This window comes from Natrix helvetica, assembly GCF_964273705.1.
Source record: "Natrix helvetica genome assembly, chromosome: 1".
In the NCBI taxonomy this organism is placed as follows: Eukaryota; Metazoa; Chordata; class Lepidosauria; order Squamata; family Natricidae; genus Natrix; species Natrix helvetica.
The window spans coordinates 304,289,728-304,578,085 of NC_138548.1; the positions used below are offsets into that span (position 1 = coordinate 304,289,728).

Consider the following 288,358-nt stretch of genomic DNA (forward strand, 5'->3'; position numbering starts at 1 on the left):
ATAAGAGGGAAGGAGGAGAAGACACAGGTAATGTAGGATTCTGTTAATGTAGCCTATTTAAATAAAGTACAGCTCTAGTCTTCTTGCAGAATCTGTTTCTTGAGTCAGTTATCATGAAGTTGAGTTGATAGAAACAGACTGGCTCTGCTTTGACAAAGTAGTGAAAGAAGGCTGCATGTTCTACCATTATTTATTCAAATTATATGCAGAATGTACATCGAAGGAAGATAGGCTGGAGTTAATGAAAATGGTATTCATATACAGGTAGTCTTCATCTTACAAGAGTTCATTTAGTGACAATTCAAAGTTACAACAGTAACTTGACCATTGTAGCATCCCAATGGTCACGTGATTTACATTTGGATGTTTTACAACTGACTCATATTTCTGACAGTTTCAGTGTCCTGGGGTCATGGGACCATCTTTTGCGACCTTTTGACAAGCCAAGTCAATGGGAAAGCCAGATTCACTTAACAAATGTGTGACTAATTTAACAACTGCAGTGATTCACTTAACAAATGTGGCAAGAAATGTTGCAAAATGGGTCCAAACTCACTTAACAAATTTCTCACTTAGCAATATAAATTCTGGGCTCAATTGCGGTTGTAAGTGGATGATTACTTGTACTATATATTATAGTAGCATATAATTAAAAAATTACAAAATATATCAAATATTTTACAGTACGTTTGTTGTGTCTCTGGAGTAGAAATGTTGCTATCTTCTTTCAGTCTGAAGGGGTTTTGATGATAATTTAATGGTTTAAGTACAACATAATTAGCAAGACTGTTGCTCTTTTATTAAAATCTGTCTATTGCATACTTTATTTTAAAACTCAAATTAAAAGTTAATTAAGTCAAGTAACTGTTCAAGAGTGATTAAAGAGTTAATGTTGCTTTGGATATGTGAACATTTTGCAGCATTACTGAATATTACTTTTATTAAAATAGATATATGTAAACAAAATAGCATAGATATGTAATATCAGTGCTGTAACAGAATAACTTTACAGTACTACTATACTGTACACAGAGGTAGTATTCAGCCAGTTCTTTCCGGTTCAGGTATCAATGGCTGCGGGAGGCTCCACCCCACCCCAACATAATGTGTGACCGTCTGTGTGCGTGCCCCTTTTGTGAACCGGTAGGAAGGTAAGTGAATCCCACTGCTGATTGTACAGGTGACTTATAAGTTATCTCCATCAAATTCAAAGCAATATATTCCTCAGTAAAAGTCCTTTGGATTTCAGCCAATAGTGGGAGTCTATATATATCTTAGTCAAAAATATGGACCACTGACTTGAATGGGACTTATATCTGTAAAAAAAAATTTAGGATTTCATCCTAGAAGTAAAAGTTTTGATCTAAAAAGTCACTGATTAATGCACCGATCAATCTTTTGTTTTGTTTTGCTTTTTTGCAAAATAATTCTCTTTGGAAGCACAACAATTTTTTTAAAAATGATGTATCACTCTGGTAGCTATAATAGTTGGGAAGTAAAGTATATGTGACATATAATATGTTGACACTTCTGTCAAGATACAAGCACATAGATCAATTATATTTGTTACACATGTCTTCCCTTGTCTCATCATATGGCTGCACCCCAAATTTTGCCAATAATACATCCAGAATGTTGCTTGGCTCCTTGTCTTAGCCAAACTGCTTTGGTTTTAGCAATGAACTTCTCTTGAAAGAAGAAAATATAAATCTGAATCTGCTGCCAAACTGTCGTTGATTACCAAAGCAAGTAATTACACAAAAGTTTATCAGTTGTATCTAAATAACCAAAAAAGAATTGCACATGATTACATTGTAGGAGGTTTAGTCATGACAAGTAAGCAGAAGAAAAAAGAAAAGAAAAGAAACCAATGAAATAAAAAATAATATGTAAAAGGCCTCATGACAAGCTCATTAACAGATGGCTAAGAATAAAAATACAATTTTTTATTTAGGGTACAGTTGCGTCAATGATTACTGTAAGTGCAGCTATTAACTCTTGACGTTTACATTACCATACTTAGAAAAAGCAAGCGGTTTTAAAAAGAAATATTATAAATTCATTCTTTTCCATATGTGTGTTGGTGTGTGTTTACTGTGTGCACACACACACACAGGGCAAAAACAAAATTTAAAAACTGATCTTTGATTCCATTTGTATTGGAAATATTATCGTGTGTTAAGAAGAAACTTTTCTGAACATTGTCTGGCAATGGAGAGAAATATATTTTGGAGCTGAAGATGGATGGAAACCTTGATTTAATCCACTGAAATAATTCTTACTTCTTCCAGGAAGGGCTGGAGAATAATACTATGCACATCAATAACAGGAGATTGGATTATTATTTCAAGTGCAGCCATACAGATATGCAAGCATTTTGCATTTGAGATCTCTGCCCTATTGTTATAAATACAGTGCCTGAGAAAGAATTTGCCCAGATATGATTCACACTCTTAAATTGTGCACATTTTATTTTGTTAGTCTGGACAGCTGAAAAATAATATGTTTTTTCAGAAACAATAATGTTTTATTTAATATTTAGATAGTGCTCATATATATTTTTCAATAATTCTCACAGTATTCTAAAGCTTTTTAGAATTATTATCTCTTTAGAGACAGAATATTGTATTAAAGCTTCAGCCATTGTGCTCATAAACAATTATTTCACCATTTGCTCCCAGAAATTGTTCCTGATCTCTCTTTCAACTACTGGATACCTCAATACTAGGCTTTAACAGAATCAGTAGCTCAGTTTTCTTTTTAAGAGGCTTCAGAAAAAGCCTCCAGTGATGTTATACCTTGGGTTGTAAATGGACTGGCATCCGACACTGCCTCAAGGTAGCTCTCTTTTTAAGTGACATCAGCCAAAGGCTGTTAAGAAGTGATATGACTCTGGCAGACAGGCTCTTTCAGGAAAGCAATGTTTAAAAAATCCAGACCAAATGAAGAAGATATAATTTTTTTCAGATCAAACAGATCTTCTCCTCATAAGCTACAAGTAAACTGGCAGGCAGGCAGCAAAGTGATGACGTGTGTCATATGTACTCGATCAAGATAGTTTTCTCTGCCTCAGACTAAGGAGGGCTATAATGATGGTTCAAGGACTAAGTCAAGGAATGGATTCATCTGCTGGTCAAGCATTATGATAGTAACATGGAATATGAAATACTAATGACAAATAATCACCATCAAACCAACTTTGTTTCAAAGAATATATTTTTAAAAGGCGTTTTATACACACATACACAAATAGTGTAACTCCAAAAATCATCTCATAAATCACTAAGTTAACTACATTTAAAGAAAATAAAGATTTCTATTACAATGGTCAAGAACCTAGATTCATGGGTGGCCAAACTTGAATAGAACTTCTTACTTAGCTCTCCCCTGTCCAAGTCCAAAACATTAGATTACAGTGGTTTTTTTTAAAACAGCAAGATCAGAAGGATAGGCAGCCTGGTTTTTCATGTAGTGCAGCTTTGTATGTTACAGATTTTATCCTCTTTTCTTATTTAAATATATTGGAAAATATAAATTAAATGAATAGCCATAATCAAGTGTTATGCTTCATCTACTACTGTCTTCTCAAATTCCTTGTTTACTTGCATCCACATGTGGCATAACATTTTATAGTACATGACATCCATCATTACTTTGTACAAATTAGTGTAACAATTTAATTAATTGGATTGGTCTTGTTTGGTTGTCAAGTGGTTACTATGAATCCTTTATTTCAACAAAACCCTAAAATCATTTCACAGAAAAACTAGAATAAATTTCATCCATGATTACTTCATATTTGGTACATTTGTGTTATGAAAGATTTGATCAGCATTAAATAACTGTTTATAGTTTATAGAGAAGTGCAGACTTCTTTTAAGGAAGTTTTCTGTTTTATTTGGGAAAACATTGATAAGGGAGCCAAAATAAAATAATTGATGATAGTATGAATGCAAAAAGGCTATGAGAACCTAAAACACAAAATGTAGTTTTATATTTAAAAACATTAAGGACAGATATTGTTTCTCTAAAGAATTAGACTCATTTAAAGGAACAGGATACATCTCTATTAATGAAGGAATGGGTGAGAGAGATTTACCTCAGAGACATTTTATAACTGAGGATGTGGCTATTTTGGTTTCAAAAGGGGTTCTGAATTGATGTGTAATACATTATTACTGATGTAAATAGGCATTATTTAATTCTACGTACATTGACATTCTTTACATTTGTTAAGAAATCAGGATCTGATGATCCCCAATAGTGATTAGGGATACCTCAATTTCATGATTTGTTCCAATTTCTCTCTGCAAGTTTCCACAGCAATATTTAACAATATCAAAATGGTAGGTGCAATCAAGTAATTGAATGCCCATCCCTTTTTACTAGGCATAGCAGGCATCATATGCAAAAAGGATTTGTCCCACCATTTTATATTATTGACCTTTGTTGTATTGGTGCCAGCATTGGCTTAGGTAGTTGTTGAATCCTTAATAGAAAAGAACAATGGAAAAAATCCAGTTATTTTGCACTTTCCATATCATCTTTGAACATCCCTTTCATTTGTTTGTTGTCTTACTGCTCATCTACTTTCCTAACTGGTTTTCTGCTTTGAATATAGGTTAGGTTGTTCCCTTTCATGTTTTAGTTATCAGAATCTTTTGAACTGGATGCAAATCTTCTGAGCACTTAACTTGATTAGTTCTGTCAGAAGTCTCACAGACTGGCTCAATGAGAGAATATTTATTTCACACAAGAATAAAGCTAAACATAGTAGTTAATTCCCCATTGTCCATGAAAGTGTCAATGACTTCTATACCCATTGCTTGATGTTTTCTCTAGACCTTCCCATTAATGCCTGGATTCTTGTTATGGAGCTTGATGGCCTTGAAAATGAGCAGCTGTTGTATGTTTCATCACTGCCAACTCTGAGAAACTCCAGCTGCTACCTCAGTTCTCACATTTTCCATTTGCACTACAGAGTCTTCTGTGTTCCTTACGTTCCTTACAGCTTGCACTTTTTATCTTGCTCATTAGGAGAAGCATTCCATTTCCTTCTTAAACCATTAACCACAGACATACTATTTCGGGTACTCAAGAACAGACATGAGCTCATAATGACCTCAGTAGCAAAAAGACATTCAATGTTTTTGTGGTTGGATCTAAATATTGATGTATAGAGCAGTAAACCAAAAAATATCAATTCCACATCATGCAGGTCACTTTTTGTTTCTTCATCCTTGAACTGCAATCTTTCTTCTCTAATTTTTACATTGGTCCACTGAATGATGGCACCAATAATTTCTTTAGAAAATAATAATTTCCAAATCTCTCAGGGAGTAGGTGAATTTCTGAGATTTCTAGCTGCTGGCCATAGTCCAGGTAATTGCACAACAATATTGTGACTACTGGTTCTGGATCTTTTTCTTCCAAAAGGTGCAGAGACCATTTGAATTTGTTCTTGCCATATAAATTATTGCACAATGTAGATCTTACTTGGTCATCAATTTCATTGGGAGCTTCATCATTGCTGATGTAAGAATCAGCAGCAGATTCCTCATCATCCATTATTATTTTTTTGTCACAATCTGATTCCACTTCACTCAAACCACTCTCTGCTCCTCCACACCATTTTGCAACAATTTATTCGAAGTTTGGCTCATCAAATTGCACTCATTTTGATGGAAAACCTGGCCCTGACATTATAAAAAATATATTAATAAAAATCTAAGGTCAAAATCACTGAAACTCAAATTTAAATGCTGCTACAGAAAACATCAAATAACTGATGCAAGTGTGATGCTGCATACAATCATATTGGTGGGAAAACAAAAGCTATTCGCAACCGGATTGGTCCATTTCTAAAAATAGGGGTGTTCCAAATATTTTGGAAAACTGTTGCAGTCACTATGACCTCAAGTCTGTGGTTATGGGTTAACTTTTATGGCTTTCTAGACACTGCTTGAAAACCATGCTCAACTATTTCTGAATTTGTTTGACCTTTTCTCACATTGTGGAATATGTTTTAGATAAACCTCAATTATTGTTTTCAGTAACCCCCAGGCACTACAAAAGTAGCTTTCTTGAATTTCTTTTAAATCTCTTTTCATAGTCTCAACTTTTATAGGTTTCCCATTTTTGTAGTAAATAGCAAGAATTGTCCCTCCAATGCACCCTCCAATCCCCTTCCTATAATATTCAAGAATGGCTTATAAGAATTATCTTATAATAACTATTTTTTTCCTTTTTCTAGATTTCTGTCCTTTACAGGAATACTATTTTACTGTTTTAGGGCATAATAACAGAATCTTAAAAGTCTGCCAGAATTTCCTTCTTCCCTTTTTTATACCAAACAGACTCGATTCAGGGTAATTTTGAGTTTCTTTCTCAAACTTATTTTGTAGGATAGAGGTATCTCTTATTTTGCCTAAACTGTTCCTATATTCTTTCTACAAGGTTATGTATGCATTTATCTACACACAAAGAGATCCAAGGTCAATCTTCACCTTTGGAACTAAATGGAATTGTTTTCATGAACAAAAATTAGGATATGTTCTGTATATTGTACATTTTCCATAGAACTTTGGTCTGTGGATATGTTATGTTATTCTCCCATTAGCAAAATGTTAATTTCCAAACTGAAACTGACAATGCAAATTGTTTTAGTAAGTATAAAAATATATTCATTGAGATAAGTACTATATATTAAGTTTTCAAAAATTATCAAATGTGTTTAAAATTATCTGTGTTTAAAATCTCCCCTCCCCCCATTCTTTTGGGGAGACACAGATATATGGACAACCAATTCTATTCCAGTCTTCTCATTATATGGATAATATTGTGCCACAATAGATTTATCAAGTTTCACAGTGCAGCACCATGGACAGCATACTGTTATAATAAAGTATGAATTTGTTTAGCCATCCAGGAAATGATTATGATGTTGACTCTATTAAAACAGAATGAATAGGAAAGAAAATACTATTGTAAATACTGTGCAGAAAAACTAGTGCAAAATTTATTAGAAAACACATTCTTAATTATAGTAGTGTTTTTCTGTTTGTAAATCGTTATGATCCAGTGAAGCATTTAATCCTTACTTTTTGAAAGAGGTGGTTTCAAAGCAAATATTTCAGGATGGGATGGCAGTAATAATAATCCAAACTGAAAATACCTTCCAAAGATAAAAATAATAATTTAATAGGAGAGTTTTTGTTTTTAGTTACAATGTGGAATAAGAAAGAAAGTTCTAAATACTGTCAGAACCAAGTATCAGTATCTAATGAATACTGGCAGCTGTTGTAGCCTAGTAATTAAACTATAATGTTACAATTAAGTAATCATTCAACTATGTAGCTTACTTGAGCCTATCATTATTTTCCATTTTCTCCTACCTCACATCACAATTGATAAAATAAAATATCTATTTCTGTTTTTCCTTTAATTAGAAAAGTGAACTAAAACTAGTAGCAACTGTAGCAATAGTGGTAGAAGGGTAGAGGGGAGAGACGAGCTATATTTCTGATTGAAAATATTTTGTTGCATTCAGTATATACACAAAGGTCCCATTGCAAGTCTTCTTTGTGTAAATAGACTGTCAGACCCGAGGAAATGAATTTCCTTAATCATCTTCAGTCTTTGATTCCACTCCGTTTTTCTCCTCGGAACTGTTCTATTGAAGAAAACAGGAGATTGCTGCAGAAGAACTGATGCACCAAGATTTATTTAAAGAATCAAACATGAGACTACGGACAACTTTTTTACATCATGCTTTGAGCTGTACAATATTAATGACTGTGATGCATAGTAAAACTCTCCATTTTACTTGGCTGCATGATTCAGTTAATCAAATTATTTTAGGGTGATAGCATTCAGCTCAGGATAGTTTAGTCTTGGGGATGTTTAAAGAAGGCTTGCACTGTAAAAGGCTGCAGGCAATTAAGCCTGCTTGGAATACTTCATCCACAGATTCAGATTTATTCATTGGATCTGGTGTTAGTAAGTTACCAACTTGGGTTAAATTGCAGCAAATATAGATCCTCATACAAAACCTGAGATTGCTTGATCCCAACCAGCTGTCTGGATGGATTTACAAACATATTTAGCATATGGTGCCTACTTAAAAATTCCTCCTTAGCTGTTTTAATCACACGGAGAGCTAAATGTTTATAGAGTTGGCAGCTACTGCATCATGACCAAGATCACCTGATTTTGATGACTAACATACCTTTCTAGGAGAAGCATGTTAACAGTATTTAGCATCCATAGCAAAAGGCCAGTAAACTGCATGGGGCTTATGAAGAATGTTTAAGCTATGAACATTATATAATGGTATTTAAAATAGCACTGCTGTTTATATTTATCTTAATTAATAGTATTTATAAACTTCACTTTATGGCTATGAAGATGATTTACAAAAGTATGGTTATAGATAAGCTTATAACCATGCCATACAAAAATTAATATAAGCGTATAATAATCACAGGTGCAGTAATAAGCAAAATAAACTATGGTAATATTTGGTAATGCTGTAGATCTCAAAGAAATTCCAGATAGAAATCAGTTTTCCTGTAGCTGTCCTCTTCACAGAAGGTGGAACAAGGTAATAAGGACAAGAACATTTCAAAACACTGTATTGTATAAAACAGTGCTTAAAAACTCAGCGTCCTTTTTTAAACAGATTTGTTTATCATCATCATATTATTGTAGCAGCAAAATGCTTGGTTATCTTGACTAGCTGGGTCAAAGTGACAGGTAAATTTGCCATACATAAATATTCTGTACCCCTCCCGCGTGCCCCCACCTCCCATTGATGCTTGGTTGCAAATTATATATTCCAACTTTAGTCTTGACCCATGGAGTTCTTCTTTTGCCAAGTTCAATTTCAACCAGAAATGTATTCAGGTGATAATGGAATTCTGGAAGTCTAAGCCAAGAAGGTAATAACAGGTAATAGAAAAATACCCAAAAGAAGCACAGTGCATTGAACTGTCCTTTATACTCTTTTCTAACAGGAGATGTTCTAAAAGCTCTTGGCATTTCATTTTTAAGAGATAAGTGAATCTGAATCTTGCAGAGCTAACTTTCTTATTCAAAAGGCTGATACTTTTGCCCTCCCCAAATTAAACATAAATATATTGCAAAATGTAATATATTGTGTTGGTCCTAGACAATATCTTATAGTGAACAGGACGTTTATGTTGTATTTAAGGAAAGTCAATTATTCGTATGATGTTTTCTTCACATTTACAATGCAGACTTTTAGCAAGTAAAGGTTTGTTCAAATATGTGATTGTTTTTGTGTAATCACCATTTGGCTCATCTACACAAGTGGAACTGGAGGTTGTCACGGCTCTTTACCTAAGGATAAATTTCTTTTAACTGTGCTTAGCATATCCCCCATATTCTGCTCTCATTTGTGCCTACCTTAAGAATACATATATCATGTCAAAATGACATGATAATAATAATAATAATAATAATTTTATTTGATTAGCCGCAACCCTCTCCCGAAGGACTCGGGGCGGCGTACAATCAAACAGATAAAAAATACACATAAGACAAACATATATACAAAAGAACAGAGACATATACATATGTGCATGGAGGAGGATGGACTTAAGTGAAAGACAGTTAAAAATACAATTTAAAATCCCCTAATAAAATTACCAAATTAAAAAACCCATCAGGAGCGTTACTAAGTTATGGTCGAGCCAGGCCAGCTATTTGGAAAAGGTGGGTCTTGAGCTTGACACGGAAGGAGCGGAGGTCAGTAGTAGTCCTAATATCCGGGGGGAGGTCATTCCACAGGGCTGGGCCCGCCACAGAGAAGGCTCTGCTCCTAGGCGCCGCCCCATGGCACTGTCTGGTAGACGGCACCTGGAGAAGTCCCTCTCTGTGCGAGCGGATGGGTCGTAGGGATGTATGATAAAGTCTGGCTATTTTATCTACCAACCCAGAAAAGGTGTTTTTGTTGTGGTGGCTTTTATTGATAGTCTTCAGCCGCTCAAGATGAAGGTTTATTATTTCCAACACCTTCAATGACCTTTTACTGGTAATTGTGGGTGCTGGAAATAAGCAATAGACAAGGATTAATGTCAGAGATACTGGTGCAGGTGTAGAAGAGAGATTCAGTGAATAAGCACTCTTCACTTTTATTTGCAGTCTCTTGAATATATCTGCTAGAAGCTGTAAAGCGCCAAATGAAGTGAGAACGTTCCCTCATACCTGAATTTAAGATTTTCCTTCTTGTTATTCAGAAATGTTTTTGATCTCCATACCAAATGTTCTGTTTGAAGCTTTAGGGTACAGTCGAGAAATTATGTCAAATTAAAATTAAAATTTGAAAATTCCTCAGGGTGGCCAAGATACAGCTGGTAGGGACTGCTAGTAGTTAATTAATTCCTAATGTGATTTTGCCCTTTAAAGGCATATGGTGGTACCTACAGTGTAAATGTTTTGTCTTCTGTTAAAATATCTTTCATGCTGAGATTCCCAGACACTGATTTGGCTATTAAACATTTTGGGGCTGTTGTTTTTATAGTGTGCAGGCCACTTCCAGATGATAGGCTTAAAACAAGTTCAGGGTAATCCATCGTGTAGATCCTGCCCTTCACATCTGAAAGAAAAACTTGGATCTCTGAGGACTTGTGTGAAGCTGCCTTTTTGTGTGATCCTGCCGGGACCACAGGTGCCATGACGACCTCGCGTTCCCCTGACAGCTACCCTCTTTTTGCACGGGTGAAGCGGAGCCTCGCCTTTCAAAATGGTCGGAGCCAGAAGTTTTCCGCGGCACGGTTGACCCTGGCCCGGGGACACCTCGACGCCCGCGGCATCTTCAAACTAAACGCTCAGGGTGGAAAAACAGGAGCAAGGCTGAGGGGTTTTTTACGAGGAGTTTTGCGCGCGGGGAGGATGCCGGAAGCGCGGGAGCTTTCCCGGCGAGAAATGAGAGTCGGCGGCTGAACGCGGGCTTCTCAAGATGACCCCCGTTGATTTCGGGGCTGGCGATAAGGGCGCGGTTTGGCGCCGCTTCCCTCCACCCGCCTTCAGAGCACAGCAAGGAAGGCAAGGCAAGGCGGCGTCGGCTTGGGCGGCTGCCACCTAGAGACGGGAGGGCGGGACAAACTGGGAAGCGGCGGCATTAGCAGCAGCCGCGGCGGCTCCCGCACGTAGCAGCGGCAGCGCTCCTGCTCCCTCCTTCTCCGGCACCCAGCGAGGCGGCGGGCAAAGCGGAAAAACCGCCAGCTAGCCTTCCTTTTCGCTCCTTTCACCTCTCGTCTGCGGCCACTTCTCCCTCGGCTCGGCGGCCAAATGATGAACTTTCTGCGGCGCAGGCTCTCGGACAGCAGCTTCATCGCCAACCTTCCCAATGGGTACATGACCGACCTGCAGCGGCCGGAGCCCCAACAACCTCCACCTCCGGCGGTTCCGCCTGCCTCTTCGGCGGCTCCTTCGTCCTCTTCCCCGGCCTCGGAGCGCAAGCAGCCGCAGCCGGCGGCGCCTCAGCCGTCTCAGTCGCCGCTGCCACAGCAGCAGCCGCAGCAGCAACAGTCGGTGGGCAGCAGCTTCTTCAGCTCCCTTTCCAACGCCGTGAAGCAGACGGCAGCATCGGCCGGCTTGGTGGATGCCTCCTCGTCTTCCTCAGCGGCAGCCAAAAAGTTCAAGGTGCTCCTGGTCATCGACGAGCCTCAGACGGACTGGTAAGGCGCCCCCCCCCCCCCAGTCCCTCTTTCTGCTGGGAGCGATACAGAGGTGGGGAACCTCTGTCCTGACCGTCCAGGGGGGACCTAGCCATGGCAGTTGGAAGAAAACCGGGAGTCAGTGTGTCCATCTAGGGGCTGGAAAGGACCCCTACCTGTGACATTACCCTCACTGGGCTGCAGGGAGGCCAAAGGGCATGGCCACCTGAGGCTGGCTTGCCAAGGTGGAAGGGCAGCAGTAATGTAGGGTAAGGGCGGAGTCTGCTTGTGGCCTGCTGGAGCTTGGGGTCACTTGCAACTCATCTCCTTCCTGCAAAGGACTGCCACCGGAGGGAGGCAGAAAGAGGAGTCGAACCTGCCTCAAGACAGTCACATGTTCATTGTTGCACATGTGCATGTTTGTGCCAAGCAGTATGTGCACTAGGAAGTTGTTGTTTCCAGGTTTGGTACACTTGAGGAATGTTTCATGGCATCCAAGACCTTGTGTTGCTGATGTCACACTTTTCTTAAGCAGGGAGAGGAACATTTAGTAAATGCTGGAATTTGGCAATAATTTTGATGCCATCAAAGATGTGACAAAGCATGTGAAGTCACATTTTAGGTATGCATGTGTTCTCACATGCAAGTAAAAACTATCTTCTTTATAGTGTGAACTTTGCCTGCATATCTTGAATATTTAACATATTTATTTTTACTTGATTAGCAGAAAGCTATTTAATTTGGGGGGGGGGCTTATCTGTCATATTAAGAACCAGACAATTTTACATATTTGGTCTAGGAAGTCCAAATTATGAATTAGCTTGTAATTATTTTAAGAATACATTCAATATATACAAAAATAAAATTTGTAAAACAAATACATACCCATCAAATAAGCACCAAATGTGAAAACCGTGTCCTCTTGGGTCAGATTGTGTTTGTCTGGAAGATAAACAGCTTAAGTTCCTCTATGCAAGTCAAAATATATTTGCGTATATTTTAAGAAGATGCTATACTGTACAGAATTATTTATGAATTATTTTTGAAGGGGCATATTTTGCATAACACTTTTAATATCATGTTTTTACAGTTTATCAGTCATGTTTATCCTTTTACGGTGAATAGTACCATTTTTTACAAAGGTTTTGTTGATGTTAAAGGTGTCACAATAGGATTCTAACAATGCAGCCTTGTACATGATTCTCGGACATAAAGCCTGCTGTGTTTGGTATATGCTTGCATGGAAGTATTTGTTGGGAGTAAATACATTCAATCTCATGCAGTAGCAGTATGGCATTAGACAAGAACAAAATGGCCATATTGTGTTTGCTGCAACAAGTTATCGGAGCTGTCCATCAAGATGTTTTTGTGTTAGAGCATAAAAATTAATTAGGTTTTAACAGATGTGATACTAGTGTTACATATTATCATTTTCTATTTTTAGTAATCTTTTAAAACAAACATACATACATGTATGTGTATTGAATTTTAATGAAAAATTCTTAATAATTTACTGTCATTTGATTATTCTGGTGTTTTTTCCCCCGTAGTATTAGGTGGTAAGGACAGCAAACAAATAAAGTAGTACAGAGAGGTATTTTAACTATATAATATCTAACTCAAAACAGCAATAAAAAGAACAAGAACTGTAAGTTGCAATATTTGATAACTTATGATATATTCAAGCATAGATTGCTTTATGATAGTTTTTCAAACCTAGAGTCTTTCAGATGTAATGGTACCTCATAGCAGGGAATTTGCATGTTGTAGTCATAACATATGTACACTGTAGTTTATGATAATTAGTTATGAGTACCTCCATGTTCAAAGGATTTGAATGTTGGTTATCATATTACAGGGACAAATAATTTGAGACGATAAGTTTCCAAAAGATGACCTAATTAATTTATGAGCTTCGAGACAAAGTTCAAAAGAAACCCAGTCATTTATTAGGATCAACATTTTGGCATCTTCTTCTGTGTAGCCGAAACTGATTCCCGGTTAATGGTCTTGGCACTTTACCTTTAACTCTCCCCTCCCTCAGTCTGTGTCATAAATCATATCCACCAATGAGGTTGTAGAAATATGAGATCCGACTCTGTCCGTAGGTATGCATAGAATCCTCCCTCCAATGTCAACTTGATAATAGTCATGGTAGCGCTTTACAAGTTGACACATATTCACCATTTGCTTAAGAATTTTCAAAGATATTTGGTACCTGATGTGAAAACAAAATAACTTAGAAGAGCTTGATACAATAACATGTACTACAGTCTAAACCACAATGGCAACTGCCAAATATTTCCTCAGATTCCATATTTATTTGGCTTCTTGGAGCTGCATACATAATATAAACGTTTTTCTTCCTATTAATCTAACGATACCGATGAACCCTTGGGAATTGTTCTCTATTTGTTACAACAGATTATCTATCCATTTATGCATCATACAATTTAATGCATCATTTGTTAGTTTTCCAAATATGGTAAATTTGGTTTCAAAAAGTGCAGGCAAGGCGAAATTTTGAAATCACTCTGTTTATTAACTGATATAGTAACAAAGTTAATATGGAAAACAGCTGTTTTTTGTCTGAAGGCTCTTGTATAAAACCAGAAGAGAAAATAAGTCTGCAGAAGATTTGCTAAACTGGATCATTAACAGAGAATTGAAGTTACGTTTTAGGGGATATATTTACTTCTACAGGAAATACACATTTATTTTTAGCATAATAATTATATTAATTTGTATGAACATATAAATTAATTTAGTACATGTGTACAACCATGGTAAGGTGACTATAGAAGATTGCAGAGCATTTAGCAGATTCTGTGGTATGACATTAACAACAAATAATGTATTTTTTTACAAAGTATTTTAATGTTCTTTTTATTTGAGTTCCAATATAGAACTACACTTTTTAAAATGTTTCTTAATACTTAGTTATCACTTTCTGTGTTTAGTCAAATTTCCAACTATTTTCCATGTAAACAAGCGGTATGCAATATACCTGTGAACTCAGATTTCCTTGTTTCCTTGTTTAGAAATCAACACTCAAGGTGTTGATTATCATCTTCAAAGCGCTCCATGGCACAGGACCTAGCTATTTGCGGGATTGTATCCTGCCCCATATATCCCTTCGGCCGATTCGCTCACACAGAGAGGGACTCCTCCGGGTGCCGTCCACTAGGCTGTGCCAGCGGGCGACGCCCAGGGGAAGGGCCTTCTCTGTGATGGGCCCGACCCTCTGGAATGACCTTCCCCCTGACATTAGAACGACTATGGACCTCCGCTCCTTCCGCCGGAAACTCAGAACCCACCTGTTTCTTCTAGCCGGCCTGGCCTAATTCCAGCTTTCCCTCCTCAGTTTGTATTTTTAAATTTTATGGTTTGGTTTTAAGATTTAAGTTTTTAATTCTTATAAATTTGTACAGGGGATTTTTTAATTCAATTTTAGTTATGTATATTATCGAGTGTATGGTTTTTAAATTTGTACCTGTACACCGCCCCGAGTCCCTTCGGGGAGAGGGGGCGGTCTAGAAGTTAAATAAATAAATAAATAAATAAATAAATAAATAAATAAATAAATAAATAAATAAATAAATAAATAAATAAATAAATAAATAAATAAATAAATAAATAAATAAATAAATAAATAAATAAATAAATAAATAAATAAATAAATAAATAAATAAATAAATAAACAAACAAACAAACAAACAAACAAACATACAAACTCTTAGCTTGCAACAAATTTGACCAATCTGGTAGACTTTGTTAGAGGGGGATAGATTGTTCCATTCATCTTCTGCAGCACTTCTATGGCAGGAATGTAAGATGATGCTTCTCTTCTTTAGTAACTGGATTGCATCCTAGTTGCCATCCTCTTACTTACCTAAATCAGATTCCATGTTCTAGTCTGCCTTTAATTTCTTTCTACCTGTGGTTACTCTATTGTGTTTTCCTTAAATGCTGTACAGGACTTGCTGCAGTTTAAAAAAGTGAAAGTGGAAAAAATCAAATATCAATGGCAATTATAAGGCATTAAAATAATCAATGTAATGCAATACCATATTCAGTTTCCAAGAGTTGAAAAATTAATGAAGCTTAAAATATTTCCCAAAAAATTAATCTCCCAAATAGTATGTTAAGAATTTGGAAAATGCTGTCCTTTTTAAATGATTTATAAATCATATATGTCTTAGAAACTTCCTTCAAAGAACTTTTGTACAAGGGATGGAGGAATGAAACACACACTGTATATACCCGTGATGGTGAGCCTATGGCACATATGCCACAGGTGGCACACGGAGCCATATTTGCTGGCACGGCAACCCTCAGCTCTGGCGTGTGCATGCCACCCAGCTGATTTTATAGAAAAGGAGAACTCTTCTGCATTTTGCAGCACTTCTACAGGAATGGCTTCAATACCATACCTTGCATTATGGAAAGCAAACCACCATGTATTTATATAATGTTCCTTGGATATGTGCAAGTGGAGCTCTTTCTGACAGCTCCTGAAGAGGAAAAATAAAAAGTCAGGGGTCTGAACAATAGCCAACATCAATTCTTCAAAAAGAACACCTCCATTCCCAAATCGATTCCTAATAAACTACAAAAGCAATAAGAAAATTCAATGGTCATTCATGTTAAGTGTATTTGTGAAAGCACCACATAAAAACAGACAAAGAATTCTATGTCTGTTCCCATGGCTACTTGCATTATTATAACTAACACATGACATCTGACAGATGTATGTGCTTATTATTTTAAGTCTGGAAATAGTACTTTGGGAATAGCAGTCTTTTTATCTTTGTATTTTGCATTTTATAATGTATGATGTAACTGCTAGTCTGTATTGAGAAATGTTGGGAACAACTACTATAATAGTATCTGCTTAATTGATAGACTGAATAGATGCAGAAAAAAGAGGGATATGCTTTTCTATATGCTTTGTAGTTGCTACTCCACTACTACCATGGAATGCTGTCTAGAGAGAATTATCTCTTTTGGTACATCATAAGTAATTCTGAATATTTCAGTGGTGGCTTTTGACCCCTGTCTATTTATTGAACAAATGTTCATAACGGTATATGTTGGCTCAAATTCATTCTCTCACTGGCAGTGCCAAATCAGGTAAATGAGTGTCAATAAAATACATGAAATATATTTTGGAAATTTGTCACAAGTTTATTGGTTTTAGCTAACTCCTTTTGGTGCAGCATTGGACTTAGACTCAAATTCTCTACTTTCCCTGCTATGTTTTTGCCTGCAAAGACCAATCCCAGCTGGCAGCTGGGAGCCACTAGAAATAGGAAGTGAGCATGGTTCTATGTAAACAAATTGTAAGTTTATCTACCATCATCTGATAGAAGAATGACAATTAATCCAAACCAGATCGGTCCATGAGGTTATCTGTGACCTTGGCTCCTTATCAGAGAGCTCTGTTCCAATACCATATTATTTTCTGCCAAACTTCTCTTATTAGGGATCCAGTCCAAGCCCAAACACCAACTCTGATGTCCAAGCTGTGTTGAAAATTATTTATAAATTTCATGTTAATTAAAAATAAATAAACAAGAAAGAACCATGCTGAATCAGTGAAAAGGGTTAAAATAGGTTAGCTAACCTTTAATTAAACTGAAAGTTGACAAAGCCATTTGATATTGCACAGTTTCTACCCCACTCCTGGTCTCATTCGCAGCATGAAAAATTAGAGCATGTTTCCTTTATCTGTGGCCACTGTGACAACATTGGGCAATTTTTGACCATCTTATAAGTCAGACATGGGTGATTGTTCATTTTTATTGCTGAGTATTCCATATATGCAGGTCTTAAAAGCATTTTTGAAATGGAAAAATGTCATATGCACATCTGAGGGATCAAATAATCTGAGTTGGAAGGAATATTGCATATAAAGCTGTTAAGATTAGATATCAAATTACATATGCTAGTGATGCTAAAGGTCCATGATGGTGAACCTATAGCAAGCATGCCCAAAGTGACATGCAAAGCCATGTCTCCTGACACTCACGGCCTTGCCTGTTTGTCTTCGGGGTTTCTGGCACGCATGTGCATGCAATGATCAGTTGTCCTTCACGCGCATGGCAGTGCCAAAAACTGGTGTGCGCCTGCATGCCAGCAAGCTGTTTGTCAGGTGCATATGCGCACCAGAATCTGGAAATTTGGCTTCTCCGGAACGCGATCCCTTCGCGTGTACGGCAGTGCCAAAAACCGGCCTGCGTCTGTGTACTGGTCAGCTGTTTGTTGGGTGCACATGCATGCTAAAACTCGGAAGTTTGGCTTTTCCATAGTGCGGCCCCAATGAGTGTGCGGATACATGCAACATAGTGCCAAAAAGGTTCGCCATCACTGCTATAGATGGTATTTGACTGTGCACCTTTCATAACGGAACCTTTTTTAAAAGACTGATTAGCCTAGGTCTGAAACCTATACATTACCTGAAATATAACTTGTTAACCAGTTCTACAGAAGAGATTTATTAACATATCTCAAATATGGGATTCTAGTTCAGCAGCCAAGGCCATTCAGCTGTGAGATCTTGACAAGACTCTGCCCTTCAATTCTCCTGTTTTATAACATGATGATCTGAGCCAGCCCCAACCTTTTGGGCACCAGGGACTGGTTCAGTGGAGAGAGGTTTTTCCTTGGGCCAGAGGGCACATGGTTTGGCATGCTACCTGCATCCCATGGATGGGGCTTCACTTGTTTGCAGGCCCTGGTTTCTGGCACGCCGTGACTCAGTACGGGTCCACAGACTGGAAGTTGGGGACCCCTGAGAAACCAGCTCACCTCAATGGGATTAGCTCATCCCATCCGTACTGGCAGAAAGGACATGCTATAAATCCCCATCAGCCTGGGAATTTCAGCCAGTAGGGGTCAGAAAAAGAGCCTTTTATGCCATGACTCCCACCTTCTGGAACATCGCCCCCCCCCTGAGGTAAGATCTGCCCCCCCCCCACCCCTTTTGACCTTCCAAAAGGCCTTGAAGACAAGCTGTATCAACTAGCCTGACACTCCAATAGGGATAATTAAATATCCCTATATTTAATTTAATAATTGTTAATTTAATAATTAAATTACATATGCAAGCCACCTAGAGTCACCTCTGATGAGATGGGCAGCATACAAGTTAAAACAAACAAATAAATAATAAAATCTTATCACAGCTATATGATAATAAACACTTGGTGAAATTAATCCTGTAGGTGTAAAACTCAAGGCCCGCTGGCCAGATTTATCATCCATAGATCACAATCAATTGATTTGTTTTTGGCATTCAGGCTGCAGAAGTCTTAATTTTTTAAAAAACAAATCAAGTCAAATTACCCATAAAACTTAAACTGCTAAAGCCATTTCTCTGAAAAACAGTAACAAAAAAAGGCAGGAAAGTAGTTTGTAACATTTTTATTTTTTACTGTTTTTTAAAAATATTTTGCACTTAATATTCTGTAGTTGTGTGGGTATATGTAAAATTTGATTGATAGATGAGCGGGGAGAAGAGAGGGAGGGAGGGGGAGAGAAAAAAGGGAGTGAGGGAGAGGGAGAGTGGGAGAGGTGGGGGGGAGAGAGAGGGAGACAGGCACAAACACATACAGTATATACATACCATACATAAACATTCTGATTTGGTCCATAAATCCACAGGATTAATATGCAGCTAGTTTGTCTTGTTGCCACCTCCTCTGGTGAATTCATCTTATGTTAGCTTGAGAGTCCCCAAAGGTGCTTTTTCAGAAGGCAACTGTACTTTCTTGTTTTTTTCTTTGAAGATATTTGGCTTCTCATGCAAGAAGTTTCTTCAACTCTAACTGGATGGTGGGGAATGAAAGGATTTATATCTCCTTTCAGACAGCTGGTCATTTGCATTCTTTTAGAGAGCCATTGGTTTACCTTTGTCCTCAGGAGTCACCTGAGTAGTGCAAATGTGTGTGGAGCCTTCTTAGTTGCAGGATGTTTTCTGTCCTATGTTCCTTCACTGTTGAAGACAGGTACAGGCTGTTGGTGCTGAGTCTGTGCTGTCTGCATTTCAAACTGAAGTACAAATGGTTTCTGTAGTCTGCAATTTTTCTGGAAATCTGTTCATATTCCCACACCGTTTGAAGCATGTTCATCCCAAAGTGAATAGCTAAAAGACTATGGAGATTCTCAGACATCCAGGTCATGGCTGTCCCAAAGATGCTTTTTCAGGAGGCAACTGGACTTTATTGTTTTCAAAGAAAAAGCAAAGTCCAGTTGCCTCACGAAAAAGCACCATTGGGACAATCATGACCTGGATGACTGAGAATCTTCATAGATTGTTAGCTTGAGAGTTTAGCAAAGAAGGATTTCAGGGTTAAATAAGATGAGACAATTATTTTAAGTATAGAAGCATCCCATGCAGGATTACTTCAGAGATTAAAATAAAGTTGCCTGTTAATGACAATATTCAAGACAAATAGAAGAGGGTGTTTTTTTTTTACCATGGACTACCAAGGAGAGTAACATTTGGTCATGTATAATTGTATACCACCCGGCTGACTATCGCCCCATAAGCCTGCTCTCCATTATTGGGAAATTGTATGCTAAATATCTCCACCGCAGACTCCTCTCTTGGGCTGAGGAATCCAATATTATTGGTGCTGAACAAATTGGGTTTAAAGCGGGTTGTGCCACACTGGATCACTGCTTTGTCCTAGCGCACCTGGTTGACAAATATACTACTATACCAGGTGGCAAACTCTTCACTGCTTTTATCAACCTAAATGACTGTTGACTCAGTCCCTAGGGCTCTTTTAGTTAGATTCGGGCAACAAGAGGACAGACTCCAGACGATAGTGACAAACAGCTCTTTATTAGTTAGGTAGTAGTGATCCAGCTGAATACGGGGTCGTTCAGCCCCCCTTTTATGGGGAGCTGGCAGACCTCCCGTCCAATCAGAACAACCCCTTGTTCCCGCCCTAGTGGCGGACCTGAGTGGAGACTACAGCAGTTTATGCAAATATCTAACACCCCTCCCCTCTTAGATGGAGTGTTCCGGTTAGTTACAAAGTCCTGTAAGTATGCGGGTTTCTGTCTTGCTCGGGTGGACCTGCGTAATTCTGGTTGTGCCTGAACGGGTGCAGGATTGGAGTGTTCTTTTTGTTCCTCCGTCCTGGTTGGGGATTGTTGATTCCCTTCGCTTGGGAACTGCTCCGTTCTTACGTTGGCCTCTGGTTCCACCCTTGGTTCCGCTGTGCCGTAGTCGTCTGCGATGGGCGTGTCGGGTTGTTGTGTCGGCAATCTTTCCGATGGTATAAGCTCTTCGTTCGATGATCGTAGGTTGGAGTGTGTCAGGCGACCTCGGAGTTGATCGATGTGTCTTTTCCAGTTCCTACTGTCTTCCAGTTCTAACAAGTAGGAACGAGGTCCGGTGATGCCGATTACCTTTGCCGGAATCCACAGCGTCCCCCCTGCATAGTTGTGGGCGTATACTGAATCCCCTATGCTAAAATTCCGAATTTTGCTCGTGGAGTCTGGGGGCGATGTGGCAGATTAATTTGGGTGTAGCCGGTCTAGGTGAGACCTTAGTCGGCGACCCATGAGGAGTTCAGCGGGGCTCCTTCCCGTCGTGGCGCTAGGGGTAATATGTTGAATTAGTAGATAATGGTCAACCCGTGTTTGCCAATCACCCGGGCCCATCCTACGAGGGCCTCTTTTGCAGCTCGCACCATCCTTTCCGCCTGACCATTGGATGCCGGATGGAATGGCGCGACAAGGGCATGCCAAATTCCCTGACTTGCTAAATAGGATTCGAATTGCATGGCTGTGAACTGGGGCCCATTGTCGGAGACTAGGAGATCGGGCAGGCCGTGCGTGGTGAAAAGTCGCTGTAGTACCTTGATGACCGCCTCTGCCGCGATCGAGGTCATCAGGACTACTTCTAACCATTTGGAGTATGCGTCCACAACTATTAAAAACGTCTGTCCCTGAACTGGTCCTGCGAAATCTATGTGTATTCGTGACCAGGGTGCCTGCGGTTTGTTCCACTCCGTAGCGGGCGCTTCAGGGGGGGCTGGTCTGGACTCCTGACACGGATTGCAAGTGGCCACCCATTCCTCTATCTCCTTGTCCATGTTAGGCCACCAAACGTAGCTTTCATCCTTACGATCCCTGGATGCCCTACATGCAAAGCTTCTAATACATTCTTCCGCAATTTGTGCGGTACAACAACTCGATCCCCCCACAATAAACAACCTTTTAAAACCGACAGTTCATCCCACTTAGACCAAAACAGTTTGAATTTGGGTCCCACAATCCCTTTGGGCCACCCCCCCCATACCCAAGTTTGCACTTGTCTGATTACGTTGTCCTTAGCAGAAAACCTAGCAACGTCCACAGAAGATACCGGTCCTGTGTCCAAACAGTCAATCAAAAGGACCGGTATTTCTGGAGTGGGGTCGGCCAACAGTTCCGGTAACAGGCAGCGGCTGAGCGCGTCTGCGTGCCCCAACGTAGAACCCGGTCGGTGTACCAGTTTATAGGAGTACGCAGCCAGGAAAACAGTCCAGCCGGTCATGCGCGGGGAGAAGGAGACCGGTGTGGGTCGGTTTCCCGCCAGTAGACCCAGAAATGGTTTGTGATCCATTACAAGTTCGAAATCGCGGCTGTAGAGATATTCGTGAAAATGCTTGACTCCCGCCACAGCAGCTAATGCCTCCCTGTCCAGTTGGCTGTAGTTGCGTTCCACCGAAGACAATGTCCTTGAGTAGAATGCGATGGGGGCTTCGTTTCCGTTTGGCATTCTGTGGCTGAGTACTGTGCCGATGCCAAAAGGTGAGGCATCGCAAGTTAACACCAGCGGTAGGGTTTGGCTGTACTGGATTAGCAGAGAATCGGCCGTCAGCAGGCGCTTGACTGCGGCGAAGGCGGTCGCCTCGGGACGTCCCCAGGTCCATTTAGCGTTCTTTGCTAGAAGTCGGTGTAATGGTTCAGCGACGGTAGCTTTCTGTCTGAGAAAGACGCTGTAGAAGTTAAGAAGTCCGAGGAAGGCCTGCAACTCGGTCTGATTTCGTGGTGTGGGGGGCGTCCTGAATTGCCTTAATTTTTTTTGATGTCGGGTGTATTCCCAGTCCATCGATCCTGTAACCCAGGAATTCTACGCTGGGCACGTTAATTTGGCATTTTTCCTTTTTCAGGCGGAGACCCTTTTCTCAAATTCTGGCCAAAACAATCCTAACACGCTTTAATAGTTGCTCCTCATTTGCAGCCGATACTAAGATGTCGTCGAAATAAGGGACGACTCCTGGTATGCCCTGCAAAAGCCGTTCCATGACGCTTTGGAACAATCCCGGAGCAATGCTTATGCCGAATTGTAAGCGGTTGCATTTAAAAGAACCCCTGTGCGTCACTATGGTTTGGGCCTCCGCCGTGGCGCTATCCACTGGCAGCTGCTGATAAGCTTGTGCCATGTCTAGTTTTGCAAAGATTTTTCCTGACCCCAACGAGTGCAATAGGTGCTGTACTACGGGCACAGGATAAGCGCTCTGTTGGAGAACGACATTAATTGTGCATTTATAGTCTGCGCAGATACGGACTGACCCGTCTGGCTTAACCGGGGTCACGATTGGGGTTTCCCAGCGAGCGTGGTCCACTGGTTCGAGGATTCCTTGCTCTACAAGCTTATCAATTTCCTTATCAATTTTGGGTCGGAGCGCAAAAGGCACTCTCCTGGGTTTGAGTCTGATAGGCGCCACGTTTGGATCCAAATTGAATGAGATTGGTGTCCCCACATACTTACCAAGGCCGGGGCTGAACACATCCTCGAACTCCTTAAAAATTCCTTCGGCGCTGCTGTTACCCACTGCGTTGATGCCGGTGACTTCCAGCCCCAGGGCTTCGAACCAATCCAGTCCCAGGAGGCTCTGCAGTGGCGCGCTGGCTACGGTTACGGGCAGTTGGGCTGTGATGTCTTTGAACTGGACTCGGAACGTGCCTTGACCCACGATGGGGACCCTGTTCCCCTGGTAATCGCGAAGCAGGATGTCTGGTTTCCGCAGTTGGTGCTTCTTCAGGTTGGGAATCGCCTTTTTCATCGCTGACCACGAGATGATCGTCAGTGATGATCCCGTGTCGACTTCAAGCTCGCAAGGGGAGTCCTCCAGGAGGACAGTGAGTTTCAGCTTTTTAGGTCGCTTTGTGTGGACCTGTCCTATCGTTGTGAGATAGGTTCTTAGTGGTTCTCTCTGGGAATACTCTCTCTCGGCTCTCTGGGAATACTCTCTCTCGGCTGACTCCCTTGGTTTTCACTCTGGGCGCCCTTTGTTTTTTCGCCAAGCCCCTGGGGTGGGCTTCTGTCGGCGATAAGATGGCGGTTGCCATGTTGTAGCAGGGACTTTGCTCCGACACACCTTTGCAATGTGTCCGACCTTGTCGCAGCGCTGGCAAACAACGTCTCTAAAACGGCAGGTAGACCGGGGATGATTCCCTCCGCAGCTTGCGCAGGGCAGCAAACAGGGTTCGAATTTTCGCGCCGGTTTTGTGTGGCTACTGCGCATCCGATGGCTGTCTTCGCACTCGCTGTCCTTGGTCTCCTGATCGGTGGCCTCGTGATGCACACGGGTCTGTCTGGTTCCGGATTGGGGTGTGCTGTACCTGCGTTGCAGCGTTTCTGTAGATCTGTCTGCTGATTCCGAAGCTCTTGCCTCATCCAGTGCGATTTGCAGGTTTAAATTGGGTTTGGCCAACAACCGTTTCTGCAAAGCAATGTCCCGTAATCCGCATATGAGGCGTGCTAGGATGTGCTCATCCAGATCCCTGAATTCGCAATGTGTTGCTGCTTTTTGGAGCGCTGCAACGTATTGGTTGATGGATTCGTCCGCTTTCTGGTTCCTCATATTGAATTCGTGGCGGTGAACGTGGCGGGAAGGTTTTGGTGCGAAATGCGTTTGTAGCGTTTGTTGTAGCGCCGTCCATGTTACCGCCTGGATGGGAGTTGGCTCCGATAGATCCCTGGCTGTCTCGAAGACCTCTTGACCGCAGTAGTTCAGGAACATATTCTTTTTCCGGGAGTCCAGTACTCCCATGAGATCATTTGCCTCAAGGAAGCATTCGAATCTCAACATGTAGAATTCCCAATGTTCGGCTACTGGGTTGTACGGGGTTGGTGGAGCGTGCATCGCCATCTTGTCTTTCGTTTGAATTTGCCGCGCTGAGATGGCTGCCGGAATTTCCGCCGAAATCCGGGGCTGGATCGAATCCGTGGATTCTTGCTAGTAGATCTTCGTCCTATCTGCCTCTAGAGCCCACCTTCGTCGCCAGTGTTAGATTCGGGCAACGAGAGGACAGACTCCAGACGATAGTGACAAACAGCTCTTTATTAGTTAGGTAGTAGTGATCCAGCTGAATACGGGGTCGTGCAGCCCCCCTTTTATGGGGAGCTGGCAGACCTCCCGTCCAATCAGAACAACCCCTTGTTCCCGACCTAGTGGCGGACCTGAGTGGAGACTACAGCAGTTTATGCAAATATCTAACACTTTTGTGGTCAAAACTGCTTAAAAGTTCCATCGACAGATGTTTGTTGTTCTTAATTAGATCCTTGTACAATCGACCTCCAGCCAGGTCAGGTGTGGTCTGCAGGGAGAACTCTCTAATCCTATCCCGATTAAGAATGGAGTAAGGCAGGGATGTGTTCTGGCTCCCCTTCTGTTTAATATATTTTTATCTGACCTGGCCGGTTACATTGGACATATTGAGTCCCACACCCCGAAGCTGACAACTACAAAGATCCCACTTCCTCTTTATGCTGATGATGCGGTTCTCCTTTCATTGACAATGCCAGGATTGAAAAGATTACTTTCTTCATTTGGGTCTTACTATGTTGAAAACAATTTGGTTATTAATTATGATAAATTGAAAGTATTAGTGTTTACTAGAGCCCGGAAATTGTATAACTGGGATATCAGTGGCAATGCTGTCAAGCAGGTTTTACATTTTAAGTATTTAGGTATACAATTTCAGAACACCGGTGCCTGGACCAGACACCAAACCCAGGTGCTGAACTTGGCCTCCTGTAGTCACCAGCAGATTTTAAGATTATTTTATACCCAGGGTGGCCAGTTCATTACTTCTGCCCTATGTATTTACAATGCCAAAACGTTGGCTCAAACTCTTTACGGTATTCCCATATGGATATGGGGCTTCAAGGATTGCATTGAAAGAACCCAGGGGGCTTTTCTTAGAAAACTTCTGGGTCTTCCCCCTTGTGTTGATTTTGCCCCGATGTACCTGGAACTGGGCATTTGATCAGTGGAATGTATGGCCTGGATTAGCACCTTTAAATGGTGGTTTCAGTTGCTTTTTCTGGCAGTTCCTGGCAGCTACCTCTCCCTGGCATTTGCAGACTCCCATATTTCTCACTGGGAGAAAGAGCTGCTGAAGAAACTACATCTGCTAGGTTTTACGGAGGATGCCTTGGGAAATTACGGCCTTAAGGATGCCCAATTTAGGGTAGTCCAACGGCTTGTGGACATTGATTTACAATATCTACAAGCCAGAGCCAACAAAACTTGCTCCCCCCTGACTTTTAACCAACTTAATAATTATGGATTGCGGATGGCTTGCTATTTTTATACTTTAACCATTCCTAAGTATAGAAGAGCTTTTTCCCTAGCTTGCCTTAATGTCTTGCCCTCCGCACTTTTGGATGGTCGTTTTAAGAGGCTCCTGATTAACGAGCAGCTATGCCCTTGTGACAGAGCCGAGGTTGAAACTGTGGAGCACGTCCTTCTATTTTGTCCCATGTATAACGCAGACAGATCCAAGTTACTGTTTCTCTCCTTGAAATCATCCCTTCTAGACCTAATGGCTGTAATTTGTTTGTATATTGCCTTAGAAATGGCTCCTCATACATCATCACCTCTCAGGTTTCCAAATTTTTCTTAAGAGCTGTAACCATTAGAGGAGAACGCTGTAACTTTCCTTAGTTAACCTTCTGGTGACTGATTGCTATAATGCTGTGATCAATTCTCTTATGTCTCTTTGTAGTACTTGTGTTTTGGTCTGTGACCGTAAATAAATTATTATTATAATTGCATACCATTATACTATTCTTCAACAATTCACCAGTACTTTTATTACATTCTTTTAAAAATAAGATCTATCAGCAATATTATCCATTTTTTTGTTTTTAATATTAAATACATACATCTAGAGCAGGTGGAGTTCTTACTTTCTATTGAAATTTTGACAGCAGAAATAAACAGAAAAAGTAAACAAAATAAACTACAGGTATTTGGATAAGCAATCTGGGCATGTTGTTTTTAATTCAAAGTACGGGGTTTTACAATTTACTAGAAATGTTACTAATATTTTATAATTGTTCTGAAATATCCCAATATGTAGATGTAGGTATAGAACATATCTATTATTTAGGAATATCAAACCTGACTGATAGGTTGAGACAAGTAGAGCCATCGAATTCTTAGAATTTCATCGTGCTCACCACCAGAAAACCTCTACCAGATGTTGGGACAGGGTGGTAGACTGGGAAAATATTGGTGTACTTTAGAGTTTGCTACTCAAAACCCCTTGACTGATCTGAGGAGAGTGTTGAGGATTATTGTGATTGGTTGCGCAGTCAGCCAGATATTTAGATTTGGCATTTTTATCCAGGTACTGAGTCCTTCCAAAAGACCTGCAATTATTGATGTTGATGCTAAATGGAAGACATTTGGAGTAAAACTGTCCTTAGCATTTGACTAATGGTGCTGATGGTATTCAAGTGGTGTATTTTTATTATAGTTGGTCACAATCAAGTAGATATTTAGACTGGATTTGGCTTTTTTAAATCCACCTATCAAGCCTTTCCTAAGAACTTGGTAGAGGTAAATGTTGTTTGATGGTGATAAAGATATTGTAGAATATAAGTTATTCCAAGTAAAGATGCATTTTGTAATTGACCAATGGTGATTTTGTTCATGCTGATGATGTACAAGTGATGCTCCAATTGTTTTGGGATTGTTATTCGTACTATCTTTGCTTCCTTTTACCACAGTTTTTCTACTACTACTTGCAAGTCTTTGTATTTTGTGATCTTCTAAAGTTCTTTCTCTTCAGTTCTGTTTCTCCAGGTATTGCCATGTCTTTCCTATAAACAGTTGTTAAGCTTGGGTGTTACATGGCAGGTGCTTATGTATTTGAATTCTAAAATCCCAGAGCCTTTTAACTTCTTCATTTTTGTTTACTTTGCCTGTTTTTTGGTCCCGCCAGCATTTCTTCCATATGCTCCAATGCATTTTTGTTGCTTTGTCATATCCTTGTTTGTAGTTAGTCTGTGCGATCTTGCAGCAGCTAATGAGGTGGTTACCTGCTTGTTCACCTGCTGCTATTATTATTGTTATTGTTATTATTGTTGTTGTTGTTATTGTTGTTATTATTATTTGAATTTGAATTTGCATGCACCATATGATATACTGGGAAAGACTGAGATGGTATTCCTGGGCAGCTGAAACATTCTGAGGCTGCTTTATGCAGGATCAGTTTCAAATTTCATGTAATGCTTCCATGACACTACTGTTCCAACTGCTATAGGACTAATACAAAGGTGGAACACTCTTGACGCTTTTCTTTTCAATATCCAAGAGAGACTTGGATATTGCAGGAAAGGTTAGAAGTAACCTATCATGATCGTACAGCCATTTATTGAAATTTGCTCTTATAGTACCATGGGAGGAAGCCTAGAAAGTTAGGGAATCAGGTCACCTCCATTAATGCATATTAATTGAATACATTTTCATCAAGACATTTTAGTATCGATACAGATGATGAATAGTAGTAGCTATTTTTTAAAGCCAGATTATACAAAGTATTTTAAAAAATATTTGTTAACATTTAGTGGGACTTCTTTGTAAATTTATAATTCATTTTTGTAGGCTCACACTGCATTTTATTTTATTTTGTCAAGCATGTATTGGATAACATATATAAGTATAAACATGATTTTGGATACATGAAATAGATACGAATAAAAACCAGCAGCAGGACAGGGACGGTAGGCACATTGGTGCGCTTATGCAGGCCCCTTGCAGACCTCTTAGGAATGGGGTGAGGTTGACAGTAGACAGTCTAAGGTTAAAGTTTGGGGAGTTTGGGGAAGCAACCACTGAATCAGGTAGAGCATTCCAGGCATTGACCACTCTGTTGCTGAAGTTGTATTTTCTGCAATCGAGTTTGGAGCGGTTTACCTTAAGTTTGTAGTGTATTGTTGTGGTTGAAGCTGAAGTAGTCTTTGAAAGGTAGGACATTGTAGCAGATAATTTTATGTACTACGCTTAGGTCAGATCGAAGGCAGCAGCGTTCTAAGTGGTCTAAGACCAACATTTCAAGTCTGGTGGCATAAAGTGTTCTGTTGTGAACAGAGGAGCAGAGGGCTCTTCTCATGAAATATCTCTGTCTTCGATTGTATTAATGTCCGATATGCACTGAAGGTTCTATAACTGAAGGTGAAGGTATCTTATTTAGAACATAGATTGAATAGAAAAGCTTTTAGTTATTGAGAGTTTATTTTGCCTTATACATTCTGGGATTCCAAAGTCTCTTAACAAATGAACTGTAATCCCGAGGTCCCTTGAAAAGTGCCCTAGATCTAACATGATTCCTTAGCAGATCTTTCTGTTGGAGCAGTGGTGGGCAACCTTTTTTTTTCAACTGAGCCAAATCTCGCCAAAACCACAATTGAAATTTATTTGGAGAGCCGCATTTTTAAAACCGAAAATACATAGGATGGTACACTGTTTTTAGTTTCAATAAGTTTTTATTGAGAATATTCCGCATGCAAGTATCCACATAGGTGGGGAGGATACAAATAACACAACTAATAAAATAAAAACTTTAGAACGATATTATTTATCGATAACGTTAAATTCCGTAAAATTTGCCTTACAATGTAGAGAAAATTGCATCCTGACAATGACTGACAAAGTCAGAACCACTAATGTGAACATTGGCCTTGCATTTCCTTGGATAGTTTGAGTAAGTCAGGTTTGTATGTTGTTGCTTTTAATTTCATCTCCCTCTCCCACTTTCTTTCTTTTTTTCTTTTTCTTTCTCTCTCTCTCTCTGGCTCTTTGTCTCTCTCTCCCTCCCTCCCTCTCTGTCTCCCTCTGTCATTTTCTCTGGGTGTCTATCTGTCTGTCTCTCTCTCTCTGTATCTCTGTCTCTCTCTCCTCCTTCCCCCATCTCTGTCACTCTGTGTGTGTGTGTGTGTGTGTGTGTGTGTGTGTCTGTCTCTGTCTCTCCCTCTGTCTCTCTCCCCTCCCTCTCTCTCTGTCACTCTGTGTATGTGGGTGTGTCTGTCTCTCACTCATTCACTTAATCACTCACTCTCTGTGTCTCTCTCTCTCTGTCTGTCTATCTTTCTCTCCCTCCCTCCCCCTCTGTGTGTGTGTGTGTGTGTGTCTGTCAGTCTCTCTCTGATTCCCTCCCTCACTCCCTCTCTGTTCCTCTCTCTGTCTGTCTGTCTCATTCACACACACACACACACACACACACTGTGGTCACCTTGTTGAGTGTTCCAATCACATTTGAAATGTGATTGGAACACTCAACAAGGTGACCACAGTGTGTGTGTGAGTGAGACAGACAGACAGAGAGAGGAACAGAGAGAGGGAGTGAGAGAGGGAATCAGAGAGAGACTGACAGAGACGAATCAGAGAGGTACTTTTAACTACCTGGCAGCGGCGTTTTGGCTTGGGGGGCTCCTCAGAACTTCCCAAGACTTCGGAGGGAAGTTTACAGCCCTCCCTCGGAACGCTTCGGAGGGAAGCTTCTTCAAAAGCCCTGGCGAGTGACAAGAAGTCTCCCAGGCTTTAATTTGCCGAGCTGTGCGCACGCGCCTGTTTTCCACGCCGTGGAGCAGCGGCGAAATTCTGGGCGGCGAGCGATGATTCCGGGGGCCATCCGGGAAGATGAGGAACGCGAGGGGGGACCCTGCCCCCCCACTGATGGCCCCCGGAATCATCGCTTGCCGCCCAGAATCTCGCCGCTGCTCCACGCCGTGGAAAACAGGCGCGCGCGTACAGCTCGGCAAATTACAGCCTGGGAGACTTGTCTCGCCGGGGTTTTGCAGAAGCTTCCCTCCGAAGCCCGAGAGGAGGGAGGGAAGCGGGCGCCCGGCACACAGAAGAGCCAGATTAAAATGTTTAAAGAGCCGCATTTGGCTCGCGAGCCGCGGGTTGCCGACCACTGTGTTGGAGAGATTAATTCATCCAAGGAGGATGAACTGAAGTGTTACTGCATCTTTCCAGCACCAAGAAAAGAATGCAATATTGTAAAGCTCCCAGGGGAGATATGATAAGCCTTGGGCAGAGGGGATGGTGGGAATACATCTTGATTTAAAGCCTTCTGTTATGCCTACAAATTGGAAGTGGTTGGATGTGTTGGTAGTTCTGTTTTTACCAGTCATTTTGCATGTCTAAATTTAGTCTCAGTCATTCCTTGCAATGGAAGTGAAATGTACATACACACAGAGTGTCCAGGAAGGATGGAGAGAAACAAAAGTATTTCTGCTGTTATTTTTATTTTGCCAGGTTGTCGGAATGAAGATGTGCAAATCACAAATATGCTGCACTGTAGTGCTTGTATTAGTAGGACTTGTTATGTGTTTAATAAAAAAGAAAAATAGATACATACAAAGCTTTTGGAAGTGAAACATTTAGGAATAACATAGCATGATGTTAACAGTGAATGTAGACTGATGAGAAAATGTGGAATGTGGAATCCAATATATATAGCAATTCAGTTAAATTATATCAAAATCAATGTGTCAGGTAAATTAATCTGGCATAGAAATGTGTGATACAGTTCATTAATATACCTATTTTTGTTCTCTGTCCATTTTTGCTTTTTATTTTCAAATAATACATACATTTTAGTTATTATAAAAAATAAGGTTTCATTACAAGAAACTCTATTTATTTATTCAATATATATAGCCATCCATCTCACTTGCATTCCTGGGTGAGGTACACAAGTTAAAATCCAAGTAAAAACATAGTTTTCTACCATTAAAACAATTTTAAAAATTATATTAAAATACATTAATAAAACGAGAGGAGAGTACATTCTAACAATATAAAAAATGTTTGCTTGGTGTCCCCAAACCTGAAATTTTGAGGACCTTCTGGAAGGCGAGCATGTTGCACCCAATCTCACCTCATGATATGATATTCCAGAGGACGTGCTATGACAGAAAAGGCTCTCTTTCTATTTTTTCTATTTTTAGAAAAATAATTGCTATTGCAATTTCAAGAAATAGTTTTACTTAGTTTAACACCCAAGTTATTTCTATAGTCTGTACATATTCAGGTTGCAATACTTTAAAGGAACAATATTGTATCAGCAGAAATAGCATATCTTTTGCCCAAGACACTTCAATATTTGTAGACTCAAATACAATGAATAGCATCTCAGTCACTGATCTTAGCAAATAATGAAATGCTAAAGTCTGCTGACTGGTTATCATTAACTTCTGGTGACTACCTCAATGCAGTATTCTTGATAATTGCTTTTGGGGTTGTTAATTTGACTTCCCATTCTGGATCCTGGAATTCCTAGGAGGCTCCCAGCTAAAGACTAACTAGGATCTACATTTATTTCTGAAGTTAGCTGCCTGTTAAAGCTGAAAATATCCTGTGACCCAAAAAGTTACTCTGAAAGTTTGAGTAATGTCCAAGGGTGGGTTGCTCTTGGTTCAGTCCAGATTGGCCGAACCAGTAGTAGCAGTTGGGAGGCTCCACCCACCCAACTGCTTCTGCGCAGAAGCGCGTGCACACATGAACCAAACAGTAGTAAAAAAAAATTGGAAACCCACCACTGGTGATGTCATCCCTTCAACTTAGGCTAGATCAAGAAACAAACACTGCAAACACTGTTGGAACTCTACTTTGTTATTGTAGGTTAAAAGAACAGAATCTTCAAAACCTGCCAGAGTTTCCTTCTGTCCTGTCTTACATTACGCAGTATCATGGTTGTTTTGAGCATCTTCCTAAGATTTACTCTGGGCAGAGATTTCATTTATTGCTTTTTTTTCTGTTCATAGCTTTTGCACTTGTCTTGAATAATGTGAATTGCAACAAAATGAAAAGGAAGAACTAGAGAAATTTGGCTGGGGTACATTAAACAAGTATTTCCACGATTCAGCATTGGGCTCACATCCTGTATAATTCTCAGTTAGCCATTCTTCATCAGGATTAATGTTTTGAGTTATTTGAAGCTGCAAAAGAAAGAGACAAATTATACATGCAGCATTTTTTGGGGATAGAGTTTTACTCTACATTTCATGACAAATTTATGTTCCTATGATAAATTTATGTCCCAATGAGATAACACTTTTACCTTCTTAAAAATGTATAATCTTAAATTTCCCAAGTGAAAGTAATGACTCTAAATAGGTTTATTTTACTTTGTATTATTGAAAATCTATGCAAGACTTTGCAATCCTATGTCTAATATCATCAAACCTAGTAATATGACTCACCTAAAAAATGAAAAGGGTGACTGCAAAAGCAAATACAGTATATATCTTCTTGTATTTGTGAAAGAAAATGTTTTGAAATGTCAGCATATCAAGTTGTGAAATGTGCTTAGAAAAATGATGTAGAACATCTCGTTGTAGCTGAAATCTATACCGTCAGGAAACCATATTCCGGACATAACATGGTGAAATAGACTGCTTCTAGATCTGCAGAAAAGGGAGACATGACTATGTACTTTCTATTCATTGATCCAGTGATTCACTGATTTATCCTATATACTGAATACATATTGAGGGAAACTGTATTGGAAGAAGATGAAAATGATTTTAAAACTGGAGGAAGAAACATTAATTATTACGCTGTGTTGATTATTCTATTCAGGTAGCAGAAATGCTAATGATTCACAACCATCTGAGCACAATGAAAAGGATTTAATGTTAAATACAAAGAAAACCAAATTCATGAAAACTGGTTCAGCAACTAGCCTTTGGATTGATAATGATGATACAGGTAGTCCTTGACTTACAAACACAATTGAGCCCTAATTTTTTGTTGCTAAGTGGGACAGCGGTTAGGTGAATTTTGCCCCATTTTGTGACCTTTCTTGCCATAGTTGTTAAGTGAATCACTGCAGTTGCTAATTTTGTAATGGTTGTTAAGTGAATTTGGCTTCACCATTGACTTTGCATGTCAGAAGGTCGTAAAAGGTTACCATGTGATCCTGGGACACAAAACCATCATACATATGAATCAGTTGCCAAGCATCCAAATTTTGATCAGGTGACCATGGGGATGCTGCAATGGTCATAAGTGTGAAAAACAGTCATAAGTCACTTTTTCCAGTTATGTTGTAACTTTGAATGGTCACTAAATGAATGGTTGTAAGCCGAGGATTATTTGTACTATAGTGGTGGATAGCTTCTGCCTTTTAGGATTGATCATTTTAGGATGGATGTCTCTATACCTAAAAGATCACAATTGTGTAGGCAGTAGTTTTTCCTGTGATACTATGGATGCAAAGTTAGACTTCTAAACTTTGAGACTGAAGAAGACTCCCGAGAATATAATGGAAAACAGACTAGTGGATAACAGAGCCAATTAATTCAATTAATCCAATTCTCATTCAAGCAAAAATGATCAGTCTAAAATTATAATATTTGAACACATTATGCAAAGAACCAGCTTTTGAAAGAAGTCTAAATCCTGGAGAAAGTGGAAGGAAAGAAAAGAATAGGAGGGGACAGCAGCAAAGTGATGGATTCAATTACAGCAACAATGAGCACACTATTGAAAGGAGGGTGAAGGATCTGAAGGAGCCAGATAGGAACAAATTATCCTGGAAAATGTTTATTTATGTGATCACTAAGAGTTGAAACCAATTTGATGGCAGAGTGTCTACCTCCTTGCCTGCCTGCCTGCCTGCCTGCCTTCCCCCCGTCTCTATCATTTATTGATCCATCGATCCATTTATTTATCTGTGTTATGTGAAGTAACCTTAATCAGTTGTACATAATCTGCATCTTCCCCCATTATTTCTTCCTTTTTTTATTCCGCAAAAGTAGATGGAAAAGATGATGCTTTATCTTTTTGCTCCAAAGTATATTTTTGGAAAACAATTTTCTAGAGATAGGCATCTGTGCTTTTAGACATCTTGCTCCATTAAATATTATTTGACTTAATAAAGGAACAGCCCAAAAAATAATTTCTTATACAGTATGTGAGTTCAACCCAGAAGTAGGTTGTTTCCAGTCCGGCACGCATTGGGCTAACCGGTAGTAGCGGCGGCGGGAGGCTCCGCCCACCCACTCGGATGCTTCTGCACATGCGAACTGATAGCAAAAAAAATTGGAAACCCACCACTGGTTCAACCACAAGTAAAGGTTATGGTTTAGCTCAATTATCTTGCTAGAACCTGGATTCAGTCAGTTAAAGAAGGATTCTCCTATTTGGCCCCAAACCTTTCACAAGATAGGCTGCCCAAGTTTTAGAAGAGAGAAGCTAAAGTTTTACAGCCCATAAAATTGAGGTTGGAAGAAAATTACAAGATAAAAATATTTATACTTACATTATAAAGCCCCAAGTTTCTCATTGTGCAAGGTAGACATGTAAGGCATTTGAAAGTAAAGAAGAAAATCATGACCTTGTGACACAGCACTGAATAAGATTGTGAAATATTTATAAATATTCTAAGTTCTTGTGGCAGTTTGAATCTCTGTAAGGTATTCGGTATTTCAAGAAAACAGCGAATGCTGCAAAGTTTTGTTAGTTTTATTAAAAACATCATAGTTCCTTTTGAAAAGCAGAACTTGCCAGGAAAGAAATACAAAAATAATTAAGTTACTATTAGACTTTGAAGCTGACTGTAGATGCATAATTTACAAGATAAAATCAGAAGTACCAATTTGTAGAGAAAAAATGTAGGTGAGATTTGGATGATAGAAAATGGGCTGAAAAGTAAATGCCAGATTGAATTGCCTTCAGTATTTTACTTAAATGGAACCTGAGTCGGATGAATAACGAAGAATAAACCCAGGGTAAAAACTGGCAAAGCTTTCCAAATACTGAATATACTTGATATATGTAGGAGAAGATCCCACAAAATGAATTCTATCCTAGCTGAATACTTTCGATGGAAATATGGTAGGCCAAATAGTTTGACACTGGAGAAGTTGAAGAGGCATTTCTTTAATTCATTGTAGAGACTGATGCCATAAAGTTATTAAAGAACTGTCTAAACTTGAACATAAAGTATGGAGGATAGGATCTTCAGAATAAATCAGCAAATCATTTAAATGAGCAATTAAGAACTCAAGCAGAAAATCATGAAAGATACCAATTTTAGGGCATTACTATATATTCAAACTCTTCACAGTAAGAATCAAAGGTAGCGATCTCTAGCTACTAGAGAGTTCAGGAGTAAATAATTGTGGACTGCACATACTGTAGACAGAACCATCCTTTTTGACAAAGGTGGGAGTATTGTCCATGAGGAAGAACATAAGAACATATGAAGTTAGTCTTTGAAATCTTATCAATAAATTATTTTCAAAAAATTCCTTTAGGCAAGCTAGCTCTGTATTTAACATTGGATAGTGAAGGGCTAAGATTGAATGTGCAGTTATGGAAGCCACAGATTCTAAATCATGCTGCAACCAAAGAAAGGTGAGAAGCAGAGACTCCAAAGAAGGACCAATCACTCCTTAAATTAAGCATAGACAAAAACTCTCTGCCAATATTACAAAGCGCTCCAGACTTACTCTCCTTATTGGAAACAATTATCTTGGCTTCAATGGAATTTTTTGTTTGTTCAACCTATCTTGAATTTTTTTTCATCAATCCTGTATCTGAAATCTTCAAAGTAGCAGTTTACTGCACTGGCATAATTTATGAGACAAACTCACTAAATTTCTCAACTCTTTCTGTAGATTACTGACTCTTTAGTTTGCCTTGCCTTCTGTTGGACGATTTACAGCATACAAAATAAAAGATCTCAGGTTTGAAAATTGGTCATAAGCCATAGTTCGCAATCCTTAGACCAACCACAAATTTACTTTGTTGTGTGCTATAAAATCTATTGTTTTTTAAGTCTACACTGTCCTGAATAAGGGGGAGTTACCAATTTTATTGTTACCTCAATCACTTTTTATAAATTTTACATGAGTTTTACCACTGGGAAAATCATCAGGTCTCAGGAAGATACTATGTGAGTGCATATTGAGCAAGGAAGGCAGCAAATTTGCTTTGATTCCCATTCTACTCCTTGGAGGATGTGGATACTAGGATTTCTCTTGATCTTCTCAAAAACTTCTGTTCACCATCACTCTAGAACATGCACAATTTTATCTTCTTCAGGCTTCTTTTTACCAGAACTAACAAAATACTATAATGTTTCTCTCTATCTGTATTTAGGGTTTCGACTAGGAGCTTGGGTCAAATTCCATCCGGTCATGAAATTTCAAAAGTGATGTTGGGCCAGTCACATATTGCTGTATAGCAAAATAATTTAGAGTGGAGTAATTTGTTTTTGTTTTTTATGACAGTGTGGTATTTGAACCCAGTCAGTATAGGATGAGAACTGTGTTTGATGCTGGTGTTACTGCTGGTTTGCTGCACCTGCCATACACAAGCATACGCAGTTGCCAAAAAATTGTTCTGCGCATGTGCAGAACATTAAAAAGGAGTAAAAAACATGCTGGCAATGGTATGGGCGACCAGGGAACTGGTTTGGGGGTGGTTGCCAGCCAGTCATCTGTTTCGGTTCAGCAACCCAGTCACAAAATCCACTACCGTTTCGCCTGAACCAGTGCGAACCAGTAGGAACCCACCTCTGGTTTGATGCTCTCAGAAGCCTTAGAGAAAAACTTAATAAAACTACAGTGGTACCTTGGTAGTCCTCCTTATTTGGTTCTGGGAGACACGTTGAGTACTAAAAATGATGAGTAACAAACAGATTTTTCCCGTAAGAAATAATGTAGTGGGTCACAAGGAAACCAACACTGACAAGTTAAAGCTTATGTGTTGAGTACTAAACAAACGATGAGTACTTTCACATCAAAGTGTGTTGAACACCAAATTCGATGAGTTTCAAAGCAGTTGAGTTCCAAGGTACCCCTGTATAGTAATAAAGGAATTTTGACTGCACTGCTACATTGCCAGTTCTATCATTTTGCCTAGATGTACTATTCAACATGTTATTTATTTTAGAAATGTCATTTAAGTACATCACATAAAACCTGAGTATCTTTTAAAAAATATCTTACATCGTACTCTAAGAAAACTAACCACTGCCTGTTCAATGACAATTTTAAACCCAGTTTTACTATTTGCTGACTTGTGTCAGACTGCTTCTATTAAATTATTATAAATCCTTGAGCGGTACAGACAGAGAACAATCAGATTTGCATTTAGAAGATATTTTAAAAAGAAAATACTATTTCGCACTTGCTTAGAATTTTAAATACTTAGAGTTGTATGAATTGTGCATACTTAAACACAAAAGGAACCATTTTGTTACACTCCAACGTCAAAAAGGTATCTATAATTTTCTGTGTGGGAAACAAAAGCAAAGGTGGGTGTAAGAAATATAATTGGAGGCATTGAGGACCAAAGGTATTGATGAACTGTAACCCCCAAGAGTAGTAAGTGATTTATTCTGCTAGATTCATCTAAAAATATTGCTCCTTCAGAAATACATACAGTTTGTATTGTTTGTCATTCTGGTGCTGTGGTGGCACAGTGGTTTGAATGCAGTACTGCAGGCAAACTCTGCCCACAGTCTGGAGTTTGATCCTGATGGACTCAAAATTGACTCAGCCTTCCATTCTTCCAAAGACGGTAAAATGAGGACCCAGATTGTTGGGGGCAATATGCTGACATTGTAAACTGCCCAGAGAGTGCTAGAAAGCACTGTGGAGTGGTATATAAATCTGCGTCATTGCTATTGCTATAATGCTTTCCCCAGGTTTAGCTTTAAAAATGCTGTGTAGATGGATCATTTGTATTTTTATACTTAATTAGTTATGTTTTGTTATGAAAAAATAATATGCTATCAGTGTTTATTTACTTTTTATATTTGTCAAAGCTGATCACTTTATGGTTGCTTAAATGGGGTATTTGTCTGCATAGTAATAAAAAATTTATGTTCCATTAATTTGCATAATAGCTCTTCTTTACTGAATGCATATGATACTTGTTAGGGATGTAACCCTAGGCTTGGCTTGGTAATGTATATAAGCTATGATTACTTTACTGTTACTTTAAATGCTTAAGAGATGTAATTGGCTTCTTACCTCAAGCAGCCATAAGAGGGAGCCAGAATGACTGTTGGCTCCCTGTTTGGTTAGATGCTGGTTGGTGTATTGCGAGGTATTGTGGTTTGCTACTGTTTAGCTATATTTTGTGTGTTAGACTGACTATTTTGATAACTGAATTACTGAATCGTGTATGACTTGGACTGTTAACCGGACTCTGAATACCTCTATATTTCTACATAGTAAACTACTATATTTTTATACTATTCAGTGTCTCTGTATGCTGGTCTGTGCGTGTTATTCCATATCACTCTCATGACGCTTCTTTGCATACTCGCTTTTCTAACGGGGAGATTAATTACTTAACAATACTAATATCAGTCCAGGTCCACACACACAAAGTATCCATTAAATTAATGTATTGCTATAGTCTACAGCAGTGATGGCTAACCTTTTTCTAAAGGTGAGCTCACCCACATGTGCATGCATGTGTGACATCCCACCTGCACAGGGGGAGTTTTCACCCTCCCGGGTGAATGCTCCGGAGGCTTTCCTGAAGCCTGGGGAGGGCAAAAATGGCCTCTTCCGATCCTCCGGAAGGCCGAAAACCAGCTGGCCGGCATACACATGCACACCAGAGCTGAGGGCTGCCGTGCTAGCAAATATGGCTTTGTGTGCCACCTGTGGCATACATGACATAGGTTCACCATCACAAGTCTACAGTATTCACAAGAATCTTCTCAACTAATGGTTAGCACCTGCTTATGCACTCTAGGAGTGTTGGACTTAGTTCAGCTATGGCTAGTATGTAGGGACCCTAGGCTGAATCTTCTTTTCACCCTGCCCCCAGTTTCTGCATTCTTCTCTTACACATGGATCCATTTTCCATTTGTTCTCTATGATATGCAAAGGACATATTAGTTTTTTAAAAAGCCTTTTTGTGGGATAGCTAGTCTGCTAGCTTTATGCCTTCCTAAAAATGTTATTACTTTCCATAGTGAAACATTTGGCAATAATAATAATAATAATAATAATAATAATAATAATAATAATAATAATAATAATAATAATAAATTTTATTTGTTAGCCGCAACCCTCTCCCGAAGGACTCGGGGCGGCGTACAATCAAAACAAATAAAATACAGATAAAGACAAACATACATACATAAGAACAAAGACATATACATGTGCATGGAGGAGGTAGACTACTGAGTGAGCACAATTAAAAAACACAATTTAAAATCCCATTGAATAAAATTACCGAATTAAAAAAAACCATCAGGAGCGTTATGAAGTTATGGTTGAGCCAGGCCAGCTATTTGGAATAGGTGGGTCTTGAGCTTTACACGGAAGGAGCGGAGGTCAGTGGTGGTCCTAATATCCGGAGGGAGGTCATTCCACAGGGCTGGGCCCGCCACAGAGAAGGCTCTGCTCCTAGGCGCCGCCCCTCGGCACTGTCTGGTGGACGGCACCTGGAGAAGTCCCTCTCTGTGTGAGCGGATGGGTCGTAGGGATGTATGGGGCAGAATACGATCCCGCAGGTAACTAGGTCCTGAGTCATGGAGCGCTTTAAAGATCGTAATCAAGACCTTGAAACGCACCCGATAGACCACAGGAAGCCAGTGCAGCTCGCGCAGGAGAGGTGTCACATGGGAGTACCTAGTACTCCCCATAATCACCCGCGCGGCCGCATTCTGGACCAACTGCAGTCTCCGAGTGCATTTCAAGGGAAGCCCCATGTAGAGAGCGTTACAGTAGTCCAGGCGAGACGTCACCAGCGCATGAGTGACTGTGCGTAAGGCGTCCCGGTCCAATATGGGGCGCAATTGGCGCACCAGGCGAACCTGGTGGAACACCCCCCTGGCCACGGCTGTCACATGGTCATCCATGGACAGCCTGGCATCCAGGAGGACGCCCAAATTGCGCGCCCGCTCCACGGGGGCGAGTTGAATGCCCCCAAAGGCCAGAGATGGGATTAACTGGTTGAACCGGGGGGGCGGAACCCACAGCCACTCCGTCTTGGAAGGGTTGAGCTTGAGTCGGTTGTCATCCATCCAGACCCGTACGGCTTCCACACACCGGGACATCACTTCGACGGCCTCGTTGGGGTGGTTCGGGGTGGAAATGTACAGCTGAGTATCATCAGCGTACAGATGATATCCCACCCCGAAACCACGGATGATCTCGCCCAGCGGCTTCATGTATGTGTTGAACAGGAGTGGCGAGAGGACCGACCCCTGTGGCACCCCACAAGTAAGGGGGCTTAGGGTCGACCTCTGCTCCCCTGCCAACACACGTTGTGTCCGGCCAGAAAGGTAGGAGCCGAACCACCGCAAAACGGTGCCCCGGACCCCCAACCCCTCCAGTCGGTGCAACAGGATACCATGGTCGATGGTATCAAAAGCCGCCGAGAGGGGAATTCCGGTTCCGGCAGCGGCGGCGACGGGCAGCTCCTTGCCTGCTCCGGCTCCCCGGTGGGCTTCCCCACCCCTTGGGGGGCACAGGACACCCCGCAGAGGGGTCCTGCTGGAGGGGCGGCATCGCGGAGGACTCCTGCAGCGGCGGCGGCCGGCGGGAGGTCTCTCGCGCGCCCAAGGCACCGGGGAGCAAGCTCGGAGGGCGCTTCGCGTTTCTGCGCCTCGCGCCTCGCTATAAGCCGACTGGAGAATGCAACAAGAGAAGGAAGCAGCTGCAGTGCAGTGAGGTTGCTTCTCTCTTCATTCCCTATTCTGCATGAAGAATTATTCAGCTTTTTAAAATAACTTTCGGAGCATTTTGGAGGCGCGGCTGGAGGGAGGGGGGGGTTTCCCCCCCCCCTTGGACAAGCGGCGAGGAACAACTTTGCTCTCAGCCCCCGGGGAAGGAGGAGGGGGGAGAGCCAACGAATGAAGCCTCACCCAGGCTGAGATGATTTTCTTTTCGATTTAATTCTACATATTACTGTGATTTGAGGACTTTTGGAACTTTTTAAAACTTTGTTATGCCTCTGTGCCCAAAACTGGCAGGGCAAGATGGCACACTTCCGTTGTCTTTATGAACTGTGAAACCTGACTCCACCTTTAAAATTCAGGCTTCCGGTCTTTGTCTCCGTGTCTCCCAGAGGAATCTCTTGTGGATTGGTATTTTTTAAACTTTCTAGGGAAAACTTTCTATCTATTGCCAGACTTATTAGAGAGATTGTCTTCTGCCTGGTTCTTCTGCTCCCGGAACTCGCCTGGCTACCCTTCTTTTCTAACTGTTTATCTTATATATGGACTGAACTTCTAACGTTATAAAGGATGGCATCCAAAAGACCACCTCCTGGAAAACCTGGCTTTGCCACTTCTGCTCCAACATCCGCAACATCCAGTCCAGCCACACAGTCAAAGATAACAGAACTGATGCAACCTAAGACTACAGAGATGGACTTTCAACAAATGCTTCAACAAATTTTACAGGGCCAGGAGGAAATCAAGAAACAGCTAAGGGAAATGAAAGATGAAATTAAAGAAAATCAAGCCCAAATATATAAGAACTTACAAAGACTGAATCTTGTGGAAGGGGGGGTGGAGGAGGTGAGGGGGGGGTAGAAGCTGTGCAGAAAGGGAACAAAGATCTTGACATCCAACAGATGAAAATAGAATTTGAGAGAATGTCCTATTACCTTAGATTTCAAAATGTTATAGAAGAAGATGGGGAAAACATAAGGGACATCATGACAAACATCCTGGCTGACTACACACACAAAGAAAAACAACAGATGGGGTGGGATATAGACCTGGTTTATAGAGTGAACTCAGCTTATGCTAGAACACACAATGTACCCAGGGAGGTTCACATTAAATTTCTTAGAAAAAGCACAAGAGATGAAATTCTGGGTGTACAAAGGGGGCAAGCATTGACATACCATGATATGGAGATAACCATTCTGAAGCAGATCCCTAAGAAGATTAGAGAAAAAAGGAGGAATTATTCGCAATTAGCGAATAAATTATACCAGAAAGGGGTGTGGTTTAGATGGTTGATGCCTGAAGGTATGCTGATATTCTGGGAGGAGACAAGAATCAGAATCAATTCACCCATAGAGGCGCAGGCCTTTATGGAAAAAAACAAAACACTCCTAGAAAAAACACGAGACACTACAACGGACACGCAGGACACGGGAGGGGCCAGAGCTCTGCCAGTGGAGGGAGATGGGGCAATAGCAAGAAGACTCAGATCACAAAAATAAACAAGAAAATCATATTATTATAAACTGACCGAAAGTGATAATGGAATTATATCTGGATTTTATACTGTAATGTCTAATCTGATTGAATTTAGTAATAGAACTAATATGCTGATTGTAATCAATTATATACCAATGTATTATATATAAATGTATACTATGAGTATGGAGGGAGGGGCGCCTTTCACATTTTGCAACTGCCAAAATTTGTATACCTGTCCATTTACCCTTTTCCCTATAAATGTTGAAAAACCAATAAAATTTTTATTATTAAAAGCCGCCGAGAGGTCTAATAGGACCAGGATAGAGGAGCAACCTCTATCTCTGGCCCTCCAGAGATCATCCACCAACGCGACCAAGGCTGTCTCCGTGCTGTGACCGGGGCGGAAGCCGGACTGGCGCGGGTCTAGATAATCATTTTCCTCCAGATGTCGTGGAAACTGGTAAGCCACCACACTCTCTACAACCTTCGCCAAAAAGGGAAGGTTGGAGACAGGACGATAATTGGCCAGCTCCGTAGGGTCCAGGGAAGGCTTCTTGAGCAAGGGTCTCACCACCGCCTCTTTCAAGGCGGCCGGAAGAGACCCCTCACCCAGCGAAGCGTTCACTAGGCCCAGGAGCCAGTCGCGTGTAACCTCCCAGGATGCCAGTACAAGCCAGGAGGGACATGGGTCCAGTAAACATGTGGTAGGTCGCAGTCGTCCACGCAATCTGTCCAAATCCTCGATGACAACCAAGTCAAACTCCTCCCAGAAAGGTTTCTCAAGACTCGCCACGGACGTCTCCACTGGGCTGCTGAAGGGGACCCAATCCTTCCGGATTTGAGCGACTTTATCCTGCAGATATTTCCCAAATTCCTCTGCCCTACCCTGTAAAGGGGCCTCCCGCGGCCTCTGAAACAGGAGGGAGCGGGACACCCGAAACACGGCGGCAGGGCGGTTCTCTGCGGATGCAATGAGAGCGGTGCAATATTGGCGTTTGGCCGTTCTCAATGCCACTAGGTACGTCCTTAAATGGGCTCGTACCTGTGCTCGGTCAAATTCGGATCGGGAGGATCTCCAACGACTCTCTAGGCATCTCTTGCGGCGCTTCATCACCCTTAGCTCCTCGGTGAACCAAGGAGCCAGGGTGGATCGTTGCCGCCGGAGAGGCCGCAAAGGCGCCACCCGGTTCAAGGCCCCGGTAGTCTTATTGTTCCACGCGGCCACCAGGTCCTCTACCCGAGGGCGGGTCAGGGCTACAGGAGGTGGCCCAAGCTCTGTTTGGAACCTATCTGGTTCCATCAGGCACCTGGGGCGGAACCATCTAGTGCTTTCCGGTTCCGCCTCCCCGCAGCGGGGGGTAGCACCAGGGAAGTCAAGTCAGAGGAGTGAGTGATCTGACCATGACAGAGGAGTGATGGTTAAATTCACTCCTCCTAGATCACTCAACCACTGGCCAGAGACAAAAACAAGGTCCAAGGTGTGACCTCCCTCATGTGTTGGGCCCTGAATCAGTTGAGTCAGGTCCATGGCTATCATGGAAGCCATGAACTCCCGAACCCCCTCTGATGCTTCTCCCACCGATGGCAGGTTAAAATCCCCCATCACTAAAAGTTTGGGGGTCTCAACCGCCACCGATGCGATCAGCTCGAGGAGCTCAGGCAGGGCCGCTGATGTATGGCGGGGAGCCAGGTATACTATCAGCAGGCCCAACTGCCTCCCAGGGCCCCATTTCACAACAAGGGATTCACACCCGGACGTCTGTGGTACAGTGGACTCCCTCGGCTCTAAGTCCTTCTGGATAATCACTGCTACCCCACCGCCCCTTCCCCAGGCCCGAGGCTGGTGAAATGCTTGGTAACCTGGTGGGCACATTTCCACGAGGGGTAAACCTCCCTCGTGGCCCAACCAGGTCTCCATTATTCCCGCGAGGTCCGGCTCCCCCTCCAAAATTAGATCATGAATGAGGGGGGCCTTATTGACAACGGACCTCGCATTGCATAGCAACAGCCTCAGGCCCTGGGCCTGCAGATCCTGACCACCTAGAACGCAGGGGTTGGTACAAGCGACCGGGTGTAACCAGCACTCACGGTCTCCCAACCGACTGCGAGTTGTTAATCTGTGCTCGTATCTGCCCCTCCCTACGACTGTTGGAATCAAGGAGCCCCGTATAGGAATGAAATCCTCCCCCCCTCCTCTCCGCTCCTTCTGCTCGTGACCCCACCTGGTGACCTGGCTCTGTCAACACTCCTGATCTGACCCACCCACCCCCCAACCCCTAAACCCCTAAAAGTATTTAAAAAACATTTAACTAAAAAACCCCTAAGTCCCCCCTTCCTCCACCTCTTGAGATTAATAAATCCGTCATCAAGGTGGGCCCTTGAAAGGGCAGAGGGCCACACCTGCGAGAGGGGGGACTCCCGCAGTAGGATTAGGTCTAACCTTGAGTACATATGTTATTAAAAATTCATCAGGGCCTAGGCTTTGTGCTGAGGATGTTCTGGCCAATAAGCCATAGTCCAATAAAATTGAAAAAGCCGGGTTCCAGTGCAAAGAAAATTGTCCAGTCCTAGATGAGGGGGGGGGGTAGTGATGGTAGTAAGCTGGTCAAGTGCCAGTCAATAAGTGAGGGCTGGTGGATGGTCAATGGTGGATGGCGAGGGATAGTTGGATTATTGCTTGGTAATGGAGGTAGTGAGGGTGTGCATGAGATCATTATTATCCTCCTGCATATTGTTTAAGCAGCAAGGCTCATTGTGTCATTCAGATTCAGAACAGACACCTGTGCTATTGGAAGCAATAAAATGCATGCAGATCAAAGGGATTTAAGGCATCTATTTTTTTAATGCAAATGCTATTATCAGTCCAAATCATTGGATCAAACATAGTGCGTATTTTATAGAAAAGTACATTATATAATCTTGTTATCTAAATTTTCTTTTTCAGTCTGTCACACAGGTTTGACAAATAATGCATTTGCTAATCAACTTAATTGAATACTATATGCATTAAGGAGGCTACTGGAAACCTATTGATTATAATTGACTAATCTTTGAGAGATTATTTTCATGGTTGTTCCTTTATTGGAATTGTGTATATTTAGTAGCAGAATAACAGAATCTCCAGTGACAGAAAGAATGATATCTCCAGTATTAGGAAATACCACCAACTAGAGCTCCTATTCCCATTAACCTTTCCTGATATGGAATTCTACTTATTGCTGTATTAAAATGACTTTTTAAAGCCAAGGTAAACATTTGAATGCATTCAGCTTTATATCCTCTCAAAATATGTAATTCCAGTGTTACATGATTATTATCGATTACATTATTCCCTATTTGTTCAAGTACAGTGCAGCTAATCACCTTCTGCCCTCCTCAACCTCCTGAAAGGACCATGAATAAAATAATTTGTCTCTCAACCCATTCATTTGCGTGTCTCTGAAAGATCTGCAGCTTGTTTTTGGAAAGAGACATTCACTTCTTACTTCAGTTCAATTCAGCTTTCCCATTCTCTTGTATCTTTTCACTTATTTCTGTTAATATTTCTTGTATCTTTTATTATTTCACAGCATAAGTCTCCAATGTTTACTTTTCTATCTCTTCTCACCTCTCCTTTTTCTAAGTCCCCCATTTTGATTCTTCTATCTTCCTCCTCCAAATGCTTGGATCCCTGGCTGCTTCTCACAATAGAAACATACCAGCCATTCTTCTCCAATCCTTGGCTTTGTCCTAACAGCCTCTATAGTCTGCCTTCTGTGTGGATCCAGGCCTTAGAGATTTCAAACAGCTGCTTTTCGGCACTCCCTTTTCTAGTTCCAGCAGCCACTACTTAATGGTTTCTATGTCACAAAGGAGAAAGAAGGAGAAACAACAAGACTGCTTTCTCACAGTAATCTTCTTTCTCAGGTCAGATTTTGTCCAGAACCCCAGAAGTTTTCATTCTGTTGGGATCACACAGACACACAGAGACACACATACAATTTATTATAATGGTTGTATCTTCTACATATTTTTGTAGCAATTATAAGTATAAATAAAAATATATGTTCTCATAGTCTATGGTTACACATTGTTTACATTTTTATAAACTATTTTTTCCTAATCACAACCATGCATCATAAATTCATTTTTTCTATTTCACCCAAAAAGTCGATAAAAGATTTCCAATCAGCGTTAAATTTAAACAATGTTTTGTATCTAATTAAAATTGTCAGGTTGGACAGGTTAGCAAGTTCCATCATCTTCACCATCCATTCCTCCATTGTGAGTAAAGTTGAATATTCACCTTTGGGCATATAATAATCTTTCTGCAGTTGTCATATACAAAAACAAAGTTTTTTCCCCAAATTCTTATCCATAAGTCCAAAAGGTTTCAATTGTATATTAATCTTTAAAATTTCCTGCATTGTTATATATAATTGAGTCCAAATTTTTCTAGCTTTTTTACAACTTTCCAGGCCAGCAGGATAGAGACCTGTGATAGCAGCTTGTATGAAATGAAATGAAACAGATTAATCTCCCAGTAGAATGAGTTGACATAGGGAATTATGATATGGAAGCGGCTTCAAACAGAATGAAAAGAATTAAATTGGCAGAGTGACACAGATGTGTATAGAGTTACACTAATAGGAATCATGAAAAAAATGCTTGGTAGAGTGATAAAGTGAAACAGGCTGTGGGTCAAGAACTGTTCCTATAAGATACTGCTTGGGGGGGGGGGAAGAAAAATTGAATGAAGTATATTTTATATTTTATAAATTATAGTCAAAATATTTGAGAAGAATGTGATCAAAGAGAGCAGTAAAAGATAAGATTTTAAAAAAATAGAGAAATGCACATTTATTTTGATGGAAATAAAAATTGCTTTAGAAAATGGAAAGCCAAGTCAAGTGGAGAAAATGGGATTCAAAATGAAAATGATTTAGGACGAAACTGAAGTAAAGTGAGGAAAATTAACCAGTGGAACATCTTGCCTTTAGATGTGGGTGCTTCATTACTGGAGGTTTTAAAGAAGAGACTGGACCATCACTTGTCTGAAATGTTATAGGATGTTCACTTGTCTGAAATGGTATAGGATGTCCTGCTTGAGCATGGGGCTGGACTAGAAGACCTCTAAGGTCCCTCCCAGCTCTATTCTGATTCTAAAGCAATATTACTAAATAAATGTGCTGAGAAGAAAGTTATAAATGATAAAGATATAATTGGAGAAATATTAAAATATAAATGGTCTTTGCTTACTGGTGTGTGACCTGCTTTATTATTTGTGTGAAGATTGCATCTCTGCCTGCCTCTGGAAGAATGTTTTTATACTTCTACTTTATAATAGGAATGATAACAAGAGTGAATGGAAACTCTTGGAGGATTACTTTCTACAGTGGATTTTTGCATGTAGAAGAATTTTGATCGAAAAGATTCAAAAGGTGATATTTAGAAAAATGTGGGAAATGCAGTGCATTTGCAGTGCAAATGAGGTACAGTCCAATTTTTTGTATTTAGCAGATCCCTTGAAAATGAATGAATGTTTCCACCGTATAGGTAGTCCTCAACCAGTGACGTGCGGTGAGGGTTATGGCTGGGGAGGCTGGTGACGTCATCAGGAAGGCGGGGAATGGGACCACGTGTGCAGCACACGTGGTCTCATTCTCCGCCTTCCTGAGTGAACATTAAGGGGACCGCGGCATAGCATTGCTTCCTCCACCGGCACCAGTCCCTTCCGCCCCCCACTCCTTCAAGGTCTCCCACCAACCCAAAGCCCGATCCCCAGCTCCCTCGGGCAAGGTTTGAGCGGGGTGAATGGGAAAGCAACGAAAGGGGCTGCGCTTTCACCCGCTCAAGCCTTGCCGCCTGCAGCCACCGTCCGCCCTCGCTGCCCCTTTCGTTGCTTGCCCGCCCGCCTCTAAGGCACGCCAAAGCCTCCTTTGTCCCCCCCAGCGCACGCCCTTTTTATTTCCCGCGACACCCCCCCCATTTCGGGAAAGCTTTCCCCATTGCCTGGGGGGTGAGGGGGGCGGCTCCTCTCCCCCCACTCCCTCCGTCCCTGCCTCTCTCCTCAGCCCCAAAGCTCCGTCCGCGCGACTCACTTCCAAGGCGGTGGCTGCTCCATCCCGCTCCGGCTCTGAAAGCGACTGAAGATCAGGCTGCGTCGCTCGCTCGCCGGACTGCTTCGGCGCCATTCTGGCTACCTCCGTCCATCCGCGCCCGGGAGCTGCGGAGGCAGAAATGTTGTCGGCGCCTCCGGATGATGAACCAGTCGCTTGCTTTCGTCATCGGGAGGCCGATAACATTTCTGCCTCCGCAGCTCCCGGGCGCGGCCGGACGGAGGTAGCCAGAATGGCGCCGAGGCAGTCCGGTGGACGAGTGACCGAAGATCTCGCTGCCTCGCTCGCTCGCTCGCTCGTACGCCCGCCGGACTGCTTCGGCGCCATTCTGGCTACCTCCGTCCGGCCGCGCCCGGGAGCTGCGGAGGCAGAAATGTTATCGGCCTCCCGATGATGAAAGCAAGCGACTGGTTCGTCATCCGGAGGCGCCGACAACATTTCTGCCTCCACAGCTCCCGGGCGCGGATGGATGGAGGTAGCCAGAATGGCGCCGAAGCAGTCCGGCGGGCGAACGAGCGAGCGAGCGAGCGAGGCAGCGAGATCTTCGGTCACTCGTCCACCGGACTGTCTCGGCGCCATTCTGGCTACCTCCGTCCGGCCGCGCCCGGGAGCTGCGGAGGCAGAAATGTTGTCGGCCTCCCGATGATGAAAGCAAGCGACTGGGTTCGTCATCCGGAAGCGCCGACAACATTTCTGCCTCCGCAGCTCCCGGGCACGGCCGGACGGATGTATATAATATTATATATATATATAGTATATAATATTATATACTATTATTCCATGAAGAGAGGTGAGGCCCTGCCTCCCTTGCCTCCACTGACCGCACGTCACTGTCCTCAACGTATGACCAAAATTGAGACTGAACATTCTGTTACTAAGCGAACAGTTGTTAATGACCTTTGCCCCATTTTACAACCTTTCTTGCCACACATGTTAAGTGAATCATTGCAGTTGTTAACTTAATAACATGGTTGTTAAATGAATCTGACTTCCCAATTGGCTTTGCTTATCAGAAGTTCACAAAAGGGATCTTATGACCCTAGGATACTGCAACCATCATAAAAATGAATCCATTGTCAAGCATCTGAATTTTGATTACGGGGATACTGCAACAGTTGGAAGTGTGAAAAAAGTATCATATTACTTTTTTCAGTGCCATTTAACTTCAAACAGTCACTAAATAAATTCTTGTAAGCCAAGAACTTACTTACTGATGTAGAGAAAGTACATGATAAAATGAATAGATCCAAACTATGGAACTATGTGTGACTATGAAGTTGAAAGTGAACTGACAAATACATTAAGAGTGATATATGACACATGTAAAACATTCATATACTTTAATAGAATTAGTTGTGTAAGGTGTCCCTTGCTAAAGTTTCCCAGCATATCTATGAGTTCTGCAATAAGAGAATAATAACTTGACATCAGAAGATATAAGTATATTGGCAGTACTTACAATGAAATAATGTAACAGTGAAGATTTTATTATTTCTTAGGGGAACAATGATTTAGAGTCAAGTGAATAGTGGAAAAAATCTATGCAGCTGATAATAAATTACTTAAAATGGTGAGAGTTCAGAGCAGTCTATGAAGATTTCCAGACATATATCTTCAAACCACATGATTAATGGAAACAAGGTTATAATTTTTTTTCAATGTAGCAAGTATAAAATGAAACCAACTGAAACAAAAGAAATCCTAGCTGAAAATGTACATTGGTGATACATGAATTGGTTGTGATACATAAGGAAAAGGTTATGAGATTGTAGCCACTTGAAAATATTAATTATATGTTGATTGATCTGTTGGGGAGCCAATCCCATGTCAGTATGTGGTAGGAGGCAATTTTATACCAGGATATGTGAGAGAGGCAAACGTAGAAAGGAAAAATTCTAGAACATTAATATTCTGATAGCTTTTTGAAAGACTAAGTCTATATGTATACTTAGTCATGCTTTTTCAGTGGATATGGAAGCGACTCCAGAGGGGGGTGGAAATAACTTTAATGCCTGAGCATTTGCAGAAGGGAGTGATAAACAAATTTATGGAACTATGAATATTGCAGAAGAAGAATATTGAGAATTCTCCAGGCCGTTGGTCCTGTTAAAGCAAAATAGATAACAGAATGACAGAGTTGGAAGGGACCTTGGAGCTCTTCTAGGGCAACCCCCTGCTCAGGCAGGAAACTCTATACCATTTTCAGACAAATCATTGTCCAATTTCTTCCTAAAAAACTTCCAGTGTTGGAGAATTCACAACTTCTGGAGGCAAGTTGTTCCATTGGTTAATTGTTCTAACTGTCAGGAACTTGTGCCTTAGTTCTAGGTTGGTTCTCTCCTTGATTAGTTTCCATTCATTGCCTCTTGTCCTGCCTTCAGGTGCTTTGGAGAATAGTTTGACTTTGTGGCAACCCCTGAGATATCGGAACACTGCTATCATGTCTGCCCTAGTCTTTCTTTTCATTAAATTAGACACACCCAATTCCAAAGACTGTTCTTTATGTTTTAGCCTCAGTTCTCTAATCATCCTTGTTGTTCTTCTCTGCATTCTTTCTAGAGTCTTAACATCTTTTTTATATTGTGGTAACCAAAGCTGAATGTGGAATTCCAAATGTGGCCTTACCAAAGCACTATAAAGTGGTATTTATATACTGTATATAATCTTGATTCTATCCCTCTCTTAATGTACTGTAGCCTAGAACTGTGTTTTAGCAGCTGCAGAACACTGCTGGCTCATATTTAAGTGATTGTCCATTAGGAGTCCAAGATCTCTTTCAAAGTTACTACTATTGAATATACCACATATACTATATCTATGCATTTGGTTTTTCTTGCCTAAATGTAGAACCCAACTTTTCTCACCATTGAATTTCATTGTGTTAGATAGGAACCAATGTTCAAGTCTGCCAAGATCCTTCTGTATTTTAAAATAATGTAATAATAAAATAATGATATGCTCAAGATGCACCAGACTATGAACGTTCTTTTTGGCAGTCAGCAATTCTTCTTGGACGAAAGTTGTCAGGTTTACAGACAGTTGACTGTATTTTGAAGTCCTGAAATACAATGAAGCCCTAAAAACCAGACTTGGAATTAGTGCTAAAGTTACAAGGGCAGTTTGGCTTTTAGCAGTAGAAACTCAATGGGGAAATGGCTAGTAGATAATAGTTTAATTTCAGTACCCCTTTGAAGGGCCCCCCAAATTTATCATTTTCGAATGTTATTTTTATAGTTACTTTTTATTGCTGTTGAAAATAAAGGGACTGCAGGAAAACATTTCATTAAAACATGCAGCTTGGCCTTTAGCATTTCATGGAATATAAACAGCTATTTATTTATTTTTTGCTGTACTGCATAACTCACGCTTCAGTTGTTTTCTTTAATATTTTCAGTGGTTTGAAGGCGTGTTTATTCAGTTAATATACTCTTCTTTCTAGAGTTTTTTCCTGCAAGTGCAAGGACTGCTTTAAAAAAAAGAAAGAAAGAAAAAAACCCAAGTGTTGATTCATTGGTTGTGACAGGAACTGAACAACTGGTTATCCCCTAAGCCTGATGTTGAGGGACTTTCAAGAGAGAGTGATGTTACACATGCTCCCAGGTTTAGCTTATGATGACTCAAACTCACAGCCTGTTGAAACACATAAGCCACCCACTCCCCTTGATTTCTATCTAGGTTTTCTAGATAGGTGCGGCTACTGAAAACCAATCACACAGCTTCTGCCAACAACTCTCCCTAAATTGATTTGTTCAACTTGATTTGTTCAACTGAGAGCATTTGCACCAAAGACAAATTCCTTATGTGTCCAATCACACTTGGCCAATAAAGAATTCTGTTCTGTTCTGTTCTGTTCTATTCTATTCACCATACAAGTCCTAAAATGAAAGAGAATCCAGTTAAGCAAATGAATCAAAAGCATTATACTGGTGCATTGATTCATTAAGAAAAATGGTCCAAAACAACTTATTTGTGTGTGGCAAAAATAGGTGAACTTTTGTTTTCAATAACAGGATGGGGAGGGAGGATGATGTTCCACAGGGCAACTGCCATGACAGATAAGGCTTTCTTCCTAAGCCTTATCAGATGCCACTTGCTAACAGATTAGACCCAGATCAACCTCTTTTCTTTTATAGGCATTAAAGCAAGAAGTATCCAATTGTTTCACCTTTTCAGAATTACTGTTGTTCAATTTTTAAAAATGCTACCTTTGTTTTGTAAACTGTAAAACCTCCATTACTTGTTATTTCTGAAATTAATTTACCTATGATTTAGCAAGTTTTGCTCTGACAAGGTATTTGTGGAAATTGATCACTGTTTTAATGTTTTAATAGGAACTAATCTGAGCAAATTAATTTATAGCATATTCTATTCAGTGCTGGGATTCAAATAATTTAACAACCGGTTATCTGCCCTAATGACCAGATGGGTAGGCATGGTTCAGTGGTCATATGACCATGTGGGCGTGGCCAACTCAATGTCACTCAGATCAATGGACACTTCGCCTTAGCTGTTACAATGTAATAAGGAGAGGCAGTTTCTGTAAGCATGGCAATAAAGATTAGGCTAGAAACAACACCAGAATGTTTCCTTACAGAATTAGCCCTGTAAAGTGGAAAAATCTAAAATGAGATTTCTTCCAACAACCTGTTCTCCGAACTGCTTAGAAAGTTAACAACTGGTTCTCCCAAATAGGTGTGAACTGGCTGAATCCACCATTGATTCTATTCTAGTTCTAAGTAAATATTTGGTCGTCAGTCACTAGGATTGTGACATTTAACAAATTTCCAGTACAACTTTTTAAAAACTGCATACTGTGATATAACATACTGTGATATGGGATTGGGTCTAAATATAGTTTGTGAGTCAGCTAAATACATGTCTTTAGAAAGATGCTGCTAACAAAGATAAGCTATGCTAATAAGCATGCTATCCAGATGCTGTGAATGAATTTTAGCAAGCTATGGTATTAACACAAAATATATCAGGTGTATGGTTGTCTTATCACCAAAGAGATATTTTGGCAGCCATAGCGCTTTTTAATCTATGGAATGGCAGAACTGCAACATTTGCATTGGAATAGCATAGGATTGCAGAAATATTGTGTCTCAATAATTAGGTAATGTTGCCCCAAATAATTTATTATTATTTATTCTCTAAATGAATAATAATTCAAGTATGTCCAAGCAAATACTATTTTAGTTCAGCTGAAGCCGCTATTTGTTAGAATAGTGATAAAGGAGTGGGAAGGGTTGTCAAAGGATCAAATCATCTAATTACACGTCAATTTTGTATATAGGTAGTCCTTGAGCCTCAAATTTTTGTTTTAGCAAGATATGTTTTAAGTGAGCTTTGCCACATTTTACAACCTTTCTTGCCACAGTTGTTAAGTGAACCATTGCAGTTCTTAAATCAGTAACATGATTGTTAAGTGAATTTGGCTTCCACATTGACTTCGCTTGTCAGAAAATCACAAAATTCACGTGACTCCAGGACACTGCAGCTCTCATAAATATGAGTCAATAGCCGAGTGTCTGAATTTTGATCATGTGACCAAGGGGATTCTGCAATGGTCATAGGTGTTAAAGACGGTCATAAGTTACTTTTTTCAGTGCTGTTGCATCTTTGGTCACTAAATGAATTATTGTAAGTCAAGGACTTTCTCTATAGATAGTTCAAGGCATATATCCATCCATTCAGCAACTGTTTAAAGTTTGGAGAACACTGAAGAAATGAACTTACACGGGTCCTCAAAGTTCTGGCCCTTGCCGCGTCCTGTGCTGACATGATCAAAACTTTGGCACTTGGTGACTGACCCACATTTATGACTGCTGCAGCACCTTCCTATCCCACAGAAACTATCTCCTATCCTTCCACCCCAATGTCTCTGCCCTTTTTGGTTTCCCTGCACAGTATGGTCAAGTTGAAGAGGCTGGTGTATTCTGCCTGTTGTCTTTAGCTTGCCTCTCCTCCATTAGGGTTTGCCTCTGCTGCTGCCTCCCCATCCTTCTGGGCTCCCTTACTTCAAGTGGGTCTGCCTTACTTCAGTAGTCTCAACCTCACATCAACTAGGTAACATGTCCATCCCTCAAGGAGGACTTTGTGCCGACCCACGTGGATCCATTCAGTGTCTGTGTGCAAAGTTCTGATGTGACTTGCTGCCCACTGCAGCTTCTGCTTCTCCTGGTTTGGCTTCTCCCTGCAGATTCCTTCTTTTGGGACTGGCAGCTTCTTTTGGGGTGATGGGAACTTAAGAAACTTTCCCACTTTCTTGTTTGTCTGAGCTTCATTGGAAAATGAAGTCAGCATCCCCATAAAGCTCGTCTGCGGAAGGAAGCATGAAGTGCTCCAAAATCTCCTGGTAGACGGCTGCATTGATCCTGGACTTAATGAAGCACAGTGGTCCAAAGTCCTATTGCTCAGTGGTCCAAAGTCCTCTTTTCTGATGAGAGCAACTTTTGCATCTCATTTGAAAACCAAGGACCCAGAGTATGGAGGAAGAATGGAGAAGCACACACTGCAAGATGCTTGAAGTCCAGTGTGAAGTTTCCACAGTCTGTATTGATTTGGGGAGCCATGTCATCTGCTGGTGTTGGTTCACTGTGCCTCATTAAGTCCAGGTTCAATGCAGCCATCTACCAGGAGATTTTGGAGCACTTCATGCTTCCTTCCGCAGACGAGCTTTATGGGGATGCTGACTTCATTTTCCAGCAGGACTTGGCACCTGCCCACACTGCCAAAAGCACCAAAACCTGGTTTAATGACCGTGGGATTACTGTGCTTGATTGGCTAGCAAAGTCGCTTGACTTGAACCCCATAGAGAATTTATGGGGCATTGCCAAGAGAAAGATGAGAAAGAAAGAAAGATTCGGTCACATGAGACCGAATAATGCAGAAGAGCTGAAGGCCACTATTGAAGCATCCTGGTCTTCCATAACACCTCAGCAGTGCCACAGGCTGATAACTTCCATGCCTTGCCGCATTGAGGCAGTAATTGCTGCAAAAGGGCCCCAAACCAAGTACTGAGTACATATGCATGCTTATACTTTTCAGAGATCCGATATTGTTCTATGTACAGTCCTTGTTTTATTGATTGCATGTAATATTCTAATTTTCTGAGATGGTGGATTTGGGGTTTTCATGAGCTGTACGCCATAATCATCACAATTATGGCAAATCACGGCTTGAATTATCTTGCTTTGCATGTAATGAGTCTTATCTCATATATTAATTTCACCTTTTAAGTTGTATTACTGAAATAAATGAACTTTTGCACGATATTCTAATTTTTTGAGTTTCATCTGTATATTAGCATGGAACACCTTCAGTCAAAATCCCTAAAGAGATCAGGTTATAATAGCTACCTCAGACAGCCACTCTGACCTTAATGAGGAGTATTAACCAGATTAAAAGGCCCACTGATGAAGAACTACTGAAGAATCAGATCCAGATGTAGAATTCCACCACAGGGCCCAATTCACAGCTTGTTTTTCAAGAAAAGTTTATGTGTCTCTGAGGAGAAAAATTGAATAAGTGCCCACTGCTCCATCTAGGAGTAGAATCATTTGGGAACAGAATCACTTAGGAGTCTGATGCTCCGTCTTGCTGGGTTATTGTGCAGAGAATAATTGGATTCTTGGATTTTACTGTAAACCTCACTATCTCTGAGATCGTACAGTCTAGAAAAAGCCTTTTAAAAATTCCTAGAACATTTTTAAGGTCACTTTGTTATAAAAATAACATGAGTTAGGACACATTCCAGCATGACCTAGAAAGCTTTTTGATGAAATTCTATGGCACTTCATCAGTCTCATTTTAAGCAGTTGGAAAAAAAAAAAAATTCAACCTCACCATTTATATAACTCTTTTTAAATAATATATATTGCTAATTTTTCATACAAAAAATAATTTACTATCTGAAATTTCAGCAATGAAAATTTTACCAGAATTGTTTCATTTTTTATTAAATTATATTTAAAAATTGACTTGAAAATCCTACAACTGAATGTTAAATGCTGGTTAACTAGTCATGATTGTTTAAAAATGGAAGGTGTTGATCACCACCTAGAAGTCATACATGACATGGGGCTTTGTCAAATCATCTCATCTCATCTCACTGAATCTGGCAGAAAAGGTGTGTTGCAGACCATGTCAGTCAAAGAATTCCGACAGACAAAGAGACCCTTCTCTGCCATTGCCTCTGCATTATGAAATATCCTTCCTCCAGAGAATGAGATGTGACCCCATTCTCCTGGCCTTCCATAAGGGGATCAAAACCTGGCTCTGGAGAGGAGCGGCACGAATGACCATACAATTGTGGGACTGGTTTTTGCCATGAGAGGACCCTCTTTGCCTTTATTAACCTTGATTAACCAATTTTAATATGGTTAAATTGTCTTTTTAGATTTTTTGTCTCTTTGAAATTGTTACAATTTTATAATCTTAGAATTTTTAATGTTAAATCAACTTTAATATTTTAATTTTATATATTGATATATAATGTTATATATGCTGATATATAATGTTATATATGCTGATATAAAGTCCTTCTTCAAGTGAGATGGGCAGTCTATGAACACAAATTATAAATGTAAATAAATATATGTATAATGGAAATATTTTGCTCTATAAGAACTACAGATGCTTTTGATTGTTTTGCCCTTGAGTAAAAGACTAAAAACACTAATCAAGCTTCATTTGTAAAATGTCCATTAAGCCTAAGAATACCAGACAAGTATATTGCTAGCTCACAATTTTTCATCACTTTTCAGTCATAAAGATTTACAGAGAGAGCCTTTTCCCATTCTAAATGTAATTGGATTTAGAAGTCAATCACAAGTTATTCAGAACAACAATAAAGAAATCTGAGAAATCTAGAAATACTTGTCTTAAAACACCAGTCCCCTCAGACCCAAATGGTAACAATTTCTTTTTAATATTTTAATCATTGCTTTAATACAAGGAAATATTCATTATCCTTTTGTTTATCATTATCTCTATTCTTTTTGTTATTGTTGCTGTTCTATTGCACTTTTCTTTTTCAGTTATATTATACCTTTTCACCCAGTGTTGAAATACTTAGGTTCAGAATGTAGAAAAAGATTGAAAACACACATTTTTTTAAATGAAAGGATTTAAATGTTAACACAAACCAACTTGTATGTTATAATTATAACCCATTATTTGCATTTTAATTGCTAGCATGTTATTGAAGACTGGAAACAACCAGGCTATGTTTTGCTTATACGTAATGATTATTGTGGGAAACGGATATGCCATATAGTAGAGATAGATCCACCCACATGCTTTTACAGGCAACCATGGATAAAATTCTACCCCCAGGATGTGTAATTTATTCCAAATATTTCCTTTTCTTGACAAGTTCAGCCTAACCTGAAGTAGCTTGAGTCTTCTAGTTCTCTGAAACTTACAGTAATTACATAGAGAAAGCCTTAGTAAACGTGTGATTCAGAAAAGGGCTTTACAACAGGAATAAATACTGAAGACTTAAGAATAATTTTTAATAGGCAACTATTTGAGGATCAGCTCATTTGGTCTGATATTTGATGAAAAAGACATTTTCAGAGTGTTGTACAACAAAACTGAGGCACTATGCAGATTAAAAAGAAATGCTAGGGATTCAAATTGAGACTTTTTAATATTCAGATCTGCAAATTACAGGGCATGTATTCCTGTCAAGACTAGGTGGGTAAATTACATAAGGCCTGTATGTTTCATTAGTTCATAATTATTCCTTAGCTTGGCTTCAACTCTAAACAATATTATACACGCAGAAGCACTGTTTGATATATGTTTCTATGCAGTTTTATATATTATTTAACCTATATATAGAATCATTTAGCTGAAAACAGCAAAAACACCAAATCTGTAGCACTATACATGTCACTTATCTAAATACAACCAGAACAAAACTATGTTTTGAAACCAGTGTGGGCATATTAGTCTCCTATTCATAATTATAGCGATAGATGCAAAAGACAGAAATATCTTCTTCATCCCAGACATGATAATTCTTAATTTTGTGGGTGAGGTGGATATTGTTTCCATCAAGAGGATAGGAATGTAATCTTAACCCACCACTGTTCTGAGCCTGAGTAACCTACGGTACATGTGATGAGGTACCTGGAATCTTGATTAAGACCACCCTGTTATATAAGAACTTATATAAATTCTGTGTACCGCAGAATTGTTGCCCCTGAGGTATTCTACTCAAGAAGCACAACCAGGAGTACTAGCACTATATTTGTTGTAACGCCATATTAACCAAATCATGCAAGACTGAAATTATTTCTCCATTTCTTTCCTTTTACTCTCTAGAAAGCTAGTGACGGTCTCTTCTAAAACATTTTCTATGCCACCTCTTCCTGACATATTTTACATGCCGGTTGTCCCATCTTCAGTCCTTGCTTCATTCTCCTAAGGTCATTACACCTTAAGTATTGAGCCGCAGAATGTTCAGCTATCCTCTGAATTGGATACATTTTCATAAATACATTTTATGCTGATATATTTCTATTAAGCGTGCAGCTAAATAATCTGCTATTCTTTTAAATCAATGACTAATGTTTTAGAAAGAAAAGAAGTTCACAATAGCTAAATAGAAGGATTTGGATTAGAATTGGGTATTTTAAGACCTTAGTTTGAATGTCAATAATTCTGAATATTATTTCTCCCTATCTGATTTTACACAGTATTATTCATATATATATCTATTTGCAGCTAGCGCATTTTCAAAGATGTAACTGAGTCATTTGATTTTCTAAATCTTTCTTCCTACAATAGAATCAGTCAGTTATTTTACAGAGTGCATCTGTGTCACTTTGTAAATATCTAGAGCCATTTCAAAGTGAATTTGTTTCATAAGTATTTGTTTACATAGTCTATATCTCACTGGCCTTGATTGGGCTCACGCATTTTATTCTGAAGTTCAGCCATAATTACATGTGTTTGCAAGATAGGCTAAACTCAGTCAGAGAGTTCATTTTCTGAATATCTTTCCTGCCCTCTAGCTGTTGGCTTGGTTTTTACATCCCAGGTCAGGGAAAACAAAGAAGAGAAATTCTAACAGAAAAAGTGTAATACGATAATAAGAAATAATTCAAAAGGGAACTCAACTAAGTGCATAGCAACTATGAAAAAGGTGAATTCCATGACTGGGGTCACCGGGAAGAAAAGTGAAAATTAAACTGCCCACACCGTAACACTGTTGTACACATTTTTGATATAGTTATGATGGGATGCCTCGAATAATCAGTCATTGGAGCTCTTCACAGTGACACAGGCCCTGAACTTCAATAGAAGTTCAGAAGATGAAGAAGATGAGAAGTGAGTCAAATCACTTAAAGGGAGATATGGTGTTAGGAGTAGCTGTAAATGTGGAATATAGAGGAGCGTGGTGGAATGGGCTACATACAGATTTTAGTTAAGCCATATGACCTCCACAGGCTGGAGATAGATATTATAGATATTAATGCAAAATACTTATAGACTCTGATCTTAAGAAAAGAAATAATAAATACAGATAGTAACTTGAGGGAGCTGCCTTCCTTTTCGCCCCTGGAGTATATTTACCTGGTAGTTAAATAAAATCCCACAATAGCTATTCTTAAAACATTCTTGCAGTTTGGTCTGGGTGTTGGAAAAAATGCATTGGTGGGATACAGGTAGTCCTCTTCAAAGTTACAATGGCATTGGAAAAAAATTACTTATGACCAGTTCTCACACTTAAGACTGTGACAACATCCCTATAGTCACATGGTCAGAGGCTTGTATGTATTTACAATGGTTACAGCTTTCCAGGGTCATGGGTTATTTGCAATCTTCCTAGGGAGCTTCTGACAAGCAAAGTCGATAATCTGGGGAAGCCAGATTTCTTAACAATCAGATGATTCACTTAACATCTATAGTGATTGGCTTAAGAACAATAAAATGTCATAAAATGGGGCATGACTCACTGCCTTGCTCATCAGTGAAAATAGTGGGCTCAGTTGTGGTCGCAAATCAAAGGCTACCTGTACAAAATCCAAAAGACTTATTTTGAATACAGGTATTGAACGTATGCATGCATTTGCTTACTTTACTGGGCTTATTTTGGTTCTTAGAAGACGATGGTGGAGGCTGCTATTTGCTCTTAGATCTTTCGGCTCAGTAGAGATGGATGGAAATGGCTCTGATTTAGAGAAGTTTGCCAACAGATGCTTCTGGGCATTCAAGCTCTTATTCTCTCTCCATGTCTAAATCTTGTACTGTGTATTATAGCATTTGTCTGCACACTGATGTCCTTTTTTTAATTTACAAAGAGGAAAGCAAAATCAACAGACCTTAGTGAACCATAAATATTTATTATGGCATAAGCTTTCATGAACTCAACCCCAAAACATTTCATTTTCTAATTTTTTTAAAAAAAATTATATATAAATTTTGCTTCAAAACTAAAACTATTGCTGCCTGCCATTTTAAACATTTTATTCCAGCCAAGGATGTCAAAAGCTTTTAAAATTACTATTAGATATATGTGACTTTCCCCAATTTTTAATCTTATTCTTAATATTCTTATAAGGATTGCCTGTTCCTCTTGCATTCCCAAAATGAGCAGTTCTCAATTTATTATTCATTTTAACTTTCATTCCAATCCTGCTGTAATTATCAGTTATTTTGAAGCAGGAGTTTATACACTGTACTCTTTCAAATGTTGTTTGGAGAATAGGTGTTACAAAGTTAATGTTGCAATGTTCAGAATTCAAGAATTGAACCTGAACTCCTAAATACTAGGGTAGAAGATTAAATCTAAATTTCCATTCCTGCCTTCCAAATCTACTTCAGAAAAATAATTATTGTATTCTCTAGGAAGTTACTTCTGGGAATTTTCTGAGTCAAAATGTAACACATTTATAGTAGTAATTAGCATAACTAGCCATTTGATTTCTTTATATTGCTTTTCATTCTCTAATTGATTTTCAGCTTACAAAATACAATTCTAAACATTTATGTTTAGAACAGCAGGACGGAATATTTAAAATAAATGAGCAAATTACTTTTAAAAAAATAAAATATACTAATCTAATTTGGTTCCTGTAAGGCAGGCACATAGCTACAGAGCCAGGGCCTGAGGCTAATGCTCTGCAATGCAAGGTCCGTGACCAACAAGGCCCCCCTCATTAACGAGTTGATCTCGGAGGGGGAGCTGGACCTTGCAGGGATAACGGAGACCTGGTTGGGTCACGAGGGTGGTTTACCCCTCGTGGAAATGTGCCCACCGGGTTTCCGTGCATTCCATCAGCCTCGGGCCCTGGGTAAGGGTGGTGGGGTGGCGGTAGTTATACGGGATTATCTAGAGCCGAGGGAGTTCACTGTTCCTCAGATACCCGGGTGTGAGTCGCTGGGTATGAAATGGGGCCCAGGGAGGCAGTGGGGTCTGCTGATTGTATACTTGGCTCCTCGCTATACGTCAGCGGCCCTGCCCGAGCTCCTCGAGCTGGTCTCGGAGACGGCGGTTGAGATACCCAAACTTCTGGTTATGGGGGATTTCAACCTGCCGTCGACGGGAGCAGCTTCCGAGGTGACTCAGGAGTTCATGGCTTCCATGACAGCCATGGGCCTGACCCAACTAATTCAGGGCCCCACACATGAAGGCGGCCACACACTGGACCTTGTCTTTGTATCTGAGCAGTGGACGAGTGATCTGGGAATAGGGGATTTAGAGACTACGCCCCTGTCATGGTCAGATCACTCATGTCTCCGGCTGGACTTCCCTGGCGCTACCCTCCACTGCGAGGAGGCAGAGCCAGTTTGTTCAAGCTGGTACCGCCCCAAGCACTTGATGGAACCGGATAGGTTCCAGACGGAGCTTGGGCCTTTACCTGTAGCCCTGACCCGCGCTCGGTCGGAGGACCTAGTCGACGCCTGGAATAGGGCGACGGCGGGGGCCTTGGACCGGGTTGCGCCTCTGCGACCTCTCCTACGGCAGCGACCCACCCGGGCTCCCTGGTACACCGAGGAGCTAAGGGTGATGAAGCGCCATAGGAGACGTCTAGAGAGCAGGTGGAGGTCCTCACGCTCCGAGTCTGACCGAACACAGGTAAGAGCCTATTTACGGACCTACCTTGTGGCATTGAGAGCGGCCAAACGTAGACATTGTGCCACTCTCATTGCGTCTGCGGATAACCACCCTGCCGCCCTGTTTAGGGTGACCCGCTCTCTCCTGTCGCAGGAAACGCGGGGGGCACCCTTACAGGGAAGAGCAGAGGAGTTTGGGGAATATCTGCAGGACAAAGTCGCTCAGATCCGGAGCGGATGCCCCCCCCAGTGGACCGGACGAGCCGTCATCAGTGAGTCTTGTGAGCCCACTCTGGGAGGAGTTTGACTCTGTTGCCCCCGAGGATTTAGACAGGTTGCGTGGACGGCTGCGACCCACCACATGTTCAATGGACCCGTGCCCCTCCTGGTTGGTACTGGCATCCTGGGAGGTGACGCGAGGCTGGCTTCTGGGCCTGGTGAACGCCTCGTTGAGTGAGGGTTCCTTACCGACTGCCTTGAAAGAGGCGGTGGTGAGGCCCCTGCTCAAGAGGCCTTCACTTGACCCAACGGAGCTAGCTAATTACTGTCCAGTCTCCAACCTCCCCTTTTTAGCGAAGGTTGTTGAGAATGTGGTGGCGCAGCAATTTCCACGTCGCCTCGACGAATCCGTATATCTAGACCCACGCCAGGCCGGCTTCCGACCCGGGCACAGCACCGAGACAGCCTTGGTCGCGTTGGTTGATGATCTCTGGAGGGCCAGAGATAGAGGTTGCTCCTCTATCCTGGTCCTATTAGACCTCTCGGCGGCTTTTGATACCATCGACCATGGTATCCTATTGCGCCGGCTGGAGGGGATGGGAGTCGGAGACACCGTTTTACAGTGGTTCGGGTCCTACCTCTCCGGCCGGATGCAATGTGTGTTGACTGGGGGGCAGAGGTCGACCCTGAGGCCACTCTCTTGTGGGGTGCCGCAGGGGTCGGTCCTCTCGCCCCTTTTGTTCAACGCATATGTGAAGCCGCTGGGTGAGATCATCCGTGGTTTTGGGGTTGAGTACCATCTGTACGCTGATGATACTCAGTTGTACATCTCAACCCCAAGCCACCCCAACGAGGCTGTCAAAGTGATGTCCCGATGTTTAGAAGCCGTCGGGGTCTGGATGGGGGACAACAGACTCAAACTCAACCCCTCCAAGACCGAGTGGCTGTGGCTACCGGCACCTCGGTTCAGCCAGCTGATTCCATCACTGGCCATAGGGGGCAAACAATTGCCCCCTGTGGAACGGGCGCGCAATTTGGGCGTCCTCCTAGATGCCCGGCTGTCAATGGATGATCATGTGGCAGCCGTGGCAAGGGGGGCGTTCCACCAGATTCGCCTGGTGCGCCAATTGCGCCCCCTTCTGGACCGTGATGCCCTACGCACAGTCACTCATGCACTGGTGACGTCTCGCCTGGACTACTGTAACGCTCTCTACATGGGGCTTCCCTTGGGACGCGCCCGAAGACTGCAGCTAGTCCAGAACGCAGCCACGCGGGTAGTCATGGGGAGTACTAGGTACTCCCACGTAACACCTCTCCTGCGCAAGCTGCACTGGCTGCCTGTAGTCTTTCGGGTGCGTTTCAAGGTTCTGATTACCATCTTTAAAGCGCTCCATGGCATAGGGCCTAGTTACCTGCGGGATCGCATCCTCCCACATACATCCCTGCGGCCAATTCGCTCTCACGGGGAGGGCCTTCTCCTGGTGCCGTCCACGAGGCAATGCCAACGGGCGACACCGAGGAGTAGGGCCTTCTCTGTGATGGGCCCAACCCTCTGGAATGACCTCCCCCCCGACATTAGAACCACTACTGACCTCCGCTCCTTCCGACAGAAATTGAAGACACACCTGTTCCGACTGGCTGGTCTGGCATAATTTATAACGTCTACCTCCTGGCATACACATTTTTACTGGTTTTTAGAGGGATAGTTTTTTAAATTTAATCTTATATGACATTGGGATTTTAAATTTTATACATTTCGATTTATTTATTTAGCTGTACAGTTTGGCATATTTTATCCTCCTCTCATATACGTATTTATGTAGTTATTACTATGTTTTATTTGTTGTATTTTGATACGGACTGTACACCGCCCCGAGTCCCTTTCGGGAGAGGGGGCGGTATATAAACGCTAATAAATAATAATAATAATAATAATAATAATAATAATAATAATAATAATAATAATAATAATAATAGCTACCCTTTCCAGTTATTGTCATTATTATATTTATAAACATACTTATCATTCAGGTTTTCTCAACTCCAGTGTTCTGGAAAAACTCAAGGAATGCAATACTGAACAGCAGTGTCTATTCTTGTTCTTTCCCAGAGTGGATGAATACTAATTGATGTGAATTTACTCTCTGCAAGTTATGCATTAATTTTATGTTTTAATAATACGACCATGGAAATTTATTTTATTTTTGGTACATAGGAAAAAAAGAGAACAAGGATGGATGTCTCAATAATAAAGCACAGATTTTGAATGTAAAAAAAATCAGTGTCTAGTGTATCCAGAAACAGATAAAATATCGCGTCCGAATTCTCAGAGCACAACAACTAGTCATTTATTATATGTAATAGCAAAAATGGCTTGGTGTCCATTTCTTTTTACACAAGAGGGCAGCAGAAACCATCTCAGAACTTCAGGTTGTGCTCTACAAATACCATAAGAACAACTCTAACAAAATGAATAGTTTTCTTCTGAATTTTCATTAGGAAATGGAATATCCCAAGCAAGAAGCAAAGCTTTATAATATTTACTAATCAGTACACTACAGAAACATATATCTTAATTCGTAACAAAGTATGAATTCTATTTTTATGAAATTCTAATAGAGTAGGCATAATGTTTCTATTTTATTTAAACCATCATGACTTTTATATATTATTTTCAATTCAATTCAATTCAATAGTAGAGTTGGAAGGGACCTTGGAGATCTTCTAGTCCAACCCCCTGCCTAGGCAGGAAACCCTATACCGTTTCAGACAGATGGCTATCCAAATTCTTCTTAAAGACTTCCAGTGTTGGGGCATTCACAACTTCTGGAGGCAAGCTGTTCCACTGATTAATTGTTCTAACTGTCAGGAAGTTTCTCCTCAGTTCTAAGTTGCTTCTCTCCTTGATTAGTTTCCACCCATTGCTTCTTGTTCTACCCTCAGGTGCCTTGGAGAATAGTTTGATTCCCTCTTCTTTGTGGCAACCCCTGAGATATCTTTGTGGCAAACCCTCAGATGTCTCCCTAGGGGAGACATGATAGCATTGTTCCAATATCTCAGGGGTTGCCACAAAGAAGAGGGAATCAAACTATTCTCCAAGGCACCTGAGGATAGAAGAAGAAGCAATGGGTGGAAACTAATCAAGGAGAGAAGCTTTTCTTTTAGAACCTTTCACCATTCATTGAAAAGATACAATAACAACAAATTCAACTTTGAATGTTTGAGAAAATAACAGAAAGGAACAAGAAATTGTGGTATCTAGGATACTTGGAACCTATATAATAGGTACAGAAGAATAGTGTGATATTCTAAGAAAAGAAGAATTGTCACTAAAAGTATTTTGGAAAGTTGAATACATCTGGCAAGGGAAGAAACCAAGTATTAAATTTATACTTTTGCAAGATGTAAAAGAAAGAGGAGGATTTTGTGTGCCAGAGTGGGAGTTATATCACCCAGCAACAACACTCACCTGGGTAAAAGAATGGTTAGAGTTAAAAAATAAAAGATTGTTAACATTAGAAGGCCATGATTTACATCTAGGGTGGCACGTATTTCTGTGGTACGGGAAACAAGTAGCACATTAATACTTTCGAAGACATTTTATAAGATAGGCGTTATTGGAGATCTGGAATAAATTTAAGCAGCAAAATTATAGCAAGGTTCCAATTTGGTTATCCACAATAGAAGCGTTAGTGCATCCAAATTTTATCAATCAGGGAAAAGATATTAGTTATAAGAATATAATGAATAAAGAAGGGGGATTGAAATCGAGGCAAGAACTAAAAGAAAAAGGGGTAGAATTGGAATGGTGGTCCTATTTACAAATCCAATCACACTACTTGAAAGACATGAAAGAGTGGGGCATCAATAGGGAGCTAATGACAATAGATAACATCTTTTTGGGGACAAATGATAAATCGGTAAAGAAGATTTATAAATTTTTATTGGATTATAAAATGGAAGAAGATCAGGTTAAGGAAACAATATAATATTGGATATAATATGCCGATAATATAGCAGGAAAAATGGCAAGAATTATGGGAAAGAAATTGAAAAATAATATTGGCAATACTGTATAAAGAAAATTTATATAAAATGTTTTATAGGTGGTACCTTCCATCAATGAGATTTATCACCAAAATTTATCACCAAATTGTTGGAAATGTGATAATGAGTCAGGCACGTACTACCATATGTGGTGGTTGTGTAAAAAAAGCAAAAGAGTGTTAGCGGAAAATTCAAATGTGGTTGACAGAGTTAACCAAAGAAGAAATAGAATTTAAATCAGAACTCCATTAGTGCCCAATGTTCAAGTTTGTCAAGATCCTTCTGTATCTTAAGCCTATCTTCTGGAGTGTTAATTCTAAAGGATGAAAATATATATTTTTCCATTTGAGCATTTAATTAATCTGGGTATAATTAGCAGTTGGGATTCCATTTTGTTAGTTAAAACCCAGATGAAATAATTTGATTTCCTGTGTTAATGTTTAATTTAAAAATGAAATCACGTGAAACAAGATGCCAGAGATCAGTTGTTTAATTCAATCAATCAGAAATAATATTACTCTAATAATATTATTTAATCCCAATTGAATATAGTCTTTGTAACTATCATATTGCTCAGATTTTTAGAATGCTGCACGCTGCTGGCCAAAAATGGAATTCATATCCCTATGAGGGAAATATGCTTTTTGTCATGTAGCCAGAAACTCTGATACTTAAATCTGCCATACAACTGATTTTTTTTAAAATACTAGAACAGAACAATGGATGATGTCTATAAAATGAGACAAAGTAAAAATGCATTCGTTTGTTTTTTCTTTCTTTCCCAATGTGATAGTAACTATATGTATCTTTCTTTTTAAAGTAAAGTTAAATAGTGTGCTTACATTGGTCCTCTTTTTTAAAATAAAGCTTGGTTTTGTTATCTCTGATGGGATTGGTCTGTTTTGCAATGAAAGAGGGAAAGCATGAATCCTTAATCATATGTATGCCAGTTACAGGCAGTTTGGCAGTTTGAATCTCACTGGGTCAAGGTTGACTCAGCCTTCCGTCCTTCCGAGGTTGGTAAAATGAGGACCCAGATTGTTGGGGGCAATAGACTGACTCTGTAAACCGCTTAGAGAGGGCTGTAAAGCACTGTTAAGTGGTGTATAAGTCTAAGCATTATTGCTACATAGATGTAAGATTTCACTTTTGAAATTATGTCACTTTTTTGCATTTAAATTTTCAATCGTCAATCATAAAATTAGATTTCCTTTAAAAGATAGTGTCAGCCCTTTGAGGTAGGCTGGGCCAGGAAGCAGTAGAACATCTACTTTATTAATTTAGCCTATATGAATAGAGTTTCTCCTTCCACTCCTCTTAAACACAGGAAAGTCAAGTCAGGGCAGTGTGGACTTTCTCCATTTCTTTCTGTCTCTCCAAGCGAAATAATGTTTCTGTAAGGGCTGCCTCATATTTATATCATGGATAATACAATACAATACAATACAATACAATACAATACAATACAATACAATACAATACAATAGTAGAGTTGGAAGGGACCTTGGAGGTCTTCTAGTCCAACCCCCCTGCCTAGGCAGGAAACCCTATACCGATATTCCTGTACAGATACGAGTAGGAAACAATATGTATGCCAAGGCAGCAGACAGAACCATGGTACAAAGGGCGTCTGGAAAAGGAAATTTCAGAACTCAAATATACTAGCCTCCATTGACAATGGGCTCCATTGACTATAAGTCCATAATCCAAACTATAATAGATTCTTAGTAATACTAACTAATACTTAGTAATACTAACAGTCAAATTTTCCCCATAGACAGATGGATAGAAATAGGTTAACCTCATTCAATAAATTCAGTGATTCAATTAAATATGTAAAGAAAGTCATCACTTAACAGTTGGTTGCTTAGTGACTATTCAAAGTTACAACAGACCCTTCCAAAAGCTAATCACAACTTGATTCCGCAGTTCCAATAGTATTTTCAATGCTTGGCAACTGGTTCATTTTTATGGTTGGTTGCAGCATTCTACAGTCACGTAGCAATGTTTTTTGCTGGCCTTTTTTGGCCTATTTGTGGCAAAAAGTGCTGATAAGAATGAATGAGTCACTTAATGACTGCCACAAAAAATATATATAAAATCAAGGCAGTCCCATGGGTGCTTTGATTTATGACCATCATGACTTAAGGATGCAAATTCTGGCCCGCAACATGGTAGTAAGTCAGGAACGATGCGTATTAAATAAATTGCTAAAAGTCAGCTTTTAAAATACCAATGTGATTTTACTCATTTACTTACAACTTATTTTAATGAGAATTCTTCTATTTCAGGACCAAATGTTTTCGTGGGAAAAAAGTCCATGGAGAATATGACATCAAAGTCAAGCAGGTATTAAAAAAAGATTGCCGTCTTATTACTCATACAATTTTTCTTAGCATTAAGTATTATTTCAGAGTATTAAGAATGGAATAAGTTGGCACCTTATAAAACTATTTTTGACCCAGTGTAAATAATAAAATTATATAATACAGTGAATAAAATAAGAAACTTTTTGAGGTTATCGAGGCAGTAATAAAATGTTTTTAAGAACGCTTGACAAGGACTTTCTTTAATATAATTGTTTTAAACAATAGCTTTAAGTCTGCTTACTGGTCATTTCTAAATGCAATGTTACATTCTTCTGTTAAAGATATTGGTGTTTATTGGAGATCACTTCCAGTCCCTGCAGGCGACGGATGTTTCGTCTGCCGCTTGTCTTCTCGGTGGACTCCTTTTGGAGCACAGGAGACCTTGGAGGGGACTCCTGCCGTAGGGGTGGCTTGCTGGAGCCCCCCAGACTCAGTGGCAGCCAGAGGGGGGGGGGTTTCCAGCTTTGCCCCAGGAGCCAGGGAGCAGAAGGGGGGGGGCTTGCTTGCCTCTTCGCCTAATGGATTCCAGAGGAAACAAGTTACTCAAAGGAAACGTGGCTGAAATGTTGGCTGTGGAGGATCCTTCCTAATCTCTTCAATTATTGGTAACGGATAAGCAGCAGGCTATCGTAAGTTTTTGTTCAATCTATATTAAGCCGAAGATTGGAGGGGGGAGTTTTTCTTTTCTAACCCCCCCCCTCGGACAAAGCGGCACTCAAACTTTCTCTCTCCACTCCGGAATGGAGAGAGAACAAAGGCTGACTTGCCACTCGAATTAACTTTGTGAGAAAGACTAAAATCACAGTTGCAAGAGTGTTGGCTGAGCTGTTTTTAAAAGACTAAAACTTTTGGTCTTCTCCCTGCGGAAAGGAAGAGTCGAAATGGCTCCCCTCCGCTCTCGTTTTTGTACTTACAAATGAAGTCTGCTTTTTGAAACCACCCTGGGGAAAAAGAAATGATTTCTGGCATCTTTTAATACCTCCCCCGAAGGTGCTCCGGACCTCTTCTGCTTCGTGGACCTTCTGGATTTGATTATTTGGTTTTTCCCTTCTTGTTGTACCTCTGTGTCTTGGAACAGTGAAGGAGAACTGACTCTTTACTTTCAGATTTGCCTGTTGTCCTGGGCCAGCCCAGCTGCGCACCCTGGCGACGCCATTTTCTTTGCATAAGATTTACCATTTCTGAACTTAGACAATGGGACCTAAGAAACTCCCAATGGGCAAGTCACTTTCGGCCCTGGCTTCAGCGGCTTCCAGTCCAAGTACCCATCAGCCAAAGATTACTTCATTGCTTCAAACAGAAGCTGCTGGAGAGAGTTCAAAAGAACTATCTGTCAACCAAATGTTCCAGGAAATTATGAGAGATCAAAACGAACTGAGGAAGGAAGTGACAGACCTCAAAAATGAACTCAGAAGGGTACAACATAACACAGCAGAGAATAAACAGAGAATTGTAGTACTTGAGGAAAGCGCAGCTGGGATGAAAGAAAGGGTTAAGGAGGTCCGAAAGGGAAATTTAGAACTGGAAAATTTTATGTCCAAAATAGAATTGGAAAGAATGTCTTTTTTTCTCAGGCTCCAGAACCTACCAGAGACAGAAAATGAAGACCTTAAAGATATTATGAGCACAATCTTAGCAGAATACCTTAAGAGAAACAAAGAGCAGATGTGGGGGGATATGGACTGGTCTATAGAATCAATTCAGCATATTCCAGAATTCATAATGTTCCAAGAGAGGTACACGTTAAATTTCTCAGAAGGGCCACGAGAGATGAGGTACTAGGGGCCCAAAGGGAGGGATCTTTAAAATACCAAGACAAAGAAATTACCATTCTAAAGCAAATTCCAAAAAAGATCAGAGAAAAAAGGAGGAAGTATGCTTCCTTATCAAAGAAACTATATAATAGAGGAATTTGGTTCAGATGGTTTTTGCCAGAAGGAATGTTTTTAAAACCAATAAAACTTTTTACAAAAAAAAGATATTGGTGTTTATTAATGCAGTGAAACTTTTAATAAATTCATATGCCTTACTGTCACTTCTAATATAGATGATTCAGAAAATATTCATAAACTTGATGGGATATTTTTTTTTTTTGCAAGAAAATGGTTATTCTCAAACATGATTGCATTATAGCTCACATATGGACAAAACTGATAGGGAGTAAGTGATGGAATTGATCTTAGAAATGAAAATGATTAGTTGGCCAGTGACTTTTTATCACTTCTGCTCACTCTTCCTATGAGATCAAATGCAAGTGTGCTCCTTCCTTGCTTTTATATAATTTGTTCAGGTAGATTTACTTGTAGGAGAAGAAAAAGAAAGATACATGTTTTAATTCTTTTTTAAACCTTGCTCTTTCTTTACTTCCACAATTTGCTTTTCATGTAAATAGGATCAAAACCATATTTCTGTTCCAACATCTTACAGCTTTTAATGCAGCAGATAAAATTGTAGCCAACCCCTCCCAAATATTAGAAGAGCAACATAATATATTTTTATTGTGCCTATAATTACCTTTTTCATTTGATTATTTGTTGCACAAATACATTTTAATTAAAAGAATATGCCTACTTATGCCTATTTACTTAGGGGTGTAATATAATCATCATATTTGCTTGGGGTGTGTGAAGATAATTGTAATGACATGGTATATTGCTTTCAGTTTTTGCTGATTTAATTAATGTTGGATTTGCAAGAGAAAGTGAATGGAAAAGATGGTTTAAGAGGTGTAAAAAAAGAAATATAAGATAGGAAGAATAGAAGATTCATGGAGAGAAGAGCGGAAGCTGAAGATCAGGGACTATCATGCTGGCTGAATGCTCACAAAACTATCAGATTGCTGGGGAAACAGTGAATGTGGAAACCCCCAAATGTAGGATCAACAAAAGGAATAACTGGAATCTAACAGTGAACAGAGCCAGGCCTCTTAGGAAAAAAACTTGGCGTTCAGAGGTGGGTTGCTCCCAGTTCGGCTCAGTTCGGCCAAACCAATAGTGGAATTCAGGCCTGGGTCACAGAACTGGCAGCGACCCAGGTCTGCCATGTCCCCGAACCAGTTCCCTCGCCACCGCTGGGCTGCCGCCATTTTGGTTTTTAGTCACTGTAAATTGTTCTTTGCATATGCAAAGAACAATTTACATTGACCAATGCACACACACGCAACATGCATCTGGCATGCATGCAGGGGTTGCAAACCAATAGTAAAACTGGCAGCAATCCACCCTTGTTGGAATTCCTGACATGTGTAACTTCTGTGGCCAGGCATGTTTATGGAAGCTGTTGCTAGGCTGGTAGCTACAGAGAGAGGCAGAAAGAAGGTAGTTTCCATTATTGGCACTCCCTCTATGTAAACAAACACAAACACAAGCCTTAGAATTAGCTGTTGTGGAGTGAGTCAAATCATGCATGGAATAGGTGGAAATGTTCTACTGAAGGTAGATGAATGTAAAAATATTTCTTTAAGAGTTACTCTTTTAAAAGGGACATAAATTATGAGGAGTGTGAATGAACTTTTGGAAGGTAGTTTTAGAGCTATAAATATTGGCTAAATTGTTTGCCACTGCCAAACAATTAGGGAAATACCTTTTGGGAGAGGGGGCGGTCTATAAGCGCTAAGAAAAAAAATAGAGTCATGCAGCTTCCAGAATGAATGAATGAACAAACGATAAATGAATTCCTTCATTCATTCTTTTCTGGGTGAGAGTTGGAGTTTGGCTGCAGAATTATTCTCCTTGGACCAAAAGGATTGAAACAAGGAAGTTGCAAGGTGAAAAATGGGTAAGGGAAAGGATAGCTTCAGGGTGTACCTTTGCCAGCATGGGACAAGTGACATCAAACGGGATCATTATAGACAATGGGTGGAAGGATGGGGGCCGACTGCTTTAAGGCATTTCAGGCTCTAATTGCTCCTTTTGAATGGCAGTTCTGCCTGTAGCAAATCTGCTCTCATCCACAACTTGATCATGAATGTATGGGTAGATTTACCAAGAGATTTGAATTTTTTAAAGTTAGTTAAAGTTTAAAGTTAGTGATGATAGTAATTTTTACAATACATTTTATGACACCTTTGTTCATAATATAAACATGTATAGAATTTTCTTTCGTACATGGCAACATCCCAGAAATATTTATTACTTATTGAAGACATTTCCACTTATACATTCCTTTTACTTTTCATATGAAAAAAACAGGTCCAACATTATCCAACATTGTTCTCTAAATATGTAACAACCCCTGTAAGAAAACATGCATAAAATAATATTTTCGAGCAAACTTTTCTAGATGCTATTTCTTTGTTCAAATTTCATATGTCCAAAGAGGTTACATGTGGACTAGCACCTTAAAACTAGTTGGTTCATTTATGTATTTTTTAATCTTTCAGGCACAATTTTCAGAGGTCAGTTTGATAGCTCATGCTGATGGGAATTATTCTGTAAATGTGCAAGCTTTTCAAAATGGCACTAAAGTTATCAAGTAAGTTATTTTACTTCTTTTGACTTTCAGAATTAAGGTTAACATAAATAAATACAAAACATGATCATGAGTAACATTTTTTTATTAGAAGTAGAATAATTACAGGGCAGAGCAGAGGAATTTGGGAAATATCTGCAGGATAAAATCGCTCAAATCCGGAAGGATTGGGTCCCTGTCAGTGGTTCAATGGAGACGTCCGTGGCGAGTCTTGAGAAATCGACCTGGGAGGAGTTTGACTTGGTTGCCATCGAGGATTTGGACAGAATGCGTGGACGACTGCGACCCACCACATGTTTATTGGACCCGTGCCCCTCCTGGCTTGTACTGGCATCCTGGGAGGTTACACGAGATTGGCTCCTGGGCCTAGTGAACGCTTCGTTGAGCGAGGGGTCTCTCCCGGCTGCCTTGAAAGAGGCGGTGGTGAGACCCTTGCTCAAGAAGCCTTCCCTGGACCCTTTGGAGCTGGCCAATTATCGTCCTGTCTCCAACCTTCCCTTTTTGGCGAAGGTTGTAGAGAGTGTGGTGGCTTACCAGTTTCCACGACATCTGGAGGAAAATGATTATCTAGACCCGCGCCAGTCCGGCTTCCGCCCCGGTCACAGCACGGAGACAGCCTTGGTCACGTTGGTGGATGATCTCTGGAGGGCCAGAGATAGAGGTTGCTCCTCTATCCTGGTCCTATTAGACCTCTCGGTGGCTTTTGATACCATCGACCATGGTATCCTGCTGCACCGGCTGGAGGGGTTGGGGGTCCGGGGCACCGTTTTGCGGTGGTTCGGCTCCTACCTTTCTGGCCGGACGCAGCGTGTGTTGGCAGGGGAGGAGAGGTCGACCCTACGCCCCCTTACTTGTGGGGTGCCACAGGGGTCGGTCCTCTCGCCACTCCTGTTCAGCACATATATGAAGCCGCTGGGTGAGATCATCCGTGGTTTCGGGGTGGGATATCATCTGTACGCTGATGATACTCAGCTGTACTTTTCCACCCCGAACCACCCCAACGAGGCCGTCGAAGTGATGTCCTGGTGTGTGGAAGCCGTACGGGTCTGGATGGATGGCAACCGACTCAAACTCAACCCCTCCAAGTTTCAAGGTTTTGATAACGATCTTCAAAGCGCTCCATGGCTCAGGACCTAGTTACTTGCGGGATCGTATTCTGCCCCATACATCCCTACGACCAATCCGCTCGCACAGAGAGGGTCTCCTCCAGGTGCCGTCCACCAGGCAGTGCCGGGGGGCAGCGCCTAGGAGTAGAGCCTTCTCTGTGGCGGGCCCAGCCCTGTGGAATGACCTCCCCCCGGATATTAGGAATACCTCTGACCTCCGCTCCTTTCGTGTAAAGCTCAAGACCCACCTATTTCAAGTAGCTGGCCTGGCTCAACTTTGATCCAACTATATCGTTCCTGACGGGTTTTTTATTTGGGGTATTTTAATTGTATTAAATTATTTAGGGGTTTTTAAACATTGTGTTTTTAATTGTTTTTTATTCATCAGCTCACCTCCTCCTTGTATATGTATATGTCTTGGTATACGTTTTTGTTATATGTATGTTTGTTTATATATTTATTTCCTATGTTTTATTGTACGCCGCCCCGAGTCCTTCGGGAGAGGGTGCGGCTAAGAAATAAATATTTATTATTATTATTATTATTTGTTCAGGGTTCGTCCATGTTTTACAGCCAAGTACATCCAGGTCAATGGATGATGTAATTAAGGTGTTTATTCATCTTCTTGATAAATTCATAAGTAACAAACAGCCAAGATAATTCAATATCTGAGATAAAATATCTAAATAGCCTCTCACTTTATTCTAATTCATGACAGGTTTATCTACTGGACAGTATATGATCATCAAGAACTGGCACAGCTTGATGGCACCAATCTATTATGTTAACAAGGGGTTTTTGTCCATGTCTTTTTTCAAGAAAAATATGCTATTTTGTGCTGCTAATTTTCTCTTCCTCAGTTTCATGTGTGCAAGTATGATTTAAAGAATAGAAAAAACATCTTTCAATATTCTTGATTACAAACTTGCAAAAATATTAGAATGCGTATAATTGCTCTAGAGAGACTCTGAATGAAACAGTTAAAGAGTTATTAGTTTTCTCTTTGGTGAGCACTAATAGGTCATCGAAGGCCTATTTGAACAGAAGTAGATGTTTTATGTGAAACAAGGAGTGATAAAGCAGAAGGATTGAAAATATAAAGCAGTTCTAAATTTTTAAACAAAAAATTAGTTAAAATTTTTTCCAGATCTCACAGATAGCAACAAATTGAGTGTTTTTCATGACTGCTAGTTAGTGAACTTCATTTCTTTATCAACACAACCAATAACTACAAATGAAGTTAAATAATTGTGTACTTTCTCCTAGCCTTTTTTCTTTTCTTTGAGAGGAATTTTTCATTGTTCTGATGAAAAATTATCACCTCAGCAAAATACAAACATATAGAAAGACACTATTCACCACAAGAGAAATTGTAAGAATGCCTATTTGGACATTATTCCAGAACCACAAACCTATACTTCGCTTCTGAAATAGAGTTCTGGTCTATCCTTGGTTCTAGCTCTGTCACTTTTTTTCCCTTCTCTACTCTTAACAAAAATCTTAAAGGGAGAGCTCCCTCAAAGATTTTCAAACTTGCCAATCCATTTTTAATTTATTCCTGGAAAAAGACTTCTATCTTTACAACATCTTAAACATGTTTAGAATACTTTTTTTGCTTTTAGCGTTTCTATTCCTGTCCAGACCAGAGTTGTACCTATACAATGTTTTCCGTATCACACTATTATGACAACTACAGTACTACTCTTAGCAACCATATTTGATATATGCGCAATATTGGATATATCTCCCACACATAGATCTGTCCCATTTTGAATTATGAAAACCATATGAAGAAAAACCATTTCCAAAATGTTGTCTAGAAAACTAAGGACTTGTATAGGCTGTCATTAGGAGTCAGCACTGGCTTAAAGATGCACAGCCACAGTTTTCAGTATAATTCCTCTAGATGTAATCTTAATCAGCCTGTTCTAATTCAGTAGCCCCCATAGATCTAGTAAGTTTCTAATATATTTGTTTGCTTGCTATTAAACTCAATTCTCTTTAGGTCATTCAAGCCTGACTTTGTTCTTGTCCGACAACACTCGTTCAGCATGGCTGAAAATGAAGATTTTCGTAACTTAATTATTGGAATGCATTATGCAAGCATCCCAAGTGTTAACTCTCTAGAGTCCATCTACAACTTCTGTGACAAGCCCTGGGTAGTAAGTAACAAATCATAATTCAATAATTATATATTTCATTGTATAATTAAAGAATAACATATTTGAATGTCGAATTGGAGAAAGTAAAGGAAAATGAGTACCATTTAGCCCAATGTTTGTCCCTGTGCACATGCAAATGTTTATTAAAAGATTTACATTTGGATTGCATCTCAAAGTCTTATATAATTTAAATATATTCCTTGATGCTTTTTAATTACTATGAATGTTTAATGTTTAATATCTTAACAATTAATATTCATAATCTTTGCTTCATTTTCTTGCAGCTTTTTTTACTACCAAGTTTCTCAAAAATTTGCAGATAAAAGAACTGTAATCAGCCTTGTACAAAGTTAGTGAAGTAGCTATTATTAATAAAAAGTGCCTGTTTAGAGAACATGATGAAATAATAAACAGTGGGTAAAGGAGCTGAACCAAAGTACCTTAAAATGGTACTACTGCTTAGCTAGAAGGCACCTCCCACATTTCATTTTTTTATTATTCTGGATGATAATACTATAAACACAAATAGGAGAATCTGTATGAAAAACTTTATGTACAGTAATTGCTTTTCCATTGCTTTTCCTGGCAGTCTCTGTTTGTTTGTTCCAATGCAAATAAAATCACTTCTGTAGAAAGTTAATGTGAGGTTATAATTTTTTCCTGCTGGCATTCAAGACAAAACCTGCCAGTTCTCTACCTTAAGAGGTTTAATGTGTTATTCCTGCTATTGTTAAAAAGGCTGCAGGCATTTGCAATAACTGAACATTTTATCTTTTAAAATCAAAATACTTTTATCTTTTACCCAATCCTTTGCATAAAAAAACAGTTTTCCAGATTTTTAGAGTAAAAACACCCTACAGTTCTAAAATACTCTAACATGACATGACTAAAATTATGATTTTAAAAATGTAAAATTAGCAAGAGATACAGTACTGTTAAGCCTAAATGGCAGTTACATCTAAATGTTCATTCTATCCCCATTTTTTTTAATTTCACTGCTGGGTAGTTGTCTCATAGCATTCACCCAAAAAGCCTATTAAGCAAGTTCATTATAGATACCAGACTTTGGGACCATTTAAAGATTTTCTCCAATTGCTCTGTCAGCCTAGAAGTATTACTTAGGGCAAGAGCCAAAGTTGGGGAAAATTCCTATGTTCTCAGCTTGACCCAGAATGGCCTCTTATCCGAGCCTTGTTCTGTGCTGCCCCAAATATTTCAGAAACCTTTATCCAGTGCAATGCATGTTTCACCATGTCTACTGCACTTTAACGACTGCAAAACCCCCCTGATTTAGTCAAAAGCCCTATTGCTACTATGTTTCCCCGAAAATAAGTCAGGGTCTTATTTTCTTTTGATCCCCAAAATAATAAGTAATAATAATAAGTTTGAATTTATATTACTTAAATAAGGCGCTTGGCCTTATTTTTGGGGAGGTCTTATTATTTTTTGAAGTGCAGGAGGCGGCAAGCGTAGTCACCTCAGGGCTACTGCTGTGTTGCAATATTTTTGGGGAGGGCTTATTTTAGCACATGCGCTCAAAAACCTATTATGTGGGGAGGTCTTATTTTCGAGTAAACAGGGTAACTAGTACCAGAAGGCCAGTAGAAACAAAAGTTAGACACTGAATCATGAAAAATATAGTGTTGAGATGCCCATGGTTTGTCTGTCTACATATTATCTCTTTCTTTGGGACAAAACCTTGTCTTTATTTATATATGAACAGAATGTGGCAATGGGTACTAATCTGACATTGTGGTTTCTGTGGCCTGTGTTTATTTACTTTCCAGTGACAACAGAGAGATTATTAAAACGTATCAAAATGTTAATACAGCCAGACAGTCTGGAGATTACACCTGGAGTTTTCTCTTGTTCGTCCCATGAGGCTGTTATCTGTATTTATAACTATATCTAATTTATATTAAACAATTTTTTTTACGAAGTTAAAGAAGAAAAGTGGAAAAGGAAGCAAGATAAATGAAAATTGTTTAATAAATAAAACACACTTCTCTTTCTCAGTCTCTCTTTCTCCCTTCTTTTTGAAGAGCAGAGTACATGAAATTGTCAATAAAGAAATTAATTTATTTTCATTAACATTGCAAAACCAATTCCCAAATTTGCTTCGATAATCTGATGGTTCCCAATGGAACAAAGATACTGGAAGTAATTAGCTCTTTCCAAATGCAAATACCAGATGCTGCAAAGAATTAAATCTCCCCAGCCGTATACTAATCTGATAAACTAGGTAATGGACCAAGACAAAGGCCAGGAAAATCCAATGCCCAATCATGAGTAGGAAAATTGCTCTTCCGGGTTTGTTTAAAATAACAACAACTCCAGATTGTCCTTTTGGCCTCTTTTCCTGTGAGAGGATCTATTGCTCCTCCCCCACCACGTGCTTGCAATTTACCTTTTAAAAGTGTTTCATTCTTTTAAATGAATGATACCTTGTCTCATTTGACCATAAGTTTATAATTAGAACTTATTGCAACCTCTGCGCTATACATTTGCTGTAACTATGTAAACTTGGGAGGAAATACTATGACTATATATATCTCATTCAGTTATTAGCAGGAGTGGGCTTCAAAAATTATTAGCAAAGGGTTCTCTGCCCGGTGGACGTGGCCATAGTGGAAATGGCCTAGTTGGCTTCCTGCACCATGGCGGTGGGGTGCTTTTGCTCTCCTTGGGCTCTGGAGGCATTCCTCCAGTCTCTGGGAGGACGAAAATGGCCTCCCCAGGCTCCAGAGATCCTCTGCAGGCCGGAAATGGGTCTGTTTTTGGCCTTCCCGAACTTCCGGTAGGCCCATTTTTCATCCCGAGTCTCCACACACACTCTGCACTTACCTGCATCCAAAACAGTGGGGACTCCTGGGGGGAGGCAGGGCAAGCAAGGAGTGGGATTTGGGGGTTCTCCAAACTGCGCAGAATCTTAGCTAGAGGTTCTCCCGAACCACTGTGAACCCCCAGCAGCCACCCATGGTTATTAGGAGAAGTCTACTAAGAAGTCTATTGCAGTTACAAGATTGAATAAAAAGAAGGAAGTATGGAATAAATGAACTCATCTTAAATATGGTGTGAGAGTTGGCACTAAACCTTAATAATAGCTCTATTAAAAAGCAATTTGTATAAACTGTTTAGTACCAAACAGAGAGGCATTGAAATCTTCTATTTATTTCTAAATATGCCTGCTTAGCAATAATTGTAGATGAGTTGTATTCAAGTATTGCCATAGAAGAAAATCCAGATAATATTTATAAATAGGTTGATTAATGTAAAGCTGTTTGTGTACCTTTCTCCTTTCTTTTTCTTTAGATAATAATCTGGCAAGCACTAAGGCATTTTGGAATTTAGATCTTGAGATTTTGATTGATAATGATTAGAGGATAGTAGAGGAGTGCTGAGATAATTTTTATACTAACTGTCTTTGGAATTTAATGTTTTGGGGTTTGTTTATTTTATTTTTTTTGTAGTTTTCCCAATTGGTGTCCATCTATAAATCCTTGGGAGCAGAGAAATTTCCTCTGATTGAGCAAACCTTTTATCCAAATCATAAGGAAATGGTAAGAGCAAACAATAAACAAAAATTTCTACTCCTTTTGCATCTAAAAGAGACCACTATAATAATCCATGCGTTCAATTTATTTGTGTACCATCCTCTGGTTTTATCTGTATTGTCACTGGTTTTTTGAGGACAAAGATGTCTACTTATATAAAATATTTGACTCCCTTTACAATGGGGAAATTGAATTACAGAAATTGAAATGAGAGATATTCTTTTTTCTGAAATACATTCATTTTAGGCTGCTCAAATTTATACTCAAATTGTACATTTTCATGTTCATGCAAAGCTTTGGTTTTCCATCTATTTAATCTGTCATCTAGCTGTTTTTCCTTATATTCTTCCTTTGTTTTTGTTGTTTTGATGTTATGCATTTTCACAGTCTGCAGCAATTTTTCTGTATTTTGGTTCACCTAGTCCTTCAAACTTCAGTTTTCTTCTTCTACAGTTTGATGGACTTGCAATAGCCCTTTGCTACCTATTCTTCTTGGCAGGTGTAGTCTGTTGACATCACTTCATGACTGTAATGCGTGGTACATATTCAAAAGTTTACGTATTTTCCAGTCCAAATTTTCCAGTTCAGCCAAAGTCTAGTTGATGATTCCAACTAGGTAGCATATCACTGGAACTGCCCATGTATTAATGGCTTTAATTATGTTTCCAGCATTTGGTTTTGATTTTAGTATTTTGAGGATCCTCCTGATGTATTCCTTTTGCTCTTTCATTTTTCCATTCAAGCTTTATCTGCTTCCAATATGCCTACACATTTGTAACCATCATCCTTTGCTAATGCTTTCACAATGCTTCCATTTACCAGTTCTATTCCTTCGATTTTTTACATTTTTCCTCACTACATGGATAATATGGCACATTTTTCAAGTCCAAAGTTCATTCTGATATCACTGCTGAACAGTTGGACTGTGTTGACTATTGATTCAAGTTCTGTGGGACTTTTTGCGTACAGTTTTAAGTCATCCATGTATAGTAGATGGTTTATCTTGCCATTTTGACTTGAGATTTGGTATCCCAGTTTTGTGTTTCATACCATAGGATTATTGTCAGTGGAATTAATGCAATGTTGAACAGTAGTAGGGAAAGTGAGTCCCCTTGGAAGATTCTTCTTATGATGTTGATTTCATCTATGTTCTACCCATTTGCTGTTAGAATTGTTTTCCATTTTTGCATGTTTGCTTTCAAAAATGTACAAATATTTTTGCTGATTCCAAAGTTTTCCAGACAGGCGTTAACCCAGCTGTGGGGTAGTGAGTCAAATGCCTTCTTGTAATTGATCCATGCTATATTCAAATTAATTTTTCTTCAACTTGCATTTTTTAGTAACATGTTGTCAATGAGCAGCTGATTTTTTGTTCCTCTATATTTTTTATAATTTTCTTTTTGTTCTACTAGATACAAGCTGTTTTCCATCAGATCATTGAATATTGAATTTGCCAGTATTCTTGTAAAAAGTTTGAATGTTGGTGGCAGACAAGTAATTGGGTGATAGTTGCTTGGTTCTGTGCCATTTTTTGTATCTTTCATTATTAAGTATGTTTGGCCAGTTGTTAGCCATTCTTTGCTTATTGCATTTTGAAGCATTTCATCAAATTGAGTGGCCATGATGGAGACTGGTCTGGTGTTTTAGCCAGTATCCATGCAGTTTGTTCAGGCCAGGTACACTCCAGTTCTTGACCTTCTTTGCTTGTTTTGCAACCATTTCTGTTATTATTACGCTTTTCCATTTTGTTTCGTGTTGTTTGTTATTAAATATCTTTGATCCAGGAGGCAGTTTTGTTGTATTTCACTGGATTTTCCCAGTTCTTTCCAAAAGTTCAAAGTTTTTGTTTTACATGGGTGAACATTAGTTTGGACTCAATTTTCACCAAGGGACTGTTAGAAGATGTGTTGGTTTCTTGAAGATCTTATGGACATTTTCACAATATTGTTTTATTCGTCCTTCGTATCTTTCAATTTTCTTTGCTGTTGCTATTACACATTGTTCCATGATTTCTATTATTGTTTTTTTCCTTCAGGTTGTATGTTTTGTGTAAACTATTTTTCAGCTTATTGTTCTTTAGTTTTCCTTCTTTCAAGTACTGTAAATTGATGACAACCCCCTCATAGTTTTTTTATTTTATTTTCAAGTCGAATATTCCACTTTGGTGTTCCAGTGGGTGCATTTTATAACCCAATTCTGCAGTTATAACGGTGGCTGTGCTATACATTAGTTCCATGATGGCGAACCTATGGCACGCATGCCCAAAGTGGCATGCGAAGCCATGTCACCTGGTATGTTGGCCTTGCCTGTTTGTCTTCCAATTTTCGGTGTGGAATTTTGTTGGTTTCTTCTCATCATTAGTGATGGTAGGACAGTAATCCCATGACATTAAGAACCCCACCGGATAGCTGTCCAGGCCCAGCCATGGCAGCCTAACTTCTGTAAATTTGTGACGAAGAGATTTGATACATGTGTATTCAAGCTTAAATCCTTGCCATTCAGCAATGATTTCTACTTGCAGTGATGCATGAATTAAAGATTACAATGGAAAAGATTATATCAAAAACAAATTATATTATAAGATTAACATTCTTTTAGGAGTACATTTTCAACATTAACAATTAGTCATAACACAAAGTTATGACTAGAAACCATTACTAATAGCACATGAAATAAGATTCCATTTCTTCAAGATATTTTAAAATATATAATACTGTCAAAATGAACTGGTATATGAAATGTCTGGAAGTAGCATATATTGTCTTGTTCTGATCTTCATAAAAAATGGTGTCTGATTGCATCAAACAACAACCTTTTAATTCAAACTTTAGCACTAATAAAGGAAATATTTGTAGTTCAGGATTGACCCCTCAACTTTATTATAATAGTGCCACTAGAAAGGTGGCTCTTTCTGTCTTCCCCCTTTTTATTTAGGTTGTTCATTAATATTTTCTATACATATATAGCAGTGATGGGTTTCATTTTTTTTTACTACTGGTTCTGTGGGCATGGCTTATTTGGTGGGCATGGCTTGTTGGTCATGTGATGGTGGGCGTGGCTTGTTGGACATGTGACTGGTTGGTCATGTGACTGGATGGGCGTAGCTGGTTGGTTATATGACTGGGTGGGCATTGCTGGTTGGTCATGTGACTGGGTGGGCATGGCCAACTTCACATCACTCACGTCAAGGGATGCCTTGCCTGGCCTCTCCTTGCCTCAAAGGCCTCAATGAGATACAATTTCTCTGAACATCCAAAATATTATTTAATCCTATGTATATATACCATATGTGTACATACATTATATAGTATAGAATGTGTATCGGCACACCCATAGATACTTTATCTACCATATATATTGTATCTGTATGTATACACATACATACACACACACACAACCAGTTACAACATTCCACACAGTCATGTGACTGAGGTTTTCTGTGTTTTTTGCCAGTTTCCAACAATTCCTTCTGGTTAAAAATGTCCATTGGGGAAAATGGACTTGTTTAACAACCACAGTATTCACTTAATGACCACAAGTTCACTTATCGACCACAAGGTTCACTTAAACGGGTCTCTCTCTCTCCCTCTCTCTTTCTCTCTCTCATTCTCTCTTTCTCCATCTGTCTCTCTGTTTCTCATTTCACTCTTTCTCCCCCTCTTTCATTCTTTCTTTCTCCATCTCTCTCTGTTTCTCATTTCTCTTTCTCCCCCTCTCTCATGTTCTCTTTCTCCATCTCTCTCTCTGTTCTTTCTTCCCCCTCTCATTCTCTCTTTCTCCATCTCTCTCTTTTTCTCCATCTGTCTGTTTCTCATTTCTCTCTTTCTCCCCCCTCTCTCATTCTCTCTTTCTCCATCTCTCTCTGTTTCTTATTTCTCTCTCTTTCGTGTTTGTGTGTGTGCACGTGCGCAAGCCTGATAGAGGACACAGCCAACCACTTTCCTGGCACAGGAAGGGCTTTGAGACCACGTTGTGGCCCTGAGCGCCAACATCACAACTGTCCCTTCTTCTCTCCCCTCTTGATGCAGTCACGCTCTCTTCTTCTTTTCCCCTCCCCCCCACGCTTGCCATTCCCCTTGCCCTGCAGGGCTTGAGACTTTCCCCTTTCCTCTTTCCTGAGCTGCAGACTTTAACAGAGGGGAAGTGAAAGTGACCAATCAGATCATGTGCTCCCAGAGCAGCAGCTGCTTGCCTTGCCCTGACAGATCGTCTTTTTTTCTCCCCTCACCTTGTTTTTTTTAACGTTAGAGGCAGCATTTACTGGCAAAGCGCACACGCACATATGGCACCTTTTCACGTCCCCTCTCTTTTGTTTTTCTGCTCTCCTTTTCACTTGGGTGTGATGGTGCAGCAGGATTAGCCTGCTGGCCTTTGACATCGAGCATTTGGGGGAGTCTAGCACTCCTCGCTCTGTCACCAGAGCTTCTGCGCTCTATGCAGGGAATAAGAAAGCCACCCTGCTGCTTCATGCTCTTTTGAAGTCATTTAGAAGGATTGCAGCAGTGAGAGGATAATTCTCCTGGGGTCCAGCTAGCCACCAATGTCTAGCAGCATTATTGTCCAGCCCCTCATTCCCCACTAGCCACCAATGAACAGATGCAGTCATTGAGTCTCGTGCTCAATTCAGGCGGCCATTAAAATCTGTCAAAGGAAGAAAATGAAGATCTTAAGGATATTATGAGTACAATTTTAGCAGAATATATTAAGAGAAATAAAGAACAGTTGTGGTGGGATATGGATCTGGTTTACAGGATTAATTCAGCATATGCTAGAACACACAATGTTCCAAGAGAGGTACATGTTAAGTTTATTAGGAGGACCACGAGGGATGAGGTGCTAGGGGCCCAAAGGGAGGGACCATTAAAATATAAAGATAAAGAAATCACCATTCTAAAGCAAATTCTGAAAAAAATAAGGGAAAAAAGGAGGAAGTATTCCTCCTTTTCAAAGAAATTATACAATAAAGGAGTTTGGTTTAGATGGTTATTGCCAGAGGGAATGTTGATTTTTGGGGAGGGAAACAGAATCAGAATTAATACAGTGGAAGAGGCTGAACCCTTCATTAAAAAACATAGTTCCCTCCTAGAGGACGAAAATAGGGGAGGTGGTGAAAAAGGTAGTAATGTGCAAGATATGAAGGAGGTGGGGCTGTGGCTCCATCTGGGGACAGGGAGGAGAAAGCAATATCGAAAAGGCTCTGGTCACAAAAATAAATGTATTTGAAATACTATGATAATTGTTGATATACTGGAAAGTGACAAAGAAAGAGATGATTGAACACATGGTTGATATAATGTAAAACAAGATTCTGTTTATGCTTATCTTTTATACGTTATATCAACCATGTGTTCAATCATCTCTTTCTTTGTCGCTTTCCAGTATCTTTTATTATCAATGTTAATTGTTTTTAACATTGTAAAAACTGTGAGATTTGGGGGGATTTCTACCACTAGCACGGGAGCTGCCAAAATTTTCTTTGTACCCTTTTTACCTTTCCCTATAAATGTTCAAAAACCAATAAAATTCTTTTAAAAAATAAAATAAAATCTGTCAAAGGCTTCCTGCTTGCCCTGGTGGCATCCTGGCAGTAGCAGCCAAGCAAGGGAAGGAGAGGCACCAGAGAATGAAGCAGGCTGGCTGGTGTTTTCAGGCACATAATAAAAAAGAGCAGCTCAGTTCGCCTCTACTCACTTGGCAATTGCAGGAGCCACAGCAAGCAAAAGGCCTCCCTTCCCCCTTTCAGCGAAGGCATAATTACACAGATGAAGAAACGTGCATGCACACACAAAAAGACACTGTTGGTTTTGGTGACTAGAGGGGAAATGTTAATTATGACAGGGCTGCACCAGAGCCAAAGGCTGGGGGCAAGCGAGCACCTCCACACATACACCCCCTCCCCATCTAGCTGTTTTGGGCGGCCAGGAGGATATGCACATGTGGGGAGACAGCCATCAAGTGACCACCAAAGCGCAGCAAAGGCGCATATGGGGCGGGTGGCTGCTCGCTTAAGGAGGGTCTTAACAGGATTCAAAAGGATGTGGCTTCTCTCCTGCACTAAGGCTCTGGCCATTGCCTTGCTGTATTATCCCCCCCCCCAAGAAGAGTGGGAGGGTCACCAAAGCCTTAGTGCAGGAGTGAAATGGCCCTGTGGCTCCTTTCACACCACATTTGCGCGTAAGGGAGCCTTAGCTTCCTGCCTCTTCAGACTGGAGCTGGCGCCCTCCACACTAGGCTGAGGTGCTGCTGGGGGACACGGCATGGTGGTGGCTGAGGCCCTGGTGCATCTCCCCCCCTGCCTGGACTGCTGCAGCCTCAAGCCTGCAGCCTTGGAGCAACCCCCAGCCCTTGCACAGTAAAGAAAAATTTCTCCCAAGTGCAAGAAATGGCTGCCTTCCACTTGGGCTCACATGTCTCCCATGCCAGCTCTGTGGAACTCTGTGCATCCCATTGGCTTCCCACCCATCCATTTGCCTGCTGTCTTTGCAGATCAGACTGGCCAGCCGCTGGCAACACTACAGGAATTCTGCCCATGGGGGAGAAGGAGGAGCTTCCTGGAAGATGGCGGTCAGCCTCTGAGCTCCGTGTTTTCACGGGGCACTTTTTGACCAGGCTGGGTTGCTGCTGGTCCTCTATACGAACTGGAGGACCACGAACCTACCCAATGACCACCCTGGCTTATTTCTAGACCCTAGTGGTCCCCCAGGGTGGCTGGACGGCACAGGAGAGGGGAAGAAAGGAAATCGGCGTTTTTGAAAACTTGTAGTGAGCCAGGAAATGGCGGTCGGCGTACGGGAGCGCCGGCTTACTCCGGGAGACTGCAGGCATCAACGGCTGTTGGAGCTGGCGTTTTGGCAGTTATGAACTAGTCATGATCTGTTTGGCCGACGTTTGCGGGCGTTTTTGTAAGCCACGACAGCTTCGACAGCCCGAGGTGAGACCAACGACGCGCTGAGCGGCTAGCGACGGGGACGCGATGGCGTCCCACACGAGGGAAGGCGGAGGGAGGCAATGGCGGTGGTGGCGGCCCGGAAGATTACCGGGGGCTCTAAACATCAGCTCCCCGACCCGCTGGACCCGCTGGGAGCCTCGAGCCTACCAGAAGCCCAGTGGAGGTCGTGTAAGGTTTAAGCTGGGCTTGAAACATCGGAGATCGCCGGAGTCGTTGGAGGGCGCCGGAGGCCAGCGGAAGGTGTGGAGTGAAGAACAGAGGCCGGCTGAAATGGCGCGGAGGCGACGGAGGTGACGCTGGGGCTTGGGAAGGTTTGCGGGGAGCCGTCGCCCGCCCTGCCCATTACGGATTATCTGCCTGCCTTTGCATAGATTTTGAGATCGGCTTAACCCCTTACCACCTGGGGCTTGGAAGGACTGCGGGGAGCTGTTGAACCCCCCCAAAAAAATTTGCATAGATTTTGAGATCGGCTTAACCCCTTACCACCTGGGGCTTGGAAGGACTGCGGGGAGCTGTTGAAACCCCCCCCCCTGCCTGCTATGGATCATCCGCTCACCCTCTCACGGATTTTTAAGAACTGCCTAACCCCCTACTATTGAAAACTGTAGATTATAGGCTCTACCTATTTTTTAGTCATCCCTACCTATTTCTTTAGTCACCTCTCTCATCTTGTAATCTTGGTTGCCGCTCTGTCATGATTTTTAACGGGTAGACTTATTTAACACTTCTAGCACCCAGAATCGATCTTTTAGCCCGGTGTATTTATTTATCATGTATTCGAGGTCCAACCTTATTTTACTGCGGGAGTCCCCCCTCTCGCAGGCATGGCCCTCCGCCCTTACAAGGGCCCACCTCGAGGACGGATGCATTAATCCAGAGAGGTGGAGGAAGAGGAGGTTTAGGGGGTTTTTGTTTAAATGTTTGTTAAGTGTTTTAGGGGGATCCAGGGTGGGGGGAGGGGGCAGCCAGACCAGGAATGGGGGCAGGGCCAGGCGAACAGGTGGGACTGGGGGGGAAGAGAGCGGAGTGGGGGAGGGGAATGAGAACGTCGTTCTGTTAGAGGGTTCCTATATTCCAACGGTCGTGGGAAGGGGTGGATGCGAGGACAGAAGAAGATCTTGTAGACTGGATACGCCCAGTCGTTTGTACCAACCCTCGCATTCTAGGTGGTCAGGGTTTACAGAACCAGGGCATGAGGCTGATGTTGTGTAATGCAAGGTCTGTGGTTAATAAGGCCCCCCTCATTTATGATTTGGTTTCTGAGGGGGAGCCGGACCTTGCAGGGCTCACGGAAACCTGGTTGGCCCACGAGGGGGGTTTACCCCTCGTGGAAATGTGCCCACCAGGATACCGCGTATTCCATCAGCCTCGTGCCCGGGGTAAGGGTGGCGGGGTAGCGGTAATTATACGGGAAGGCCTGGCACCGAGAGAATTCGCCGTACCTCAGATATCCGGGTGTGAGACTCTAGGTGTGAGATGGGGCCCAGGGAGTCAGTTGGGCCTGCTGATTGCATACTTGGCTCCTCGCTATGCATCAGCGGCCCTGCCAGAGCTCCTCAAGGTGATTGCGGAAGTGGCGGTTGAGACCCCCAGACTATTAGTTATGGGGGACTTCAACCTGCCATCGACGGGTGAATCATCCGAGGTAGCTCGGGAGTTCATGGCTTCCATGACAGCCCTGGACCTGACCCAAATAATTCAGGGCCCCACACACGAGGGAGGCCACACGCTGGACCTTGTTTTTATCTCTGGTCGGTGGAAGAGTGATCTGGGAATAGGGGATTTGGTTACTACTCCCCTGTCATGGTCAGATCACTCGCTTCTCCATCTCGACTTCCCTTCCGCTACCCCCCATTGCGGGGAGGCGGAACCAGAAGATGTTAGATTGTTCTGCCCCACTGCCTGTAACCCTGACCCGCGCCCGAATGGAGGACCTGGTGGTCGCATGGAATAGTGCGGCGGCCGGGGCCTTGGACCGGGTTGCACCCTAGCGGCCTCTCCGGTGGCAGCGAACCACCCTGGCCCCTTGGTTTACCGAGGAGCTGAGGGTGATGAAGCGCCACAAGAGACGCCTAGAGAGCAGATGGAGATCCTCTCGCGCCAAATCTGACCGAACACAGGTAAGAGCCTATTTACGGACCTACCTTGTGGCACTAAGGGTGGCTAAACGTCGATACTATGCCACTCTTATTGCGTCCGCAGAAAACCGCCCTGCCGCCCTGTTTCGGGTGACCTGCTCCCTCCTTTCTCAGAGGCCGCGGGAAGCCCGTTTGCAGGGTAGGCAGAGGAATTTGGGGAATATCTGCAGGATAAAATCACTCAGATCCGGAGCGAATGGGTTTCCTTGAGTGATCTCGGGGAGACACCGGAGGAGAGTCTTGAGGTACCATGCTGGGAGGAGTTTGACTCTGTTGCCGCCGAGGAGATGGACAGGTTACGCGGGCGACTGCGGGCCACCACATGTTTATTGGACCCGTGTCCCTCCTGGCTTGTACTGGCAGCCTAGGAGGTTACACGAGACTGGCTCCTGGGACTAGTGAATGCCTCGCTGAGAGAGGGGTTCCTACCAACCGTCTTGAAAGAGGCGCTGGTGAGGCCCCTACTTAAGAGGCCTTCTCTGGACCCAGTAGAGTTAGCCAATTATCGTCCTGTCTCCAACCTTCCCTTTTTAGCGAAGGTTGTTGAGAGTGTGGTGGCGCAACAGTTCCCTCGACACCTGGAGGAAATTGTTTATCTAGATCCGCGCCAGTCTGGTTTCCGGCCCAGGCACAGCACTGAGACGGCTTTGGTCGCGTTGGTGGATGATCTCTGGAGGGCGAAAGATGGGGGTTGTTCCTCCATCCTAGTCCTATTAGATCTCTCAGTGGCTTTCGATACCATCAACCATGGTATCTTATTGCGTCGGCTGGAGAGGATGGGGGTGGGGGGCACCGTGTTGCGGTGGTTCTCTTCCTTCCTCTCCGGTCGGACGCAATGTGTGTTGACGGGGGAGCAGAGGTCAACCCTGAGGCCGCTCACGTGTGGGGTGCCACAGGGGTCGGTCCTCTCACCTCTCCTGTTCAACACATAGATGAAACCGCTGGGTGAGATCATTCGAGGTTTCAGGGTTGAGTGCCATCTGTATGCAGATGACACTCAGTTATACATCTCTACCCCGAACCACCCCAACGAAGCCGTCGAGGTGATGTCCCGGTGTCTGGAAGCCGTCCGGGTCTGGATGGGGGACAACAGACTCAAGCTCAACCCTTCCAAGACGGAGTGGCTGTGGCTACCGGCGCCCCGCTTTAGCCAGTTTGTTCCATCTCTGGCCATCGGGGGGGAACAACTACCCCCGGTGGATAGGGCACGCAATTTGGGCATCCTCCTAGACTCCCGGCTGTCGCTGAATGATCATGTGACGGCCGTGGCTGGGAGGGCGTTCCACCAGGTGCGCTGGTGCGCCAATTGCGCCCCCTACTAGAGCGGGACGCCCTTCGCACAGTCACTCAGGCCCTGGTGACTTCCCGTCTTCATTACTGCAATGCTCTCTACATGAGGCTCCCCTTGAGATGCACCCGAAGGCTCCAGTTGGTTCAGAATGCAGCCGCGCGGACAATTATGAGGAGTACCAGGTACTCCCATGTAACACCACTTCTGCGCGAGCTGCACTGGCTGCCTTTGGCTTTTCGAGTGCGTTTCAAGGTGTTGATTTTCATCTTCAAAGCGCTTCATGGCTCGGGACCTAGTTATTTGCGAGATCGCATTCTACCCCATACATCCCTACGACCAATCCGCTCACACAGGGAGGGTCTCCTCTGGGTACCCTCTGCTAGACAATGCGGGCGGGCGGTGCCCAGGAGTAGGGCCTTCTCTGTGATGGGCCCAACCCTCTGGAACGAACTCCCCCTGATATTAGAACTACTGTTGATCTCTGCTCCTTCCGTAAGAAACTCAAGACCCACCTGTTCCGACTAGCCGGCCTGGCCTAATTGTAATCACAAGTACAATCTATTACTGACCTTCCTGGATGGCTTTTTTAGTATTGTAAATTTTGGGGTTTTAATTTGGTTTTAGATCGTTTTTAACTAGAAATGAGTTCGGGCATTATACAGACCGTATGTTTATGTTGGTTGTCTAATGTTTTGCTGTTCCTGCTTTGTTGTTTTATATGTACTGTCTGTACACTGCCCCGAGTCCCTGCGGGGAGAGGGGGGCGGTATATAAATTTAATAAAACTCAAAAACTCAAAAAACTCAAACTCCGGGGGAAGGACACTCAGCCACGGTGCCACTTCCTGCCAGCAAAGAAGCTGAGCAATAGGCACAGAAGCTGCTGTGGGCAGGGCAGGCAGCGCTTTCCCTTCAACCTCAGTGATGGCACTTCCATCTTGGCGAAGAGCACATCACTGTACTTGTACTCGCGTGGCCAACCAGAGCAGGACATGGCATGGGTGGAGAGGCCGAGGCGGCCCTGGCCGAGTGATCGCTGCACCTCCCTAGCAACAGGGGCACTGGGGCCACATTGTCTGCCTTGCCTGCCGACTCGATGCACTGTACTTGGAAAGGGCCACTGCCACCACTCTCACCATCCTTCCTCCCTGGCTGGCTGCAGACATCCGCCTGCTCTCCCAGAGCACCGCTAAAGAACCACCGTTTCGCTTTCTTCCTTCTCCTGCCATGAAACAAAAGTGAATGGTGCCACACTACAAGTGCAGTGACCTGGTCTTTATCAAGATGAAGTGGCAGACCCAGGCTGAAGAGAAAGCACTACAGGATCTGCTCATCGTCTTGTTCTGCTTCTTCACTGGCTGGAAGTGACGTCACAGCCGAGTCTCCTTCCCCCAGAGTGCTGGATTCCATGGACCAAGTTCCCAAACTGGAGCCAGTGGCCAGCAGGCTGATCTGCAAAGGGAGAGGTGGGAATCCAGTGGGCTGCTTCAGAGCCCAAAGCCCTGCGGAGCTGGCACGGGAGACATGTGGGCCTGAGTGGAAGGCAGCCTTTTTTTCAGCATCCCCCTCCCCTTTTTGGATCGCCCTGCAGTGGGGGCTCTGGCTTTGCAGAATGGGGCAAGCACATGTGCAGCAGCCCCAGGATGTCTGCTTGCCTTCCCAGAGGTCCGCCACCACCACCCCTCTGAGCCCCAGCGCAGCGTCTGCTTTTCTACCAAGGGTCACTGGGCCAGGCTAGATGCCGACCTCAGAAGGCAAGTGGTGATGGGGGACTTCCGGGAAAGCCGCGTGGAAGACAGGGAAGGATGGCTGGGCTGCAGGGAAGGGAGCAAGTAGCCTTCATGCTTTCCTACCTTCCACATGGCCTTCCACTTTCCTGTTTTGAAGCTGGCCACGGGGACCCCGGGAAGCCGTATGGAAGGCATGGAAGCATGGCAGGGCTGCGGGGAAGGGGACAGGGGCAGCTAGCTAAGCCGTGACTCGCAGACTTACTTGGCGGACAGATCAGGGGCTCAGCACTTCAGGTAGGCAAGCTGCAGAGCAGAAACTGGGCGGGGCAGGGTACATGCACAGTACTAAAAAAACAAGATGGTGGTGCAGCCCATAGAACCGGTTTGGGGGCAGGGCGGCCGAGTTACTATCTACTCGGCCAAACCGGTCCGAATCGGTAGGAACCCACCTTTGATATGCAGGGTAACAGAAACATTATTTTGCTATAATAATTGCATACAGTAATGTAGACTTTGTTCTTATAGTATAAAAGAAACAAAATGCCAGGTCAAAGATAGAAAGTTTAATAAGTTCCAAATTTATTTTAAGATCAGTTTCACAATACATTAACAAGGAACCCAATGAGGCTTAGTATGAACTGAAAATAATTTCTAATTCCTAATGTATTCATGCTGCCTCTAAACTGTCTCTAATATATATTAATCTGCCTGGAAATTTATAAATGCAATTAATGAATCACACAAAAATATGTTCCTGTGCTAATGTTTCAAAATTTCCAAAATATGCTGTCTAGGAATTAACCAGGTTTTCAACACTTTTGAAGTTGGGAAAAAAGAAACTGGCCTTTCTGCACTGATTATCACTTACCCATTTTTGGCCCATGTTTTCTTCCATCACATTCCTTTATTTATTTATTTATTTATTTTTATCTAAGTAGCAAGACTGGGTAACCATCTCAAACTTTAAAAGTATTTCCCCCCACAAAAGTATGTATTTCTATGGTTTGTACATTGTAATCATATCTCCCTTCTAATAGCTCAGTGTCATAATTATTATGTTATGGAATTGCCAGTTTTAATTTACAGTATATCCCTATTGTTTGGACTACTTGGTTATGATTGGTGTTATAGTTATAAACAAATCTTTAAATGCCATGATGTGATATAATGAGCCATAAAAAGTAGAATACAGAAAAATGAAATCCAGCATTTCACATGACATATAGCAGAAAAAAATTACCATCTGGGATCTCCAAAGGGCAAAGGTTTATCTTTAACTTTTTTTTACAACTGCCTATTATATCTTATTTTTTAATTATTTCTCTTGGAATACTTTTTTAAAAGAAAATGACTATAGAAATAAGCAACTCTTTTTTCATTCAGAGGTAGTGTTTTGGTTTAAAACAGTATTATTTTAATCATTTCAAATTTTGCAATGTATTAACAGGAGTCAAAATTACAATTTTAATAAACCTCACTTTTTAAAAAAGGATTCTTTCTTAGAAAACAGGGATGTTTCCATACACATTTACTGAAATAACTGTTGAAAGCAGAGACTGCCAGGAATGTCATTTTTATATTAATCTGGATGCCAATTCTATGTATTCTGTGTTTTAATTATACTGCACAATTTGCTTTTGATTCTAAGCAAGAGACAATTATTGGAAGTTCAAAAGACCATTAAGTAGGCAACATGGAATAAACATAACATCTCATGTTTCTCCCAAAATTTATATTATTTATAGTTCACTGATCTCAGAAATATTTCACTAAGGAAGAGCATTATGCCAACTGCAAGTTCCATCACTGCCCTTGAAACAGGCAGAATTTTCTGCTTGATGTCCATGGTCCCTCTGCTCTTTCAGTCCATCCGTCCATAGGCATTCATGGGGTGTTGTGATGTAACAAGGTTCTGAACGGCAGTAAGTAATCTAGGTGCAGAAAATTACACGTGTTTCCCATTTTTCTACTCTGAAATCATATTTTACAATGTATAAACACTTATTTATCATTTATCAGTGTAGAAACTGTACCACATGTACAGTTGTCTAGTGAAAGGATTGTTTAAAAAAAAAATAACAGAAATAATTTGGTAGCATAAGGGCTAAGTAAAACAAGGGTAAGATTAATTCTTGTATGACTAGCATAAAAAATTGTGTGCTTGTCATCTTAATAGATATTATTAATTACGCTTTCTGTAAAAATTTAAATATATTCAGTGTTACAGGTTAAAGGTTTATTTATCCATTCTGCATTGATTAAGGAAGTTTCAAGAGACATCGAATATAAGCATACACAATTGGGGACAGATTTCATTAAATCTTACCACAGGTATATTCTAGATCATAAAAATTAGGTTGGTGGTCAAGGAAGAGAAGGATCTTAAAATATGTATTAATGACCACATGATCCAGTAAATCCATTTGAAAAGCTAAATAGTAACATTAACAGTAAGTTTTCAACACGATAATTATAAGGTATTATTTTGACACACTTATAACTAGTATACCCTAACTGCTAAAGACCCATCAGAAAACAGCCCAACGAAAGAATCTCTGAGACCACTCCCACCTACTCCCACACAGACAAGCAAGACACCAGAATATGAACTGACAGCAAACAGCACTCCTTACTAGCACTGATGATGTTACCTAGTTAGGGTAATGAAACTTCTGCAAGAAAACAAGCAAGCTCAGAAAACACCAAGGAACTCTCACTTACAACTAATCGTTTGCAAAATGTCTAGAGCAGGGATAGTCAACCTTTTTATACCTACCGCCCACTTTTGTATCTCTGTTAGTAGTAAAATTTTCTAACCGCCCACCGGTTCCACAGTAATGGTGATTTATACAGTAGAGAAGTAACTTTCCTTTATAAAATTTATAAAGCAGAGTTACAGCAAACCCCTACTGCCCACCATGAAAGCTGGAATGCCCACTAGTGGGCGGTAGGGACCAGGTTGACTACCACTGGTCTAGAGGTTAAAAAGGTCTGACTTCAGACTATCCTGTTTTATCATTAGAACTTCTTTTCCTGGTAGTTTTGTAATTGGTACCTTCAAATAATATGCTCTCCTAACCTTAATTTTAAGGAAAAGTAACCTTTTGAATCACTTTTGCTAGATCTCTGCAGTTAGCGAAGTTTGCAGGGAGATCTTACACTGGTTTTCTAATAGTAAATAACTACTAAAGGGACATATGACACAGTTGAGAAAATTGTTCCAAAGCTCAGAGAAATAGGTATAGAAAACAGTTGTAGGTACTACAACATAGCTAGAAGGACTACCATCCCAAGACAGATTGCTGTAGTATTTGGATGTACCATTTAGACAAGGTAGGTTAAAGCTTATGCATTTTAACAAATCTGCTTTATTCTACTTACATTCCTTACATATACTTACATGCATGCATACATACATACATACATTTACATTATAGGTATATTATTATATTGATTGCTTATATGTGTGTTGCTGCACAACTGTTATAGCAATAGTAGATTATATTCCAATCTAATTGTTATACTTACTTTACAGTCACAGCCCTTTTGATAGTTGTTATTTAGATTTATCTTTTGAGAGCGGGTAAGTTTACACCATTGTTTAACAAAATTGCATAAATAAATAAAAACTCTTCCATTATTTGACAAACTACCTGAAATAAAGAAAATATTGAAATGAGGAACTCAGACACTCTCATGGCCAAAGACATAATCCACAGGCACTAAATCAATCACATTGTCTAGTAGAATATATAACCTGTTATAAGTCCAGAAAAAATGATGATTTAAATGTATGTGTCACCAACACCTACAAAGTTTGTCCAGTTTTCCCTCTCTCCCTCCTTTATTTTTAAATTATTGAAGGGAAAGGGAAATAAAAAGTATTGTTTTATTTTAATTTATTCAAGGAGGTGAGTCCACATATCTTGTAACAGACAGAGTGGTGCTCATTTGCTCTTATAATTTACTTCTATATGCTACATACACAGAGAGGAAGGGAGGAAGGTGGAGGAGGAGGAGAGAGTGAGTAATTATTTTCTAGAAATGTTTACATTTTTAACAGAAATGTCACTCATAGCTATAAGGCTCAAATGTTGATATTGTCTGACTTTCACAATTGGCTTTAATATACTATACCTGAAAGAAGATACTGTTGTTTCTTCTTCTCTCTGACTTTTAAATCTACCCCGCAGATTGCTGATGAAATAGCTGTGAAAACATACTTAACATCTTTCACCTTTTCAAAACCTTTAAACATCTATTAGGAAAAAGAAAATTCTATATAAGCCTGCATGATACTGTTTAACATTATGCTGTGGAATATTAACATTTGCACTACTTAGCTTCCACCTTTTCTATTGCGCTTGCTGTATCTATGTACAAGAGAGCATGGGGAAAATGGCTTGTTTGATTGTTTGTTGCTGCCAGGGGGTGGGGGTTATTGTTTTTACTCTTTATATAGTGGGGTTTTTTAGTTTTTGTAAGCAACAAATACTGTGAACACCCATGAATGAATTAGATTATCACATTAATTATAATACCATGGACAGCCAAAAAAAATAGAAAATGGATAATTGAACAAGCCTCTGCAAGATCTCAATCAAAGCACAAATAATGAAGCTGAAGTTACCCTACTATGGACACATTCTGTGAAAATCCAGTCCCCTGGATAAGGCTGGGAAAGATGGAAGGAAAGACAAGGGGATGATCAGTAGAAAAGTAGAGACAGTCAGTTACAGTGGTCAGGTTTTTCCCATTGGCTTTGCTTGTCAGAAGCTAACTAGGAAAGTTTTCCCTGGGACTCTGCAACTGTTGTAAAATGCATTCCAGTTACCAAGTACCCAATTTTGAACACATGACAATCAGGATACTGCAAAGATCATAAGCGTGAAGATTAATCATAAGTCACTTTCTTGTCAATACCGCTGTCTATTCGTAAGGTCACAAAATTAATGATCGTAAGTCAAGGACTACTATACAAAGCTTCCTTTACAATGATTTTTGATTTTCCCCTTTGTAGAATAGAAAGAGCTGAAGGGTCAAGATAGGGACAGATCTTCATGGAGAAAAGCTGAGTGGTTGCTAAGAGTCAAGAATGATTTGGTGGTACATAATCAAACCATAACTGCCCATGAGAGGAAACTCTACAAAGGGGGAAATCATTATAAAGAAAGGATTGTGGTCATATTTGCAACTTCCCTAGCTAGATGTCCAGTTGCCTCTTGAAAAAAGCACCTTTAGGCTTCCCTAACTAGTTTCTGACAAGCAAAGTCAATTGGAAAAGCAAGATCCCCTTAATGACTGATTCGTTTAACGACTATGGCAAAAAATTGTAAAATTGGGCATGACTCACTTAGCAACCGTATCACTTAATAATTGAATTTCCATTCTTAATTGTGGTAATTAGTCAAGGAATAATTGTCACCTCTAGGTGAGATGGGCAGTATATCAATTTAAAAAAATGAATAATAGTCAATGTCTTGATTTAAAGTAATTTTATCATTCAAAATAGTAATTCCTAACCTGGCATGGTAAATCATAATACTAAATGTTTTCTCACTGGAATCTTGCTGATAGGATTCTTTTAAAATATGAATATATGACTTTCATGTTTATTTCTAAAGTTAAAATCTAAAGTGGGTAGAGTAGGCATGTTCCAGATCCATTAAACCCTGCCATCTGGTGGGTCCTTGGAAATATACATTTTCCATTATACTCCCTGCCCTATGGAACGCCTTCTCCCTAGAGATCCAAGAGGCCCCGAGCATTTTATCCATTCAGAGGGCATTCAGAACATGGGTCTTCCCCCAAACCCCAAGATAAGGCAAGGTGAAGCTAAGATGAGAGTTGGCCTCAATACCACTGTGGCTCCAGGTTTTCCTGCTTTTTAGTTTTATCATGGTTGGTTTATGATTCTATAACTCTTTCATTGATTGTAAGCTGCCCAGAGTTAGTTTTAATATGGGAAGTTATGCAAATGTTATAAATAAATATATAAATGAAATTATTTGCAAACTGTATGGAAAAACATCAAACAAAAATGTTTTTTTAAAACACAGGGACAAAATCCTTTCTGAAGAGAAGTCAGCACTTTGAACTGGGATCAGAAATGAAAGGGCAGGTATTTCAAAACAGATTAGCACATACAAATCCATTTTAGAAAGCTGCTGTTTTCTATAGTACATTAGGCACCTTCATTATATTTATTTAATTTGGAAGTAACAAGCCATGAATAGAGTTGGTTATGTTTCCATCTTCCAGAAGCAAACATAGGCCTCATTCTGCCAAACTAGGGGGGGTGGGGTGGAGTATGAACTCCAGCTACTATCACTTAGGAATACAACTTGGGTAGCCTTGTTGGAGAAAATAATCCTTCCAGTAAGGGAAAACTATACAAGCAGGAATAACCAGTTTGGCTTTTTGTTTGTTGCAAATCCGAACTGCATTTGGAGTAAGAAAAAAAAGTCGCTAAGGGTTGCAGTAAACAGTGATATAAACAGAAGAAAATGTGAAGTGTTACTCCTGTTTCTTTAAAAGGAAAAAAAAATGTCATTTAAGAATATATTCATCCCACTAGGACAGCGGTTCTCAAATAGTGGGGCACGCCCCCCTGGGGGGGCTCGAGGCTCCGTAAAGGGGGGCGCTAAGGCTCCCTTTCCATCTGGGTGCAACGGCGGTGAAGGCGTGGGCGAGGCATAATATATCCTGCCTGGAAGTGGCAGCACTTCGGACTGTGGATTTTCATTGGAGCCGCGGGCTGGAGCTGTGCAAGAAGCCTGCTCGGGCGGGGGTGGGAGGGAGGGAAGCATGGGACCGCCCGTCTTCGCCACCGTGTAGCTCGCCTCCCCGCCAGCAGCTCCACCGCCAGCATTCCGTCTGGAAGCGGAAGCGCAACAGCCGCTGTTGGGGAAGGGACAAAGGGGCGGTGGTCGCCCGATCTTGCCACCGCCACCCCTTCGCCCCTGGTAACGGCGACTGTTGTGCTGCTGCTTCCAGCTGGGATGCTGGAAGGGAGGGAGGGAAGAAGGGGAGGAGGGAGTAAGGATAGACAAGCAAGAGGGAAAGAGGAAAGAAAGCAAGCAGGCAGGAAGGAGGCAGAAAGAAGGAGGGAAGAATGGAACTGGAAGGGAGGCAGGGAAGGAGGGAGGGAGAAAGGAAGGATAGGAGGATAGGGAAAGAGGAAAGAAGGCAGGCAGGCAGAAGGGAGGGAGGGAGGTGCAAGGAAGGAAGAAAGCATAGATAAGCAGGAGGGAAAGAAGGCAGGCAGGCAGGGGGAAAGAGGAAGGAGGGAACTGGAAGGGAGGCAGGAAGGAAGGGAAGGAGGAAGGGAGGGTGGAAGGAAGGATAGACAAGTAAGAGGGAAAGAGGAAAGAAAGCATGTGACTACTGTGGGAGACGAGGAAAGACCCGTGTGCTATGTTGTGCAGAGGTGTACTTATAACAATTTTATAGACAAATGATACTATTTACAGTCACGTGGGGGGGCGCGCGAAATGTTTTCTTCTTCCTAGGGGGGCATGACAGAAAATAATTGAGAAGCACTGCACTAGGAGAAGATGGCCATTCTAGGGTAAAAATTTAGTATATTTGTTGATGTAACAATCTCTTAGTTTCTACTTGAAATAACATTGACAATTATTTAATTTATTTTAAGATTTCTAGAATGTTGAGAAAGATTGTGCCTTATATAACCTCCTCTTTACAAAAAAACCCTACTCACTCTACTATACCCAATTCCAAGAAGGTAGTCAAAAAAAAATTAACAGCCAATATAGTCAAGACTAGGAGAATCAACAGTAGTTACTAAATGGGAAAGAAACAGGATCCTTTCTTTAGCAAACATGTACAGAACAGATAGCAATAGTGGTAGTACTTCATTGTGTTTTACAGTCCTCTCTAAGCAGTTTACAGAGTCAGCATATTGACTTCATCAATCTGGGCCCCCATTTTACCAACCTTGGAGCAATGGAAGGCTAAATCAACCCTGAACCGGTGAGAATCGAACTACTGGCAGTTGGCAGAATTAACCTGCAATACTGCATTCTAACCACTGTTCCACTACAGCTCTTGATGATGTCATATAACCTGTCTTACCTATGTTTTAAGGTTATTAATATATTTTAATTACCTTACAGATCATCCTGGTAGAAAATCTGGCAATATGACATGAAATTAAAATTGATATTATGTTCAGAAAAGAATTATTACTTTTTTTCTCTCTTAACTTTATTGTTGGATATTATATCTCTTAAAGTACACTATGCTTTTGTTCCTCTTGTCTCTTAAGGATTCTTCGTATTTCTGTAATGCTGCTATTTTTCCATACAACACAAAATCTGCTCATAATAAAATGGAATCTTATTTGCAAATGTTTGGAATAATGTTTGGAATTATTCAAGTTTTGTTTCTGACACAAATATTTGTAATTACATTTACATTGTTTTCAAATTCACCGTTATTTATCCTGACTATGAATGAGATGCTATTTTTCTCCCTTAGCTACTATGTAACTAAAGATTTGACTCAGAAATGGGTTCCAATACAGTTGAAGAGGAAACTGAGTTTTCCACTGATTAATTAACAGTCTTGTTGGATCTCTCTTGGCTTTTGCTACAGTTAAACATTTTTTGCATATGGGTAACATTTGTTTGCAGCTGCACAGGAGCATTTTGTTCCAATAATTTCTACAGGACAGTCTGTACAGGAGAATCTAATTTCCAATCCTTGATCTGCCAGCATTATTGCAGAGCTGCAGGTCAGCGTAAAGGATGAAAGTATAAATCATGTAAGAGGATAGCCACTATGGTGAGCAGATGAGATGCTTTCAATGTCTTTGTTGTTTTGGGTCTTTGGAAAGAGATGTATTTTTTAATGAAATGCTGGGGAGAGCCATGATTGCCATTATTAGATAATAAGTGAGGCAATTCTGCTCACAGACCAGGAAAGGCACCTTTCAATGGCTACTGGTGGCCATTGAGAGCTGCAGAGGTGCATTACAAGAACACCAATACTATTTCACTAAATAGTAAAATAGTGAGAAGAGCCTGTTTACTTCCTGCTTTGTTTCAGTTCTGAAATGGAAGACTTGCATGAGCACTGTCTACCTTACAGGTGTCTTTACTTCCTATTGAAGCATTGGTTGCAATGTCAATATAATGGCACAAAACAAATTTTAGTCTCATAAATGGATGTCTTTTTTCCTGCCATTTAAGCCTCAGAACAGACAAAAGGTTTTAGATACCTTTGTTTGATTGATTTCATACCGGATCATTTCATCAGAAGAAGGTGAATCTTTAACCACTGTTTTACTCAGTATGGTTGCAGAAATCACTGAAATAAAAAGAAACATTATTGGGAAAAAATTGAGTGAAAAAAAAATAACTGTCTTTCCCCCTAAACATCATAGTAATGTGAAAGCAATAATTTATTTTATTAAAATGATTTACATCCTGTTTTTCAGGAAACAAATTTTACCAAATTAGCTTACGTGCTATGGCAGGGGTGTCCAAACTTGGGAACTTTAAGACTTGTGGACTTCAACCCCAGAATTCCCCAGCCAACCATGCTGGCTGGAGAATTCTGGGAGTTGAAGTCCACAAGTCTTAAAGTTCCCAAGTTTGGACACCCCTGTGCTATGGTAATAAACAGACACAAATCAAGAATGGTTTTCAAAAACTAAAAAGAACTTTGTTCCTTGTCACAGCATTGACATTGGTAGCATTGGCTCTCTGAAAAAGGGAAGGAAAGAAATGCTATAGCACAGAGGTTTCCAACCTTGGCAACTTTAGGAATTGCTGGCTGAGGAATTCTGGGAGTTGAAGTCCACAAGTCTTAAAGTTTCCAATATTGAGAAACACAGTACCAACTATCCTCAAAGATAAATTAAGAAAAATGATATAATATGCAGGTACAAGGAGTCCTTGACTTATGACCACAATTGTGACCAGACTTTTTGTGGCTAAGGAAGGTAGCTGTTAAGTGAGTCATGCCTGATTTCCTGTATCTGTCACGTTTGTTAAATGAATCACACAGTTGTTAACGGAGTCCAGCTTCTCCCATTGATTTTGCTTGTCGGAAGCCAGCTGGGAAAATTACAAGTGGCAATCACATGACCCCAAGATGTTTATTTATAAAAGTTTGTTTATTAACTAATTCAGTTGCCAAGACAGGAAAATATATCATCTTTTTAGTCCTCCAAAGGGTGATACAATGCTTGCCTTTACTCTGTTATCATTTCTGTGGTTTCCTAGTCAGTTGATTTCCAATGTCCTTTCTGTTATTTCTATTGTTTCTATTGCAATGATGCAAATCCTTGCTAGCTGATGTGTCCATGATGAAACATCTTTTTTTAAAAAAAAGAGTCTGTTGAAGATGTTCCTGCCAACCTTTGTTACCTTAGCCTAAGCCCATTCATTGATGGATAGACACATCCTAGCATTATAACACCAACAAAATCTTTATGCAGGAAGCATTTGAAATTTGGACTGTTTCAATTCTTTTTTTTTTTAATGGCCAATTTTCATTTTAAAAATGTTGCCCTAAGTATGAAACAACCTCTTCTGGTTGTTGCTGGAAAACTTTTGAAGTCTTAGTATTTCCTACTTCCTGGGGAAAAAACTGATAGAAAAGAACATTTTGAATTTTAGTTTGAAACATTCCATTTTGAAATATTTTGAGTGAGATTTTGGCACAACCATGAGAGAGATGATTCATTGTAAACTAGAGGATCAAACATATTTTTTCTTGGATCAAAAGTTTTATGATACAGGAAGAGGAATCATAAATGGATTAGGAATGATTAATGAATTAATGAATTGTGTATAATTAAATTCTTTGTAAAAGTGGTTAGCAAGGGAAATGGGAATTTAGTGCCCTATGAAATGTTCCATTTGCTGCTGGTGAAGTAGGGCAAATGTCCTTGGCTTCCAGTCCTTCCATCCTCTGAAGACCACCACATTGCATCATATGGAGCACAGCTGGGGGATTTTCTTGTTTACTTAAGCTAACATCTGCATAAAAGCAACCTTATTGTATGACAATTATAGAATATCCATTTGTAAATAGCTTCAGTAGATATATATATATATATATATATATATATATATATATATATATATATATATATATATATATATATATATATATATATATATATATATATATATATATATATATATATATATATATAATTTCTTCTCCTCCAATTATTATTCCATTGGAGTTGGGCAGCCAATAAATTTAAATAAATAAATCTCAGTAAAAGAGAATATTTGTAGCTCATGTTTGAAATGAAGGGTCCTTGGTGCTCAGAGAACTCAGAGTAAATAAAAGTTAAAAAAGAAAATAATCACAATTCAATGAATAAATAATCAAACACTTAGTAGAATTGACTTTTATGAATAATGTTCTTTTTAAATGTAGTTTACTACAAAAAGATAAAAATATTTAGATGGGACTTGACTGTAAACATTCAAGTCTTCCTTCCAACCTGTTTTGTTACAGAATATTTTATTCCTGTCTATTTTATTATGAATATGCTTGCATGTACCATAACATTAAAATTGCTTTAGGATGGTCTACTATGGATCTGTTAATACCTGCTATATATATTTTTGTATGATTACAAATATAACATTAATATGATCTTCTGTGTATGTAGAATAGACAAATACTGATAAGCTTTTACTTCTCACAAGTGCTCAACAGATTAAAAACAGAGAGCCCTGAATAAATAAAACTTAAATAATGCATTTTTAATTTTGGTTTTTCACCTAAAATACTATGTAATGATTTGTAATTGAGCCACCTAAAAACTATTCATTTCATTTTAAGCTCAAAACTATGGAAATATGGATTTTAAAATAAAGAAATATAAATATAAACTTAAATCAGAAATTAACTTTCTATAATTATTTCATCTCAGCTGATCACAATTACATGCTGTGTCAATATATATCATATTTCAGAAAAGTAATACACAAAAGAATTCGTAGAAACAACACCTGCATTTTGTGAATTGTTTTATCATTAATGTTAGATATTAACACAAGCTACTGTGGTTTCCACTCCAGTCCTCTGTTTAGGCAGGAACAGAGGTTTAATCTGATTGGTTGAGAGGTCTGACAGCTCCCTATAAAAGGAGAGCTGTCAGACCTAACTGCTGCTGGATTGTACAGACTTGATTGTTGTAATAAAGAGCTGTTGTTGTGTTAAACCTGAGTCTGCCTTCTCATTGCCCTATCTAACAATTAAACTAAGTTATTTTTTCTCTTATAATTTATACTGCTTGTCTAGGTAATTTTCTTGATGGATTTACTCAGGTTAGAGCTTGTCATGGTTACAAAGATTTTATCAACACAGAAAAGCAATCAGTAGGCAGAAGGTTCTGCCTCTTCCATACAAATGGTAATTCTGTGACATTTCAGAAACTAATGTTTTACATTTGATCTTTAATTCTGAATAGAAGCTATATCTTGAATTGATAAAATGACAAAATGTCACATTTGGGATAATTCTGGATTATCACATTGTAAATTTATATATATATTCATGCGGATTATATATTTGGCAGGGAGAAAGAGAGAGAGAGATTGTCTATAAATAGTATAGTATATACAATACTGTATATTGTATTTAGTATGCGGCATATTAAGGTGACCAACCGTCCTCCTTTAGGGAGGACAGTCCTCCTTTTGTAAGTTCTGTCCTCCCTCGAAAAGTGTCCTCCTACATGTCCTCCTTTTCGATATTTGAAGACTAATCTGTTGCGCGTTATGTGACGTATTTGTATTTGACATGACAATTCGTCAAGACTCGGTATAGTGCGGTATAAGATGCGATTATGAGACGCATGCGTTCCGCACGGGAGACCTTGAGAGAGAGCGCTGCGTGCAAGTGGCTTTGTTTACTTCTTACTGAAACACAACACGGCACATATGCACACAGTAGACTCATGGCACGTCAGCAATTGAATGACTCACGGTAATTATTTCTTTCTCAGTGAATATTCAATTATACAGCGGTAAGTACAATTCATGTTTTATTAAACAGTTTTTAATGGTTTTTTTTTACTTCATCGCAAATATATTGAACAGATATTGAATCTTGTGTTGAATTTTTATCTAAAGAAATGCTAGACATTAAAATAGACGACAATTGTCTCTTTGAAGAAATTAGAAGACTGAATGTATATTTAAATTCTGAAAAATTAATGCAATGGGAAAATCAACATGTTGAAATTGATAAAAGATGGGTGGATATTTTCAGCCATTTCAAAAATGAACATATTCCATGTGAACATTTATTTATACTTGTTCAATTTACGTTGTGCTGCCCTGGAACTAATGCAGCAATTGAAAGAGTTTTTTTCAATTGCCAATGATTTTTCGACAAGTGAGAAATCGAGATTGAATGTTGATATTCTAGCTGCAGCACTTGCCATAAAATTCAATATGAAGGATATTTCTTGTTCAGATATTTCCAATATATTGTTAGAAGATGATACATTGACAAAAAATATTAATTCAATGGAAAAGTACTCATTTAAATAATAATTAACAGGCATGTAAGCATAATTACAATATAAAACGTTGCAAATGTTTTTATTATGCATATATCATATTTTAGTGTATTATTGTTGCAATGAATAAAATATTTCTTTTATTTACGATATATTTTTTCCAATTTATTTGTCCTCCTTTTCATTGTAAAAAAGTTGGTCACCTTAGGCATATAGCAACATGAATTAACAAAGTCCCATATCTAAACTGAGGGGGGGAAAGACTCATAGAGAGTCTAGCATATGTTGTAAAAATATTCAACTGTGAAGTTTAAATCAGCTGAAAGGAACTTGATAAATCCTTGATTTAAGATAGTTAAGAAGCAGATTATAATTGTAAATGTATACTTTGTTTTACTGTTATCATCTGTACAGCATACATATTACATGACCCCCTATTCATGTTTACTTATATATTAAATGTTAACAATATTCAGAAACAGTTCTAGTGCATATCATTCCATAGATTACTGAAGATAAATTTAATATAGCAAGTCCAATAAATTATTAAAGATAAAGATGGTAAACAGAGAATTCCAAACTAAGCACTTTCACATCCTTTTGAAATTCATTTTATCCCGGGAATCCTGTGTGATAGTGTTTTACACTGCTGATTTTCATTCTGAGATATGGACCCTAGTGCATTGCAGAGATGTGAGCATACAGCTAATCATGTCTCTAAACTGTTCTGCTAGTTTGTCCAGTAAAAAACATAGATGATTCGTGACTCACCAATATTAGACCTACATATTTCTTCCTGTGGATGAGCCGGGTGACAGCTGCAAGCTTCAGTCGGATCCTGAATACTTAGGGTTAGAAGGAGCAGTGGTGGAAATAGCAAGGAATTGAGTAGAGGAGTCATGCTGCTTGAAACACACCTGGATGACTGGCCAGCTTGAAGAAAATGTTCTTTCGCTGTTCAATATCCCTCTACTAAATTTGCTAATGACGATCCAGTTTCCTCTTAGAGCAAGCAGCAATTTAATTTCAGCAGATTAAACTTTTTTCTATTGGGCACAGAAATCCTCTGACACTCCATTCTGAAAATATATTTATCTTAAGTAACTTTTAAGGTTCCTGACATGGGAACTGTTTTTCCTTTCTTTAAGCCAAAAGCATATTATTGGTGAAACATGAGAAATTTCTTATATCAGAAGAAATGTACTTTAATTATTATAAGTCATTGTCAGCAATGGTTGGGAAAGCACTTTAGAACAATATTCAATTCTGGGATATTTAGCAAATTGCACGTGTGTGGTATACTGTAAATCAGATTTTCCATTTCACACGTTATCTGAGTAAACAGTGTGTTAACACTAAGGCTTGTTTTCAGTTCTAGTTTGTAATCTTTTGCTGTCTATATATTTTTCATCACATCATTATGCTGATTATACAGACTATCATTTGTGAATGGCAAGATTTCTGCCATATTTATCATGACTGTATAATTGTTAATTACATAAGTGCAGTAAATTCATTCAGCAAGCAGCAGTAGTTTTGTCCCAGTTTAAGATTGTATTTGTTTGTCTGTGTCTGTGTATATGGGCCAAAAGAAAGAAAAGAAATCACATTTTCTCTGTACTAAACATAACACACACACACACAGACACAGAGAGAGAGAGAGAGAGAGAGACAGACAGACAGACAGACAGACAGACAGACAGACACACAGACAGACATTATATTCTACAAATTATTATCATTTCAGTCATTAAATTTAACAATAAATAAAATGGAGAAAATAAACATGGATTAGTAGCTCAAATATCTTAAGCCTTCCAAATTGGACTACAACCAGCAAAATGCTTGTTGAACTTTAAAAGAAAGGTTAGTCATTCAGACACTTCTGGAAAATAAGTATAATTTCTTGCCCTGCCCTCAGGTGCTTTGGAGAATACGTGGCATTTCAAAAGGCTTCTAATGCAACCTTTTTATCTACAGAGAAACATGAACTTGATAATGAATTATCCATTGGTTATGTAACTATTTTAATTCTTTCTTTTCTTTTCCTTTCTTTTCTTTTCTTTCTTTTCCCCAGCTGACATTGCCAACATTTCCTGTTGTTGTGAAAATTGGACATGCTCATTCAGGCATGGGAAAGGTGATCATGCTTTATTTATATATCTTGGGGAAAGATAACAAATGATTTTTAGAAGATGGTTATGTAAATATTGCCCAATTCAAACTCTCCAACAAAAAAGATTAAAACTTCAAGCAATTATTATGGAATTTTTTATGTTATGGTGTCTGTCCCTTAGCATTTGCTTAATTTTAGGTATATACTGTCTGTTAGTCTCTTGAGCACAAGTTTAAAAACTCATAATACTCAAATCATAAACTGAAAGACACTTTAAATTGTAAAAATTCTTTGAAGAAAATGCTTTGTTTCAAAAATAGAAAGATTTTGTATATTGTATGTTAGTTCTATAATTTGTCAGGTCCTAGCCAATTGATTTTACTTTGGGACAAACTTATAAAAATTGTTTTTCAGGGTAATTTTATTTATGGAATATCATGAACTACATATGACAGGATATACAGGAATGTCTTCATTTTACATAGAATATATAATCTGTCTGAAAAATTATATGTAAAAAACTTTTCCAACTTGCTGCTTTCCAGATGGGTTGCATTGTATTATAGCCCCCCATCTGTCCCTCAAACAATCAATTCCTGTCTAGGGATAATTGTGGTATAAATGTAGAACTTAGAGGAGACTGATGCAGACAGATAATTAAATATCCTAACTTTCAAGCCTCAATTGTTATTGATAGTTAAGAATGACTAGTAATGTATTTCTCTTAAAAATCTATTATGCTTAGAAATACTGTGTCCATTTTTCCTAGAAATTTAATTGTTGCTTATTCCTTTTTCTTCTTCTTTTTCCATATGCAAAATACCTCTGGATGCTGAAAACAGGTCAAAGTAGACAACCATTATGATTTTCAGGATATAGCCAGTGTGGTAGCCCTTACCCAAACTTATGCGACCACTGAACCCTACATAGATTCCAAATATGACATCAGGATCCAAAAGATTGGAAACAACTATAAAGCCTACATGTGAGCAAATAGATTCTGGGATTGTATGATATTGTTGTTCTTCCATATTGAGACTGAATGAACATTATTTACTCTGTTTTAGGAAAGGTAGGTAATCTGTTTTCTTTAGCAGGACTGACAATCATCAATTCTAATAATATATTTAAATTATTCAGAAATATGAACTGAATCTTTCCCTTTTCAAACAAATATATTAAAATAGAGTGAGAACAAGACGCATTCTGAACAAACATGGAAACATTGTTTAATATAATTTCCAATATTTTATTTATATATTCTGTATTTTTCAAATATATATTAAAATTAAAATTTAATTAGTTAATTTTAAAAAATCCAAATTAGCTTCAGTAGTATTCAACAGAGAAAATAATATGCCATAAAGCAATTGCAAAAAAAGAATTTATTTATTTGATTTTTATAGCTGCCCATCATAAAATCAATCAACAATAAAATAAATAGTCTACAGACATAACATAAATCCAAAGGTATTGTCATATTCTCCAAGGGAATAGACTGTGGGCATGATAGTTCTCTTTCACTATCTGATAAGTTGCCATGTAGCAAATGGAACAGAATTGTTCAGTGTTACTTCAGAAGGCAAGATAAGAAACCGTAAGTATATATTCAAAGAAAATAGATTTCTATTGGCTATCGGGGGGGGGGAATTGTATTAACTGCAACTGCAACAGACTACCACGAGAAATGGCGGGCTTGCCAGTTGAGATGTTTAAGCAAAGGCTAGATGCTCATCTGTTAGGGATACTATAGAAAAGTGGTTTTGTGAGACAGTACTGTCTGAGTAGTCTATTCCTCTAGTTTTTTTTTCACATTTATACATAGTATGATTCTTGGGATTGTTATTTGATATTTGGTACATTTCTCAGTGGCTAAAGAGGCTGAGCTTGTCGATCAGAAGGTCAGCAGTTCAGCGGTTCGAATCCCTAGTTCCGCGTAACAGAGTGAGCTCCCATTACTTGTCCCAGCTTCTGCCAACCTAGCAGTTTGAAAGCACATAAAAATGCAAGTAGAAAAATTGGAACCACTTTGGTGGGAAGGTAACAGCGCTCCATGCGCCTTCGCTGTTTAGTCATGCCAGCCATATGACCATGGAGACGTCTTCGGACAGCGCTGGCTCTTTAGCTTTGAAACTGTCCCCTAGAGCCAGAAATGAGTAGTACGTATAGTATGTGCAGGGGAATCTTTACCTAACATTTTTCAAGCAGAAATATGAATACATTTAATTTAATTAAAATTTTATTTTTAATACATCTTCTCAAAGGATGGGACATTAGAAACTTTGAGACAAAATCCTTTAGCTTTTACAGTTAAATCATATTAAATATTAAAATACTTGAATCATAGTTATACTACAAATCAACATTATTTTGATATGTTTAGTCAGGAGCTTTATGTTCCATAATAGATTTTAATCTGTTTTGGATACTTGTGATTTTAGCACAAAGACCAACTAGTTTAAGAGGTGGCAAGGGAAATATAAGCTGCCTTTACAGCTTCAATGCTGTTTTCAAAATCTCTGGTACTACAATCTTCTGCTGCTTACATGATAATGAATTAATGTCCAGTTGACTAAACTACAGGTAGTTAGGAATTCCCAGTTTCAGAGCTCTTGTAATGTTTAAAGATTTATACATGTGGGCATTGCATTATGGACTTCAAGGAAATGGCACAGTGTAAAAAACAAACACCAGAAAAGCAGACATATAGGAAACTATCTACATCTTCGCAATATAATTTTTCCCTAAAATACAGTGCAGAAGCACACAGGTTTTATTTATAATACTGGTTAAAGATTCAGATCTCATGGTGTATTGATTAATCATATAGTTTTTGTGTAATTATATAATTATTGACACAATGCCAACTATCTGTCATATTCGAATATCTATTTAGGTTGAATGCTTTCTCTTTTAAAATGGGTTTCCTGAACTTAAGTTCTTAAGTTGATCCTTTGTATTGTTAAAATGACTACAAGTCATTTATTCAATGACTACAAGTCATTTATTCAATGCAGAAAGCTATTTTTTCAGTATCTTCTTTCTTGATCAAATCAAATTACATACTTTTGTTTATTCAGGATTTTTTTTATTTTATATTTTACACTTGTATTGGAAAGCATTTTTTCCTAATAAATGCACAGTGAATAACAAAATTAAATTGAGAAGACTTATGTGCTTCTTTAGCATTTCTATTTCTCCACAGGAGAACTTCTATATCTGGAAATTGGAAGACAAACACAGGATCTGCAATGTTAGAACAAATTGCTATGACAGACAGGTATAAGTATTTCTGTAAATTGTTTACTCAAGATTTTTTATTTTTACTTTCTCTGTTTTTAGTTTTTTCTTTTCATAACTTTCTGTTTCTACTGGAATCAGAACTGATTGAAACTGTAGAGATCGTAGGGCCACTTCAGAAGCATGTACACACAGAGATTTAGAAACAACTGCTTGAATATGAAGTTCCATTCATATAGTTTGTTCCCAAACTTCTCTTTGTCACCAACCATCTTGTGATTATTCAGCCCACTGCCCTGTTCTTCTCTCATTTCCAAGTTTTACAGGGTGCCTTGTCTAATTTGGGGTACACTCCAACTAGGTCTTCATCTAGTGTCCACTTTCACATCATAGAAAAAATGTAGCAAAACCTGGAGCCATGAGGTACTGCCTATCTCATCACACTCCTCAACCTAGGCTTTACATGAAAAAGTATCTCTTTAAAAAATATGAAATATCATGTCCAGCCTATTCACACTTTTATCAGGAATCCTCCAATCCTTCATACCTGATTGGGAGGTATATGCAGGACTACATAGAAAACTGATTTATACTGCTGACAAAAGGAATCCTTGATAAAATTATTTCACTAGTTAAAGTTAATCCATTTGATTATCTCCTCCCCTTGGATTGGTTTTCTTTAGACTACAGTGTAAAATATTAAGATTCTCTGTGAGTCTGTTTTTTCATTTGAGTAACTACTGAAGATATGAGATTGGTTCACACATTTAATTTTGCTTTAGAATATGGGGGAAAAGATTAGTGAGTTTATACACAATAGTGAAGCCTGTTCTTTGTGTATGAAAGCGTGAAAGAGGCAAGTCTGTCAGCTTCTGTTTATGTTGTGTTTTTTTTGGAGAAAAATGGTTTACCATTGTATTTTTTCTAGGATGTTTTCTGGAATTCCAAGTTTAGTCTATATTCCTGTGGCCCCATCTAAGTGCTAACCAGGATGAAATCATGATAATATTTTTGAGATTATCCAAGTGATCAAATTTTGGAAAATTCATATTAGGAATATTGTATTGAATTAGATATCTAAAGGTTATTGTGTAGATATGCTTTTAGTAAATTGTTCAAGGCAAGTTTATTCTTTTCAACATCATTTTTCATATGTTCTGCACGTATAATCCATTAAATATTCTTAATGCTTTTTTGATTTTATAATGAGGGTTTTTCAAAACATCTTTATTTTATTTTATTTTTTTACAGGCTCATAATGAAATACTTAGATTCAATACATAGTACTTTACAATAGAGGTGACTGTTAACTAAATGAATCTAATTATGTCAGTCAGCACTTCTACAGATGTTGAATTTGACATACATCCAAAAAAGCCTATTAAAAATGAAGCTGATAAAAAATGAAAATCTCAATCATACTATCTTCAATGCTTTTTCATAAGATTTTTTTCAATATATATATATATATATGCGGTGACTTTCTCAGAAACGTTGTACTGCAAAGTTATATTGCATCATATAGAATGAATACAAGACATTAAGCATTTTTAATTCAGAATAATAATATATTTGGTGACTTTAAGCAAGATTAAGATATATTGTTAGGCATCCATGGCAGATGTCTCTTTGACTACATAAACATACATCAGATTGTTCCTTATACATGGGATGTAAAGCTAATAGAACAGACATATATTAAGAGATGTATAGTTTAAAAATGAAAATGTATAATAATAAGAAACACAGCATGATATACATTTCTCCCAGATCTGATTCACTCATAATAAACTTTCTTCAATATTCTAATGGGAAATCTCCGAACTTTATCGAGTTTTCAAACTCCTAAGTAATGTATATTGATGCTTAAAATAGATGTAGCGGCATCACTGAACCATTTGTATATTATAAAAGTATGACAGCTTAGATATACAGTATTCCAATTACTGCTCTATGTGATTTTTTTAAAGAATGGGATACAAAATATTCTGAATGTAGTCTAAACCAAAACCATTTAGCTGAATCTCCATTAGGACAGTATTGTGCTTTTAAGCTAATGGGAACTTGTCTTCAAATTCCAGATACAAGCTCTGGATTGATAGTTGCTCTGAGATGTTTGGTGGCTTGGATATATGTGCTGTCAAAGCAGTCCATGGGAAGGATGGAAAGGATTATATTTTTGAGGTACAATAAGTGTTTTTCTCTGTCACTGCTGTTATTTTTAATTAAGTATTTATATTGTGGATTTTGAGGTCTCCTGATTCCAAAAAGGCTCTAGGTGGCTTGCAATTTTTAAAATAATATAGCATTCTAAAAAAGAAAGAAAAATGGTAACTTGGAGAAAATTACATAAATAATATCCAGGAAATAGTTCAATCTAAACCTAGAGTTGGAAACAAAGCCTGTAGAATGCTAACATTCAAATAAAGCTACATATTGTGGTAACATAGTGGGAAAGCACAATCATACTATGAGTTCATTCTGGTATACTCTTAGGCCAAATATCAAAATATTTCCATATTTCTTAGCAAACTCTCCCTGAGTTCTTTGGGCATAAGATTTATGGTTACTTTTCCTAAAAGAAACCCCCCAAAGATATACACTACATGAAATGGAAAATTGAGAATATAGTTGTCACGATGTTAAAAAGTTTGCTAGGCATAAACTGACATTCAAGAGTTAAACTAAGAAAGCTTTATTGCGCAGGTCATAAAACAAAAAAGGTTCTTATCTGAAAGTGATTTATTGCGCACGCGTTACACATTCCAAAATTCCTTTCTTCTTTGTTCGGCAGCCAACTTTGGCAGACGGAGCTTTCATTATCAAAATGTAACCATTAGTTATTTTCTGTTTCATTTACTTTTATTATTTTCGTATTAAAGTTTGTTTATTAATTAGAATACTTAAAGACTTTTACTTTTCTCAATATCTCAAAAGATATGCGGAAGGGAATCAGCCACGGTCCATTGATCTCAGATATCAGGCGTTTTTTTTCCCCTGACAACTTGGTAGCAGAGGATGGTTTTGATGATACCAGCTGAGATGGTTACAATTTATGGCTGTATTTTCTCTTCGCGCTATCTTAAGATAACCGACTAAGCCTAATTAGCAATGTCGGAGAAAAAGAAAAAAAAGAAAAGGAAAGATGGGGCGAGCACAGATGAATCAGCTTCCTCTGACGAGGAGACTTCCTCGGACACAGAGAAGCAAAAACCTTCAAACGTATTCCAGGAGCAACAAAGTGCCGAGCCAAATATGGGGGAAGGAGCTACAGGACGCGACATCCACGAAACGAGGTCAGTGGTTCCTCCTTCTAAAATATCTCCAGGAGATTATGAATTTTGGGGGGCCAAGCCAAAACTTCCCACTCTGCCAGAGCCACTCCATTCCCAGACCCTCGCAGATTATCAAACGATTGATGAATGGCAACTGCCGGCACAAAAAAAATCCTCCCACGCAGAAAGCAGATTTTATGAAATCCCCCCAGATAATGAGCAAGAAATGCAAAGCTATCTTGATCAAATAGAACGTTTCGAAAGATATGCTAGGGAGGCGAGAATGTGCTTTGAGGAAATAAAGCAAAGTAGGAGGAGCTCCCCCACTCCCAAAATGTCTGAGGACGCCATCTTGTCTTCAAAACAACAGCCTAAGACACACCCCACAGAGTTCATTGGTCAATTAGAACAAAGAGACATGTACACGTCACCGAGGTCACGTGGTCCCTTTGAGTCAACTGAACTTCCGCATACGTATAGACGACTGCAGCCAAAAAGTGAAGCTGCACTGCCATCTGCTGGCGGAGAAAAATTATTACAGCAAAAGATGAAGCAATTGGACCAGATCTTTAGAGATCTGTCTATGAGTTTTACAGAAGCCCAAACTTTGCCCTCAAAGGTTAAGTCTTCAACACCCCCTGGCGGCATTGAATCCTCCCTAGATGGAAAAAGGCAAAGCCAAAGGCGAATTCGAGGAAGCCAATTTGATGTTGCCACGCAAAGGCCAATGATGCAACCCCAGCATCCCCTGGTTCAACAACCAGATTTGCAACCAGAGCAACAAATTGTTCCTCAGCAGGTATTCACAGTCACCCCCTTGACTGGTGAGTCCAAATTAAAGGAGTCAGGAGAGAATTATAAAGCCTGGGTCAGTGAAATTGCGCTCTTGCTTCGAAGAGAAGGCACACATTCCATGATTTTTAATCCTCCTCCTCCACCGTGGACGCCTGCAATAAGAGACCTCGAAAACAGAGCAATCACGACTTTGCTCATGTCAATGGAAATTGAGATCCAAGGTATCTTTCCACCTGATGCAACTGCCCAAGAAATATGGGCTATTTTGGAAGATTGCTACAGGCCCGTTTCAATTGAATCCTCATGTTTGCTCATGTCTGAGTTCCATGGTTCGAAGTTGAAACCTGGTGAACGAATTGGTGGACATTTGACCAAACTGAAAAGAATGAGAAGTGAATTGAGACAAAATGGCCATGTAATCGATGATATCCAAATGATTAGCATCATCATTAACTCATTGAATTATGAATGGAAAGATGCTGTTGCAAAGATTAACTACGTGCCTATTGCTCAACGCACAGTTAACCACGTTTGCAGATTTTTAGTGGAAGACGAAGCTATCAGGTTAGCTACCCCACATCTGCAACGACCTCCAGCGTCAAAGGCTCCAGCCAGACGTCCCTTCCGAGGAAGAGGCTACGCTCCAAGGATGCCAAAATGCTACACCTGCAACCGTGTGGGACATGACACCCGGGATTGTCCCCAACGAGTTCCAGCTCCCGCCACGTACCAGCCCAGAGGAACAGATTCCAGAGGCAGAGGTAGAGGCGGAAGACAAGGTCGTCGTGATCCAAGGCGTGATTCACAAGCTCCACTTGTGACACTGGCCATAACCAACGTTCCACAACCTGATCCAAAGTTCGACAGACGTCTTTTGTGGACTTTAGATAGTGGAGCAGCTGTGCACGTTACCCACAGAAGGGAACTTTTCACAGAGATGGGCGAACCAGAGCCCGAGTATCGAGAACTGTATTCCTTCACCAACCACACTTGCAAGGTCATGGGAAAAGGAACTGTTTACATTGAAGAGCTCGATACACACATCCCTGATGTTTATTACATACCTTCAGCAACCAGTAATTTGCTTAGTCAAAGTCACTTATCTAGAGAGTTAAAGTTCCAGGTTCACCACCTCGAAAAAGCAAGTTACTTAGTTAAAGATGGTGATATTATTGCTGAAACTATGCTGATTGGTGGTGTTTATTACTTAAAGCCAAAGCCTAAAGGGCAAGCACAGGCAAGTATGCAAACTCCAAAAAGGCACAACGCAGACCCAGAGAGAGTTGTCCCAGAGAGAGAAAGCGTTACTGTGCCAAAGGCTCCTAAAGCCAACAAACAGACAAAACAGAAACAGATTGCTCAAAGCAAGCCTGAGGGTCCTCATGAAACTGTTAATGTTGAGAATTCACTAACTGGTAAACCTTTGCATTCCAGGTGTATTCACAAGTGGCACAGAAGATTGGGGCATGCCAGTTTCCGTGTTCTTAGAAAGATGCCGGAGTTCGCAAAAGGTTTGGATCTAAAGGGGTGTAAGGTGTTTTTGGATTGTGCCGTTTCCAAAAAGGCTAAATCCAAGGCGGCTCCAATTCCAAAACACGCTACACGCCGGTCAACACACATTTTTGATTTGGTACACACTGACATAGTGGGTCCTTTCCCACCAACACTTGGTGGCAGAAAGTATTTTTTAACAATTGTAGATAATCATTCTAGATATGGATTTGTATATCCTATGAGAGAGAAATCTGAGACCTTTCAGATCTTTAAAGACTTTGCAGCGTTTGTTTCTACACAATACCAAGTTCGCATCGCCAGAATCCAGAGTGACTGTGGTGCAGAATTCATGTCTCAGCGTTTCCAGGACTGGATGCGTAAGAATGGAATTCTTCATCAGACATCTGCTCCATATACACCGGCTCATAACGGAGTCGTAGAAAGAAGACAAGGGGTTCTACAAACCATGATGCGTTGTCTTCTAGAAGATGCCAATCTCAGTAACGCATACTGGGGTGAAGCAATCAAATATGCAAATTACATTGTCAACCGTACTTGGAGCAGTGTAATCAATCAAACTCCTTTCTACATGCTGTATGGCTATAAGCCTGATCTCAAGAACCTTCACATTTTTGGTTCATATGCTATGGTGAACACTCCCTTAAGTCAAAGAAGAAAGGGAGGTACAGTAGCAAAGAGACTGAGATTTATGGGTATTGATGATAATTCAAAATGGTATAAATTCATTGATACTAAACATGTGATTGTCATTTCAAAATCTGATAATTTTGAGGAAGATATTGACTGGTCCAGGATTCATTCCAATGATCCTGAAGTTTATTTTCCTAGAGATGGTGTTCCAGATGCCACGCAGCCTGATGACAATTCGCAGGCAGATGTTCCTTCTACCAGTTCTTCACAACCTGATGTTCCGTCTTCGCAAGCCGCGGATGCTGATGCTAGCGACGAACGTGAGGACGAGGATGATGATGAAGAAGAAGAAGAAGACTGGTCTGTTGTTCCTAGACGCTCCAAGAGGGCCACAAAAGGAATCCCTCCACAACGTTATTCATGGCAACTGACAAAAACACCAGTACCTTTGATTTGCAACGTTACTCTTCCTCCAGAGACATTCACACAAATCAAACAGCTTCCTGATTCAGAACAAGACAAGTGGTATGATGCAATGCAGGATGAAATGGACAGTTTAAAGAAACTTAATGTATTCACACCTGCAAAACCTCCAGCAAACAAGAAAGTCATTGGCACCCGATGGGTCTACAGAATCAAGAAGAAACCGAATGGTGAGTCTTTATACAAAGCCAGACTTGTAGCTCAGGGTTTCGCTCAACGTTATCCTGAGGACTACACAAACACTTACTCACCAACAGTCAGAACTGAAAGCGTAAAAATTGCCTTAACCACTGCAACTATTCTTGGTTTAGAAGTTTTTCAATTTGATGTGGACACAGCTTATCTACATGCAGACCTAGATGAAGAGATCTACGTGAGAAGCCCTCCAGGATTCCGAAAGCAAGAAGGGGATACCTGGTTCCTGAACAAAAGTCTTTATGGTCTGAAACAGTCAGGTTTAATGTGGTATCTATGTCTTACTGACAAACTAAATTCAATGGGCTTTATTAAGTCCGAAACTGATGAATGCGTGTTCACAAAAAGATCTAACAATGCATATGAGATAATTCTTGTTTATGTTGATGATATTGTTTATATTGGTCCAAATAAGAAAATGAGTGAGATTTTTGCCAAAAGTTTGCAGAGATACTTCACACTAAAATCTTTAGGACACATTAGCACTTATTTAGGTGTTCAAATTGAAAAGACACAGAAGGGGTTTAGTCTTTCACAAGAGGAGAAAATTGACCACATTCTACATCATTGCAACATGAAAGATGCTAGCACAACAAAGACACCCATGCAAACAGATTTTCACAACTTAACACATGAACCAAGTCCTGAGTTCGAGGATCAAACACTTTATCGTTCAGTCATTGGTTCACTATTATACATTAGTAGTTGGACCAGACCTGACATCGCACTTAGTGTTCATCTTTTATCACGACACGTAGGTAAGGCAACACAATTTCATTGGTCATGCATTAAGAAGTTGTTGAAATACCTGAAACATACTAAACACATGAAGTTATTGCTAGAACCAACACACACTGATCAACCAAAGCTGATTTGTTTTGCTGACGCCGACTGGGCGAGCGACAAGAAGTCACGCAAAAGCACTTCTGGTTACATGATGTTCCTAAATGGTTGTCCTGTTTACTGGCAAGTGAGAAAACAGAGTTTTGTTTCATGTTCATCTACTGAAGCTGAATATGCTTGTGTTTCAGATGCTTGTAATTCTCTAACGTGGTTTGATGCTTTGATCACAGATATCTGGACACATCCGATTCGACCAATCACCGTGATGGAAGATAATGTATCTGTTGTCTATATTTCTGAGTCACATTTTACAGGTTCTAGGTCCAGACACATTGACATTCGTTATCAAAACACAAAGCAATTAGTTAAGCAAGGTTTTGTTAAATTTCAATATGTTTCTACACATGATCAGATCGCAGACATGCTTAACAAACCACTCGCCGCAAATCAACACGAGTATCTGCGAAAGAAGATGTGCCTTAATTGATGATTTGATGACGTCAGCCCAGACTAGCAAAAGAAGGGGTGTCACGATGTTAAAAAGTTTGCTAGGCATAAACTGACATTCAAGAGTTAAACTAAGAAAGCTTTATTGCGCAGGTCATAAAACAAAAAAGGTTCTTATCTGAAAGTGATTTATTGCGCATGCGTTACACATTCCAAAATTCCTTTCTTCTTTGTTCGGCAGCCAACTTTGGCAGACGGAGCTTTCATTATCAAAATGTAACCATTAGTTATTTTCTGTTTCATTTACTTTTATTATTTTCGTATTAAAGTTTGTTTATTAATTAGAATACTTAAAGACTTTTACTTTTCTCAATATCTCAAAAGATATGCGGAAGGGAATCAGCCACGGTCCATTGATCTCAGATATCAGGCGTTTTTTTTCCCCTGACAATATTCATATATCTTTTAGAGACATAAAATATACTTTCCTGTGCTATATATTGATGTATGCTACTCAGGTCAGTTAAATGTGGTTTATAGAATAAATATTCTTTAATTCATAGAAAACATTAATAGTTCAGGATTGTTTAACCAATAAACTAGGATACATGTGAGCTTGATAAATCTGTCTACTAATGAAAATAAAGTTAAAATTAACAAAGGTATCCAAAAGCTGTTAGCAGATAAAAGAGTTAGTAAATAACATTTTACTCTTCTAGGAAAACAAAGAGCATGAGAAAGGGACCCAAAATACGTCCCCTAAATTCTGTATGACAGACAAGTCAGTTAGGTGAAATGGGCAGTATAGAAATGTGATGGATGGATGGATGGATGGATGGATGGATGGATGGATGGATGGATGGATGGATAAAGAAATTCTTGCAGACTGTCAAATGTCTGATATTATAAATGTCTGATATTATATCCTGCAACAATAAAACTAAATCCTAATACTTCTTGTGATGTCTGTTTCCTGAGCTGGCCTTCCTAAAATGCTGACACCTGTTTAGCAAAGGCAGAATCCGACTTAATTTGATCAGACTCTTGACTTTGAACAAATGAGAATATACTTTTTCTAACTTTAAACTTTGTCCTTTCTAGGCAGAGATCACTACCCAAGCCACAGACATGGATTTCCTGACAAAATGCATAGAAATAAAAAAAAGTCTTTTTATCTTTTTTTTTTCTTTTGAGTTGACTAAAAGGGAAGGCCCTCTTGAAAAAAGATTGTAAAAATGCATATGAAATATACCCTTAGTAGATAAAATATAAATTGCAAACCTGAAAACATTCTTATCCAATGCATTTTATAACTATTTATTTCATAACTTATAATGTATAATTTTCTAAAAAGGCAATATTGAATGCTTTCTTAATTATAATGCTAATCCGATCCATAGCACTCATCATATGAATTATTATGAAATTGGTTTTTAAAATAAAAGCTTCTTAGTAAAACTTGAAAAGTACCATTTATCACTACTTGTTAAAAAAAAGATTTTAGATGAGAGGAACATACAAATATGTTGGCCTAAATTTGTCCCAAGCAAATCGAGAGCATTATGATTAATGCTACAAAGTTTGGTCCTGCTAGATTTGAAAAATTATTCCACAGTTATCAAGCATATGGATAGAGATTATAATTGTTATTATTTATATTATTTGGGTTTCTAAACTTAAAAAATATTATTCAAGAGCTTTGTTGGTTTTTATCAGCTCTGATTAGGAGAAAAAAAAGTAAAAATAAATAAATAAACTACCCATTTTTTGTTTAATGTAGTAAATGTATAGTTTACTACACTGATACATTTACATTACAATATTATGTAATATGGTTTTTATCAACCAATGTAGCCCATTAATAAACATGTGCCCCCCTCTCTCTCTCCCTCTCTCTCCCTCCCTCCCTCTCTCCCTCTCCCTCCCTCCCTCTCTCCCTCTCCCTCCCTCTGTGAGAGAGGGGGGGAGAGAGTCTCTGTGTGTGTGCATTTAGAAGAAAATGAAATGTGGTTCATGTCATTCTGCTTTGTGGGAATGCAACTGTTTTATCTTCAATCTGTTTTTCATTTGTGGTAGAGGCAAGAAAGTATATAGTAGATTCCTGACCTGCTGGTTAGAAATGACAGTTCACTACTTTCTAGGTCTATCATTCAAGTATGATTAATCACTGAATTGATGAATCTTGTACTAGTTCCCATGAGGCATCTTTGCCACATTAAAGGTGCATTCCAGAAGGATGATTTCATCAGCCATTATCATTTATCCAACATGTTTTTTAAATTTTACAAATTGCACAGAAGGAATATATATATTACAGAACAAAGTGAGATATTTTGATTGGCAAGAGAAACATAGAAATTAATAATCTTTCCCATTAATCACTGCTTGTTTCCAGCTTGTATGAATCTTCCATCTAATACCTAACACATATGTCATTTACAAGCATTATTTATTAAATACAAATATAAGCTATTATTCATCTTGAAAATACCAGAGTAGTTTCAGAGGACAAATACAATTAAATATAATAAAACAGATTATCTCTGTCAAATATTTTTGAGCAAATAAAGCTGTTTCATACTTAATTAGTGAGGGAAAAAAACCAGAACTCCTCAAGCACACAGTGGTAACCATTGCTCAATGTATATATTATACATATATTATATTTGTGCAAATCCATCTCTTATATATGTTGGATGCATAGGTAATGCATATTATTTGCATTTCAAAAAAGACCTGTTTTTGGAACATTGTCAAATCAGGTCCGCAAATTTTCTGTAAGTCTTGATGCAGCAATCAAGCCAGTTCAATATCGGCACTCCAGTCTAAAAAGTATATTTACCAACTAGAATTATCCACTTTTAATATATTCCAGTTCAGATTTATTCTCATAAAAAAATAAAACAATCAGATCACTAGAATGCTGGAGATGCAAACAAATACAGAGAACATACTACCACATGTGGTGGACCTGTTCCTCAGCAAAATAATATTGGATAAGGATTAAAAAATGGTTAGAGGAAATGGTAAAACAGCAAATAGAGTTAAAACCTGAACTATTCCTATTAGGCCTATTATCAGGCAAATATAACAAAAAAATCCAATATTTAATATTACATGTAATAATGGTGGCTAGAAGAGTATATGCTCAAAACTGGAAAAATGGCAATATACCCTTTGAGGAAATTGTAATAAAGAAGATATTAGACTGCGCTGAGATGAATAGGTTAACTATGGAAATCAAAGACAAAGAAGAAACAGAGTACTATTTAATTTCAGATGTATGGTATAATTGGCTTGACAATAGATACAAAGATTAGAAAACTAATAATGAAAGATGATTAAGGAATTAGAAATTAGAAATAAATGTAAATATAATGTAAGATGAAGAATATTTATTGTTTAGAATAGGATATAACAACAAGATGTTACAAAAATGTAAAAATATATTTAGAATGATAACTATATACTCTATATTTAATGGAATATATAACAAAATTGTAGATATAAACAGGTATAGAGTTGTTTCAAAGATGAAATTATGATGTAAAATGAAGAAAATTGTATAATAAAAATATCTTTAAAAAACAACAACAAAGCATTCAACCCATCTATTAACCATAAATGCCCAAGACTTGCTAAGGAGAATTTTTAAAAATCTAAAATATTTTGCAGTCCTTTATTTTTTAACTCTCTTTTCCATGCAGTTCAAAATAAATGATAATCATACTGGTGTGGGACACAGCATTAAAAGTTACTATCTTTCTTTAGCTAACTAGTTTTTATCTCTTCTAGGTTATGGGTTCTGCAACTCCTTTGATTGGTGAGCACCAGGCTGAAGACAAACAGCTTATAACTGAGCTTGTTGTAAGCAGAATGAACCAACTTCTATCTAAAACACCTATACCATCTCCTCAGAAACCAACTGCTACTCAGCAACCTCAGGTAAGGAATGCTGACTCATGAAAAAAAGAATTTTAGTAGGAAATATCAGGAACAACCTCAGCATTTTGATCTGGAATATTACCAGAGCTGGGTTTCTGCTGGTTCACCCTGGATCAGGCAAACCAGTAGTGGTGGCATTACCTGCCTACCTACCTGGACACTTCTGCGCACGCGCAAAAGCATCCTGTGAGCGCACACGCGAACCGGTAGTAAAATAAATTGAAACCCACCACTGGATATTATGTGGATAATTCCTTGGATAAAATTTAATACATGGTGTTTTTAAAATATCCAAACAGAGATCAATTGGAAGTAAAGCAGTAACTTTAAAAGTAAACTTTCAGAATACATTATGTATCTGTTGTTTGTTAGTTAACTGGCACAAAATAAGCTATAATCATCTTTTATTTGCTTCTGCTAATTTTCTTCTCAAGGCTTTGTGACATAAACAGCTCTGTACATCCTATTTTATGTGGCTATAGCAGTTTGTATGTTTGTATCTATATATTTTTCTATTTATTTGAAGTAAATATTTACTGGCTATGCTTTTTGTCTTCTTCAGGCCCAAAATAGTTTTAATTGACAAAAACATTATCAAATTGTAATTAAACATACAATAATATCTCAGTACATTTGTATCTTCAAGTCACTCTTCAAAAGAGTTAAACATTCCTAGTTGTTGATGACTTTCATTCATGACACTAAACCTGACCAGAAGATCATAACTGACCATGCTGACTAGTCATTTATTATGAAGTTCAAAAAGAAAGAACTGCTTATTCGTAAGTAATAAATATGTCTAACTTACTGCTGTGAGTAGATGTTAGGTCATGAATATGAATTTGGTTTCTTGGTAGGTGATATTATTTTCCTTAGGGAGAAATACTTAATTGGTTTTAGGTAAGTAAATTCCCTGACACCTTACTTGAGTAGTGGGCCCATCCATCCATCAAATGTATATGGCTGCCCATCTCATGAAAAGATGGTGTGGTGGCATGCAATAAAATTATAAAACAGTTAACATATCAAAAACTAACATAAAAATTTTAAAAATCACAATTAAAACATAAGAAAGAGCAGCAGTCATCAATAATAATAGAGCTAAGTACCTCACCTGTCCCCTGAGTTCCCGAAGCCACCAGGATACACAGATTTTGAAGGATTTTCAGAAAATCAACAGGGAAACTCACCTTGGAGGAGGGAGGGTGTTCCAAAAGACTGTTGCAACAGCAGAAAAGACCTGCAGCATGTCTCTTCTGCCAGGTTAGATGGATGGATAGATATAATCAGGGAGAAGCAATCCCTCAAAAAATATTAGTGTATTACAGAATGCTAATGATGCAGTAATTTTGCTCTTGATCTCAGTGGGTCTTAAAAGAGCATTGGGATCACTATTACTATAACTATCACAATTATTACAATGAGGAGATATTAACAATTAGCGTTACCAACAACCAAGTCTGTTACCTTCCCCTAACAGCCAAAACAATGAATCTGAAAATTAGTTGGAGACACCATTGATGAGGCAAAAACTTTCAGTTGTTTTTCAAGCTAGAAGCTGAAATGCTCACTTACATTATGTATCACAAATGATTGGCTTCAGGGTAGTTATGGAAAGTACATTAAGACCAGAAGATTATGCTAAAATCCTTGCTCAGGCTACACATATGCAGCAAGAAGAAGGTAATATTAGCAATCTGAATAATATGAACATGGAATAGTAATATATAATGCAAATACTTATATATATACATCCGCTGTCTTATACAGACACAAACACATGATGTTTATGCTCACATACTCTCATTAGGAGATTTCACAGTATAAAAATCGAAGAGCAAAAAGGCATTATGACTTTTATTTTATTTAATTCAGTCTGTTTTGCTGCCTAAAATATATCAGGTCAGCTTAATTTACCACCACCACCCCACACACACACCCCTCCCCTTTAAGAGTGTAGCACCATCTTGTGGGAAATGCTTGTATCTACTGAAAGCAAGTTCATTCCTATTTTTAACGAGATTGAGCAAAGACTTTAAGATAAATTTTAATAATGAAGCCAAAATGCAGTTAGAAATATATGACTTTAAGTATATCCAAAACGTCAATAACTTTGCATTATAAAATTGTTATATGAAGAATTTAGACAGTTGTTTGGACAAGATATTTGTTACAAGTAAAGAGTAACTCAGCTCAGCCCAGCTGCAGGACTTCAGTATCTTCTCCTCAGTCACCACATCATCATCTCTGGTAGCTCTGCTGTGAGTAACTATTTCTCCTGTATCTTTGCTGCTTCAGCATTTGTATGCTAGAGCTATGTGATTCAAGGATTAATGTATCTTTTTAATCATAGAAGGCCCAAAGCATTGAAAACACTGGAAAGCATAAAAAACAGATACAGTTAGAACTAAAAAAAGAAATTGTATAAGGGCTACAAGCATCACTCACATTTTTTTGTTGGTTACCTTTCCGAGTATACTGGAATATGTGGACGTTTTAAGGCCAGGTACCTTTTGCATACATGTGGGAAAATGATACGGAAGGGGAGAGTCCTTTTCTTTGTGAGGTTCTCATCCTTATGGAAAACTGTTTGGTTAGAAAAAATGATAACAACGTTAAAACATTTTTATCAAATTCCCCAACAAAGAGAGCATCACTAAAATAAAAGTGAAGATCACAGATACACCAGATTATGCAAAAACAATTATCCTCCTTTCTCTGAAAATCAAAATGTACTGACTATGAGAAAGAAAGAAAATCCAAATTAAATTAATACTTTTGTTAAGTGAGCTGAAAGTTTATCAAAAGTTTGTAAGGTTTTGAATTTCTAAGGACTCCTCATAGAATATCCAGAAAGAGAGTAAACTATTTAAGCCACATATTACTGGTAATAAATCAAACTGGTAATACATTGGAAAAAGTATTCTTCCAAAGCTTGCTGGAAGAAAGAAAGAAAGAAGGATAATGCCACAGATCTCTTGCTGGATGGAAAAGTCAGAAAGTTAGGCAGTGTTTATAGCAGGAGCCCCCACAAACCTGCAGCTAAAATGAAAAAAAAAAACCTTCAAGAAGGAGTAGCATATGTGTAATATAAAAGTATGTTGCCAATTTGGAATTTGGCAGGAAGTCATGAGCACTGGCAGCTGCCCTAGGAAAAATGGTTGTTAAGTTGGTGTGATCAGTTCTAAAACAAAATGTCAGGTGAGCAGTGAACCATGAGGGCACAAGAGAAACTTCTCTGGGCACACTGGTGCCCCTAGGCTTATGTTGTGGATCCCAGCTTTATACTTACTTACAAAGCTGGAGATTTTTGTATTTGATTAAAAAAAATATCAGAAGCCAAAACACATTGAAAGAATTACACCGTCAAAGAATAGAAGGAAAAACTATTGTTGAATACTTAGCATGTGGCAATTATCCAAATTAGTGTTTGTTGGTTTCTGCACCACCAGATGGAGATGTTGTTATTTAGTAATACTTCAATGTTTGTTATTGCTGAACTTTATATAAAAACACTTTTTCTAGATGTTTAGCTTTTCACTTTTATGTATGAAATTATAGAACAATGGTCATCTCATAGTATGCATTTCAACCAATTCTTGATTATTTGTGTATGATCTTTGGACACCTGAGAAATGTCTAAAGCCAGTACTTTTCTTATGCAGAGATGGTTAAGATTACTGAATATTTTTTGTGGGGAGAGTGAGGGCTGTTGTAACTTAGTAAGTAAAATGAATTAATGAAGTAACAAGAAATGCACAGGCTCTCATGAATTATGTAGATAGGGTTAGAACTCTTTGAGGGTTTTTTTCTATGAATTTCTTTGGATAAACTTTGTAGGGGGTGTTTTGGGTTTTTTAAGTATAATATGTTACACTTACTTTAGGACATATAACTTCTAGAAGTTTTTTTAATGTTTTCTGACTCAAAATTGCAATAAGCCATGCTGTAGACTTTCAGAATTTATGTTCAGAGAGGCATTGGAGAATACTAAAATAATGTTTGAGAGCTTCTTATAATTCTGAAGCTTCAGATTTGCCCCCTCCTACTGTAACATAACTTCTACATGTTCAGTATCAGAAGCAAAAAAGGATCAAAGAAATCCCTTTGAATTTCCTCTACCTTAAAACAAAGCAAACTTCTAAGGAGAAATATCTGAGGAATACATATGACTAGAAGAGAGCTACATAGCTTTAATACAATAAATACAATAGCAGAGTTGGAAGGGGCCTTGGAGGTCTTCTAGTCCAACCCCCTGCCTATGCAGGAAACCCTATACCGTTTCAGACAAATGGCTATCCAACATCTTCTTAAAGACTTCCAGTGTTGGGGCTTTCACAACTTCTGGAGGCAAGCTGTTCCACTGATTAATTGTTCTAACTGTCAGGAAGTTTCTTCTCAGTTCTAAGTTGCTTCTCTCCTTGATTAGTTTCCACCCATTGCTTCTTGTTCTGCCCTCGGGTGCTTTGGAGAATAGTTTGACTCCCTCTTCTTTGTGGCAACCCCTGAGATATTGGAACACTGCTATCATGTCTCCCCTAGTCCTTCTTTAGTAGTAGTACCTACAGTATATTAAAAAATGCAAATGTAAAAGTTAGAAAAAAGATGTTACAGTTTATCTACAATAGGTAAACAATTAAGAAAGAAAAAGATGTTTACATGTTCATGGTAGCTAGGGATAGCCATTAGAGAGTTACTTTCTTTAAGATAGTACACTCTTCCAAATGGAATAGAAGGAATTAAATAGTTTTATTTATAGTTTCAAATTCTACTGTTCAATGAGCAACAAGTGCATCCGTAGGAAAGTGTGCAAGGGTTATTAAGATTACAAAATGCTTAAACAAAGATATATTTGAGGAAATGAGGTGAACAGGAAATATGAGCGGTCATAATGGGAAGCCAAATTTAAGGCAAAGGCATTTCCTTTGAGATGGACTATATTAAGCATAGACCATAGATCTCTTGAGTTGGTACAGATTTCACCAATACCTTTTTAATCACAGTTCACGTCCACAGGCCACCAATCATGGTCAAAGTCAGAACCTCCATAGCCAACAAATGACTAGTTTCATTAACTGAAACAAATCTGTTCACTTAAACTAAGAGATAATGACAAAATCCATCATTACCCATGACGCAACAGCTGAGATCAAGCTCTGCTCTCAACATTCACCAGACAAAAGTAATAAATTTTCCACCCTGCTGCTTACTCTCCACTTGTAGAGTACTTTTACAAATATGGCAGACCCTTATTGATTTTTAATGTTCGGAGGCCTGAATCATCAATCTTCTGTACCCAATCATTTAAAAAAATACCCAATTTCAGTAGAAATGCTTCTGTAAGTGAGAATAATCTGTCTCCTTTGCATTTTGTATTATATAAGCTATAAATGTCAATACATTTATTGTTGCTATGTCTTTTTAATGCAGCGGTTCTCAAATAGTGGGGCGCGCCCCCCTGGGGGGGCGCGAGGCTCCGTAAAGGGGGGCGCGAAGGCTCCCTTTGCATCTGGGTGCAACGGCGGCGGCGGCGTGGGCGAGGCATAATATATCCCGCCTGGAAGTGGCAGCACTTCGGACTGTGGATTTTCATTGGAGCCGCGGGCTGGAGCTGTGCAAGAAGCCTGCTCGGGCGGGGGTGGGAGGGAGGGAAGCATGGCTGTCCCAGGCTTCTGTCCCTTCCCCCCCCCCCAGCCCAAGCAGACTTTTTGCACAGCTCCAGCCCGCGGCTCTGATGAGTCTCTGAGCAGTCCCCAGCGCTGCCACTTCAAGCCGGGATATATTCTGCAATGACCTCGGCGGCGTCTTTATGCAGGTAGCTCGCCTCCCCGCCAGCAGCTCCACCGCCAGCATTCCGTCTGGAAGCGGAAGCGCAACAGCCGCTGTTGGAGAAGGGACAAAGGGGCGGCGGTCGCCCGATCTTGCCACCGCCACCCCTTTGCCCCTGGTAACGGCGATTGTTGTGCTGCTGCTTCCAGCTGGGATGCTGGAGGAGCTGCTGGCTGGGAGGGAGGGAAGAAGGGGAGGAGGGAGTAAGGATAGACAAGCAAGAGGGAAAGAGGAAAGAAGGCAAGCAGGCAGGAAGGAGGCAGAAGGAAGGAGGGAAGAATGGAACTGGAAGGGAGGCAGGGAAGGAGGGAGGGAGAAAGGAAGGATAGGAGGATAGGGAAAGAGGAAAGAAGGCAGGCAGGCAGGGGGAAAGAGGAAGGAGGGAACTGGAAGGGAGGCAGGAAGGAAGGGAAGGAGGAAGGGAGGGTGGAAGGAAGGATAGACAAGTAAGAGGGAAAGAGGAAAGAAAGCATGTGACTACGGTGGGAGACGAGGAAAGACCGGTGTGCTATGTTATGCAGAGGTGTACTTATAACAATTTTATAGACAAATTATACTATTTACAGTCGCGGGGGGGGCGAAATGTTTTCTTCTTCCTAGGGGGGGCATGACAGAAAATAATTGAGAAGCACTGTTTTAATGGGACATTTACAAAGTACATTAAAATCATTTTTTGCTGGATGTTCTTACCCAAAAATATATACAGTATTTAAATTTCTCTTGCACTAGAAAAGCTCTTTTTTTGTGGCAATATGAGCTTTTTGGCAGTGGCGGGGCTAACATGAGGTTATTTTATGAACACTACAGGAGAGGAAAACATAAGAGGGATCTTGGAGTTCTAGTGGACAACCATTTAAATATGAGCCAGCAGTGTGCAGCAGCTGCCAAAAAAGCCAACACAGTTCTAGGCTGCATCAACAGAGGGATAGAATCAAGATCACGTGAAGTGTTAATACCACTTTATAATGCCTTGGTAAGGCCACACTTGGAATACTGCATTCAGTTCTGGTCGCCACGATGTAAAAAAGATGTGGAGACTCTAGAAAGAGTGCAGAGAAGAGCAACAAAGATGATTAGGGGACTGGAGACTAAAACATATGAAGAACGGTTGCAGGAACTAGGTATGTCTAGCTTAAGAGAAAGAAGGACTAGGGGAGACATGATAGCAGTGTTCCAATATCTCAGGGGTTGCCACAAAGAAGAGGGAGTCAAACTATTCTCCAAGGCACCTGGGGTAGAACAAGAAGCAATGGGTGGAAACTAATCAAGGAGAGAAGCAACTTAGAACTGAGGAGAAACTTCCTGACAGTTAGAACAATTAATCAGTGGAACAGCTTGCCTCCAGAAGTTGTGAATGCCCCAACACTGGAAGTCTTTAAGAAGATGTTGGATAGCCATTTGTCTGGAACGGTATAGGGTTTCCTGTCTAGGCAGGGGGTTGGACTAGAAGACCTCCTTTCCAACTCTACTATTGTATTGTATTGTATAAGTTCCCTCTTTCTATGTCCTGCAGTCCCAGTGAAATGTCTGTCTTTTTGCACTCCCTTCACTGAGCTTCCTAATGATACACCAAGAGTCATTTCTATTCTGGCATTCAGGGAATTTTTTAAGGTGGCAAGAAGAGATCAGTTCTAACAACCAAAGGTATATTTCTCAGTCTATCCTAATCACCTTGTAGCATTCTTGCACTCTTATCTCTATGGGTTTTTTCCTTTTTTTTTTATCTTGCAGAGTGGATCGGCTAAGGAGTCCGAATCAAATAAAGTCCCATCCCAGCGACCACCTCCTCAAGGTTGTTTACAATACATTCTCGACTGTAATGGCATTGCAGTAGGACCAAAACAAGTCCAGGCGACTTAAATTTTTGAAATTTAAAACAGGGGTTAAAGCCAAAAGAGGAGAAAAAAAAGAAAGAAAGAAATCAACAATACCAATTGTTCGTGCAGGTTTTTTTTTTTTTCATTGTTTCACTGCTGACCTGGATTGTGTTTTTTCTATGCAGTGTCAAATATATTGTCTGGTTGTTTATCTGTTTGTGTTGTAATGCTTACTTATGTTTCTCTGTATAACTTGTGATTCAGGGCTGTTGTCCACAGTGTACAGTGTACAAGAATTGTGCCTCTACTAAGTCAGTGAGACTGTATATTATGGATGGTTAGACAGTATTTTTGAAGTATTCTATATTGTGGGTTTAAAAAAAAGGCTAACCAACCCTGGCTGAGATATAATACTTTTGCTTAACTCTGTGAGTATGTATGCTACATTTGATTTGGAATTTTTTAATGTGCATGATTATTGAAAAGTGATTATAATATTTGAAAAGTCTCATATATATTACTAAATATATTAAATGAGACATTTTCTTTTTATAATTTTATAAAGATTGCTTAATTTTGAGTTAAGACATACATAAATTGAAAAACTAGTATTTTTATTTTTAATGTTTACATACAAAATATAAAAGAATTATTTCCAGAAATGCATAAATATCTTCTATTTTCAGTGCAGAATTTTTAGGGAAAAATCTGTATCTACTAGCTTCAGTGCTACAAAAATGGGCCACATATGTGCAATATTGATTCAAATTTGATATTGAATGTATTTAAGTTCAAAAGGGGAGTTTCTTTGTTGGTTATGAAGTAGCCATCTGGTTTTCTACCAAACTAAAAAAAAATGTTTACTAGAATTACCTTATCTACATAATTCAGGTAAGCTACGGTTCTTTAGCTAAAATAGTTAGCAAAAAAAAAAGAAAGAAAGAAAAGCCTTCTGCAATTAATCAGCACCTTTCTTTCTAAATATTATGCTATCCACCCTTTTCAGGGTTTTTTTAAATGTCATTCATGAACTCAATGTGTTGCTATATCATTCTGTATTTATTATGATTATGGCCAAGCAAATAGGATACACTAAAATGCAACTATGATCCAATCTAGCATTTTAAGCTTAAATAGCTAAGTACAGTAGGAAAAGAATGTTACTGGATCTTGAATGTCCATAAGAGTCAAAAGCTTAGCCATAGAATGTAGTACATGGGACTCAAGTATATGTAAATAATAAAACAAGGGTACCTGACCTAGATGGGGAGGGATGTACTTTTGCTAAACTTTCTTATAGCCATAATTGCTTATGACTGTCACGAACCAGGGGCTGTGTGCATACCTTACAAGCAATATCCAGGCAGGCAATTAAGCTGTTATAGTAGTCATTCAAATGCACCTCTTAAGCATTCTGTAGAAGTGAGGGAATGAATTATGTTGTCAATTGAAGACAAATAATAAGGTCAATAGTAATCCCTAGGTTAATACAAACTAATATGTTTTCTTATGACATAATGCTGAAGTCTGATTTTTTTTCCTTTGCAAACTCTCTAGAATTGCAAACATTTTTTAAAAAATTCAAGATGTGAGAATTACACATTGTTTTTAATGGTAGTTTTGATGTTTACTGCGCATGCTCTTGTTCCCTACTCATTTTTAGTCTATAAACAAGTATATTCTGTTTGTGTGACCTTTTGTTTCTGATAATGATCTTTTGATAACCACACTGAGGGGATTGGTTATAGGGGAGTGTATTCCCTTCACATCAGGTTCATTGTCTTCCTCACCTCCAGATCTTAATCCAAGATAATAAAAACAGCATTCCATTCTGGAGTGGGGGGAAAAATGAACCTGCCAACTGAATGCCATTAATATCAAGCCATGGATGTTCTTCTGCATGTGGTAGTTTGAGTAATTAAAGATGCTTTTGTGCATTGTTTATGGGCTCTCTCTGTGTGTATGAAGTGGGTGTATCTGTGTGACCACAGATAAAATATTTGCATCTTAGCAAAATGTCAGTGCATTTGATGCAGATGGTCGTAGAAGGACATGCACTAGTTTACTGGCTCAACAGTAAAGAAGCAAGCCAATATGTTTACCTGCATGCTAGCATGCTCAAGTGCAATATTGTGGAGAGCTGGGAAATGGTATTTTAAAATGTAGGATCAATGTCTGGGGGGGATGTTTTGCTTTATTTTCCTTTTTTTAATTTCTTTCTGTCAAAGCTGCTATTATTATTATAATTATTGCTACCTTTTTGTACCAAACTAATGCAAGAAAGCGAGCAAATGCTGAAGTGTGACTGCAGTATATATTTTGTGAAATACTTTGTACAGCTTAATGTCCAATAAAAAAAGTTACATCTGTCTTCAGTGTAGTTTCTAGCACACGATTTTCCCAAGGGGGAAAAATCCTTTTATATACAGCAAAGAATAAGCAAGAAAAGTTTGGGCTTTTTAGCATTAAAAATGCAATTGAAATTCAGAATCTCTCAGTCGGCTATAATTAAATCGCAAGGCTTCTGACCATCTTTAGATACTGTAAACACAATGATCCTGTTCAAGGGACATGCAGTTAATAACATGATGGGCTGGGATCACTTCTGCATCTACCTGTGACTTGCATAAATCCAGTGAAGGTTATGAACAGACATTTATGCATATAACTTTTTGCAAGTTCTCAGGTCACATGTACTTCTATTGGGATGGGGGAAGTAAATTAGGGAAGGAATAGATGTAATTCTGCTGCTGCTGCATATTTTGCAAATAATGAACAAGATTATATAACTGTGGTGTTTTAAGAAATGCACCAAGAATGAATTGTTCCAAATTTCTAACATGTGAACAATTATCTAAAAACCTATTTTGTTATTATGAAGAATGTAAATATCATTGGAACGTTTTTGAAATAAGTCCATTTATGCATTCAGGGTTTGAAAGAAAGAATCACACAGCAATTTACTTTAAAAATTGAGTTTCTGTACTTCGTATGTTTAAATGGTCATTGTTGAAAGTATGGTATCAATTCTGCTTCATCTGCATATTCCTGCCTCATTAATTCTCTTAATTAGCTAAATAGGCCTAATGGCTTTTTTTTCTGAGACATTGGTCTTTTGGACAGTTTGGCATGATAAAGAAAAAGAATTTGCAAGGCCTTCAAATTATTCCTAGGCCTAGTTAAAAGAATACATGTACAGTTTCCCTAGTATTAACAAAGGCGTAGAATTCTGAAGGAGTGTTTTGGGGTTGTATTTTTCATCTTGAAAGTATCATTCTTGAGCAATGATGCAAAATTATTCTAACAGACTGATAAAGCAGCTGAGTTGATTTCACAAATTGTGTGACATTTGCCCACTTTGTACAAAGTGGGAAAACATGTTATATATATTAATGTCTGTGATATGTAAAAATAACAACCTTTTCCTATCCAGAGTATTGTGTGTGTTCTGCAGCATGCATGGATTTTTTTTTCCATGAATGTGCCTAGCCATCACTTCATTAAAGTTCTTGGCTCACATCTCTCTGGATGCCCAGACCTTTCTCTATCCCCTGAACTAAATGGAGAAGAGACCACTTAGAGATCTCTAAGTAGCTTTGTGTAATGCCTGGGAGAATCTTTTCAGATTTGATTTTTTTTTAATGTGGTGGGGGAAGTCTTCAAGAAAAAACAATTCTAAACCCTTTGGACTCACATAATTCATTTCAAGAGGTTAAGGCTACAATATTTTGGCTAAAAAACTCTGTGATGGCTATGCTGGTATAGTATTGTGTTCTGGTGCAATTTTGAAAGCAAGTTCTCCAAAGGAAGCATTTGTTGGAATGATACATTTTTAAGATCAGGTATCAAAGATCCTTCAATCTCCATTAAGGCTCCATAGGTCCAATCCAAGTTGACTGCCTTAAATCGGATGCATATTTAACAGTACTGAAATCCATTGTCTTCAATGTTTATAGAAGCAGAACAACCATACACTAAGGAGAAAGAGGAGGGTGGGGTTTGCACTGGAAAAAAACTGCACCAACTGCAGCTGAATCTACAACTCAGTTTTGATTAGCTATTGCTTACAAAATATGGAACTGCTTTAGGGTTGATGTTGCAAGGTCTGAGTATGTTAATTGCTTAGTGGTTGGCTCAAGTAGATGCCTGTTTTGTTTTTCACAGAAGGGCTTATTGAAAAGCCACTGCAAATATATGAGACATTTTAAAAAACATATCAAGCCTCCCCTCCCATTTAAGGCAAAACAAAAAGGCAACTAATTTGAATCAATATTATTAATAAACAACAGTGCTGTGATATATTCAAAGCAAACAGATTCCTTCTGGCTGTTAACTTCCATTGTGTTCAGTCTGTAATGGAGCAATCTGGGAAAATGTTTTACCTAGCAGGAACCTGAGAACTGAAATGGAGAAATACTATAATTAATGCAGCTTAATCTGGCCCAGCCTTATCCAACCTGATACCTTCCAGATGCTTTAGACTTCAAGTCCCATCATTCCTCTCAACGTGATAGGTTCCCCAGGGGTGATGGGAATGATAGTTCACTACGTCTGTCTGGCATTAGCTTAAGAGTGCGTAAATTTCCTGCCAGCCACTTTTGATATCAGCCATAAAGATTTCTGCTGTCGCATACAGCACTATTAAGGAGCCTTAAGCTGCCCCTCTCCCACCAATATTAATACAGGTAATCCTCATTTAGCTACTTCTTGTTTAATGACCATTTGCAATTACAAGACTGATTCAAAAGTAACTTTGAAACCAATCTCTGCATTTATGGCTGTTCCAGGTTTATAAAGCAAAGAAAAACTGAAATAAGTTCATAAGCACACTTGCGGTTTCACTTAGGAATTGCTTTGTTTGATGATTGAGGTGCTGGTCCCACTTGTAGTTGCTAAAGGAGGACTATTTGTATTTTGTTGATTTCCTTTAAAAAAAACAGGTCCAATTACCAAAGCAGTGAATTTTCAAAGGCTGTTTTAGTGTGGCTATGAAGATTTTCAATTTACAGTATTTATGTAGGGTTGTAATTCATGATCATGATAGCTAAGGCATTCTAACCCCACCGAACTTTTCTAGTACCAGACTGATATTAAGTGTTGGTTGTTAAGAGTTATTACAAAATTACTGATGCATTATGAAGTTTTTCTTGTGCTGAACCTAGGGGGCCCAGTGCAACCCCAAGGAATGCAATCACAAAGCCAGGAGCCACCCCAAAGGTTCCCTCCGGGGCATTCAGGAAAGCCCTCCAGTTCTCTGCCTCCACGTCCACCTGGCCCTGCAATTCAGCCATCCCGTGCCCAGGCCTCAGGTCCTTCAAGTGCTGGGCCTCCAGCAGACATGAAGACCGAGCCCTCGCCAGACTCGTCCCAGAAGCCTCAGTCACATCCTCAGCTAAAGTAAGGCATTCTTGTCATTTTCTCCTCTTGTTTTGTAAATGCTTCTCTTGCCAAGAGAGGTTGGAGTACAGATAAAGAAGTACAAGATTCCTTTCTTTTTGTAACAATTTTGTTTCTGTTTCACCTGGAGTGGGTACATTTCCATTTCTCAAATCTGCTGAAAAAAGCAAATTTCATGTAGTATCTATGGATTTGAGTTTGAGTCATCCTCTTCTTTCCAACATTTCAGAAGGTGTTGATTCATCTTTGGTTGGGCTGTTTATGAGACAGCTGGTGAGAAAGAGAGAGAGATGGGAGGGGAGAGGGGAAAAAACCCTTATCTGCTTAAACTTTTAACCTTGCAGCCACTCAGACAAGAAAGATCAGAAAACCCAGAGAATGTTTTCCTTGTCAAAAGATGTTTCCCACTAAAACCAGAGATAGATAGAACATTGGTTCTATCATTACCTACCTATTACATCCTATGCTTAAGACTTCTTCTAGCGCCACTTCTATGCGATGGAGCTCATTTTCATACTCTGTATTTGGTTTATTAGATATAACATACTCTAACTGTATATTTGATTTTAATTTTTGTCAAGCTCATCATATTAAAGTATGGCCAAAGATGGCCATTTACTTATTCTATATATCTTCTTGGTGTACTGAAAACTGCTGTGAAGATTAATATATCACATTTCATTTCTGCTTCACATATTCAAATTCAAATATTCAAATACCCAAGGTATACTGCTTAACAATTTAGAGATAGAAAGATTTCCTATTCCCTTCATTATCAACATGCATGACTGTAACAAAGGATGGTAAAATGCCAGGATACTCTACTTGCCAAAATTTTGTCTGATAGTTTACAAACTTAATCTTAAGGCTTACATAATTTGTTTTTGCTGTGAAGGTGAAAGAAGGTAATCACACACAAAAAAGATTTTTTAAAAAAACACAGGGCAGACAAATGTGATAAATCAATAAATGGCCTTAAATGTATTATATTTAGTTATGCATGTAAAAGAAAAGTTCAGTTCACTACTCATTTTTATTATTTCCTCCATATACTTTCCCCAGAAGAAATAGAAATGTAAAACTCATTTAAAACAAACTAAATGGATCAGTGTGGGGTAGTGGTGAAGGTTTTGGATTAGAAGTGGGAAGACTTGGGTTCAAATCCACAGCAGCTCATCAGTTGACTTTAGGCCAGTCATTGTTGGTCAACCCAACCAATCTCACAGGGGAATTTGAAAGAGGTAGCATAATGTATGATGCCTTACGTTTGTGTACAGGTGGTATTTAATCAAATAAATAGATAAATAGATAGATAAATAGATAAGAAAATGTCAAGGGATATTTTCTGTACTGATGTAGATTCCCATCTCCAGTTGTTTTTTTAAAAAATGCAGCAGATATTCACGGTTAATGTTTCTCCCCCTGCTAATGACTGGAGTCAAAATGGCTTAGATGCCTAAAGATGTTAATTTTTAGAGGTTTGTAAAAAGAGCACATTTCTTGTGCTCTTTTCCACTCAGCAGCTTGTGGACTATACCACACCTCACCACACACAGTTTTGGAAGTCTATTGAAAAATAACACTTGAAGCTCATGGACCAGAGCAGAATGTTGAAAAACATATTTTGGAAGAATTTAATGATGAATCACTTCCATATCATTGGTTAGAAAGCAACACAAAAATCTGTATGTAGTCACCTGCAGTTGAGTTCAAGTTGGGGAAGATTTTGCCTTTCCTTTTATTCAAATGTAATCTTTCCCCCCCAATTCACTGCTTATTCCAGTCCTAAACAATTTTTTTCAAGCTCAGGACTTCTTAAGGGCTATTCCTTAATATTTGAAAGCTCTATGCGCTTAGTTTTAAAGCATCCTGGATGGCTCCTATATCAAGTTACAGATTTGTTCCAATCCACGTTTCAAACACCCCACTTCCAAATCTTACAAAGGAAAAAAAAAGCATAACCAAATTGCCAATGGGATTAACTGTACTCAGTGATTGCATTCTCACCCACCTCTTCTGGCTTAACATGTGCATGCAGGTTGTCTATGCATAAATATTTCATTAAGCCATTTATGTTTCAATTCCTAATCAAATAAAGAACCTTTATCTTTCCACCCCTCCATGCTCAATGAGTATTAAACCCAAATACAGTGAAAATGAAAGACTGTACACACACTGTACAATATTGCTCACTCTGGTTTTCTGGAAAAGGTGTAAGATTTTCTGGAAGAGATATAAGATTCCCACCCCACCCCACCCAGAAAAGGCGTAAGGATTTTTTTTCTGGAAAAAGTATAACATTTTCTAGAAAGGAGGTAAGTTTTTTTTTTCCCTGGAAAGCCGGGGTGGTGGTGATTTTGTTTTTCTGGAAAGGGGGCAAGACTTTTCTTTAAAAGGTTTAAGGTTTTCTGGAAAAGAAAATGATCTGTCATAAAGCATAATATACAAACACAAGCAGATACAATTTTCCTTTTTAAAAAAAAAGTATACTTAAAATGTATGGGGTTAAAAAAATATTTTCTACCATTCAACTATTTGCTTCCTTCCATTCAGCCCACTCCAACTTACCTGTCTTTATTTATTATCAATTAAATTGATATGGCTGCCCATTTTAACCAGCTAGGTTAAGCTAACAAGGAGTAACATCAATATCAAAACTTCATAAGAAAACTATAAATAACAATTACAAAAGCTAAGTTGAACTTGAACAACACAATTAGGGCAACTACAGTACAAGCTTAATCACTTAGCTTAGACTCTAACAGAACCAGGTTTTAGTGCCTTACAGAAAGACAATGGTTTGGGGAAAGTATAATCTCCAGTGGGCAATATTACAGAAAAGGCTGTCCACCAGGAATGGAGACACCTCTGAATTTTGATGTGTATCAAACAATTGTTTCTAAAAATAAAAATAAAAACTTTATTTTTTTAAAAAAAGACAATCATTTCTCAGGTCAAAACTAACAGTTGTGCTCATCTATTCAAAGAATGCCATCTGGATGTTGCCGGTTGTACTTCCTATTCATATTTATTATATGTAATACAAATTGAATTTTGAAAGGTAGGGGCTACATCAGTCACGAATAAGAAAATAAAATCTGTATGAAAGCTTCAGATGCATGTAACACTCATGTGTGAGTTTTTGTCTCTGTCTTGCAGCAAATCACAATCTCTGACAAATGCCTTCAACTTCACGGAGTCATCCTTCTTCCGATCATCTGTGAATGAGGATGAAACAAAAGCTGAAACCATCCGAAACTTAAGAAAATCTTTTGCCAGCCTGTTTTCAGATTAACCATGGCTAGTGTGCTTTTGCATATCCATCAAATGTTTGAAAGTCTCCTGTGAATATCATTTCACAATCACTATTTCTTTACGAATGATCCTTCTTTCCTGTTTCAACTGTTGTATTAAGCAATATGTTATGCTCTTTTTTTAAAAGGGGACTATAATGCGTTAAGATTTCAGGTATCTTTTTAAAAAGCCACTTTAAAGCTATACAGCCGAATGCTTACAGTCGTCCTTAACTGTGATTCTGTGGCCTTACCATTAAATGCACTCAGTCATCCCATTGGACCCTCTGTTGTGAAGTCTTTAGAGCAGCACACCATTAAGTTGCAAGTCTTCCCTTTCCTACAGTTTTCACCACTACTCGGCTGCATGTTTGTTTTTTCAAGATATTTTCTTCTACTTTTTTGAGACTTAGTTTCTTGCCTTCAGACCTTTAGGGTATAGTTTCATTATTGTATTTGTGTTAATTGTCTTTCACCTTGTTAGAAACTTTAGAAAGCTTTCCATCTGCTAAATGTAGTTTTCCAATATGCTTTAAGAGCAAATTCTAGAATGAACCAATGTTAGAGCCCTATGTGTGTCTATATATGATTCTATTCTATTACTCCTCATATATTTGTTGTGAAATTATTTGCAGCCTGTTAATAGTCCCTTTTGCTTTGTAAAATGTCATGCATGGACTCACGTCACCATAGTTCCATATTACATCCCAATAAATGGAAAGCTCTATACTGAACAGGAAGTCTGCTTCTCCTGACTTCTCTGCAGCGTGGTAATGATGGCAGAGGGATATGTGAAGCTTTATTTTTCTCATTTATTTAACTTTCAGTCAAAATGCATTACCAATAAACAAGGAAGAGTAATATCTCAAAAACACAATTTTAAATCCCTTCATTGACACACTTCTTCTGATAAAATTCGCCTCTAAATCTTGACTTGTCTACAGAATGAGGTATCTTATGGAATGATTGATAGGATGCCAGGTCCACTCAGTGCCAAGTTGTATTTTGAAGAGCTATATTCACATTTCCTAATTTTATCTTTGCTCATGGGAGATAGGCTATCTTTTCCTTTCCTGTTAAACTGATCCTGAACATTACCTAACAGTGTCTGGTCTTTATGCTCTGCTATCCAGGAAAAAAAATATTTTCATTTTATCTGATGTTGAAGAGATAGATATTACACGCACATACATAGATATTGGTATAGTTATAGATGATATAGATAGATAACGGGTGGTTTGTACAATGATTGTGCCTCATTGAGCCAAACGCAACCCATTCTTCATTTACCGTACAGTGGCCATGTAGAATTTGCAGTAGTTTTAAAACAAACAACATTTCTGCATCAGGTCAGGCTCCCTAATATTTTCAAGGGCAGTTCCCCCCACACAGTGTGTTACAGTAATTTAATTTGGACATTACTATTCCAGTATGCATCCTTTGTTAAAGCATTTATTTATTCAGGTAAGCACATAACAATGTAAGAAAACATGTGATTCAGGGCTGAACTGTGAAGTCTTTGGTGCTTTCTGATATATAAAAATAAAACAATCTCTTTGACACTGGACATTCCATACCACTCCACAACATTCCATTGCCCAAATGTATAATAATCTCCACAGCACTCAAGACAATTAGCATAAAAATGCAAAATAATATAAAAATGCAAAAAATCAATTTAAGTCTATATGATGAAGACATAAAATCACAACAAACCTGACTGAAAAGTTAGGTCTAGATCATTTTCACCAATCTGAGACTGGCACTGCCCTTAAATGTCTCCAAAATATCATGTAGAAAAGCCAAACAGATTTATTCTACAAGTTAATCAGTTTGGTACTTAACAGCAAACAATGTAGTAAATGTTTCACAACTCTTGCTCTGGAGCTTTAGGGTGGAATGATTTCCTTTAGATAGAAAGTCTTATCCTATTTCTTTGAGTCTTACCTGCTCTGTATGAGACAAGGCATCCCAACATGTTGGCTTGTTCCCAAGTTCTTCCTAAACCAACTAAGGGTTGGTTTTGCTCCTCCCTGCAGATAAAGCTGGCTTCCTTTCTATACACACACCCCATTGTGAACACCATGAAAAGTCATGAAGAATGACTTGAACATTCATCCATTGGCTGGCTGGAGGTCACTGAAGAGAGCAATGATTGGCTCAAGTAGATTTGCAGAAGCTGGCATGGCCTGAGAACATGCTATTAATTTAGATGGTGAAACTAGTGATGGGAACTAAATAGAACTGCTAAGAGAATGTGCTTTCTAACTTGGGTGTGAAGCAGAAGAAAATTATCTCCCATGTTTGATATTACTGGGCTGCTGAAATTGAAATCACTTTTCAGAAGAGCTTCTGGCAGATAGACTAATCCATATTAAGGCAGGGGTACTTAAGACATTTATAGCTTAATTAGAACTTAAACTATTCCACGTTTAAAAGTTACAATTAATATTTTATTTGCACAGATAAAATATTTGGGATCCATTGCAGACTTCCTAAATCAAATGGAATATACAGTATACACAAAAGGTTAACAGCTCTGCTTGTTATATTTCCCCAGACAAAGCACCTAAATATTCTTCAAGTGTCCATGGTTTAATGTAATCTATTCATCTATTCATAATGGAGACAAAAGATAGCTGACCAAAGTCAGATTTCACAATCCCAGAATCATTTCCAATTAGTGCACTGAACACTGTATGCAAACTCGTTCCCTGCCACTACGTACCTCTAAATTCAGACAGAAGATTGGAAGTTTTATATGGAGTGTGATCTCCCTCTGTTACTAGACCAAGTTTAATTCCCAAGCAGGATTTTATGCTGATTAGTAACACCTACATCTTGCTTGGCACATCATTGATCTTAAGCACCAATCAAGAGATTAATTGCTGTTTTCATACTGCATGACTAGAAGCAGTAGATATGGATGTCATTTGCATAGTGGAAGATTCAACAGCACTTTCATGAAGATATTAAACAACATAGAAGAATGGAATCCTGCAGCACATCGTAGGATGAGACCCTGGAAAGTGAACAATAATTCTGCAGTGTGTTTTTCTGGATACAACCTCAAAGTTGTGATCACTGTGGAAAGTCTAATAGTAGTTATACAGTAAATGTCTGAGATTTTCTTAGGGAACTGCAATACTCCTTTCCTGGAATTTGCCATTTTCTTGGCATTTAAGGGTTCATAAAGAATTGATAGGATACTTGTAGCTACAGACAAGCTAATTACAATAGCAACTTCTAATAGGCTAAGGATCCAGTAGTGAGTATGTATGTGTATGCACATGGATTCATGCATGCACAAGCATGGCTCAAAGTTTACTCACTTTTCTAGAAAAACTGCTTGCATCCAGCTTCTCATACTAGCTCTCATTCTAGTTGATTAGCTTTACTTGGTTCTTACTTACAACTTACTACGTACTTAGTACTTAGTAGAAATAGTAGTTAGTTACTAACAAGTTTAGTCTAGTCCAGTCCAGTCTGAGCTGTTTGTTCCAAACTTGCCAACTTCCACAGAATATTTGATCAGGCCACCTTATCCACATCCAATTCACAGTCAGTAAAATAGCAGTAGCAATAGCACTTACACTTTTATACCACTTCACAGTGTTTTACATCCCTCAGTTTATTGTCCCCAACAATCAGGGTATTCATTTTACCAACCTCGGAAGGATGGAAGGCTGAGTCTACCTTGAGTCAATGAGATTCGAACTGTAGAACCGCTGGCAGTCGGCAGTCAGCAGAATTAGCCTGCAGTACTGCATTCTAACCACCACGGCTCTGGAGACAAAATCATCTTGGCTTCATATCCTGATCCATAGTAGGCTTGAAATGAGTCCAGATATTTATTTGTTTGTTTGTTTGTTTGTTTGTTTGTTTGTTTGGTAAGTAAGTAAGTAAGTAAGTAACTAACTAACTAACTAACTAACTAACTAACTAACTAAGTATTCTACCCATCTCTTTCTACCAAATGACTCTGGACAGCTTACAATGTCATAAATAATAGAATAAAACAATTAAAGGGTTAAAAAATTAAAACATCAGAAATAAAAAAGTAAGAATTAATATTACAATAGATGTTTTAAAAACAATGCGTAGATGGTGTGGAGTCTCCTAGTCTGCTAGTCACCTCCAAAATGGGGTTCCCCCATCAGGGACCAAGGCAGTTGGCAAAACCAGGGTTTCAGGCTCTTTTGGAAGGCAAAAAGGGTGGGTGTGGATCTGACCTTGATGGGCATGATATTCCAAAGGGCAAGAGCCATGGAAGAAAAAAAATCTTCTCCTGGCCCCCACCAGCTACAATTCCTTGACCAATAGGATCCTGAGCATGCTCCTTTTGCTGGGGTGAGTGGAGTGGGTCCTTCCCTTTGGGGTGAGATGGTTCCCCAGGTAAGCTGGACCCATGCCATGTTGGACTTTAAGGTCATATTCATGAAACATACTCACATTGATGGTGCTGCATAGTAACTTCCAAAGGTATCTTGAGTTGTAAATATCGGGAATTTTTTTTAGAATGGCTTTTTATTTATGGAATTTTTCCAATTATCCAATGGACCTTGAACATCTATAAACTTTCGTAACATTAATTCAAACATTTTTAACATTCTTCTTGATCTGAAAGTTATAAGTCCGTGATGGTGAACGTGGGCACGCGTGCCGGAAGTGGCATACAGAGCCATCTCTCTGGGCATGCCAGCCCCCGCCCATTGCTCTTCCATGTTCCGGGGCACACATGCACACTGGCCAGCTGTTTTTCACATGCTCACACCAAAACTGAAAGCTCAGCTTCCCAGCATGCCCATGCGTGCCAGGGAACTGCTCTTCCTGTTTCTGGTGCTCCCCTGTGCACATGTGCGCGCTCCCGTTTCAGCACTCGGTGTCTAAGAGATTCGCCAATACTGCTATAGGTGATCAGGAAATTGTTTCAGGTATGAAATGGCCCTGAGTTGAAGATCTAATTTTTATTCCTAAACCTTTTATTCCTAATATCCTCTAGTTTGATGCCACTGACCAGCCTTAGTTTTCCCCATCATCTTCAATACTATAAAAAATACTTCCTTTTGTATCTTCATTTCCTCTGGTATTTAAAAAGCAGGAACAGGGCTGGAAAAAAAGACAAGCAAATAGTTGTTAATAATCTCATATCTTAGATTAGAAGAAGAAAGGCTATCAGAAGGTGTGGCTTTAGGGTGATATTACATCATGCATACCTCCCTTTGAACAAATATCTGTATCAATTATAGCACAAAAAGTGCCGAGTTACTTAACACGGAAAGATTAGTTATTAAATCTATTTTGTACATCTCTTGTTGAATGAAAGTAGTATTACTCTTCACAAAAATCTAACTAGATGAGATACAGGGAAAGTTAGGAACTAATGATGAGAGCTTAGGGAACACTCTGGTGTAAATCTGACGCAGGTTGCTTCTCAGTGTGAATGACAGGTTTCTCTTTCATCATATTTATGTGCTAACTTTAAAAACAGATCTTTGTACACATCTACTGATGTATTTAGAAGGCAGGGACTACTTTTCACAGGAACAAGTGAGTCTGGGCTTTTGCATATTCCTGAATAGTAAAAACTCCTCATATTCCCACAGCAGTACTGTACAAAGTTCTCCGCAACTTCTCTTTTGCAGCACTTCTTAAACTGACCATGTGACCGCATGAATGTTATACATTTTGAAGTGAGTGGAAGTTTTTTTTGGAGGGGGGGGGGAAGAACCTTATAATCCAGAAAAGGGTGAAACTGGTACCAACAACAAAGTTGTGCAAGAAAGGCCCTCCTGACCATGGCTGTCACTGCTTCTTAAACAGGAACCCAGGGACGTGCGGTCATTGGAGGCAGGGGAGGCAGAGCCTCACCTCTCATCATGAAATAATAATATATAAAATAATAATATCCATGAGGGAGTTTCATATATATAAGAGGAAGAGGAGGGAGGAGGAGGAGCGCATTCGGGGTGGTGCCAGCTGGGCAACCGGTGGAGGCAGGAGGGTTTTCGGAAGCGCCAATAACCCTCCTGCCTTCGCTGTACTTTGCACGTTCCTCGCGACTGCAATCGACGTCCAGAAGTGGCAGGGGCTTGATGATGTCGCCGCAGCTGCCATGCGGGGACAGACGGAGGTAGCCAGAGTGGTGCCAAGGCAGTCTGGCGGACGAGCGACCGAGGATCAGGCTGCCTGATCCTCCATTGCTCGCTCGCTCACTCTTTCATCCGCCCGGACCCCTCGGCGCCACTCTGGTTACCTCCGTCCGGCCGCGCCCAGCAGCGACGTCGGCGACATCATCAAGATGAAGTGGCTTGGAGGCGAAGTGCTTTTCAGTGCTTTTCTGTGCGTCTGGCACTTAGGTAGATAGCCGGATGTCCTAAACGCCAGACGCACAGAAAAGCACTAAAAAGCAGCTGCTGTTGGGGAGCGCGAGCCGGCGGAGCGCGCTCAGGAAGGCAGGGAATGGGAACATGTGTGCTGATCCATTCCCCGCCTTCCTGAGTGCGCTCCTCTGGCTCGCGCTCCGCGATCCCCAACAACAGCTGCTTTTCTGTGCGTCTGGCGTTTAGGACATCCGGCTATCTACCTAAACGCCAGACACACAGAAAAGCACTAAAAAGCAGCTGCTGTTGGGGAGCGCGAGCCGGCCGAGCATGCTCAGGAAGGCGGGGAATGGGATCACGTGTGCTGGAGACTGAGGCAGCCTCAGCCTCCAGCACAAGTGGTCCCATTCCCCGCCTTCCTGATGACGTCACCAGCCTCACCAGGCGTAAACCTCACCGCACATCACTGCAGGAACCATGAGTCCAGGATGAATCCCAGATTTTACACTAGTTCTGTATGAGATAGTGCAACCCTCCCTACAACTAAAGATAGAAAATACCCAGAATCAGGAACCCTAACAACCAAAGCCGGTCAATCTGGGTAGAGTTCAGTCGCAGCCTATTGTTCCACATCCACACCCCAAAGCTTCCAACATCAAGCAAAACGTTCATGACACCATTTGGGCATCCAAAAGTTTTGTCAGCCTTCCTAGGCAGATCAGACAAGAAATATGACCAGATGAGTTAATTCTATTTTACCGTAAGGCTATGTTAAGAGAATCTTACAAATAACTGTTGCCACTAACAGCTATTTGTTGTTTTCTATTGTTTGGAATGGCACTTCTTTTGTTTCCATTGCAAATCACTGGGCGTTGGTCTTTGATTTCAGTGATCTGTAAAAATAATTTATAAATAAATCTCATTTTTCTTTCCCTAGCAGGACTAACACCATCAATTGCTCTAAGTGGAGAATCACCATAGAAGGAAGGATGAAGCAGAGCCATGAAAGCAAAGTTTCTTGGGTTCCCTTTCCATTTCCAATCACAATCCCTTTCCAAATCATTTAGAAATTAGTCATTAATTGCCTTCATCAACACTGAGCTCAGAATACTGAGAGAATGCATAGATCAGGATGCTTTCCTCCAGCTGATCAATGAGAAAAGTGAAAAAGAAGCTGATTCCCTCAACATTACCTACTAATAATATCAGCAACTTTAAGATGCCTGGACTTCAACTCCTAGAATTGCCCAGCTAACTCTGCTCCAGGAAGATGCAGAGGAGAAACGTTATGATGGCAGAACTGCCCCAGGGCTGGGCTTCTCAAACTTGGCAACTTTAAGATCTCGTTTGGGAATTCTGAAAACTGAAGCCCTCACATCTTAAAGTTGTCAAGGTTGAGAATTATTCATCTGGAAAACCCACAACAAGGTGAGTCTGCACTTTAGAAAGAGATCTCCAACCCTGCCTGAGGTTTGGATGGCTCAAAGCATATGGGCTTTCCATAGAACCATGATGAGAGATGTATCTATTCTGTGATAAACAAGTGTGCATGCTATTATTTCCAAAGTCAATTTGGAGTTGATTATATGTTGTTTGCTTATTTTGGTTTTGGATAGTATTTATTTTATTGTTGCATGCTGCCCCAGAAAAAAAACCTTTCAGAGGGGTAGCTTTAAAATCCCACAAACAAATTGGCATTGCTACTCCTACTCCTAAATTTCTTTGTAAACCCACATAGTTCACTTTCCCTGAATTCCCTTTTCTTCTTCCCAATAGCTCATTTTTGCAAATGATAGAATTATGTTTTAAATATTGCTATTTCTTATTAATTACAGTTTAACTTGATACAATTTGTGTTCTAAAAGGCAAGATCTCTACAAGTAATAAATAACCAAATACAGCAATGCATGTAAGAAGGTACACTGTCATTGGAACATACAACCTTTGTTCCTCTTTCTTGTGGATGGGATCCCTTTGAGGGTGCCTTGGCATAGTTATGAATGGACAAGAAGGCAGGAAAGGGGGTAAAAGTTAAGATCACTTGGGAAACCAACGTTCAAGACCACTCTCAATTATAGATGCTTAGTTAGGTGGGTTTGATCCAATTATCAACTCTTGATCTCACAGGATTGCTGTTAGAGGAATTAAATTTGGGAGAGAGATCAATCTCTCCCAAATATCAAACAAGATATCAAACAAACAAGCATTTTGCATGCTATGGTCAAGTCAAATAAGGATTGATCATTGTTACGAAAGGATGAAGAGAGCTTATAGCAGGCATAATGAATTGATGCACTGGCCTCCTGCAACTCTTGTCCTGAAACCTGTAGTTATCTACTTTTGCATTTTTAGTTTAGTTAGCTGCTCTGTTCAGAAAGCCAGTTTGCTCACATTGAGTAGCCTAGTGATAAAAGCTTATCTTCCTTTTATAATCTTTACCTTTTTGAAGATTCCCATATAGAATTGGTCCATATGGCAAAGTACGTTGTTAGAATGTTATAATTACTTTACTAACAGTTATTCGGTACTTTATAGTGAAACATGGGGACAAAAGCACAATTGTTAGAAGAAGCAACATCACATGATCTGCATTCAAGAAAGCCTAGGTTCAACTTCAGATATCCCAGGTTAAGGCAGAAACAACTGTTGGAGACCACTTCGATAGCTACTATTAATATGAGTGTAAATATAAACTTATAACTGAAAAGGCATTAGAACATTTCTTGGTTTCCTGGGTATCTCCCCAAAAACTAGAACTGCCTTAGAAAAATTGGGATGTATGATTATAGCTCCCTGATGGCAAACCTATGTCACACGTGCCACAGGTAACATGCAGTCTCCCCAGCCACGCGCCTCCCATCAGCCAGCTGGCCTTTGGGTCTCTGCTGCACATGCACAGGGGGTGCTCATGTGGGGCATACAAGCATGCATGCTTGGGGGGAAGGGTGCATGTGCAAGGGACGCTCGCATTGCATTTTGGGGATTCGCATGGATGCACGTGTCCCTCCTCGCACCCCATTTTGGGCCTGGAAAGCCTCCTGCACCATCCTGAAAGCCAAAATGGGGCATGGGGCCACTGCACAAAGCCTCCCGCACCCCAATTTGGGCCTGAAAAGCCTCCTGCATCAACCCGAAAAACAAGGGCAGGGGGCAAGGAGCATGCACGGGGGACATGGATCTCCACCAATGTGGAAAATATCCTGTTCCAGAAACCCAAGGAGTCAAAGATTTGTTTGCTCATTCAATCACTCACCATGCTAGAATACTTTAGCATAAATGTTTTTCATTTCCTTTTGTTGCCATTATTTCCTTCTGGCTTTTTGCAGCCTCTTTCTCCGAGCCACACTTTCCCAAGACTGATTAAGCTAATAGCAAGAAAACATTCAAGGAATCAATATATTATTGTTACGAAGAAAAAGGAATGATTGTATTCTGCGTTTTGGCAGCATAATACCTAGCTGATTTCAGCAACAGGCAGCACAGTCCTACATTAGACGTAGATGATGAGTTCAAGGCACACCTCATGACCTGCAGCAAAATTTCACACTTGATTAATATTAAATTCTCTCCTCCCCCCTCTTCCTTGGGGGTGAGGGATGGGAAAGCCTTCACTGTTCTCTTTGTTTTGTGTTTGTGGTGGAAGTGTTGCAATCCATCCTGTGTGACAAAGCCTCCCACACCAAAGGGGGAGTGCCAGAAGTCTATAACCCTTGGCTGGATGTTCATATATGTTGCACACAAGCCGATGCATGTCTGTTTCCACAGGGAAGGCTGAAGCGTGATATTTGCTCATCAGAGGCTTCCAGCCTGCCTCCAGATACCAGTGTGTTTGCCTACTTTGAAACTGGCAAATGGGTATAGTGAGAGATCATAGAAGGCCCCTGGCCACATTTTCAATTGCTTCTGTGCCTGATTGGCTTGCCTACGATATTTGGGTAGCACAGAAGAGATGGCTTATATAACTTACTTAACTTCCCACACTTACATAACTTCTGTTCTTTTGCTATGTGATGACAAGGAGGTTTTTGCTTCTTGCCTTTTGGAACATAGATCCTCAGGAAAATGCTAAACAAATAAATTAGGGGCCTCCACAACAGAGAGAGGATGATTGAGCCAAGTGGATGGCTTCAATAATCTATGCTCCTGTTTGCTGATGCAGGGGTCCTCAGAAAAGGTAGCCCTGGTTTACCAACTGTTTTGCAACCACTTCCTCACATTACAATGAAAATACAGTCAGGGTAGTTTGTTCTCCAAGAAATCTGGGACAATAAAGGAAAACTTGTAACTCCTGAATCAAAATCAGCACATCATATTAGTGGAAGAAAAATGGAGATAAAATCAGCCTTATTACTGACGCCAGCTGAAATATGGCTGGTATATTTTAAATGAGCAAGTTATTAGCCATCTACTTGTGCCTTAGAAATTGACTTAATATTTAATAACTATTCTTTTATTAGTACCTGTTAATAATTAATGTATTTTCACTTGTTCCCTTCAGTTATCTTAGGTTTACAATTTTGAGACTAGCCAGCCAATGAGGATCCAAGCAAGTTTGAATCATCCTGATTTTCAATTAGAGAAATGTCCAATATAGTATGAAATACTGCAAACTTACTATCAACCTGTTGCTATCCTTCAAAATCAACCCTTAGGCACTTCGGTCTAAGCAGTGTTTGTCAATCTCAACTACTTCAACACATGAAATACCCTTTACTTTGCTGAAAAACATTGTTCTAGTTGTTGTTTGGTTTAGTTGAAAGAATGGTTATTACTGTGAAGTAAGACCTTTAGAATTAAAAGAACATGACCTGAGATTTGGGTGGCAAGGATTCTTGTGATACAATAAATTGGATAAATATTCCAAATTGAGAATTTGCAATATGTATGAATCCAAGCTGTGCCTAAAAACATCTTTATGGCTCTCAGCACAAGAAGCCTTTTATATATGAGATATAACAGACAAAGATAAATGATTAACATATTGTGAGATACTGGAATGTTATCAAAAGGAATATAAAATAAAATCAAGAAAACAACTGATAACAGAGACAGTTTTCAATGGTTTCTTTATTTACAGTCATTGAAAAAAAATTAAAGTAAACCAGAAAGTCATGGTATTGAACAATGTAAGAAAGAATTTGAAATGAAATTGTTAATATATAGTAGATAAAATGTACTTTTATTGAAATTTGAAAGAAGTATAGGTCAAAGAATGCATGCTAAAAATGGGAAAATATGTGAGTCAAAGGGTTGAAATTTACATTATATTACAACTTTAAAAGTAAGTATAATCTTTATTGTCGCTGTACTTAAATACAACGAAATTGGTTAAAAGGATGTATCATTGATACATGACACTAGAAAAACTATGTAGAATGTACAAAGGTACTTCAAATTTATGTTGGGAACATGAACAAGAAGGATCATTTTATCATGCTTGGTGGAAAGCTAGAATATGTTGGGTTCAAATACATACAATGCTTCATAGATCAACATTCAGTTGAAACTAGAACTTTTCCTCTTGGGACTCACAGATAAACAGAAAAGAGTCATTGCAACACTCTTTTTGTATATGATAACTGCAGCAATATTAAAGATGGAAAGATTTGGCAATGCCTACAACTGAGGAATGCTTGGTGAAGATGAAGGAATTTGCTGAGATGCCTCACTTGATATGTTTGATTAGATAAAAGGCAATATCTACATTTATTGATGATTGGAAACCTCTTATGGAATTTTTGCTTTAAAAAGGAAAAAAAACCATTATGATTTATGGTTTTGATGATGAGACAGGATAGACAGTCATGATGTGACTTTAGAGAGAGGAGTTAAACTACAGGTAGTCCTAAACTTAAAATCATTTGTTTAATAACTGTTCAAAGTTACAACAGCATTGAAAAAAGGGACATGATTGTTTTTCACGCTTATGACCATTGCAGCATCCCCTTGGTCACATGAACCAAATTTGGATGCTTGACAACTGGCATATATATTTTTACTGTTTCTTGAATTAAGGCAGGAATAAGAGAAAAATGTTTGCTTATTTATTATATATATATATATATATATGTGTGTGTGTGTGTGTGTGTGTGTGTGTGTGTGTGTGTGTGTGTGTGTGTATGTATAATTGCCAATCTCATTAAAGTGACTCTGGCAGCATATACAAGTGGATGGAATTAAAGCAATTTAAGAACAGCTATAATGCCTGAGGTCACAAACACATTGACTCATCTAACTCATTACAAAAAAAACCCAAGCCATTAACCAACAGAGCTGAGGCCATTCTTATTCCTGAACTGACAAATCACTTACCAATTTATAGTCTAATTGTTGGCTGGAGATCTGTACTGTCCAGATTTCTCCAAATTGATTGCTAGATAAATATTAAAGAAGGACATTTCAAAGTATTTTAATTATATTTTCTAGGTTTCGTCTACACCACATTCGGAAACATAGTTCTTCAGCACTGCCGCTGCACGAGCCAAAATAGTAGAGATAAACCATCTGAAAGAAGTGGTAAAAAGGAGGGTGTGTGGGAGTGTTCTGACATCTTCTTAGCAAGATTTGGGAAGTCATTCACCATTGCCTCCTTTCTAGGTCTAAGAGAGAGTGACTGCCCAAGATTACCCAGCTGGTTTCTAGTCTGGTGCCTTAACCACTACCACAGGCTGCTTCTTGATAAAGTCTATAACATGAAGATATACTTTTAGGGAGTCCAACCATATATTGATGGAGCTGAACTCTGTGGCCCTGTTTACATATCTCAAGGAAAAGAAGTACTGAGGTAACTTCCAGTTTTTATGCAAATGATAAATCTCCTCTCTGAAAGTGTGTCACATCCACTTCCAGCAGCACAAAGAAAGACCCATCATGAGGTAAAACAAACAATAGTGGCAGTGGTAGGCAGGCGTAGAGAGTTTTCCTTAAGCAAGAGGATTTTTTAAAAAATAAATCATGGTGTTCTTTATTTAGTCAAAATGCAATGCAACACAGCAGAGACAGACCAAGAGAAAATTCTATTGAATGTGTTTTAGAAAATGGGCACAAGGTTTTATTTCCATATAAAACTATGAAGAGTCTAAAAGGTCCATTTCAACCATCCCATTTTTCATGGTGATTAACCACAAGCGCATGCTTATGGAGTAGTTGGGCGGGGGGGGGGACATAGAATGCTGTTCTACAGACAGAAGGAGGGGGTGGGCTTAAAAAAATTCAGCAACGGGTTCTCTGCCTGGTTGCTGGGTGGGCGTGGCCATGATGGGCGTGGCCATGATGGGCGTGGCCAGCCAGAGGTGGGAGTTGGAGGTTCTTTGAACTGGCCATAATGTTAGCTACGGGTTCTCCCGAACCCGGGCAAACCCGTAGCAGCCCACCCCTGGAAGAAGGGACTTCACTGCTATGGGCACTTCCTTGTTCTTGGCTGCTGAATCTCTTTGCATCTGCAGCTCTTCATCCATTAATTCTCAGAGATGACCCTATCACCTTGACCCTATTTCCTCATGGATCTCATTGAGAACGCATTGTTCTGATATGGAAGAACAATAATGCCACCAGCTCTGCTGTTTGTAGGGAATTGATTTGGTCCGACATACTGCTTTCTTAGATAAACAATAGAAAATTAAAAATTAGAGCTTAATAAGTTTTTAAATAGAAAAGCAGAATGAAAGTATTTTAAACAAGATCATGGAACCATAGAGTCCCACTCCATATTCAGGGCAGGAATTCAAACTAAAATATCTCCAATAGATGGCTATTTGACCTTTGCTTGAACACATCCAGTGAATGACACTTTACTACTTCCTGAGTATTTTTCACCATCCAAAGAGATAAGAGCCATGGTAGCACAGTGGTTAGAATTCAGCACTGCAGGCTAATTCACTGCTCACTCCAGGAGTTCGATTCTGAGCAAATCAAAATTGACTCAGCCTTCTATCTTTCCAAATTTGATCAAATGAGGACCCAGATTGTTGGGGGCAATAGGCTGACTCTGTAAACCACTTATGGCTGTAATGAAGTAATGTATATAAGTATAAATGCTTTTGCTATCCAAACACTCTTATTCAGTGACGTGCGGTGAGGTTTATGACTGGTGAGGCACTGACACAGTGCTGAGTTTCAAATATTTTTAGACTTGTGGACTTCAACTCCCAGAATTCCACAGCCAGGCATGCTCAGTTCCAATTTAAAGCGACAGCATTTGTTTTTCTCCTTTGCTCCTTCTTTCTTTTTCTTTTTCTTCTCCTTCCCCTCCTTCCTCCCTCTCTCCCTTCCTCCCCCTCTCTCAAACACACACACACACACACAGAGAGAGAGAGAGAGAGAAGTTGGATTGGACTATCTCTCCTACCCCTTCCCTCTCTCACTCACTCTCAAACAAACCCCCACACACACAAAAGTTGGATTGGATATCTTTTCCAGTGGCTTGAAAGCAGCTCCTCTGCCATTCCCCCCCCCCCCATTCCCCTGCTGCCTTTCCCAAACACCTCCACCATTGCAAATGCAGCCTGCTGTCTGGGTGGGAAATGCCTGGAACACAATAAAGCCCACCCACCACCTCCTGCTGGCAGGCTGGGGTGAGAGGAGAGGCAGAGAAGCCGGAGGGGAGCCGAGCCGAGCCTTCCAAAAGAAAGAGGCTGGGGGGAAGTGTGTGTACTACAGCATGGCTCTTTGCCTGGCTTCCTGCCTCCTCCTGTGGTCTCCTCAGTGCTCGCTTGTGCTCTCCCTCCCCAAGTGTAGTTTGATTGCAGGTGGAGCCACGTTGCCTTTTCAAACTTGTAATCAGTGAAGCTGGGCTAGATTTTTATATAGTTTTATCCAGCTGTGTGTGTGAGAGAGAGAAATGAATGGGGGCCTGGGGAGGAAGTCACTACACTTGGGGAGGGAGAGCACCAGTGAGGTTAAGCAGAGTCATCCACGGTGAGGCAGCAACTAGCTCAGTTTTTTCCTTTTACTTTTTTTTTTCATGATGAGAGTGGTGAGGCTGTGCCTCACTTGCCTCACCTGACTGCACGTCACTGCTCTTATTTATATTCCATCAAAATCTGTTTGCCTGGATCCCACATCCATTATTCCATGTCCTTCAATCTGAAATGAAACATTGCTATTCTTTTATCACATCCTTTTTGAGTCAACTGTTCTGAAAGCTAAAGGTATCTACTATTCTCTGTGTTTCTCCTTAGGAGTTTCTAGGCCTTGGTCATGTGTACTGTTCTTCTCTGCATTTGTTTCCTTTTTGTTTCCTTTCTTGAATTGTTTTCTTTTTGTCTTGTGTGTTTTTTTTTATTGAATGCCTAAGGATTATTTTATTTGTTCTTGTTGGAGGAAGTGGAGTAGGAGTGGGATGAGAAAGTGAGAAGAAGAAAAAGAGGAAGAAACCTTTAGAAACCTTACCCACTAAATTATGGAATAGAAACATCTAAAATAAATAAATAATAAGTAAATTATATTATTCTGGAGCATCCCCTTAACCCTTAGAAAGAAATTTTTGAAAAAGATAAAAGAATAGCAGACTGAAAGAAGAATAAAACAAAAAGTAGATTCGCTGTCTGAAAGAACTGACAAGAATTCCACTCCCTCATGGAATTCTGATCCAGGTAGGAAGTAAATGTAAATTCCTTGACATTCTTTGTTGGATTAGATCCCATTGTTCTGATATATCTTTTGCCTCCAGCTATGAAGAAATTATTTTGATGCTCACATAAGATCTCAAAGTAGTGAAAACTTCTTTCTACAAATGAATTTCATTCCCATAACAAAAATAAAACCACTAACAAGCTGGTTTCATTTCATTGCCTTCTTCTTTACTTACTCTTTTACCACTTCAGATGTTGAGGGAGATACAAAGTGGCCTCAATTATTGTTATTTAATGCTGTTGTAATGTGTCTTTGATGTCCAATATCTCAGGGGCTGCAACAAAGAAGAGGGAGTCAAGCTATTCTCCAAAGCACCTGAGGGTAGGACAAGAAGTAATGGGTGGAAACTAATCATGGAGAGAAACAACTTGGGAGAAATTTCTTGACAGTTAGAACAATTAAGCAGTGAAACAACTTGCTTCCAGAAGCTGTAAATGCTCCAATATTGGAACTTTTTAAGAAGAGATTGGATAACCATTTGTCTGAAGTGGTATCGGGTTTCCTGCCTAAGCAAGTTTGGACTAGAAGACCCCCAAGGTCCCATTCCAACTCTGTTATTCTATTCTATTCTCTCCATCTTCTTCTGGGTCTGCCTCATGTTCTTTGACTTTCTCCTCTTTTTGTATATGCCTTGTATGGCATGGAATCCTTTGTCAAAATTCTCAATTCTAATGCTGTTCTAATGATGGTGTTCTCACACCAGCTGGAGGTGTCAATGGTGCATTATTGAAACTAAAGGTGTGTCTACTGCACAACTCCCATTAACTATTCCTGTGATAGTGAAGGCATTGCATAACCTATTTGCTGACGGCATCAGCATGATTCAGCATTTCTGAAATCAATTTCACTTCTTGTACTTTACCAGTACAGCATGATTAAAGATTTCCCCATACCGTGAAAGAGTAGTTATTTTTAGAAGGTCAGAATATCTAATGATTCTGATTCATATTAGTACATTTAGTAAGGTGCAGGATTAAAATGAAACTTTACTAGATTTGATTGATTCTATCTGCATGAAATGGAGTGTGGTGACAATCTGAGGGAATTTATTTCACAACTAATTCCATTGGAGTCAGCATCTGTCAGTCATGATGTGACCACACTGAACTTTGGAAAACCTCCATGGTTGTGCTAGTTCGCTTTTGATTGGCAATGAAAAATAAAATGCCCTTTTTTCATTTCAGAGGCATCACTGTTCTCCAAGGCACCTGAGGGTAGAACAAGAAGCAATGGGTGGAAACTAATCAAGGAGAGAAGCAACTTAGAACTGAGGAGAAATTTCCTGACAGGTAGAACAATTAATCAGTGGAACAGCTTGCCTCCAGAAGTTGTGAATGCCCCAACACTGGAAGTCTTTAAGAAGATGTTGGATAGCTATTTGTCTGAAACGGTATAGGGTCTCCTGCCTAGGCAGGGGGTTGGACTAGAAGACCTCCAAGGTCCCTTCCAACTCTACTATTGTATTGTATTGTATTGTATTGTATTGTATTGTATTGTATTGTATTGTACTGGGATGTGGTCTGCTTTAAAGGTAATGTTCAACTTATTCACCAAGGCTGTAGTTACTTCAAAATTTAAAAATCCCAGCTGACAGATAGAAGATTATTGAAATGCAATATATTGTTAAGGGGTTTATTGTTTGACATCTGCAAGAAAAGCTAGGAGTAAAATCATCCAAGGCATTATCATGACACAGTCCTGAGTAGAGCTAAGAAGCAACTGAAGGAGCCCACCTGCCCACAAATACTTCCTTTGGTGCTCAGCAGGCTCCCTGCTCCATCCGACCATTGGCATTTAATATATTTTAACATAATTTGTTTGTTAAAAATATGAAACTTTGCCTATCACAAATGTACTATTGTCACCACTTCCAAGGATGCCTCTGGTTTCCATCTGGTAAGAAGGCAAAGTTGATGTGGGATAACAGCAGAGGTGGTATTCAGCCAGTTCTGGCAGGTTCTGGAGAACCAGTAGTGGAAATTTTGAGTAGTTCAGAGAACCAGCAAATACCACCTCTGGGTGGCTCCACCCCATCTATTTGCTGCCTCCCGAGTCCCAGCTGACCAGGTGGGTTTTCTTCTGTTGCTCTGCACTAGAGAACAGAACTGGAAAGCAAGTTGGTGGGGTGGGGAGGGAATGGGGATTTTGCAGTATTCTTCCCCTGCCATGGCCCACCAAGCCATGCCCACAGAACCGGTAGTAAACATTTTTGAATTCCACCAGTGAGTAACAGAGAGTAAAATACTGGGGATGGGTCAGTGGTTTCAAAAAAATTTTGAACCTCTTCTGTAGGTGTGCCTGCTTTGTGGGAGTGGCTTGCCGGCCATGTGACCGAGCGGGAGTGGCTTGGCAGTCATGTGACTGGATGGGCGCAGCCAACTTGTAAAATGTGGTGAAACTCACTTAACAGTGCTCTTGCTTAGCAACCAAAATGTTGGCTCAGGAACTCTGGCATTGAAGTGCGCAAGTCTTAAAGCTGTCAAGTTACAAAACCCTTGCACCCCTAACCCTTTAGAAATAAACTCCCAGGGTGTTCAAACTTGACAGCTTTAAGACTTTAAGGTTTAAATATGACTCTTAGAGGCAGGGGGGGCGATTGGTGAGCCAGCCAATCAGTGAGCGGTGGGTGGGGCAAGCATGTTGCGGATGGGTGGGGGGAGGGAGCTGGAACCCGTTCTAAATAGCATGGTAGATTTGTGGAACCTCTTCTACAGAAGAGGTTAGAACTGGCAGGAACCCACCCCTGGGATGGGTGAGCGAGTGGTTGATAGTCTGGGAAGGCAGTGCTTAGTTGTAGCCCATAGCAGCTTTTTGAGAATAGGCAATTACCAGAAGCCATTTTGCAAGGATGTCTTGCTTAAATTTTAAAAATAAACAAAACTGCATCTATACAAAAGGAAGCTCTCCGGGAAACCCGACATCATTCTGTGCTAAAAACACAAGGAGTCCAACTTATACATTTTGATTGATAGATAAACCTTGAATATGGAGATTCCTTAAGTGTTGTTTCAAAAAATTTGATGAACTAGTGAGTACTAATATTTTATGCTTTCTCTAAGGAATGTAAGTTACCGGAATGCAACTATATTCCTCATAATGATATGCAAATCTCACTGCATTTACAACAATCATTAATTGTCATACAGTGGATCATTTGAATATAACCTTTGTGGATTATCTGCCAGTCTGGGAACTGTAGTCGCAATTCTCAGAAAGATTCAGATTTATCTGTCTACCTGGAAACTGTAGTCCTAAAAGCTGCTTTAAAACTGTCCTCAATCTTATTTCCCAGATTTGAGAATTCAGCCTTAAAAATCTTATCTTTCTCTGTTGTTTATTGTGTAAAAAGTATTTAGCTAAAAAAATATATGCTGAATTATTAAATTGATATAGGGCAAACAACATACTTGTACATTTCCTTCTTGGTAGATATTTCTGTTCCATACAATTACAAATGTAATTTGGAGATGACTGCTAAAGCATGCAGTTGCCCTCTTCCTATATGCCTTCTGTTCCATTTGTTTTCCTTTCTGTAGATGTCTGTATGTTAGCCTAGGTGGAATTTTGCTCTCCTCAGCTGGGCAAATATCTGGCTCTTGACAATACCCACATTAAGCTTTGGTAAAGCCATGTCTGTGTCATAACTCTGGTTCTTAGAGTAGGAAATGATTATGCTCAGGACCAGGTGAAATTGACACGAGCGCCATAATTTGCTTCACAATACCTGAAATGTTTGGAAATTGAGAGACACTATTTGAATTATTAGCACCCTTCAACTTGTAGCCTAAAATGGTGCAGCCTGGGAACAGCAGATGATTAAACAACTGGAAGTAAAGATATCATTCTTTTTTCCCCTCTAAAATAAGATCCAACTTTTTTTTCCTGAACACCATCACTCTACTAAACAAATAATTCCCTCAACACTGTCAAACTATTTACTAAGTCTGTATTACTATTACTATTAATCTTCTCATTATTCCTATCACCCTCCCACTGTATGACTGCAACTTTGTTGCTTGTATCCTTATAATTTATATTGATTGTTTCATAGTAAGATTTGATTGCTTACTTGAACCCTAAGACTCTCATTAAGTGTTGTACCTTATGATTTGTGACGAATGTATCTTTTCTTTTATGTACACTGAGAGCATATGCAGCAAAGACAAATTCCTTGTGTGTCCAATCACACTTGTCCAATAAAGAATTCTATTATGCAGTGCAGCTCTGAGAATTATTAAGCATAAAAGAATAAATACATCTGGCAACAGGTGAGTTAATGGGTAACACAATACCTGGCACAGTGTATCATATTTATGAAAACATTTAGATGCTGATGTACAGTATGTTCTGTGCTTCCATAATTTAAGCAGCTTCTTCTTTGCTTTGCATACTTTTAGTTACTTAGGGAAATGCCTTTTTTAATCAACTCCATCTAACCGCGATCATTCTCTTGGTCAATCAGGATGTGAAATCTCCCCTTCTCGTGTCTGGGTAGCTCAGATGGAGGCAAAGTGCAGTAAGCAATGCCAGTTTAGCCTTCAGATTGCAATTTCTCCCATCTTCCTTTCTCTCCTTATGTCAGTGCAAAAAATTCTAGAGAGTGTTTGTAGAGATCTTTGATAGCTTTCCAATGATACAAGGCAATCAGAAGTAAATCCTAAGGCAACATGGCCATTTTTTGAAGACTATTATTCTATGTGTTTTGTAGCCCAGCTAAGAGTCTCCAAAAGTTCAAATATGCCTTGCAACAAGGTAAATCTATCCAGCTATCTTAACTAAATATTATTGGAGACCCACTATTAATTGCTTATTTTTTAAAAGACATCTAATTAAATCATCATTATCACATCTAACCCACTCTATAATTGGACATTGCGTAAGAAAGGCTCTATTTATCAGTACTCTAATGAAAATTGATCAATGCTTTTAGGTGATCCTGTAAGGTTTTTTTTTTTACTTTTTAAAGAGAATTTATATGGCCGCCAATTTATTCTCTGTGACTCTGGCCGGCATACAAGGATTTTGATAAACTTACTATCAGGAGAAAAGAAAAGTATTCTGCAGCTCTAATTATTAAAGCTGTGGAAACTATGTGATGACAAGCTTTGCTTATGAGCAAAATATTTCTGTGGATACATTTCCAATAACTACAGCTTTTGAAGGCCTGTTCGTTTGATCTGAAGTCATGATGCCCTTTAGTTGAAGTCACTACAACCAAAGCAGAATTAAGAAAACGTCACTGAATGATTTGCAAAGCTACAATGTTTCTATTAATTTCCCTGTGGGTTTGTGCAATGCTATTTTTAAAAAAATTAAAATTAAAGAAGCGTCCAGTTGTACATTACATGAAAAATATAAAGCACATATATATTTTAGAAGTGAACAAGAAATACATTTTTCCCGGGACAGCTTGAGTGAATTCAGTAGAGCCTACTTCAGAATATGGAGAAATTCACATTTAATTTATAAATGGCTTCCATCACATTCAAGCATCCTTGAAACATGACATCAGCCTAAACCAAAATCAAAATAAATCCAGGCTTTATATTGTACATCCTCTTGCTTCATGGTGTTTCTTTTGGCCTCTTTTCTCCCTTTCCCTTAAATGCAGAGAGATTGTTTGAAAAGCCTGTGACTTTGTTAGTTAATGAAACTGTTGTCATAGACAAGTAATAAAACATTACAGCAAGGCACTACAGCTATTCTCCTGAACTAAAGTTAGTCTCTTATGTGTGTTTTGTATTTGACATATCAGGCCAAGCATACCTTTCCCTCCCTAGAAACAGGATATAACCAGTGATGACATTACCTGTTTTTAACACCTAGACCACTGAAGATGTTATTTCCCTCTGGCTAAATGGTTAAGAGCATACAATTAGAAGCACCCTTTTTCCAGTAGAGCCAGTTAACCAGATCAACCAGATGCTCCAGAATGGTGCAAGGGTTTCCATCCTGGTTTGCCTGTTTAAATTAGCCATCCAGCTCCAGTGGATTCTGGATTCCAGTGGCTTCTCACATTGTCATGCATGCACTATGCAAGGTGGGTATGACCACCAGATGGGAAGGGTGGGTCCATTCCCAATGAAACAGGGATAATTGGCTATATTGTCCAAAGAGCAAGAGCCCAATCGAAATGTGGTGGCAAAGAAAGCTATCAGGATCTCTGAAAATCATGACAACTTCCTGCCATAGGAAACATTCCTTGAAAAATAAGTTTGGGATCTGAAATACAGGCCTAGCTTCAGCAGCAAAATTAAGCATTCAATTAACTTGGTAAGATCTTGAATGTAGATAAAATATCTATTCCACATGGCCTCCAGCCGAATATGAGGGTAGAGGATCTTCACACTAGTTTTACAGATTTGTACATTTTCCATTGCAGAGATTGTATAATTTTACTTTATATACTGTAGGTTTCCCAATCCAAAGCCTTTCAGATGAGTTGACACTACAAGAAGTTTCAAATCCAGCATGTGCATTTGTGTACACTTGTGACTGAGAGCAATGCTGCAGTTTCATGAACAGAACACAACAGAAAAACAAAGTTGGAAGGGATCTTAGAGGTCTTCTAGCCCAATCCACTGCTCAACTAGGTGACTCTATAGTACCATTCCAGACAAGTCTCTGCCCAGTCTCTTCTTAAAAGCTTCCAGGGATAGAGCACCAACAACTTCTGAAGGCAAGCCATTCCACCTTAGTTCTAGGTTGTTTCTCTCCTTGATTAGTTTCCACCCATTGCTTCTTTTCTTGTTTTCTGGTGCTTTCCTAAATAGGTTGGCCCCTTCTTATTTGTGGCAATCCCTGTCATGTCACCCCAGTCCTTCTTTTCACTAGACTTCTGTTGTTGTTAGTTGCAAAATCATGTCTGACCCATCGCGACCCATGGACAATGCTGTCCATTGGGTTTTCATGGCAAAGATTCTGGAGTGGGTTGCCATTTCCTTCTCCAGTGGATCACATTTTGTCAAAGCTCTCTGCTATGACCTGTCCATCTTGAGTGGCCCTGCATGACATAGCTCACAGCTTCATTGAGCTTCGCAAGCCTCTTCGCCACGACAAGACTGTCATCCATAAAGGGATTACACTAGACTACACAAATGTAATTCCTGCAATCGTTCTTCATATATTTTATCCTCCAATCCTCTAATCATCTTTAATGCTCTTTTCTGCACTCTTTCCAGAGTCTCTACATCTTTTTTATAATATGGTGACCAAAATTGGATGCGGTATTCTAAGTGTGGTCTTATTAAGGCTTTATAAACTGGTACTTCACATGAATCTTGAGCCTATCTCTCTGTTAATGCAACCTAGGGTTGTGTTGGCTTTTTTGACACATTGCTGGCTCATATTGTCCACTAGGACTCCAAGATCCCTCACACAGCAGAAGCTAGCCCACTCCATCAATCCAAAAAGGCCTATGAATATGATTGGGCTTGACTTTATGATATCTTGTAAAGTTGGCCTTTTCAAGTTTTCTATCTGCTGAGCAAGTTTTCTCTTCTTCATACCAGAGAGATTGTTATCAATGCCGTTGGCCACATGAGACACTGCTGAAGACTTTCAGCATAAAAATAGAATCTGAAAAACAAGCATTGTCACTAGAATCTCTGTTGCCTGAGCTATTGGGACATATTTCGACCTGCTATTGCCAGTAAATGTTAGTTACTTGACCAAAAAATCCTGCAAGGCAGGTACAGTTAGCTATTACCAATAATGTTGCTTCGCAAGAACAGTAAACCGGATATCCGTAGCATACATACCAGATAACGAAGTTCACTTACCAAACATGTTAACTGAGAAAGCTGAATGTTGGACAAAAATTTGGGAGACAAGGCCTATAACTTATCACAGCACGTTAGCATCCTTGCATCTTTCTACCTGTACAATATCAGGTTTGATATTAAGTCTCATATTCAAGTTGCTTTGGTTAAATAAACATGTCAATGTATAATAATTATTCAGGTATGGCTTCTTAAAGTCCAACCTGCCCAATTGTTGACATACCAGACTGAATATTATAGACCAGCCATACAAGGTGAAGAGCCTCTATGACTTTTCTATTTGTGCTACTTGCCTGGAATTTCCAAATACCTACCTAGTGATATTATGCTAGCAGTGCATTTTGTTCATTTCGGTGGGTTAAAACTGGGGGAAGGAATCATATGCTTTTTCTTTAAGTTATACTTTATGGTAAATGTTGCTTTTACCTGGTCTTTTGTTGTTGACAGTGAGAAAATTAAAATTCACTATACCTAGGTTCTTTCACTTAAGAGAAGGAAATGCAGTGGCTTTATGCTTTCAAATATGGGCCATCGTCATTGGTTAATTTTCTTGTTGCTAATTGGCAACAGAGCTGTCAGGAGGTTACTTCCTCCAATGGCTAATCCGAAGGCAGCTGCTCTGAATTCGAGCAAAACCCTCAACCAGCTAAAGCCCCAGTGCTGCATCCCCATCACAGAGTATAAGTAGGACTTGTGGGAGACATAAGACCATAGTGAGGAAGACAAAACTGGCTTTTCTCTGGATTCATTCCTATGATCTGGAAATGTTTCAGCTATAATAGTGATGATACTCCACATTTTAGCAGCAATCGTATGAATGAGGTTGCACTGCGCATCCTCCAAATGTCATTTCTCTTTGATGTGATGTTGAAATAATCTGAATTCTAGAACAATTCATTCTGAATAAATCTTGGCCAATCTGACATAAAATGGAATAATGTGGTCTTAAAATAAAACTAAGGGGCACAATGGTTCAGTGATTAAAGACACTGAGCTTTGTCAGATGGAAAGCTGACAGCATGGGTTTGAGACCCGAACTCCTCATGACAAGGTGAGCTTCCATTAACTCACCCCAACTACTGTCCGCCTAGCAGTTTAAAAGCATGCAAATATGAGTAGATAAACAGGTACCACTTCTGTGGGAAGGTAACAGTGTTCTGTGCACATAGTCATGCCAAATGACCAGGGGAAAGTCTTTGGACAATGCCGGCTAAGAAATGGAGAAGAGCTCTAGGAGTCAGATTCAACTGAAGGGGACACCTTTACCTTTTAAAATAAAACTAATCAATATGTGTAGCTGAGGTTAAACTGTGGAGTCCTTGGTCTTCTGTGAGCTAAGTTCATGGTTACTCAACCAGGTAACATCATCATTATTTATAAATCTCATCATCATATATATATAAGGAGGACAGCCTGTGGCTTAGTGGCTAAGACTCCTGCCTAAGATATAATACAGCCCAGGTTCGAATCCCAGTAAGGGTATGGTTAGCTGATGAGAGCTAATTAGCTTGAAATAGATCTATACTAGTCTCCCTTTATTTATTTATCAGTACAAATACAACACACACACACACACACACACACACACACACACAAACATACATACATACATACATACATACATACATACATACATATATACATATACATATACATATACACATATACACATATACACATATACACATATACACATATACACATATACACATATACACATATACACATATACACATATACACATATACACATATACACATATACACATATACACATATATATATATATATATGTCACCGTGAAAGACCGAAATTGGTGAATGTCGACATTCACCGGTGAATGTCGACACATACCAATTTCGGTCTTTCACGGTGACATATATATAACGAGTCAGCGTAATGCTTTACTTTTGCTTTTCAATTCGCGGTCCTGGAAACTACTCGTTCTAACCGCGCAGGATCGCAGGTTTTTTAAAAAAAGAAGTCCGCGAATAGAAGACGCTTAAAAGGAAGTGAGGAGCCGAGGTGTCGACAGGATAAGGGTATTAGGGTAAGGGTGTCGAGAGGATAAGGGTATATATTTCGGACATACACCAAGCGACTATGTGAATGTCGACATTCACCGGTGAATGTCGACATTCACCAGATTTCGGACTTTCACAGTAACATATATACATACATACATATATACATACATACATACATACATACATACATACATATACACATATACACATATACACATACATACATACATACATGATAGATAGATACTGTAGATAGATAGATAGATAGATAGATAGATAGATAGATAGATAGATAGATAGATAGATAGATAGATAGATGATAGATAGATAGATAGATAGATAGATAGATAGAGGGGGGGAGAGAGAGAGAGATAACAAAAGGAATAGGAAGTCAATGCTACTCTTTCTTTTCACTTTTATCCTACATTTTCATCTTTCCTTTCTCTTCCCCTTTTTTCCCCTTTAATTTTTCTTTGTATTTCTGTACTTTATATTTTGATAAACGAATGAAAAAATTGCAACCAGAGATTCTTTCTTCTTTATCGGCGCAGTTTGAGAGGGGAACATGGTACATGTAAAGAACTAGAAAGGAAAAATCCAGAGTGGGTGAGAAAGAAGGCTTGCTTCCAAATGAATAATTTTAAAATATTTGTCCTTGTCTCTCAGGTTTTAGGTCCTTCCATTAAAGCAGTGCTTCTCAAATAGTGGGGTGGGCCCCCCAGGGGGGGCGCGAGGCTCCGTAAAGGGGGGCTCAGCTCAAATTATTTTATATATTTTTGTTTTGCAGGTTAAAGTTTTTTTTAATATTGTGTTCCTTTAAATCCTGTGCTCCTTTAAATCTTTTCTGCTACAGTTAATAAAGCTATTCTTTGTTGTAAATTGATCCACATTTCTTTCTTTTTTATTCTCTTATACGTTAATAAGGATACAGTGTTATGCAGAGGTGTACTTATAACAATTTTATAGATAAATGATACTATTTACAGTCGCGCGGGGGGCGCGAAATGTTTTCTTCTTCCTAGGGGGGGCATGACAGAAAATAATTGAGAAGCACTGCATTAAAGTGATCTTTTATACTATTTTAGGCTGCAACCCAATAGCCACATACCTGGTAATAAGTTTCTTTCTAAGAAGTGTAGCATGTGTGCATGTTGTACCAGGGAGAGGGGGCGGTCTAGAAATTTAATAAATTATTATTATTATTATTGTAAAAAAAAAATTTTTTTTTAAATGGAAAAAGTCAAAGGAAAGGTGATAAGTACTACTGTGTTATCTGGAACATTGAAAGAGCTGTGTATATCAACAATAAGTCATAATGAATATGCAAGTTTCAATATGTATCTAGGAAAATGGAAATGATACCATAGTTTCTGCTGCGTTATCATTTGTTAATGGCATATTCTTTGTTATAATCATTTAACAAAAGTATGGTTTACAAAAGCTTTTGCAACAGTGCTGGCACATGTGCCAACCCTCCAAAACTGTCCATGCCGCTGCATTTTGGACCAATTGTAGCTTCCAAATATTCTTCAAGAGTAGCCCCGTGTAGACCATGTTGCAATACTCCAAGCAGGAGATAACCAGGGAATTGAGTCACTGAGCCCAAGGCATCCCTCTCCTCTGAGGCAGTGGTTCTGCCTTTCCTTCAATCATTCATTCAACCATCTGTCAACTATCCACTGCAACTCAATCAACCAGTGGGGGCAAAGTTAGGTGAGAAGCTCCTACAGTGTTAGCTCTCAGTACCAGAAGGAGCTGTCCTCATCCCCATCCCTTTTCACATCCAATCTACCCCACCTCAGGACTGGTCTGCAGGGCGTGAGAGGAGATGCAAGAGAAATTGCCCTACCCTGACTCCTGCCCAGAGATGCCAAAGGATGCCAAACATCCCCTCCTACATTCACACCAGCAACCCCTATGCTCTCACCCTAGAAGTTGCTGTTCTTATCATTTAACAGTGACTGTTAAAATATCATAAACTATTTGCCTACGAAGAAGATGTTGCTTCATCGTTAACGGGAAATATTGCCTTTTCCAAAATGGGTAAGTTATACATTTCCAAAAGCCATTCCTTAACATCTAGAATAATATCACTTTTTCAATTTCTCAATATCATTTTTTTAGCCATTCCTCAGGCTTTAATTCCTGATAGACAGTTAAACTCCAAAGCTTTGGTATATAAATCCCCATTACATCAACATCTTTTAATATAAAATACCACTCTAAAAAGTGTTAAATGTTCACAGGACCATATCACATGGGTCAATGAAACCCCTTTTTTCTTTTTTTTACATCTCCAATAAAGAAAATGTGCTGTACATGCATGTACTCGTATATGTGCATGCGCAAAACACACCAGTAGGTAATAAAAAATTATGCCTTTCTAAACTGCCTTTGCTTTGATTCATCAAAACCTTAGAAGCAGTCTAAAGGCAACTGTGATTATATTCATTTATGCCAGCTCAGAAAAGCTGAGAGCAAAGAGCGAAAATCATGGCCCCACCCTGAGCTATTGCAAGCCTTGAAGCAATACAAATCTGCTCATCCCCACTCACTACGGAATGGAAAGAAATACAAGAAAAACACAGTACTCAACGCTTTCCATATCAGCTGATCCACTATCTAGAGAAGAGGAAAACCAACAAAGTTTCTTTCATTCCTACTTGCTCCTAAAAAGAGCTGCAAAGCCAAAAAGCTACTGCACTGTTTTAAGATCTTGCCATTATGGGGCCCAAAGCTTTGGCGACAGGACAAGGAGAGGAAAAAGAAAGTTACATCACCTAAAAATGAACCAATTTAATTAGTTTGGCAGCAGTTTCAACTAAATCCACAGCTGAGCCTCAAATAAATCAATCATAGTCTCCAATAATGCAGACTTCATGGAGACACAGAAGTCCAGAGCTGTTTTTTTTTTTTTTTTACAACTGCAGAACCCTTCCAAGGAAATTCTTATGGGCACCAGGCCCATTCAAAATTAGGTAATCTGTTCCATGTACCATGTTATGTATGTACTTAATTTTAGTTGAAAGAAAAAGGAATCTGGTTGTTTCTCATTAGCATACATTGGTTACATACACAATAAATTGAGTCTCCCCAGACCTTAACAGTAGTCCACCAAAAGGAGCTTTGATTTAGCTTTTTAAACATTTCATGCAGAATTACTTTATCTTATACTGTGAAGATTCATCAGCAACCTACAGGATCTAAAGATCCTGGTCCGTTTACTTGACTGGATTCCATCCCACTTTGTGTGAGGATTTTAGTTTCCAGAATTTCCAACCAGCATGGCCCACCCAGACTGGAGATTCTAGGAGTTGTAATCCGCACACACATTAGCTTAGTAAATAGAACAGAACAGTACCGAATAGAATACAATGGAATAGAATCAGGAAGGGACCTTGGATATCTTCTAGTCCACCCCCTGCTCAGGCAGGAAACCCTATACCATTTCAGAGAGGTGGTTATCCAATCTCTTCTTAAAAACGTCTAGTGTTGGAGCATTCACGATTTCTGGTTAGCGAAAATTGGTGTCCATTGAGGCAGGAGTCCCCAACCTCTGGTCCGTGGTACCATATAAATGACGGATGAGAATGCAAAGTCCTCTGTGGGAACAATTCTATTCTATTCTGTTCTATGTAGCATGCATGTGCGAAAAACCATCCCCTCCCTTACCACTAGTGGTGGGTTTCAAAAAATTTTAGAACCTCTTCTGTAGGTGTGGCATGCTTTGTGGGAGTGGCTTGCCAGCAATGTGACTGGGTGGGAGTGGCCAACTTGTAAAATGTGGTGAAACTCACTTAACAATGCTCTTGCTTAGCAACCAAAATGTTGGCTCAGAAACTCTGGCATTTGAAGCATGCAAGTCTTAAAGCTGTCAAGCTACAAGACCCTTGCACCCCTAACCCTTTAGAAAAAAAACCCAGGGGTGTTCAAACTTGACAGCTTTAAGACTTGTGGACTTCAACTCCCAGAATTCTTCCTCTCACTCTTCATCTTGATGATGTGTGGACGGGCAGTGGGGAGGGAGCTGGAACCGGTTCTAAATGGCACGGTAGATTTGTGGAACCTCTTCTATAGAAGAGGTTAGACTGGCAGGAATTCACCCCTGCTTAACACCACTGCCAGTCCTCAGAGCCAGAAAGTTTGGGGACCACTGCATTCAGGTATTTGGTACTTATGCAACAACTTCAACATCATTCTGTTAATTGAATGTTTCTTCCAACACATGGTGTTCTTCTGATATGTTGCATTATAGCTTCTATAATTTCCAGACAGCTACCAAGTGGGAGTTTTATTTCACCTTATTCGGTAATTGAGGATGACTCGGTTCCATACTTCAGCAAAGAGACGACTCCTTCAGGCCTAACATTTTTGAAAGGTAGGCTGTTTATTTTAAGGCGACCACAAAACCTGGGATTTCTGCAGTAGTTAAATCTGTGAGTCAGTGTTTCTCAACCTTAGCAATTTGGAGATGTATTCAACTCCCAAAATAGCTGCTGGGGAATTCTGGGAGTTGAAATCCACACATCTTCAAGTTGCTACAATTGAGAAACACTATTATAAGTCACTGTCACTCTGCTAGCAAAACATGCTGGGTTAAGAAACCACTGTTGTTCTTAAAAAACAGCAATCAAGAAACAAGTTAGCATATTTTTCCTGAGAGCTCAGCTGTCAGCCAACCAAAGTGAATTCCACTGCACCACCCACATGCGTTCTCTCATCCTCCCCTTCCCCAGAGAAACCACCATTTCTGGCCTACCCAACAAGCCAAAAACCTACCCAACCTAGCAATCTGGGGCATACCTGCCCTTCAGATGAACTGCTCTGGCACCACGATTTGCTCTCATTTCAGTTTGACATTTAGGTCCCTTTGACCTTACAATATCATTGCAAAAATCAGGCTAAACTAGCATAAGATGCTTAAAACCTGAAGCCAAGGCTAGAAAAAACATGGAATTATAAGTGGGATGAAAACCAAGACTTTCCAGCATTTGTCATGAAAAGTAAGAACCATCGTTTTGCTTAGAATTCACATGGGTCCTGCAAAATATTTATTCATTCAATATATCCTGGCTTTTCTTCAGGAGCTCTCTCAATATATTGTTTTGTTTCCTATCAAGTCTACCATGTAAGGGAGACCGAATGTCTTAAACCTGGTGTCTTTTATCAATAGAGATTTCACCTTGAGTCACCAATTCAATCCTAGAGTTTTTACCAACAACAACACTCTCTCGTTGGGAAATCATTGTCCTAACTAGATTGGTAATTGTATATCAATATTATACTTGCAGAATGGTATAATTCAGAGTGTAATCTATCAAAGATTCGCATTTGTTTACCTTCACTCCTGATAACCATATGGCTACATCCAGGTTAGCAACAATGTGGTGGATTGTCACTGCCTTCTTCATGGATGTTTTTTAGGTACCTACTTTAGCCTAGATCTTGGGACTTCCTAGTGGTCTCTCATCCAAGTACCAATTTCACAAGATCCAACCCTGCTTGGACTCTGATCTGCCACCTGCTATGTTCTATAATCTAGCCTCCAACGTTTACAATAATCAAATATAATTTAAATAATCAATCAAATCTGTTGTGCTTGGCCATTGTTGCTCATTGTTCAGTAAATTGCTTGCCAAAAAGAGACCATCTCATATAGTAATTTGATTCTGTTCTCATTAACATTGTATCCTTCTATGGATAGAACAATAGTACATCTCCATCCCAGAGCACCCAAATGATGTAGCCAGGATCATATCCCAGTCCATGGAGGCTATGTCACTCTGGATGGTAAGGAACAGGACCAAACGTAACACTGACAAAACCGAGTGCCTGAAGGTATTTTGACCATCCAGATTTGGAGATGCTTTCATCTTTTGTCCCGAATGAGGCTGTGCTTCTTGGACTTGCAGTTTTTCCTTGAGTAGCAGGCGTCAGCTATGGTCAGCAAAGCCTACATACAATCCCATCTAGTAGGCAATTGCATCCATACCTAGACTGGGAAGTCTTTAAGACAATCGCTCATGTTTTGATCACCTCTTGTTTGTACTATTGCAATGCATTCAGGAATGGAATGCAGTTGGTCCAGAATGCAGTAGCCTGGCAGTGATGGGCGTGCTGAGAGATGCCCATGCAACCACTTCTGCCAAACATGCTACACTGCTTATATAGTACCCTTCCAGGAGAATTCAAGCTATAAAGCCTTCATGGCACAAAGCTTGGTTATCTGAGGGACTGTCTGCCATTGTTTTGTCCATTCTATGTGATCTGAACATTTCAAGATGTTCTTGGTCCCATTGATTGAACAGAATTATCTGATGAGATGCAGGAAGTATGCCTTCTCTGACATCATTCCTACTGCCTGCACCGTAACCATAGAGCAACGCAACCAGGCTGATTTTCTTTCAATACACTCATGATACATCTTACATTATAAAACGTCTGCTTTGCTATATGTGACCCTGCTGGTCCAGGAAGATTGTGACAATTCTTTTTTTGCCTTGCCTCCCCAACCTATTCAGGCACAGAACTGCCACAGTCGCACTTTGGAAAAGTGCCTGCCTGAAAATCTATGAAGTCCTGTCATTGACAGTAGGGATTTATGACATCTACCCGTGCTACCAAAGCAAATAGAATGGATATGTCCTCTTTCCCTTACGCAGCCAGTGCTGTATAATGGGATATAGGAAGTGTGCTTTTTCAATGGCAGCCCCTGCCTTGTGGAACACCCTTCTCCATGAAGTTCAGCAGGCCTCTATCCTCCAGTGGTGGGTTCCGGATACTGTTGCAACCAGTACGCTGCAACGGAGCCAGGTGTCCACCACGTGCACGCGCGCAGCACGTGCATGTGTACTTACCACCTGTGATGCTCCAGCTGCTCGGCGGAGCATCACGCAGGCCCCGTACGCTCCATGCGCATGCGCAAAAGCCCCAATCAGCTCAAATACAGGAAAGGAGGACGGGCGGGCGGGCAGGTGGGCCCTCTGGAACACCGTACCGGAACGGTACCTGGTGCTCCCAGCAGGCACCAGTACGCCCGTACTGGGGCGTACTGGTCATATCCCACCACTGCTACCCTCCTAGAAAAGCACTTCAGACCTCACTTTCCCCCAATTGTACAGATAGGATGTGATGAAGAATTAGCAAGGGGTAGACTTAACTCTTGGTTAAGGGTGTTAAATATCAATATTTATTAAGGAGAGAGAGAGAGAGAAAGAGGGAGGGAGGGAGAATTGTAAAGATTGGGAACCTCCCAGAGTTTGATGTAAGATAGGTAGCTATATTAATGTTTTAAAGAAATAGACATATACCTAGGAAAAATAGCATTTTAACAGTGAAGCAGCTTTCCTATACCAAAAAGTTCAGATATTTTTCCTAAACACACACAAGAAAAACACATAATGTGAGGTGTAGAAATGTACCTTTCACTTTTTGTGTAGAATTGAAGGGGGGGCATATCATGGGATTTTTGTCATTGTAGGAGCTGCCATTCACTGATTGATGGGTGGTGTTGCAGTCTTCTTTTGGTTGGCTGGAGGGAGCATCTGATTGGCTTCTGTTGCTCTCTGCAAAGTTGCAGCTTTCCACGGTCATTAGAAGTGAACTGGTACAAAAGGGCTTAAGGGAGGAAGGAAAGGTTGCAAAACAATAATGCCCCCCCTTGCTCCTCCATTCAGAAATGCCTCCTGAAATAAGGGCCTTTTGAAGCTCAGCAGAGATTGAGTTAGAAACAACCCTTCATCATTTGTTTTATTCCAACCAAAATGTAATGTAAGAGACATAATTTTATAACTTATGTTAAAAATCTCTTGAGCAATTTCTGCTTGAGACAGGCATATGTGAAAACTAAATCAGCAACAGAATTGCAATGCAACATGTCTCCAACTGTTTTTATCAAACAAATGCCAATAGCGGTATTGCACATAGCGGTATCGGTACATTTTGTGGCCTGATATTAAAGGCTTTTAGAACCAACATCAAAATATTGCAAAAAAAAAAAAAAAAATGGGGTTGCCAGACTGAACAAGCAACAATTAAACAAGGCTCCTAAATGTTGCTGTTTGTAAATGTTATTTGGAGCTTTGTTAAGTTATCCCTTTAGGTTAGTTAATTAAAAACAGGATACTTAATATCCTGTTAAAAATTATTTGAATACAATACTATTAAGTTACATATCATTTCCCTTAAATAGTTTGCTCAATTTCATGTAACTGCCTGATATTTACATTATTGGACTACTCAGCTGCCGTTCTTAATCGTGTGAGAGCCAGACGGTCAGCTATAGAAGAGGTATGGACAGGAATTTTTTTTCTGGGCAGAGAATCACATCTGATCTTCCAGTGATCTATCGGAGACAAACTTTTAAAACTAGCGGTAATAGAGCGAGAACAACTGCACATACATGCAAACATACACTGCCATGACATACACGTATACATACTTTAGTTAAAATCACATAAAGACTACTCTCAAGACATGTGTTCCATGAGGTTGTGCAGCACTTTGGATTCATAGGCAGGAAAGAATTTCCAAGTATGTGGGGAGGCTTCCTGATGTTCTTGACTACTAGTCTTAAAACAGCTGTCTTTTCTATATGGATCACACAGCTGCTGCTGCTGCTGCTGCTGCTACTACTGCTACTACTACTGCTGCTACTACTGCTGCTGCTGCTGCTCCTGCTGCTGCTGCTGCTGCTATGGAAATCTCGAAAAAATAGAGGTTTGGTTTAAGAAGTTGCAGATAGGCATACTGAAAGGGGATTTTAAAAAAACTCAAGATGGCTGCTGTGTCTATGTATTTAAAGCCCTGCCCTTTTATGTGCAAGACTGGGATCTCACATTGAATATATCAACATTCATCTTTTCCCATAGCCGTTTTCTATGCCATCGTCATCTACTGCAATCAGAAATGGCATCCATTTCTCTTCTGTCTTGCCCTCCGAGTCTTCCCCAAGCTCATCTTCTATGAACTTTAAATCCCTGGTCTCCTAATCCTAAAAAATCATGAAGTTGTAGGGGAAGGAATAATCCATTAAGCTATAGATATAACTATGGATTTTCATATAAATGCTTTCCAATTTTACTCTAAAAAAAATGCAGGGGCCATGCTAATCTTCTCTGTATCATTCCAATTTTAGAATATGTGCTGCCAAAGCAAGCAGTCGTGAAAGACGTGTAGATTTATTTTCTGAGAAGATAACAACCAGAAATGTCCCTATTATTAGTAGTGTTAATAGTACCATGTTTCCCCGAAAATAAGACAGGATCTTATTTTCTTTTGACCCCTGAAATAAGCACTTGGCCTTATTTTTAGGGAGGCCTTATTATTTTTGAGGTGCAAGAGGTGGCGAGCGTGGTCATCTCATGGCTGCTGCTGTGTTGCCTTATTTTCAGGGAGGGCTTATTTTAGCACATGCATTCAAAAGCCTGATTGGGCTTATTATCTGGGGAGGCCTTATTTTCAGGGAACAAACAAGGTAGTGGTATTTTCAGGATCTAAGAATCCAATTAGGGCTGGACAGAACCTCTATCAGAAGTTTTTGTTGTGACTGCTGATCAAAACATAGATTGGCCAGTCTATTTGGAAAAGGAAAAAATATAATCAACAAGGAGAGGCATTAACTCAAAATATATTTTGAAAAACTAAGGAAGATATGAGTGCAGCAAACTTCTCTATCTCCCCGGATAATAAGCCCAATGCCTAGAATTGTATTGCCAAGAGTTGGTGATATCAACATACTATTTCATAATTAAATCCCAATTTACTCAAGTATAATGATGTTACTAAATATGGGGTAGAAATCTATATTTCGATAGATTGGTTATTTATCTTGTATAATTTGGCACTGCATCCTTCACAACTCAAGTACATAAATTTATGTTGCTATAACTCATAACATGTTTATCCCAATTACCGGTATGTTGTAATCAATGGAAGCTTAAGAAACAACTATTGTGTAATTTCTCCACATAACAAAGAAATACCTGACTTCATTTTTTTTCCACATGCAGCATGTCCAATCTGCCAATTTTTTTTTTTAAAAAGAACTGGCTTCTATTGTCTACACTAGGAACAAGGTATTCTGTCGCTCCGTAATGAGATAAGTGACTTTTGTTCAGGCTTACCTATAACTGATTGCTGCCGATAAAGGAAGCCAAGTTCTGTACATTTGGCAACGTTTCTAGGGGTACACAGTTGTAATCTCAGAATGCACATTCTCCAAAAGCTATTGTGAGAGCAGCTGTAAATAGAACATTTTGTGCCTGGAGACAAGAAATGGACTCCAAGATTCAGACCACATCTCCATTCTGGATGTGACTAGGGAATCAAAGAAATCAAGACGGTGGGACACCAAAGCAATTGAAGCCCCATTCCTTTTTTGGCTATCACAGCACCATTTTGACTACACACAGCCCATTGAGTATCCCTAGATGTGACCATTGGCCCCATTCATCCTTGGATGTTATAGCCAGGTGAATGTCCATGGTGATTCTCAATCATATTTACCTCATGGTTGTTCCAAAGGTGTCTTTTTCCAAAAAGCAACTTGGATTCTCTTGCTGCTGTTGTTTAACTGAAGAAGCTTCTTCGATGAGAAGTGAAACAGTTTCAAACAAAACAAAACAAAAAACCCCAAGAAAATCCAATTGCCTTTGGGGGGGGGAAGCACCTTTGGGTTATAGTCAGGTGATTCTCAGCTTCCAGATAAAACATATTCTGTAAAATAGAAAAAGAACACTTTATTAAATAACTATAGACTAAAACCAAAGATATTTATTGCTGGGGAGTGGTGGGGGAATCATAACAATTAAGTTTCTATATGAAACTTCCACTTTATTTATACAAGTGAGTCAAGCTCAATCAATCTCAGGGAGGCAATTCCAGATACTAATTTATTTATTTATTTATTTATTTACTGCGCTTCTAGACCGCCCCCTCTCCCAAAAAGGGACTCGGCGCGGTGTACAGTCCATACAAAAAATACATCATAATATAATTAAATAGCTAAACAATTAGAGTTAAATAGGTAGAGTTAAATATGGAGGAGGTTAAAAAGAAAGTTAAAAAGAACTGTACAGCTGAGTAAAGTATGTATAAATATAATTTTAAAACCCCTAAAAATATCACACAAATTAAATTTAAAAGCAATACCCCTAAAATAACCAGTTAAAGGTATGTCTACCAGGAGGTTACAGTTATAATTATGCCAGGCCTGCTAATCGGAACAGGTGAGTCTTCAATTTTTGTCGGAAGGAGCGGAAGTCAGTGGTGGTTCTAATGTCGGGGGGGAGGTCATTCCAGAGGGTTGGGCCCATCACAGAGAAGGCCCTACTCCTTGGTGTCGCCCGTTGGCATTGCCTAGTGGACGGCACCAGGAGAAGCCCCTCCCTGTGAGAGCGAATTGGCCGCAGGGATGTGTGTGGGAGGATGCGATCCCGCAAGTAACTAGGTCTAGTAACTAATGATTGGTGACCTTGCAGAAATTATTCCCAACATAAGGGGGAGTAAGAAGAGAGGCTTTACATGTCATTGAGGAGGAAATACAAGAAAGTCACATTTCCTGTGTTCCCAAATATTATTTAAATGTAAAACTATGTTCATACACCTTAGGTATGTGAGTTTGCTTCTTAAATTTAATGGGATTGTGTCAATCAGAATCTGCAATGCATCTTGCTGTCCCTCTATTTATAAGCAGTCAGTGAAATGAAGCACATCAACCCCTTTGGCAGGTTTGAAATAAAACTAATAATTGGAGTCTTCCCTGCTTCACAGCATAATTCTGCTCCTCACCAGATATATATCTGTATCTATAGTTGCATGTGTAACTTCTTAATAAACTGTTTTTTTTTAAACAAGACTTTCTGACCATCTCTCCAGCCAAAGGACTTTGTAATATTTGCAATCCCAACACCGGTACACAAAATTCAGACCTTCTACATGGGGCTGCCCTTGAAGAGCACCCGGAGGCTTCAGCTGGTCCAGAATGCGGCCGCGCGGGTTGTCATGGGGGTACCTAGGTGCTCCCATGTTACACCACTTTTAGGCGGCCTGCACTGGTTGTTTTCCAGGTGCGATTCAAGGTATTAATTATGACCTTTAAAGTGCTCCATGACTTAGGCCCAGGGTACCTGCAAGACCACCTACTGCCACCAGTAGCCTCCCACCATCCAGTACGATCCCACAGAGTTGGCCTCCTCAGGGTGCCGTCGGCCAGACAGTGTCGGCTGGTGACCCCCAGGGGGAGAGCCTTCTCTGTGGGAGCGCCTTCCCTCTGGAATGAGCTGCCCCCGGAGCTTCGCATAATCCCTGACCTCCGGTCCTTCCGACGCGCCCTAAAAAGTTGGCTTTTCCAGCAAGCCGGCCTGGCCTGTTAATTTTAACTTATTTTAAATGTATTGTCTTTTAAATTCGGTTGTTTTTTGGGATATGTATATTATTTTTTTTAACTTTTGGGATGTGTGTTTTTTTAATGTTGTACGCCGCCCTGAGTCCTTTTGGAGAAGGGCGGGATATAAATCCAAATAAACAGAAACAGAAACAAAATCTAGTCCATCAAGAAGGTAGTATGTGAAGGTGTCATGTATATTTAAAAGGCTAACCATGTGACCCTATGTGTTACTTTCAATGAAATGTAGTTCCAAATACATGTATATTAGGCATGGGAAATAAATGTATTTACTGTAGGTCACCTTTAAGTACCAATCTAATTCATCATATATGAATCAAGATATAAATCAAACCTAGTTAAATATATAAGATTGTCCAGCATTTGTAAAGCACATTATGAACAGTTTTCAGAAAGCTAACAGGAAAACATATGTATGTGCAAAATACATGTGCAAATTATATGTGCATATATATTGATAAAAACTAAATAATTTAGCCAATGTTTTTTAAAAAAACTACATTGAAGTATACATGAAGTACTCTTGTATGTTGCCCACAGTTGCTTTTTGTGAGATGGGCAACTATATAAAAGTGTTTAGTAAATAAATTGGCAAAAAAAATATGCACGAGACTTAAAAGGAACATTAATGTAAACTTTAAAAACACATTTTTTTTTAGTAAAGGGGCCAAAGACTTACATGGTCTGAAGAGAAACCAAGTATTATTAAAATTCTTAAGTTTGACAACCTTAATATATTTGCACAAATGAGAAACTTAGAGTAACTAAAAGTTTGCCTTTTAGTATGCAGGATCTCCATTTAATAATAGGGGTAGTCCTCCACTTACAACAGTTCATTTAGCGACTGTTGAAAGTTACAATGGCAGTGAAAAAAGTGACTTATGACCATTTTTCACAATTACAACCTTTGCACCATCCCCAAGGTCATATGATCAAAATTCATATGCTTGGCAACTGGTTTACATTTATGACGGTTGCAATTATCCTGGGATCACGTGATTTCCCGTTGTAACCTTCTGACAAGTAAAATCAATGGGGAAGTCAGATTCACTTAACAACAGGGTTACTGACTTATCAACTGCAGTGATTCACTTAACAACTGGGGGACTTAATTTGGGGCTCAATTATAGTCATAAATCGAGGACTACCTGTAATAATCCCATCCGAGAGACATTGATCAGAAATTTTCTAAAGAAAGTGTAAACTATTAAGCACAATAATAAAACCTAATATCTGAGGACTCTTGAGTTATGGGAGACATGCAGCATGGCAATTTTTAGAAAGTGCAAATCAATCATCAAGCTTTTTTTCAAAAACAATAAAATACCCCTGTGCTATAGATTCTTCCTCTATGTGAGGACTTCTAATTGCACATAGCAGTCAGCCTTTTTTAAATGTGTGAAATGGGGAGAGGGGGTTAATACTCTAAGATTGGCAGGAAAGCAAGGGCAATATCCACACTCCCCAAATCCTAAAACATCCTTGTAGTTGACTTGGGCTATTCCTGTCCACAATTACTGCAGGAATAGTCTGGCTCTCTCATCCAGTCCCTGCCTTCGACTCGCCATGTTTATGACAGCAGGAAAGAAAACCAGCCGACTTACAGTAGTTAGAAAAGTGTATCAGATGCTGAGTTGTCTTTGCATCCAAGGAATAGAGGGAAGTCCCAGAGTAAGGAGCTGGAGAGAATTTCTGCCACCTAAAATGCCAGGGGATCAAATTGCAAACAAGGACTGCAATTCAAAATGAGCAACTGTGCTGGGGGAAAAAATGGGCTTGATTGTCCTGCCCTTGAGGGACCCTGGTGTGAGAATCCAAGAGCCAAAAGCCACATCAGGAGCAATTCAGGTTCTGGCTGGAAGTATTCTTGGCCTCCACAAAAAAAGAAGAGGAAAGAATGGTCTGGCCAGGTCAGGTGGCTGAGATGGATGCCAGCATTTAGCAAATGAACGCAACTACCTATCTAAGAAGCTAAGAATACTTGTACTAAATTTGTAAATTGCCCTGCATTTTAATGGTTTTGCTTTCTTTCCTGTGCCTCCTTTAAGAACCAAGGACACCAAGTGTTCCAGGAAGCATTTCTTGGAGAAGCCAAAGGGTTTTTTTTAAAAGCGTTGTTGCTATTTTGTTTTGTTTTTATAATTTCCTGCCTAGGTGTTCTGTGTAAAATCTTTCTGGTAATAAAGCTAAAAGGAAAAGTCTCAGGTGCCTGACCTTACTCACCAGCATACCTCTACTGTTGAGGAAATACATTTTGTGTATTTCACAATATGTTGCCTCCAATAAAAATGTGATGTGGGTTCTACCCTGTTATTAAATCATATTAAACTGTGTTGGTAATGTCAATAAATAAACTCAGTTTAAAACTGAACACAATAAATGCTGTGTGCTGTAGAGGAATGTGGGCTTGTTTATTTAGAAGTCCTTTGGGGAATCTACCTTTTAGGGTAGCCATCTTCAGACACTCTGAGCAAACTGGACTTGTACAACAATCCCTGTCAACCTGCTTGACATGGAATATACACTACCACACTGTTGATCATTGTTTCACATCCTGTGTAGATTTCAACTCCCAGAATACATTTGTTATATTAAAATCAGACTGAGGTATTTACAGTTTCAGCCTCTATATGGAGAGATGGCCAGGTGCTTTCACCCTTCTGCCTACAGTTGTTTTTCCACTCAAACTAATATCTGTTCCTTTTTCTTCATATTTTCTGGTCTTCGTACTAGTCTTGCCAAGCTTAAGCAAGGCAATTTAAAAGCTAAGCATGATTTCCTCAGGAAATCTTAGCCTGCATGCACTGTGTTTTATTCCTCATAGCCCTACTGGTCACTTTACCATTACCTGGCAACTTTTATCATTTTTTAATAATTCTTCAATTCAATGCATTTTGGATATCCTCAACTTTATCATTTATAATCCTCATAAAGAAAAATCAAAACAGGATTAGTGCAAACTATTCTAAAAGGAAAAAGGAGAAAACTAACCTTTATTGTGATTGTAGGGTGTGTCAAATTTTTCAACTTTCAATTTCCAAACATTAGGGGTGCTAAAATGTGTGACATGCCATGAGGATTGTAAAGATATTTTGGTTACTTTAATATAATTTAGATGTGCTTGGTAAGTAGCTACATAAATATCATAACTTTAACATTTTGTTTATTTCATTTGATAGCATCAGATCCTGAATAACTAATCATAAACCTGGCCAAAGTCTGAAAGTCAATATGCTATATAGCATGGTATTTCTTAAACTTTTTGTTCCCTGCCCAATTATTTTAAAAAATATAAGGGACCCCAAAAGAGCTTTTGTTTATATAAGTTATATGTATTAATATTGACTATATAAAAAATTAAAATTCATGCATGCATATAATATTATTTAATTTATATCAGTTATGATGAATTACAATATTAAATTCATTAGATAGTAGCATAAGTAGAATATTTTTCATAGAAATTTTTTTTAATAAACAAAAACTAATAATGAGAAGAGGGACACTATTTTAAACGTTTTTGAAAATATCTTCAATGTGTAGCAATCATTTGATTCCACAGACCCCCTAGGAGTCTTGGGGACCTCAACCCACACTTCAAAAACCCTACTATAGAATATTGTACTTGGCTGAGCAGATAGAAAACCTTTGATTCCAATCCCTTCCAGGTTGACGTTTGATCGTACCATACTTTCTATCAGCTTAATCTGCCTCCCAGTTTGGGGAAATAAAAAGGGAAGCTTTAAATCCTTGGAAGGGCAGGCTAAAAATGTAATTAATACTTTATGGCACAAATATAAAATAATATTCATAATTTTTATTATTTAGATAATATCCCTAATTCTTGGAAGGAAGGAGGGGGATGGAACTGGGGAAGGGAAAGAAGACACATAGCTACATCACTTCCCCAAATAGCTTGGCTGAAGGAAAATTAATGCAGTAAAGCGTTTGGCTTTAATGGTAATATATTTTTGAGGGCTGTAATTTATCCAGTGTGACTTTGCTTTAAAAATATAGGCCAAGGGACATATTTCTTTGGGAAATTAATATGGCGAAAGCATGTTTTGTTCTTTTCTTGACTTTGTCAAGGGATAAGCAATTCAATTCCCAGGCTAGTTCAGTAATGACTGCAACAAGATTAAGGAATTACAAGATGAGAGGGGAAATGTCATGTGGAAGCTGCTTTTGGTTTTGGTTTTTTTAATGTGACTCCTAAGACAATTGTAGGATGTATGTAGATTTGCAATCAATTAATGGCAGCATGGATCACTTTGCAGTCTTGCTGCTTTATGCAGCTAATTTTTCTCTCCGTTCCAAAATCTATTATATTTGCCTTAGACATCACCCAACTAAAACTGACTCTTGGCAGCTGACAGCATAAAAACAAGACAACAACCACCCAAAAAATAGAACATAAAATAATAAGATCAAGCTAATATTCTGTCAATGGAGAATCCGCTAGTAGCATTAGATCAGGGGTGTCAAACTCAAAGCCCAGAGGCAGGATCTGGCCCATTGGTTGTTTAAATCTGGCCCGTGGAACTGCTCAGGAAACAGCAAAAGACCAGCCCACGGTGCCTCTGCCAGCGAAAATGAAGCTTCTTTTAGCCAGCAGAGGGTTGCAGGAGACCGTCACAGCCAAAAACGGAGCTCAAGAATCTGTTTTCACTGGCAGAGCACTCAGGCCATCACAGGTGCCCCCAACATGAGTGACGTCAATCTGGCCATGCCCAACCTGGCCATAAGGTTGAAGGAAGATTTATTTTAGAGCAACCAAGCACCTGAAATAAAGAAATGCAGTCCACAAAAATTTACCCAAGCCTTCCCTAGAATCATGAACTTGTGTATAGCTGATTATATTTTATTCATCCATGTTATTTTTATTATTCTCTTCTGACTGTGGTATATAATTTGAACTCTCTGCCTACAGATTTGAAGTTTTGTGGGCTAATTCTGTTCCAATACTTTATGCTTATGTACACCATAGAGTTTTGAGAAAAGCCAGTTCATTCTAATTAGTTTGTGGTATTCTTTTCAAATATCAGATGTTCTTGAAACATAAGATTTGATTCAAATGTCTTACAGTATTTCCATTCCAGCATGTGAAGCAATAATTCCATAATTGCTCTCATCTTACAAATTTAAACTTTTAGAAGGGCAATCCTGCCACACACTTTGGAGTACTCCAAATGTCCTACCAGCAGCAGATCAAGAGAATAGAATTCAAATTACTATTTCTTACAAATAAAGTTGCATCTTTTTGAAAGCAGTAGGAACAAACTAGTCTATATTTTTAATGAGATTCAGCAAATTCAGAAAACAACACCTAACATGTCAAAAGCATCATCCATGACTGCAGCCGTAGCTTCCTATTATTCCAAAAAGCAGCATTTGCTCTTTTCACTGTTATACAATCTTCTCTCGTGTGATCAGTCCATTATGTCTCATTTAGAATAACGTTAGGAAGGAAGGAAGGAAGGAAGGAAGGAAGGAAGGAAGGAAGGAAGGAAGGAAGGGAATCCATAGATTCTAATATCTTAGCTGCATTGAGAATTTGCAATACTTTGCAACTGTATCAGCCTTTTCATTATTCTATAATGAACTCAGTTTACTACCTAGATAATTGTGGTGTTATTCAGTCAAAACTCTGTTGCATCGCATAATGAGAATATGCACCCCAATAATCATGCAAATAAAAATAAATGAAATAAAATAAAATAATATGATGTTTAACAAATCTGTTAAATCCTATCTGTCACTTTTTTCTGCCAGGTGATCATAAAAGGAACCTTAAATTATAAAACATATAAGAGACATGTGTCATAAACCTGATATATTATATGAAGAAATGAAATGAAGGGTGTTGCTGTTTCATCATTATTGCTAAGATCAAGGATGATGCAAGAAAATGTCAGCACTCTACTCATACACATATCATAATTCATTTGAGATAAAAACCATAAAGAGTTATGTTTGCCCGACTGGACCAAAAGTCCATCTAATTTGGTATTAAACAATGACTATCTAGATAACTCTTGTAGGCCCACAGTGAAATTAGAAGTGAAGTGGCTGTTTTAGCAACAATGTGTTAGTTACCATATCTAACTGGGTCCTTCTATGCATTTAAAACAGGAAGGGAACATCTCCCAAATCTAGCAGATTTTCAAAATCCGTCATTATAACTTTTGGCTATCCCATAGTATGGTTTAAAACCTTGAAATAACATTGGGAATGAAAGTAAACCTTTCATGGAATGAAGGGCTGACTGTATTATGACACTTTTTTTTTAATTCAGCGATTGACAAACTTTCTCTTCAGTCCACGAAAAGGCCATATTTCTCCATGTAATATATTTCTTGTAGAAGTTTCAGCAAGTGATTGGGGTGTTTGTTTGAAGTAGATAATTCTATTCTTCCATATTATGAAATGGGTGGCTTGTTCCACCCAGATTGTGTAACAAGCTAATGTACCATCTGGAAATACTTTGTCAAGGCATATTCCTTTTGAAACGCAAACACACCATCCTTTATCTGAACTGCCAGAGAAGCTTTGTCCACTGGTTGCAATTTTTGAGATTTGGGTTAATGGTAGCTGTGTCTTCAAGTTGCCTTTTGACAGTTCATGAAGCAAAAAGTCTCATATAATAAAATGAGTTTTTCTAGTTTATAATAGTGAAAAGAACATTAAAGCTAAAACTATTAGCCATGAATAGACTAGAATCCAAGGGTATTCTAATACTTATATATATCTATATATATACCTATACCTATACCTATACCTATACCTATTTAGATAGATAGATAGATAGATAGATAGATAGATAGATAGATAGATAGATAGATAGATAGATAGATAGATACTTCTTAAATCAGAGATTATCAGGAAATTCTAGGGCCATAAACTGGATGGGGATATTGTAGAACATAGTGCTGAGTGAAGACAATGGAAAGCCGTATCCCTATTACTACTAAGAAAATTACATGGCTACATTCATCAGCTACTCCTGAGCTCAGCTTGACCAAAATGAGACTGTTTTTTCCCTAAGCAAATTAAAGTTTAGCTAATGCTACTGGAATTCTGCCAGTACTCACAATCTTACTGCATTTGCATCAAGTATGGATAACTAATTATTTCCATTATTTATATATTTTGTAAGTCATCAGGATTTCACATTTTGAAGTGATTTTCTTGATTTTGAAGGAACTAATCACTCCATGCAAAGCATTTTTCAGAGATGAGATTCTATAAATTTCTCTCCAAGGGGTCCTGAAACAATACCAGTCCAGGGTATTGGACTGGGCCTGTTCTCATAGGAAATGCTTAAATGGATTTGGAATTCCTGTTTCTCAGTGACAGTGATATACTGATCACATTATTCATTTCAATCATCTTTGTTTATACATTTTTAGCAAGACTGTATTCATGGTTATCTAATCAGAGAGGCCTTGCCTCCAGGAGCAGAAACCAAATGTTATTTTGTCTTTAATACATATTTGGAAGACTCCATCTGTGTACAGGGCCAAGATAATCAGCATATACTTAAACATTCAAATATTTGTTATTTTCCTTTGTTATTTTTTTTTCAGTTTAAAAATTCTGTTACAATACAGAGTTCTAAATTACACATTGTCAATTTTCATTGAAGCACGAACCAAAGGTGCTTTTCCAAAAGGAAGGTGGGCTTTCTTAGTTTTTTCCTTTTGAAAACATTTTGCTTCTCATTCAAGAAGAAACTGCTATTTTTACCTCACGATTGAGAATGTCCATAGACATTAAAGTGTGTTGGATATCTGTAGTGCTAATAGTGTGGGTGAGGTCTCAGGCTCTTCGCATCCATTCTGTGAACGAAATGATGATTCTTTAAAACTTTAAGTGTTTTTCAAGGAAATAGTGGGAGACATGAAGCCCTCAAAAGAACTGAGCTTGGTTACCTTATTTTCAATACTAATGGGCCTGAAGCATCAACCTGTCACTGTTTATACATACATATTGATATATTATGTAACATTATATACTATAGTATATACTGTATAGTATTAAACATGCTATATATTATAGTTCACCATTTATTATAGCATTACAGAAGAACTTTTTTTTTACTTTGTCCCTCCAGCCCTGGGCATATTTCAGTTTTAATGTGCTTCTGTGCTGGGATCAGGTGAGCAAAAGTCTGTTCTACTGTAAGAGAAGAGCAAACACAATGGGGGAGAAGAGAGTTAAATGTGTCATCTTGAATGACCCATCTTGAATATTCAGTTGACCCTTAGCTGGTGCCAATTTAGTACTGAACTTTAGTTGACCAGATTCATATATTTAGGCTTGAGCAATAAATCTTCTGAACTGGAATTTACATATGATCCTGATTCTTCGCACCTGAATCACCTACTTTACTGTTTGTGATTCAGAGAAATTCAAAAAAATTACAAAAAATTATCAATATCATAGATTCCGTGTGATAGTTATACTGTAGAGCAGGGGTGTCAAAGTCATGTCATCACAGCAGCGTCATGTGATGTATCAGGACCTTTTTCCCCTTCGCTAAATCGGCTGTGGCATAGCCAGCACGTGACACATCCGGCCCGCAGGCTGTGAATTTGCTGTAAAGGAAAAAGTCTAATACAATACAATACAATACAATAGCAGAGTTAGAAGGACCTTGGAGGTCTTCTAATCCAACCTCCTGCCTAGGCAGGAAACCCTATACCAGTTATGGCGAACCTATGGCACACGTGCCACAGGTGGCACACAGAGCCATTTGTCAGGGCACTCTTTTTTAAAGCCATTTTTCACCCTCTCCAGACTCCAGAGGCTTTATAGGAGCCTGGGGAGGGCAAAAAGAGCCTCCCCGCCCCCCGCCAGAGGCCCTCCGGAGGCTTCATGAGCTTCCCTGAAGCCTCCGGAGCGCAAAAAACTGGCCCTATGGGCAAACCGGAAGTTCGGAAATGAACTTCCTGTTTGCTCGGAGGGTCGTTTTGACTGCTCCCGAGGCTTCCGGGAAGCCTCCTGAAGGACCCTGAAGACTTCGGAGCACTTAAAAGACCTTCCGAGCAAACCAGAAGTGACTTCCTGTTTTCTCGGAGCGCTCAAAACGACCCTGCGAGCAAACTGGAAGTGACTTCTGGTTTGCTCGGAGGGTCATTTTGATTGCTTCGGAGGCTTCAAGAAAGCCTCCTGAAGGTCCCTAAAACCTCCGGAGGGCTTAAAACGACCCTCCGAGCAAACCGGAAGTGACTTCTGGTTTGCTCGGAGGGTCGTTTTGACTGCTTTGGAGGCTTCAGGGAAGCCTCCTGAAGGTCCCTGAAGCATCCGGAGGGCTTCCGGAGGGTGGGGGAAGCTGTTTTCTCCCTCCCCATGCTCCTATAAAGCCTCTGGAGCCTGGGAAGGGTGAAAAAAAGAATGCAAAAATGGGGGGTTGCACCTGTAGTGCGCGCATGGCACTTGAGCCAAAAAAAGTTCGACATCGCTGCCCTATACCATTTCAGACAAATGGCTATCCAACATCTTCTTAAAGACTTCCAGTGTTGGGGCATTCACAACTTCTGGAGGCAAGCTGTTCCACTGATTAATTGTTCTGTCAGGAAATTTCTCCTCAGTTCTAAGTTGCTTCTCTCCTTGATTAGTTTCCACCCATTGCTTCTTAGTCTACCCTCAGGTGCCTTGGAAAATGAACAGGGATACAATGAGATATAGTATTGAATTTTTAAAAATCATTTGTCCAATTAATACATATGTCAACTTGTAAAGCATTTCCATCCCCATTATCAAGTTGACATTGGAAGAGAAGGTGGGGGGGGATTCCATGCATACCTTCGACCAGGGTCGAATCTCGGATTTCTACAGCAGGAGTGTGAGGCGCGAAATTTTACAACCTGCTGCAGCACTTTGTTGGTGGATGTGATTTATGACACTGACTGAGGGGAGGGGAGACACAGGGGTAAAGTTCAGCCACCATTAAATGGAAATCAGATCTGGCTACCCGGCAGGTAATGCCAAAATGTTGCTCCTAATAAATGACTGGATTTCTTTTGAACTTTGTTTCGAGGCTCGTAAATTAATTAGGGCATCTTCTGGAAACTTCACAACATAATTATTGATCATCTTGAGACACCTCATTGTTTGAATATCAAAAAAGCAAAAAATGAGTGGATTAATCAGATTATACTCTATGTTTTTAACTGATATTTGGTAATAAACATGTAAAATACATACAATAAACATTTAATACATTAAAATAAACTGTTTATTACATATTAATTCATTACTCATCAATTCTCACCTCCTCTTACTGTATTTTATAACACACTCTTCCCACCATACCATTCCCAATGCATTCATTTAAGATTTCCCCCCCTAAAGTATCTATCTCTGCATATAGCAAAATGGGTAGGAGCATGCTCTTATATACAACTGTATTGGCTTCTTTTAATAAAAATGCATTCCTAAATATAGACCACATGCAGTACTAGCTATGCACCAGTATTTCTCCATCTATTTTACCATATTTAGTAAAGCCTAAAAACACAAATCTACCAAGATAGTCAAGCAAGACACTTGCTTTAGTTTTGCACCTTCGTAATGATTCACTCCATTTCCATTGTGAAAAACAATTATCTTGGGTTTTAATGCATGAATTTTCAGGAAATACTTTTTATTGAATTATACAATCTATCTAGCATTTACTGCAGATCGTTTGAAGTGTCAGTCAACAATACAGTATTATCTGCATACAAACACCCACTTTGTCATCCCCAAAGCATTATTGATAAATCAATCCATAAATACATTAAATAACCTAGGAAACATTTCATATCCTTATTTTACTCCTTGCTCTGAGATGAACTATTTATTAAACATTTGTTCTCATGTATGTTTTACTTCCATAATATAATATAACATTCTCAATGCAGTCAGAGTTATTAAAAATGTCTTTGAAAAAATCAATTTGGGGAGCATGATGTCTCAGATATGTTGGTTGATTATGCCAAATCTATTCTCAACACCATCATACCATTTTATAGAAAAGTAATTGTTTCTGATAACAGAAATTGTAATTTTCAGAGGTACCGTAAGTGCATCCATAAGTAAAAAAAAATGGATGAATTAAAGCAAAACTCACATTATTTTGTTATCAATAACACTCATAAATCCAGCTCCATAAATATAGAATATATATAATATCACTAATCTGAACACCAAGGTCAAAGGCAGAGGCTGCAAACACATCATGGACCAATATCCTAATGCATTTTAAAAGCCATTAAATGAACAATAATGGAGCTACGCCAAATGCATGAAAGTTACCAAAGATAATTAGAATTGTTGTAGGTATAATGGTGTTCGGTGACAACAGATGTTTTGGAACAAAAAGGTTACTTCCTGCAAATTACTACAATATTTTCTCTGGAAAAAAATAGCTCACATCATTTGCTAATAATGTTGCTCATATGCCATCCATTCAGCTGTGAACGGCAGTCCATATAATGCCTTTGTCTCGTTAAAGAAAACAGAAAAAAGGGAAGAAGTAGATTGTTCAAATCGCCTGCTTGGCAAAGGTAGATCTGTTGCATGAGATGTCAAAGAGACTTATTTCCTTTTCTGAAACATTGCTTTATCGGAAATAAAGAAAGAGTTTATCTGCCTCATTTATGTCCTTTCATATGCAACAAAATAGACTCTGTCTTTATCCTGTGCCAATTTCTGATGTGTGAAAAGTACATTAACAAATCTACTCCCAAGAACAGAAGGAAATTGAGAAGATACCCTCACAGTGTCAATACTGGGAGTAAAAGCAAAGTAAACCACCTCCCTTTAAGAACAGCACGTATTCCACAGCCGGAATGATTTTATTTGATTTACTGTTCGCCTACTAGAATGTAAGACTGTTCTCTGGGTGTTAGGATTTTGGCTAGATAATTTCCTATTCTTTCCAAAACACGGAGAATGCGATGCTCAGTGATTTATGCCTATTAAATTTGCAGGCTGTAAGAAGAAAATTTATAGGAAGACACAGTGGGAAATGAAAGTGATTAATTAGAAAATGGAAGTGGGGTATTTAAGAAGGAAAAAGAGTCTTTTACTTTCATTTTCTACATGAAACTAATCCAAATTCAGAAATATCTTTAGATACCCAGAATCATCATGAACTTTTGTTCAATATCAGTAAACTATCTACTTATAAAAGATATTATATGTTCAACTATGATGAATATAATATAGTGTAGAAATATTGCTGTTGTTCATTAAATTTATCTTCCCCCAGCAACTAACTTCAGCAATCCCATTCAGATTTACCAATTTAGAGTAATAAAATTATATCCAGATCATCTAGTCCAAACCCTGCCAAGTCCAGAAGTCAATTACTAGTTTGCCATCCATCTCCTTAAAAAGAGTCCACTATCTTCCTCTTCCATGCTTGAACATCTTTTCTCATTCAGAAAATTTTATCGATCTGCAACTGAAAATTGATTCCATAAATCTATGGTATTTAAACTCACTGATTCTTGTTCTGTCCTCGAGAACAACTTTAAACAATGCTACTTGTCTCCCTTATGACATGTGCCATCATAGCTTTACAGTGGTTTTTATTCCAGGTTAAACATATTTTCTCTTCCTACAATTGCTTCTCATAATTTTTTTCTTCCAGACTTCAAATTGCTTTAGTTGTTCACTCTTCTAAACATGCCCTGGTTTGTCACTGTTCTACCTAAAATACAGTGCCCAGGACTGGACAGACAGTCCTAGGTAGGGTATGACTAATGTGGAATAGACAGCAGTGATAAATTATCTTGAAACTATTTTAATAGTTTCAGACAGTGCTTGCTTTATTTGCATCTACATTACAGGTATTTCTCTTTCAGTAACCTTAACAGGAACAGCAGCTATCATTAAGCAAAGTGGTTGCTAAATGGTAAATCATGTGACAGTGTGCTATCACACTTACTCACGCATATAATAGTGGTTTATAGAGTTTATTAATATTCCTCAGCAATTCCCTTCACCAGAAACCCAAAACTGTCCCAATTAAGTTTAGCCAAAAGACAATTCTAGTCTACAGAGCAATGGCCAATGAGTCCACAAGGCACTTGAAAGTTTCCCAAACAAGATAAATTTTGTTTATCTTGGCAAAATTAAATCCACAACACAAGAGGGTTTATGAAGCAAGAAAAGTCCAGAGTTCACAAGGCACAATCCAAAGTCAAGGCACAGTGTCAATCCAAAGCACGGCAGGGATCACAATAACCAGAAAACATGCAGCTAGGAAATGAACACATTCTTCCCAGTATCTTCTCCATCTGTTTGCTGTGCTAAATAGGAAGCTTCTGGTGCAGCCCATCAAGAAGGATGAGGCTGCCTCCTCACAAGTAGTCAGGCTAAGCTTCGCTGCTCCTGCTTTTTCTCTGCCCTATGTGTTCTCGGATTGGGTGCAGAAGGCAGTTCTTCTTCCTCACCACTGACCGGTTGCAGCTGCATACTTTCCCCACCTGGAGCCTCAGGGCTCTCCTGCTGTAGCTGTGCTTCAGCCAAATCACTCTCAGCCAGCTGCTCGTCCAATTTCTCTCCAATCAACTACTCTCCCTCACTTGGACTCGCAGCCCCTGACTCGGAGCCATTGACCAACTCCCCCTCTGACGTCTCTGGGACTGATTCATCCTCTTCCAAACTGATATCCAAAGAGACTTCTGGGGGAGCATCTGGGGGAGTCATCACAGACAGCAACTATGATTTCTTTTCCCCCAGTCTCCTGCCGTTTCGAAAGCCTATCTCCAGCACTGGGATAACTAGTAAGAAGAGAATTAATATTTGTATTTATATTCTTGGAGAGGAAGGGATTACAAGAGAGTATGCAAGCAGACAATGTGGAATACACACTGAAAAGGATACAGTGGCACCAGTAGCCAAAAGCATACTCAGGTCTGGGAGCCATTAGTGTGCTATAAGATGGTGTGTTCCCTTTTGCCTGTTTTCTCTCTTGTAATCCCTTCCTCTCCATTTTGCAGATGGAGGAAGAAAAAACAGGTTAGGCACAGAAGAGATTGCCTTTGCTTGTTCCCCACCACCACCATTTGTTAACTTAAGCAAATTCTGTCCTTTGTGAATAAGGGAAAGGAGAAAAACAAGCAATCTCTATAGTCAATCTCTCCTGTGCATCATCCAGTTTTTTCTTGCTCCTAGTAACAAAGCAGAGAGATTGGAGAATAAAGGATTACAAGAAAATAAGTAGGCAGACAATGGAAATTACCCCCAAGCAATTTGCATAGTGTGATGTGGCTGCTGGCACTATTGCTTTCCTTTTGAAGTATATTGTTTTGTTCTTTCTGTCATCTGTAAAATTGATAGCTCTATTTTCTAGCTCTTCATCCAGGTATCCTGATTGGTGTACACTTGAGGAAGTGTGATAGGATGCAATTTCTGGGCAAGATCTGTTTAGTTTGTACATATTTTAATCTGGTATTTTATATTTCAAATTTTATATAGTATGCCTTATTTTAATTGTGATGCATCTGACACAAATAAATAAACAAAATCCTTCATCCACATCATTTCTTTGTTGAATGGGCCAAGATCTAGAAGAGAACCTTAAAGTATGCAATTTAAGGTCTTTTAAAAATATAATAATAAAATAGTAAACTGTAAAAGAAAAAAGCCTGTATTAATTAACAATAACACAGTTTTTAAAAACCTTAAATGTATTATAGTGGTAAATTGAATTTAACATTTACAACTTTCTCAAACAAACAAACAAACAGTTTCATATAAATAAGTATAGATATCTACATGAAATTAATTCAGTCACTGAACTTATAATTATTATTATATTAGAACTACTACCGACTTCCGCTCCTTCCGACAAAAACTTAAGACTCACCTGTTTCAATTAGCCGGCCTGGCCCACTTATAGTTCTACTCTTATCTCCTGGCGGATATTTTTATTTGGGATAGTTTTTAGGGTTAATGTTTTTAAATTTTTAAAATTTTAATCTAACTTAAACTAAATCTGTACAGTGAACCATTGCTACCTCCTCCAGTCCTATATTTAGCTCCCTATAAAAGGGCTGCTGTCAGACTCAACCTTCGCTGGATTGTTCTCACTGAGCTGTTGTTACCGTTAAGCCTATGTGTGCCTATCCATTACCCAATCTAACACTGGCGATGAGGATGGGATTGGAAGGCAACTAGGTGAACCAAAAAGAGCGTAGCAATCCAGCAAGTACATCCAGCCTGGAACCCAGAGCAGCTTCGAGCAGCCATTTTTGAGCGGCAAACTCAAAACGCCCTCTGAACACAAAATGGCCATGCACACCCCACTGACTCCGTATGACCCAGTCACCGAGCACTGGGACTTGTACATGATACGATTTGACTGTTTCCTCGAGGCAAATGACCTCATGGGCCTTTCTGAAGGCCGCAAGAACATGTTCCTCAGGTACTGTGGCTGGGAAGTGTTCGAGATGGCGAAAGATCTCTCTGAGCTGACACTGCTACAATCAGTCGCCTGGTCAGCAGACGCTAAGGACTCACTATGCGCGCAAGCTGTCCAACCACATTTGCCAGCATGAGTTTAACATGAGGAACCAGAAAGAGGGTGAGTCGATTAACGAGTACATCGCGGTGCTCCGCAAGGCCGCAGCATACTGCGAATTCGGAGACCTGGACGAGCTGATTCTGGACCGCATAATTTGTGGCGTATGGGACATCAACCCACAGAGGAAGTTACTCGTTAAATCTAACCTCACTCTACAGATCGCCTTGGATGAAGCCAGGGCGTCCGAATCAGCCGTCAAATCTACTGAGACATTGCAGCGCCAAAGCACTCCACAAGACGTGTGGAAGAGTACATGCATACATCGCAAGGCTGCAGAGTCCGAGAACTCAGAAGGCAAAGAATATGACAACTGCTGCATGCGCAGTAGCCGCGCTCAGCCAGCGCACAAATTCAAATCATGTCTCCTGCCTTGCGCTAGCTGCGGAGGAGACCATGCCAGATTGGCTTGCTGTTTCTGTGACACAGCCTGCCAGCGCTGTGAGCGAAAGGGGCACATCGCCAAGGTGTGCTAGAGCGAGTTCCCTGCCACTGCCTAGCAGCCTAGAAATGCACCAAACCGCCAACAGAGGCCCAACCAAGGGGCCTGGCAGAAGCCACCACAGTGCTCAGAAGGCGACAATAGAGTCACCTACCACATGTCAATCGGCCAAGTCCGCACTAAGCAGCCCAAAAAGCTGAAGGTCATAGTCCTCACCGAGGACTCTCCATATGAGATGGAGATCAACACCGGGTCATCACTGACCATCATACTGTGGTCTACCCTGAAGCAGGCTATCCCTAGCCTAAAGAAGCAGCATCTTCGCACCCATGACATCCACCTAAACGATTACCAGGGAAACCAGGTCCCCATTGTGGGCCAAGGCACCTTCCAGGTGAAGTTCAATCAGTTCAGCGGGAAACTCCCAGTAACAGTGCAGAGCCTCCTAGGGCTAGATTGGTTCCAAGCCCTGGGCCTAGAGGTGACCGGTATCAACACCTTGAAAGACGACAGCGCTGAAGCCATCTTTAAGGAGTTTGAGGACGTCTTCGGCACCAGTCTGGGTAAGTATGTGGGGACTCCAACTTGTACAAACAGTTTTGGCTCGAATTAGAGACAAAGGCCTCCGTCTCAAAAAAGAGAAATGTCAAATTAACGTGCCAAGGGTTGAATTCCTAGGGTTCCAGTGCCACTACAGGGAGAAGCCCCTCCAAGCTTCTCATGGGTCGCCGGCTAAGGTCCCACTTAGACCGACTACACCCCAATTATTCTGCCTCATCGCCCCCAGACTCCACAAGCAAGATTCGGACTTTTAGCATAGGGGATTCGGTATACATCCACAACTACGCCGGGGGAACTCTGTGGATTCCTGCCACAGTGATAGGCATCACCGGCCCTCACTCTTACCTCCTAGAGCTCGAGGACGGTAGGAATCGGAGAAGGCATATTGACCAACTCTGTGGCCGCCTCTCCAACTCCAATCTTAGACAACCAGAGGTAACTCCTGCATGAGTTAGCCAAAGCCCTATCCAAACAGAGCAAACACTCACTCCTTCCACGGCAGCTCAAGCCCGAGGGTACCAAGAAGCATATCTGGTTTTTTTGCAGGCCTGCAGCGAGCTCCGAGCGAACCGGCTCTAGAAGCTCCAGCCACGGCCTGTGAAAGCTTTCAGGAGCTTCCACCAAGTGGAGCTGCAGAGCAAACAGGTCCATCCGACTTGTCCAAGGAAACCCCTCCTATTGAACCCCTCCTACTGTCCAAGGAAAACCCTCAGACAGAGCAACCCAAAAGCCCGTCTACCTGCATGACTACATAACTAGTAGGATTGTTCCATCCGAGAGGGGAGGGGTGTTAGATACTTGTTCTAACTACAGTGGTTTCCACCAAGGTCCTCTGTTCCGGTAGGAACAGAGGTTTAATCCTATTGGTTGAAGGGTCTGACAGCTCCCTATAAAAGGGCTGCTGTCAGACTCAACCTTCACTGGATTGTTTTCACTTGTTGTACTTAATAAAGAGCTGTTGTTACCATTAAGCCTGTGTGTGCCTATCCATTACCCAATCTAACAAAAGCTATGACAGTTTAAGACCAAATCATGTATCGCTAATATACGTATATATAAAATCTAATGTCCATACCTTTTTAAATATTCTTTGAGGGATGCAATAGACCTGAAGTAATAGTTTTTATATCAAACAAATTTTGAAAGCAAGTGAAACTTAGAATAAAATATCTCAAATCTTTAAAATAATTACTAAAAACATAGATTTAAAGTTTAGCAAAGCATTCCAAAAGAACATCTTCCATCAATTTCAGATTTAAGTTATATCATATCAATTTCTTATGTGATTTGAGATCAAATACTCACATATTAATAAACAAATATGCTTATCAGTTTTAAATACTAGAATCAAGGAACCTAGTTTAATATATCTAGATCATAGTCTTTGCCAAGATTTCAAAGTGTTTATTTATTTATTTTCCAAATGGTCCCAGAAAATAAGTTTCTCGTCCATTGACAATCATTCATTGGTTATAATAGCTTTGTTTTCATCTAATGATAACATTGATTGATGTTTAAGTGATATTAAGTTTGTGTTAATGCTCAATAACCACATAGATATATTTTCTTCAAGACAATATGCCCTTAAACTTTGGGTTTTCAAACAGTGCTCCCATGTCACTGTAACTGTAAACTTCCTGCTGGTCATATCTTCACTTTCCTTGTATCTTTCCCAGCATTCACGTCATCTCCAAAGAGTTACTGTAAGTCTTTACATAACAAGTCTAAAAAAGAGGATAACATGAGCCTCGTCAGTTGTTCCTCAAATGAGAAGTCTGAGTTGATTTATTTAATGACTTATTTGTCTGTTTTCTTGGCTGTTTATGGTATACTCAAGTTTTCTCAAACACCAAATGGTAGCATAGTGTAGTCCCTATTTCATCAACTTCTCTTTTGGAACCTCATGGGAAATTTTGTCAAATGCTTTCTTGAAATTATGGCTTGTCATTTTGTTGAGGTCACTCTATCCAAAAGTGGAAAAGTGATCAGGTTGATACAGTGCCAAACTTATAAATATGGCATAAACATATGTGGATTTGTGTCGAACAATATTATTTTCTAAATATTCAGATTGCTTAATAAACCATTCAAGGGCAGTGTAGAGTGGTTACATTAATTACCCAGGTCGTCCTTTTCTCTCTCTTGTAAGATAAGAACATTTGCTCTTCTCTAATTTTCTGATAATGTTCTGTACCCAGCCCCCGGGATTTTCTGAAAGATTAGGAAAAGTCTTCTAAAATATCTACATATTTCTTTAAAATACTCAAATGTAACGTATGCATTGCACTCTAGTCCATCCCAAAGCCACCATCAGACTTATTTTTATCCAAGGTATAATAATGCCATAATTCTAGTTTCTTTATTTCATTACTGTGAAAGTTGACTATGGTCTTCCAAAACTCCAATATGTCTTTTTTCTTTTAGGATGAACTAACCATGGTTATGTTATAGGAAATAAATATACACAAAGCTCATTGTTGTTAAAAACTGGACTGCATGCAGTTGCCCAGCTAGGTAATTTTCCAGAGTCTCTAACATTATTATTATGGACAGGAGTGTTATGAACAATTCCCAGTGAATTCAACCGGCTTCCCTAGAAGCATCTGGTTCATCGATCCACTGTTTTTTGCCAGTCAAGAATAGAGTGGCCATTCTTTAATGACTTTCATGACTTTAAGCCATATCCATTCTTTACCTATTTCAAAGTAGAAATCTTTCATTAGTTAGTTCATGTTGCTACAAGGGGGGGGGGGAAGCAACCTCTCATCTGTTTATTTTAATACATCTGCACAAGAAACAGCCATTCTGTTTCCATTCAAAATATCTAGAGCTTTTCTTTTGTTTGACAATTTATGGATTTCTTTTAAAAGGCCATTTCCGTTAGCTAGGAATGTTAGCATATCTAGGAGAGTTTAGCTTTTCATATAGGGTGCTTGATAGGCTGACCTTAGTCCAAGGATGTAATTCATGCAAAACAGAGCCCACCTGGCTTGGGTGAGATGGTTTCTTCACAGCATGTCAAAACTGAATCCGGCCCTTTCTTTTTATTATTATTACTTATTCCTTTATAAAGAAATAGTTTCATAGCTTAACATATGATGTAAGTTAATCAGTCAATTTCTGCCGTGCACTCCCATTTTGGACAGTGCATTACCAGTTGCAATGCACACAGTTAACTTTCTTGATAAGAAAGCTAACTGTGCAAAGAAAGGAGGGGCTCCCAGCCCTGTGGCTATGGACTTTCTTTCAGCTAGAGCTGTAAAGTCTGAACATGCAGAATCAGTTGTCTTTGCTGTTATCTCATGCTTGCCACTCCCTGATTTGCCTGCTTATAATTCTCTAGTAACCTATTATATTATATTGTGGGCTGATGAAAATCAACGTACTGATTTGCACATTGGCTAAGTTTATCTGAACGCAGTTGGGCATCAATAATCTCAAATTAAAAAGGGGTGTGTGTGCATGTAGTATGTTTCCAAAATGTAAAGAAATGGTGGGGGGGGGGGGAAATGTACTGGAGCATCAAAAATGCATCGTTTGTGGAGCTTTAAAAGTGATAACCAGCATTGTGAATTGCATTACATGCCTGTAGGAAGCCAGTAGAGTTCGTAAAATAGTGATGTTGCATGGATGTAGTATGGTGGGGGACTGGGGTCCATAACTACTTGTGCCATCTGCAAGCTAGCACGGGTTCCTTGGGTGCAGTTCAAGGAAATGGTTATAATCTGTAAAGCCCTTCATGGCATAGGGTCAGACTGCTTACCTCCAGTTGCCCTTCTCACAAGATCCGACAGAATGGGCATGCTTGGGGCCCTTTCTACGATACAATTTTAGCTAGACGGATTCCCTGCATGCCGTCCAAGATTTAGATGGCTCTGACACTGTTGACCTGCTGTAAAGACTTGAAACGCTGATACCTTTCCCCAGCAGTATGGTAAGACATTGGCATATGACTTGAAATCATATTGAGAATTTAAATGCAATTATGATTTAGTCTTAGTTTATTATAGTGTGTTTTTCATGTTACAGGGACTGGCAACTATGTCAACTAACCGAAGCAGTAACTAATGCATGGGGAATGTTTGCAAAGCATGCTTGTGGCTGATGGCATCAGTGCATTGCTTTTAATGTGTATTCCCTATTGTGTGCCTACTTACTCTCTTGTAATCCTTCCCGATCCAATCTTTCTGTTCTGTCAGAGGAGTTGGGGGTGGGGAATCCATGTGATTTCTATAGGCAATCATTCCTGCCTAATCCATTTTCTACATATTCCCCCTCACAGAATACAGATTGAGAGGAAGAGATTACAAGAGAGTAAGCAGGCACACAATGGGAAAATCACATAAAAGAAATGTGCTGGTGTTGACGGCTGCAAGAGTGTTATGCAAACAATCTGGTATAGTCCCAATTATTTGCCTTCTTACTCTCTTCTAAGTTTTTCCTCCCCTCTCTACAAGATAGACAGAGAAAAACAGATCAGGCACAGGACTATAGACTATAAGATGATGGGAAGACCTTAAATGTGGATATTGGTTATAAAAAATTTTCAGCACCCCTGTAAATTCAAGCAGAAGCTGAATGAAACAATCAGTAAGCAACATTGTTTTATTCTGTGTTTGTAATCTTAGGTCATAGAGTCATTGTTTATAAAATACAAATCCCTTAAATAAACTTTCTAGAGACTTCATTCCAGTTTCTGGATAGAATGATGATCAATGTAATTCTTAACTGGATTTGATACTGAGATTACTGCAGCCATCCTAATTTGTAATCTTTGTCAAGAGAAAAATAAGGGATGGGAAAATGTTTTGATTCTTCTAGAGATTTTGAGCTTGGATACACATGTATGTAGAATATCTGGAGAATATTGAAATTGATGGCAAGAAATTATCAATTGATCAAGGTTTTTTTTCAATATTTTTGAGACAAATCTTCATAAAGCATTAGAGTTAAAAGAAGAAACACACTTTCATAAGTAAGTTGATTCTGAGGAGCATAATTTTTAGCTGCAAAATACAGTTATAGAAACTATGTGAAATATAAATCAAAGTGCAAAGGAATAAAACAAGACCTAAAAAATATATTATCTGCCAGTTTAGATTAAATCCATTGAAACCTACAAGTAAAGGAGCAGCAACAATGTACATATGAGTTGCTGAAAATAGCAAATAAAAAGATAACTTTTAAAATGTACAGTGAAACCTCGGGTCACGAACACTTCCGACCACGACCAAATTGGGTGCCAATCAAAAAATCCGCTAAATGTTTCACTCTGGTCATGAACACATCCTCAGGTGGCGATCAAACACAGCTGTGACTTTCCCTGCCATGGCAATTTTACCAAGGTGGCACAGTGCAGTACTGCAGGCTACTTCAGCTGACTGCTAGTTGCAGTTCAGCAGTTCAAATCTCACCGACTCAAGGTTGACTCAGCCTTCCATCCTTCCGAGGTGGGTAAAATGAGGACCCAGATTGTTGGGGGCAATAGGCTGACTCTGTAAACCGCTTAGAGACTGCTGTAAAAGCACCATGAAGCGGTATATAAAGCTAAGTGCTATTGCTACATTCTGCATCTGCACATGCACAGTCTCACTTCCAGTCACGACCAAATCGTGTTGCGACCAACGTCCTGGAATGGATTACAGTCGTGACCGGAGGTTCCACTGTATGTTCCTCTATGTTCTGTTCATTCAACTAAATAACTAGGTAAATGATAAAAACATGCCTTCTAAATCAGGGGTCCCCAATCCCTGGTCCATGGACCGGCACCAGGTCACGTCATGCCAGAAACTGGGCCCTGCAAAGAAGCAAAGCCCCATCTGCAGGAAGCAGGCAGCATGCAAAGCCATGGTCCCTCTGGTCCACAGAAAAAACCTCTGTCCACCGTACCGGTCCCTGGTACCCAAAAGGTTGGGGACTACTGTTCTAAGTAACTGCATATAAAGGAAGATAGTTGCTGCTTAGCATAACCTTGTTACATTATGCTATGCAAAGTTGATTTCTAAATAGCAACTGGATTTCTGTGCAACCCTATGCATGGCAAATGTATACACATGCCTATTCCAAGATACGTGGGGACACGGTGGCTCAGTGGCTAAGATGCTGAGCTTGTTGATCAGAAAAGGTCGGCAGTTTGGCAGTTCAATTCTCTAGCACCATGTAACAGAGTGAGCTCCCGTTACTTGCCTCAGCTTCTGCCAATCTAGCAGTTTGGAAGCATGTAAAAATGCAAGTAGAAAACTAGGAACCACCTTGGTGGGAAGGTAACAGCGTTCCATGCACCTTTGGCATTTAGTCATGCCGGCCACATGACCACGGAGATGTCTTTGGACATCTGGCTCTTCAGCTGTGTAACAGAGATGAGCACATGGGTACAACATTGGAAGAAAATCACATTGAAATTAATGGGTCTTTCTAAAAACAGTTCTTCATCAGATTTCACTTGAGCTACTTACAATTCCATCACATATATATACCAAGTGCATTTTATTTATTATTTCAAGTGAAAATCTTAAGTAAATGCAAGAAAGGTTGCAAAGGTGTCCATATTTACCTACTTATTACTTTTATGGTCTTTAAATTATTAATTATCTGCTTATCATAATTTATTGGAATAGTTTAATATTTATTTACTCTCAATAATTGTGAGAGTAAATGAGAAACTAAATTTATTTTCTATTGATATAAGGTTGTTTTATATGGATCATTATTTAGCTCAGATATAATATTTATAACTGAAACTAATTTTTTAAAGCCTTTACTTAGTTTTTAAAGATTGGTTTTTTCCTTAATTTCCTTATAAATGAGAGATTTTAAAAAAAATACCACCAGTCAACCAGGAAACAATGGCCAATACATAGCCATATGACACAAAGAAGCTTACATCCACATTTATAAGATTGCACTATAAATGTGCAATCTTTTTCATTAATTTGCAACAAGTGCCATTAAACTACCGTAAGGAAGCATGATATAAGTAAAAACAATGGAGTCAGTGACCACTGCTGCAACACAACAGCTACAATTTTACCAAGATTTGATTTGCTAATCTTAAAGTTTCAGAGGAAAAGAGCTAATCTCAATTCATCCATTTTTAGCATTATGAGAACATTTGGATTTTAACAATCTCTTAAGTTTAATTAAGAAAAATATATTCAAATAATGGATCTTTATGGTCCAGGTCAGAGGACATCTCATAGACATTTCCAAACTTTGCAGTTATTTTACTTGCATTCCTGCCAGTTAGTGAAGAGAGCTTAAACAATTCATTGTGCTTGGGAAGCAAATTCCTTAAGTACTATATTCCATTCATTTGGATCATATTATTTTTATATTTCATCTTTCATTCAACTGCTCAAAGCAGAATGCGCAATGGCCACTCCCCTTAGTTTCCCAATAACAGGTAGGTTGTGTGGTAGATTGGACTGATAAGAGTATAAGTCCAATTATAAAATATTTGCAGCAATTATGGCAGGAAGAATTAAACAGGTTTTAAATGAACGAATACACCTGGACCAAAACGGATTTTTACCTCACAGACACATTAAAAATAATACGAGAGTCATCCTAGACATAATAGAATATTACGAGGCACATCCAGAAAAACAAATGGTACTGGTTTTCCTTGATGCACAAAAAGCATTTGACAACGTAATTTGGAAATTTATAATAACACTATTAGACAGGATGAAATTCGGAGGAAAATTTACAAAAATGATAGAAAAATTTTATAACAGTCAGACAGCCAAAGTTCTAATGAACGGAGAACTAACAGAGAAGTTCGAAATAAAAAAGGGAGTCAGACAGTGATGCCCCCTCTCTCCTTTGCTGTTTATATTAACCCTGGAAATTTTATTAAATGAAATTAGGAAGGACCAGGGAATAAAAGATTTGAGACTCAAAAATGAAGAATATTAGGCCCAAGCTTATGCCGATAACTTAGTATTTGTTCTAGAAGATCCATTAGAATCCAATCTGAAATTAATTAAAAAATTAGACGTATATGGCGAAGTGGCCGGATTAAAAATCAGTAAAGGCAAAACAAAAATGATAACCAAGAATATGACAAAAAAGCAAGAAGAGGAACTGGAATTAGCAACTAGAATGCAAATAACTAAGAAAGTGAAATACTTGGGGATCTGGGTGTCTGCAAAATGTTCCACAAGGACAATAATTATAATAAACTAGTGACACAAATAAAGAAAGATTTAGAAAGCTGGAAAAATATTCAGCTATCACTAATGGGATGTATAGCCACAGTCAAAATGTATATTTTGTCAAAAATCTTATTCTTGTTGCAAGCCGCACCTATTAACCCAGGTAAAACTTTCTTTCAATAATTAAACAAAATAACTGCTAGGTTCATTTGGCAAGGACGAAAAGCGAGGATTAAACTAAAGTCAATGCAAGATAGCAAGGAGAGGGGAGGTTTAGCATTACCAAATTGGGAATTATACACATTAACAGTAACAATAACATGGGTAAAATATTGGATAGAGCTAAAGAATAAAAGAATTTTGACCTTAGAAGGCCATGATTTGCAAGCAGGTTGGCATACATTGCTATGGGATGATAAAAATAAAACGCACAAATACTTTCAAAAACATTTAATTAGAATAGCATTATTGCAAAACTGGCTCAAAATAAAAAAAAAATCCACTATGTGAAAATCCCAAATTGACTATCACCGACAGAAAGGACGATCCATCCAAATTTTATAGATATGAATAAAATGCTATGATACAGAGACATAACTGACGGACAGGGATATTTAAAAACAATTGAAGAATTGGCAGAACAAAACATGAAAGTTGACTGGCTAACCTACTTGCAAATCAAAACTAAACACAATAATGATACTAAAATATATGACATCGAAACAGAACCACATGAATTGGATAAATAATTCATAGCTCGGATAGAAAGATGATAGGGAGAATATATAAATTTCTCCTGAAGCATAAAATGGAAGAGGAAATCATGAAAGAACAAATGATAAAATAGGCATAGAACTTTGGCTATAATATTGAATTGGATAAATGGGAAAAATTTTGGGGAACAAACTTAAAAATGACACTATCAGTTGCATGCAAGGAAAATCAGTACAAAATGTTTTACAGATGGCACCAACAAGGTTACCTCCCCAAAATGCTGGAAATATGAATCAATACATGGAGCATACTACCACTTATGGTGGACCTGTGAGGCGGCTAAAATTTTTTGGAAAAGGATCAAAAAGGGGCTAGAGGTAATAACAGGTGTTAAAATAGAATGGAAGCCTGAAGTTTTTTTTATTAGAAATAATGACTGTGAAATATAAAAAAGAAGTTCAGTATTTAATATTACATATAATTACAGCGGCAAGGATTGCCTTTGCCCAGAAATGGAAAAACAAATTAATTCCAAGCGAAGACGAAATAATAAGAAAGGTTATGGACTGTCCTGAAATGGACAAATTAACAAAAGAATTACAGGGAAAAGAAGAAACAGAATACTACCATGGTATAGGTGGATGGAGGAAAGAAACAAGGATCAATGAAGGAAGACAACAAAGCCCAACAATAGTAGTTAAAGAGAATTAACACATATATATGTATCCAAGTGATTTAAATTTACTAGAGGTAATCAGCCAATATAGCAGACAGAAGAGTAAGATAAGAAGGTTAAGAATGATGAAATACAAATGAAATATAATAGAAGAGGAAACAATATAAGGTGAGCGATATTGATTGGCAATTGCTATTCGAAAGAACAGGAAGCTCCTGTTCGTATTGTATTGCGTAAATGTGGTGTACGTCTAAGTTTTGTGTGCATGTATTTTACATATTTGTAAATAAAATTTAAAACTAAAAAAAAAGAGTACGAGTCACCCAGGGAGTTTCTCTGGTTGTGAATAGGCAACGTCTATGTCATCATTCCCCTTAACACTGTATCACATTGGCTCTCATTTACATTCACTTCTATAAAAAAATTAAAATGTTTAGGAAGTTAAAAAAAACCTATTTTTATCTAGTTTATACATGCCATAAAAATATTACCTTAGAAAAGTCCATTCATTCCATTTGAATGTAAAAGCAGAAATTTTCAGAGATCATCCAAAAGCCCTTGCTTCATAAATTCATTGGAACTTCCTTTGTTTGTTTGTTTAATCATTCATTTATTTGCAACCCAATTCTCCACAAGGTGACTCTGGGGGAGTTTACAAAGTTATAAGCAATAAAACAATACAAGTATACAGTATTTACCAGGGGTGTCAAACTGGATTTCTTTGAGGGCTAGATGAGCATTGTAGTTCTTCGTGGGGGGATGGGAGGGATGTTTCCTCCAGCACCCTGCTGGCCAAAACAGGGCGCAGGAGGGCTATGTGTGCCCCCCCCCCGCACCTCATTTTTGCCTGCAGTCCCAGATGAAAATGAGCCACGCAGAAGTCCAGCGTGGCCCCTGCACGGCCCTTTGTCATCCCTGGCCTCCAGCAACACTCTGTCAGCCACAAACAGGGCCCACAGAGACCCCACAAGGTCCCCACACAGCCCCCCGTGGCCTGTTTTGGCTAGCAGAGGTCCTCTGGGTCAGTCCTTTGATATTTGCAGAACGACCCCCTGGGCCAGGCACCCCAAAGGCCAGATGCGGCCTGCAGGGTTTGAGTTTGACACCCCTGGCATATAGCATTAAAATAGTAAGCTATGATGAAAAGATGTGTAAAAGATGAGTTGGGATCTGCTATTAGGCATGTCTCTCATTGGACCCTCAAGCCAGCTGGCAGAGCCGGCCCTTTAGTCCCTTATGGAAGGCCAGGAGGGTGGGAACAGATCTCACTGCAGGTGTCAAGATGTTCCAAAGGGCAAAAGCCACCACAAAGAAGGCTCTTCTCCTGGACCCTGGCAGCCAAAATTCCTTGACTTATGGGATCTGCAACATGCCTCCTCTGCTGCTGTGGATGAGGCAGGCTCATCCCATTGGGATGAGAAAGTTCCTCAGGTAACATGGACTCATGCCCTGCAGGGCTTTATAAGTAAAAACTCACACTTTTAGTTGCACCCGGAAGCAGACAGCAATATAATGTGGGTCATTGTAGAGGCCCCAAAGCTGGCACACCAACACACTCTGCATTGGTTTTAGCTTCTGAATGCTTTTCAAAGGTAGCCCTATGTAGAGCTCATTGCAGTAGTCCAGACACAAGATGCCCAGGGCTTAAAAGAGTACAGAGAGTCCTGGTTTTTTTAATAAGTTTTTCAACCAATTAATCTAAATGATTAATTCATTAGTCAATGCGGCCCTGTATTTTACTCATTAGCAATGCATAAAATAATGACTTTTCATAACAAACTAGCTATCATAAAAAGATAATACAATGATGATTGTGAAGAAAACTGCAATTCTGTAAACTGTAAAACTGTAACTCAAGGTTCAGTTACTTAGGAGGAATCTTCACTGGAAGTTATTTCCCATTAAAAGCACTTTTGCCGTTAATCGCCCATTGAAGCCAACAGAACAAAGTGACTGATATGGCTGATTAATTCAACTCATTTTAATGGATTTAAAAAATAATCCTCTCCAGATTTATTTAGAACTCCTCTGACTGAAATTGTCATATAATTGCTGATGAACAAGACCACAAAGCCAGTAGGACGGAGTGACTTGCAAATGACTGGGTTGCCAGACCTGGTTAATTGAAGCTGGAGCAAAGCCACTACATTTTAAACAAAGAAACTAATCTATCATGGTATTAGAAAAAAAAAACTTTTGTAAGAAATATATCTGACTCCCTGATGATTATTGTGTCTCATTTAAGGATGTGGTAAGTGTACCTTCGAATAATTTAGAGATAATTTTAGATTATCTAAATTATCTCTAAATTATCCAGATAGGTTTAAGAATCCCATTTTTATTTTTGCTTTCGTAGTTAAGTCTCCTTCAAGTGGAATTCAACTCCTGCTGGCTTTGTCAGACTATGAGAGAGGAGGGAGAGAGAGAGAGATAACTTCATGTGTGGAGGCAAGTATGCATATACTTGTATACATATATTACTGCTACTTGCTAGTTAAGCCTCCCACAATCCTGATGTTGTCTGATGATAACCTATTTGCATTTTAAGCATATCTGTATCTGTACTGTAATGGTAATTTCTTTTAATCAACTCACTGTTATCAAGTCAAAGATGCAATTAGATGTTGACCTTGCAGTGGCATTGAAATCTTAGTATAGGTAGACTTACAACCAACACTGAGCCCAAAATTTCTGTTGCTATGTGAGACATTTGTTAAGTGAGGTTTGCCTTGCTTGCCACAATTGTTAAGTGAATCACTGCAGTTGTTAAGCTAGTAACCCAGTTGTTAAGTGAAACTGGCTTACTCATTGACTTTGCTTGTCAGAGGGTTGTAAAATGTCATCCATGACGCTGTTACACTACAACCATCATAAAATATGAGTCCTTTGCCAAGCGTTTGAATTTTGATCACATGACTTGGGGATGCTGCAAAGTGTGAAAAATGGTCATAAGCCAGTTTTTCAATGCAGTTGTAACTTCAAAATGTCACTAAATGAACTGTTGTTAAGTCGAAGGTATGTTACCCATACCTTCTGGGAGTCCACCTACCAATATTGGAAGGACCTTAAAAACCATGAAGAGGGTACCACATTTGGGCTATTAGAAATTTTGAAATTCTTCAAACTGCTTATAAAAGTTGCAAGGAAGGAAACCACCACTAGTAACAAAATTCCAAACAGCTGATGGTTCCAAGAACGCCAAATTTCTCATCTTTGTATCCAAACCCTAAGGGAGAGGGGGGGAGGGGGAGGGAGAAGCAACAAAAGGGCAAGGAAATAAAAGTAGGAAGTTTCCTTCCTCTGTAAAAATACAGAGGAAGGAAAGTCCATATTGCATTTCCTGTTTTCTTTTTTCATTTCCTATGGAGAAGAAAGCAATCGTCCAAAGCCAGGGTTTGGGTGAGTGTGGGGGTATGTAGATTAACCAGGACAACCCTAAAACGAAACTCCGACCAAGTTTGTCCATGGGAAAACTAGTCCGTGGAGAAAACGTGTGAAAGGGAGTGTCGGGCGGGTTCCCTAAAGGCTGCATTTTGAACACCCCCCCCCAAAAAAAAACCACCCCAAGACCGCAGCTTCCTATCCTTTGACAGCGCTGTATTCAAATTGCGCGCATTTTCTCCTGGGTTCCTCACCAGCACGTGGAACCCACTTTCTAGCAAAAGAAAAACCCACCCACGCACCCCTCACTTATTAATCGCCCGGCGCAATCCAGAGAGCCGGAGACCCGATGCCCCCGTTCCCAGAGCCTGGCTGGGCCCTCGCCCGGGGGGGGGGGGTCAGCGGACAGGCAGAAAGCGGCTCCGGCGTGACCGCTCGGGGCGCTCCCGGGTGGGTGGGGCGCGGAGGTTGGCCTGCAGGGCGGGGAAGTGTAGCCGCGGGACCGAGAGGCGGGGCCTGCCCCTAGGACGGGACGGGCGGGGGAACCCACGCCACTAGAAGCGAAGGCTTTGCTCCTGCCGCGTTGACAGCGTCAGGTCAGTGCGGGAGCAAACGAGGCAAGCGGGAGCCTCTCGCGGCGCGTCGGGGCAGGGGAGAGTGAGCGCCACACGGGCTGCGTTCCAGAGTGCTCGCCCGCCTCAGGAGCGGCTGCCACTCGCTGCAACTCTAGGAGGCGTTCGGGGAACTCGGTCCGTGGAGGCACGTGTCTCTGGGTCCAGCGGGAGTGGGGCGGCTGCTGCGAGACGTGCGTCGGGACCGGGATAGGGGGTCTCGGAATAGGGGAGCTGGCGCCGCAAAAAGAGAGAAGAAACTTTGTTGGGGGGTGGGGGAACCTCTAGTAAGGCTGTGCCAGGCAAGGACAGGTCTTCTTCCCTATCAGAGTCGGAGGCGCGGGGTTTCCTCCTCAGAGTTCCTCTCCCGGCTCGGAGGTTGTGTGAATGGTCGGGAGAAAGGAGTTGAAGTCTTTCCGGATGGGGTTACCCGACGCGAACTCTGTGGAAAGATAAGACTTACTGTCCGGGGGTAGGTTGAGGGGAGCGGTGAAGGGAAGGAGAGACATCCGTACGAAAGACATGCCCGTGTGAGCACACGCGCAACAACTTATTAACTCGTAGTTAATGGATATGTCAGTCTGGGGAATTGGACCCTAGACGAGGAAAATTCTGCCCAGGTAAAAGGAATCCAGTAGGTCTGAATGCCGAGAAGAGCTGCAAAGGGTTTTTGTGATGTGCAAATTTTTTTTTTAATGTATATTGACTTGAAAGTCTTTAGGGTTTTTTTTAGAAAAGAGAGAGAGATAAACGCTTCCTGGCCCCTTTAGGCATGGGTGTGCAGTTTGCTTTGCATCAGCTCTGAGTAATACATCTTGAGGAAGGAGAAGTTGATAGTAACTGGAATTATATTTGAGTATCTGATAAAACCCAGTGGGCAGGAATGGGCATTTATAGGCGCCTTCTGGGTTTGCTGAAGTAATTTCATAGGGCTTTGTAGTACTCCAAATCCCCTTAAGCTTTTAGTTTTTCCTAGGTAAATTGCCTGTTGTGGGTATTCTGATAGGAAAACATAAAGCACCTGTAGCCAAGATGGGACCTTAAGAATAAAGACAAGATGATGGGAAGGGAGTTACACTTAGTTCTTAGTAAACCAAAAGGGCTGATAATTTCTTTTAAATAAAACATGCTTTTTCTCTTAGCCTTCCTAATCACAACAAGGAGTGTAAATAGGGTTTCAAGTGCAATCATTCCACAACAGAGATTATATATTGTGAAATACATATGATGTCTTGGTGTCATATCCCAAGTCTGCAGGAGTGTTTTGTAAGTTTCCCACTGACATTTCTCCCTAGGGCATTAAACACTAGAGACTGCAAGTTCCTGTTAGTGTCGTAACTTTGAGGCAATGTGTGTGAGTTATGATCCAGTATGGTAACAGGATCATAATTTAAAACTGCAGTAGCATTTTGGTGATAGGTTGAGTGAGAAAACACTTTTTATGGAGTGTGGTGATGATCACAGGTAAAAACCCATAATTGCTTTCTGTGATAGCTTGAAATCATATATTTCCATCAGTAGCCAAATCATATACAGGTATATTTCATAAATTATAATTTACCAAATATATCTGGAAGTCATAAGAGCCAATTAAGTAATGAGCATTAATTTGACAATAATTATTTCAAAACTCAACCCTGACTCCTTTTAAAATATGTACTGTGTAATCTTCTGAGATGGGATTGAGTTAGAAAGTGATGGTACAGCTACTTTCTTTGTATAGTGAACTCTGAACCATCTTTTTAATATAAGTGTCAAATGTTAATAACACCCACAGAGGTAGTTTTTACTTGTGAAACTAAAAAGATTAGCCATTTTCCGGTGTGTGGTACAGTGAGTGAAAGCCATATATATGAGGGGAAAAGGGAAAGGAACATCAGACAGTGATTACAGGTTGTGTAGGTTGTTATCTTGATCATAAAGATTAGTGATACTCAGTCTGGTGTACTCCAGTTGAATTGGGACTTACCAGAGAGTTGAAATTCCAATGCTTCTGAAGACTAAATTGCTGAGGTGGGTGCATTATTACATAGTGACCTTTATAAGAAAAAGCCAATTTAAATTGTAGGCATTTAATGTATAAGATAAAGTTGCCTGTGAAAAAAGTTTATTAGGATCCTAATTCTGACTCTTACCCCATCACTTAAAGTGCTTCTTTTCAACTCATTTCTATTAAGTACATTTTGTGGAGTAATCATTCTGATGTATTGCTTAAAGATATTTTGATTTCCAGAGATGTTTGTATCTAAACTACGGTACCATATTGAATTGATAAAACCCAATATTTAACTTTTTTAAAAAATGAAATGCATGTCTGCAATAAAATAATTGTAAGTCATGCATGGTTATTAATGGCAAAATAAACATTTGTGACTTTTTTTAATGGTATACATGAGCATGCATTGTTTTCAATTTTTCCTCTTTGAACTTAGATTAGCTTTCCATGGAAAAAATGCTGTATGCAGTTTGGGCAGCAAAAATAGTTACTTTGAATTAAATGTTTTTTTTTAATGTTCCCTACACCGTATTCTCAAATCTTTTTATAATTCAGTCTTTTCTGTATTTTTTTAGAAGTTAGTCTCAAAAAGATTTCAGGTTTAGACTAAAGAACTTGGTAGATTCTCAGGATAATGTCCCGTTTAGTTATCATCTGGTTTAGATAATCAGGTCATCTTTAAAATTGGGTCTCTATGATTATCGTCAATATGAGATAACCATTCCATGACATTGAACACCTATTATGGTATGTGTGTGTGTGTGAAAGCTTGTTTCCTGGTATCTGTGATAATGTTAAATAACTACAACACTTGTAGAAGAAGGGATTGTAAGACATTCATTCTATGGTTTTCAGAAATTGAAATCTAAAGTTACCTGTTTTAAACTGAAGTAAAAGTCTAGTTGATATATGGATGAGCCTTGTCCTCAGAATCCCTAAAATGTTAGTGTGATTCTTTTATTCATCCAAAGAGCACCACACTTATTTTTTTTCCAAAATCAATGGAAACAATAATCTGCTATAGATTATTTAAAATAACCAGAGAGAAACTTCTAATTTTACTAATATTTACCTAGTGCTTTTCAAAAAATGAAATGTATTATATGAGTGATAAGATTTTTCAGTATATCTGTCAGATTCCATACCTCTCCTCAATATTTTCTTCATATACTGTATATATAAAACAGCCTTTAGTCATTAGTGATATTAATAAATTGGCATAAACTCCCAATTCAAAATCTATAATAGTGAAGTCATATATATTTCAGTCCTATAAATATCAGCCCAATCTGTTTCACTGGTTGATTATGGGGGGAAAAGAGCAAGGTGTTAAAGGCACTAACTTGAACTCCTAAGACAACAATGCAATAAATATGACAAGAAATAAATTCATACTATCCATTTACTCCCAGGTAAGCTCATTTAAGATTGTGGCCTATGTTTTAAAAGTTTTGCTTTCCAGTATTGCAGATGATCGTCTGCGGCTATAATTTTAAACAATCTAGAAGTAACAATTTGCCACCAGAAAAAAAGCTGGATAGTCAGTCTTATGATTCCTTAAGGTATGCATTAGGAGTAATAATGAACACACAGCATAAGGATTGTGGTGAATAACTTGATAAGACTTAGTTTTCCGTGTTGTTGCTCTGCTTTGATATTGGAAATCAGGACAAGTTCAAAATAAAACTGCAATATCACAATTATTTTATAAAAATCTATACTACAGCCATTCTTGGAATAAATGAAGTCAGAACATTCAAAACATTTTTGGATGACGAAAACAATAAGGGGGGAATCTCATAAAGACATAAACAATTTGGGTAGGCACGAATCTTAAATATTAGAATTAACCTGAAGGTGGAAAATTCAGAATTGATCCAAAGAAGTGCTGCTTCATATAATCTTATTGTAAAGTTATATGATTAATTAACAGAAAATATAAGAGCTATGAACTCAGACAGTTTTAAAAGACAAAGTCATGTAAGATAGTGTAAACATATCATAGCTACTGGTCAAGATGGCTGTAAAGTACTGTAAAGTCAACATGCTTCTCCGTACAATTGGCTAGAGAATACAAGCAGAAGGGAGCAGTTGCATTCACATGCTGCCCAGTGCTTTCTCACAAACAACTGGTTAGACTATGTGGGACCAGAATGCCTGATTATCTGGGCATCCCATCTGAAATGGCATTCAGTACTGTAAGTGCTTCATTGCTAATGCTAATGACTCATAATTAACATTTAAGAAATTGCACCAATTGCACCAATTTGAACCACTTGCACTACTGAGAACATGTAGGGTTTTTCTTTTTTAGAAAGTGCCCCTGTGTATAGCTATATGATTGTGCCATTATAGAATGTGTTTAATATGAGAGTCACTAAGAAAGATCTAGCAATTGTAGGCCACATCTTATTTTTGCCAGCCAGCCAGCATCATATCAAGCCGCATATTGTACAGACAGTGTATGAGTGAGTAGCTGTTGGGATAGAGAAGCTGGTGATGCTCCCCAGAAATACAAGCATCACCCCATTCTCTTATAACTAAGCATATTATTTGCATAGCCAGAACAAAGTCTATGAATTTAATATTGTGAATCTCAAGGTCCCGCCTTACGAAGCAACAACTATTTGCAGATTTACTAGTTGAAAATTAGCAGGGTTTGAAGGAAGGAAGGCGAGAATGGGAAAGAAATTCTAAATAAAAAAAAGGAATGATTTGCACCATTCTGCTTTCACTTACTGCCTCTTAAGATTATGCCTATTTGCAATTATTGGTTCTTGTTGGACGTTTGTAGAAGCTATCGCTTAATTCTGAAATTACAAGTCAATAACTTGGAGGTATGATTTCAGCTTCAATAGGAAAAAGAAGCATTGACTCTTGAAAAACTCATTGATGTAGTACATCAAAGTTTTGAAAAAGCTTCCTGCATTTTATTTAATATTTCAAATCAAATATCACCATCAAAATTACTTTGGCATCTACAATTATCGCACAATGATTTGAGAGTTGCATTAATTTCAGAGTACAATACTCCAATTGGAATTCAAATTAGCTGTAGCCTGCAGTTTATCTGATTTTCTTCTTTAATGTTTTCAAGTACAGGATTGTACGGAGCCTTTCTTTACTCTGCCACATCTTCCCTTAACAAACATTGGATACCTGCGTTTCATAAAATCAAATTTAAGGATACAGCCAGGGTTATCAGTTTTTAAGTTACAATGTAATCCTAGAATTTCTAGGAGGTATAGATGGGGAAGTAGAGAAGGTTTTTTTCCTTTCATTTGGTCTGCTTGAAGTGTTCCCCCAGGAAGAAATATGAAAACTTTTTTTCTTCATTAAGACAAGAATATCTTGGGATATGAGGATTTGAGTAGTAGACATACTTAAAATTTCAACCCCGCTGTGATTGTGCTTCACCTAAAATAGTATTAAGAAAAAGAATCTTGTAACTTGTTATCTTTTCTACTTTGTTTTATAGTGGTAGGATTCTAAACAAGTGTGATTGGATAAACTTCTAACCTATAACCATTCATTTTGTGACCATTCTAGGTTATAACAGCACCGGAAAAAAGGGACTTATGACTAGTTCTTGGACTTACAACCATTTCAGTTTCCCCAGTCACACGAACAAACTTTCGGGGCACTTGGCAACTGGAGTGTATTTACAACAGTTGCAATGTCCCGGGGTCATTTGATAGCCATTTCTGACATTCCTAGGCAGTTTCCGACAAGCAAAGTTTAGGGGGGGGGGGAGATTTACTTAACAACTGCAGTGACTCATTTAACAACCATGGCAAAAGACATAAAAGTGCATACAATTCATTTGCCTTGCTTAGCGACAGAAAGTTGTTTTGAATAGTGGTTTTAGATTAATTGCAATCAACTTTTTTAACTTTTTCTGTAGACAACAAATGACTTTTGGTTTTACTCACTTCATATAAGCCAGCATTTTTCAAAAGTTGGCAACTTTAAGATAAGTGGACTTCAACTCTCAGAATTCCCCAGCCAGCATGCAAGTGGTAACATTTAATATACAGTCCTTCACACTGATGTGGAAAATGTGGGAATTGAGTTGTTTTTTAAAAATAAAATGGTTTAAAAATTATTTTAAAAATAAAATACTTGGTTTTAGATGTTTTTATTAGAATATATGCTTTCTATTACTGGGTTTTGCTCTTGAATTTTCCTTTGCAAATCAAAGTATTAAACATAAACAATTAACTGTTTTTATTCTTTTGAGCCTCTGTCATATTTGTCCCTTTTTTCAGGTTTGTCCTTTTTATCCCCAAGAAAATATTGTCACTGTAAATATAGTCCATTGCTTTCCTCTAATATTTTATGTACACCAAGCTTCACTCATATATTGTTAAACTAAAACTTTAAGCTAAATTTTAAGAGATATCTTCACAAATCAACATGCAGAAAGAACGTTAGCATCAAGGACACAATAAATTATTTCCATATTTATATAATATGAACATATTTAGTGAGGAATGTCACTATTCAAATATTCCATCCTTTGAAAGTTCTTTAAATATGGAGTTTGGGATATGAAAATAATTTATGATAAGGTAAGGAAAGTTTTTGATTGGTGGACTCATTTGGGATTTTAAGAATGCTTGGGCATCCTCACATAAGAGCAGGTCTGGGGAGGTTTTATTCTGTACAAAATGACTGCCAGTCGTGGATATGGCCAGTTATAAACCCCCCATTTTTCAGAAGGTAGGACTGACAAAATTGTTCCCTTTATTGACCTTCACCCACAATAACCATGATACATTTTCTTGAGAACATATTAATTTCTCATCTACTTGTTTTTAACTAAAAGGATCTAAAATATTAAAGTAAAATAAATCAATGGATTGGTCAAGGCTGCAGATAAATTGGTGGCCAGAGGCATCATGTGGCTTATTGTATTGCTAATTGAATTGCTATTGTACTGCTAATTGAATTGCTAACTAAAAGAGCTTAATTAACATATGAAAATATGAAAATATATTTTCAACAGAGGTTCCGTTGTATGTTGGTCATCTAACTGCAGTCTGCAACATTAGAGCTGTTGAATATACTCTTAGCTGCTGAGGATAGTAAAAATATATTTCCTCATGCCATTTTACAACGAAGCAGTTATGATAACAAATAGCCCGAGGAGTCAGGATTCTTTTTTCTTTTCCCATGCCTGGAACAGCTATAGATTGCTCTTGATATTTATTCCTGTTAAACAAGAAAATATTCAGCTACTCCTATGTTTTAGTTACTACCACTTGAGCAACTCTTTTTCCAGGAAGCAAGGCCAGGTTTAAACATGATAAAACTTTTTTTCTTTAGCTATTTCATTTCGTCTTGTAAAGAGAATCTTGTAGAAGTTGAACGTTCTTTTTCTTTAGTCTTTCAAATCAAAGCATAAAATGATTTGATCATTTTATTTATTCATATGAATAAAAATTTAATCATAAAAATGTCAACATGGTTTACCATTTTGCTAAGCAGGTTGTGTTTTTTTAATAATAGGAAAAACAGACAGACAGGCGTAATCCCAAACACACATCTTGCTATTTGGAATGATAACACTTTCTTTAGATTCTATTATTTTGATTCTTCTGAAAATATAAATGTCCTTGAGGGAATTCCAATCAGGAGAAAAGCATATAAAATGTTTTCAAATTTATTTTTGAATAAAGGTACCTTAATATTAATGTTCTAGATTAATCTCTAAGATATACAAAGTAGAAACAGTCCAAGAAGAACATCAGGAAAAGGTGATTAGAGTCAGATAATTACCGTAGTTCTTCGATTTGACACAGATCTCTAATGTTCTAGTAATATTCTTACCTCTAATGCTTTTAACCAAAATTGAACATGATGGTGAGAATCTCTGCTTACAAATATTTGGCTTTTTCAAGATAACAAAGCTGCATGGAAACGGGGTGGGGATGGGGCAACACTGCAAACTTCATATTTGTTTTCAATTTAAACAGCAGTACAGATTTTAGGAGAATTCAGTACAGCAAAGTCTTCTTTTAGCGTCTTGACAAGAATGTTATTCTTTTTGGACATAATTTACATTTTATAATTTTTAAATATTCTGTATAAGTTCTAAATTATCATTTCAAACACTTTTTGTGGGTATTTGCTGCAACTAAATTAAGCAAAATATGCCCCAGTTTTAATGTCACAGGGATGTGTTATTTGTTACTTCAAACAAGCTAATATGCAGAGAAAAATGTTAATTATAGGGTTTGGGAACTTGCTGGTCATTAAGCAGTAATGGTCAGAAGAACAGGTTTTACTTCCCAAGGGCAGGGACTTTGATTACCCCAATCAGGAGATTTAAAGAAAGGCAACTTTGATTTGTTAATATTTATTATTCCAATTACTTATACTTGGGAGCATGAGAAAACTAGTGGAGTTTAAGCCTTATTACAGTGAATAACATTTCAGTTAATTGGAGCTAACTAATTCCCCAGTTTCTTCAGTGGCACTTAAGAACAACTAGCTTTCTTTGAATCTGGGATGCAAGTGTTATATTTTAGATTTGAATGATAAGACTGGGGGGAAAAAAGTTAAAATAGGAGAATAATTCTATTTATTTATTTGCCAAGTATATATGGCTTCCTATTGCTCATAAAATGGCTCTGAATGGCATACAATAAAACCAACAATTAAAAATGTTCTACAAGCCAATTAATAACCATAAATATAGATAAAACAAGATTATGATGGAGAAAATATATAGCCAACATGCAGATTCCCTATTGCCAGGAGAGCACCTGGCTCCCCAGAACTTTGAGTATAGCCAGCCAGACAAACAGGTTTAAAAACAGCTTTTATTCATGGGCTGTCAGACTCCTAGATACAACTACATTCACTCTATGCATACATGAAAACATATGACTTTTCTCCCTAATTACTTGTATAAGGACCATTTTCTATATTATTCATGTTGTCTTGTTTTAAGGCTAAATCAAGTTCTCTGTATATATCAGTGATGGCTAATCTTTTTCGAATCGCATGCCAAAAGCGGGAGAAGTGCAGGGAGATTGTGCGTGGGTGTGTCCACACCCATAATGCTCTGTCCGCAACAAGCTGCACTGTCACTTCCGGGTTGCCCGTAGGGCGTTTTTCGCCCTCCGGAGCCTTCAGGAGGCTTCTGCGGCCCAAGGCACAAACCGGAAGTCCATCTCTGAATTTCCAGTTTGCGTGTTGGGTGGTTTTTTGCCCTTCGGAGGCTTTAGAGAAGACTCTAGAGGGCAAAAAATGGCCAAAAAAGAAGGCCAAAGTCAGCTGGCCAGTGCACACATGTGCTCTGGAGCTGACAGGGCAACGCCTTGCATGCCCTAACAAATGGCTCCGTGTGCCACCTCTGGCACACCTGCCTTAGGTTCGCCATCACAGGTATATATGTACAGTGACAATAAAGGTTATTATTGTTATTGAAGGTCTAACGTTGGGGCTAACCACATCATGAAAGAGACAATGTTCCAGAGAGCAGAAAAGCTTACCTCAGTCCAGTCATATGGAATTCTTTCGCAGATGGGATATCTGCATATATCCCTCCAATCAGACCTGATGAGTGGGATAGATGTACTCAGGAGGTCTCTCCCCCAAATAAGCCAGCCCTGTGCCTTTAGAGTTTTAAAAGTTAAAACCTGCACCAAGAATTGGACCCTGAAGCAAACTGGTTACCAATATAGTTGATGGAGCAGAGTGGTACCGCATCTCACTCTAAGGGCAGACATAACTGCCCCCAAGCTCATTCTGCACTAGTTGAAGCTTCCAGATCCCTAAAATCAATAGTAGCCCCATGTAGAATATCTGAAAAGTTATAATCAACACACATAAATTCTTTTCTACTTTTAAAGATATGTTAGAATTAATTCAACATTGAATTAAATACTGTGATCTTTTGACTATTAGCTTTTTGTATGGGATACTTTAAAAGAGCTCTGGTGCTCTCCCCAACATGATGAGCTGGGCTGTATCATCTCCAACAACAAAATGGCTTTGCTTATGCTTATGATGGGATACAGCACACAAGTGCTTGTGATAAAAGTAGTAAACTTTATTTTTTTATCTTTTCTAATTTGTTTTATGGTGATAGGATTCTAATCAAGTGTCATTGGATGTTGCTAAACTTCTAGAAATCACCAGAAAACATTTAGTTTTCCAGTGTACAAGTAGTTCATTTACAATCATTCATTTTGTGACCATTCTAGGTTACAATGGAAAAAAGGGACTTATAACTAGTCCTTGGACTTACAACCATTTCAGTGTCCCCAGTCACACGAACAAATTTTTAGCACTTGGCAACTGGCGTGTATTTGCAACAGTTGCGGTGTCCCTGGGGTCATTTGATAGCTATTCCTAGGCAGCTTCTGACAAGCAAAGTTTATGGGGGGAAACAAATTCACTTAACAACTGCATTCATTCAACAACCATGGCAAAAAGGTCATGAAATTTCACACAAGTCAATTGCTTTCCTTAGCAACAGAAAATCTGTTTCTAATTGCGGTTGTAGTCCTCTTTTAACCTATATCTTTAAATATTTCTGTAGACAACAAATTGTTTATGATAAAGTAGTAAACTGACTTATGGGACATAATTTAAATTTACATTGCTGGAATGACCCTTAATGGAAATGTCATTTCTGACTATTATTTCTATTTCCCTATTTTGTCTATGGAGGCAGTTTCTCTAATGTCACTGAAGTCACATCAAACAGCTCACCCTATGCATCATGCACTATTTCAACCTTAATGTGATGTAACCTTGTGGTTATGAAAGTCATGTACACATCTTTCCATTCACTTTTGAGTAGCAGGATGCTCAGTCTGGTAGGCAAAAGTTCAAGTAAAAGTCATTCCATTAAGAACTCACTTCAAATGTTGTCTTGATAAATAAAAATAAATAAAATGTAGCTTTACAAAATAAGGAAGACTTTTTTATGGAAGCATGAACAGGGCAGTTTGAAATGTTACCAGAAATGTTCTATAGTCACTGTTTTTGGAATATTTACAGTATTTTGTTCTGGAACATTAGGATAGAGTTGAGTTCAAAGATATGTCACATAAATTGTTTTTGTAAAACAAAGTAAGGGTAAGTTAAGGTTTTTGGGATGCTGGGTTAATTTTCTGATGAACTGCATGGTAGAAGCAGAAAATATTTCTGATTGCTAGGAAAAAGGTTGCAGATTAATATGATGGGAAAATGTTTTGGCATTGCTTTCTTTGCTGTTTTCTCACTAGTGAAAGCAACAACAAATAAAGAAGTCTTCCATAATTCTCTATTAATTTGCAAGATAGAACATCCAAAGACTGTTTTAAAATTGATCCTTGTTCATAATCTGTTGAAATTGTCTTCTGTTTTGGAAGAAAAGATTAAATGTAAATCTAACAAATAAACACCTTCCTTGACTTTCTTCAACCACATAATGCTACTTTTTTCAAATTTGCAACCTAGGGTTGAGATTAAAACTTCTTAAAAAAATAAAAGCTACAGATTTGTCATTGATTTCTAGTTTGAACATGATCTGGAACTATGATTAGCTAAAGTTTTACCCATAGTACAATAAAAGAGATGGGACTATGAGTCTGTCAAGGCTGCATACATACTTCTATTGAACTAATATGTGACTCTCGGTATCTATTTGGAGACTTTTTATTAAAAAGTGACATCACAATAGAGTTAGCTGTTAATTTTTAATTCTTCATCCATATTTTCAGGAGGAAACTGGAAAAGATAAAATTAAGATTGTCACCAGTGCTTCTTTGTAATAATTCTCAAGAAAAGTTTGCAAGTTGGAGAAGCCTGTACATGCTTGTACTAATTCCTTTTTCCCCTTTCTTTCTTTTGTTAATTTATGTTGTGCACAAAAACCCAAACATTCATTAGCTTGTTACAAATTGTAACAAGAGCAGACAAAACATTTTAAAGGACTTGCATTAAATAAGGGAAATGTTAAACCACGCACTGACTTTCAGTATGAGATAACCTGCAATATAATCCCAAAACCTTATATATTAGTGAAGTTATGCGGAAATTAAACCAAGACAATAACAACAACAGAAAGTCTTGTAGGACCTTAAAATAGCAATTTATGCCATAATAAATTGGTTACCACCAATTTATTTTTTGTTTTTGCTGCTACTAAAATGATTACTCATCAGAAAACCAACTGCAGAATGATTGAAATTCATTCCTGAGTCTTCACTCCATATTCCACAGAAGTGGATAAACTGTGGCTGTGGAGACGTTGAATAATAACTCCCATTAATTTTATCTGGTATGGTTAACCGTCAAGGGGATTATATGAAGTTACTTTTGATTATTATGATGCTATGTATATGTCATGTTCAGTCCTTTTCTATTCATTCTGCTCATGAGTATAGATAGGTTTTTCACACATTTTCTTTATTTTTTCAACATGTAAATAAGGAATATAGAATAACAAAGTTGGAAGGTACCTTGGAGGCAGTGGTGGATTTCAATTTATTTTACTACTGGTTTGCTCGTGTGCGTGATCACACAATGCTTCTGTGCATGTGTAGAAATGTCCGGGTGGGTGGGCGGAGCCTCCCACTGCCGCCACTATCAGTTCATCCAATCCGGGGTAAACTGGCAGAAACCCACCTGTGCATGGAGGTCACCTAGTTCCACCCCACCCCCCTGCGTAAACAAGGAGAATCTATACCAGGGGTAGTCAACCTTTTTATACCTACCGCCCACTTTTGTATCTTTGTTAGTAGTAAAATTTTCTAACCGCCCACCGGTTCCACAGTAATGGTGATTTATAAAGTAGGGAAGTAACTTTACTTTATAAAATTTATAAAGCAGAGTTACAGTAAACTCTTACCACCCACCATGAAAGCTGGAACGCCCACTAGTGGGCGGTAGGGACCAGGTTGACTACCACTGATCTATACCATTTTAGGCACATGCTGTCCAATCACTTCTTGAAAACCTTCAAGGATGGGACACCTACAACTTCTGAAGGCAAGGCATTTCACTGGTTGATTGTTCTCACCATTGGGAAATTTCTCCTTAGCTCTAGGTTTCTTTTTCCTTGATTAAAGGAGTTTCCATCCATTGATTCTTGACTTACCTTATCAACTAAGTCTTCCTGAAGGTTCAAAATTACTTCCATTTGGGGGGTGGGATAGTCTTGTTTAGATTTCAAGCTGATCACATAATTAGGCAATATGGATAACAAAATTGTATTTAACACCTTATCTTTTTTAATGAAAAAGAACTTGCTGTTTCTGCTAAATTCATAATGACCATTTGTTTACATGGCAATAACAACCTGCTGTTGGTAAAAATTGCAGCTTCTGTTTTCCAGTTTGGATCAATTTATATGGAGAGAATGAAGTGGGCGTACAGGTAGTCCTCAACTTACAACCACAATTGAGCCCAACACTTCTGTTGCTAAGGGAGACAGTTGTTAAGTGAGTTTTGCCCCATTTTACGACTTTCCTTGTCAAAGTTTTTAAGTGAATCACTGCAGTTGTTAAGATAGTATCACGCTTGTTAAGTGAATCTGACTTCCCCATTGATTTTGTTTATCAGAAGTCGCAAAAGGAGATCACATGATGCCAAGACATGGGAATAATCATAAATATGAGCCGTTTGTCAAGCGTCTGAATTTTGATCATGTGACAATGGGAATTCTGCAAAGGTCATAAGTGTGAAAACTGGACATAAATCCCCCTTTTCAGTGTCATTTTAGCTTCAAATCGTCACTAGCAATAGCAATAGCACTTAAACTTATATACTGCTTCACAGTGCTTTACAACCCTCGCTTAAGCGGTTTATAGAGACAGCATATTGCCCCCAACAATCTGGGTCCTCACTAAATCAATAGTTGTAAGTTGAGGACTATGTGAAATCCAATTCAGGTTTTGCAAATGAAGCTCACTTTATTATAATGCTCTCACTTGCTCTTCTTCTATTTGAAATTTCAATATGAGTTTATACTTTCTAGCACTTACATGTTTACTATTTGTGCAAAGTTCTATTTTAACTCAGTTTTACAATGGTCAAAACCATAACTTCTTTTGTCTATTTTAAATCTAATAATTGGAAATAAGAAAACTATTGACACTATCTCCCTCTTCTACTTATTATTTTCTTGATTTTATTTTATATTTCCCTTGACAAAAATCTAGTATTTTACAATAAGTTAACCTTTCTATTTATCTATTATTTATTGTCTATAAAATGCTTCTTGTGTTGAGAATCACAAAGGTGTTTTTAGATACAACCTGGATTTGTATCTATTTCATATTCTCAGTATGGCACATCTAATATAATGATTTTAAAATTCTCATTAACCTTGACTTTATCACTAATATCCATGCCATAAAAATCTTGGGTCAAAAACTCAAAAAGCCTTCTGTTTCTCAGTGACATCCATTTTCTTTTATCAAAATCAAACAGAAAATTTTAAATCAAGTAAACTCAATCTTCCTCTTTCTTTTTAATCTAGTAACACTTTATATTTAACTTGTGGTTTTTTTCCACTAACAAAGAAATTTATGTATATATCCTTCTGCCACAGTTTGAATGATGCATTAATTGTCAAAACAGTTACTGTCTGAAACAAAAGTATCATTTTAGGCAAGACATTCATTTTTATCACAGAAATTCTCCCCAGGAATGATAGTTATAGTTTCATCCACCTTAACATGGCTTGTTTAACTTGTTTAACTTCACTCCATGTCTTATCATGATTACTTAGAAATAACACAAAATTCATATTTATCATTATGCCACCCAAATATTTTACCTTCTCAATCTTAAATCTTGTTTTGTTAAACAATTGTTTGATCTGTTTCCACATTTTTTGTAATATCTTCACCTTTCATTCATTAAACCTGCTAAAATACACCAGTTTCTTTTAATTTTTTCATTAATATTTCAATTCCATTTAAAGGATTGTCCAGAACTAACACTTGTCTTGTTTCTTTTTGTATCGCACAAGGTTTTGTTAGATGTCCACTAAGAGTTATTTGTGCTTTCTATGAAATATAGATGTCTTACCTGTTTTATAAAGTTCTGTAAAAATTCATTTCCTCCAAAACTTTGAACAAGAAAGCCCAATTAAACTGTGAAAGGCATTCTCTGCATCTGAGAAGATCAGTGCGGCTTGTTTTTTATTGTATTGTTCAAAGTATTCTGAAATATCCCACAAATTTCTAATATTATCCCTTAACTGTAAATATCAACATGGATTCTCATGAATAAATTCTTGCAAAATTATTTTCAGTCAACCAGAAAGAATAATTATGAACAACTGGTAGTCATTATTCAATAATGATATTGGCCTATATTTTCCTGTTAAAGTAAAATATTATCCCTCTTTAGATAGAGAGTATAATACATGCTTCTGGACTTTTTCCAACTCTCTGGCAAATTTCCTCCGTCTAGTTTATCGTATTTTGTAAAGGTTGTAAAAGTTCATCCTCAAAACATTTCTTAATCCATCTGTCCTGGCAGCTTTCCTGATTTAATCTTTTTTATGGCTTCAGGAACTCCCCTTATTATTATATGTCTCTGGTCCTCTATAATCCTAAATAAATTTTATTTCTGTAAATATTCATCTATTTTCTATAGATATGTCATTTCCTTTATGCAATTGGAATAATATTGAATAATGAAATGCTTTTTGTATGGTGGTGTTGTCCATTGATACAGATCTCCGTTTCGTAATTTTAATATTTTATTTTCGTTTTTGGAAGTGATGTGCTACCCACTTTCCTGGTTTGTTTGCAAACTCATTTTTTTTCTTTACACAATTCATTTTTATTTCCATTTCTTGCTCCTGACAGTTAGGAGCAAGAATTGTTTTGTAAAACGTTCTTAATTTGTTAGGAAATACTTGTGAGAAATACTTGAGCAAATGGAACAATGGGAACAGTATACTAACCCTAACCCTAAATTTCACAATTATTTGGATGGTTTCTTTTAACAAACAAATCAATGCTCAATGATTGAAATGTGATTGCTTTTCCTTAGAACAGTGGGTCCCCAATCCCTGGGCCACGGCTCAGTACCGGGCCGTGACCCATTCGGAACCACGCTGCAGAAGTGGGGGTGGGTAGATGCATGCCTGAAGTTGCATTTGTGAAAGTGACGCCTGTGCAAGAAGCCATCTCCTCTTTCCCCCCAGCTGCCTGAAAAGGTACAGCCGAAAAAATATCCAAAAGAGAAACAAAGTTCAGTGTTTTAGCTATCCATATTATGACAATCACATTCTATATTGCTGTTTCCCACACATCTACACCCTTCCTGGAAAAAAGTATGCAAATAACCATGATAGGAGCTGGAGCATGTGAAGAAAATATACTTTTAGATGTGCTTCTCGGGACTATGACTGTTCCAAATGCAACCAGTAAGGAAGTAAAGCAGTAGTGCTTTTACTCAACAAATTTAAAAAATGACATCAACTTGCAAGTCCTATTCTACTCCTTCTGTCATGTGTCTGGGTATTTCTTAAATCCTCACAATGCTACTAAATAGCATTGCTGTGCCAAATGTTATCCTTCAGCACTCCTTCAGTACCCTGCTGTGATGCCCTCTGGCAATATTGGAACTGCACTGAATCCATCAAGGACATTCTAGTTTAGTGTCACGTATCCAACTGGATGGATTTAGGAAGCCCCCCAGAGAATGACAGCTCTCTTGCCCAGTCACTTCCCAGCAATCTCTACAGCAGGCCAGCAGAAGGTAGTAAAAGTTCACTAATAGATACTAATGACCTGGACACAGAAATCTATATATAGGGCCCTGTTTCAAACTATCCAAATGGGCTGCTGTTGCTATAACTGCTTGATTGTGACAGGGAGAAAACCTCTCTCCATGTTACCTGCATCACGCATGAATCTGTATCTCTAATCTTGTTTCCCTTTATCTATTTTGATTCAAAGATACCCAATTGCTGTAACCTTTTCTCATAATTCTAATGATTTCAACTGAGCCTTTTCACCTCTTTTAAAACTCTGTAAAATCCTTTTTAACATGATCACACGTACATAAGGCAATGGTGCTCTGACCACAGATTTCTGTTAAGGATCTTGTTTGATCAACACTTTTATTTTAGTTCCCTTCCTAAACCCTTTTATGTATAGCAATTGCTCATTGGATTAACTTTTAAATTACTGATCCTAGTCTTATAAACCACATCAGCGAGTTAGACTTTCTAAATCAGAACCAGATTTCATTAATGAATAGATCAAGTTTGCATTTTTGAGGGGCCAATTTGCTTCTGCCTATATTTGACATTTTGAAGAGCATCAAGCGAAAGTAAAACATTCTCTCTTGAATGCCATGTGTGCAATATCTTTGCAGAATCTCTGGCTTATAAGAATAACAGACAAGATACGGTTATGCAACTCAGTTGGCAGAAATCTTGAAAATATATGAGAGTGTGTATGAAGCACCTCTTTTTTTAACAGTTAAAGCAGTATGTCTTTTTCCAGGTTTGTATAGCTGCTTCAGGAGCTCCTTCCAGCTTTCCTTGTGTGGAGTGGGGAGGAATGGACCAGGAACAGCAGTGCACTGATGTAAAGTTGAAACTCGAAAAATTAGAATATCGTGCAAAAGTTCATTTATTTCAGTAATGCAACTTAAAAGGTGAAACTAATATATGAGATAAGACTCATTACATTCAAAGCAAGATAGTTCAAGCTGTGATTTGTCATAATTGTGATGATTATGGCGTACAGCTCATGAAAACCCCAAATCCACCATCAATAAAACAAGGATTGTACATAGAACAATATTGGACCTCTGAAAAGTATAAGCATGCATATGTACTAAGTACTTGGTTTGGGCCCCTTTTGCAGCAATTACTGCCTCAATGCGGCAAGGCATGGAAGCTATCAGCCTGTAGCACTGCTGAGGTGTTATGAAAGACCAGGATGCTTCAATAGCGGCCTTTAGCTCTTCTGCATTGTTCGGTCTCATGTCTCTCATCTTTCTCTTGGCAATGCCCCATAGATTCTCTATGGGGTTCAGGTCAGGCAAGTTTGCTGGCCAATCAAGCACAGTAATCCCACGGTCATTGAACCAGGTTTTGGTGCTTTTGGCAGTGTGGGCAGCTGGAAAATGAAGTCAGGATCCCCATAAAGCTCGTCTGCGGAAGGAAGCACGAAGTGCTCCAAAATCTCCTGGTAGACGGCTGCGTTGACCCTGGTCTTAATGAAGCACAGTGATCCAAAGTCCTGTTTCTCAGTGGTTCAAAGTCCTCTTTTCTGATGAGAGCAACTTTTGCATCTCATTTGGAAACCAAGGACCCAGAGTATGGAGGAAGAATGGAGAGGCCAATCAAGCACAGTAATCCCAGGGTCATTGAACCAGGTTTTGGTGCTTTTGGCAAAAGTTGCTCTCATCAGAAAATGTAAGCCATAATCATCATAATTATGACAAATCACGGCTTGAACTATCTTGCTTTGCATGTAATGAGTCTTATCTCATATATTAGTTTCACCTTTTAAGTTGCATTACTGAAATAAATGAACTTTTGCACGATATTCTAATTTTTCGAGTTTCACCTGTATATGCACAAGCCTAGGGCAGATGCAGGTTTCCAACCACCCCCATGAACATATAAAAGCACATGATTGAAAAGGAGCTGCTTTGGATGTGATCTACTAGCTAGAACAGGATTCTACCTAGATGCAGTTCTACGTAAAACTAATGCATCCCGAATATCAATGTATATTTTGCACTGACTAATCTTACTAAAGTGATTCATTTCTGTATTGTTATTCCATTAATAAAAATGTTTTTTATTAATTTAAACTGTATGGCTTGGGAAACATTTAAACACATCTGAGACTAGATGTCGTTATTAGTGGTGGTTTTTAATGTACTAGAAATCATTTAAAATCTGCCCTAAATTAAAGATAAAAAATCCTGAATTCCTTTACACAGGATTCTGTTTTGTAAAAAAAAAATGCTGTAGTATTTAGTCTATGGGAGAGTCAGTACTAGTTAATTTATAACTAAAACAAATGAATCTATAAAAAGAAGAACAGTTGCATAAGTAAGTCAAGAAAAAAAAAGGTAGATAAGGGCTATCTGAACCTGTTTGATCCCAGTGATTTTATGACCAAGGAATTCAATTATAGGTGTGTTGAGTGCAGCAAATCACAGATCTCTAAATTAATGGGACACAAATACCTTTATCAAATTCTATATGTATTCATATGCTGCAAAGTTCAATCTATCCTCCCGTAAATAAATTCCTAGCAGCTGCATTGGGCACCTCTTGCTGAAACCAAATGGTTCAGCTGAAACATTTTCCAAACCTACCTACTGATATAAAGCCTAGCTTTAACTACAATAAACTAAATGAATTGATTTTTCCTTTAGAGAAATACTTGATTGTGCCTTAGCAGCATCTTGCTTTTGTAGGCCTCATAATAATTAATGCTGAGGAGCAAAGGACACAAATAATGTTGTAGATAAATTACATCTAATTCTATGCATGTATTGCCCAGGTTCTTTGTTCATCTCAGGTGAGATTATTTAATATGATTTTTGCCTTATTTATTTAAAACACATTAAAGTTTACTGTGAATTAACTTCTGTTACCAAACTTTAGGTTATCTCCTTAGAAAATGAGTCATTTTAAAGTCATGTTTGAGAGAGACTCATAGAGATCCTTATGGTCTCATGATTCAGCAATAAGATAGGACAGTACAAATATATTTATAGTATTACAATTAGTGCTGTGGGAAATAATTAGGACTAATTTTGCAAATGGGATTTCATATTTAGGCTGTTTTCAAAGAAAATCATACTACCATCCTATTGAAATGAGTACACCTAGCATTCCATTTATTTTGATGGAACCTAAGTAGAATTTACTTTATTGAAATTGAAGATGTTGAGTTTACTAATAAAATATTGACAAAATTATATGGTTGGAGTAAAAATTTAAATTGATGTCACCATCCTACAATCAGAAGAGTTCCAAAATGTTTTTGTACATTTTTGCTTTCTTTTGTCAGCACATCATATGACTTTCCACTCAATCCCTAGGGATCCATTCTTTAGATGTCTATCAAGACCTCAGTGTTGATGTACTGCAGAAATATATGGAATTGCTTTTTCCAGAATTTGTCACTGCTGTTTTCCTTATCTGTGAAGGAAGCTCAGTTACTCCCTATGGAGAAATTTTATGCTAGCTTGGTCTTAAAATAAAGTTCTTTTTAAAAAAAATCTGAGGGAAAGGTCATATCCTAATAACTATGACAATCTAAATTCCCAGGGAGTTTGAGAATGATGCTGCAGACCACAGCATTGACAGCTTTCCAGTAATAAGTTGCTGGAATGCTGCCAGGGAAAGTTATCTGCAGTGAAGCAGAATTACAGAATTACAGTAGTGGAATATACATAATGATACATAATGGGTATCATACATAATGATACATAATGGGTCTCTTTTTTTTTCTTGGATTAACTTTTGCAATTTCTCATTGGTCTTTAAATTAGTCTTGTGATAGTGCTGTTGACCAAAGCTCCTGGTCACTTGCATCAAGAATTGATGTAAAGTCAAGAAGAAACATGTTTTATCTGTGGGAACAGGAACCAAAGGTGTTCCCAGCAAGAGGACTCTAGCATTGATAGGAATGGAGTGGACATGTTCTTGTTTTTCCTCTGTGGAAAAAATAAGGAAGTTATTAATTTACTAATTAATTAATCCTGGAACTGTCAGTGTATCATATATTCAGAGGTTACAGATATGGAAAAATAATTATACGGGCTGTTCTCAGATTGAACATTCCTGCTAAAATCAGTGAAACTTTCCCCCTCTTATCTACAGGGACATTTTCATTGTGGCTGGAAAAGGAAACTTTAAGCATTGGTACCATGCAAATAAAAAATTCCCTCCCCTTCAACTTCATATCTGAATAATTAAAAAATCTGCTTTTACTCATTAAACTAGAATCTAGTTTGTCCAGCTGACATGAAACTGATAAAGAAGCTGTCTCAGCTTAATCTATATCAGGGCTGTCAAACTCCCGGCCTGCGGGCCAGATGTGTCACACGCTGGCCACGCACATGCCCAGTTTAGCAAAGGAGGGGGGAGTCCTGGGAGTCACATTACACCGCCGTGATGATGTGAGTTTCACATAGGATTATGCTGAGCTTAAAGAATATGGTAAGCTCCTAGGACTAGTAGACAGGTATCACGAGAAGTATTCTACTTAAACTCTAGTTTTTGTTTGCTGACTATAAACTAAAATGACATCTGTCTCTACTTTGGATTTTTACTCTATATTTATAGCTTAGTCTTAGAAATAATAAAAATAGTTACGTTTAATAATTTAATGTAATTAATGTCTGTACATTTATTTATCATTAAATTTATATACTTCCCATCTTATTAGCGAGTGACTCTGGGAGGTTTACAAGATTATGCATGTGATGCATATAAGGACTATATTCTTATAACAGCCCTATAAAAATGATCAGTGATATATTGCCATATTGCAGATAGAAAGAGTGGATTGCCCAATTTATTTCCTGTCCCATGGTCCCTTAAGTATTATTCTATACTATGCTACGCTAGTTCTTTGTGCTACTTATTAAACCATAATCAGCCATGCTTGAAGAAACTTGTTAAACCATAAGCTCAGGCCTGCTAAAATTAGTTGTAGTGAGCTTATTGTCAAGGTTTCTGATCATGCTCTCTGGTGTCTCTCTATGCCCACCACATACATAATTTCACAATTTTTTTCCAATATGCATCATACTGTCTTCATGTGCTCATGAAATAAGCAAACTCATCTCTTCCCACTCATTTTTTTCTTCTCTCATGTGGAAATGAATTTTTTCCACTTGCATTTCTCTGTAGGCTGTTTGATCATGGTTAAGAAGCATGACTACTTGTAGCTGGTAAAATAATACACTAATTTTTTCATTGATTTATTGAACACACAGCTGAATGAAAGTTATATTGCAATATTATAAACATCCACAAGGGATCAAATGTATGTATACCTTTTGATTATGGAAATTATTATTTAAAGTGGGTATTTTGTTAAGTATTTGTTAATTTCAGATTTCAGAAATCTGAAGGTAAATTAAATTTAAATGTGATTTGTAAATTATTATGAACTGATACATACACATTAAATTCTGAAGGAAACCTCAAATCTAAAACCTTGGGTAGGATTATTTTTTTCTGAACAACAGAGACAATAGTAAAATACAACTGGACATACGTTTTTATATAATGCACTTTATATACTCTTTGGGAATAGTGCCATAATTTCCAATTTCAACAAAAATTGGGGTATGTTATCATCTAGCATGCAGTGTATTAATCTATCAATTGATATGATTGCTTTTCTTTCTGGCATAATCTCAATAGTCAAAATTAAAGTACCCTTTTTTATCACATGAAGTTGCAAGTCATGTCAGAGATTGATCACTGCTGTACCTTAATTGCAGATTATAAAATCATGAACGAGTCATCTAGATATGCCATAAAGCAAGGAAACTTTTTAAAATATCTGAATTATGTTTTCAATAATTGGACTGAAGCAACTGTATTCCTTATCTGTGACTCTGTCCTCTGTTAATTATTCCTTAAACATCTAGTCCCTCATGTCTCTTAATCTGGCTCTCATTTCCGCCACTTTTTATTTAATACAATGCAATTATAATAAAACTGAAATAAACTATGCTAAATTCATTATGTTTGTGCATAATTAGTAATTTATTCAGAATGTTAAGATTCAATTTCTTTCCTGAGAATGTATAATAGTCATAATAAGATGTCATTTAAGGCTGAAATTCAGGTCAGCATAAATTCTGTTGCTATTTTACAGAAACCAAATTAGGTTTTAAAAGTTCTATCTGTATGTTTGTTTGGCTAAATTCCTGTTTCTATCCCAAGTTGACATTCCAGAAATGGATGACCATGGTTGGAATCAGTTTGCTTCTTGGAAAATAATGTAAGAATGTTTGCATTTGATTTACTTCACAGGAAGGGCAGGATATGGGATGATGTTGCCTCTAAGGACCCATGTTGGATATAAAAAAAAATCAGTTGGAACTTTGAATATAAAAGGAATGTATTAGTCCTGATCTGCTTTTACTGTCTAAATGTATTGGGGCTCATCACTCTATTCTTTTAAAAGTGATTTTGGTTTCTGTGTTTTCAGTTCTTCAGTAAACTTTATTCCCTCTAAAGTGCCACTGAATGATCTAAGAGATATAATTTTAAAATCTAATACTTTTAAATAATAAAGTGCATAGTCACTTTCCAGTTACGTAATACAACCCACTACAGCCTCATGATCGTTTCTGGTAGCAGAAACTGGCATGTTGCAGAAGTAACACAAAGTCACAGTGAGAATGTCTCAATTCCTTAAATATGCCTTCCTTAAAAGATGTATCAACCTTATATTTTTTTCATTGTCCCTACATTATAGATATCTAGCTCAAAAATTCCATATCTGTATGTTGAAATGTGATTTACATGGAAAATACTGTTGAAATATTTCAGAAAGTTAACAAATACTATGAAAGGTTTAACTGTAATAGCGGAGGCTTTAGATTTTAAAAGTTATTCCGTTAAAGTTTAGAATAGTAATACAACTTAAATATATGAAGGGGGAAAGGCATAATCTTTAATATAGAAGCAGTTAACTTGAGTTCTTTGTGGCAGTGATGTTTGACACTAGGATGACCTGTAGTGCATGATAAGTGCTTCAGTTGTTCGCTGAAACTATACTCACTGTGTAGTTTATCAGTTCAGAAACTGGGGGGTGGGGGCAGACATTTGTGAGATCTGCATAAAATCATAGAATTGGAAGAAGCTCTGAATGCCATCAGTTCCAATTACCTCTCAATAGGTAATTGTAATATAAGATACATCTACTCCTGCATGGAGCATTATATATTTAAAACCATTATCATAATTGTCATTAATAGTTTATTTTTCAAAGTAGTTACACATAATCTGTTAAATTACAGTTTTATTGTCAGACTCTGCAATATTGGTCAGACGGCTCTAAATTTAGGTACATAAAATGTAACTATGAACAGACCATGAAATAGCTTAGAGGATGCACATTCAACTATTTTTCAGATATTGGGGCATTGTATAACCATAAAGTATGTAAAATGCTACTGCTTATGCTAAAAACTTATTCCAATTAAATTACTGATCCTAGTCTTATAAATCATATTTTGAATGTCAATGTGCTAAATAAAAACTGCAATAGAATCACAGACTTCCTCCTTTTGGCTTTTTAAAGAAGACACATTGACTTCTGCCTTGTTTGAGAAATCTGATCTAAAAGATGACTCAGGACATTGACATAATTAGAAATTTTAATTTTTGCTTACACATTTACATCCTGCTTGCTATATACTAAAACCTTCAAATTACTTTATTATATAATACTCACAAAAAGGAGTAATCAATATTCATTCTGTCTGTATGAAATGTTTAATGTTGAGTGTCTGGCATACAAATTTAAATAATTTCTGATAGAATGAGATTCATATGTCTTTTTTTTTACATTAAAAACGTACAATCTGTCTTGGACAGTCAACTCCCCTACATATCTCCCTCACTCCCCAGCTACAAATTACAACACTTCCTCTTTTAGACAGAGGGAGTGTATAAAATGTAATAAATAATATCAGAATGACAGATCAGAACAAACAATTTGCAAGCAAAATGAGCTTTGCCTCAGATAAATCCTTAGCAAGCATCTTTTGTCAGGTGTTGGTTTGCTCTTGTTTTAATCATGTGAAATATACACTGTTTCCAGTTGAGTATTCTTAAAGAAAAAGACATTTTCCAAATTAGCTGAGTCATTAGGAAAATAATGGTGGTCGGCTGCTCCCCCCCCCCATCCTGAAAAATGAAGAATAGCTACTTTCTCCCACCACACACACACACACACACACAAATGATGTATTTAAATTTGCATGCTAATTATAGCATGCACTGCTTCTGATGAAATGAACACACTAGTCAACACACACTTTTCATAATAACCTTTTTAGTGTTAACTGTACCAACAAACCAAATGTGTCTTTAAAAAAAAGACATAAGAGAAAGATGGTTGCAGTTCAGATTCACTGTACTGAAGAAAAAAAATCAACCACCACCCCCATACACATTATGCGTCTTGAAGCAATAAATGACAGATACATCTTAATACAAGTTGGCATTCTTTATATGTAATTTCTTCCATTCAAAAGTGTAGTTGGCTGAAGAAAGCTAGGCTTATCAAGAAAAAGTTGAGAGATTATATTTTCTTGAATAGTGCAAGTAGATATGTATGTACTGTTACTGTATATAGACAAATAGTTCACATTCCCTACATGTATCTGTACTTGTCAGATGATCAATGACACATCAACCAGGAATAGTGTTTCCCGTCTGGGCAGTAAGAGAAAGTCACATGGGAAATGTTGCACACAAAGTGGTACAAACATTTACACGGAGGTGAGAAAGCGAGATCGATCTGGTGTGGTTATTTCCTTATGCCTTGTTTCTTCTCCAGCAAGGTATGAAAAACCTGTTCGGTATAGCTATAAAACTAGCTTTATGGAGAGAATCTACCACTGTGAGCCTGGAGATTATTTGTCACCGTGATCAACTTTTAAGAATGAAAAACTTGAGGCTTTCCAAAAGTACTGGAGTTCTCAGCAGCAACCCCGGGAGCCATGGTGAAAAATATTAGGAGATAAAACTGTGGTCGTAGTTTAGCAACGTTGAAGCATCCATCGATGCTTAAGCAGCGTTGAGCTTCAGGGCCTAGCAACTGTGGTCTAGACAGCCAGGATACACCAATATATCAACCATACGTTTCCCAACCTTACATATCTTTTTTTCTAGATCCTCTGCCCAAGAAGAGAGTGATTTACTCCCTCTTGATCTCCCCACCCCCATCCCCCTACTTTGTTTTTTGTAAAACAGTGAAAAAAGAATTTTTGAGAGGATAAAAATGCTGTAACTTTTTGTGAGTGAAAGGAGAAGTTGTTTCATTGTAGTTATTCAGGATTATCTGTTCTTCTGCTTTGTGTCAGAGAGTGTACATACAAGCTTTTGAATGAGTTGCTTAATATTGATATTGTTGGCTCTGGGTATTATTAGGTGTGTTTTATCTCATGTAAACGTCTAAAATGTTTTAAATAAGGGTTCTAGATGAATTTCTGGTGGTGTGCCAGAATGTATTTTGGTAATTGTATTTATAATATCTGTTCTGCAAACTGTTTTCGTGCCACCTGTATTGTGTGCATCTATACATATATAGACTATAATAGCAAATGGTATTACAAGCCTATAAATGTACAATTAGACCATGTTTAACAACCACTCATTCAGCAAGCACTTGAAGTTACAACTGTGCTGAAAGAGAAGACTTCCAATAAATCCTTGTAGTTGTGGCTGTTAAGCATTCCCGTGGTTATATAATCATAATTTGGATGCTTGGCAACTGGCAGCCAATTATGATGGTCACAAATCCCTCAGTCATGGCATCACCATTTGCAATCTTTATTGCTGTCTTCCTACAGGCAAAGTCAATGGGGAAGCCAACAGAAGTCAGAAATTTCATATTATCACACCTTATGACCATGCAGGATTCTACTGAAACTGTGGTCGTAAGTTGGCACAATCACATGATACAGCACTTTGTGACTGTTTCCCTTAATGCCGATGTTGCTGGCCCTGTTACCATCATGAAGTGAGGGCTACCTATAATGTCTGTCACTAAAGAAATATATGGATATAATTGCCCCCCTCCGTGTCTGCCATTTTGTGAATAAACCAATACCCATTCTTTACCCATTCTTTGTGAAAGCGCTAAAAGCACCTGATATGGCACTACATAAACATGGTGTGGCTTTTAATACTAACCAATAAATGTTTCAAGCTACAATCTGAAATGTTCTTGCTAAACAATAAAGCCCATTAAATGTTGTGGATCTTATTTCTAAGTAAAACATCACATCGTTTTGTTTTGTTAAGTTTGTTCCAGAGAGAAAAAGACACCCAAATTGCTTCCATCTTGCATCATATGAGATTGAGACAGAATCTGTCTCAGGATAAAAATTGTAGGTGCTACTTTCCATGAATCATTTCATTAACTATTAGTAGATGTCTGCTGTATCACAGTTACGTAATCATGAGGGGAAAGTCTTTTAGCAGAGACCTTTGCTCCTGCTGGCAAATGCTTAGAACTCATTGTGCCAAGCAATTAAATATGACACTAGGTGTCTGTTGCATTCCTGTTACCCATCTCTAAAAATTGCACTGCAATGTAAACCTATATAACTATAGGTTATAACTATAACTATAATAAAACTTCACAGGGAAAGTTTTTTGATGACTAGATTAAGGTAACCAATACACAGGCTGCATTGAACCCCAGTCATATTTTTGTGGGTCCCACAACAATTTTGTGTCTTAATTATCACACCTCTGAAATTCAACAACATGGCCACTTTGATGATACATATTTTTTTCAGCCTCAAGATGCCTATTTATATTATTTTAAATGAAAATGCTGTTTAGAGCTCCAATCTCCCCAAACTGAATTTTAAGCCTCATTCCAACCTATTTTTACTTTTGATTTCCATTTGTGTCTAGTATAAGTCATGAGGATGTAATGACATTGTTTGGCTATCAACCTATCATTTTTATTTCTAAGGATATCTACTTGCCAACAAATCTGGACAACCTAGCATTATTATGCAAATGCTGTAAGCTTTCTGTTAGTTGGGTTATTATATAATTGCTAAATCTACTAATGAACATGCATTATTAGCATTAGTGACACAATATCATTTGCCCTCCCCCTCTGCAGACAACCATAACTGCAGTCACCAGCAGTTCCCCATAGCAGTGGTGAAATTCAGCAGGGTCTGACCAGTTCTGGAGATCCAACAGCAGAAATTTTGATTAGATCGGAGAGCCGACAAATACCAATGTCTGAGCGAGAATGACTGGTCCCAAATCACCCTTCCAGCTTCCATGCCTGAGAGAAACCTAAGACTCACAATCTCTGGTTTCTGAGTCAGCCCCTAGACCAGTGATGGGGAACCCTGCCAAAAAGGAGCATGCGCACACACTCGTTAGGGCTGCAACCCAGAAGAGGAGCTGCCCAGGGGGCATGCGCGTGCCGTAAAATGAACTTCCGGTTTCCGGTGTGCACATGTGTACCGGCTAGCTAGTCTTCCTGTTACTGGCATGCATATGTGTGTGACAATCAGCTGGCCGGTGCACATGCTCATGCTGGAAAATGGAAGACCAGCTCTTCCATTTTCTGGCACTGCCACATGCACGAAGGCCAGCTAATCATCACATGCATATATGCAGCAGAAACCCAGAAGAAGAATGCACAACAGTGCACGTGCCAGGTGACATGGCTCCATATGCCACTTCGGAAATGCATGCCATAGGTTTGCCATCATGGCCCTAGACTAATCTGTAGAGACACATCGAGTGATGGGCTAATGAGATGAGGCAAAGCCAGTTCTTTAGGTAATCTGGTCCTATGCCATGTAGGACTTTATAAGTTCAACACCTTAAATTGGACCCAGAAGCAAACTGGTACCTAGTGCAATTTACAAAACTGCACTAGGTACCAGTGCACTAGGTACTAGCAAAAGTGTTATATGTACCCTTCTTCGAGAATCCATTATAGCTTGTGCTGCCATAGTCTGCACTAGCTGAAGCTTCCAGATATTTTCATAATTATTAAATAGCTCCATGTAGAGCCCTAATCCAATTGGGAGATCACCAGAGTATGAGCAACTTAGTGTAGAGATTCCCTGTCCAGAAAAGGACATAATTTGCACCCAAAGCGGAGTTGAGCAAAAACCATCCTGGCCACGACTTCCACCTACTCTTCAGTGGTGATGATAAGCTCTTGAGTACAGATGGGCTCACTCATAGCCAGATAACATACTATCTAAACTGTGTATGTAACAAACATATTTGAACATGAGCTTCTATTTTCTAATAACCAGAGATCTCATATAGGTGGTTCTTATGCTTTAATAAACTCTGAAAAAGCCAGTTGGTCATAAATGGAAACATTTCCAAATACCCTGAAATATTCCTAAAGATATAAGAATCATAATGTTTTTGTTACTAGTGAAGCATAAGCATGAGGATTTCTCAATCTATTGTATCATTATATTATTAATGCTGTAGGTATGTATTATACTTAATTCAGCGGGAGGAAAGGGTATTTCCATTTTGTGAGATAATAGATATTAATAGGAAGAAATTGTAATGAAAAATGTTATGTTTACATTCCATAAATGAATTTTGTTTTATTATTCATACAACGTAAAACATAGTAACTAACCCCTGCCCAATACCAGTACTCACTATTGCAGATCCCTGATAGATGGCCTTCCGGTCTCTTTTAAACATCTCCAGCAAAAGTGTGTCCACTTCTCTTATAAGGATGGAACTCTTAGTTACAAGTAGACATATTTCACTTTGTCTCTATTTCCTAAAACTTTATGCCCTGGGTTTGAAACACTAATCTGATCAATGCAGTAACTTTAGTAAGTACTAGCAACTAAGAATTCCATCCTTAAGAGTCAAACACACAAGTAAATATCCATTTAAATCTTCAGCATTAAGAGGAAAGAAAATTCAATAGCTAAGGAAAATTTCTATAGAATCTTCTTTAAGAAAATGTATCTGTGCAGTATATTCTTAATCTAGCAAATAAGAGGCTAGGGTTATCTTCATTGGGCTAATATTTGGGGAGGATCAGCCTCCCCTTTTACTAGAATTTATTTTCAGATTCCAAACCAATATCCACTGAAAAGAAGAATAGCCTTATAAAAACATTATCCTCCTTGCTGTCTTGTACAAGATCACAAGGTTTCCCCTCTTAGTGAATTGCTCGTACATCTCAAATTACCGTGTTGGAAGATTTGGAAAGCAACCCCTTAAATAGGAATCCAAAGCTGTGAACCCCAAATGATGCTTACCCTTTTCTAACCATTCTGAACCATGATGTGTTTTTAAAAATGCATTATTATGTTTATTAGAATTATTAGGTTATAAAAGATCAGAATATATTCTGTGACTATGGAAATCATGATCTACCAGCTGATGTTTTCAGTTTAAAGGTCTGAATATTGGATGGGACATTTTTAATACTGAGTGTAGTATCACCGGTATGGAAATAGAATATTTTAAACAGAAAAGAGGTTCAAATATTTAAAGAGGATTTTGGTGGCGCTTTGCTACATGAATGTACCTGAAATCACAATTTCTGAAAATTCTGGGCAACCTAGTTAAAAAAATGTAGTTAAATGTAGTTTAAAAAATTAGGAACAATACAAAAAATAGTAATCGTGGAAAGGTAGAGAAATGGAAAAGATTCTAATAGAAAGAAAGCTTGAAATGATTCATTAAATTGTGGTTGTAGGTTGTTTTCATGGTGAAATAACTTGAAAATTACCTATTCAAAAGCTGCTGCTGTGTTTCAAAGTTATCCCATATTCTATTTTTGGGGAGATGAGGTAGGAATCTAAGTACTAGCAATGCCATTGTAAGCAGCCTAGGATTCACTGAAAAGTACTCTCAAATTAATGCTGAAATTTCTTAGACAAATAAGAAATTGGAAAGGCCATTTCACAAGCTTTCTTCTCCTCTCTTGTTACTAGTTCACTTTCAAGTACATTAGATTAAACCGCAAACATTTCCCATTCCTCTTTCTGAAAAGAAGATGACTATAAGTAGCCTTTGGCAGAAGGACTATTGTTTTTTTTTAAAATCAGTTTACAATTCTACCTGCTAAACCTCAAATACTAGAATTTTATACCTTGAGAATTCACTGTGTTTAGGTGACTGAAATCTGACTGCCATCCAATGCATATCCAAACATGCTTAAACCTGAGTGATTTTAAACTATTTGAATACCGTAGTCCTGTACAGAAATACTCAAGACATTTTGAAATCCACATATCAGAAAGGAATTAAAGTTGGCAAAGAGTAATTTATATCAGTGAAACTCATTTACAAATTAGCCTAATGCCTATCTTTAAAATACACACACACACACATACACACACACACACACACACACACACACACACACACACTGATAAAATAACTCCATGGATAATACTCTCAATTTCCTGAGAAAAGGTGGAAATGTATGTGGGGTGGGGTGGGGATTGGGGTTTTTAACAAGAATATAAAAATGAGCTTAAATGAAAAAAAATCATTATATTTTCGGATCTGTACTTCAGTGTCAAAATAAAGAGGTTTCATTTAGTTCTATCTTTTTTCATCTCTATACAACTTTTTTTATTCAGATTGCATTTACATGATAATTTAACTCAAAATCAAATATATATTTTTCTTACATCTGTTTCTTATTAAATTATTTACATGTATAACAACCTTGGCTGGAAGCAGATTTCCATGTTGACTGTACAGAAATGGTGGGGGGGGGCTATCTTTCAAAAGTAAAGAAATGTGTTGGCTTTGGAGGAAATACCTGTTAGAACTTGAATGGCGTGAATGGCAAAATTTGTCTGTCATTGTGTTATGTAAATTTTTGGCCAAGTTTTCCAAATTTCTTAAGGGACTGTGAGCTTATTTTAAACAAGATGCTGTCATCTGAATGGCATGCACTTACTTTGGGATATTTCAGACCAACATTTTTTTTAATGAAAAGCAAATGTTCTGTCCTTGTGATAGGGTCCATTTTCCTGACACCAAGAGGAGGTCTTCTCATTACTAACTGCTGATGATCAATCAAACTAAAGACCTCCCAAACTCTATATAAGGTCTTCCGTAGCTCTTGTAGATTCAGAGTTTTTATACAAATTGGAAACAATTATTTACAGTCCAAGCGATCTATGTTATGAGTTATGAGATAATGGTAATGTAAAATTGCTGGAAAGTTGGTCAAAAAGTAATAACAGAAAATAATATTTGGTCAATATTTGGCCAAAAAGTGATACAAAGTCCAGATTATATTTTGATGAATTTTATATTTTGAAGTCTGTGAATCTAGGCTTACACAATGTAATAGAATTCTATGGCATTTATTAATACAAGCCATGTTAATTGGTGATTTTACCTGGTGGAGGTTCACAAAGCTATAATCAAATGAGTGGTGTTTCCTAAATAGTACTATATTTAGGAGAAAAAGTACTCCAAAAACTATTGTAAAATGCTACCATTTTATTTTTACCTGCCCTCTGAACTGCAACAAAGTATGATTAAAACGCACACACATCTCCTTTTCCTATGTAATAAAATACATCAGGTAAGCTCTGAGTAATGTGCTCCCTCTGCTGATTTTACAGTACCACAACAGAATAGCTGTGAAAAGGAATTGTCTCGCTGAAATAAATGCCCAGAAGAAGATGCCATGTGTTAGGGGAAAGCATACAACCTGAGGCACTAGGACTAGATGGAGCCCTTGGGTTTGGTTCTCAGAGGCCTCTAAAGTTTGTTACCAAATTATAATTTCTAATAAGGCAGAAGATGAAAATGATGATGTACTTGACTGAAAAGTGTAGGCATCCATACAGGGGGACAAGAGCACTGGTGGGTTTCAATTTATTTTACTACCAGTTCGCTCATGTGCAGAAGAGTCCAGGCGGATGGGCAGAGCCTCCTGCTGCCGCCACTACTGATTCCCACGGTTCCGGGTGAACCAACAAAAACCCACCTCTGGACAAGAGGCAAAATATTTGCCATGATAACAATAATTATAACATACTGTATTTGCTTCAGATATTTGGATGAAAATACCTGTGAACAGGTTATGTCATCATGTCAGGTGTGTTGCCATCTTGACACAACCTTTGTTAAAGAAACTGTCCTATTAACTATCATGGCTGTGCAACAGTTTGGAATTGAAGAGGAAAAGGTGCTTTGAGGAGGTTAAACATGTAGCAACTGTAAGAATACCATTTTTTTCTTCAAATTGAAAGCACTATACGGCACAGTTAACTAAATATAACTTAAATTGCATTTTTAAAAGGTGATTAAAACTAGACTTTGGCCTGGCACCACTAACTATTGTGTGACTCAAGCTCCATGCACGTCATTCAAATCCACAAGTGGCCCTTTGAAAGGCCAACGAATTGGTCAATCAACCCTCTATTCCCTCTGATAAAGCCTTCCTTATTCTACCATTCTTTCCTCCAATGTCATAGATTAATCAGCCTTCTTCGCCCTCTGGAATTCCATAATTTCCTTAATTCCCAATGCATCCGATGGAGAAGACGGGTAGGAAGTGTTAGCTACATATGTGGTGATCTTGTGTATAGTTTATGCCAGAATAAAATCCATAGAATTATATTTCCAAGAATTCTAATATTTATTTTTAATTCTCTCTGAATTTCTTTTTGTATATTTTTCCATTTTTGGTGAGTGTACAACCAGTGTGAAATTAAGGATGTGGTTGCTCGTGTTCACAGGTCTAGTGACAATGATCTGTTTAGTGAAAAGAAATTATGTCTAGAATGCAGTGCAACAGGCCAATCAGGTTAACAGAAGGAAAGCTTCTTCATTGTATGAAGTAAACTCTGAACAAAATGTTGTTAGCCTATTTATTATTTATTGTCATAGCAGAACGCCCAGTGAATGACAATTCCCTTAATTCCTAACTGGTTTTTTAAAACCTTAAAGTGTGGTAGAACCACACATCTGCAGAATACAGGTTTCAAGAAGTTTGCCGTAAACAAAATGTGGGAGTCCAGGGGATTGTGGGGAACTTTTTTCCTATGACCTAAGCTCAAGGCACTTCGGCCAAAACATTTTAAATTATTGTTATTTAAAGCTATCCCAGAGCTCTGTGATCCCGTGAACTAATTTATTTCCCAGTTGGCTGTGGAACAGTTGAAACAATTGCAAAGTGAAGTGGCTGTTGTTTCTTCTGAGACGCCATTGCTACATTTCCCATTGGAAGGAACTATTAGGTCCACTACCTCTCTCTTCCTTAGTTTCACTTCTTGTAAGGGAAACGCAAGCCCAATGACTTTGCCGTCTCTCTCAGAAGCCCAACTAAAAGGAACATTGGTGAAACTGACTAACATTAGCTAGGAACTGCCATGAAAAGCACCAATCTTAAATTGTTAATTGAGTTCCTCTTTAACATGGAGTGAAAATATTTTGTTGTTGTTGTGGCAGTCTTGTGGGTCTGCATCATCTTTGGCAGTAAAGACAGTAATTTTTGTTCTTTGCTCTCAGCACTTTGTGAAGCAATTAATAATTTGATTTTCCCCCCAGAAGGCTGCAGAAACGAAAACAAGACAATGTGAAAGTGTGTGTAGCCAATAGGATAGGCTTCAGTGGTGGGTTCTAAATCCTGTCACAACCGGTATGCTGCGATGGGGCCAGGCGCCCACTTCGGGCACGTGCGCTGCGCATGCATGTGCACCCACTGCCCTGCGATGCTCCAACTGCTCGGCGGTTGCGCAGGTGCCATATGTTGCGTGCATGTGCACAAATGGCCTGGTTGGCTTAAAAGCAGGTAAGGAACGCGGGCGGGTGGACCCACCAAAACACCATTCTGGTATGGTGGCCGCTGTTCCCAGCTGCCACCGGTACGTCCTTACTGGGGCATACCAGCCGTAACCCACCACTGATTGGCTTGCCTTACCCAGTCCCATGGGCACCTTCTCAGGAGGGCACTGGAGATCTGTCTTCTATTTTTTGTCATATCCTGTGTTTCCCTTATGCGACTAGCAATGCACAGCACTGTCCTGTTCATTGCCTTTTCTCTATTCCTTGAAAGTAAAAAAGAATAAAGAAATGAAACTCGTTCCCTCCCATGGGTACCAATTCATTTGCATTCAGCATATTTTAATTAACAGTGAGAGTCTGGAATAAATGGTACTGCAATTGAGTTAAAGTCTCCTGGGGAATCTTTGGGATCTACTTACCCATTTCCTTTTCACTTAAATTGAGGGTGGGACTGTGGAATGGAAAAGCATAAGCTATAAGCTTAGAAACTCATCAGGATGCTGTCATGTACCTATTCCTGTAATGGCAAACCTATGACATGCGTGCCCGTGTCGCCTGGCCATGCGGCCTTGCCTGTTTGTCTTCCGAGTTTCTGGTGCACATGCGTGCGCGACGATCAGTTGTCCTTCGTGCGTGCATGGCAATGCCAAAAACCAGGGAGCACATGCGCACCAGCCAGCTGATAGTTGGGCGCACATGCGCGCTAGAACCAGGAAGTTCAGCTTTTCCCGAGCAGGATCCCTTCACATACACGGCAGTGCCGAAAATTCTGGTTTTTCCTCTGAATGGAGAGAAGCAAATTTTGAATTAGGAATGCCTCATTTTCAGTTAGAAACAGCTTTTCCCCCCAACATGAAGCAGTTGTTTTATGCTTTAAGCAGCTATTTTGTGCTATTTCAGTCCTTTTAAAAGCGTTTTAAGTTCAAAAAAGCTTCTTTCACGCTCCAGACACTTCCAAAGTGATTGAAACTGCTCAGTTTGAAATATCTGTTTCAAATTACCAAAATTGTTTCAAATTCAAAAAGGGAACAATTTTCATTTGAAATGATTTGCACACTTGTACATTCCTTGCATGGCTAATTTGGGGGAGTGTGGTTATTACTTGTATCAACATATTTAAATGGTAGTGAAGTGACTGCTAATCAAAGCTTTGCTTTGTTGTTTTCTTTCTTTTTTATTGCCAAAGGATACTGGGTCACCTTATGCCAGTCTTAGAGGGCACCACATTTACCCATAATATTATGCATAATTTCTTTTAAAAGCCACAGATATCATGGACCCCAAAAGACATCTCTTATTCTTGTGTTTGATTATTCTACATAGCACAACACTTTCATATAACAAATTCCAACAATGTTTTCCTCTTCTAGGCACAATTAGTAGATTTTATTTCTGGGGGGGGGGGGGGGGAATGATAAATGTCTCCACAGTGCCTTTCATATAGACTAGAGTATATTACAGACAAAATAAACCAGACGAATGGAAAAGATAGGAATATTGTTTCTTCATTACAGTATTGTTTTTTTAAAAAAAAGATTATTTCTTCAGTCTGAAATACTTAGGAAATGTAAACTTTAACAGTTTATTCAGAAGGTATCAAAGAGAAAATTCTCCCACCAGTTTCCTCAAAATGTGTCAAACAGGGGCATGCTTATTGTATTTTCATCATAGATAATTCTTAGTTTTCACATTGTAATCTGAGAAAGCATTAAGCCTAAAGTTCTAGGTAGCACTTACTTTAAACACCAGCTCTTTTTGTCCTGGTCAAAGTTTGGAGGAGGTGTAAAGTTGGCGCCATATAGCTAGTTCTCTTACTGATGCAAAACCATAGGCAAATAACTATTTAATCATATCTTTGTCTGTTTAAAAAAGAACAGTGGAGGTTTTGACATAGCATTCTAAAAAGCATTTGCCTGCCTCTTGGCTTGTGCCAAGATCACTTCTGATGCAGTTTCAGTATATTGGAAGAGAGGGGAATTAAAGGGTTCTTTCTCTAACTGGATTCAAACACTCTGCAAAATGTGGTTTGTTTTTGAATAAGACATGGTGGCCAGGGTCACACAATCCTAAACTATAAAACATGGTTAATAAATCACAATATATGACTTCGTTGATCCTGTCAAACCAAACCTAAGCAAGACAAGTTGTGCCTTAAGATCATGAATAATGCAATGAATTATTCTATGCCACCCAGAGTAACTTTCCATGAGATAAGTGGCCATATAAATGTGATAAATGAATAAATACATCCATTCACCCACTATAATTGGGAGACAGTTGTTGGGGGGATAGTTTGATGTTATTAATATTTGGCTTAGCTTTTTTAATACAACAGGAAGGTTTACAGTCTCAAACAATTGCAGCAGCTGGTAAATTCATACAGAAATTCTTACGTATTAATTGTGTTCTTCTTTTCTGGGCTAAGCAACATTATACATAGCACAGATAAGGAGTAAGAAATCATAAACCAAAGGAATTGAGGTATGAGATGAGAAAAGGAAACACACCTAATATCAGCACCATTCAGTATTTTTTGCAAGCTTGGAGTTTTCTAACATTCTCACCGCATTTTTTTTTCATCTAATTTTCTTGAGCACTAATATTCACCCTCATTCTAACCTTCAACACATCACTATAATTCTTGTAAAATCTCTAATGCACTCTGTCTACTATCCCTTCATTTCAGTTTCATCCCAAATCATTTCATCACTTTTATTATTTTTAGTTCCATCCCTTCTGCTGGAACTTTCTTTTGCTTCTTCACCCATTTCCAAAACCATTATTTTCCCTTTCAAAATCACTGTGCATCTTATTGGTCACTTTTAAGTTTAGCAGTTTCATTCTCTTACTCAGGGGTTTCAAACTCAACTTCATTGAGAGCCGCATCAGGTTGTGTTTGACCTCGGCAGGCCATGGAGTGTGTGGCCATGGGGGTGATCAGGGTGGGCATGGCCAGCTCGATGTCACTCGTCAAGGCTCCATTTTTGGCCGCAAGGCTCTCCTGTAGCCATCTGCCAGTGAAAATGGAGCTAGGGGAGGCTGCACATGGACCGCCCGGGCTCCGTTTTCACTGGCAGAGGGCTGCAGGAGGCTGTTGCCATTGTCCATTGAACATATGCAAGCCGTGAAATTCCTTTTTTTGTGGAGCCACAGGAAATTGCACTGCTGAATGTTGACAGCACAAAGACTGAGTGCACAATTTCTCAGACACAGGATTTCTAGGGAAGTTTGGTTAAATCACTGGATCTGATGTATTATTTTGGTGAAGTATGACGTATGTACTGTAGATGGCATATTTATATCACACACACACACACACACACACACACACACATTCTTCAAGAGCTCCAGAAGCACAACTAATGTACCCTCTTCACATTTTCCCCCACAACAACCCTGGAATGAAACGACTTGTGCTGGCCGAACTTGTCATGGCCAACTCGCCACGAGACAACTCAACATGACATAATTCAACAGAAGGACAAGTAGAATTGCAGCTCACCCCCAGCCTGAGGACTTCTAACTTTAGAAGGTTCAAATCTAAAGCAAGACAAGGCCCGCTGCAATTAATTCGTCTCTCTCTTGAGTTATGTTGAATTGTCCCGTAACAAGTTGTCCTGTGGTGAGTGTGCCAGGGCAAGACAGCCAGGACAAGTTGGCCAGGGCAAGTTGTCCAAGACCCCAGCTAGTAGTAGGTGGGGCTGAGAGAGAGTGACTGCCCATATATTCCTCTGCTTTTGAGGCTTTCTCTTTTTTTTCCTTCATTTTTATGATACCTCTATCAACAAAAGTTTTAATTGTTTTGCAGTTGAAAATATTGAAATCACTTTTTTAAAAAGGACTTTTCCTCCCTGCTGAGAAAATTATTTGCTCAGCAGGAAATACTGATGGAGGAGGGGGGGAATTTCCAAAGAAGTGTGCTGAGGATTGCAAACTTTAAGGCATGTCCAAACTCACCCAGGTCACAGGGTACATCTTTTACCAGAGCTGGGACACCCAGGGCCAGTGATATGTTTGCATATGTCACTGAGGAAGTTAAACGTTGACAAAAGCCTCTCCTCCCGAGTCTAATGTGATTACAGTCGATAGACCATTGCTGCTATTTTAAAAACCATTTTTAGGAAGGAAGGCAGGGTAGTACTGGCTGGTTCAAAGTAAACAGAGCCAAACCAGTTTTTATTACATAAAGGTGTAAAGTCCATGCATGCTAGTATTCCAGGTTTCAAATGAAATATGAAGCCAAATATAGTCAGCTTTATATGTTTTTATGTAGGCGTGTATATGTCTTCTATGACATACAGTTCTAGTCTTGCACATACGTGTGTGTGTGTGTGTGTGTGTGTGTGTATCATATTTTATATCGTCGTACTATTCAAGCAGTTGCCTACTTCGAAGCTGGTATTATATATGCCTAAAAGTGTTTACTTGTGGCCTTGGAAAGGCATTTCTTTCCTTCCTCCGTTTCCCCTTTTTTCAAATTGGTATACAGTGTGTGTTTTCTTATTTTTTTAGGATTATTAATAAGATCTAGTCTGATCCTAATTTAGATATGAGTATTTCACCATTCCAGACTTTACTAGCTTTCCAGTGCTAGGCAAATACAAAAAGTTAGTGGTTGTTGCTGCATTTTGTGGAGTCTGCTCAGTTGTCATGAAGTCCAAAGTTGACTCTTTACAGTTGTAGGCAGCATTCTGTCTGAAAAAGTAATTCTTGTATGAAAGAACAATTGTACTATGTACTACTTAATTCTGCTGAGCAAAATGGTTTAAATATTGCAATAACAAGTCACCTCCTAGTAAGTAGCTGGGACATTTATGTAGTTTTCTTGGTAACTATACAGAATTGGTGAGCCATCACCATCTTCTATGATGATGTTTCTACTTTCTAATGTAGTCCGCAGGTTTAAGATTCTTAACCATTAACCATCTCATTAACCAGATCCCATTCTCCATAGCTGTCTTGGCATAAATATCACCATCTTTTTCTACTTGATATTTCTTTTAACTTCAAAAGCATCGTATTGGGGATCTCAAGCAAAGGTCAAAGGGATCTTGTTTTATAGAGTGACAACAGCAAAGATCAAAGGGTTCATTGTTTATAGAATGACAGCAGCAATAATGCATTTGTAGAAGAATTAATTTAAGTGATATTTGAAGGTTTCTGAACATATGTAAAGTGTACACCCACAATCCTAATTGCACCTGGTTTTAGGGAATGGTTTTTCAGCTCAGAACGTGTAACTTTCAAATAAACAATTAAGTAATATCCACACTGAATGTAATCTACAGGAAGCTCTCCCACACAATTCCCACTAAAATTAATTTTGCCATACTAATGGTAATAAACTTCCTGGTGGATTATGCATTTGCTGATTATTCATCCCCTCCCTAGATTTATTGGATTCCTTACCCCCAGGGGGAAAAAAAATCCAAAATATCACTCCTGATGTTAATTTTAAAAAATAACATAACTAAAAAAAACAGATTTGCAACCATTCATACATTGTTGGTATGTGTTGCTTTTAAAAATCTTTTTTAAAGATTTGTCAGAACCGCACTTCTGGGTATTTGTGGCTTTGTTCATTATTTTTCCAGGATGTAATTTTTTATTTTATAAATACTGAGTCTCACTTTTTTCTCTTTTTCTTTTTAATTTCAGGCTTTACAATGGTTGATACCGAAATGCCGTTTTGGCCCATGAACTTTGGTATTAGCCCGGTTGATCTTTCTACAATGGATGAACACTCCCATGAATTTGACATAAAGCCCTTCAGCACCGTTGATTTTTCCAGCCTTTCTTCTCCACATTATGAGGACCTCCCTCTTGCAAGGACTGACCAGATAGCCCTTGACTATAAATATGATGTGAAATTTCAAGGTTGTCAAAGTATGTAAACTTTTTATGGCTTGATTATTGCAGTTATTAGGAGAGTGTTCAGCTTTAGTTGGTATCAAACACCATAGCTTATAAATTAGCAGCTTTCTATCAGGGGTTTTAAGGTTGTGAAACCTTTTAGTTTTAAAAAAAAAGGATTTCCCAAGACCCCCGATCAGGAGGCAAAGATCAAATGATTTCCTTAAGTCTCACAAAACTCCATCAACTGAATACAATTTGAAAAATCTTGTTTTATACAAACTGGGATACCGATAAATATACATTCTTCCATGGTAAAAGGCCACCGATTGATTGATAGGGGGTTGATAATTTATATTATATAAATTCTTGTTTTGTTGCTATGTTTATTTAAAAAATGAATTTGTAGGCCACTAGGACCTGAAAAAAAGTTTGGTACAATCAGTACATATTTTAAGATTATAGTTATTTCCTTAAATAAAAAAAAAGCTATTGCTTTGCCTTTGCAACAAAAAGAATAGAACTATCACTTTGTGTACATTTAATCAATTTAAATGTTTAGGAAATGAATTTTTATGATTCCACGGAGTAGCTTGCAGGAGGGTCCAGGAATGATTATCATGTCCTAATCTGCCCAGAGACTTGAGTCATAATTGTAGCCATGCCTCTCTGACTCTCTCTCCTTGGCTCCAGTTTTGACTCAGTCTGGCCCAAGAGAGACCTATATTTCTTAGCTCCTAAGTATTCCCATTCCTGCACCTTCCTGAACCTATTCCTTCTTTTAAGTGGGCTGTAAACTATATCAAAGATGAACAAGGGTACAAATCTTTAATCTATACATATGGTAGCCTTTAATCAACTGAGGTTGTAGCCTCCTGAAACTTCACCCCATTTAGTTGTTTTGGGAATATATACTAAAGGATATTATTCCCATTTTGTAGTATAAGGTCGGGAAGTATCAGCAAAAATATGGGCAAATCTCAACTTGTAGCTCCTCCCCCTGGACACTGGCCTTTTCAGTCTTTGTTTCACAAAAAATATAGTTTAAAAAAATGAAAATATTGTGTTTGCTATAGTTGAAACTATGTTTTGAATTGGATTTCAGATTCTACTTTAGAAATGTAATATATAGTAATTGGTGGCCACCAATGTTTTACTTTGGCTTTTACCACTAGAATGGCAAGGTTAGCTAATTCAGACTCCCATTTGCTGACTTCAGTAACTATGTATATCTAACTCTATTTTTTTAAATATCTGAATCTTGAATGCATTCAGATTTGCAATACTAATTAGAGCAATTAGTAATAATCAGGGATTTGGTTAATTCTTCTTTTGAAATCTTCCTCTTATTCAGATGCCATTAAAGTGGAACCTCCATCTCCACCATATTTCTCAGAAAAACTTCAGATGTATAGTAAACCTCATGAAGAAGCCTCTTGTTCTCTCATGGCTATTGAATGCAGGGTGTGTGGGGACAAAGCTTCTGGGTTTCATTATGGAGTGCATGCATGTGAAGGTTGCAAGGTAGGTAATTGTAGTAATGTATGATTCTTTTTTTTTAAGTTTCTTTATCTCTTTAAAATGCTATCAGCCCTTACTGTAATGTTAATAGTCAAAGATAAGAATTTCAAATTCACCAAATTCAGGAGTGCCATATACTTCTAGTTTATTTCTTTTCTAATATATGTGATAACATGCTGCTCCTCATTATTTTGCATTAATTGAATCTAAAACATCATCTGAGTTAGTTTTAGCTAAAAAGTTCCTCGTCTGTTTTAACTAACAGGCAAATGACAATAAGGAACTTACTTTTCTAAAGTATGTTTTGTTTTGTTTTGTATTTGTCTTGTTGGAATATTGCACTTCAGCTTTTATTTGCCCCTTAGGTTACCCTGAGAGAGCAAGCAGATTGAGGTTTTTTATAACAATGATTTAAATAACATTTTTAAATAAAATGTTTAAATAACATTTTTAAAATTGTTAGAAAGCTAACTTTATGTTGTTGAATCATATTTTTAGAATTGTTAGGGAAAAAACTACATTGGTAAATGTGCTTGCGCTCTCGGGCTATACTAAGGGGCAGATAACAGCTGAAGTGGAATATTCTAACATGACAAATATATTTCAAACAGGAACAAAGCCAAAGTAAGAATTTGTTTCTCATGCACTTCATCCAAGCTTGAGAAATAAATACAACACTTTGATATATGTCACTGTAGACCCCCCCAAGCATATTCAATATTAACATTTTGTCACATCAAACAATTTATTTAAAAAACCCTTCTCTTTTAAACAATCACATCATTTCCCCAGAAACTATAATTTAATACAATTTATTAAGTGAATATTTAAAATGTTTTGCAGAATTATAAATAAGAAGGTAGGAAATTATTCGATACAATACAATAGCAGAATTGAAAGGGACCTTGGAGGTCTTCTAGTCCAACCCCCTGCTAGGGAGGAAACCCTCTACCATTTCAGACAAATGGCTATCCAACATCTTTTTAAAGACTTCCAGTGTTGGGGCATTCACAACTTCTGGAGGCAAGCTGTTCCACTGATTCTAACTGTCAGGAAATTTCTCCTCAGTTCTAAATTGCTTCTTTCCTTGATTAGTTTCCACCCATTGCTTCTTGTTCTATCCTCAGGTGGTTTGGAGAATAGTTTGACTCCCTCTTCTTTGTGGCAACCCCTGAGATATTGGAACACTGCTATCATGTCTCCCCTAGTCCTTCTTTTCATTAAACTTGACATACCCAGTCCCTGCAACCGTTCTTCATATGTTTTGGTCTCCAGTCCCCTAATCATCTTTGTTGCTTTTCTCTGCACTCTTTCTAGAGTCTCCACATTTTTTCTACATGGTGGCAACCAAAACTGAATGCAGTATTCCAAGCGTGGCCTTACCAAGGCATTATAAAGTGGTATTAACACTTCACGTGATCTTGATTCTATTCCATACATATGCACACACAAATTCTCTATTTAGTATACTTAACTCTTGTAGATATCTTAATTAAGCTCCAATGAGCTTATCATAAAGTAAATTCTACTGGAATTAAAAAGAGTTCCTTTTATGTTAATGCAATATTTAAAACACAGATAGACACATATCATATTGCTTTGTTCTGAATGAATACTGAGAACTCAGATTTCAACAATATTAAAGATTGTGATCAAATCCACAATAAAATGAAAATATTTCTAGCCAAAAATACATGATTGTCTTTCAAATTAAATCTGATATGGTGGGAAATTCCTTAAGTCTAATATTTTTTGTATTCCTTTATTTTTATTAAAGGGTTTCTTTCGCAGAACAATCCGTTTAAAATTAATCTATGATCGATGTGATCTCAACTGCCGCATTCATAAAAAAAGTAGAAATAAATGTCAATATTGCCGATTCCAAAAGTGCCTTGCAGTTGGAATGTCGCATAATGGTAAGCATCTGAATTTCTGGTTAGTTGATTGGTAATGGTGTGTCAAGAGAATGCATTGCATTTGTTATCTATGAAAACTTTCTCCTCTCCTGCAATCATGAGGCTCTGTGCATTTCGAATATACAGAGTTTATAACAGGGTTCAGCAGCTCTTTATATAGAATGTGGCATCCTGTGTATCCGGCACACCCAAGTACTCTTATGTGCAATTTCAAATGTTTTAATAATCTCACTTCCATTATATCTCATAGGAAATATATATATTTATCAGCACAAATACAACATATATATATATATATATATATATATATATATATATATATATATATATATATATATATATATATATATATATATATATATATATATATATATAAACTGAGAACGCATTGCAAGATCTAGGTGTATGCTCCTTTGAGTTTGGCACTTAGATGCAATGCCCGTAGAAAGATGTTTAATAATGTCAGGGGCTACAAACCGTGTTAATCCTTCCTAGTCATGCAAAATATTTTTTTTAAAACCTCAGGACTAGGGCTGCTGAATGTGAGCAACGGCTCTTCCAGTCCTGACAAAGGAGCATATCCTTGGAGTGCTGGTTTATATGACAGCACAAGCAAAATGATCTTGGTGGAATGAAGAAGCATGTTCACCCAGCAGAACAGCTGGAAGAGATCAGATGGTGTTTTGGTTGCTGTGTCTGTTACACACAACCGTTATCTTTCTTTGTATTCTCATTAACTATCACTGTTAGTTTTCCCTAAATTATTTTCTGTTGTCCTTTACCACACTATGCTTTTGGTATCCTAGCCATATTTTAGAAAGAAATCATATCCTTCTAGTGTGGTGTTTCTCAACTTTAAGATACGTGGACTTCAACTCCAATGGCTGGCTGGGGAATTCTGGGAGTCCACACATATCTTAAAGTTGCCAAGATTGAGAAACAGTGTTCAAGTGTCAGTGTAATATGTAGAATATGCTATTATTGGTAACATATGAAGTGATTGATAACATATGAAGTTATAAATCCAATATTGTCCAATACTGTAATGTGTTTGTTGACTGTTGGGAGCTTATATTCTAGGTCAGCCCTGAGCATGTAATTCTTCCTATACTTTTTGGAAAATAGGAAGATTCACAATAAAATATAAATATCCTCTTGAGGCATCGGTTTTATGTAGGTTTTTTCAAACAGTGAATATTTGGCTTATGTAGGTTATTCAGTAAATATTTGGCTTGAAAAGTTTTGGATTGCTTATTCTACTTTCCTGCCCCTATTACTTCCTGTTCCATTGCTACATCTTATTATGTCATTAACCTTGCCTCATTTGGTTATTTAGATACCATTTTTATTAATTGAGATTATATAATCATAGGTTTTTCTGCTTGTGAGTCTGAAAGCCCTTTTTGTTTCTGACTCATGCATTGTTTTACATCATAAACTAAGTAGATCATTCAGTGCAATAACATTTCCAAAATCAGATGTTTTTTCTTTCTTTCTTTCTCTTTTTTCCATCCTTCTTATCTTCCTTTTTTCCTTGTTGAAACTTATTTTCACTTCTGTGTTAAGTCTGAGGAAATATTAATCCATTTTTAATATGGTGAGATGAAAAGTTTTTGCCTTTTATCTTTCATATGCATAATTATTAATGTGGTGCCTAGCTTTTGGAAGAATGAGATTTTTTTCCTTTCAAAGAGTTGAGAGGTAAAAGAGATGAATGGCATTTCTACACAACCATCAGCCTGTCATAGCCTTTCCTGCATTTCTATGCCACTTCATTAATAGGCTAGATAGTCAGCCATTGCATCTATATGGTCACTGAAAGAGTGCAGTGAAAACAGTACAAATGGCTATTATTGCTCAGGGAGAGAGCAGAAGGACCTTGGTGGCAGGAGGAATGATAAAATCCATAGTATCAGAAGACAAGTCAAGACTGGAATTCTTGCTAATGGGAAACCACCCATAGTACAACTCCAGAGGAAATGCAGCTAAATGATTTTCACAACATTTCTGCTTCAGTTGGAGCTGAGTTAGCAGCTACTTGGCTTAGCTTTCCACCCCACACTTAAGTCCTCCAGTTTCATGGGCTTACAATTGGTGCCATTCTCAGAGGAAGAAAGTTACACTCTAATGCCATTTTATCTAGTCTGAGGAAAGAAAAAACATCTGATGGCTTTATATTAATTGGTGGCAACAGAAAAGCCCCATAGTATCCCCTGATTTTCTAGGAGAGGGGAATTATGTTTTGCAATGTGATTGCAATGGCTCTAAACTGGAAGAACTTGTGATAACATTCTTTGGCAAAATTCTCAAAATTCTGTGATCTGGGTTTGAACTATCTGAATTTGACCTTGTTATGAGAGTACTTTTCATGAAGTAGTTTATTTGCTGCTACTTATTTGTTTATTAAATTTATATGCCGCCCATTTTTCCCACAGGGTGATTCTGGGTGGCTAATAGAACATAGAAAATGAATTAAAAGCTTTAAAACTATGCAGAAAACTAGAACCCAGAAGACAGTAGGAGGATGAAGTCTTCTTCTCCCATCAATCACCTCCACTTTCCCCCTTGTGGTTCCAAGCCAACAGGCAAAATCAAGTTTTAATATCCTTCCAGGAGTCCAAAAGAATGGGAACAGTTCTCCCCTACAGTGGTAGAACATTCCACAGGTCAGGGCCACATAGGAAAAAACTCTTCTCTTTGACCCTGCCTGCCGGAATTGCATAACAGAAAGGGTTTGTAGCAAACCTCTTCTGCTGGAAGCCTTGACAATGTAGAGAAGTATTTCTGCTAAGGGAAGTTAATGTTGTTTCATGTATTCATTGGCAGTCCGACAAAGCCATATCTGATTTACTCCAAAGCATTGTGATATTAGTACACTCATTAAATGATTCCAATCAGTAGGGAGAGAAGGGGATGCCAACAAAACAGTACAGAACAGAACAGAACAGAACAAAAATATATATAGTATGGTTGTAAATTGCCACAAAAGACTGAAGAAGTATGTTTCCTTTTTTTTTCCTAGATTACATTTCATGTTCCCCAAAGTCAACTTTTATACTTACAATTTTAATGAGCAAAAAAGTCAGTTAAAAAAACTATTTCTACTTTCTTGTTCATGTTTTTGACATATTCAGTGGTCAATCTTCCTCAGTTATAAAATCTTGCCTAGTTTTTCTGGACTGCATGTTTATTCTTCTATTTCTTAAAGAAGTCCCCATTGACTTTTAAAAGAATATACATTTGAGTACAACATATGGTGTTGACCCTAACACAGGTTGTAAGAAAGAGCTTGATAGATTTAGGAGATGAATGTATGATATGGGACAATTTAAAGACCATTTAAGTTCATGGTATAGATGTATGAGAAAATATTTAACTTTATAATTCTTGAGAGAATGAATTCTAGTGAAGATTGTGTTCTCTCTCCTGGCAAAGCCAAACGAAAACAGGAATAAAATGTCATAACAGTCTTATGTAATTAAAAAACTAAAAAATTGCAAACATTACTGGGAAAATATCTTCTCTGTGGTTTTTATTTTCTCAGTATAAAATTTAGTTTCCTGACGCCAGAAGAAACTCTTAACTTGTTTTTTATTACCAACAAATAAATTGTTATGAGAAGTATTTTCTCAAATCTGATGTTATTTTAAAGGCAAAAAAAATTGCTTTGAAAATATTTTTATAGAACCTCATATGGACTCACACACTTTGTTAGTTAAGCTCGTTCTGAACAGTATATTATGGAAGAACAGTGAAATCTATGGGATTTCTCAAGACAGAATAGAAATACATGGGCCTCTAATATACATCAGTATCGAGTGACCTGAGCTTTTTGAGGTATCAGATTCCACACCATGAATGATCCATACTCAATAATTCTATGAATTAGGTTAGCGTAGCCTCGCGTAACCTTGTTTTCTCAGAAATATTGGATTGATTTCCAATGACTTTCCAACCATGATTGCTAAAGGTAGTTGGCGTCAAGTTGGAAAAGATTAATAACAAACACTGTCAAACTCCTCTTTGCACCAGGGGTGGGTTCCTGCCAGTTCTAACTTCTTCTATAGAAGAGGTTCTACAAATCTACAGTACCGTTTAGAACCAGTTCCATCTCCCTCCCCCCACCCATCCGCACATCATCAAGATGAACAGCAAGAGAGGAATTCTGGGAGTTGAAGTTCACAAGTCTTAAAGCTGTCAAGTTTGATCACACCTGGGTTTTTTTTTCTAAAGGGTTAGGGGTGCAAGAGTCTTGTAACATGACAGCTTTAAGACTTGCGTGCTTCAAATGCCAGAGTTCCTGAGCCAACATTTTGGTTGCTAAGTAAGAGCGTTGTTAAGTGAGTTTCACCACATTTTACAAGTTGGCCATGCCCACCCAGTCACATGACTGCCAAGCCACTCCCACTCAGTCACATGGCTGGCAAGCCACTCCCACCTGGTCACATGGCCGGCAAGCCGCTCCCACAAAGCAGGTCACACCTACAGAAGAGGTTCTAAAAAATTTTGAAACCCACCACTGCTTTGCACCCTTGACTGGAAAGAGTTAATTCAAGGAACAAGAATATAAGAGCAATAACTAATGGTATTTTTATTAGAATTTATTACAAAGTTATGACACAAGAATTCAAGCAAGTACCCTACTTTAGATAAGATGCCTATAGTGTACATTAGCAATTGAGCAGCAAGAGTTTTGTCTGTTTCCTTCTGTTTTGTTGATGTAGAAAAGAAATAAGTTTCTCTTGTGAAGATGGGACAGTAGGCATTTCCTGTGTTGATAATTCTCAGCGCTTTTATCAATGTGAGAAATAGTTCTCACAAATAGATTTATTTAGCAAAAGCTAGATATCAGAGCTTAAAAATCTGACTAACTCCCTGTACAACAATTCAAGGCCCTTATGAAATTGCACAAAACTGAGACTACTGCTTACTGAAAAAATTAAATATGTTTTACATTTATTTTAGAGAAAATATAGACCATGTAAACCGCTTAGAGAGGACTGTCAAACACTATGAAGTGGTATATACGTCTAAGGGTTATTGCTATTTTCAATGACATCATGTCCAATCTGCTTTATTTATGCAGGTAGGCAGATGTGTACACATCATCCACACAGTAGCATTTGCTTAAGGGATTGTACCTGTTTTGGACCTTTGCAAAGTAGGGGGTCCCCTTAAGCAAAGTGGCAGGCTGAAATAGACTGTAGTATGGATGAGCAAGGGTGCAAAAGCATATAACCTATAATTCAACTATTTCAGGACTTTCCTCTATTGTTCTCCTCAGATTGTTGGAATTTTGGAAGAGGCAATGATACCCATAGGCCTTCTTAGCCACTGAATAGAAAGGGTTGACAGGATATTTGAGGAAGATGATCCACTGATTAGTGAATGCAGCTTTTTATTAGCCAAAGCCAATAAAGTAATTCTGCTAAACAGGATTTTACTCATTGATGATTTTTGCATCCAGTACATTTCTTCCAGATATATATTTAGTTCAGGTGCTGCGGATATTCTATTTTGGATGCATAATTTGTATCTCATTTAGCAAGATCCATTTGTAATATTCATCTAGGGTTGTGAGTGAGTTCCAAACCTAGTGTTGCATTGGACCACTAAGCTCCTATAACTGGTTCTACACAACAATGTTACTTTACACGTTGAAAGTAAAAAATATAGAATTTGGATTGTTGCATCAGTTCCGTCAGTTATTTTAGGCCATAATGGTGAACATTTTTCTGCTCGGGTGCCCAAAAGGGTGTGTGTGTGATAGCATGTGCGTGTGCGATAGTATGGGCCCACACTCATAATGCAATGCCCTCCCCCTGGTGCATGTGCACACAACCTCCCCTGCGCTCTTCCCTCCCCCCCCCCCGCACATGTGCGCAGTCATCACTGAAACCTCCGAACTTCCAGTCGGCCTGTTGGGCTCATTTTTCGCTATCTACAGGCTCCAGAGGCTTTCCTGAACCCTGGGGAGGGTGAAACGGCCTCCACCTGCCCTTTCCGGAAGGCTGAAAATCAGCTGGCCAGGGCAACGCCTTGCGTGTCCTCAGATATAGCTCCAAGTGCCACCTGTGGCACGCATGCCATAGATTCACCATCACAGTTTTAGGCAATTCCTTTTCCAATGTATATACTTCATGCCTGCAAATGCAGAAGAAAATCACATGTTTTGGAGGTACAAAACATGTGATTTTGTTGACCTCCAGAATTTATGGTTTATAGCACTAATCAAGAAATTCTCAGATTGTTAAAGGAACTGTGTGCTTTGCTTGATTTTATTGTAGGTAAATATGGACGTGTAGCATGTTAAGGGCTATAAAGCTTGGCATCCACGGAAACATGCTGTACAAATAAGGATTATAAATAATATTGTCTCCCTCCACAGGAAGCAGAGACTCTTTGATCTTGCAAAGAATAATCCATTTCATTCTAATTCCTATATCGCCACCAGCATACTTCAATTGGATTTGTCTCCACTCTACTATATGCATTTTTGAACATGAGCAATTTGGGCCCTTTGCCCTAGTTTTCAAAAACATGGATATGGTTATACAAAATGTACTCGTAGTTCTCACCTTATGATCGCAATTGGGACCGCAATTTCTGTGATAAGTCAGTTGGTTGTAAGTCGAGTCAGACACAATTTTACAATTTTTATGATGGGTATTAGGCAACTCACAGTGGGAAAACATGCGGTTGTTAAGAGAATACAGCTTCCTCAATGGCCTTTTTTATTTTTTTGTCAGATGTCAGCAAAAAAAAAAAAAAAAGACCACAAATCACAAGCGTGTGACTGCAGTAAACTATGACCAGCTGTAAATGCAAGTGCCAAAGTGCCAGAGTTGCAGTCACATCACCGTGGGGGTGGCCTAACAGTTGTAAGCTCAGGTCTTACAAGTCATTTTTTCCAAAGTCAATGTAACTTTGAATCATCATTAAATGAACAATCCTAAGTAAAGGACCATTTATCTGTGTGAATTTTCTATGCAAAGGATCCCCATGGAAGCTTTGATTCATGCCTTCTTTGAAGAACCTGTTAGATTTTTATCCTGCCTTGTTGTATCTTTATTTTATTTTATTTATTATATCTGTATCTTTATCCTGCTGTTTTATTAAGGTAGCAAGAATACCTAATTCTCTTGCCTCCTTAGGTTCCCCACAAGAATGCTGTGAATTGGGTTGAGTTGATAGAGAGACTAGCCGGTTTTCATGGCCAAGGAAGTCATAGAACTTACTATCTGCTGGTTTCTAGACCAGTACCATAATCGCTACACCATGTAAAATCACTAATTCCTAAAACATACAATTTAGTACACTTATTTGGTGCTTTGGCAATGTCAAACTTTTTTTCTTGCATGCTTTTAATGATCAGCTAATCAAGGAATGAAGTAAATATTCTGCTGAAACTGAAGAACGTTTATCTTTTCTATGACTGAATCCTTTCAGTGTTATACAGAAAAATTGATTGCAGTGTATAACACAGAGATAGACAAAACAGACATATGAAGACAAATACACATACAGATAATTTTTAATTCGTAACATTACATGTCAATATGTTTATCTAGGAAAGTTCCTTTGAAATCAATGAAATTCTACCAGGGTAAGCTTTTTGTCCCTTCAAATTATTCATGCCTTCAGCATAGAAAAGAAAAATAGCCTTATAGTTAAATAGATACATTTTAGGACATTCTGAACATGCCTAAAGCTATTCCCCCAGTAGAAGAAGATCATGTAGCTAGGTAGCTACTCTCTTTATTCAAATGCAGAGTTTTTATGCAACATGGATTTTCTAGTATGTGTGGGAAGCCTTTTTTTTCTCAAAGAGAAGAAGAGGTGATTTAACAATGATTGGTCACTAGTGAGGGTGACACAGAGCTATCCAAACACATGCACTCCTTTTCCATTGAGAGGAAATATTATATTGCTGTTAGAATTCAAAGCAAACATAAGCATTTTTCCATGATTCCATTGAAAGAAATACTAGAGAGGGAAAAGGAAAGTAATTAGATTCACTCTATGCACTTCTGCGCTTTATGGATATGCTGCTTTTCTTTCTCTTTCTAATAATTGTAATGGGTAATGGAAAATGAGTAAAGAAATTTGAAATAAAATGGAGTATTTTAACTCTGCTTTATAGCGGGATATATTGGGCACTATAAAGGGGTGGGTTCCTGCCAGTTCTAACCTCTTCTATAGAAGAGGTTCCACAAATCTACAGTGCCATTTAGAACCGGTTCCAGCTCCCTCCCCCTCCCCATCCACACATCATCAAGATGAAGAGCGAGAGGAGGAATTCTGGGAGTTGAAGTCCACAAGTCTTAAAGCTGTCAAGTTTGAACACTCCTGGGTTTTTTCCTAAAGGGTTAGGGGTGCAAGGGTCTTGTAACTTGACAGCTTTAAGATTTGCATGCTTCAAATGCCAGAGTTTCTGAGCCAACATTTTGGTTGCTAAGCAAGAGCGTTGTTAAGTGAGTTTCACCACATTTTACAAGTTGGCCATGCCCACCCAGTCACATGGCTGGCAAGCCACTCCCACCCAGTCACATGGCCAGCAAGCCACTCCCACAAAGCAGGCCACACCTACAGAAGAGGTTCTAAAAAATTTTGAAACCCACCACTGGTTCTGTCTTACAGCATAGAGCAGTGCTTCCCAATGTGCGGCCCACGCTCCACAGAGGGGCAATTTGATTTTTAATGGGGGCAATTTGAACCTTGTTTAAACCAAGTTAATGGCTTTTTAGGCTTCCTCCGTGTGAGTAAAGTTCACTTTTTGAGTAAAGTAAGAATTATATGTCATGGGAGTGGGGATCAGGATTTTAGAGATGCTTAGGTGGGGCATGGCCATAAAAAGATTGCGAACCACTGGCATAGAGCTATATTGGAGTGACAGAAAATGACGCTTCTTATGTAACAGTACATTCATTCTTTCATTCATTCATTACCAGTATATTTGTATTACATTGGCCATGCTACTATGAGCTGGACATCAGTGGATTGGTTTCCATCAAAATGCCATCAACATCTCTTGAATTAGCCAAATGTCCTAAATAAGTTAACCGAAGACACTATCAGAGTCAATGTTTAGTGCCACAAAACTAGGATATCCTCATTCCCTCTTCATTGTTGGTACATTTTATGAGCTGATAATTTCCCCCTGTTATTTTCAGTCCCTTTTTTTCTTAAAAGAAATCCATCCTGTAAACTTGTAAAAGGGGGTGGAGGGAAAATGCAAGTACAACAGAATGGAGATCAGTTAGGTGCAGTTTATTACTGTTGCCTTTTTCCTTTCAGCTATTAGGTTTGGGCGAATGCCACAAGCTGAGAAGGAGAAACTCTTGGCAGAGATTTCAAGTGACATCGACCAGATGAATCCTGAGTCTGCTGATCTACGAGCCCTGGCCAAGCTGCTCTATGATTCCTACATAAAGTCTTTCCCCCTGACCAAAGCCAAGGCGAGGGCAATCTTGACAGGAAAGACAACAGACCAATCAGTAAGTTCCATCCAGTTGTTCTTTTTTTCTTTGGGCAAAAGGTCTAGCATTCTAATGGACTATATTGTGTGTGTGCTTTTTTTTAATGTGTTTGGTACTTAATGTATTTCAAACCAAAGCTGAAACACAGGAAATGGTTTAGATGGGATAAGTAAACATTATTTTGAAAAAATATAATAAAATATTTGAATCCCATACAAGTATGTGAAGGTCAACACAACTTGTGTTCCTGCATAGTCACTCCTTTTTCCATTGGTAATCACCTACATTATCCAATGGAGCTACTGTATGTCTTAAAGCAACTGTGTTGGGCTACAGATCGATCCCTTTCTTGGCATAAGACTGGGCATTTTTACTTCCCTGGTAGAAAGGCTAATTCAAGGACCAGCTACATCCTTTTGCTAAGGTTTCTCAACCTTGACAATAGATTCAACTCCCAGAATTCCCCAGCCAGCATGCTTGTGATAATTGAAATCTATATGTCTTAAGATTGTCAAGATTGTGAAACTCTGTGTTAGAAGAACAGCAAATTCACATTTTTGTTGTTTTAAAACTAACCCATCTAGTTCCACGGATCTTTTTATTTTCATTTATAACAAATGTCTACTGTTCAGTTCTTCCTTCCAGTATTTACTTTACTTCCTTATACTCTATCTGTTTAACAATTTGTTGTAACTTTACTAGTTCTATGCTCGTGAAAATCCTTGTTTACATCCTTTATTGCCGGCTTGAATTAGATCTGAGCAAGTTTATTTTTGTTCTCCTTTGAATAAAAATTCCTTGGTCAGAAAGAACTCTTGTGCTTCCTTGATGCTAGGTGATGACCTTGCATACGTCCTCTTGTCTCTAATGGTATGTTTTCTGACTTACGATACAGATACTAGTTCATTCATATGATCCTTCAGCCTCAGTATCTCAGAAGGCCACCAGCTCTGCATCTTCCTGTCAATCATAGGGTCCATTTTCACAGCATCTCACAGGTGCCCTCTCTCTCTTCTTCTTGAGCTGGTTGATGGTGTGGAAGATAGGAGTTAGCAGGAAAGACAAGGAGGCTTTAACATCTAGGTGAAGGGGGAAGTTTCAGAAAACAGAACAAGGCAGGAGTTTTTGCCAGTAAGTCACTGCCTACTCTGCACCCCCCCCCCCCCCCCAAAGGAAGTACTGCCAAATTGTCTTTGGAGCATTTCCTCTGGAACAAGAGTTAAGCTGATATTTAATTGGCTTGGCTTCTCCAGACACTCCATAAAATTTATGGTGCTGCTCTCCCATTGAAGGAAATGCATTTAAAGAGATCTTAGTTTGTCTTTCTGAATGAGAAGACACAATTATATCCAGAAAACACAAAAGAGTGACCACTTTGCAAAATGCCCCTCTGCAATAGAACATTGGACAGTCCTCACAAGATGTTCAACATTTGGCTGTATCTAACCAAATATACTATTTTGTAAGATATGGACATATTCACACTACCCACAACTGGTACATTGAGAAAAGGATGGGCTGCTACTTCCAAATAGTTTTACAGGATCTGTGTGTGATTTATAGATATACTGTCTTCATACATGGTGGGTTATGTGTAGATGTGGCCCCTGTTATTTGCAGAGATTCCATTCCCGCCTAACTGTGGATAATGAAGCAAGGCTTATTTTATTGTGTGTTAGCCCTATACGATCACCCATCTTATAAAACACAACTCTGAGCAGCTCACAACAATAATAAAACCACAAACAATAAAAAACAAGTATATCAGGCACCTGGGCTACCATCTCCAATCCATCACTCCATGCATACCTTGAGTTCCAATCTTGCTTTATCCCAGCATCCAGGGGGAAACCCAGCCCTTTACAGCTTTCTGCAAGGCTAGAAGTGTGGAGGGAGGCTGCCGGTTCCCAGAGGAAAGGGGGTTCAACAGGGCAGAGGCTGCTAAGGAGAAGTCACATGTCCTTGGTATCTCTATTGGCAACACTTAAGGGATGGAATCTGGAGACATTTTTTAAAAAAACATACTTTACACATGGCTAAAAGCAATCTGCACACAATATGTAAATTAACTCTCTCTCTCTCTCTCTCTCTCTCTCTCACACACACACACACACACACACACGCACTTGGAAAGCCCTCCTTCAAACAGAACCAAGTCTGCTGATATGCAATACTCCATATTGAGTTCTGTTCTGTAATTGCTGTGTCAAACATTGGATTATGGAACTACTGTATGAATGAAATGGGAGGAGCAAGGATGAAGGAGGGCCCTTCAAAAATAGAATGTTGTTTACTGATTGCCTTTCCAAAAGTAATTCTGCATTAAATCAGATATTTTTTAAAGCTTTAAATAATATTTTAAAATGTGTGAATTCAAGGTTAACATTACAATAGGCATCAGTGTTCCACTTATTCCCTGAATAAAGAAAAACTGACACTGGAAACTCTTTGAAACTGGACTTTCATGTTCTGAGTCTGGTGTGCTAAGAATTACATCTAAACTGGAACTTTTGTGTGTGTTCTTGTGACAGTGTTCACCTACCCATGATTAAATTCCAACTATCAGGATAGTGTTCCCGGAATAAAAACTAGAAGTGAAAACCCCATATAAAAGGCCAATACTTTCTTGGCCTTACCTTCAAAAGGAATGGGAAGAAATGTGCTCATTCAGTAAATAATGTGTAAAACAATTTTATTATGCATTCTGTGATGGACTTTGGGTTCCCAAACATTAACATGTTTATTGTGGATACAATTCTCAACTATGTTCCTTCTCAAAATTGTGGGTAGCATTTCATCATGTGTAAATGACTGGTAATGCTTAAATAGGTTGTACAGTTTAAAATAATGATGTAGACAGTTTTTCTGAGACATACAGTGCTCGCTGGCCTTTGTAAAATACTCTATTACGTGACAAGGAAACCCATTTCAGGTTCTCTAGCTTCCACTAGTTAGTATTTTCTGCAATTTTCAAAGAAATATCACGTACAAACAAAGAACATGAAGGAAGCACTGGAAATAATAAAGCAGCAAATAACACCTACAGCGAAGACAATCAGCAGACGGAAAACTTGACTTGCAAATTACAGGCAGAATTTCCCATTTCAGCCCAATCATAAACATTTCTACCAATCCATCAGTGGAGACTGGACTGAATCAGATAGTACTTGAGGATTAAGAAACAGTATAGTTCTCGACATAGATATGGAATAACCCGAAGAAATGCAAGAAGGACTCAGCTTGGTTGAAGAAGGTAGATAAAAATAAAAAAGCAGCTGAAATGAAAGAATTAGTAATAACAGCAGAAATAGTAGAGAAAACAGCAAGAAACATCAAGAATGGGTCAGCACCAGGTGAAAATGAACTGCATGTTTTTTGGTTGAAACATCTGACTGGTCTACACCAACTTGTTGCCAAGCAGTTTAACAACATACCGCAAGGAGGTGAAATTGAAAAGCGTCTAACATTTGGCAAAATCTATCTGATAATGAAGGATCCAGCAAAAGGGGCAGCACCAGGGAACTACAGGCCAATTACCTGCTTACCAACAACTTTCAGACTGCTAACTAGTGTGGTAGCTGATGCAGTCCAACAGCATCTAATTGAAAGCAAGCTCTTTCCACTTGGGCAGAAAGGAAACCTCCAAACAGCGGAGGAACAAAAGATTGACTCCTAACTGACCAGATAATTTGGGAAAACTGCAAGGGAAGGAAGACCAACCTGAATATAGCGTGGATTGACTACAAAAAGGCATTTGTTTTCCTGCCACGTGTTTTGATAATCAGATGTCTAGAAATAACATGAATCAGTACAAACATCTCAAGCTTTGTGCAAAGATCAATGGCACAGTGAAAAACAATATTGCTCGTCAATTGTGATAAACTGGGAGAGGTTAATATCAAAAGGAATTTTACAAGGCACTGTCATTCACTGTCATCATGACTGTTTGCCATTGCACTGATTCCTCTGTCAACAATTTTGAAAAAGTTGCCCCATGATTATCAAATATCGAAAACATCTGCCAGGCAATCTCACATCTTTTACATGGATTATCTGAAGCTGTATGGAAATACACCATCTGAAATAGAATCGCTGCTCAACATGTCCAAAGTATTGCAATGGAGTCTGCATTGGACAAATGTTCCACCCTCACATCAGTAGAGAAAAATAATGAAAGGATGCTCTACAGAAATAACACTGAGTCTAGATGAAGAAGATTACTACAAGTATGTCAGCATACTTCAGGCTCAAGCACACTGAAGTCAAGAAGAAGATTAATAGTAAATCATCAGAAGAATTAACAACAACTTAAGAGTTCAAGCTCACTTGTAGAAATACCATTAAGGCAATTAATACCTGGGCTATTCCAGTCATTAGATACACAGCTGGGATAATTGATTGGACTAAAACTGAACTAAAAGCCCTGGATAGGAAGACCAGAAACATAATGACATTGAATCGTGTCCTTTATCAGTGCAGTAATGTTGACAGACTAGGTTGGTGTGGAATGCTGCAAGTAGACCAGACAGTTGAAGAAGAAGAAAGGACATTGGAAGAATATCTGAAGGGCAGTGAAGAAGATATACTGAAGCTAGTACACTATGAAGCCTCACTGAGTACTGTAGACCAAACTGGCCTTCAAGAAAGACCAAATGAAAGATAGAAAAGAGACATGACAAGGCAAAGTGGTATTACATGGCCAATACTAAAAAAAAAATAGCAGGCAAAGCAGATAACAACAAGATTTGGCAACACCTAAGAGCAGGAAAATTAAAAACAGAGGGGCAAATTCTGGCTGCATAAGATGAAGCCTTAAGAACAAATGCATACAAGGCCAAAATTGAGAGGACAGCAACAGATAGTAAATGCAGGCCTCTGAAAAGAAGTTGAAGAAAAACTTAGCCGCTAAAGAACAGACTGACTCTAAACAATTGCAGGACAAAGTAGCAAAAACAGTGCATTGGACAATCTGTAAGATATACCACTTGCCTGCCAGCAAGAACGTGTGGGACAACAAAATAATAGAAAATGAAAAAACTGGGACTTTAGAATTCAAACAGAAAGACCCTGGCCAGATAATATCTGGATAAGAAAGGCAAAAAACGTTTGGATAGTGCATGTTGCAGTATCATGTGGTGCCTTTATTCTAATCCTTGTAGAGGCAACAGATTTGAATTTTGACAATCCTATTATCCTCTCTAGCAACAGATCCATATTCTTTTGAGAAGTTCTCCATTTTTAAGGGGTTCAATGGGTAAGGAAGAAAAGCAGAAATCAGATCCTCCATCTTTCATCCTATGTATCATTTTCCATGTTTGACATTCCTTTGATTAAAAAAAAACAGTTCTTCAAAGTCCAGTTGAAGCAAACGATGCCGCAGCACCTTCTACTTTTCAACCAATTAGCTGCATTGTTCATTGTGATGACTTTAAAATACATTCTGAGTAAGCATACTCTTTATTAAATGATCACAATAACCTTCTAGATTTTTCTAGATTTTTCTGTTGTCTCTCTCTTTAGAGAAAGATATTTCTCTATCTTTCTATCTCTATCTAGTTATTTAGCTATCTAGCTATTTATCATCTATCCCCTGGCAATTCAATCACAATTGTTTACCTGTTTTTGTTTTAAAGAATCAATAACTAAATCATAAGTATTATTGCTATAGGGATAAATTCAATAATATACGGTAAATAGATTTGCTGCACAATGCTACTGTATTCTTCTTCTGTGGGAGTAATGGTTTATCTTCCATGTTGCTGGATGAGTTTTAGAACTAACGTACAAGTAAGGTTTTCTATCTCGGCTTCTCTTCTCTGCCTTGAGGATGATGATGTTACATTCCTAGAGTTAAGAACATTCAGTCAATGTGGGTATGATTGTGGGTGGGTTGGGGAAAAATCAACTTAAAATCTGCCAAACCCATGCTATACATTTTACATGGGTTTTATTACCCATTACATATCTATGGCAAGGAAATTCAGAAAGCCGTAAAAATACAATTTAGGCTTAGTGATAAAATAAAGGAGCCTAATTGCCAGTATTATGTTGGTATAACAAGTTTTCAAAATGATAAAGCAGATATGCTATTGGCTTGAAATGATTGCTGCTTCTTAGCAATTTACCTTGAGGGGAAAATATAGGGCTTTATTTACCAAAACAAAATGTTTTTTCTTCAAGATATGTCCTTGAAAACTGAGAGATCTATGTAGCCGAGTTCTTCACATTCATACACTTAAGCCTATCTTCTCCAACCTGTTTTTCAGATAGTCATTGTGTTTTGTGTTGCAAAAATCCTAATCATCAACTGTATCTCTTTTTTTAGCCATTTGTCATTTATGACATGCATTCCTTAATGATGGGAGAAGACCAGATCAAGTGTAAACATTTGAGCCCCATGCAAGAGCAAAATAAAGAAGTGGCCATACGTATCTTCCAGCGCTGCCAGTTTCGCTCGGTGGAAGCTGTTCAGGAAATCACTGAATTTGCCAAAAGCATTCCAGGTTTTGTGAGTTTAGACCTCAATGACCAAGTAACTCTCCTGAAATATGGAGTGCATGAGATCATCTATACACTCCTAGCCTCCATGATGAATAAAGATGGTGTTCTCATATCCAATGGACAAGGATTCATGACTCGGGAGTTCCTAAAGAGTCTGCGGAAACCTTTCTGTGACTTTATGGAGCCAAAATTTGAGTTTGCTGTCAAATTCAATGCACTGGAATTAGACGACAGTGACTTGGCAATATTTATAGCTGTCATTATTCTCAGTGGAGGTAAGTGTGAGAAAGTTGCATAGTTCTCCTTGATTTGCAAAGATTTTAGCCAAGGTGCATGACTTCTGAGCTGCCCAAGCATCCCATATTTAGCACACCAGCCTTGTATTTCCGTTCCCACTCAGAACATTAAAATAGAGACTAAATCCCTGGCGTAGTTATAAATGCTTCCTGAATTGCTTTCAGTTGAATCATAAATTGGGTGGTCCTGATTTGAAAACTATGCTACTGTATTATGGATAGGCTCTTGTCTCCCAAAGTCTAATTTATATATGTGCAATGATCCTTTTAGAACAAAGATTCTTGAGGCAATTTTTCTCATCCTACTATATGCAGTTTGGAAGATGAATGAAATGAACAATTGCCCTTTGTGAAAGAGTTTTAAGTATCCAAAAGAGGCTTAAAGTACTCTCCAGAAAGTATACATCAGGAATCCTAGGAGTTCTAAAGGTCTGCATTTTTGGATTTATATGCAGCTGCTCCACATCCAGTGACTACATTTAGTCGGTTGGACTGACTCTATTTGTTCTGGTTATTAGATCCCCTTGGGAAGAAAAATGCAAGAATCTTTGTGTTAATTAATCCTTGCTTGACCAATCTGATATTTTGGAACCCTGGTTTCTTTCTGTAAGCATTGATCATCTTTCAATCTGAATCTCTGCTTGTATCTCAGTTCTGGTTTGTCCTTCAGTTCTTGTTCTTTGGTCCCGGAAAACTGGTTTTGTCCCTTGTCTCCTGATTCCATTCAGACTGCTGTCTCTGGACAGCCCTGGTAGTTCAGTCACAAAAGTAAGGACTGGAAAACTATCTTGTACCAGGACAAACTATGAAACCCAACATTGTTGGTTCTGATTAATAGCTGTTTGTCAGAGTCTGCAGCAGATGTCTTGAGACTGAGCATGGGGCCACGTGTAAACAAAAAAGTGTCAAGTGGACCTGTGTGTTTCTTTATGATTCTGTGCATCTCCAGTGTAACCCTACTGAGTTGAGTTGCTGCTGCTTGTCACGCTATGCAGTGCTATGTTTTCCTTACGCAGAACCAGGCACCATCACTCTTACATAATCTCACCTCTCTGATTGCTTCTTTCTCTCAACCACATTTGAGGATTGCGTGATTCAACAAGTGTCAGGATTAAAGGAGTTTAATTATTATTTGGCACTTTTCACTTGGAACTGCAGCATTAAGGCATGTTGTTAGTTAAACTAAAAGCTCATTTAGCAAGAATTTATACTGTAAGAATTATTGAGTAAGATGTTGGTACAAGTGACTGAGTGGCTCTGAATAAAGGCAAAAATTCAAGTTGATTTTTCTTTCGAGAGCTGCTTCCAGCAAACCAAATTCAGTCCCATTCTGTTTTCAGAGTTTTATGGTATTGATGGACAAAGTTCTGAGTCCTCCTAAATATTTCCTTTCCAACATGCAATTAGGCTGGAAAGAATAAAAAGCTGTATTATTTCAAGAAATATTTTTAAAAAATGAGTTATAATTAGTCACAGATGCAATAAGACAGGAGTTATGACCCTTTGCAAAGGAATGAATCACTAACATCATTTCTCTTTTCCTTCACTTTGATATGGCAAATTCAAGAATTTACTCTAAATGATATAATTCAACAACAATTAAATTGAGAAGTAGTGTCTTGGAATGCATGATTGTCAGGGTGGGGGGGAAACTACCTTCCATCTCAAGAAATTCCTTTGAGTTGGATGGTACTTTTTGATAATAAAAGTTAGAAAATGTCTTCCTGCTCGCTTTCCTCAAAACACTGAACACATAAGGAAAAAAGAAAATCTGAATGCATCTCAAGTATGGATGTTTCAAATACGAATACTTTTTAACCTTTTTAAAAAAAATTATTTTAACAGATATTTAGAAATGCAACCAAGGGAGAGGAACAAGGATATAAATATTTCTAGGCTATAAAAAAATTGAATAAGAATTTTCAAAGTAACATTACAATTGAATGTGTTTACAATTGAAAAATAAGAGAAAATTCAAATCCATAAGGCAATATTGTACCCATTGTGTTCTGCTGAAAAGGAATCAATGGAAATTAAATTCTTCATTAGGTGCTTAAATCCATTATATTTTCAATGCAATTAGAGTTAAGGTACAAATTCACATGCTTTTCCATTCTTCTGTCTGCCTGGAAACCCTAGAGTAGAATCTACTAGGACTGAACCAGCTAGTAGACATTTCTAGCAAAGTCTCATTTAGTGCCTGTAAGATCCTTGCATGAGATTTTTCCCTGAAATATTTGTATTCTTTTTTGATTGGTTGGTTGGTTGGTTGGTTGGTTACATGCCATCAAGTTGATGTCAAATCTTAGTTCTTACAGTAACACCCCCTATCACTTCTGTAACTAAATCTATCCACTTTGCTACTCATTGTCCTCTTCTCTTTCCTTCTCCCTTCCCCAATATTAAAACCGCCTCCAGAGAGCTGAGTCTTTGCATCTCTCCAAAGTAGAGCAATTTGAGCCTAATCATTTGTGTCTTGATTGGGAACTCTGGGTTAATTTGTTCAGTGATCCATCTGATTTGTTTTCTTGGATGTCCACAGTATTCTCAGGAGGTTTTTTTTTTATTTTGGATTTTTTTTATCTCACACTTATTATTTTTATAAATAACTCAAGATGGTGAACACACCTAATTCTCTTTCTTCCTCTTATTTTCTCACAATACCAAACCAGAGGTGGGTTCCTACCAGTTCAGACCGCTTTGGCCGAACCAGTAGTCATTTGGCGGCCTGGGTCACTGGAACCTCTTATAGGGCCGCCATATTGATATTCGGTTCTGCGCATGCACAAATTAAATTTTTTCCTTTTTTAAAACGTTTTGCACATGCGCAGACCTATTTTTGTGCATTTTGCACGCACTGATCAGTAATGCCGGGAGCAACCCACTCCTGTATCAAACCTGTGAAGTGGGTTGGGCTGAAAGACAGTAACTGGCCCAATGTCACCCAGCTGCTTTTCATGTCTAAGGTGGGACTAGAATTCACATCCTCCTGCTTTCTAGCCAGGTTCCTTAACTAATGGACCAAACTGGGGTCTTCTCCAACACCCAAAGCATCAATACTCTTCCTATTTTGTTTCTTCAGTGTTTTTTTGTATAATATTTAAAATAGCATCTTCAGTGAACTTGGAGACAAATTTATAAACAGACCAATTGTAAATTAAATTTTCAAAAGGATGTAATATGTATATACATTCTATATGACTATAGAATGCCCCAAAACAAAGCTTCCACAAAATGGACAATTTGCTGTCTTCATCGTCTTTTAAATCTTCAGGGCATTACATATTCCCAATAATTGTGTCTGAAGTTGTACAGTTTAAAGTTTTCAAGTAATAATTGCACTGTGATTTGAATAATTGGAACTATTGAAAAATGTACAGTCTAGGAATAAATGATTTTGAAGCTTTAAGTCGCAGTTTTAAGACAAACTTTAAGTTGTAGTTTTCTTCATAGTTTTCATTCTGCTACCAGAATTCTGCCCGAAATGTTCTTTCCTGGGATACAAGAGAAATGAGATAATCCTTTCCAGTTTCGTTTCACTGAAGCTTCTTCACCACCTTCCCAATTGCTCTGGGAATTTTAAGGAAAAGTGGAATAGTTTACAGCAGGAGAAAACGGATCAGAAGAGATTGCTTCCCCTTTTCCACTGCAGGATTCCCACACTAGATTAACAGTCTCCTATAGAAAAACAACCATCTGCTAAATACTTCTGTTGGATCCAATCTAGTTGAAAATACTATTTTTTTTCAGGGCCTTGACTGTTTTATCAGTTTAGGAATTGCTGTTTACAGATTGAAAAAGACAAACTCTCATTTAAAAGAACAAACCAATCAACAGTTTTGAGGGATATTCCACCTATTAAGCATTTTTTTATATAACTGTAAAGATATGTGCAGCCAGTGCTAGTTTCTTTGAATTTAAAACCTGATTTGTTCTGTACTCATTAAAATCAGGCACGCAACTGCTGAGTCACACTGACATTATGATAAGAGTTCCCAGCCAAATGCTTATTCTTGTACTAAATGAGCTTCAGTAGCAATTGCTCTTAAGAGATAAGAATACATAGGAATTTTGCAAGTGTACATAGAACATAAAATAATTGTTATAAACATTTTGTAAGTGAATGATTAACAGAAAGTAGGGTTCTCTTTGAGACTGTTGAAAAATAAGAGACTTCCACACTGGATAAAAAGCCTATCTCTATATATGGTCATCTACTTTGGGAACATTGTTTCAACTTTACATTTTACGTAATTATCAGTCTTTCAAAAATAACTTTGATATTATTGATATTACAATAGCAGAACTCCTAGTGTTTATTTCTAGTTTAACTAAACTACAGTACAGTTTAATTTTAAACTAAAGGAACGATAGAAGTTCATTTTTATCATTTCTGTTTAATGTTTCCTATGACTATTTGGGGACAGAGGCATATATGCTACCCTATGTTAGGACTTCATCCTAAAGTCTACCTGGAATTTATCTTTAAAATGCATTGAAGTGTCCACAACTATTCAAATTCCAACTAGGTTTCATAATTTTTTTAAATGCTTCAGCATCATAAGCTTGGCCTTGATTTGGGAGTACTTTAAGAGGGAAGACTCTTGGAGAAAGCATTAAGGTTTTCTTCCTTTTCATGGGTTCTTCGCAATGACAAACAAGAAAAGCGGTGAGAAAATAGGTAAGGGCTTCAAATTAAAGAGGACATCTGGATCCCTTGATAAACTCAGGAAACAAAAATTATGTGGTGGCGCAGTGGTTAGAGTGCAGTACTGCAAGCTCCTTCTGCTGACTGCCAGCTGACTGCAATTTAGCAGTTCGAATCTCAGCAGGCTCAAGGTTGACTCAGCCTTCCATCCTTCCGAGGTGGTAAAATGAGGACCCAAATTGTTGGGGTCAATAGGCTGACTCTGTAAACCACTTAGAGAGGGCTCTAAAAGCACTATAAAGCGATATGTAAATCTAACTGCTGTTGCGATTGCTATGCTAAAAAAAATCCTTTTTTTATTATAGAAAAAAGAACCTGTAGAATTCAATTTGTTTTTATATTTATAAAAAATATATTTTATATTTGGGATGAAAGGAAGTTACTTTTAGACAAGTTGAATAGTATTATATTGTTAACTACATTAAAGATAGACTGTTAGTGAAGCAAGCAAGAGGTTTTCTAGGATTTCAAAAACAGTAGGAAAAGATGCTGCAGACTTTAAGTTTGCTTAAATTTTATGTTTATGCACAATGAGTCATACCCAGATGTTTTAGCATTTGCAGATTATCAAAATGTTGTTAAAATCTATGTAATCTCCCCAAAACCAGACATTTAAAAAAAATTAATTGCCACATCTCTAAAATGTTTATGCACACATATCCTCAATACATAGCAGACAGATCTAAAAGTTTTGAATAAATGACCTTGAGTGTCACATGAGTAAGCTTCTGTTTGTGCAATATTACACGAGCAGTTTGTCTCTCGTTGCTCCTTCTTTTCCTGCAATAAATAAATAAATGTGTTTTGCTCTTCCAAGCTTCTTGAGCAAATCTGGAGCTAGGAAAAGGAAAGAGGGGAAGTCCGTTCTAACTGCAGAATCTCTTTTGCTTGCAGAAAGGCATCATAGGATGTAACTCGTAAAATAATGTAAACCCAGTATGCCTACTTCTTTTTGACAAAGCTTTTCTGTGTGCCCTTTTTTATACCCTATGTCAGAGATGTCAAACTCGTGGCATCACAGCAACATCATGTCACATATCATGACCTTTTTCTGTCTTCGCTAAACTGGGTGTGGGCGTGGCCAACGCTTGACTCATTCTGCCCCCGGGTCGCAAGTTTGACAGATCCGCTCTATGTTATTCCTTCCTCATTTTATTTAAAGTAGAATGATATTATTTTTTTGGTAACTAACTTATTGATTGGGTTTAGAATTCTGCAACAGTAGCTATGCCTTTGTGATTTCTGAGAAAACATAAAACATTTGAGAAAATGATCCTATATTCTTGTTATGAAAATATTTGGGAGGATACATCATTTCCCATATATTAGACCTAGCTAGTCAGTGTGAAATATAATGTAAAAACCCAAGTTATGAAGGAACTATCAAGTATATCAGTTTTAGTTTATATGGAATGCTACCTCTTTTTTTTGACACCTAAGGTAAATAAGTCATTTTGTGGTTTATATAATCAGGTTGTAAATCCTTACAAGAACTAGTTCAACCTACGTGAACTCCTTTAAACAGACACAGAGCTGATTTCTTGTTTTCGTCTGTTATTGTTTTAACTTCCTTCACTTAAGACCATACGATTTCTATGACCTTGAATAAAATCATATTCCAGTGACAAAACTGAGAACTTAAACCTGGCAATCTAATTAACAGCTTTACTTAAATAACTTAACAGCAGTCAGTTTGGGCCTCCGAAGCTTGAGCTGCAGGCTTAATTGATCAAGGAAGTTACCCTTTCATGTTTAAGAATTGCTCTACAAAATCTGCAGGAAAGGCCACCATGAGAATCTATAACCCAAACCTGGAAAATGACATTGGGTTATTTGTTAGGTATCAAAAGATTTGCACAACTCCTAAACTCATCATTTGTTGATTTCAGTCTTCTTCCCTTTATTCTTTGATGATGCAGGAACTTTCTTGTCATGTGAGGGTGTCACTTGCTCTGTTCCCTCCTGTCTTCAGGCTACAAATCCTAGACAACAACAGATCCTTTTGTTGGTGTTGTGTGACTTCATCATCATTATCATTGTCCCCATGAGCATTCTGAATGGGACAAATGGAAATCTCTTACAGCACAGCTGGAGGGCACTAGATTAGTGAAATCTGTACAGTACAGTACACCTTATCCAGACATCTGAGCCTGTACCCAATGCCCTCATCTACAACAAGATGACACCCAGCTTGTCCACTTACTTGAATGACTTAGCAATTGTTTTACTTATTAACTTTTGCCTTGCAGCATGAAGCCAGTGGATTCTGGTTATTGTGGTTTCACATTGCCAAGTGAGTTTAAGAGATTATATATTAGCAAGAGAGGCAGCAATGGTCACTTGCAGATGTTGTCAAAATAGGAACATTGTGCACAATTATTAGCAACATTTGGCTGTATTTTCATCCATTTTGCTTATAGAATTATAGAGTTTCTCCATTTGTCCAAAAGTTCAACATAAAGACAGGAGTTCAATTAAGCTGTGGCTGGATTTTAGTAATTTTTTTTATTTTTCTCTTTTTAGGATATAAGGCTATAGAGCAGGGGAAATTGAAAGAACTAACCCAAGAAATCTAATAAAACATTGTGGTGGTTTTGGCTGAGAGTTATTTGAATGTTGTCAACAACCTCATGTTAAATAAAAAATCCTAAAGAAATTATTAAAAAATGGCCAGAAAAATATAATGAAAAGAGAGGTACAGGTAAAATTGTGTGTGAAGGAAAAGTACTCTGAACTGTGGCTAGAAAATATCTCTTTTGTGGCAGTCAAAAACGTATGGGTAATTCCAGTTCAGATGGCACTTAAAGGTAGTTTCGGCAATGCTAGAACTGCTGCATAAACCTTTATAATTCAACTATACTAATGGATATGTAGCTATATGCATTTTAAAACAAATGGTTTTATTTGCTTCTAGATCGCCCTGGATTACTGAACGTGAAACCTATTGAAGATATTCAAGATAGTTTGCTGCAATCACTAGAACTCCAGTTAAAGCTGAATCACCCAGAATCATCACAGTTGTTTGCAAAATTGTTGCAGAAAATGACAGACCTCAGACAGATTGTAACAGAACATGTGCAGCTGTTGCAAATTATAAAGAAGACGGAGACAGATATGAGCCTTCATCCACTCCTACAAGAAATTTACAAGGATTTGTATTAAGGGTCATCAGATTTCTAATTCATTTACATAAGTACGTTCATCAAATTGCACTATTTCTTTAAGAGGGAAAATATTACACACCTAAGAAATTACTGTGAAAAAACCATTTAGAGACAGAGCTTTACTATTATAGATCTATTTTATGCATATTGTTTATAAAGATACATTTACAATTTGCTTTTAATATTAAAATGTCTTTATCATCAAAAATGTTGACTGTATTTACCAGATTCTTTTTTCCTGACTTATTTGATATAATAGCACTGCTTTTTCAATTTGATTTAAAAATAACATTGGAGTAAGAGTATAGTTCAGCTTCACTGCAAAGAAGAGTAATTTCCCCCTCAAGGGAAGTTTTCTGGATCTTGATGTGGTTGTGAATCAGCAACAATTAGACAGGTCACTGCATTATTCTGCAGTGCTCGAATGATATACATCTAACTTTTAAAGAAGTTTTTCAGAAAGGTGCAAAGGGGCCTGATTTTAAAAAATAATAATTAGCTTGCGGGTATTTAAAAACATTCCTGACATTTATCTGGGTTTGAAAGAGACGGTCAGAAGAATGACTTTTTTATATTAAATATATGTACGTTTCAAGGTGCTCAGGATATGTACTACAAAATTAGTTTTATGCTTAGTTTTATATACTTTCATTTATATTGTATGCTGATTTCAAATGTGAGCTGCCTAGCCGCCTTGTTTTTTTTCTCTGCTGCCTCTAGTGGCAGTTTGGCACAGGACCAGAAACTCAGATTTGCCCTGAGATGTAAAACACTCCCTGTGTGTGGTGGTGAAGGTGGCAGAAGCAAGTTCTTTTGATCTTGGCAAAGCTGGCAGAGAGATTCCTCATGTGATTGCCCTCAAGCAAGCCAAATGTTGCAAAGCAACAGGGCAGATTTTATGGGACTGCTGTTTGGATTAGTTTTTATAGGGTAGCAAGTTGGAACAAGATAGCATTCATCAAATTCTGACTGAGAAAGGAAATTGTTGTCCACTGGAAATGCTGGGCGACTTTGGAAAGCCTACTGGTATCACTGTTCAGATAGACCATGCATCTGTCCTGCTTTTGGTATCCTGGGAGTTTGGGAGGCTGAGCCAAAATGGAAATGTAGGAAGCATCTTTATCCTCTCATTTCCCCTAAGTAAATATGCTGCTAATGCTGAAGATTTAGAATGGTGTAAATGGACTGAAAAATAACACCAATGCAGGCAAAGTACTGATCACCATTATCTAAATCAGTGGTTCCCAACGTGGGGCCCATGCCCCACAAGGGGGGAATTTGATTTTTAATGGGGGCAATTTGAACCCTGTTTAAACCAAGTTAATGGCCTTTTAGGCTTCCTCCGCATGAGTAGAGTTCACTTTTTGAATAAAGTAAGAATTATATGTCACAGGGTGGGCATCAGGAGTTTAGAGATGCTTAGGTGGGACATGGCCAAAAAAAGGTTGGGAACCACTGATCTAAATACTATGGCTCAGGGAAATTCTCCATAGTGAGAGTGAATTAAATCAGATGTAGATAATGCGTGGTCGTTCAGATATTGCTGAATTAGAGCTCCCAGTCTCCCAAACCCATCTGGCCAGTGGTGAGGGATACTAGGAGTGATAGCTTAGCAACTTCTGAATGATGTAAGTTACCTGTCTTTACTATAAACTAAATAAATGAATAGTCTTAATCAAGTTTTTGATCCACTGTGGATCTTCAAATCTTCTCTCAAAAATTCTCTAAGGAGAATAGATGGAAATAACAAGGAAGCATCATTGCAGGTCATGGGGAGTTAGCCTGTCAGCAGCCATGCTACTAAAGTGAGTTGAATTTGCTAGTCTCTGCCTTGAACACAATTGTGGTTGTCTCCAGTAGGAGATAGCTCTCCATTGGCTGCTTCTAGAATGGTACTGCTAGGGATCAAACATCTTATACATTTAAATCTCTGGTTTGCTTCCAACACAATGAACAAAACCATACCAGGAGATATGGACAAGTGTACACATACCTGTTGAATCAAACCAATAGGACTGCATAGCTAAAGCAACTCAAATGTGAACTGTATTTATTATCAAAACTGAAAAGGAGAATAATTCATTACATCCAGTGGTTTATATATTGTATATTTAATCAAGGTACAAAGCTTGAACATAAAGTGTGTTCTTAAATCTTGCAACTTTGTGACATGTTGCTAGATAGGCTAATGCTGATTCCATTCTGATGAGTTGGTTTGGCAGGAGATTTATTCTATGTGGAAATGTGTGTTCAATACTTGGCAAATAATAGCAAATAACTAGGATTCTAGAATATCTGCAAAGCAGATTTGATGTCATTGATTTCCAGCTGTTCCTCACTTCTGATTTCTATGAATGATTTACATGTGAAAAACACAATATTTAAGAATTTAATGAGAGATTATAGATCAAGTCAGGATAGCAATCCAACGTGCCTCAAATAAAATGCCATTTTTAATTTCCTTACTAAAAATAAGGAAATATACCTATTTCAGATTTTGATTTCAACTGGTGCTATAGCTTGAGAAAAAATGAAAATATAAAGGGATAAATAAAATTTATATTATACTTTAGATATCATGCTATATTTTTCATAATAAAATTTATTTTTACTTTCATGCCAAAATGATATTCAAGAACTTAGGCATTTATCTGTTTAAAGTGGCAAGCCAAATTATGAATGAGGTACAAGTATAACATTTTTAGCTTTTATCAGGGTTTGAAATAAGAAAAATGGTTTTCACCATGGGCTCTGTACTTAATTAGACCATTCACCCACTTCAGGGGAAAACCCTTTTTCTAAAGTCCTAGTATTTTCTCATGTGAATTATAATCATAATTTTGGTTTGAGTTTAAATATATTCTGCTTCTATGGGATTTTATTTATTAAAAAAACCTTGCTCATGTCAATTTATGTAGGCTGTGTTATTTTCAGAACCTCGAGGGCTTTGGTGAAAATATTCCAAATCGTAAATCACTGACTGTTTTTTGAAAACATGACTGTAACCTAAAACATTTGTTCACTTGAAATTAACATATGTGCTCTTTTTTCTTTTCTTGTCTTTATTTTTCTTTTCTGAATCTTAGCAGGTATATGTTGTATTATCCTCTTCTTTTTTAGAATAGCTATTACATAAAGGGGACAAAGTTTTGATTGGGCAATTCAATTCAATTCAATACATTTGATTTTGGATATACACACACACACACACACACACACACACACACCATCTTAATAGGTGATAAACAAAATAAAGTTTAAGACAAAGTTAAAATACACTTATAAAACAACCTAACTAGTGTACATAAGTAAGGTCCAGGATGCACTCTATATCAAATTATACTGTGCTCACCAAAATTAGTGTAATGGGCAATATGTTTCCCCCTCATTTGAACAAACACATGTATGTGCACATACACAGCCTTAAATGACTGGCATAAAAATGTTTATATGCTTCTATCTACATTTTTAGGAATGTGATAACTACTGAAGTTACCAATTGTGTGTTGAATATTAATGGATATAGTTTGTTTAAAATTAATTTCTTGTCTTCAGATTGCTAAAAATTTAGCATGTTTCAGAAAGAAAGGCAGTCTTTAATTTCACAATTGTAATACATTGAAAACTTTGTAGAATGTCCAAACTCTTACTATTTTCAGTAAATAGCAATAGCACTTAGACTTATATACCGCTTCATTGTGCTTCTCAGCCCTCTCTAAGCAGTTTACAGAGTCAGCATATTGCCCCCAACAATCTGGGGTCCTCATTTTACAGAAGGATGAAAGGCTGAGTCAATCTTGAGCCTGGTGAGATTTGATCTGCCAAACTGCTGGCAGCCGGTGATCAGCAGAAGTAGCCTGCAGTACTGCACTCTAACCACTGCGCTATGGGTCAATGTAATTCAGATCTATTAGTCACTGCTGATCACAGGTTGAATCTATTAGTAGTAATGAACAAAATTTGTACACCTAAAACAGGAAGCCCCAAACCCCAGTCTGCGGCCCCAGTACCAGGCTGCAGCCCATTGGGAACTGGGCCGCACAAGCACTTATCGAACGCCCGAAACTCCATTTATCTAAGGGCATATGTGTGAAACCAACCCCTCTGCCCCCTGCAGATCCACAGAGTTGGAAAGATTGGGGACTACTGTGATCACAGGAGCCGTTCTTTCACCATCCTTGCACTCTGCAAATCTATTGAAGACTAGGCAGGCTACATGTGATAGGAGCTGAAGTTCAACACATCTGGCAAATGCTCACTGGGTGGAGGGTTGAGAAATCTCTCCTTAACTATTAAGGGATCGGAATTATTGAGGGGGATTTGGTAGAAAAAGCAAAGATTGAATTATACATTCTCACCTCTGGTCTATGCTTCCTATTCCATAAGATTTGATTTAAAGCCCCTGTTGGACTATTTCTGTGGCATCTAACAACTTGAATTATTTTTCTGAAAACTAAAATGCTTTAAAAACAAAATCAATGAACGTAATGCAGATGTCATCACAAATGTAAATACTACCTGGGTTATGGACCTATGTAAAGGGCATACATATAAGTATTCTACACTGATAAACTAGGCAAACACATAACAGCTAAAATAACAAAACTGTTGCTAAATCTTGCTCTCAGGCTCCTCAGGTAAGTATTTTAATAGTTACTGTCCAGAATGTCACATATCTGAATATAATGTGCCCTGTATGCAAAAGCATGATAAAAATCATTTCACCGAGAAATTGCTTTTTCTCATTTCACCGAGAAATTACAACACCCTACAGTAAAAACAGTGAAATATGGGGCCTTTTAAAAATTGCTAAACCATAGCTGAAAGCACTCAGGAGTATAGCCAATGGTGACAGATGACCTGAGTTGTAATTCTGTAATATCTGGTAGGCTGCAAGTTCTCCAATCTTGACCTACATAATATAATCCTCCAGCAATACTCTAAAGCAGTGTTTCTCAACCTTGGCAACTTTTAACTTCAATACCCAGATACCCTTCTACTGCACTGGCTGGGGAGTTCTGGGAATTGAAGTCCACACATCTTAAAGCTGTCAAGGTTGAGAAACACTGCTCTAAGCAAATGAAGTGGGTTTGAGTACACAAGATAGAACAGAAATTACAGTTGTTCCTGAAAACGGATTGAATGTGCTATGAAAAAAACCTTCCACTCAGGATAAGAAATGCCAACATTTTGGACTTGGCTGTCTTGTGAATCATATGACTCTTGTGGCATAACAATTAGGGCATTTGTGCCCATTCCAGTACAACTAACATCAAACAAATAAAGGTGGGAATAAAGGCAATAAAACATGGTGGGAGGGGGGGAAAGGAAAATATAAGATTGTGAATTGACTTGCCTTTTAAAAATCCCACTTGCATACGCTTTGGATAGCAGTAAAAACTGAACAATCGTTTGACAGATAAGCTAACTGATAAGTTTATGAATTTATTTTGCTACTTGAAGTAGAATGGAAAATTGTGTCCCCTCCTAAGTGCTGGATAACTAAGATTTTACTACTTTTTATGGCATTCAAATTATCCATCTGATGCACGTCCTCTCTTTTTTTCTGGTTATCTCATTTTCTCCCCTCTATTCCAAATGAAGCTCTTATCATTTTTTTTTTCAAAAAAAATGTTGTTGCTTTTCATGGATGGGGGAGACTATTAAAGCAGATAAATACATGCAGGGGATGCCTCAGGGCAAAATTAAAAGAATTAAGATGGCAGCACTGCTTCGATCACACCATTTTGGCTGCTATCATGGCTTTTTGACTGTACCCTGCAGAGACCTCTGAATTATTGCAAATCTAAGATAAAGACCTGGGAATTCTCTTACACCACAATTGAGGTTTTGCACAAGGTGGCTACCCAGCCCATCCGTCCTCAAAGCCAATTAAGACCTAGATCTTATTTCTAATTTCTAATTCTAGATTTTAGCAATAAATCTGAGGTTGAGTCAAGTAGAAAATAGTTCGGGGGGGGGGAGTGCAGATGTGGTCTTTCTGCTTCAGAGAGAAAGGAAAGACCTGGAAGAGTCACCAGATGGTGACTTCAAACAAGATGCAAAGCAAAGTCAACTGTAAATAAAATTTGAATCAGGTCAAATGAAATTAATCCTGCAGAGTCTCAATTAAGAAAAAAATAAAACAGCTACTTAAGGTATCCATTGCTCTTTAGCAGCTAGTCTTCCACAGATTAGAAGTATACCGTACAAAATCAGTAATCATTTATTGTCCGGCTGATTTCAAAGGGACTGTGATAAGCTATAATGAAGTTTGCATACTTTTGACTTTACATTTCTGTGAATTTTCAGAGTTTATTTGATACAGGTAGTCTTCATCTTATAACCCAGAGATTGAGATAACATAGGTTATTCTTTACACTGAGTTGCACTACCTATATAGGTTGAGATACTGTAGAAACATGGAAGGTGCTTTGGCTTTTCAAAGTTAGGCTGTACCCTCACTTCATACTATGCAAAGGTCGTGCTGGACCTTTGACCTCCAAAGAGACTCTTAAGAAGACTGCAATGTGTTTCAAACCCAATTTAGTTTGGAAAAGGCATTATCTGCATTTGGATTTTCTCAGGACAAAATAATAATATCTGCACAAATCACAGGGCAGTAGATCTGTGAGGTTCTGTGCTCAGAGTTAGAATGTTCAGTATAATTGACTACAACATTTAATTTCACTTAGAACCACTTAATTATGTGTGAAGACTTCCATGAAGCTTCTTAATAAAATCGCTGGTGCTTGAAACTGTTCTGCCTGAGCAGAAAATGGTTGATGATTGCCCATTGATTATTAACATGGCACTGAAATGGTCTGAATTATAAAACCATTTGTCTATCACTACTGGGGTGCTCAGTTTGTGTCTTGATTACCTCTCCTTTATTTATTATTTATTTATTTATTTATTTACTAAGCGCTTATAGACCGCCCCATCTCCCGAAAGGGACTCGGGGCGGTGTACAGTCCATATCAGAAATACAACATATAAACAATTAAAATTATTAAATAGATAAATAGATACGAAGGAGGATAAAAAGGTATAAAGAACTGTACAGCTGAGTAAATAATTTAAAACCCCAACAAATATCCCATAAAATTAAATTTAAAAAACAATTCCCCTAAAATACCAGATTAAAAATATGTTTGCCAGGAGGTAGCAGTTATGATTATGCCAGGCCAGCCAATCGGAACAGGTGTGTCTTCAATTTTTGTCGGAAAGAGCGGAAGTCGGTGCTGATTCTAATGTCGGGGGGGAGGTCATTCCAGAGGGTTGGGCCCATCACAGAGAAGGCCCTACTCCTTGGCGCCGCCCGTTGGCATTGCCTAGTGGACGGCACTAGGAGAAGTCCCTCTCTGTGAGAGCGGATTGGCTGCAGGGATGTGTGTGGAGAGATGCGATCCCACAGGTAGCTAGGTCCTGTGCCATGGAGCGCTTTATCTCAGTGAGTTAAAACTGCAGACAAAGAAGATTTTGCTTTAAATTTATACGTTACACACCAGCATCTTTTCAAACTCAAGAATGTTTGACAGCTGAATGGATCTTTATTTGACAACTCATAAGGTATATTTCACCTTGCATCAAATCTACATCTCTGTAATGTTCTACAGAAAGCCCGTCAAACTCCATGTACTGAGACCTAGTAGTCTGTGCCTCTTTTTTTTAAAAAAAAAAAAGACTGGATATAGGATTTACTACCTAATGTCAACCCTGGTTTGTTGATTAAACCACAGGTTCTGAGATCCTTTCAAAACTTCAAAAAGCTAATGCAAGATATGATAGTTGAACATCCATAACACATGCAAACATAAAAGTTGAGTTGACATATTGTGCTAAACCACGATATATTTAACAAAGGATTGTTCCAGAGTTTCACAAACTGTCTAATATGGTGACTCCTTAAAACAACGAATGCATTTATAAGAACACGGACATACATTCCTGAACTGTAGTGTGTATACTGTGTCAGGACTCCTGTTATCAGACAGGTCTCCACTCTGCTTGGACAAGCCAAGTACCTGAATAAGCCAAATGACTTGTACACATATTGTAAAGCCGGTGCCAGTCAGAACACACACCACATGTTGGATCTGCAAACCACAGCTATATTGTCGCCAAACCATGCCGTAATGCTGCCTGAACAATCTGAAAGCTGGAGGTAATACAGGAATATTACCTAAGTGGTATGTCTGTGATCATTTAACTTCCATTCTATTATGTCATAACTTGATCCTGCTAAAAAGACTAGATATACCTTAATAATTTAAAAAAAATAGGTGGTCCAAAATTAAAGCAAGTTTTTCATTCAATCATGGTGGGTCTCATTCTCTACACAATTAGGCTGAGATTCCCTTCTTCTCTGGGATATGTTCAGCCAATGTCTACCTGTGCATTTCAAATGATGCTGTCCAAATTTGAAGTTGTAGTTGTAGTTTCACAACTACAACATACTTTACCCCTATACTAAATGCCAACATTTTACACATACTGTCATTTTTGTAGTAATTTTATTAAAGAGTACAATTGACAACAATAACTGGATTGCAAACTTTCAAATGACCAGTAGCTGGAAACAAAGATAATACAGAAAGCTGTAGCCCATTGTTGCCATCTAGTGGTTGCTTTGATTTTTTGCAGCCCAGATAGTGAATTTTTACTGTGTCTCTTGTGACCTGTATGCTATGATAATGTTCAATAAGTACCCGTATTTTTCGGAGTATAACCCTTTTTCCCTCAAAAAAGAGGCTGAAAATCCGGGTGTATCTTATACACTGAATACAGCATTTTTTGCCTCCTGAAACCCTGCCCCCTTCACCAAAATGGCCGTGCATAGCTTGTAGGAGGCTTTAAGAGATCTCCTTGGGCAAGGGAGGGCAGAAATGAGCAAAAAATGGGCCGTTTTTGCTCAGTTCCCTCCCCCCCCCCCCCAGCCTCCAGGAGCACTCTATAAGCTTCCTAATGTCCTTTTTTGGACAAAAAAAGGGCCCGTTTTCACACACAAAAATTTTTGCTCGGTTTGGGGGGGCCAGGAACACTCTACAAGCCTCCTAAGCGCTATTCGTGCCTTTTTTTTGCCTTTTCGCAAAAAAATGGGCCATTTTTGAGAGGTTTGCAGAATGCAAAACTTTTTTTAAAAAAATTTGCCTCTTTAAAACCTTGGTGTGTTTTATACTCCGGTGCCTCTTATACTCTGAAAAATACGATAATCTATATCAGTAAAGTGTTTGAAAGGCTAAACTCCATCTCCAACCCGCATATGAAAGATATCAGACTAGCCTAGAAAAATCTTGCCTTCAAATCTTCCATCACTGGGTGACTTTGATGAAGTGCCCTGTCTCTTCTCAGCTTAGGTACAAGGACAAGGAAAAGTGATAATCATACATGCAGTCTTGCTTTCCTCAGAAGAAAGGTGAGCTGGTTAGATAAATTATGGTGACCCAGAACTGAATACTGTATTATTTATTTATCATACCGCACTTACATTCATCTGGCTTAATGTAAAGTTGCCTTCTTTTAGAGGAGAGTTAGATAGATTGCAGACATTTAAAAGAATGAGAAGGCATAAGAACATATGTGGAGTTTGAGGTTTTAAAGGCTTTGTTTTCATGTTGATGGGCCATTTTTCATAGTCTTGTGTGGCAACGCTGAACATTTATGGCTCATTTCATAGAACATGGTTACCCAAGAGATCTCTGGAGCTCAGTGGAAATTTCAAGAAAAAAAAAGGGCATTCTCCAGAGACAGGGGAGGGAAGGTGAAGCAGGAGCCTCATTGGCTCTTTCAATGGGAAGAGCTGGCAATGTACTGGAGTATCTTGTCCTTCGTGCAGCAAAAATGATTAAACCCGTTCTGTTGTGTCAGCGTATCCTCAGTTTGTTAGTGTTAAATCTCAGCTGGCCAATGCTTGCCAGAAAGACTGAAGGAAGCCTGCCAAACAGGCTTAACAAAAATGCAGCCTTAAATATAACAAATGAGGTTGCATTTTGCTGTGGAAATATTTCCTGAAAGTTTTTTTTTTTAAAAAAAAAGATGTGGACAAGCCAAACAGCCATGTACTTAAGAGAAGGGAAACGGGAGCTGATGAAGAGAAATCAAGAGACTCCATTCATCTGAAAGCCTGTTTTAGACAATATGGGGCTCTAATTATTTTGAAGGCCTCCCAGCTAATTTAAGGCGGGGAACCATACCTCATACTTCAGCCTCCGATTTTCATCACAACAACAACCCTGCGAGAGGGGTTGGGTTGAGAGTGGATGATTGGTCCAAAGTCACCAGGTCAGCTTGTATGCCTGAGGGAAGAAGCAGTACCTCAGAGCTCACCCATGCCAAGCATCTTTCCACTTGTGGCAGAGCCTGGAGGAAAAGGGCTGCCTGCAGCTGCTTAGAGAGCTGTTTTAATTCTACCAAACTGACTGCTTACAGCAGCTTTCTTGCAGAAGCCTGAATAAAGAAGGGCTCTGATGAGGGACACTGTGCTTGTGAGATCACAAAGCATTTGTTCCAAACAGTCTAAAAAGTCTTCTACAACCTCCAATCAACAACGTCCTCCTTCTGTCACATTCACTAACAGTTTTTTGAGTTCTCAGTATCTCCTTGTAGCCCTGGGCCAATGGTGGGATACGATCAGTATGCCCTGGTACCGATGCCTGCGGGGAGCACCAGGTACCATTCCAGTACGGAGCTCCGGAGGACCAACCCACCCGTCCACTCTCCTTACCTCTATTTTGAGCCAACCGGGGCATTTGCGCATGCGCATGGAGCGCACGGCGCCTGCATGACATTCCACTGAACAGCTGGAGCATTGTGCATGGTGGGTACGCATGGCCGCAATGTGCGCATGAACATGGTGGACACCCCGCCCTGTTGCAGTGTACCGGTTGCAACGGGAGCCGGAACCCACTACTGCCCTGGACATCTCTACCTTAGAATGAAGTCTTGCTCTTCCAGGATGCTTCCAGCCTCTGTTTTATTTTGTTTTGTTTTGCAGAGAATATTACAGATGGGGATGCCATATTTTGCCACCACCTATTATTTCTTCCATTAAAGGAAGTACATTTGATGGTCTCTGGTGATAGATCAGGAAACATATCTGAAGGAACTCTCCTTTATTGATATGGACTAGAGCAGGAGTGTCAAACTCACGGCATCATGTGACTTTCCCCCCCCTCGCTAAAGGGCATGGGTGTGGCCAGCATGTGACACATCCAGCCCATGGGCCAGGAGTTTTGACAGCCCTGGATTAGATATTAGAATCTTAAAAGCTTAACTGAGTTTTCCCTCCTTTTTACACCATAGAAAATTAGGAAGAGTTAGTCTGAACCCATTTTCAGGCTCCAACTCCCCTGCTTAACCATTTTTTTCCAAACATTACTTCTGTCTAGTTTCTTCAAGATTATCTCTGTTACTCCAAACTCAAAGATACCATTTTTTTTACTGGAAGCACTTCCT

General features: G+C 38.8%; 2 protein-coding genes across 3 annotated transcripts; both read left to right on the forward strand.

Annotated features, from left to right (window-relative positions):
• Window positions 1-11,165: 11,165 nt before the first annotated feature.
• Window positions 11,166-141,539, forward strand: SYN2 (synapsin II). Its single transcript, XM_081939095.1, has 13 exons — window positions 11,166-11,702; window positions 69,859-69,916; window positions 74,318-74,409; window positions 77,518-77,674; window positions 81,145-81,234; window positions 108,932-108,994; window positions 109,813-109,955; window positions 112,176-112,250; window positions 114,292-114,394; window positions 124,189-124,338; window positions 131,899-131,959; window positions 137,147-137,381; window positions 140,541-141,539. Exons 1-13 carry the CDS (start codon window positions 11,314-11,316, stop codon window positions 140,674-140,676), a joined length of 1,752 nt encoding a protein of 583 aa, XP_081795221.1. The 5' UTR covers window positions 11,166-11,313; the 3' UTR covers window positions 140,677-141,539.
• A 50,976-nt stretch (window positions 141,540-192,515) lies between these two features.
• PPARG (peroxisome proliferator activated receptor gamma) lies at window positions 192,516-279,874 on the forward strand. 2 transcript variants are annotated; one of them, XM_081936394.1, is made up of 7 exons: window positions 192,516-192,624; window positions 249,122-249,349; window positions 250,671-250,840; window positions 252,615-252,753; window positions 262,051-262,250; window positions 268,558-269,008; window positions 276,652-279,874. In XM_081936394.1, the coding sequence occupies exons 2-7, from the start codon at window positions 249,130-249,132 to the stop codon at window positions 276,897-276,899; spliced, it is 1,428 nt and encodes a 475-aa protein (XP_081792520.1). In that variant the 5' UTR covers window positions 192,516-192,624; window positions 249,122-249,129; the 3' UTR covers window positions 276,900-279,874. The 2 variants fall into 2 exon arrangements, with proteins under 2 accessions (XP_081792520.1, XP_081792519.1); XM_081936393.1 differs by lacking the exon at window positions 192,516-192,624 and adding an exon at window positions 208,826-208,949 and having other exon boundaries at window positions 276,652-279,873.
• The last annotated feature ends 8,484 nt before the right edge of the window (window positions 279,875-288,358 follow it).

What these genes read in the sequence shown, in the direction of transcription:
- PPARG (XM_081936394.1), top strand. Translation starts at nt 249,130, where the DNA reads ATGGTTGATACCGAAATGCCGTTTTGGCCCATGAACTTTGGTATTAGC. An exon ending in ATGCATGTGAAGGTTGCAAG is followed by an intron (nt 250,841 to 252,614) that starts GTAGGTAATTGT and finishes TTTTTATTAAAG; the next exon opens with GGTTTCTTTCGCAGAACAAT. An exon ending in AGTTGGAATGTCGCATAATG is followed by an intron (nt 252,754 to 262,050) that starts GTAAGCATCTGA and finishes TTTTCCTTTCAG; the next exon opens with CTATTAGGTTTGGGCGAATG.
- SYN2 (XM_081939095.1), top strand. Translation starts at nt 11,314, where the DNA reads ATGATGAACTTTCTGCGGCGCAGGCTCTCGGACAGCAGCTTCATCGCC. An exon ending in ATGACATCAAAGTCAAGCAG is followed by an intron (nt 69,917 to 74,317) that starts GTATTAAAAAAA and finishes TTAATCTTTCAG; the next exon opens with GCACAATTTTCAGAGGTCAG. An exon ending in CAGTCACATCCTCAGCTAAA is followed by an intron (nt 137,382 to 140,540) that starts GTAAGGCATTCT and finishes TCTGTCTTGCAG; the next exon opens with CAAATCACAATCTCTGACAA.